The 266,767-nt window shown below is 46.4% G+C and overlaps 2 protein-coding genes across 2 annotated transcripts; both read right to left on the bottom strand.

The window, feature by feature from the left end:
* Positions 1–9,313: 9,313 nt before the first annotated feature.
* Positions 9,314–14,241, bottom strand: c8h22orf15 (chromosome 8 C22orf15 homolog). Its single transcript, XM_078552846.1, has 4 exons — positions 13,349–14,241; positions 12,477–12,599; positions 9,673–9,747; positions 9,314–9,526 (listed from the first exon to the last, which is right to left on the bottom strand). The coding sequence occupies exons 2-4, from the start codon at positions 12,562–12,564 to the stop codon at positions 9,363–9,365; spliced, it is 327 nt and encodes a 108-aa protein (XP_078408972.1). The 5' UTR covers positions 12,565–12,599; positions 13,349–14,241; the 3' UTR covers positions 9,314–9,362.
* An 18,219-nt stretch (positions 14,242–32,460) lies between these two features.
* Positions 32,461–205,903, bottom strand: LOC144687161 (tRNA (32-2'-O)-methyltransferase regulator THADA). The gene is made up of 24 exons (XM_078552901.1): positions 205,895–205,903; positions 205,656–205,778; positions 203,935–204,055; positions 192,300–192,448; positions 175,486–175,683; positions 174,210–174,927; positions 160,138–160,290; positions 157,750–157,859; positions 140,017–140,177; positions 135,981–136,147; positions 126,315–126,500; positions 113,441–113,589; positions 111,862–112,005; positions 64,228–64,332; positions 63,462–63,659; positions 57,562–57,712; positions 56,487–56,730; positions 49,204–49,440; positions 46,648–46,852; positions 46,153–46,359; positions 44,299–44,540; positions 39,724–39,903; positions 36,190–36,453; positions 32,461–32,743 (listed from the first exon to the last, which is right to left on the bottom strand). The coding sequence occupies exons 1-24, from the start codon at positions 205,901–205,903 to the stop codon at positions 32,461–32,463; spliced, it is 4,704 nt and encodes a 1,567-aa protein (XP_078409027.1).
* Between the last annotated feature and the right edge of the window lie 60,864 nt (positions 205,904–266,767).

Genomic DNA, 266,767 nt, shown 5'->3' with positions numbered 1-266,767 from the left:
GCCCTCAACATTGACTCCGGACCCCATGAAGTCTCATGGCATCAGGTCAAACATGGGCAAGGAAACATCCTGCTGATTACCACGTACCGCCCTCCCTCATCTGATGAATCAATGCTCCTCCATGTTGAACACCACTTGGAGGAAGCACTGAGGGTGGCAAGGGTGCAGAATATACTGTTCAATGTCCATCAGCAAGAATAGCTCGGTAGCATCACTACTGACCGAGCTGGCCGAGTCCTAAGTGACATAACTGCTAGACTGGGTCTGCGACAGGTGGTGAGGGAAACAACAAGAGGGAAAAACATACTTGACCTCATTCTTGCCAACCTGCCTGCTGCAGATGCATCTGTCCATGACAGTATCAGTAGGAGTGACCAGCGCAGTGTCATTGTGGACACGAAATCCCACCTTCACATTGAGGATACCCTCCATCGTGTTGTGTGGCACCACCACCTTGCTAAATGGGATAGATTTCGAACAGATCTAGCAACTCAAGACTGGGCATCCATGAGGCGCAGTGGGCCATCAGCAACAGCAGATTTGTACTTGAACACAATCTGTAACCTAATGGCCTGGCATATCCCCCACTCTACCATTACCATCAAACCAGGGGATCAACCCTGGTTCAATGAAGAGTGCAGGAGGGCATGCCAGGAGCAGACAAATGAGGTGTCAACCTGGTGCAGCTATAACACAGGACTTCTTGCGTACCAAACAGCATAAGCAGCAAGTGATAGACAGAGATAAACGATCCCACAACCAACGGATCAGATCTAAGCTCTGCAGTCCTGCCATATCCAGTCAGGAATTGTGGTGCGCAATTAATCATCTCACTGGAGGATGAGGCTCCACAAATATCCCCATCCTCAATGATGGAGGAGCCCGGCACAGGTGTGCAAAAGATAAGGCTGAAGCATTTGCAACAATCTTCAGCCAGAAGTGCAGAGGGGATGATACATCTCTGCCTCCTCCGGAGGTCCCCAGCCAATCTTCAGCCAATTCAATTGACTTCACGTGATATCAAGAAATGGCTGAATGCACTGGATAGTGCAAAGGTCATGGGTCCTGGAAAATTACCCAGTTATGTTTTGTACACAAAAAGCAAATCCAACCTGACCAATTACCACCCCATCAGTCCACTCTCGATCATCAGTAAAGTAATGGAAGGGGTTATCAACAGTGCTATCGAGCAGTACGTGCTTAACAATGACTGCTCACTGATGCTCAGTTTGGGTTCCGCCAAGGTCACTCAGCTCCTGACCACATTACAGCCTTGGTTCAAACATGGACAAAAGAGCTGAACTCCAGACATGAGGTGAGAGTGACTGCCCTTGACATCAAGGCAGTATTTGACCGAGTGTGGCATCAAGGAGCCCTAGCAAAACTGGAGTCAGTGGGAATCAGGGGGAAAACTCTGCTGTGTTGGAGTCATACCCAACACAAAGTAAGATGGCTGTGGTTGTTGGAGTTCAATCATCTCAGTTACAGGACATCACTGCAGGAGTTCCTCAGGGTAGCATCCTAGTCCCAATCATCCTCAGCTGCTTCATCAGTGACCTTCCATCATAAGGTTAGAAGTGGGGATATTCGCTGATGATTGCACAATGTTCAGCACCATTCACGACTCTTCAGATACTGAAGCAGTCCATGTCCAAATGCAGCAAGACCTGGACAATATCTAGGCTTGGCAAGTAACATTTGTGCCACACAAGGGTCGGGCAATGACCATCTCCAACGAGGGAGAATCTGAACATCGTCCCTTAATGTTTAATGGCATTACCATCACTGAATCCCCCACAATCAACATTCTAGGGGTTACCATTGACCAGAAACTGAACTGGACTAGCCATATAAATACTGTGGCTATAAGAGCAGGTCAGAGGCTAGGAATCGTGCGATGAGTAACTCACCACCTGTTCTCCAAAGCCTGTCCACCATCTACAAGGCACAAGTCAGGAGTGTAATGGAACGCCTGCCTGCCTGGATGAGTGCAGCTCCCACAACACTCCAGAAGCTGGACACCGTCCAGGACAAAGCAGCCCACTTGATTGGCACCACATCCACAAACGTTCACTTGCTCCACCACTGACGCGCAGCAGCATGTACTGGCTAATTCACGAAGGCTCCTTTGACAGCACCTTCCAAACCCATAACCACTACCACCTAGAAGGACAAGGGCAACAGATAGATAGGAACACCACCACTTGGAAGTTCCCCTCCAAGCTACTCACTATCCTGACTTGGAAATATATCGCCATTCCTTCACTGTCGCTGGGTCAAAATCCTGGAACTCCCTTCCTAACAGCACTGGGTATACCTACACCACATGGACTGCAGTGGTTCAAGAATTGGTTCAGCTTACCACCACCTTCTCAAGGGCAACTAAGGATGGGCAATAAATGCTGGCCTAACCAGCGAAGCCCACATCCCATGAATGAATTTTAAAAAACACCCCTCACCAAATTCTCACGTTCAGTACTCTGTTGAAGCTATACTACATGGAGGCAATCTCAATGGTGTGATTGCACAATGTCCATTAAGCTGGCCTCCATGTTACTTAGTCCTTGAATATGGATTTCTTGAGGGTCTCCCATTAGTCACTATCCAATACTCTGGCACTTCCCCCTCCGACCCTCTTTCTAGGGAAGATTATGGCAAACTCTTGTGCTTTCTCTGCTCCTGGTTCAACCTGGGATGCAAACTAGCTGGCCCAGGTAACTTATCCACTCAAGGCATAGCTAGTCTTTCCAGTACCTCCTGCCTCTCAATTTTTACCACATCTATTAGCTCTACCGTCTTCAATTCATGTATTTTGTCAGCATCCCCTTCCTTAGTACACGCCAATACAAAGTACTCCTCTTTGTCTCCAATTGGACTCACTCTACCTCTTGCTACCTCTTATATCTGCTTACTGTTTACATGTCAGGAGAAGATTTTTGGGTCAATATTATATTCGCTGCCATTCTATTCTCTTATTCTGTCTTTGCCTGTCTCATTTTCCTCTTCATTTCCCCTCAATGTCTTTGTTTTAGAATGTTCCTGTGAAGCACCTTGGTCTGTTTCATGACCTGGGAAGGTGCTATGTAAATACAAGTTGTTTTTGTTGTATTATGTTGGATAGTGTAATGAAGAGACATTAGCGTATGGTGTTATTGAAATTATTTTTAAATTGGAATTGTAGTAGGGGCAGTGTGTGGCTTAATTGGATTAAAACCAGCTAGTCTGGGTGCTTTGATGTATAGTGGTTTGAGATGTCAGTTAGATAAATGTAAGTTAGAAAGTAAAGAGTACATTTGCATTTGTTGAATAAACCATTCAAAAGAAGGGAATAAAATCTTACACCTAGCTAGGAGACACCAAGCAATGTGTTTATATTACAAATAAAATTGGTGGAATGAAAGGATTTTGTTAGGAGAGGTAAAAATTTTTTAAAACCTAGTAATATAATGGAAAATTTACATTCAAAGGGATAGTTAGGTATAAACCGAGAGGAGTTTGTATGTGTGAGTTTAGAGGCATGTAAGATCTAAGCAGCCTGTAAGCCCTGTACAACTGTCTGCAAAGGAACCAAATTGCAAGGGACCTCATTTTGAATTCATAAGGTCAAATGTGCTTTGCCTGGTGTCTTCAAAGTCTATGGGTTATTGTTGCCTTGGTGAAGATTTACCTGGGAGTGATACCTTGGGGATTTGTTTAAAAAGTTATGGTAGTAATTTGTAGACATGTGTGTATAATTTCTAGTTAAATTAATAAATGTTTAATTTAGTTTTAATAAAAAACCTCTTGGGGCTTGGTGGTTTTACTTCTGAATTCAGAGCTGCATCACAAACATACCAATTTAAAATATAAGTTGTGATCGTAGTTTAAGTTTCCCTCTGGGATTTAACCAACTCAGCCTTTACCAACTGCTGTGTCATAACAGCTATGTAAAGGAAAGGGGATTGTAGGGTTGAGGGAGAAGCACCGTCAGGGACTTGTGTCTGTTTGTGTAGAAATCTTGATGCAGTCTAATGCAGTGCAGTAGTTGCACATTGTGGGAACTGGCCTTTAATCAGTGAAATTTCTTGTTTTCTTTGCAGGAGCCTCCACTGGCAGCAGCTCCGGCCCGGCCACAGACCCAGCAGAACATGCCGTGCCAGTTTGAAATGAGGCAGTTCCTGGAGTGTGCCCAGAATCAGCACGACTTGACCCTCTGCGATGGTTTCAATGAAGTGCTGAAACAATGCAAACTGTCACATGGTAAATGGGACAGGTTAAAAACTACATTGGTTTTAATTAGTTTATATACAGCAGTAATCATCCACTCCACATCTAGCTCAGTATGTGATGCACTACCCGGTGTGGTATGAAACCCAAACCGACCCAGGCACCCAGCCCAGCTGTGTTGTGTGTCCGTCTGAGCCACCGCTGCAGTGTTGAGTCTTTGTGCCTTAGGCTAGCGAGTCAGTGCACCAGTGTGTGTGGGAGGGCGGGAGCGGGAGTGTGCGTGCGGGAGCGGGAGTGTGCGTGCGGGAGCGGGAGTGTGCGTGCGGGAGCGGGAGTGTGCGTGCGGGAGCGGGAGTGTGCGTGCGGGAGCGGGAGTGTGCGTGCGGGAGCGGGAGCGTGCGTGCGGGAGCGTGCGTGCGGGAGCGTGCGTGCGGGAGCGTGCGTGCGGGAGCGTGCGTGCGGGAGCGCGCGTGCGGGAGCGCGCGTGCGGGCGGGAGGGGGCGCGGGAGGGAGAGAGAGAGTGCGCCCGGGAGGAAGTATGGGAGCGCTGCATTTGTGTGTGCGCGTGCGTGTGGAGGGGGGGGAATCATGCATGGGGGGGGTGTGCAAGCGTGCATGTGGGTGGAGCAGCGTAGGTGGGAGAGAGGGGGAGCGTGCATTGAGGTGAGTTGCCATTGGTGGTGAGATGGTGGTGAGGGGTGAGAGTAGAGGGAAGGGGTCTAAGGAGGAGGGGGCATGGGGTGGAGGCTGTGGGCAAGTGCAAAGTATGGTGTGGGGTGGGGGAGTGAGAGGGGGATTGAATGTATGTGTATGAATGCTAGGGGGATGGTGGGGGGCGGGGAAACCTCTCCAAATGCACCACCTCACACTTATTTGGGTTGAATTCCATTTGCCACTTTTCTGCCCACCTGGCAGGTCTATTGATATCATCCTGCAGTCTACAGCAATCCTTCTGGCTAATTTCAATGCCCCTTCCTGACCCCTTGTTCCCACTCTCTGCTACTACTGCTATGTCAGTAATGGTGACACATTCTCAAACTAACAACCATCTCCTGAAGGTTATTTTGTAATTTGTGTTATATTTTTTATTAGGTCTATCCTGAGGCGAGAGCTGCTGGTTGGAAGTCTGGAGTATGTGAGAAGGAAAAGCAGGAATGTGCCGACTCTGAATGAAGCCCCTTGTGATGATTTAATGATACGATAGAAAATCTCAGTAGTGCACTGTCACAGGATGTGAATAAATTTTTTTTCTGATTGGATTCTCCCTTTCTTTGTAAGGTCGGCAGTGAACGGGTGTTGATATAATTCACAGCAGGGCCTCTGGTTGCCTTACAGTTGTTATGGTGACATTTTACCATTTACTAATATTCTGGTTTGGATTCCGTATCAGCTATCTGTGCCTGCTCTAGATAATTACACAGTATTTACTTCAGTTATATGGAGAGACTGGAAGCTCCGGTTCTTCTTAGCATAGAGAAGGAAATTTGATAGAGGTGTTGAAAATCATACGTGGTTTTGTTAGTGACTAATAATAACATTAACAGGAGGGTTGGTACAAGAACCAGAGGGGTGACTTGAGGAAACGTTTTTACACAGTTGTGACGTGGGAATCGCTGTCTGAAAGGGCACTGAAAATCGAAACTTTCAAAAAGGAACAAGGTAAATAGTTGGTGAGAAATCATATAGCTAAGAGGGAATGAACAGGGGAGTCTAATTAATTGGATAGCTTGACCAAAAAGACACAGGCATGTTGTGCTGAATGGCCTCCATCTTGAGGTCACAGTAACTGAGCACATGGCCTTAGGTCAATGCCAATGTTAATGCTTCACATGAGCCTCCCTCCACCTTTTCATCTCATCCTATCGTTATCTTTATTCCTTTCTGTTTTTATCGAATATCCTCATTATTCAGCTCAACTGCTCCCAGTGATCGGAAGCTCAATGTTCTGGGTAAATTGTCCTGAATTCTCAATTGGATTTATTAGTGACTATTTTGTGCATATTGATTTTAAGGGAAAGTTTTGGGGATACTCTGCAGACAACACAAGCTTGACTTTAATTCCAGGAACTCAGTTGGGTTGGCTGTATGAACACTTCAACTGTGCTCAGTACCTCTCCTGAGGTGTGCAAGTGTGTAACAGCGCAAATAGATGTAAGCGGGTACGATATGATTGCAATTACAGAGACGTAGCTGCAGGATGACCAAGGCTGGGAGTTGAATATCCAAGAGTTCTCGATATTTAGGACGGACAGGCAAAAAGGAAAAGGAGGTGGTATGGCATTGTTAGTTAAGAATAAAATCAATGCAATAGTGAGAGAGAATATTGGCTCAGAAAATTTAGATGTAAAATCAGTCTGGGTGGAGCTAAGAAGCAACATGGGGCAGAAACCATTACTGGGAGTTGTCTATAGGCCTCAACAGTAGTGGTAATATAGGAGACGGCATTAAATAGGAAATTAGAGATGCATGAAACTAGGGTGCTACCGTAATCATGGGTGACCAATCTACAGATTGATTAGGCAAACCAAATTAGCAATAATACTGTGGCGGATGAATTCCTGGAGTGTACGAGATTTTTAGACTAGTATGTTGAGATACTGACTAGAGAGCAGGCTATCCTAGATTTGGTATTGTGCAATGAGAAGGGGCTAATCAATAAACTTGTGCAGGGTCCTTTAGGGAACAGTGACCATAACATTATAGAATTCTTTCATTAGAATGGAAAGTGAAGCAGTCTGATCTGAAACTAGGGTACTAAATCTTAACAAAGGAAACTACGTAGGTATGAGGTGTCAGCTGGCTAAGATAGATTGGGGAACTTCATTAAAAGGCATGACGGTGGATAGACAATGGCTGATATTTAAGGAACAAATGTCGCTTTGCAACGGTTATACATTCCTTTCTGTCGCATCCTGTGCAAAAGCACAATAGGAAAAGCGGCCCAACCATAACTAACAAAAGAAATTAAGGGTAGTATTAGATCCAAAGAGGAGTCATATAAAGTTGCTAGAAAAAATAACAAGCCTGAGAATTGGGAGTAGTTTAGAATTCAGCAAGGGAGGGCCAAGAGATTGATTAAGAGGGGAAAAATAAGAGTATGAGAGTAAACTTGCAAGGAACATGAAAAATGGATTGTAAAAGTTTCTAAAGTATGTAAAAAGTAAAAAAGATTAGTGAAGACAAATGTAGGTCCCTTACAGTGTGGAATGGGAAAATTTATAACCGAGAACAAGGAAATGGCAGAGCGATTAAACAACTATGTAAAAAAGGAGGGAGAAAGAAAATGGCGAATTCCAGACCGGTCAGCCTAGCATCAGTAGTCGGGAAACTGCTAGATTATTATAAAGGATGTGATAACAGGACCATTCAAAGGAATTAGAAAAATCGACATGGATTGATGAAAGGGAAATAATGTTTAACAAACCTACTAGAGTTCTTTTGAGGACATAACTAGCAGAATAGATAAGGGAGAACCAGTGGATGATGTGTATTTGGTTTTTCAGAAAGCTTTTGATAAAGTCCCACATAAAAGGTTAGTGTGTAAAATTAAAGCACATGGGATGGGGGTAATATATTGGCGGAATCATCCCAGATTCGCACTAAGTGCGGTAGCGGGCATGTAAAAAGACGTTGCTGGCGGGTTTTCATGCCATATCATCCCATTCCCGAGAAACACTTTCCATGGCAGATGGGTGCTCATTCGCCTGCCATGCCATCACCTCACTGCTTCATCATGCCAGGCACCATATTTAAAGTACAGCCGTGCTCAGTGCTTCCAGCCCAGGAGCTCATGCCACCAAACATGCCCGACGCCAGCAGGCATGGAAAATCCCGGCCATTGGCATGGATTGGGTTTGGGGAGGGGGAGGGAGCGTGCGGACAGAAAACAGTAGGAATAAATGGGTCTTTTTCAGAGTGGCAGGAATCTGCTTGGGTCCCAGCTATTCACAATATATATCAATGATTTCAATGAGGGAGTCAAATGTAATATTTCCAAGTTTGTTGACAACACAAAACTTGGGAATCTGAGCAATGAGGGTGTTAAGAGGCTTCATGGGAATTTAGACAAGTTGAGTGAGTGGGGAAAATGCACGGCAGATGCATTATAATGTGGAAAAGTGTGAAGTTATCCACTTTGGTGGGAAAAACAGAATGGCAAAGTATTATTTAAATGGTGGTAGATTGGGAAATGTTGATGTACAAAGGGGCCTTGGTGTCCTTGTACACCAGTCACTGCAAGCATGCAGGTGCAGCAAGCACTTAAGAAGACAATTGTTATGTTGGCCTTCATTGCAAGAGGACTTGAGTACAGGAGCAAGGATGTCTTACTGCAGCTGTACAGGACCTTGGTGAGACCACAGCTGGAGTATTGTGCGCTGTTTTGGTCTCCTTACCTAAGAAAGGATATACTTGCCATCGAGGGAGTGCAGTGAACGTTCACCAGACTGATTCCTGGGATGGCAGGATTGTCACAATGAGGAGAGATTGGGCTGACGAGGTCTGTATTCACTGGAGTTTAGAAGAATGAGAGGGGATCTCATTGAAACATAAAATTCTGACAGATGGACAGACTGGATGCGGGGATGATATTTCCTCTGGCTGGGGGTCTAGAACAGTCTCAGGATATGGACTAGACCATTTAGTACTGAGATGAGGAGAAACTTCTTCACTCAGAGGGTGGTGAATCTGTGGAATTCTCTACCACAGAAGACTGGAGGCCAAGTCACTGAATATATTTAAGAAGGAAATAGATCTCAAGAGGATGGGGAGAGGCCAGAGTATGGTGTTGAGATAGAGGATCAGCCATGATCATATTCAATGGTGGAGCAGGCTCGAAGGGCCGAGTGACCTGTTCCTCCTCCTGTTTTCGATGTTTCTATGTTTCAATGTGGTGATCCACGGCAACTGCATTATTTAAAGGAGATTAAATATTAGGTGGATGGTGATTATGAAAGCAGGATCAGCCATGGTCATATTGAATGACGGAGCAGGCTCAAAGGGCTGAATGACCTACTCCTGATCCCATTTTCTATGTTTCTATCCCACCCCCCTCCCCCTCCCTCCTCCCCCAGTGTGGGTTGTGACTGTATGGTATTAATAGTTACTGTTCATATCCATGAATTGTGGCTTTTATTCTTGAATAGTTACCATTATTTTCAGGCAGTTTTGTGTATGAAGCTGGAGTTCTTTTTAATCCCAAAAGCTGATTTGTTTTTGGACGGTGTGGTGAGAATGCCCTCCTTGGATCGGGATTTCTTTAGTATCGGCTCCTTCCTGTCCTTGTCCTTGGCCTTGGGATTGGACAACTTCTGCAGCTGGCCTGATAACACAAATATGAGACAAACCAGTTTCAGCAGAACCATGAGGAACAGCACAAGCTACATGCCTCTTGTCGGTCTATGAATGCTCCCATTATACCCTCTCTGGTGCATGAACCCTCCCATCACACACTACTATGAATCTCACCTGCTAGTCCAGGATGAGAACGTTCGATATTCTTCAACATGGATTCATATTTCATTGTCTCTGAATCATCTTGTTCTAAAATATATGCAAGAAGCATATATGTGAAATATACACATATAATAAATACATCAAATAATGCTAAATGCACTGTCAAATATACATTCCTCAAATGGGTTAAACACTACAGCTCTCATTCTGACATCAGAAATACATGAAGCCTCTTGAGCCTCTCCACCATTCAATATGATCTGAACTTCTACATCAGCTCCACTTTCCTGTCCCATCCCCATATAAGAACTAGAAGCAGGAGTAGGTCATTCAGGCCCTTGAGCCTGCCCCGCCATTCAATACAATCATGGCTGATCTCATTTCGGCCTCAACTCCAATTTCCTGCCCTCTCCCCATAACCTTTCAACCCGTTACTAATTAAAAATCTGTCTATCTCCTCCTTAAATTTATTCAGCGTCCTGGCATCCACTGCACTCTGAGGTACTGAATTCCACAGATTCACGACCCTTTGAGAAAAGTAATTCCTCCTCATCTCTGATTTAAATCTACCACCCCTTAGCCTAAAACTATGGCCTCTCGTTCTAAAATGCCCCACAAGGGGAAACATCCACTCCGCGTCTACTTTGTCTATCCCCTTTAGCATCTTATATACCTCAATTAGATCTCCTCTCATCCTTCTAAACTCTAGCGAGTATAGGCCTAAACTGCTCAATCTCCTCATAAGACAAGCCCCGCATCTCTGGAATCAATCTAGTGTACCTCCTCTGAACCGCCTCCAGTGCAACTACATCCTTCCTCAAGTAAGGGGACCAAAACTGTGCACAGTACTCCAGGTGCGTTCTCACCAATGCCTTGTACAGTTGCAACAACACTTCCCTATTTTTATACTCTCTTCCTTTAGCAATAAATGCCAAAATTCCATTTGCCTTCCTTATTACCTGCTGTACCTGCATACTAGCTTTCAGCGATTCATGCACGAGGACACCCAGATCCCTCTGCACTGAAGCATTCTGAAGTTTCTCTCCATTTAAATAATAAGTTGCCTTTTTATTCTTCCGACCAAAATAGATAACCTCACACTTATCCACGTTAAGCTCCAACTGCCAAATTTTGGCCCATTCACCTAATCTGTCCATATCCATTTGTAAATTTCTTATTTCTTCATTGCAACTTACTTTCCCACCTATTTTGGTGTCATCTGCAAATTTAGCTATAGTACCTTCTATCCCTGAATCCAAGTCATTCATATAGATTATAAATAGTTGGGGCCCAAGGACTGAACCCTGTGGCAACCCACTAGTTACAGCTTGCCATCCAGAAAAAGACCCATTTATCCCGACTCTCTGCTTTCTGTTGGTTAGCCAATCCTCTATCCAAGCTAATATATTACCCCTAGTTCCGTGTGATCTTATCTTGTGTATTAATCTTTTGTGCGGCACCTTATCAAAGGCCTTCTGGATATACTACATCTACAGGATCCTCATTATCCACTTTGCTTGTCACATCTTCAAAAAAGCAAATTAGTCAAACACGATTTACTCTTCATAAAACCATGCTGACTCTGATGGATTGCATTTTGACTTTCCAAATGCCCCATTACTACTTCCTTAATAATGGATTCCAACAATTGACCAACGACAGATGTTAAACTAACTGGTCTATAGTTTCCTACCTTCTGCCTCACCCGCCTTTTTGAATTAGGGTGTTATGTTAGCATTTTTCCAATCCACTGGAACCTTTCCAGAATCCAGGGAATTTTGGAATATTATAGCCAATGCATCCATTATCTCCGCTGCCACTTCCTTTAAGACCCTGGGATGTAGGCCATCAGGTCCTGGGGACTTGTCACCCTTTAATCCCAATAGTTTGCTCAGTACTTTTTCTCTAGTGATGGTGATTGCTCTAAGTTCCTCCTTCTCTATCCTCTGCACTACCTGTTACTATTGGGGTGGTACTAGTGTCCTCCACTGTGAAAACTGAGGCAAAATATTGATTAAGCGTCTCTGCCATTTCTACGTTCCCCACTATTAACTCCCCAGTCTCGTCCTCCAAGGAACCAACATTCACTTTAGCTATTCTCTTTTCTTTTATATATTTGTAGAAGCTTTTGCTATCAGTTTTTACATTTTGCACTAGTTTTCTTTCATAATTTACCTTTGCTCTTTTTATTATTTTTTTAGTAACCCTTTGTTGATCTTTAAAAGTTTCCCAATCTTCCAGCCTGCCACTGACCTTTGCAATTTGGTATGCCTTAGTTTTTTCCTTTATGTTATCTTTAACTTCCTTGCTTAGCCATGGATGCTTTTTCCCTTAATTCCTTAGAGTTCAAAATCTATCAACTCAGTCTTGAATATAATCAGTGACTGAGCATCCATAACCCATGGGGTAGAGAATTAGATTCACAAGCCCCTTAGTGAAGCAATTTCTCATGATCTTACTCCTAAATAGCCAGCCCATTATCCTGAGATTATGGTCCCAATGTTAACTGTGAAAGTGAGTTAAAACTGAGCCCTCGGGCTTTGAGTTCTAGACTCAGCAGCCAGGGGAAATGGCGTCCAACAGTGTCCTTTCACACTGCAACTATGAGATATTGATCCCTGATAGTTCTCATGTCACTCCGTATAAGCACAACTTATTATTGATTATTGAGCCATGTCTTGTGGTTTGCCCATTGGTTGCAGTTCGTGTCACTACCTAGTAGCAATGGTTGAACTCTACACCAACCAGTCTTGCTGCAAAAGCCCAAGGCTATTGGCCATTATTTGGATCATTGAACAGGCACTGAATTTACTCACTTGTTACTTTGATGAGAACATATCTTCTGCGCTCCTTCAGGATGTTGCTGGCAAGTTGAAGGGAGTTTTGATGCACACTGAGATTCATCAAGTTCCCAGACTCATCAATCAGATCGATGCAAGCTGGAACCATAAAATAGGAAGAGGAATCTGAGTTCCCACCTGAATTCACATTGAATTTCCTCCACTTCACTGCAGGGAATAGCTACTATTCACAGGTGCTTGCATCTGCTTCCCTGGGGTTGGCCCTCTGTCCCTACCCTCTTCCCCATACCTCTCCAAAATGACCATTCTTTTTGCATGCAAATGTCAACTGTAGCTCAGTGGGTCGTACTCTGATCTCTAAGTCAGAAGGTTGTGGGTTCAAACTCCACTCCAAGAATTGAGCACATAATCTAGCTTGACACTCAGTGCAGTACTGAAGGAGTGCTGCATTGTGGAAGGTGCTGTCTTTTGGATGAGACTTTAAACTGAGTGCCTATCAGTTCTCTCAGATAGTCACAAAAGATCCCATGGCACCATTTCAAAGAGGAGCAGGGTGTCCTGCCCAATATCAATCCCTCAACCAAATTCAATAAAAATACCATTATCTTATTGTTTGAGGGATCTTGATGTGCAATAATTGATTGCTACGTTATGACAGTGCCAAAATGCCAAAAATACTTAGTTAATTGTAAAGGGCTTTGGGACATCCTGAGTTGTGAAAAACACTATCAAAATGAAAGTCTACCATCGTTCTGTAATATTTCTAGTCTTGCACTCCCTACTTCACCTTCTTCCCTTTACTGTGCCCATGTTTGGAAGGTCACAGGCTGGAATCACATGCTGGCTGTTAATTTCAGTACAGGTTTTCCACCACCACCATTACATACCTTCAGTCTCACACCCACATGTCTGTTTGACATAGTCTATGAAGTTCACAATTCGACACAAGTGATTGAAAATCGCAGTCTGATCTGCTGTGATTTAAGAGAGGTACAGCATTAAAATTCTTCAAAGCCAAAGCTTGATGGAGGTTACTTCAGTTCAATTAAACCCACTGTCTCCATGCTGATTCTGTGTATTTTCATCATTAATTAACAATAGAAGATGTGCTTACTCAGTCTCATGGATTAATGTCCATTGCACAAGCTCATGATAATGGGTGAGAAACTCAAGCAAATATTTGATGCAGATCTCAACCCCAGCACATGTTCCCAACCCCCAAAGCCCAACAGGGCAACACAGTGTCACTGACTAATGACAGTACTGTCTAGCTACAGGTTTGGGCACCATCTCTTTATGGCTGAGGTGATATTGAAATGCTACCAATGGTGTGACACCCTCTGTAGATGCGGTGACATTGACCAGCTACAGCTATGGTGACACTATCTAGATACACATGTTGTGACACTCTCTGCAGATGTGGTGATATTGAATGGTTACAGGTGTGACGCTGACTAGTTACCATTTTGATTACAATTACTGGCTACAGGTATGGTGAGACTGTCTGCAGTTGTGACACTGGTTACTGCACAGTGACATTAACTAGCTACAGATGTGGTAACACCTTCTGGCTACAGATATGGTGCCACTGACTTAATACAGATGTACTGGTACTTCTTATAGGTTTAATAGCACTAAATGGCTGAAGATATGATCAAATAAAAGCAAAATACTGCAGATGCTGGAGATGTGTATGCTGCCAGATTAGTTTTTCTAACACTTTCTGTTTTTATTACAGATGTGGTACTAGTGAATAGTTAGGTGTGGCGACACTGGTTAGATTTGTGGAGCCACAGTCTGTCTACAAGTGTGATGACATTGGCTGGATAAAGATGTGATGACACTGTCTGGCCAAAGGTTTTGTGATACTGATTGCAGCAGACACATGGGAACACTACTACCTGGAAGTACCCCTCCAAGCCACACACCATCCTGACTCTGTTTCCGTCACTCAGCCAACTTTGCATCCATGCTGCTCTGGCCCTTTTATTCCATGGGCTCTGTTGCTGACAAGCCTGTTACATGGCAAGTCATCAAATGCCTTTTGAAAGTTCATATCCACCACATCAACTATATTACCCTCATCAACCCTCTATGTCACCCCATGAACAAAACACTTGTCCAAGTGACTGTTACTTTTGCCCCTAATTATCATTTCCAAAAGCTTTATCTCCACCAATGTTAAACTGGCCTGTAGTTTCTGGGTTTATACTTGAACAGGGCTGTAACATTTGCAATTCTCCAGTCCTCTGGCACCGCCCATGTAACTAAGCATGATTGGAAGATTACAATTAGGAGCAGGAGTAGGCCTTTACCTCTGCAATTATATATTAATATATATAAATATAATTTGTATATATATATATATATATATATTAATATAGATTATAGTCAGTGCCAGTGCGGATGGCATGCCCCCACCAGAAACAACACCTGTGTGGAGCTAACATGCTCCATGCCGACCCACCAGGCAGCCATAAAGCGCTGCGGGTGGACTAGTGAGGGTCGAGTGGGACCTGCCTTTGGGGTTGTAGAACCTCCCTCTGGAACTGCTGGCCAATCCGATTGGCTGGCAGCTCCATCAAGTCCCGACAGCACTGGGACTGCAGAAGGAAAAGAAGATCAAGGCCCATGGATCCCCAGAACAGGTAAGTCTGGCATCTTGGGATGGAAGGTTTGGGAAGGTTAGGGAGAGGGGCGGGGGGAGGGGAAGTGGGTGTGTTTAAGGGAGGGACTGGGTAAGAAAGAAGGGTGAGGTTCAACTTAAGCCCTGAAATCAGCAAAGGGCAGCCCCCAAAGAGCGACGCCCCCCTACTTCCTTCTCTCCTTTTAAACAGTTGAGTTAATAAAATTCGGGCTTCCCACCCCTGCCCGGCTGCCCAAGCCAAATGTTTTATGATGTGGGCAGCGTATTATCCGGTTCATTGGGCTTGATAACAAGCCTGATTGACCCTTAATATTCACTTAAATATGGCAGGCAGACTGCTGATTTCAGCGTCTGCTCACCCTGCCCCATATTATGGAGGTGAGTTCGGGGCTGGGCGGGAAGGTGGTGGGATGGCCGCCTGCCCTATTTTACGTGCTCCCCACAGGAAACACACCCGCTGGGGGAGTAATAGTCAGCCCCACATCTTCCTTCAGTGCTTTTCAGACTTCTTGCAGCTTTCGTTTGGAGACTGGTAGGGAATTTGTTAAGATTGATGAGAATGCTTCCACCTCAGAAACAAGTTCTGGGTAATGATGTGATTCACTGTAGTTCTGGATAGGGTGTCAGCCGTGGTATGTGATTTCCCTGGCACATACACAGCTATGTTCTGGTAATGCATCAACCTAAACCTGAACTGTTGGATTTTGATGATCTCTGTGGGATTCAAGAGGGTGATTAATGGTCGCTTTCAATTTGGAAGGGTAATCCTATCAAGTAGTCGGAGAATCTCTCTGCTGCCCACGTCACTGCCAATGCTTCCTTCTCTATGGTTGCTTTGTTTCTGTCAGACCCCTGGAGGCAAAGTATACAGGCTTTCCATTGCCATAATTTGGACTTGAATGAGTACAGCTCCAACAGCCTGTTGAGATGTATCAGCAGCCACCACCATGGGCAGTATTGGATCATAATGAGCCAGCACATCTGAAGAGATCGGCCTTTCCTTTATTTGCTGAAATGTGTTGACTTGCTCAATGCTCCCAAACCACTGTTGGCCCTTTTGGAAAAGGTCACTTAAAGGTTTGGTGATTGTAGCTAAATTTGGAATAAATTTGCCAACCTGATTGACCATTCCGAGGAGCCTCTAGACATCCTTTGGCAGTGAGAAGTCGCTGATGGCTTTCGTTTTTTGAGAGTCTGCCATGATACCGTCCATGAATGATGTACCCCAAGAATTTGAGAGTAGTTTTGGTGAATTCATGTTTCTCATTTAAGGTAAGACCTGCCTCTCGTAGCGCTTTGAGAACTTCCCGAATTCTATGGTCATGCTCCTGTCTTGTACCTCTGTGGATAAGGAGGTCATCCATATGACAAATGACTCCTTGTTTACCTTCCAGAATGTTTGACATCGTTCGCTGGAATATCTCCAGAGCTGATAAAATCCCAAAGGGGAGGCAGTTAAAACAGAACCATTCAAATGGTGTAATAAATGTTGTTAACAGCCTGGACTCCTGGTCAGGGGATATTTGTCAAAATATGCTATTACCGTCAAGTTTAGTGAAGAGGATGCTGTTGGTGAGTTTTGCCAAACTGTCACCCGCTGATGTGTTATAATGGATTTCTCTCTGGACTGCTTTGTTTAATTGTGTGAGATCAATGCAAGTCTGAGCTGAACATTCAGTTTGGGGGCTGTTACGAGTTCCGAACACCATAGGGTTGGCTCCGTGATGATAAAGCCTGATGATAAAGCCAGTCTGATGCCAATGTTTAGATCCTGGGTGCATCCAAGTGATTTTGTATTTTGCCTTCTGTCTAAAGATGGAGTTGGTGTTTGACATTTGAACAAAGGCACAGGAGAAGCTTGTCACTGCTGCATTCCTGATTCTCTAGGATACCATCCCATGCCTGATAGTCACTCCTACCCTTGCATTGAAGTCCCACATCATAATGAGCTTGTCCTCCTTAGGAATATTTGCAATAACTCTGTCCAGGTCCTCATAAGACTTGTAGTATTAGGGTATTCAGGGCCATAAGGGATAATGTGGGACTGAGGAAACACCACCTTCCACATAATGATGGAGGGTACACATGAGAGTGGTGGAGTGTAGTGGTGAGTCTGGTAGAAGTTGGCAAGAAGATAGCACATGGTCAGGATTGTAATCGGCATATATGTATTTAGTTATGTGTTATTAATCAACACTTATTGTTCAACTATGCAAGCTTCTAGAACTTTCCATGAGACAACATACAACCTTACAACATGGTGGCAGCAGGTGAAGGAACCCAAAATTCCTAAGAATGAAGAAACTGCAATTTGACCTGAGAGAAGTGCGCCTGAGAGAAGACTTCAAATACACAGCTGTAGATCACCTAAGAAGTCCCATTCCAGGCGTGGAGGCTGAAGGGCAGAAGAAAGATTCACTGTACAGCATAACAGGACTCCAGCAGAGCATGTGGAGGTCTGTTGTGAGACCCAATCAAAAGCAGAGTCTAAGGACCTAGCCAGATCGCAAAAGGTGAGAGCAAACTCCAAAAAAAGGCTGAAATAAGCTTTTAAATTTGGTGCAATAATCAGGTAGCACTGGCAGACTGATTGTTTTAATGAGTGCGGCTTGACGAATGCTGCAGCCCAGATCGAGAGTAGGCGCCATAACACCGCATGTGAACAAGAAATAACATTTTTAAAGAGAAGTCAGACCAAAAAATCGCCTTCAATTTAATTCTCCAAGCTTAGGAAAGCATCTAGCCAAATTGATTCGTTCAAAAGGTTTCTGCAGAATCACCAAAGTTTAAAGCACCGATGGGAGCCCGCCAAATCTCAACGGGGGAAGAAAAACCCATTACTCCAGCGCTATTAAATAAAATAAAGCTGTATTCCCCCTGCGCTGAAAACAGCTATGGATGGAAATTCAACACTGCCAGACCAATTAAGGTAGATGGAAAAGCCAGACCAGGTGTAAAACTGGGGTTATGGAGAAGATTTTTAAGATATATGATAGCATTAGGCTTGAATAAGAAAACAGGGGCTCAACAAGTGAATACACTATTACATTCAGTCAGTCCAATAGCTAACAATATAATTGCTAGACAAGGGTAACTTTGACGAGATCATGAAGTCCTTTGAAACCGACTTTAACCTAAGAAGCAATAAAATTTTGGAGCTAGCAAAATTTAACAAGAGAGTCCAAAAGCCCGGTGAGCTCCTAGTCTCTTTCATAAATGAGCTATACAGATTGGCTGAAGGCTATGACTATTGTGATCTTACATCGGATCTCATAAGAGTAATAGTAATGGGAGTGGCCGATGATACCCTTTCAGATGTACACAATTCAAAAGAAGATCTGACTTTGGAAAAGGCCATCCAAATTGTCACACGATGTCGGAAGTCCACCAGCAAAACTGATCCATTTTGCGTGGCAAAGTTAAACTGTGACACAGAGCAACCCCAAGAATCCAGCTCATAAAGCAACAAAAGGGCAAGGAGACTCCAGAGCAAGGAAAGCAATACCCAAGCAAAACACAAGACGGTGGAAGACCATGTCAGAACTGTGGTGCCAAAAGACCTCAGAGGTGCGAGCAGTGTCCAGCAATCACTGTGCAGAGCTTTCACTGCAACCACCTGGGACACTTTGGAAAGATGTGCAAGTCCAAAACCTCGAGACATGTGGAGGAACCCAAACGAGTCCATGAGATAGATGAGACACATAAAGAAGAAGTCCAACAATGCTTCTTGGGAGAAACGAAGGATCCCAGATTCACATTTTGGAATGCTGACATGTCTATAAATGGTTACCTCATGAATTTCAAGTTCAACACAGGAGTCAGTGTGATGGTCCTGTCAGATCAGGACCCGTGGTTAAAAGGGTCTGGCTATGGGTGACAGACACACCTTTGTATGGTCCCAGAGGAATCCAACCACCGGTCATGGGCATGATTCAAGAGCTGCTCTGGTATGGCAACAAGCAAATAATCAAAATTCAGTACGTCATCCACAATCAACTCTTTTCCCTCCTGAGCAGAGATACTTGTGTTACCCGCAAACTCCTCAAAATGACAGATGTCAAACAACCACTGTAGTCGACTACACTGAATTGGAGATTCCCAAGAGATCCACCTGTGCTAAGGATATCGACTGGGACTTAAGTTCGGAATTGTTCTCACTCTTTACAGAGGCAGTTATTCCAGCTCTTTTGCAGACGGCGGAAAATACTCTTCCTCAGCCAGACCAGCCAAACCTCCAGATGAGCACCAAAATACTGAAAACAGCAGATACAGAGGAGAAGGAGCAGCAGCAGAAGGTTGAGCCAGAATTCAGAGTCAAACAGTTGCTGTCACAGAACCAGGAAAAACTACAGCAACGAAGCTGGAGCTTCAAACTCACATGCACAACATGAAGTTGACCCTGGAGCAGGAGAGAAGTGACCATCAACTCACCAAGACAAAACTCAGGGAGGCACGAGTGCAGATGAAGAAACAGAGGACAGCATTAGAATCAAAACTGCAGGTTGAGCTCAAGAATGAGGGACACACAAACACAAGGGAGGTAAACCCTCAATTTCCAGGAAAAACATGGCAGATCTCACGGAAAAAGAAAACCTGAATCCACTCTATGAATGAACGGAGGAATAAGCCCATAGTGTCCAACCAAGGAAGACAGATTGTTGACAAAGAAAATGCAATCCTAAGGAGCGCAAGAAGTGAACCCAAGCATTTGAAATATTAAGTACTACAACTTCAACTCCAGGCCAACAAAGTCAGCCCAAAGCAGTTGAGACTACCGATCCTCCAAACTTGAAAAGAACGAGACGAGATCTGGAAGAGTCGTGAAGCCTCCAGACTGTCTGAATCTCTAAAGTCAGAAACTTGGGGGGAGAAGGGATAGTATGTAAATATTATTGTAATGTTATGATGTGGCAGATGGTGTGTGCCAGGCGGAAAATCCACAAGGGAAACTTGGTCGCGCTATCATAGCGCTTTTGCAATTTGTATTTATTACGAGCTGTGTGTACTGAATTCAGAAGCAATAAGTCCACCAAGACTTTTAGAGATTTTAAAAATGATATTAAAATATTTATTAATGAAATAAAAGATTTCAAGCATATATGTAAGACTACATTTACTTACTACTATAATAACTCCTAGGCCAGGATTTTTACCTTGTCGGGTGGGCGGGCCCGGGAGCAGTCATGAAGTTGACCGCTGCCCATGATCGGGCCCCGACATCAATTTCACACTGGCTGGCCAATAAACGGTCAGCTAGCATGAAACATGCACTGCAGCGCTGCCAGGGTTGGGGCGGGAGGAGGGCGAGTGTGGAAGTTGGCCATAACATTAAAAATAAAAAAGTTAGCAATGTTAAAAAGATATCCCCTCATGTGGCTCTGGCACATGAGCAGGGACATGTTATGAATGATTTTTAAAATATTTATTTCATTTTTTCACCCGTGGATGAGGTTTCCTAAAAAATCCAAAGGCCACTTGGCCTTTTTGCCTGCCCGACAACCATAAGTAGATGGGCAGCAAAAAATTTCATTCAATTAGAACTTTAATGGCCTTAATAAGCCTTTTAATTGTCGGCGGGCACATTGCCGACTCCCGCACACGCTCACCGACTGAAATATCATGTGAGTCTGCAATGACATCAGGACACTCGCCCGACGTCATGTGTCATTTTACACTTGTGCAGGTCAGGCGCGCGCATACCCGCTCATTGCAAATTTCTGCCTCTAAAATTCCTTAATAACCTGACTCCCAGTTACATACCCCTTTTAAGGCAACGGTCAAAAATAGATTTTAGATTCAAAGCTGAACCAGCAAGTTAACACAATACCGGCTTGGCAGTGAAATTCCAAATAGCTTTTCCCCAACTTCAGTTTCATTATATAGCAGACTTGTGCACAACTGGCTAGAGGTTTCATTAAGGCTATTTCACACACTCCTGTTAGATGTTACATGGTCTTCTCTCCACGCATCCTTTTATTCTCAAAGAACAAAGAAAAGTACAGCACAGGAACAGGCCCTTCGGTCCTCCAAGCTTGTGCCGATCATATTGCCTGTCAAACTAAAACATTTTGCACTTCCAGGGTCCATATCCCTCTATTCCCATCCTTTCATGTATTTGTCAAGCTGCCTCTTAAACACCACTATCGTACCTGCTTCCATCACCTCCTCTGGCAGCGAATTCCAGACACTCACTACCCTCTGCATAAAAAACTTGCCCTGCACATCTCCTCTAAAGTTTTCTCCTCTCACCTTAAATCTATGTCCCCTAGTAATTGACTCTTCCACCCTGGGAAAAAGCTTCTGACTATCTACTCTATCCATGCCACTCATAATTTTGTAAACTTCTATCAAGTCACCCTTCAATCTCCGTCACTCTAGTGAGAACAATCCGAGTTTCTCCAACCTCTCCTCATAGCTAGTAATCTCCAGACCAGGCAGCATCCTGGTAAACCTCCTCTATGCCTTCTTCATATATGTTTCTCTCTTTTTAAAATATATATTCTATTGCTCCATATGTCTTTGAAACTGTATATTCCTCATAATGTAAAAACTTTCATGTTGCCAATATTGTCAGTAACCTTTGGAAAATATAAACACACTCCTTAGCCTTGCTTATATGGCTAGTTGTAAACAGACTAAGATCCCTTTGAAATCCAACAATCCCTTCACTATTTAACAATGCAAATTCCCTTCACACCTTATATTCTAAGGCAGCGTCCATGTTTACTCATTAGCATGTCAAGCACCTAGCTTCTTTTGATGATTTCAAGCTTGTACTCCAAATGTAATTAAATCCCACAGACAAACCAGAATCACAGAATCACAAAGTGCAGAAGAGGCCCTTCAGCCCATCAAGTCTGCACCGACATGTGAGAAACATAGAAACATAGAAACTGGGAGCAGGAGTAGGCCATTTGGCCCTTTGAGCCTGCTCCGCCATTCATTATGATCAAGGCTGATCATCCAACTGAATAGCCTGCTCCTGCTTTCTCCCCAAATCCTTTGATCCCTTTCGCCCCAAGAGCAATATCTAACACCTTCTTGAAAACATACAATGTTTTGGTCTCAACTACTTTCTGTGGTAACGAATTCCACAGGCTCACCACTCTCTGGGTGAAGAAATTTCTCCTCATCTCAGTCCTAAATGGTCTACCCCGTATCCTCAGACTCTGACCCCTGGTTCTGGACTCCCCCACCATCAGGAACCTCCTTCCTGCATCTATCCTGTCTAGTCCTGTTAGAATTTTATAGGTTTCTATGAGATCCCCCCCTCATTCTTCTGAACTCCAGTGAATATAATCTCTCCTCATATGTCAGTCCCGCCATCCCAGGAATCAGTCGGGTAAACCTTCGCTGCACTCCCTCTATAGCAAGTACATCCTTCCTCAGATAAGGAGACCAAAACTGCACACAATATTCCAGGTGTGGTCTCACCAAGGCCCTGTACAATTGCAGCAAGACATCCCTGTTCCTGTACTCGAATTCTCTGGCTATGAAGGCCAACATACCATTTCCCTTCTTTACCGCCTGCTGCACCTGCATGCTTACCTTCAGCGACTGGTGTACAAGGACACCCAGGTCTCGTTGCACATTCCCCTCTCTCAATTTATAGCCTTCCAGATAATAATCTGCCTTCCTGTTTTTGCTACCAAAATGGATAACCTCACATTTATCCACATTATACTGCATCTGCCACGCATTTGCCCACTCACTCAGCTTGTCCAAATCACATTGAAGCATCTCTGCATCCTCCTCACAGCTCACCCTCCCACCCAGCTTTGTGTCATCTGCAGAGACATTACATTTAATTCCCTCATCTAAATCATTAATATATATTGTGAATAACTGGGGTCCCAGCAGCGACCCCTGCGGTACCTCACTAGTCACTGCCTGCCATTCAGAAAAAGACCCATTTATTCCTACTCTTTGTTTCCTGTCTGCCAACCAGTTTTCTATCCATCTCAATACTCTACCCCCAATCCCAAGCACTTTAATTTTACATGCCAATCTCTTATGTGGGGCTTTGTCGAGAGCCTTCTGAAAGTCCAAATAAACCACATGTGGTTTGTGTCCTGTACACAAAAAGCAGGACAAATCTAATCCGGCCAATTACTGCCCCATCAGTCTACTCTCGATCATCAGTAAAGTAATGGAAGGGGTTTTTTAAAATTCATTCATGGGATGTGGGCTTCACTGGTTGCGCCAGCATTTATTCCCCTATCCCTAGATGCCCTTGAGAAGGTGGTGGTGAGCTGCCTTCCTGAATTGCTACAGTCCATGTGGTCTAGGTACACCCACAGTGTGGTTAGAGAGGGACTTCCAGGATTTTGACCCAGCGACAGCGAAGGAACGGTGATATATTTCCAAGACAGGATGGTGAGTGACTTGGAGGGGAACCTCCAGGTAGTAGTGTTCCCATCTATCTGCTGCCCTTGTCCTTCTAGGTGGTAGTGGTTGTGGGTTTGGAAGGTGCTGTCTAAGGAGACTTGGTGAATTCCTGCAGTGCATCTTGTAGATGGTACACACTGCTGCTATTGTGCATTGGCAGTGGAGGAGTGAATGTTTGTGGATGTGGTGCCTGCCAATCAAGCGGGCTGATTTGCCCTGGATGGTGTCAAACTTCTTGAGTGTTGTTGGAGCTGCACTCATCCAGGCAAGTGGAGAGTATTCCATCACACTCCTGACTTGTGCCTTGTAGGTGGTGGACAGGCTTTGGGGAGTCAGGAGGTAGGTTACTTGTTGCACGATTCCCAGCCTCTGACCATCAACAATGCTATCAAGCGGCACTTGCTTAGCAATAACCTGCTTACTGACACTCAGTTTGGGTACCGCCAGGGTCATTCAGCTCCTGACCTCATTACAACCTTGGTTCAAACATGGACAAAAGAGCTGAACTCAAGAGGTGAGGTGAGAGTGACTGCCTTTGACATCAAGGCAGCATTTGACTGGGTATGGCATCAAGGAGCCCTAGCAAAACTGGAGTCAATGGGAATCAGAGGGAGAAATCTCCGCTGGTTGGAGTCATATCTAGCACAAAGGGAGGTGATTGTTGGAGGTCTTAGTTCCAGGACATCACTGCAGGAGTTCCTCAGGGCATTGTCCTGGGCCAACCATCTTCAGCTGCTTCATCAATGACCTTCCTTCCATCACAAGGTCAGAAGTGGGGATGTTTGCTGATGATTGCACAATGTTCAGCACCACCCGTGACTCCTCAGATATTGAAACAGTCCATGTCCAAATGCAGCAAGCCCTGGACAACATCTAAGCTTGGACTGACAACTGGCAAGTATCATTCACACCACACAAGTGACAGGCAATGACCATTTTCAACAAGAGAGAATCCAACCATTGCTCCTTGACATTTAATGGCATTACATTGAATCTCCCACTATCAACATCCTGAGGGTTACCATTGACCAGAAACTGAACTGGGGTAGCCATATAAATACTGTGGCTACAAGACCGGGTCAGAGGCTGGGAATCCTGCAGTGAGTAACTCACCTCCTGACTCCCCAAAGCCTGTCCATCTATAAGGAGCAAGTCAGGAGTGTGAAGGAATACTTTCCACTTGCCTGGATGAGTGCAGCTCCAATAACACTGAAGAAGCTTGACACCGTCCAGGACAAAGCAACCCGCTTGATTTGCACCACATCCAGAAACATTCACTCCCTCCACCACCAAGTAGCACACAGTAGCAGCAGTGTGTACCATCTACAAGATGCACTGCAGGGACTCACCAAGCCTCCTTAGACAGCATCTTCCAAACCCACGACCACTACCATCTAGAAGGACAAGGGCAGCAGACACATGAGAATACCACCACCTGGAAGTTGCCCTCCATGCCACTCACCATCCTGACTTGGAAATAAATCATCGTTACTTCACTGTCGCTAGGTCAAAATCCTGGAACTCCCTCTCCAACAGCACTGTGGGTGTACCTACATCACAGGGACTGCAGTGGTTCAAGAAGGCAGCTCACCAACACCTTCTCAAGGGCAATTAAGGATGGGCAATAAATGTTGGCCTAGCCAACGACGCCCACATCCCATGAATAAACAATAAAGAACACTTGCTATCCCTACACTGTTGGCCTCAGCAGTTTATCTGGTTCGTAATTAAAACTAAGGACAACGAAGGTTTCAGTGGGAACAACACACCCACAGTCACTGAAGCACAAAGCACAGCAGCCGACATTCCACATGGGCATGGAGAAGCCAGGGATTGCCACCTACCTCCATGCTTAATGGTGACGAACATTCCTGATCGAGAACTGTGGCAATTTCTCTCGTTAAAGTCTCTGGGGGCAATGAGCTGGCAGCTCAACACAGTCTAACTACACCTGAGTTCTTGTGTAGGGAGGTGTAATCTGAACTCCCAATGGGAGACTGTAATCTGAGCCCACACTTAACTATGGGGATTACACTCTGCAGGAAAATCAACACGAAAGCACAGTTTCAGACACTGCCAGTCTTCCCCAGAACAATTAAACTCTGTCCCTAGCTAACGTCTCTAAGTCTCCCCAGTACAGTTGTCTCAAGGTGAACCAACCCCTTGGTGTCATGTTTGACCCTGAGATGAGCTTCCGACCACTATTCTGTGGAGACCATCTATTTCCACCCACATAACATTGCCACAATGCACTCCTACCCCAACTCCTCTGATGCTGGAACCCTCCTTCATGTCTTTGTTGCCTCTAGACTTGGCCAATCTGAGTCCCAGGCCATGACTGCAGGAGTTCCTCAGGGTAGTGTCCTCGGCCCAAACATCTTCAGCTGCTTCATCAACGACCTTCCTTCCATCATAAAGTGGAAGGTTGTTAAAGGAAGCCACGGGGGAAATAACGGGTGCTCTGAGGATCATTTTCCAATCCTCACTAGATACAGATGTTATGATGCGGCAGATGACGTGTGCCAGGTGGATCAATTCCACAAGGGAAACCTGATTTATCTAAAAACGTAAATTCTCCTCACCTCACATTCTAAAACTTCAGCCATCTTTATCTATTTAACATTTCAAACCTAGCTTCTTTTGATGAATCAAAGCCTCCATACCAGCTGTCTCCAATTCAATTAAATCCCACACACATACAGAAACTATCCAAACCCCACTACTAACCTACTTTTACAATAAATCACAATAATTTAATGAGAATTATTATACTTTCGTGACAACAGGTGAGGTCCCAGAGGATTGGAGGTCTGCAAACGTTGCACTATTATTTAAAAAGGTGCGAGGGATAGGTCAGAAAATTATAGGCTGGTCAGTCTGACTTCAATGCTGGGCAAATTATTGGAAACAATTCTGAGAGACAGGATAAACCGTCACTTAGAAAGGAACAGATTGATCTGGGATAGTCAGCATGGTTTTATTAAGGAAAGGTCGTGTCTCACTAACTTAATTGAATTTTTTGAAGAAGTAACAAAAAGGACTGATGAGGGTAGTGTTGTCGACATCGATTCCAATAAAGCATTTGACAAGATCCCACATGGCAGGCTGATTAGGAAAGTGAGATCACATGGGATAGATATAGGGGAAGGCGGCAGGTTGGATACAAAATTGGCTCAGTGACAGGGAACAAAGGGCAACGGTTGATGGATGATTTTGTGAATGGAAAACAGTTTCCAGTGGTGTGCCACAGGGGCCCTTGCTGTTTGTTGTATATATTAACGATTTGAACATAAATGTGGAAGGTATGATTGGGAAATTTGCAGATGACACAAAAATTGCCCTTGTGGTTGATAGTGAAGAGGATAGCTGTTGTCTCCAGAAAGATATCAATAGTTCGGTTGAGTGGGCGGTGAAGTGGCAAATGGAATTCAATGCTGAAAGGTGTGAGGTAATGCACTTGGGGAAGGCAAACAAAGCAAGCGGATACTCGATAAATGGGAAGTTATTGAAAGGGGTTGAGACCTTGGAGTGCATGTCCACAGGTCCTTGAAGGTGGCAGGACATGTGGACAAGGTTGTCAGCACATGGAATGGTTTCCTTTACTGGGCGAGGTATTGAATACAAAAGCAGGGATGTCATGATGGAACTGTATAAAACGCTGGTTAGGCCACAGCTGGAATTGTGTACAGTTCTGGTCACCACATTACAGAAAGTACATAATTGCTCTGGAGAGAGCACTTAGGAGATTTATAAGAATGTTGCCAGGGCTTGAAAATTGCAGCTATGAGGAGAGATTGGATAGGCTAGGCTAGGGTTGTTTTACTTAGAAGAGGAGGCTGAGGGGTGACCTAATTGAGGTGTACAAAATTATGAGGGGCCTAGATAGGATAGACAGTAAAGACCTGTTTCCCCTAGCTGAGGGGTCAATTACCAGCGGGCATAGATTTAAAGTCATTGGTAGGATTAGAGGGGACATGAGGAAAAACGTTTTCACCCAAAGGGTGGTGGGAATCTTGAATTCACTGCCTAAGTTGGTGGTTGAGACTGAAACACTCAACTCATTTAAAAGGCATCTGAAGCGCTGTAACCTGCAAGGCTACAGACCAGGGGCTTAAAGTGGGATTAAAATAAGCCACTAGTATCTTTTTCCTCTTTTTGGCTGGTGCAGGCACGATGGGCTGAATGGCCTCTGTCTGGTTCTAAGTGGGGATATTCACTGATGATTGCACAATGCTCATCACCATTCGCAACTCCCCAGATATTGAAGCCGTCCATGTCCATATTCAGCAAGATCCGGACAATATTCAGGCTTGGGCTGGTAAGTGCAAAGTAACATTTGTGCCACACAAGTACCATCTCCAACAAGAGAGAATCTAATAATTTCCCCTTAATATTCAGTGGCATTACCATCGCTGAATCCCCTCGCTATCAACATCCTGGGGGTTACCACTGACCAGAAATTAAACGGGACTAGCCATATAAATACTGTAGCTACTTGACCAGGTCAGAGGCTGGGAATTCTGCGGCAAGTAACTCACCTTCTGACTCCCCAAAGTCTGCCCACCATCTACAAGGCACAAATCAGGAGCGTGATGGAAAACTTGCCAGGATGAGCGCAGCTCCAACAACACTCAAGAAGCTTGACACCACCAATGCAGCCTGCTTGGTTGGTAGCCCATCCTCCACCATGGACACACAGCGGCATCTACAAGATGCACTGCAAGCAACTTGCCAAAGCTCCTGCGACAGCACCTTCCAAACCTGCGGTCTCTGCCACCCAGAAGGACAAGGGCAGCAGACACATGGGAACACCACCACCTGCAAATTCTCCTCCAAGCCACTAACCATCCTGACTTGGAAATATATCGCCGTTCCTTCACTGTCGTTGGGTCAAAATCCTGGAACTCCCTTCCTAACAGCGCTGTGGATGTACCTACACCACATGGACTGCAGCGGTTCAAGAGGCAGCTCACCAGCACCTTCTCAAGGGCAATTAGGGATGGGCAATAAAGACTGGTCTTGTCACGGACATTGCACTAGGCCTGGTCAGTAATCTTCTCCTTTGTGTTGTCGCATCACCTTCTTGAGAGCAATTAGGGATGGACAATAACTGTTGGCCTTGTCACTGACTCATCCCATCGCCAAATAAAAGTCAGACTGGAGACACCATCAGGGTAGGCCAGACCCTGCTTCGAAATTCCAGCTGCAGGGAAGATAAATTGAAGGACTCCACCTTCTCCGCCCAGATAAATGGCCCTCACTGAACAACTAGTTCAACACAAGGCCAGTCAAGAACGCAGGATACATTCTCCTCAATCACATTTTAATTGCCAGTATTCATACAGCAGAATCTTTTCACTCAAAAGCAGTTAAATGTATTTTAAGACTAGTTTCAAATAAAAATATTGATAGACAAAAATAACCACAAAGATTAGAATAATACTTTAAAAAATCAACCCCATCTCTATCTCATGGTGATTCAGCATGGGTATAGCTGTTCCCCATCACGACTCAATCTGTGGGACCACTGTGCCCCATCAGGGGTTTGACAGGGTAGAAGTGAAGAGGCTATTTCCACTGGCTGGGGAATCTAGAGCAAGGGGCCCAGTCTCAGAAGAAGGGCCTGATCATTTTGGACTGAGATGAGGAGAAATTTCTTCACTCAAAGGGTTGTGAACCTCTGGAATTCTCTATCCCAGAGAGTTGTGGATGCTCCATCATTGAATATATGTAAGGCTGGGACAGATAGACTTTTGGTCTCTCAAGGAATTAAGGGATATGGAGAGTGGGCGGGAAAATGGCAGTGAAGCCTAAGCTCAGCCATGATCATATTGAATGGTGGAGCAGGCTCAACGGGACACATGGTCTACTCCTGCTCCTTTTTCTTGCGTTCTTGAATACGGGTATGATTGCACCCCATGGTGATTCAGTGTGGGGATGATTGTACCACACGGTGACTCAGTGTGGGGATGACTGTATTCCATAGTGACTCAGTGCAGAGATGCTTGTACCCCATGGTGACTCAATGTGGGGATGACTACCATATGGCGATTCAGTGTGGGGATGACTCTGTCACATGGTGACTCAGTGTTGGGATAACTGTACCTCATGGTGACTCAGTATGGGGATGACACTATTGCACGATGATCCAGTGTGCGGACGGCTGTACCCCATGGTGACGCAGTGTGGAGGTGACTCTAGCACATGATGACCCAGTGTGCAGATGACTGTACCGCATGGTGACTCAGTGTGGGGATGGCTGTACCCCACAGTGACTGTGTGGGGATGACTGTAACCCATGGTGATTGTGCGGGGATGACTGTAACCCATGGTGGCTCAGTGTGTGGATGACTGTACCCCATGGTGACTCAGTGTGGGGTTGACTGTACCCCGTGATAACTCAGTGTGGGGATGACTCTTTCACACGGTGACTCAGTGTGTTACTCCACCATGATTATATCATTGTTTATTGTTGCATGAGTCAGTGTATGGTAGGAGGAGGGGTGATTTGAGAAACAGGTCACTGTTCAGAGGCTCTGTAGCTGCTGTTGAAGATGAATAATTAGATATCTTGTCACCTTTCGGTGACTGGGTTCAGCCAAACTGCTAATTCTGCTCCCAAACTGACTGGGATTAATCCAGTCTGGTTTGTTAGTCCATGCAGCTGATCCAAGTCAGCCTTCAAACTGTGTGATGGGCCGGAAAAATAGCAAGTGTCCACATTGTGTGATTCAAGGGTTTGGAGAAGATGAAAGAGAACATTCGATCTCACAAGAAGTCCGACAAGCGCACGGTAAAGACTGCCAGCAGCCAGAAGGTTAAAACAATTGACCAGCGAGAACCCTGCAACACAAAGGAGAAGATTACTTGCCAGGGCTGGTGCAAACACTGTAACAGCAAATTCTTAAACCCCATTGTACCAGAGTGTGAAAGGACAGTGTTTGACCCCGTGTTCCAGTATGGGAAAGGAAAGTGTGTCACCCACTGTCCCAGAGTGTGAAAGGACAGTTTGTGACCCAGTGTGGGAAAGGACACTGTGCCACCCAGGGTCCCAGAGTGTGAAAGGACAGTGTGTCACCCAGTGTCCCAGAGACTGAAAGGACAGTGGGTGACCCAGTGTCCCAGAGTGAGAAAGGACATGTGTGTGACTCAGTGTCCCATAGCGTGAAAGGACATTGTGTGACCCAGTGTCCCAGAGTGAGAAAGGACAGTTTATGACCCAGTGTCCCAGAGTGTGAAAGAACAGTGTATGACCGAGAGTCCCAGAGAGTGAAAGGACAGCGTGTTACCCAGTGTGCCAGAGTGTGAGAGGACAGTGTGTGACCCAGTGTGGGAAAGGAAAGTATGTCACCCAGTGTCCCAGGGTGTGAAAGGACAGTTTGTGACCCAGTGTGGGAAAGGAAAGTGTGTCATACAGTGTCCCAGAGTGTGAAATGACAGTGTGTGACCCAGTATCCCAGAGTGAGAAAGGACAGTGTGTGACCCAATGTGGGAAAGAAAAGTGTGTGACCGAGTGTCCCAGAGAGTAAAAGGTCAGTGTGTGACCCAGTGTGGGAAAGGAAAGTGTGTCACCCAGAGAGTGAAAGGACAGTGTGTGACCCAGTGTCCCAGAGTGAGAAAGGACAGTGTGTGACCCAGTATCCCAGAGTGTGAAAGGACAGTTTGTAACCCAGTGAGGGAAAGGAAAATGTGTCACCCAGTGTCCCAGAGTGAGAAAGGACAGTGTGTGACCCAGTGTGGGAAAGGAAACTGTGTCACACAGTGTTGCAGAGTGTGAAAGGACAGTTTGTGACCGAGTGTCCCAGAGAGTGAAAGGACAGCGTATGACCCAGTGTGTGGAACACTTTCCCAGAGTGTGAAAGGACAGTGCATCACGCAGTGTCCTAGAGTGTGAAAAGACAGTTTATGACCCAGTGTGGGAAAAGAAAGTCTGTCACCCAGTGTCCCAGGGTGTAAAAGGACAGTTTGTGTCCCAGAATGAGAAAGGACAGTGTGTGATTCAGTGTCCCAGAGTGAGAAAGGACAGTGTGTGACCCAGTGTCCCAGAGTGTGAAAGGACAGTGTGTGACCCTATATGGGATAGAAAAGTGTGTCACCCAGTGTCGCAGAGTGTGAAAGGACAGTTTGTGACCGAGTGTCCCAGGGAGTGAAAGGACAGTGTATAACCCAGTGTCCCAGTGTGTGGAACGCTTTCCCAGAGTGAGAAAGGACAGTGTGTGACCCAGTGTCCCAGGGTGTGAAAGGACAGTGTGTGACCCAGTGGCCCAAAGTGAGAAAGGAAAGTGTGTCACCCAGTGCCCCAGAGTGTGAAAGGACAGTTTGTGACCCAGTGTGGGAAAGGAAAGTGTATCACCCAGTGTCCCAGAGTGTGAAGGATAGTTTGTAACCCAGTGTGGGAATGGACAGTGTGTGACCCAGTGTCCCAGAGTGTGAAAGGATAGTTTGTGACCCAGTGTGGGAATGGACAGTGTGTTACCCAGTGTCCCAGAGTGTGAAACGACAGTGTGTGACCCAGTGTGGGAAAGGAAAGTGTGTCACCCAGTGTCCCAGAGTATGAAAGGACAGTTTGTGACCCAGTGTGGGAATGGACAGTGTGTTACCCAGTGTCCCAGAGTGTGACCCAGTATGGGAAAGGAAAGTGTGTCACCCACTGTCCCAGAGTGTGAAAGGACAGTGTGTGACCCAGTGTGGGAAAGGACAGTGTGTTACCCAGTGTCCCAGAGTGTGAAAGGACAGTGTGTGACCCAGTGGCCCAAAGTGAGAAAGGAAAATGTGTCACCCAGTGTCCCAGAGTGTGAAAGGACAGTTTGTGACCCAGTGTGGGAAAGGAAAGTGTATCACCCAGTGTCCCAGAGTGTGAAGGATAGTTTGTAACCAACCCAGTGTGGGAATGGACAGTGTGTGACCCAGTGTCCCAGAGTGTGAAAGGATAGTTTGTGACCCAGTGTGGGAATGGACAGTGTGTTACCCCGTGTCCCAGAGTATGAAAGGACAAGGTGTGACCCAGTGTCTCAGCGTGTGAAAGGACAGAATATTCTGACCTTGGATCCAGCTGTATTTAAGGTGCTCCACATTCCTCACAATGTCAGAGTGGTTGTCTGTGGCCCAGGCCTTAAGCCAGTTGTGACAAGCTACAGAGTTACCCCACTTTTCCACAATCCTGAGGAGGAACGGCAGCAGGAGTCTAGCAAAGGCAGTCGGTTCGGCAAAGATATTCGGTGCATCCTCCTGGTATAGATTTACTGTTCTGAAAACGCAATGTCATTCATTAGTATCAGTGATCGGAGTTCTGAATCATCACCAACTGAACACTAGTTCACTATTTGTGATCCGAGTCCTGGATCCTAACCAACTCTGAGTCCTGGTACAGTATCAGTGAATAAAGAATGGAAGCACACATTCAGCCCCTCTCTCCAAGTCTCTGCAGCTGAGATAAAGGCAATGCAGACTGGATGCGGTCAGCACCTTGATCCATTGACTTGACTTGAATGTGCTTGAACTGGTTGCTGAGTTAGGATAGGGTGCATCGCCCCTCACAAGGCTGAATATTTTCCCTACAGTCAGCGCCTAAACTCAGACGAGCAGAATCACCACAGGGGAAACAATGGACAATGGAGTGCTATGGAATCTGTAACCAAGCTGTCAGCACCTCCAGAAGTGGGAACTGGTGAATAAGGGGAACCTCCAGCTCCCAAGATCCACCTACCATTGCTTGAGGCTTCCTTTACCACACAGTCACTTATACCTGCTGCCACACAGACTGAGTGGGATTGTGGTTCAGTGGTCAGTCCTGAAATAGACGACACCAAAAGCGTAGCTGTGCGGATATGAGTGCAAGTCAGAACACAAGGCTTCATTGTGAAGCTCTACACTGGTGAGGAGAATGGGTTATAACACTATCAGGCCAGTTTTATACACATATTGGGAGTTGGGATAGGACTGGAACACTATAGAGCCTATTCTGTGACTAGGAGGAGGGACTTCTGTTTTGTGAGATAACAGGAGAACTTGGGGTTGTTCTCTTTAGAGCAGAGAAGATTAAGAGGAGATCTGATAAAAGTGTTCAAAATCGTGAACCATTTTAATAGAGTAATTAAAGAGTAACTATCTATCGACCCTTCTGTTACTGGAAATAAGAAGAAACTGTTTCCAGTGGTAAAACTGTTAGTAACTGGAATTCACAGATTTAAGGTGATTGGGAAAAAAATCTGAGGCGACATGAAGAAACTTTTTAATACAGTGAATTGTTGTGATCTGGAATGCACTGCCTGAAAGAATAGTGGGAGCAGTTGAATAGCACCTTTCAAAAGAGAATTGGAGAAACAGTTGTGGTGAGCTGCCTTCTTGGACCACTACAGTCCATGTGGTGCAGGTACACCCACAGTGCTGTTAGGGAGGGAGTTCCAGGATTTTGACCCGGCGACAGTGAAGGAATGGCGATATATTTCAAAGTCAGGATGGTAAGTGACTTGGAGGGGGACTTCCTGGTGGTGGTGTTCCCATCTATCTGCTGCCCTTGTCCTTCTAGATGGTAGTGGTCATGGGTTTGTACGGTGCTGTCTAAGGAGCCTTGGTGAATTACTGCAGTTCATTTCGTAGATGGTACACACCGCTGCAACTGTGTGTCAGTGGTGGAGGGAGTGAATGTTTGTGGATGGGGTGCTAATCAAGCAGGCTGCTTTGCCCTGGATGGTGTCAAGCTTCTTGAGTGTAGTTGGAGCTGCGCTCATCCAGGCAAGTGGGGAGTATTCCATCACAATCCTGACTTGTGCCTTGTAGATGGTGGATAGGCTTTGGGGAGTCAGGAAGTGAGTTACTCGCTGCAGAATTCCCAGCCTCTGACCTGCTCTTGTAGTCACAGTATTTATATGGCTAGTCCAGTTCAGTTTCTGGTCAATGGTAACTCCCAGGATGTTGATAGTGGGGATTCAGTGATGGTAATGCCATTGAATGTCAAGTGGTGATGATTAGATTCTCTCTTGCTGGATATGATTATTGTTACTTGCCACCTGTCAGCCCAAGCCTGGGTATTGTCCAGGTCTTGCTGCATTTGGACATGAACTGCTTCAGTATCTGAGGAGTCTCGAGTGGTGCTGAACATTGTTGAATCATTAGTGAATGTCCCCACTTCTGACCTAATGACGGAGGGAAAGTTATTGATAAAGCAGTTGAAGACGGTTGGGTCTAGGACACTACTCTGAGGAACTCCTGCAGTGATGTCTTGGGACTGAGATGATAGACCTCCAACAACCACAACCATCTTCCTTTGTGCTAGGTATGACTCCAACCAGCGGAGAGTTTTCCCCCCCGAGTCCCGTTGACACCAGTTTTGCTAGGGCTCCTTGATGCCAAGCTCGATCAAATGCTGCCTTGATGTCAAGAACAATGACATCACTCTATTCACCTCACCTCTGGAGTTCAGCTCTTTTGTCCATGTTTGGAGTAAGGCTGTATTGAGTTCAGGAGCTGAGTGGCCCTGGCGGAACCCAAACTGAGCATCGGTGAGCAGGTTATTGCTGAGTAAGTGCTGCTTGATAGCACTGTTGATGACACCTTCCAACACTCTGTTGACGATCGACAGTAGACTGATGGGGTGGTAATTGACTGGATTAGATTTGCCCTGCTTTTAGTGTACAGGACATACCTGGGCAACTTTCCACATTGCTGGGTAGATGCCGGTGTTGTAGCTGTACTGGAACAGCTTGGCTAGGGGCACGGCAAGTTCTGGAGCACAAGCCCTCAGTTCTATTGCCAGAATATTGTCAAGAGAAGCAGACTGACACTGAATTTGTCGGGTTAGGAGGTGTATGTTTGTAAGGTGTAATTCTATGAATAAATATAAAGATGTGTAAGTGTTGGCTTCAGTTCTAGCCTTCACTATCTGCCTCTTTGGAGTAGAACAGTTTTGGTCTCCTTATCTAAGGAAGATTGATTTCTGGGACACCAGGACTGTCCTGTGAGAAGCAATTGAGTAGAATGCGTCTAAACTCTGGAGTTTAGAACAATAAGAGATGATCTCATTGAAACATAGAAAACATTTAGAGGCTTGACAGGGTAGCAGTTGAGAGGCTGTTTTCCTTGGCTAGAGTGTCTAGAATTGGGGTGATAGTATTAGGATAAGGGATTGGCTATTAAGGACTAGGACGAGGAGAAATGTATTCATCCAGAGAGCTGCGAATCTTTGAAATCACCTACCACAGAGGCCTATGGATGATTGGTTATTGAGTACATTCAAGACTGAGATCGCTAGATGTTTGTAATTCAGGGGAATCAATGGATACGGGAATTAAGTAGGAAAGCGGAGATGATGTAGAAGATCAGCTGGGATCTTACTGAATGGTGGAGCAGGCTCAAGTGGTCAAAAAGCCTACAAAAAGCCTTTTTCTTATGTTCTTATTCTGTGTGCCACACTGAGTTGGAGAAAAGGGCGCATTCTGTGACTTATACTGGGAGTGGGGACAGGACTACACTATAGAGTCGATTCTTCTCTCTTGAGACTGTACATCTAAGAGGTTTGAGTCAGGCTGTCAGGATGGATAGCTTAGGTTCATTCCTCCTCTTCTAGAAGGGTACTGCCTTCCGTCCTGAGGTTTGAAGGGGCACAATTAATCTCTAGTTCAAGGGGTATGTCTGGCTGGGAAGCAACCCTTACACAGTTGGAACAGGCTAGGTGGTGATCAAACCCAAACTTACTCCTCACTCTCCAGTTCCACCAGGATTCCAGCCACATCTGGAGCTGGGACATGCAGCATCAGAACTTCAAACATTTCCCTAGAGTTCCAGCAATTCTGCAGTAGGAACTCGAGCAGAGAGAGCAGAGCTCTGTTACTCTGGAAGTGAGTTAACTCCCCACTGTTGTTGTTAGATAACAGGTATATGCGAGTGGCGAACTTGGCAGCTTGTGTCCTCACTCTTGGATCCTCGTCTTGCAGCAAACAGATTCCTCCATTTATTATCCTGAATAATCAGAAATATCACAGGCAAACAGTCAGGTGAATCCAGCATTGGACACAACCGCATTTCCTCAAATTCAAGCGAACAAGCAGGATGAGAGACAGAATAGCACCTGATCTTATATTAACCACGAACCCGCCTTCCCCCCCACCCATCATTCAAACTCTGATATCAAACCCACCCATCATTCAGACTCTGATATCAAACCCACCCATCATTCAGACTCCGATATCAAACCCACCCATCATTCAGACTCCGATATCAAACCCACCCATCATTCAGACTCCGATATCAAACCCACCCATCATTCAGACTCCGATATCAAATCCACCCATCATTCAGACTCCGATATAAAATCCACCCATCATTCAGACTCCGATATCAAACCCACCCATCATTCAGACTCCGATATAAAATCCACCCATCATTCAGACTCCGATATAAAATCCACCCATCATTCAGACTCCGATATAAAATCCACCCATCATTCAGACTCCGATATAAAATCCACCCATCATTCAGACTCCAATATAAAATCCACCCATCATTCAGACTCCGATATAAAATCCACCCATCATTCAGACTCCGATATTAAACCCACCCATCATTCAGACTCCGATATAAAATCCACCCATCATTCAGACTCCGATATTAAACCCACCCATCATTCAGACTCCGATATTAAACCCACCCATCATTCAGACTCCGATATTAAACTCCCCTGCCTTTGGCCCCGAGCTGTCTTCATTGTTAACTGTACCATTCGGTGTAGTTTTTTGATGTTAAGGGAAGGCTTCATTCTGACCTTGATGAAGTCCTCACTGCCACCCCAAAAGAGGAAAAAAAATACAAATGGTGTCCGCCTTATGACAAAGTGAGCTTAGCATGGCCTCATTATAACAATTCTACCAGGAGGACAAATACAAAACTGCATGGAGGCACCCAAGATTAAAGCATTGGCACTGCCTGGGTTATGTCATTGCTTGGGTCAAAGATCTAAATAATATCTGTATTACTCGAACATGCTGGGTACTGTGAGACAGACGATTGACTTGTTTGATTGGTGATGAACATCCATCCAGCACCAGACATTGCAAGGCCCAAATGTTCAAGAGAAAAAAGATGAATGTCTCAACCTTAAAGCAACCTGAGCAAAATGAGTAATTCCAAGTGCAGCTCAAGGTCAATCTGGAAAATCTTCACACACCCAAGAATTCCATAACAGTGGGATCAAATAAAGTCAGCAGTACTAAACTCCTGTACCCAGATCATTGGGTTTCAGCATTGTTGACACTAGGACTGGTTTGACGAAAATGAAGCATTTGACAAAGGAAAATTGGAAAGTTGAGGTTGTGAACTAGCAAGGACAGCAAACTAAAGAAACAATTAGAAACAGAGAGTGATTGTGGCAAAAAGTTGAAAACTCAATTGGATCAAAAAAAAGCATGACCTAAGCCACATCAGCACACAAAATGACCTCCTAACCCAAGCATCAGTTTCAATATGTATCTATTCATAGGGGCATAAGTGAATCTCCAGTTAATGCGCACCACATGCATACATATTGTGTACAGTTCTAGTGTGTACAGTGTACATATTGTGTACCACACTTTAGGAAGGATGTGAACACATTGGAGCGGGTGCAGAAGAGGTTTACAAGGATGGTTCCAGGGATGAGAAACTTCAGTTATGAAGATAGATGGGAGAGGTTGGAACTGTTCTCCTTGGAGAGAAGGCGGCCAAAGGTGATTTGATAGAGATGCTCAAAATCATGAGGGGGCTGGGCAGAGTAGATAGGGAGAAACTGTTTCAGCTCGTAAAAGGATCAAGAATGAGAGGGCACAGATTTAAAGTGATTTGCAAAAGAAGCAAATGCAATGTGAGAAAAAGCTTTTTCACACAGCGAGTGGTTTGGGTCTGGAATGCACTGCCTGGAAGTGTGTTGGAGGCAGGTTCACTTGAGGAATTCAAGAGGACATTGTATGATTATTTAAATAGAAACAATGTGCAGGGTTATAGGTAAAAGGCAGGAGAATGGCGCTGAGTCATAATGCTCATTCGGAGAGCCGGTGCAGACACGATGGGCTGAATGGCCTAATGCACCAGTCAGTACCTGTGATATAATTAAACATAGTTGATATGCAATTAACAATATATATTGTGTTGTTAGAAGCTCTCTAAACATTGTGTTACAAGTTGGGTATACATAGTACTGTGCTATTACAAGCTATATCCATGATACACTACGTTACAAGCTCCAGATCTACAGTATTACAAATAATATATACACTGTCACAAGCTCTACACATACTGTTGTCAGTATATGTACTGTGTTATAGTACTATATGTATTGAAGTGTGTGGATTATGGCAATGTGAAGAGGAAGTTTAAAATTATTTATTTCTCAGAACTATGAGCAGAATTTCACATCCATCTCTGTTCACATATGTCCTTGGCTGGTATTGCACAGTAACATCACACTACATCTTGGTGATCTCTTGTGTCCTGAACCTTCTTCCTCCTGACTTGAGTCTAGGCTCACTGTTCCTGAATGTCCCACACAGCAAAACAATCTTTGCTACTTCGAGACCTCCACATCAGGATTTTCAAATTCAGTGGCTAGTCACCAGGATTGTGTTCTGCACTGCCTGGTGGTCTAGTTTCTGTGGTTACTGTGACTGAATTTGTTTATTAGTAGAAACATGTCTGTGCCATTCTTAATCAACACCTCTTCAAACCTAACAAAACTATCAAAAGCAGAATAATAGAAAGACACAGAGAGAGGCCATTTTGCCCATTTTGTCTGTGCCAACTCTGTGAAAGAACAATCAATTTGCCCTATTCCCCTGCTTCTCCCCATGGCCCTGCATGTATTTATATAATTCCCTTTTGAAAGTTACCACCAGCCTTTCAGGCAGTGCTTTCCAGATCACAACTCCTCGCTGAATGAAAAAAATTCTCACCTTCCCCCTGGGTTTGTTTTCCAACCACATAAATCTGTGCCTCTAGTTACTGTCCCTCACAGCAATGGAAAGTTTCTCCCTATTAGTTCAATCAAAACCCAAGTAAACATTGCAAGCCCAAACAATGAAATATCTGCTGATGGCATCACCTTCCACTGGTCTGTCCCAGCCTCTCTCCTCGCACCTTGCAATCTATCAGAGTTGTTGAGCTGATTCTGGCATCCACCAACACCAATTAAAATCCATTCATATGAGCAAGACATTCCCTTCCTCAATCTAAGCCCCAGGCTCTCAGCCACAGGTCCATTACCTGACAATCAGTGACACATGTTCAACAGAGGTTGTCAATGCCCACGTTATCACTTTCACTCCGGCCTGGACAAGCGAGGCTGCAGCACCCAGACGTAGGATCTCACTGGATGTCGGTTGGCTACAGTGTTCTAGGAGTGTAACCCAACGCATCAGGAGGGCAAGAGAGAGAATCTGGCAACTGGAGCAAAATATTGGACAACTTAGGCAGGAGAAACTAAAACTTATCCATAGTTAATCCATTTAATTACAACATTAACATGAAGTTTCAGGCACAAACTCTGAGTCCATGAGCTAAATGGATTTTATACTTTCCTGTGAACAAATAACTCACTTACATTCATCCCACCTCCAGCACCAGTACTGTACCCAACAATACTGTATTCCATTATAGTGGCAGGCCTGTACACACCAGTACTGTAGCCCAGTGTCATAAAGTGCCAGACATGTACATACCAGTACTGTTCACCGGTGTTATACAGTGCCAGACCTGTACGTACCAGTACGGTACACCGGTGTTATACAGTGCCAGACCTGTACTTACCAGTACTGTACACCAGTGTTATACAGTGCCAGACCTGTACGTACCAGTACGGTACACCGGTGTTATACAGTGCCAGACCTGTACTTACCAGTACGGTACACCAGTGTTATACAGTGCCAGACCTGTACGTACCAGTACGGTACACCGGTGTTATACAGTGCCAGACCTGTACTTACCAGTACGGTACACCAGTGTTATACAGTGCCAGACCTGTACGTACCAGTACGGTACACCAGTGTTATACAGTGCCAGACCTGTACGTACCAGTACGGTACACCGGTGTTATACAGTGCCAGACCTGTACTTACCAGTACGGTACACCAGTGTTATACAGTGCCAGACCTGTACGTACCAGTACGGTACACCAGTGTTATACAGTGCCAGACCTGTACGTACCAGTACGGTACACCGGTGTTATACAGTGCCAGACCTGTACTTACCAGTACTGTACACCGGTGTTATACAATGCCAGACCTGTACGTACCAGTATTGTACACCAGTGTTATACAGTGACAGACATGTCCCCATCAGTACCGTAACCCAGTGTTACACAGCGACAGACTTGTCCCCACCAGTACTGTGCCCATGTGTTATACAGTGACAGACTTGTACCTACCAATACTGAACACGTGTGTTATACAGTAAAAGACCTGTCCCCACCAGTACTGTACCCCAGTGTTTTCCAATGACAGACCTGTCCCCAACAGTAACATACCACAGTGTCACACAGTGACAGACCTGTCGCCACCAGAAGTGTAAACCAGTGTTATACAGTGATAGACCTGGCCCCACCAGTACTGTACCCCAGTGGTATACAGTGACAGGCCTGTCCCCGTCAGCACTATACCTGTGTTATACAGTGACAGACCTGTCCCCACCAGTACTGTACCCCAGTGTTATACAGTGATAGACCTGACCCCACCAGTACTGTACCCCAGTGTTATACAGTGACAGACCCATCCTCACCTGTACTGTACCCCAGTGTTATACAGTAACAGACCTGTCCCCACCAGTATAGTACCCCAGTGTAATACAGTGACAGACCCATCTCCCCCAGTACTGTACCCCAGTGTAATACAGTGACAGATCTGTCCCCACCAGTACTGTACCCCAGTGTTATAGAGTGACAGACCTGACCCACCAGTGCTGTACCCCAGTGTTATACAGTGACAGACCCGTCCTCACCGGTACTGAACCCCAGTGTTATACAGTAACAGACCTGTCCCCACCAGTATTGTACCCCAGTGTAATACAGTGACAGACCTGTCCCCACCAGTACTGTACCCCAATGTAATACAGTGACAGGCCTGTCCCCACCTTTCCTACCCCAGTGTTATACAACGACAGACCTGTCCCCACCAGTACTGCACCCCAGTTTACACAGTGACAGGACTGTCTCCATCAAAAATGTACCGCAGTGATATACAGTGACAGACTTGGCCCCACCAGTACTGTACTCCAGTGTTATACAGTAACAGACCTGTCCCCACCAGTATTGTACCCCAGTGTAATACAGTGACAGATCTGTCCCCACCTTCACTACCCCAGTGTTATACAGTGACAGACTTGGCCCCACCAGAACTGTACTCCAGTGTTATACAGTAACAGACCTGTCCCCACCAGTATTGTACCCCAGTGTAATACAGTGACAGATCTGTCCCCACCTTCACTACCCCAGTGTTATACAGTGACAGACTTGGCCCCACCAGTACTGTACCCCAGTTTACACAGTGACAGACTTGTCTCCATCAAAAATGTACCGTAGTGATATACAGTGACAGACCTGTACATACAGTTCTGTGTCCAGTGTTATACAGTGACAGATCTGTCCCCCATCAGTACTATACCCCAGTGTTATACAGTGACAGACCTGTCCCCAGTACTGTGTCCCAGTGTTATACAATGACAGACCTGGCCCCGCCAGTACTGTATCCCTGTGTTATACAGTGACAGAGCTGTCCCCACCAGCACTGTACCCTAGTGTCATACAGTGACAGGCCTGACCCTACCAGTACTGTACCCCGGTGGTATACAGAGGTGGATCTGGCCCAACCAGTACTGTACCTCAGTGTTATACAGTAACAGGCCTGACTCCACCAGTCCTGTACCCCAGTGTGATATAGTGACAGACCTGTCCCCACCCTGACAGTACCGCAGTGTTTCAGTGACAGACCCTTCCTGCCAGCACTGTACCCCAGTATTATACAGTGACAGGCCTGTCCTCACCATTACTGTACCCCAGTGTAATACAGTGACAGACCTGTCCCCACCAGTACTGTACCCCAGTGTAATACAGTGACAGATCTGTCCCCACCTTCCCTACCCCAGTGTTATACAATGACAGATCTGTCCCCACCAGTACCGCACCCCAGTTTACACAGTGACAGGACTGTCTCCATCAAAAATGTACCGCAGTGATATACAGTGACAGACTTGGCCCCACCCGTACTGTACTCCAGTGTTATACAGTAACAGACCTATCTCCACCAGTATTGTACCCCAGTGTAATACAGTGACAGATCTGTCCCCACCTTCACTACCCCAGTGTTATACAGTGACAGACTTGGCCCCACCAGTACTGTACCCCAGTTTACACAGTGACAGACTTGTCTCCATCAAAAATGTACCGTAGTGATATACAGTGACAGACCTGTACATACAGTTCTGTGCCCAGTGTTATACAGCGACAGATCTGTTCCCCACCAGTACTATACCCCAGTGTTATACAGTGACAGACCTGTCCCCAGTACTGTGTCCCAGTGTTATGCAATGACAGACCTGGCCCCGCCAGTACCGTATCTCTCTGTTATACAGTGACAGAGCTGTCCCCACCAGCACTGTACCCCAGTGTCATACAGTGACAGGTCTGACCCTACCAGTACTGTGCCCCGGTGCTATACAGAGGCGGACCTGGCCCAACCAGTCCTGTACCCCAGTGTGATATAGTGACAGACCTGTCCCCGCCCTGACAGTACCGCAGTGTTTCACAGTGACAGACCCTTCCTGCCAGCATTGTACCCCAGTATTATACAGTGACAGGCCTGTCCTCACCATTACTGTGCCCCAGTGTAATACAGTGACAGATCTGTCCCCACCACTACTGCACCCCAGTGTTATACAGCTACAGAGCTATCCCCACCAGTACTGTACCCCAGTGTTATACAGTGACAGACCTGAGCTCACTAGTTCTGTGTCCCAGCGTCATACAGTGACAGACTTGTCCCCGCCAGCACTGTACCCCAGTGTTATACATTGACAGGTCTGTCACCATCAGTACTGTATCCAAGTGTGATATAGCGACAGACGTATCCCCACCAGTACTGTACCCCAGTGTTATACAGTGACAAACTTGTGCCCACCAGTACTGTATCGTAGTGTTATACAGTGACAGACCTGTCCCCACCACTACTGCACCTCAGTGTTATACAGCAATTGACCTATCCCCACCAGTACTGTACCCCAGTGTTATACAGTGACAGACCTGAGCTCACCAGTTCTGTGTGCCAGCGTCATACAGTGACAGACTTGTCCCCGCCAGCACTGTACCCCAGTGTTATACATTGACAGGTCTGTCACCATCAGTACTGTATCCAAGTGTGGTATAGCGACAGACGTATCCCCACCAGTATTGTACCCCAATGTTATACAGTGACAGACCTGTCCCCACCATAACTGTATCCCAGCGTTATACAGCGACTGACCTGTCCTTACCAGTCCTGTACCCCAATGTTATACAGTGAAAGACCTGTGCTCACTAGTACTGTGTCCCAATATCACACAGTGAAAGACCTGTTCCCACCAGTACTGTACTCAGTGTTACACAGTGACATTCCTGTCCCCACCAGTCCTGTACGTCAATGTTATACAGTGACAGTCCTGTCTCCACCACTACTGTACCCAAATGCTATACAGTGACAGTCCTGTCCCCACCAGTACTGTACCCAGTGTTCTACATGAACTGTGTCAATGCACACCGCCCTGCCTTGTAAATATGCTTGTGTTACTTCTCACCAGCAGTGTTAATTGGCTTACCTCTCAGCCAGTAGCACACTGACTGCACGCAGGGCCTGACAGCAGAGAATGGGTCCATGTTTTGCCATTTCCAATTTAGACAATAGTATCTCAATGCAGTGCACTCGCTGTTCCAGACTTCCAGGCATTGCCATCGACTCCAGCTCCCATTGGTTTTCCTGCAGGAACACAATGGCCTCCAACCAGTTTTTCAAAAGCTCCAAGCTTGTTTCCTCCTCCAATAACACCCTCTGAAGGTTGCTCTGCACATACCAATTAAAAAGCATTGACTCTGTCAGTGAATCCTGTTGACGATCATTAACTAAACACCAACTCACAGTCTTTACACTTCCAGAACATGAACATAGAGGGTCAGTCACTGCCTGAGAGACAAATAACAGAGGATCAACAACACCATGGAGAGTTCCTGTTCTCTTAACCTGCTGTGTACTGCCCACCTTCCTTTGGTTTTACACTCTCCTTTTCATTTGCACACCCTGTGTCCCATTCATAGCAAAGGCTTCAGTGAGAGTCAGTACCTTCAGGAACTGTGCCCCAGTGAAAGTCAGCACCTTCAGGAACCGCCCCCAGTGACAGTCAGCATCTTCTGGAAATCTAACGCCAGTGAGAGTCAGCACCTTCTGGAACTGTACCCCAGTGAGAATCAGCACTTTCAGGAACTGTACCCCAGTGAGAGTCAGCACCTTCAGGAACTGTACCCCAGTGAGAGTCAGCACCATCAGGAACTGTACCCCAGTGAGAGTCTGCACCTTCAGGAACTGTACCCCAGTGAGAGTCTGCACCTTCAGGAACTGTACCCCAGTGAGAATCAGCACCTTCAGGAACTGTACCCCAGTGAGAGTCAGCACCTTCTGGAACTGTACCCCAGTGAGTGTCAGCACCTTCAGGAACTGTCCCCCAATGAGAGTCAGCACCTTCAGGAACTGTACCCCAGTAAGAGTCAGCACCATCAGGAACTGTACCCCAGTGAGAGTCAGCACCATCAGGAACTGTACCCCAGTGAGAGTCTGCACCTTCAGGAACTGTACCCCAGTGAGAGTCTGCACCTTCAGGAACTGTACCCCAGTGAGAATCAGCACCTTCAGGAACTGTACCCCAGTGAGAGTCTGCACCTTCTGGAACTGTACCCCAGTGAATGTCAGCACCTTCAGGAACTGTCCCCCAATGAGAGTCAGCACCTTCAGGAACTGTACCCCAGTGAGAATCAGCACCTTCAGGAACTGTACCCCAGTGAGAGTCAGCACCTTCAGGAACTGTACCCCAGTGAGAGTCAGCACCATCAAGAACTGTACCCCAGTGAGAGTCAGCATCATCAGGAACTGTACCCCAGTGAGAGTCAGCACCATCAAGAATTGTACCCCAGTGAGAGTCAGCACTTTCAGGAACTGTCCCCCAGTGAGAGTCAGCATCTTCAGGAACTGACCCCAGTGAGAGTCTGCACCTTTAGGATCTGTACCCCAGAGAGGGTCAGCGCCTTCAGGAATTGTACCCCAGCGAGAGTCAGCACCTTCAGGAACTGTCCCCCAGTGAGAGTCAGCGCCTTCAGGAATTGTCCCCCAGTGAGAGTCAGCGCCTTCAGGAACTGTACCCCAGTGAGAGTCAGCACCTTCAGGAACTGTACCCCAGCGAGAGTCAGCACCTTCAGGAACTGTTCCCCAGTGAGAGTCAGCGCCTTCAGGAACTGTACCCCAGTGAGAGTCGCACCTTCAGGAACTGTATCCCAGTGAATTATATGACTCCTGTGTTAAAGATACTACATAAATCTAAGTTGTTTTACTTTAATATCATTTACTTCACGACAAATTGCCAGTTTGTTACCCCTACCCGCATTAGAAAATTGAATGGCAGCTGTACCAGTAGATGTTTCAGTATCCAGGAGCCAGCCAGTTCCTCTTTGCAGCCATGGTCCTGTGTGATCCAGGTGAGGACAGCAACACGGACCTCAATATCATCACACAACAGCAACTTGCCAATCTGTTCCAGCTGATGAATGCTTTCTGCTCTCACCGCCTCGGTACACAGGAAGTGAGCAACAGCTCTCCGAAAGATCCCGGAGCCAATCTAGACACAAAATCATCACAGGTCACATGCATTGGTATCAACAATATGTCAGAACCCATGTTACTATCTGAATAAACAGACATCACGGAATGACCAGAGCTTCAGGGGCATTAAACCAGTAATGTAATGGCAGGAGTGGTACTGGATTGGTTTCATTGGGACAGTGAGGGGATCAGAGGCATAAAATCTAATGTCATATTCACGTCAGTGGTGTATCCCATATTCTTAAACTCCTGTTAAGAGACATTCTCCTTTTGGATCCAGTTAATGAACAAATAATTTGTGTACCATCGTCCTGGGTGGAGGACACTCTAGTTCAGCGAGAAGCAGCAGCTGGAGATTGCACAAGAAATCTTCACTGCACAAATTCACCACAAATGAAAGTGTCTTCAGGTAGGCAGCTCGTATCAGTGGACAGCGCTGAGCAGGGCTCACCAGCCAGAGCTTCACTTCCAGACTCATCACCACGTCCTGGAGCTCCTCGGGAGAGAAGCTGAAAAATAAGAACACAACAGGTGTGCTTACAACTGTCAGGAGATTGTTAATGTCTATAAATACTCCCTGTGCACACAAAACAGTACAATACTGAGTATTAAATCCAGCAACAATAGAGAGATGCTTTAAATGTGAGAAAGGTCTATGGGCCTACGGACAATTTCCAAAATAATGTGCCTTTTGTTTGCAATGTGTGACCACTCAGAAGATGTCTAGTATCAAGAAGTGGTTCAGGTGTACTCCTGAGTCCCCCAGTGTTGATCTCAATTCATGTTACATTAAGTTCCTCCCAAATGGAGCCAGGGAATCCATTCACATGAATAAACTATTGTGCCAGGCCCAACAATTGGACTTGAGGGCACCTGTCCATTGCTATATGGGGAATCCTGCCTCTTAATACCAGAATCCCATGTTAGCCAGTACTGTCCCAGCAGACAGTCTGTGAGTGGAGGCTCTGCAGGAGCTGGAGCACTGGCTGTACTGAGAGATCTAGGTGTATGAGGTTTGAGTGAACAGGGTTCTGGCTGTATCACAGGAACAGGTGTAGGTCTTCCTCAATCTCAGATTTAAAGTTAAGAATTGATCTCCCATATAAATAGTACAAAAGTAGTAAGTGGGGTGGGTCAGATAAAGAACTAAAAAAGGGGGTTTATGCATGGAGACAAATGCATGGGGGCAAATGAGTACTTTGTACCTGCCTTTACCAAGGAAGAAGATGCTGCCAAAGTCATAGTGAAAGAGGAGGTGTTGAGTCACTGGATGGACTAAAAATTGATGGAAGAGAAGTTAGAAAGGTTGGCTATAATTAAAGTTGATAAGTCACCAAGTCAGGAGGGGATGCATCCAAGAATATTGAGGAAAGTAATGGTTGAAATTGCAGAGGGCCTGGCCATAATCTTCCATTCCTCCTTAGAGGACTGGAGAATGCAAATGTTACAGCGTTGTTCAAAAATGAGTGTAAGGATAAACCCAGCAACTTCAGTTTAACCTCAGTAATGGAAAAGCTTTTAGAATTGATAATCTGGGAGAAAATTACAGTCACAAATTTTGATTTATTAACAAAAGTCAGTAAAAATTTATTTTAAAAGGAAAATTGTGTTTAACTAATTTGATGAGTTTTTTGATGAGGTACAGAGTGTACTGATGAAGGTAATGCAGTTGATGTGATGTATATGAACTTCTAAAAGGATATGACAAATTGACACACAATAAGCTTGCCAGCAAAGTTAAAGCCCATGGAATAAATGGGACAGATTATGACAGGTAGGGTTGACAAAGAAAAGTTGTTCCTATTACCTAGAAGTACAAAGGCTAGAGTCAGATTTAAGGGTTTGGGCTGGAGATGCAGGGTGTTTGAGGAAGAACTTCTTCATGCAGCAGGTGGTAATGACCTGTAAGTTGTTGCCCACGAGGGTGGGGGAAGCAGAGAGAATATATGATTTTAAAGTAAGCTGGAAGGGCATTTGAGGGAAATAAACTTGCAGGGCTACAGGGAATGAGACTGACTGAATTGCTCTATTGTGACTGGCATGGATCCAATGGGACATATGGTGCTCCTTTGGTGCTATTGTGACTCTATGCTCCTAGCACTAGGCAGGAGATATACCTTGTGGGATGCATGATCCTGCTTACAATGTCACCTTAATTACTGAAACTCCTACAGCTACCACTTTACACTTCCCTCCTCCTCAACCTGCGCAGCCTGCTACTCCAAAGTGTTGTGCTTTGCGTTCTGGTTGCCCTTCTTATGGTCTTTATCTTTATCTGCACAGGTAGTAAGTGAATTGTAATTGTTACAGAGGACCAGTTTCTGTGAATCCTTGTTCTGTCTCACCTGTGTTTCCCTTACTCCGCACACTATCGGTCACACCAACCCCATTCTGAATGTGGCCTCTCTAAAGGTGTGACTGAGGTCCAGATACTGCTCCCCTCCCTGATGTGTCTGAGCATCTTCAACTCACATTCTAGCTGAATGTTTCTGAGCCAGAGGGAGAAGAAACAGAGACGGCGACTGGGGATATGTTCACTTTGAACAATCTCACCATCCACAAACTCCCAAATACTGCAGACCAGATACTCGACTTGCATATCTTAGTATAGATTATTTATATTTTTACATCTACTTTTTAGTTTGTTGTATTTTTTTTACTTTCCTTACACACTAACTTTCAAAAAACAGTAAAACTCTGGACAAAATTTTAAGTATTTATTGTCTCAAGCTTAGCATTGAGAAAGTATTGGGGTTCTGGGTTACAGATGAACTGGAATTGCTCCTTGAACTAGTTCCTGAGCTGTGTGATAATGGAATTGGCATTCAGCTGGGCTGTTTGCACAAGTTGATTGACTTACCAGCTTGTCTCCAGCCCAGCTCCCAGGAGAGCTTCTGCCTGTAGCAGTCGGCCATGCGACGTATTGTGGGATGTAGGGGTGCCACAAAGGGGTAAATCTTCAATTAATGCTGCCAGGACCTTGCCGTATTCCGAGAGCGGGACCAATGCAACCAGAGCCTTTGCAGACATCGCTCGCACACTGTGAATTGGATTGGCTGCCAGCTGGGACAAAGGTCGGAGAAATCTGGAGCAAGAACTGAAGAGAACATATAAAATGGTGAACTGACTTGATTCAATACTTTGGTGCGACATGAGTGTGACTCTATCAGGTTCTAACTGTCTCAGTGTCAAGGACCACAGTTCCTGAACAGGTGTACAATAAGTTTGAGTCAGATCTTAACTAACATTAATGTTAATATTCCTGAGATAAATCTCTCTCTGGAGTTTGAGTTCAGTAACATTGGTGCTTTTCCAGAAGCTGATTGCCATTTTAACCACCCACTTTCCCTACATACCACCCCCACTGTCCCCATAAACTCAACCCATTTAAAAATGTGATCTAATGTTTGTGTCCCGCTGGCCAGTAGCACAAAGGGAAAAATGGGGACAAAATGTAAAAGCGCAAGGGCCACTCTGAACTAAGAATGACAATATTGGAAGTACATCAGATCAGGAGATCCAGTCATATCTGCAAAGCAAAGGACAGATTCATATTCGGCCTAGATCCTTATCGACAGGTGGCAATGGGAATTTCAAAGCCAGCAGCTTGGATTGGATTTGACTCCAGGTCCAATGGATGAAACATCAAAATCTAATCCACTCTCCAAGCCTTGGGTGCCTGTGTCGGTTATCCAGAAGAGTCATTGGATGGACATTTTAGGGAGTTAAGGAATTTAGGGAGCTACGTAGGAAATTAGTAAGCAGGGCCTCAAAAGTAGTAATCTCCGATTATTTCTAATACCATGCACAAGTGAGTATAGGAGGATAGAGCAGATGACTGCGTGGCTGGAAAATTGGTGCAGGAGGGAGGGCTTTAGATTCCTGTCACATTGGAACCAGGTCTAGGCATTTGGGAGCTGTACAGGCTGGATGGGTTGCACCTAAACAGATTTCCTTACAGGGTGATTTGCTGGTGCTATTGAGGAAGGTTTAAACTAACTCAGCAGGGGTGTGGGAACCAGGAGGTAATATCAGAGATGAACACCAAAGTACACAAAATAAGTTATTAGGAGCGTTCAGCATAAGGGGAATAGTAACAAGGTTTAATTTAGGGTTACTGTGCATGTATGTGGTAAATAAGGTTGGTGAGTTACAGGCAGGGCCAGGGAGAGAAATCATGAGCACTGGTGCTTCTCCTGTTTCCAGGCCTCTTATCTCCCATTTTTAACCCACCCCCTCACACTCGTGGGTGCCCAGAACTGGGAATCATAGTCACAGTGGGGTCAAACTGTTTTATATAGGTTTAGAAAAACTTCTTGGCTATTGCACCCAATGCCTCTATTTATGAAGCCCATCAAAAGCTCAGGTTTCATTTTGATACACTTTATAGCCAATGGCTTTGTCAGACAATTACACACAACTTGGTCATTCATATTATGCAACCAGCTTCGCTTCTCTGAACCTGGCTCTATGAAATAGCCAGACAGCAACATCCAAAAGATTTGAACTTCACAAGCGCCTCAAACAGCAGCCCCATGTACATTCTACTGGCACATGGCTCCTGATTTCACTTCCAAGCTTAAAAATGGTAAAACCTTCCAGTAAGTTATGAAGAGAGGTTGGATAGACTTGGGTTGTTTTTGTTGGAGCAGAGAAGACTGAGGGGCGACCTGATCGAGGTGTACAAGATTATGAGGGGCATCGACAGGGTGGATAGGGAGCAGCTGTTCCCCTTAGTTGAAGGGTCAGTCACGAGGGGACATAAGTTCAAGATGAGGGGCAGGGGGTTTAGGGGGGATGTGAGGAAAAACTTTTTTACCCAAAGGGTGGTGATGGCCTGGAATGCACTGCCTGGGAGGGTGTTGGAGGCAGGTTGCCTCACATCCTTTAAAAAGTACCTGGATGAGCACTTGGCACATCATAACATTCAAGGCTATGGGCCAAGTGCTGGTAAATGGGATTAGGTAGGTAGGTCAGGTGTTTCTCACATGTCGGTGCAGACTCGATGGGCCGAAGGACCTCTTCTGCATTGTGCAATTCTGTGAAATTAGCACCAACCAATCCACCTGCAATAATGTGCTATTTCTATTCACACTAGTGGGTTTTATAAACAGAAAAATTGCATTTTACAATGAGTAATAAATAATTTCTAATTTTAAATTGAAACTATCCACACTTACAAATGCCCAGCATATAATAGGACAGAAAAGTACTGCAGATGCTGGAAATCTGAAATATAAACAGAAAGTGCTTGAAATATTCAGCAGGCCAGGCAGCATCTGTGGAGAAAGAAACAGAGTCAATGCTTCAAGTCTACGATCTGCACTAGCTCTGAAAAAGGGTCACTGACCTCTGTTTCTCTCTGCATAGATGCTGCCAGATGTGCACAATAAAAGCAGCAGAGCTAACTAAAAAAGCCTTTTTTGCCTTTTCACTTTGGAAGCAGAGTGAGAAAGACACAGACTAGGTTCCAAGTCCTGGTCACCAGGAAAAGCGGGGGAGGGGGTGGGGAACCAGGAAGGAGCTAAGGAGTTGGGTTTAACTAACATCAACCTTGCATTCACCTCTGGTAGTGAAAACTTGACGCAAACCAAAATGGGGATTTATGCAGGGGGCTTGGCTGAGGTATTGAAGAAATACTTTGCATCTGTCTTTACCAAGGAAGCTGCTGCACAGGTCATGGTGAAAGAGGGGATAATTCAAACACTTGAAAGGTTAAAATTGATAAGGAGGAGGCATTGGATAGGCTGTCTGAACTTAAAAGTAGATAAGGCATCAGGACCACATGGGGTACATTCAAGGATCCTGAGGGAAGTGAGGGTGGAAATTGCAGAGGCCCTGGCCATAAATTTCCAGTCTTCCTTTGACTCAGGGGTGGTGCCGAGGACTGGAGAAATGCAAATTTTGTAAATTGTAAAGATAAGCCCAGCAACTGCAGGCCAAACCATTTAACCTTGTTGGTGAGGAAGCTTCTAGAAACAATAATTTTCAGGACAAAATGAATACTGACTTCGGCAAATGTGGGTTAATTAAGGAAAGGGTTAGGGAAAACTGTGTTTAACTAACTTGCTGGAGTTGTTTGATGAGGTAACAGAGAGGATTGATGAGGGCAATGCTGTTGATGTGGTGTAAATGGACATTCAAAAGGCATTTAATAAAGTGCTGCACAACAGACTTGTGAGCAAAGATTTAGCTCATGGAATAAAAGGGACAGTGGTGACATGAATATATGAATTTAGCTGAGTGACAGGAAGCAGAGAGTAGCGATGAACGGTTGTTTTTTGGACTGGAGGAAGGTTTGTAGTGGAGTTCCCCAGGGTCAGTGTTAGGACCCCTGATCTTCCTGATATATATCAATGACCTAGACCTTGGTTTTCAGGGCACAAAATGAAAGTTTTCAGACTATACAAAACTTCAAAGTATTGTGACTGTGAGGAGGATGGTATAGAACTTCAAAAGGACATAGGCAGGTTTGTGGAAGAGGCAGACAAGTAGCAGATGAAATGTAATGCAGAGAAATATGAAGTGATTCATTTTGGTGGGAAGAATGCAGAGAGACAATATAAAATGGACAAGCTGAATGAGTGGGCAAATGCATGCCAGATGCAGTATAATGTGGATAAATGTGAGGTTATCCACTTTGGTAGCAAAAACAGGAAGGCAGATTATTATCTGAATGGTTATAAACTGAGAGAGGGGAATGTACAATGAGACCTGGGTGTCCTTGTACACCAGTCGCTGAAGGTAAGCATGCAGGTGCAGCAGGCGGTAAAGAAGGCAAATGGTATGTTGGCCTTCATAGCCAGAGGATTTGAGTACAGGAGCAGTCTTGCTGCAATTATACAGGGCCTTGGTGAGACCACACCTGGAATATTGTGTGCAGTTTTGGTCTCCTTATCTGAGGAAGGATGTTCTTGCTATAGACGGAGTGCAGCGAAGGCTTACTCAACTGATTCCTGGGATGGCGGGACTGACATATGAGGAGAGATTGAGTTGGTTAGGATTATATTTGCTGGAGTTAAGAAGAGTGAGCGGGGATCTCATAGAAACCTATAAAATTCTAACAGGACTAGACAGGGTAGATGCAGGAAGGACGTTCCCGATGGTGGGGGTGTCCAGAACCAGGGGTCACAGTCTGAGGATATGGGGTAGACCATTTAGGACTGAGATGAGGAGAAATCTCTTCACGCAGAGAGTGGTGAGCCTGTGGAATTCGTTACCACAGAAAGTTGTTGAGGCCAAAACATTGTATGTTTTCAAGAAGGAGTTAGATATAGCTCTTGGGGTGAAAGGGATGAAAGGATATGGGGAGAAAGTGGGAGCAGGCTATTGAGTTGGATGATCAGCCATGATCATAATGAATGGCGGAGCAGGCTCGAAGGGCCGAATGGCCTACTCCTGCTCCTGGTTTCTATGTTTCTATGTAAATAAAGGATACGATTCCAAAGGGGTTGCAGGGACAGAGGGGCCTGGGTATATATATGCATAAATCATTGAAGGTGGCAGGACAGATTGAGAGAATGGTTTCGAAAGCATGTGTTTATCAATAGAGACATAGGTCGGAATTTTCCGGCCTCATTTGCTTCGGGTGTCATGGTGGGCTGGTAGGGGGGAAAATATAGCAAGGAGGCCAAAAATCAGTTTTACCCGTCGTGAAACCAATTTGCAGTCATCCGCTCCACCCATCAATGGCGGGCCACGTTTCCCGCTGCTGCATGTCGGGGATGTTATTTGAATACATTTGCATCTAATTATATGCCCTGCTTGCCGGAATCATCCCCCATGTCAAATTTACCGTCCACGTCGGTGTAAGGCAAGAAGGAAAGACTCAAGCACATGCCGGGGTGGGGGAAGCAGCCACGCACTTGGAAAAGCTTGTCGAAAGTGAGTAATCTTCCGCAGCTTAGACCGTTCATCTCCATTGACATGCTTGGAGTCGGGCCTCTGAAGCTTTTCTGCCCACTCAAGCAACATAAAAACGCCACCAAATGCTCCAGAACTTTTCATCCCTTGGGCGCAGACTGCAAATTAATGTGCATTTTAGGGGGCAGCAGATCAATTGGGCACGTTGTACAATCCCCTTGTTAAAGGTGGCCATAGAGCAGTCACTGGTGGAGGTGCTCAAAGCCCCTTGCAATATCTTTACTAAGGTTTGGAGCAGTCTCCCCCATGGTTCAAGCTAATAGTGCAGCCTTGCAGTGCGGGTTAGGTGAATGCCTGTGCCTGAGCTGAGGGCACAGCATGCAGGCCAGTGGGCGAAGCTGCTGCTGATCGGTCAGGTGGAATGGGGTAGAGGTGGAGTGGGGTGGAGGTGGAGTGGAGTGGAGGTGGAGTGGGGTTTTGGGCAGCCATGCAGTGCACTAAGCTCTCACCATCCAAGTGGTGGCCAGCACTCTTCTGCATGCATGAAGGGGCCTTCAGACTTAACCGAGAGAGGTTTTTAGTATGCCCATGCTAACCCATGCATCTCTCTCTCTTTCATCCTGCAGGAGGAGAACATCAGGATCATGGAGCCTGGTGATTTAGTGGTATGCCTCATGGCTTACAAAGACCAGAGAAGCAGAAGAGAGAGGCAGAGGAACCTGGCTCAGCAAAGTGAGGAGCACCTCCTTCAAGATGAAGGGGTGGCAGGGCCTGCTGCATACGCAGCTGAAGCTTCACAGAGAGCCGTCGCTCGTAGGCACCTCGCTAGACCCAGGGTCATAGACGGCACCTGTCATTCTTGTAGATGATCGAGAACCAGTGTCACTGAAGACTGTGCATGTCTATGGAAATGGTCAGTCACATATGCCACCTGCTGCAGGATTTGGCGGCACGGGTACATGCAGGGCATCCATTGTCAGTGGCCATGAAAGTGACTGCGGTGCACAATTTTTATGCCAGTGGCTCCTTCCAGGGCTCCACTGTGACCTGTGTGGATCTCACAAGCCTCCACCCACAAGTGTATCCAGGAGATCACGGACACCATTTTCACAAAGGAACAGAACTTTGTTCATTTTGCCAGGATCAGGAAAGCCAGGAAGCAAGAACTCTGGGATTTGCACAGATCTCAGGTTTTCCACAGGTGCAGGGTGCTATTGATGGCACTCACGTGGTGTTTAGATCTCAGTGATAACAAGCAGTCAACTACGTCAACCGCAAGGGCTACCATTCGCTGAATGTTCAACTTGTGTGTGACCACCTCAAACACATCCTATAGGTCTGCGCACAATTCCCAGGGCACGTCCATGACTCCTACATCCTTAGCAAGTCTCAGATCCTTGAAGTCTTCCAGGGTCCAGAGAGGCTGCAGGATTAGCTCCTCTGGGACAAGGGCTACTCACAAAGGACATGGCTGATGACACCCATGTGGCAGCCTCAGACTGCAGCAGAGTGATGGTATAATGAGGCTCTTGCCACAACCCGGACTTTGGTGGAGCAAAGGATAGGCATTTTGAAAATGAGGTTCCAGTGCATCAATAGGTCCGGTGGAGCACTGCAATACAGTCTGCCGAGGTTGTCAGGCATCGCTGTCACTTGCTGCACGCTCCGCAACCTGGCACTGCATCAGGAGGAGGGCCCGGCTGAGGGGGAGATGGAGGAGTTGCATGTCTCCTCCAATGAGGAGGACGTCGAAGGGGATTATGGTGATGAGGTCCTTGAAGGCGAGGATGTGGCGATGAGGCCATCGCACTGGCCAGACTAGGCAGAAGGGCTTGGGAGGCCCTCATAGCATCAGGAGTTGTGGAGGATGATGGTGAGATGCAGTGAGTACAGTCTTGACATCCTCATCTTGCATCTGTTTGACTCCTGTGTGGCTGATGGTTGCACACATACTCTCAGTGTTCAGGCTCATGTCATGGAGACGCAGTGGAGGCCCTAATAGTCGCTTGATTCCAGGAGGATGATGATGACATGCAGTGAGGGCACTCCATAGATATTCACATAGCCTCTGTGAATGTCTGACTCCTGTCTGGCTGAGCCCATCGGGAAATATCTCATTGCCCATCGGGAAATATCTCACTGCCCATGGGAAATATCTCAATGCCCATCGGGAAATACCTCACTGTCCATCAGGAAATATCTCACTGAAGATTGGGAATTTTTTTTATAGCTGATCAGGAATTATCCCATTGCTGATTGGAAAATATCTCACTGCCGTACCCATATGTGTCATCTACACTTGGCTGGAGTTTTGCCAGCAGAGTGAGAATGGAGTGGAGCGAAGGGTAGAGGTGAAGTTGCCCTGCCTCAGGGGCAGAGTCTTGTCTTGTTGCACACAGCAGGTCTTCAAGGAGTAGACTCTTCAGTTCTGGATAGTGCATGAAGAATGCCCAAGATGTCACTCCACTCTGCACTGAGTCATCTTCTTTACTCTTCTGACCCAAAATACGAGAGGTCAAAGTACCTGTAAGAAATGAAGCACAAATCTAGCATGGGAGAAGAACAGAGTGAAAGAAGGACAGGGAGTGAGAGATGGACAAAGAGTGAGAGAAGGACAGAGAGTGGGAGAAGGACAGAGAGAGGGAGAAGAACAGAAAGAGGGGGAAGGACAGAGAGTGGGAGAAGGACAGAGACTGAGCGAAGGGCAGAGACTGGGAGAAGGACAGAGACTGGGAGAAGGACAGAGACTGGGAGAAGGACAGAGGCTGGGAGAAGGACAGAGACTGGGAGAAGGACAGAGACTGGGAGAAGGACAGAGACTGGGAGAAGGACAGAGGCTGGGAGAAGGACAGGGACTGGGAGAAGGACAGGGACTGGGAGAAGGACAGGGACTGGGAGTAGGACAGGGACTGGGAGTAGGACAGGGACTGGGAGAAGGACAGGGACTGGGAGAAGGACAGAGACTGGGAGAAGGACAGAGAGTGGGAGAAGGACAGAGAGTGGGAGAGGGACAGAGAGTGGGAGAGGGACAGAGAGTGGGAGAGGGACAGAGAGTGGGAGAGGGACAGAGAGTGGGAGAGGGGCAGAGAGTGGGAGAAGGGCAGAGAGTGGGAGAAGGACAGAGAGTGGGAAAAAGAGAGTGGGAGATGGACAGAGAGTGGGAGATGGACAGGGAGCAAGGGAAAGACAGCGAGTGGGGGAAAGACAGCGAGTGGGAGAAGGACAGAGAGTGGGAGAAGGACAGAGAGTGAGAGAAGAACAGAGAGTGAGAGAAAGACAGAGAGTGGTGGGAGGATGAAGGAAGTTCTATCCAAAGGAAAGGTTTCCAATCAGAAAGTAGCAGAATAGAACTTACTGAGAAGTTGAATGGCTGCATTGCGCATGGCCCAGGAGGCAGAGCTGAGTCCTTGCAGGCACAGGACAACCATATTGCTGGTGTATGTTAATACTGCAGATCCTAGAACTGAGCTCCGAGTCAGAGTTTGCAATGCATGGACTGAACAAACCTAGAAAACATGAACAGCAGATAAACAGTCAGAACCAGGCAATGCACAATACAATCAAGCAAAAGGATATCAGGAAGAGAATTACGGGGCTTTCATTGGTTTCCAGTCTGTATATCAATCCTGGATATTTGTTATTCTACAAGTAAGCCAATGGAACCCCTAGATTAGATTCAAGTCTGCAAGTCTATCCCTGGAATCTGTTATTCTCTCCAAAAACTACCAAACCCCTGTATTAGATTCCGGTATTTACCTTAATTGGAAGTATTTGATATTCTATACATAAACCACCTGAACCATTCCATTAGATTCAATCAAGTAACTTACTGTATGTAGAAATATATAGAAGTTATAACACACAAATTTGGCATTCAGTCCAACCACTCTCTTTCGATGTTCAATCTGCACATGACAAGTGGTTCTAATCACATTTATCAGGCTTAACGTATAAAGTTCAAGGGGGAAAGGAAAATAAATACATGAAGCAAAGAGATAGTATAGGAAGAGACAGGAAGTTAACATAAAAATCCAAGATTTGATAGAGGTATTCAAAATCATGAGCCTGGACAGAGTAGATGGGGAAAAACTGTTCCCACTGGTGCAAGGATCGAGAACAAGAGGGCACAGATTTAAGGTACAGTAATTGGCAAAAGAAGCAATGGAGACATGAGGAGAAACACTTTCACACAGAGAGTGGTTGGGACCTAGATTGCCTCAGAGTGTGGTGAAGGCAGGTTGAAATGAGCTATTCAAGAGGGAATTGGATTATCTGAAATGGACGAATGTGCAGGGCTACAGGAAAAGGCAGGGCAGTGGCACTAGATGAATTGCTCCTTCAGAGGCCCAGCACAGATATGAGTCAAATGGACTCTCTCCGTGCTGTAATCATTCTATGAATCTATGGTTGAATTAATTAAGGAGAGCCAGCACGGACTTGTAAAAGGCAGATTGTGCTTGATTAATCTCATTGCATTTTTTGATGAAGTATCGGAGAAGATTGTTGAAAGGAATGCAGTGGATGTTATCTAAATGGAATTTAAGAAGCCATTTGGCAAAACACCATATAAAGGGCTGGTTAACAAAATTGATGCTGATGGAATTGGAGGGTTAGTGTTAGCTTGGTTAAAAAAAATTGTTTTAAAGACAGAAAACAGTGAGTTGTAGTAAATGGTTATTTTTCAGACTGGAGGACTGTAGACAGTGGTGTTCCCTAAGGGTCAGTGCTAGAACTGCTGCTTTTGCTGATATATATGTGACTTGGATATTGGAATACAGAGTAAAATTTCAAAATTTGCTGATGATACCAAACACGGAGATGTGGCAGACAGAGAGGATGATACCAATCCATTGCAACAGGACAAAGATAGGCCAGTAGAATGGGCAGGCAAGATGGAATTTAATACAGAGAAGTGTGGGTTTTGCATTTTGGCAGAAGATGTAGGGAGAGGCAATGCAGACCTAATGCCATAGTTCGAAAGAGCGAGCAGGCTCAGAGGCGCCTAATGGTTCATGTGCATAGATCTTTGAAGATAGCAGGACAAATTGAGAGAGTAATTAGCCAAGAATCTGGGATCTTGGGATTCATGAGTAAAGGCATTGAGTATAAAGGCAGGGAAGTCAGGCTGGGCCTTTATAAAGATTTGATTAAGTCACAAATGGAGTATTACGTCAAGTTCTGGTCACCACACTTTAGGAAGGATGTGAAGCTCCTTGAGAGCGTGCAGAAGAGATTTACCAGAATAGTTCCAGGGATGAAGGGAATTTAGTTACAAGGTTTGGTTGGAGAAGCTGTGGCTGTTCTCCTTGGAGAAAAAGAGGTTGAGGAATGATCTGATAGATTTGTGCAAGATTATAACAGGTTTAGATAAGGTAGAACAAGAAAATCTGTTTCTATTAGCAAATGGTACAAGGAATAGTTAAACCACGTGTCCTGGCCAATATTTTTACCTCAATCAACAACACAGAACAAATTATCTGGTCATTACTGCAATGCTGTTTGTGGGAGCTTGTTGTGTGCAAATTGGCTGCCACATTTCCTACATTACAACAGTGACAACATTTCTAAAGTACTTTATTGCCGCAAAGCATTTTGGGATGTCCTGTGGTCATGAAAGGTGCTATATAAATGCTGTGGCCTTGTGTTTTAGACCCTCAACTACCGGAAACAGTCTACAATAAGGGGCTGTTAGGTAAAATTGGAGTTCATGGAATTGAAAGCAAATTATTGACCTGGTTACGAGATTGGTTAGGTTGCAGAAGGCAGAGAAAATGGATGATGTATATGCACTGAAATTAGAAGGAAGTGAATCATGGTGTCCACAAGGGTGTGTGTTGGCACCTCAATTATTCATTATTTAATAATGACTTAGATAACACAACAGAGAGCTAAAAAATCTCCAGGTTTGCCAATAATGCAAAGATTGGTAGTAAAATAAATCATGTAGAAAGAGGTATAAAATTCTCATCCGCGAACATCTTGATCGTGTCCCCTGCATTTAAGTCCAAATCATTTATGTACGTCACAAGCAGCAAGAGCCCTAGCACCGAGCCTGTGGAACCCCACTGGAATCGGACTTCCAGTCACAGAAAGATCCCTCTACCATCACCCTCTGCTTCCTGCCTCTCAGCCAATTTTGGATCCAATGTGCCACTTTGCCTTGGATCCCTTAGGCTCTTACTTTCTTGATCAGTCTGCCATGAGGGACCTTATCAAAAGCCTTGCTAAAGTCCATGTAGAGCACATCAAATGCATTACCATCATCAACACCCCTGGTTACCTCCTCAAAAAATTTGTCAAACACGACCTTCCCTTAACAAATCCATGCTGACTATCCCTGATTAATCTGTGTCTCTCCAAGTGCAGATATATTCTGTCCCTCAGAATTCTTTCTAGTAACTTCCCCACCACCGAGATTAGACTGACTGGCCTGTCCCTTCCTCCCTTTTTTAATAATGGGACAACGTTAACAGTCCTCCAGTCCTCTGGCACCTCAACTGTGGCCAAAGAGGATTTGAAAATTACTGCTAGGGCCTCTTATCTCTTCCCTTGCCTCCCTCAACAGCCTGGGATACATCACATTTGGGCCTGCGGATTTATCCACTTTTAAGGCCACTAAACCTGCTAGTACCTCCCCTCTCTCTATGTTAGTTTCCTCTAATATTTCACAGTCCTCCACCCTGATGCACATTTTCCATTGTGAAGACTGACGCAAAGTATTCATTGAGGACTGTACCCACATCTTCCAGGTTACCTCTATGGTCCCTAATTGGCCCTACTCTTTCCCTAGTTATTCTCTTGCTCTTTATATATTTAAAAAACCCCTTTGAGTTTTCCTTTATTCTACCCACCAATGCTTTCTCATGCACTCTCTTAGCTTTCCTAATTTCTTTTTTTAAGCTCCCTCTGCACTTTTTAATATTCCTCTAGGGACTCTGCCATGTTGAGCTCTTGGTATCTGCCATAAGCTTCTCTTTATTCTTAATCTTAACTTTTATGTCCCTTGACATCCAGGGTTCTCTGGACCTGGTCCCCTCCTTTGTCTTTACGGGAACATATTTGCCCTGTAATCTCACTATTTCCTCCTTGAATGCCTCCCACTGCTCTAACACAGTTTTATCTGCAAGTAGCTGCTCCCAGCCCACTTGGGCCAAATCGTATCTCGTCTTAGCAAAATTAGCCTTTTTCCAGTTTAGAACTTTCATTCCTGGCCTAACCTTATCCTCCCACATATCCTAAATCTAACTGAGTTATGGTCACTATCTCCAAAATGCTGCCCTACTGATATGCCTTCCATCTGCTCAGGCTCATTTCCGAATATTAGATCCAGAACTGCCACTTCCCTTGTTGGGCTTTCAACGTCTTGGCTAAAAATGTTCTCCTGGATGCAACTTAAGAATTTTGCTCCCTCCCTACATAGAAGCATAGAAACATAGAAAATAAGAGCAGGAGTAGGCCATTCGGTCCTTCGAGCCTGCTCCGCCATTCATCATGATCATGGCTGATCATCCAACTCAATAGCCTGCTCCCGCTTTCTCCCCAAATCTTTTGATCCCTTTCGCCCCAAGAGCTATACCTAATTCCTTCTTAAAAACATACAATGTTTTGGCCTCAACTACTTTTTATGGTAGCGAATTCCACAGGCTCACCACTCTCTGCGTGAAGAAATTCCTCCTCATCTCAGTCCTAAATGGTCTATCCCGTATCCTCAGACTGTGACCCCTGGTTCTGGACACCCCCACCATCGGGAACATCCTTCCTGCATCTACACTGTCTAGTACTTAGAATTTTATAGGTTTCTATGAGATCCCCCCTCATTCTTCTGAACTCCAGCGAATATAATTCTAACCGACTCAACCTCTCCTCATATGTTAGTCCTGCCATCCCAGGAATCAGTCTGGTAAACCTTCGCTGCACTCCCTCTATAGCAAGAACATCCTTCCTCAGATAAGGGGAGCAAAACTGCACACAATATTCCAGATGTGGTCTCACCTTGCACATTAAAACTATTCCAATTAATATTAGTGTAGTTAAAATCCCCCATTATTACTGTCTTATTATTCTTACACTTCTCTGAAATTTGATTACATATGTGATCCCTTATCTCTCCCTGACTGTTTGGGGGCCCATAGTACACACCCAATTGCGTGTTTGGCCCTATTGTGTTTTTTACTTCTACCCATATGGCCTCATTTCATGATCCTTCCAAGAAAGCATCCCTCCTCACTGCTATAATTGAATCCTTGATCAATATTGCGACCCCCCTCCTCTTCTATCCCCCTCTATATCTCGCTGGAATACCCTATAACCAAGAAGGTTGAGCTGCCAGTCCTGCCCTTCTTTTAACCAAATCTTGGTCATTGCTATGATATCATACTCCCACGTGTCTATCTGTGCTCTCAGCTCATCTGTCTTATTCCTCAGGCTCCTTGCATTAAAATACATTCCATTTAGCCTTGCTAAACTCACTTCTTTCTTATCTAGCCTATGTTTCCTCTGCCTTCCACTTACTAGTGTTTTAACTTATAATTCCATCTCAGCTTCTCTCCCCTCTGAATTACTTTTCAGGGTCCCATCATCCTGCCAATTTAGTTTAAATCTGCCCCAACAGCATTGGCAAACCTCCCCGCGAGGATGTTGGTCCCGTTCCTGTTCAGATGTAATCCATCCAATTTGTACAGGTCCCACCTCCCCCAGAAACAGTCTCAATGCCTCAGGAATTTAAAGCCCTCCCTCCTGTACCATCTCTCCAGCTACACATTCATCTGCTCTATCCTTCTGTTCCTATACTCACTACTGCATGGCACTGGGAGTAATCCAGAGATTACTACCTCTTAAATCCTGCTTTTCAATTTCCTACCCAACTGCCTAAAGTCTGCTCGCAGGACCTCTGCCTTTAATGCTCTGTAAACCTGCCCCCGCAGATCTCTCTGCACCCCCACAAAACCCTATTCCCTCAAACTTACTGACATTGAATTCCCTATGACAAGTTTTAGTCCATTCCCCAACTTATCAATGTCCCTTTAGAGCTTCCTTTGGTCTGAAAATTTATAAACTAACTATATCTCCTATTTTGATACCATCTGCAAATTTGGACACTATTTGTTCTCAGCTTGTATTCAAATCATTGATAGTGATCAGGAGTGTCCAAGAACAAACTCCTGTGGGACTCCACTACCCACTCAACTACTTTGACTTTAACTCCAAGTTCCTGTTTTATTCTTTGGACTGTACATAGTGACCGCTGGTACTGACCTGAGGGAGATCGACTGTCTGATCCCAGTCACTGGACAGAGGAGCATTGGCAAAATCCAGTAACGTCTTCATGCAATAATGGAGCAGAGGCCGTGACTCGCTCTCCTCGCCAGCCACTATACACAGTAGCAACATGGGCAGGCCAGCTGCCCTCCGGGTAATTGAACTGCTCCAAGGGCCCTGCAGACCTGACAAGCCCTGGTCAGAAAGAGAAAGATGCAGCAAACAATTGATTTATGGGACTGTGATCATTGCATCATAAGGTTTAGGTTAGCTATGGGAAAGGACAAAAAACAATCCGTAGTGAGAATAACTAACCAGGGGAAGCTAAGTTCAGTTGGGTAAGAACGGATCTGGGCCAAATAAATTGGAGTCAAAGGTTGACAGGAAAAATAGTAACTGAACAATGGGCTACCTTTAAAGAGGAAGTAGTTCAGGCACAGTCAAGGTATAGCAGAGTATAGCAGGCCAGAGTAGAGATCTCCAAACAATGGCTGGGGTTTAGGGACTTTACATGGGGCCCAGTGTCAGATACTCACACTCTTGAGTGATATGACTGAACCAAGAGGCAGGCCTGCTACCACTTCTGTTCGTTCATTGTTCCAACCTATCTGTGGAGGAGCTGCCAGACATGGGGAGCAGGCTTTTAACCGGCCCTACCTGTGGTGCGAGTTGGCATCAGGCCAGTTAAACTGTGATAGGGCAATAAATCGAAAGTATTGAACATGTGTACGCTAGTGTCACACCGCAAGCGAGTCTCAGGTACCTGGTCCAGGATCTGACGGGGAATTGCCTTCAGTTCTCCAGACTGTTGTTTCAGAAGAGCTGCACAGAACCTAGTTAATCCAGCACTGCACCCTTCCACTACACCCTGCAACATAGACAATGCAATTGGTTAGTTCAAAAGTTCACAACAGGCAGGTGACAGATACATTTGACTGTGTTTGGTGTCTAAGTAGGTCCTGTGTGACTGCGTTTGGTGTCTCAATGGGTCCCATGTGACTGTTTCTAGTGTCTCAGTGGGCCCTGGGTGACTATATTTGGTGTCTCCATGGGTCCTCTGTGACTGTGTTTGGTGTATCTGTGGGTCCTGTGTGACTGTATTTGGTGTCTCTGAGGGTCCTGTGTGACTGTTTGGTATCTCAGTAGGTCCTGTGTGACGGTGCTTGCTGTCTCAGTGGATCCTGTATGACTGTGCTTGGTGTCTCAGTGGGTCCTGTGTAACTGTGTTTGGTGTCACAGTGGGTCCTGTGTGACTGTGCTTGGTGTCTCAGTAGGTCGTGTGTGACTGTATTTGGAGTCACAGTAGGGCGTATGTGACTGTGTTCGGTATCTCAGTGGGCCCTGTGTGACTGTGTTTGGTGCATCAGAAGGTCCAGTGTGACTGCGTTTGATGTCTCAGTGGGTCTTGTGTGAGTGTGTTTGGTGTCTCAATGGGTCCTGTGTGACTGTGTCTGGTGTCTCAGTGAGTCCTGTGTGACTGTGTCTGGTGTTTCAGTGAGTCCTGTGGGAATGAGTTTCTTGTGTCAGTGGGCCCTGTGTGACTGTCTTTGGGGTCACAGCGGGTCCTGTCTGTCTGTGTTTGGTGTCTCTGTGAGTCCTGTGTGACTGTGTTTGGTGTCTCAGAGGATCCTGTGTGACTGTGTTTAGTGTCTCAGTGGGTCCTCTGTGGCTGTGTTTGGTGTCTCTGTAAGTCCTGTGCGACTGTGCTTGGTGTCTCAATGGGTCCTGAGTTACTGTGTTTGGTGTCTCAGTGGGTCCTGTGTGACAGTGTTTGGTGTCTCAGTGAGTCCTGTGTGACTGTGTTTGGTGTCTCAGTGGGTCCTGTGTGACTGTGTTTGGTGTCTGTGGATCCGGTGTGACTGTGCTTGGTGTCTCAATAGGTCCTGTGTGGCTGTGCTTGGTGTCTCTGTGAGTCCTGTGTGACTGTGCTTGGTGTCTCATTGGGTCCTGAGTTACTGTGTTTGGTGTTTCAGTGGGTGCTGTGTGACTGTGTTTGATGTCTCAGTGGCTCCTGTGTGACTGTATTTGGTGTCTCAGTAGGTCCTGTGTGACTGTGTTTGGTGTCTCAGTGGGTCCTGTTTGGCTGTGCTTGGTGTCTCAGTGGGTCCTGTGTGACTGTGCTTGGTATCTCAGTAGAACCTGTGTGACTGTGTTTGGTATCTCAGTAGAACCTGTGTGACTGTGTCTGGTGTCTCTGTGCGCTCTGTGTGACTGTGTTTGGTGTCTCAGTGCATCCTGTGTGACTGTTTTTGGTGTCTCAGTGGGCCCTGTGTGACTGTTTGGTGTCTCTGTGGGTCCAGTGTGACTGTGCTTGGTGTCTCAATAGGTCTTGTGTGACTGTGTTTGGTGTCTTAGTGGGTCCTGTGTGACTGTGTTTGGTGTCTCAATGGGTGCTGTATGAATGTGTTGAAGTTTCAGTGGGTCCTTTGTGACTGTGTTTGGTGTCTCTGTGAGTCCTGTGTGACTGTGTTTGGTGTCTCAGTAGGTCCTGTGTGACTGTGCTTGGTGGCTCAATGGGTCTAGTGTGACTGTGCTGTGTGTCTCAGTAGGTCCTATATGACTGTGTTTGGTGTCTCAGTGAGTCCAGTGTGACTGTGTTTGGTGTCTCAGTAGGCCTTGATTGACTGTGTTTGGTGTCTCAGTAGGGCCTGTGTGACTGTGTCTGGAGTGTCAGTGAGTCCTGCCTGACTGTGCTTGGTGTCTCAATGGGTGCTGTGTGAACGTGTTTGATGTCTCAGTGGGTCCTGTGTGACTGCGTTTGGTGTCACAGTGGGTCCTTGGAGACTGTGTTTGGTGTCTCAGTGGACCCTGTGTGACTGTGTTCAGTGTCTCAGTGGGTCCTGTGTGACTGTGCTTGGTGTCTCTGTGGATCCTGTGTGACCGTGCTTCGTGTCCCAATACGTCTTGTGTGCCTGTGTTTGGTGTCTCTGTGAGTGCTGTGCGACTGTGCTTCGTGTCTCAATGGGTGCTGTGTGAATGTGTTTGATGACTCAGTGGGAGCTGTGTGACTGTGTTTGATGTCTCAGTGGGCCTTGTGTGACTGCGGTTGTTGTCACAGTAGGTCCTTTGTAACTGTGTTTGGAGTCTCTGAGAGTCCTGCGTGACTGTGATTGCTGTCTCAGTGCATCCTGTGTGATTGTCTCTGGTGTCTCAGTGGGTCCTGTGTGACTGTGTTTGATGTATCAGTTGGTCCTATGTGACTGTGTTTGCTGTCTCAATGGTTCCTGTGTGACTCTGTCTAGTGTCTCAGTGAGTCCTGTGTGACTGTGTCTGGCGTCTCAGTAGGACCTGTGTGACTGTGTTTGGTGTCTCATTGGGCCCTGTCTGACTGTCTGGTGTCTCTGTGAGTCCTGTGTGACAGTGTTTGGTGTCTCAGTGGATCCTGTGTGACTGTGTTTGGTGTCTCTGTGGAATCTGTGTGACTGTGCTTGGTGTCTTAGTGGGTCCTGTGTGACTGTGTTTGGTGTCTCAATGGGTGCTGTATGAATGTGTTGATGTCTCAGTGGGTCCTGTGTGACTGCGTTTGGTGTCACAGTAGGTCCTTGGAGACTGTGTTTGGAGTCTCTGTGAGTCCTGTGTGACTTTGATTGGTGTCTCAGTGGGTCCTGTATGATTGTGTCTGGTGTCTCAGTGGGTCCTGTGTGCCTGTGTTAGGTGTCTCAGTGGGTCCTTTGTGACTGTGTTTGGTATCTCAGTGGATCCTGTGTGACCGTGTCTGGTGTCTCAGTCAGTCCTGTGTGACTGTGTTTGGAGTCTCTGTGAGTCCTGTGTGACTGTGATTGGTGTCTCCTTGGGTCCTGTATGACTCTGTTTGGCAGCTCTGTGGGCCCTGTGTGACTGTGTTTGGTGTCTTAGTGGGTCTTGTATGACTGTGCTGCGTGTCTCAGTAGGTCCGATATGACTGTGTTTGGTGTCTCAGTGAGTCCAGTGTGACTGTGTTTGGTGTCTCAGTAGGGCTTGATTGACTGTGTTTGGTGTCTCAGTAGGGCCTGTGTGTCTGTGCTTGGTGTCTCAGTGGGTCCTGTGTGACTGTGCTTGGTGTCTCAGTGAGTCCTGTATGACTGCGTTTGGTGTCTCAATGGTTCCTATGTGACTGTGTCTGGAGTCTCAGTGAGTGCTGCGTGACTGTGCTTGGTATCTCAATGGTTGCTGTGTGAATGTGTTTGATGTCTCAGTGGGTCCTGTGTGACTGCGTTTGGTGTCACAGTAGGTCCTTGGAGACTGTGTTTGGAGTCTCTGTGAGTCCTGTGTGACTTTGATTGGTGTCTCAGTGGGTCCTGTGTGATTGTGTCTGGTGTCTCAGTGGGTACTGTATGCCTGTGTTAGGTGTCTCAGGGGGTCCTATGTGACTGTTTGTTTGGTATCTCAGTGGATACTGTGTGACTGTGTCTGGTGTCTCAGTCAGTCCTGTGTGACTGTGTTTGGAGTCTCTGTGAGTCCTGTGTGACTGTGATTGGTGTCTCAGTGGGTCCTGTGTGATTGTGTCTGGTGTCTCAGTGGGTACTGTATGCCTGTGTTAGGTGTCTCAGGGGGTCCTATGTGACTGTTTGTTTGGTATCTCAGTGGATACTGTGTGACTGTGTCTGGTGTCTCAGTCAGTCCTGTGTGACTGTGTTTGGAGTCTCTGTGAGTCCTGTGTGACTGTGATTGGTGTCTCCTTGGGTCCTCTGTGACTGTGTTTGGTGTCTCAGTGAGTCCAGTGTGACTGTGTTTGGTGTCTCAGTGGGGCTTCTGTGACTGTGTTTGGTGTCTCAGTAGGGCTTGTGTGACTGTGTTTGGTGTCTCAGTAGGGCCTGTGTGACTGTGCTTGGTGTTTCAGTGGGTCTTGTGTGACGGTGCTGTATCTCTCAGTAGGTCCTATGTGACTGTGCTTGGTGTCACAATGGTTCCTGTGTGACTGTGTCTGGTGTCTCAGTGGGTCCTGTATGATTGTGTCTGGTGTCTCAGTGGTTCCTGTGTGACTGTGTTTGATGCTCCAGTTGTTCCTATGTGACTGTGTTTGGTGTCTCAATGGTTCCTGTGTGACTGTGTCTGGTGTCTCAGCGAGTCCAGTGTGACTGAGTTTGGTGTCTCAGTAGGGCTTGTGTGACTGTTTGGTGTCACAGTGGGCCCTGTCTAACTGTTTGGTGTCTCTGTGGGTCCTGTTTGACGGTGTTTGGTGTCTCAGTGGACCCTGTGTGACTGTGTTCAGTGTCTCAGTGTGTCTTGTGTGACTGAGTTTGGTGTCTGTGGATCCTGTGTGACTGTACTTGGTGTCTCAATACGTCTTGTGTGCCTGTGTTTGGTGTCTCTGTGAGTGCTGTGTGACTGTGCTTGGTGTCTGAATGGGTCCTGAGTTACTGTATTTGGTGGGACTTGTGTGACGGTGCTGTATCTCTCAGTAGGTCCTATGTGACTGTGTTTGGTGTCACAATGGTTCCTGTGTGACTGTGTCTGGTGTTTCAGTGTGTCTTGTGTGATTGTGTTTGGAGCCTCAATAGGTCCTGTGTGACTGAGTTTGGGGTCCCTGTGAGTCCTGTGTCACTGTGCTTGGTGTCTGAATGGGTCCTGAGTTACTGTATTTGGTGTCTCAGTGGGACCTGTGTAACTGTGTTTGTTGTCACAGTGGGCCCTGGGTGACATAGTTTGGTTTCACAGTGGGTCTTGTGTGACGGTGCTGTATCTCTCAGTAGGTCCTATGTGACTGTGTTTGGTGTCACAATGGTTCCTGTGTGACTGTGTCTGGTGTTTCAGTGTGTCTTGTGTGATTGTGTTTGGAGCCTCAGTAGGTCCTGTGTGATTGTACCTGCTGTCTCCGTTGGTCCTCTGTGACTGTGTTTGGTGTCCCTGTGGGCCTTGTGTGATTGTATTTGTTGTCTCTGTGAGTCCTGTGTTACTGTGCTTGGTGTTTCAGTGGGTCTTGTGTGACGGTGCTGTATCTCTCAGTAGGTCCTATGTGACTGTGCTTGGTGTCACAATGATTCCTGTGTGACTGTGTCTGGTGTCTCAGTGGGTCCTGTGTGATTGTGTCTGGTGTCTCAGTGGTTCCTGTGTGACTGTGTCTGGTGTTTCAGTGTGTCTTGTGTGATTGTGTTTGGAGCCTCAGTAGGTCCTGTGTGATTGTACCTGCTGTCTCCGTTGGTCCTGTGTGACTGTGTTTGGTGTCCCTGTGGGTCTTGTGTGATTGTATTTGTTGTCTCTGTGAGTCCTGTGTGACTGTGTTTGGTGTCTCAGTAGATCCCGTGTGACTGTGCTTGGTGTCCCAGTGGGTCCTGTGTGACTGTGTTTGATGTCTCAGTGGGTCCTGTGTGACTGTGTTTAGTGTCTCAGTGGGCCCTGGGTGACTGCGTTTGGTGTCTCTATGGATCCCATGTGACTGTGATTGGTGTCTCAAAAGGTCCTGTGTGACTGTGTTTGGTATCTCATTGGCTCCTGAGTTACTGTATTTGGTGTCTCAGTGGGTCCTGTGTAACTGTGTTTGTTGTCACAGTGGGCCCTGGGTGACATAGTTTGGTTTCACAGTGGGTCTTGTGCGACTGTGCTGTATCTCTCAGTAGGTCCTATGTGACTGTGTTTGGTGTCACAATGGTTCCTGTGTGACTGTGTCTGGTGTTTCAGTGTGTCTTGTGTGATTGTGTTTGGAGCCTCAGTAGGTCCTGTGTGATTGTACCTGCTGTCTCCGTTGGTCCTCTGTGACTGTGTTTGGTGTCCCTGTGGGCCTTGTGTGATTGTATTTGTTGTCTCTGTGAGTCCTGTGTTACTGTGCTTGGTGTTTCAGTGGGTCTTGTGTGACGGTGCTGTATCTCTCAGTAGGTCCTATGTGACTGTGCTTGGTGTCACAATGATTCCTGTGTGACTGTGTCTGGTGTCTCAGTGGGTCCTGTGTGATTGTGTCTGGTGTCTCAGTGGTTCCTGTGTGTCTGTGTTTGATGCTCCAGTTGTTCCTATGTGACTGTGTTTGGTGTCTCAATGGTTCCTGTGTGACTGTGTCTGGTGTCTCAGCGAGTCCAGTGTGACTATGTTTGGTGTCTCAGTAGGGCTTGTGTGACTGTGTTTGGTGTCACAGTGGGCCCTGTCTGACTGTTTGGTGTCTCTGTGGGACCTGTTTGACGGTGTTTGGTGTCTCAGTGGACCCTGTGTGACTGTGTTCAGTGTCTCAGTGAGTCTTGTGTGTCTGTGTTTGGTGTCTGTGGATCCTGTGTGACTGTACTTGGTGTCTCAATACGTCTTGTGTGCCTGTGTTTGATGTCTCTGTGAGTGCTGTGTGACTGTGCTTGGTGTCTCAATTGGTGCTGTGTGAATGTGTTTAATGTCGCAGTGGGTCCTGTGTCACTGCGTTTGATGTTTCAGTGATTCCTGTGTGACTGTGTTTGGTGTCACAGTAGGTCCTTTGTGACTGTGTTTGGCGTCTCAGTGGATCCTGTGTGACTGTGTTTAGTGTCCCAGTCGGTCCTGTGTGACTGCGTTTGTTGTCTCTGTGGATCCTGTATGACTGTGCTTGTTGTCTCAATAGGTCCTGTGTGAATGAGTTTGGGGTCCCTGTGAGTCCTGTGTCACTGTGCTTGGTGTCTGAATAGGTCCTGAGTTACTGTATTTGGTGTCTCAGTGGGTCCTGTGTAACTGTGTTTGTTGTCACAGTGGGCCCTGGGTGACATAGTTTGGTTTCACAGTGGGTCTTGTGTGATGGTGCTGTATCTCTCAGTAGGTCCTATGTGACTGTGTTTGGTGTCACAATGGTTCCTGTGTGACTGTGTCTGGTGTTTCAGTGTGTCTTGTGTGATTGTGTTTGGAGCCTCAGTAGGTCCTGTGTGATTGTACCTGCTGTCTCCGTTGGTCCTGTGTGACTGTGTTTGGTGTCCCTGTGGGTCTTGTGTGATTGTATTTGTTGTCTCTGTGAGTCCTGTGTGACTGTGTTTGGTGTCTCAGTAGATCCCGTGTGACTGTGCTTGGTGTCCCAGTGGGTCCTGTGTGACTGTGTTTGATGTCTCAGTGGGTCCTGTGTGACTGTGTTTAGTGTCTCAGTGGGCCCTGGGTGACTGCGTTTGGTGTCTCTATGGATCCCATGTGACTGTGATTGGTGTCTCAAAAGGTCCTGTGTGACTGTGTTTGGTATCTCATTGGCTCCTGAGTTACTGTATTTGGTGTCTCAGTGGGTCCTGTGTAACTGTGTTTGTTGTCACAGTGGGCCCTGGGTGACATAGTTTGGTTTCACGGTGGTTCTTGTGCGACTGTGCTGTATCTCTCAGTAGGTCCTATGTGACTGTGTTTGGTGTCACAATGGTTCCTGTGTGACTGTGTCTGGTGTCTCAGTGGGTCCTGTATGAATCTGTTTTGCACCTCTGTGGGCCCTGTGAGACTGTGTTTGGTGTCCTAGTGGGTCCTGTTTGACTGTGCTACACGTCACAATGGGTCTTGTGTGACGTTGTTCGGCATATCAGTGGATCCTGTGTGACTGTGTTTGGTGTCTCAGTCAGTCCTGAGTGACTGTACTTGGTGTCTCCGTGGGTCCTCTCTGACTGTGCCTGGTGTCTTAGTGGGTCCTGTATGACCGCCTTTGGTGTCTCAATGGGTGCTGTGTGAATGTGTTTGATGTCTCAGTCGGTGCTGTGTGACTGTGTTTGATGTCTCAGTGGGTCCTGTCTGACTGTGTTTAGTGTCTCAGAGGGCTCTGGGTGACTGCGTTTGGTGTCTCAGTGGATCCTGTGTGACTGTGATTGGTGTCTCAATAGGTCCTGTGTGACTGTGTTTGGTATCTCTGTGAGTCCTGTGTGACTGTGCTTGGTGTCTCATTGGCTCCTGAGTTATTGTGTTTGGTGTCTCAGTGGGTCCTGTGTAACTGTGTTTGTTGTCACAGTGGGCCCTGGGTGACATAGTTTGATTTCACGGTGGTTCTTGTGCGACTGTGCTGTATCTCTCAGTAGGTCCTATGTGACTGTGTTTGGTGTCACAATGGTTCCTGTGTGACTGTGTCTGGTGTCTCAGTGAGTCCTGTATGACTGTGTTTGGAGTCTCAGTAGCTCCTGTGTGACTGTACGTCTTGTCTCCGAGGTTCCTCTGTGACTGTGTTTGGTGTCTCAGTGGGCCCTGTGTGACTGTGCTTGGTGTCTTAGAAGGTCCTGTGTGACTCAGACAGGTGTCTCAATACGTCTTGTGTGACTGTGTTTGGTGTCTCTGTGAGTCCTGTGTGGTCTGTGCTTGGTGTCTCAGTGGGTCCTGTGTGACTGTGCTTGGTGTCTCAATGGGTGCTGTGTGAATGTGTTTGATGTCTCAGAGGGCCCTGGGTGACTGCGTTTGGTGTCTCAATGGATCCTGTGTGACTGTGCTTGTTATCTCAATGGTTGCTGTGTGAATGTGTTTGATGTCTCAGTGGGTCCTGTGTGACTGCATTTGGTGTCACAGTAGGTCCTTGGAGACTGTGTTTGGAGTCTCTGTGAGTCCTGTGTGACTTTGATTGGTGTCTCAGTGGGTCCTGTGTGATTGTGTCTGGTGTCTCAGTGTGTCCTGTGTGCCTGTGTTAGGTGTCTCAGTGGGTCCTATGTGACTGTGTTTGGTATCTCAGTGGATCCTGTGTGACTGTGTCTGGTGTCTCAGTCAGTCCTGTGTGACTGTGTTTGGAGTCTCAGTGCGTCCAGTGTGACTGTGTTTCGTGTCTCAGTTGGGCCTGTGTGACTGTGTTTGGTGTTTCAGTGGGTCTTGTGTGACGGTGCTGTATCTCTCAGTAGTTCCTATGTGACTGTGCTTGGTGTCACAATGGTTCCTGTGTGACTGTGTCTGGTGTCTCAGCGAGTCCAATGTGACTGTGTTTGGTGTCTCAGTAGGGCTTGTGTGACTGTGTTTGGTGTCACAGTGGGCCCTGTCCAACTGTTTGGTGTCTCTGTGGGTCCTGTTTGACGGTGTTTGGTGTCTCAGTGGACCCTGTGTGACTGTGTTCAGTGTCTCAGTGAGTCTTGTGTGACTGTGTTTGGTGTCTCTGTGAGTGCTGTGTGACTGTGCTTGGTGTCTCAATTGGTGCTGTGTGAATGTGTTTGATGTCTCAGTGGGTCCTGTGTCACTGTGTTTGATGTTTCAGTGATTCCTGTGTGACTGTGTTTGGTGTCACAGTAGGTCCTTTGTGACTGTGTTTGGTGTCTCAGTGGATCCTGTGTGACTGTGTTTAGTGTCCCAGTCGGTCTTGTGTGACTGCATTTGGTGTCTCCGTGGATCCTGTATGACTGTGCTTGTTGTCTCAATAGGTCCTGTGTGAATGAGTTTGGGGTCCCTGTGAGTCCTGTGTCACTGTGCTTGGTGTCTGAATAGGTCCTGAGTTACTGTATTTGGTGTCTCAGTGGGTCCTGTGTAACTGTGTTTGTTGTCACAGTGGGCCCTGGGTGACATAGTTTGGTTTCACAGTGGGTCTTGTGTGACGGTGCTGTATCTCTCAGTAGGTCCTATGTGACTGTGTTTGGTGTCACAATGGTTCCTGTGTGACTGTGTCTGGTGTTTCAGTGTGTCTTGTGTGATTGTGTTTGGAGCCTCAGTAGGTCCTGTGTGATTGTACCTGCTGTCTCCATTGGTCCTCTGTGACTGTGTTTGGTGTCACAATGGTTCCTGTGTGACTGAGTTTGGTGTCTCAGTAGATCCCGTGTGACTGTGCTTGGTGTCTCATTGGGTTCTGAGTTACTGTGTTTGATGTCTCAGTGGGTCCTGTGTAACTGTGTTTGTTGTCACAGTGGGCCCTGGGTGACATAGTTTGGTTTCACGGTGGTTCTTGTGCAACTGTGCTGTATCTCTCAGTAGGTCCAATGTAACTATGTGTTTCGTGTCACAATGGTTCCTGTGTGACTGTGTCCGGTGTCTCAGTGAGTCCTGTGTGATTGTGTCTGGTGTCTCAGGGGTCCTGTGTGACTGCATTAGGTGTCTCAGTGGGTCCTGTATGAATCTGTTTTGCGGCTCTGTGGGCCCTGTGAGACTGTGTTTGGTGTCTCAGTGGGCCCTGTGTGACTGTGCTTGGTGTCTTAGAAGGTCCTGTGTGACTCAGCCTGGTGTCTCAATACGTCTTGTGTGACTGTGTTTGGTGTCTCTGTGAGTCCTGTGTGGACTGTGCTTGGTGTCTCAGTGGGTCCTGTGTGACTGTCTTTGGTGTCTCAATGGGTGCTGTGTGAATGTGTTTGATGTCTCAGTCGGTGCTGTGTGACTGTGTTTATGTCTCAGTGGGTCCTGTGTGACTGTGTTTAGTGTCTCAGAGGGCTCTGGGTGACTGCGTTTGGTGTCTCAGTGGATCCTATGTGACTGTGATTGGTGTCTCAATAGGTCCTGTGTGACTGTGTTTGGTATCTCTGTGAGTCCTGTGTGACTGTGCTTGGTGTCTCATTGGCTCCTGAGTTATTGTGTTTGGTGTCTCAGTGGGTCCTGTGTGACTGTGTTTGTTGCACAGTGGGCCTGTGTGACTGTGTTTGGTGTTTCAGTGGGTCTTTTGTGACTGTGCTGCATCTCTCAGTAGGTCCTGTGTGACTGTGCTTGGTGTCTCATTGGCTCCTGAGTTATTGTGTTTGGTGTCTCAGTGGGTCCTGTGTGACTGTGTTTGTTGCACAGTGGGCCTGTGTGACTCTGTTTGGTGTTTCAGTGGGTCTTATGTGACTGTGCTCCATCTCTCAGTAGGTCCTATGTGACTGTGTTTGGTGTCACAATGGTTCCTGTGTGACTGAGTCTTGTGTTTCAGTGAGTCTTGTGTGATTGTGTTTGGAGCCTCAGTAGGTACTGTGTGACTGTACCTGCTGTCTCCGTTGGTCCTCTGTGACTGTGTTTGGTGTCCCTGTGGGGCTTGTGTGATTGTATTTGGTGTCTCGGTGAGTCCTGTGTGACTGTTTTTGGTGTCTCAGTAGATCCCGTGTGCCTGTGCTTGGTGTCCCAGTGGGTCCTGTGTGGCTGTGTTTGGTGTCTCAGTGGGACCTGTGTGACCATATTTGGTGCCTCTGTGGGCCAACTTGTGACTGAGAATGGTGTCTCAGTAGGTCCCTTGTGACTGTCTTTGGAGTCTCTGTGAGTCCTGTGTGACTGTGTTTGATGTCTCAGTTGGTCCGATGTGACTGTGTTTGGTGCCTCAATGGTATCTGTGTGAATGTGACTGGTGTCTCAGTGAGTCCTGTGTGACTGTGTTTCGTGTCTCAATGGGTGCTGTGTGAATGTGTTTGATGTCTCAGTCGGTGCTGTGTGACTGTGTTTGATGTCTCAGTGGGTCCTGTGTGACTGTGTTTGGTGTCTCAGTGGGCCCTGTCTGACTGTTTGGTGTCTCTGTGGGTCCTGTGTAACGGTGTTTGGTGTCTCAATACGTCTTATGTGCCTGTGTTTGGTGTCTCTGTGAGTGCTGTGTGACGGTGCTTGGTGTCTCAATGGGCCCTGTGTGACTGTGTTTGGTGTCTTAGTGGGTCTTGTGTGACTGAGCTCAGTGACACAATGGGTCATGTATGACTGTGCTGCGTGTCTCAGTAGGTCTGATATGACTGTGTTTGTTGTCTCAGTGAGTCCAGTGTGACTGTGTTTGGTGTCTCAGTAGGGCTTGATTGACTGTGTTTGGTGTCTCAGTAGGGCCTGTGTGACTGTGCTTGGTGACTCAGTGGGTCCTGTGTGACTGTGCTTGGTATCTCAGTGTGACTGCGTTTGGTGTCACAGTAGGTCCTTGGAGACTGTGTTTGGAGTCTCTGTGAGTCCTGTGTGACTTTGATTGGTGTCTCAGTGGATCCTGTGATTGTGTCTGGTGTCTCAGTGGGTCCTATGTGACTGTGTTTGGTGTCTGTGTATCCGGTGTGACTGTGCTTGGTGTCTCAATGGGTCCTGAGTTACTGTGTTTGGTGTCTCAGTGGGTCCTGTGTGACTGTGTTTGGTGTCTGTGGATCCGGTGTGACTGTGCTTGGTGTCTCAATAGGTCCTGTGTGCCTGTGTTTGGTGTCTCTGTGAGTGCTGTGTGACGGTGCTTGGTGTCTCAATGGGTCTTGTGTGACGTTGTTTGGCGTCTCAGTGGATCCTGTGTGACTGTGTTTGTTGTCTCAATAAGTCTTATGTGCCTGTGTTTGGTGTCTCTGTGAGTGCTGTGTGACGGTGTTTGGTGTCTCAATGGGCCTTGTGTGACTGTGTTTGGTGTCTTAGTGGGTCTTGTGTGACTGAACCCGGTGTCACAATGGGTCTTGAATGACTGTGCTGCGTGTCTCAGTAGGTCCTATATGACTGTGTTTGGTGTCTCAGTGAGTCCACTGTGTTTGGTGTCTCAGTAGGGCTTGATTAACTGTGTTTGGTGTCTCAGTAGTGCCTGTGTGACTGTGCCTGGTGACTCAGTGGGTCCTGTGTGACTGTGCTTGGTATCTCAGTGAGTCCTGTGTGACAGCGTTTGGTGTCTCAATGGTTCCTATGTGACTGTGTCTGGAGTCTCAGTGAGTCCTGTCCGGACTGCGCTTGGTGTCTCAATGGGTGCTGTGTGAATGTGTTTGATGTCTCAGTCGGTGCTGTGTGACTGTTTGATGTCTCAGTGGGTCCTGTCTGACTGTGTTTAGTGTCTCAGAGGGCCCTGAGTGACTGCGTTTGGTGTCTCAGTGGATCCTATGTGACTGTGATTGGTGTCTCAATAGGTCCTGTGTGACTGTGTTTGGTATCTCTGTGAGTCCTGTGTGACTGTGCTTGGTGTCTCATTGGCTCCTGAGTTATTGTGTTTGGTGTCTCAGTGGGTCCTGTGTGACTGTGTTTGTTGCACAGTGGGCCTGTGTGACTGCGTTTGGTGTTTCAGTGGGTCTTTTGTGACCGTGCTGCATCTCTCAGTAGGTCCTATGTGACTGTGTTTGGTGTCACAATGGTTCCTGTGTGACTGTGTCTGGTGTTTCAGTGAGCCTTGTGTGATTGTGTTCGGAGCCTCAGTAGGTACTGTGTGACTGTACCTGCTGTCTCCGTTGGTCCTCTGTGACTGTGTTTGGTATCCCTGTGGGGCTTGTGTGATTGTATTTGGTGTCTCTGTGAGTCCTGTGTGACTGTTTTTGGTGTCTCAGTAGATCCCGTGTGACTGTGCTTGGTGTCCCAGTGGGTCCTGTGTGGCCGTGTTTGGTACCTCAATGGTTCCTGTGTGACTGTGACTGGTGTCTCAGTGAGTCCCGTGTGACTGTGTTTGGTGTCTCAGTGGGCCCTGTCTGACTGTTTGGTGTCTCTGTGGGTCCTGTGTAACGGTGTTTGGTGTCTCAGTGGATCCTGTGTCACTGTGTTCAGTGTCTCAGTGGGTCCTGTGTGACTGTGCTTGGTGTCTCAATATGTCTTATGTGCCTGTGTTTGGTGTCTCTGTGAGTGCTGTGTGACGGTGCTTGGTCTCTCAATGGGCCTTGTGTGACTGTGTTTGGTGTCTTAGTGGGTCTTGTGTGACTGAGCTCGGTGTCACAATGGGTCTTGTATGACTGTGCTGCGTGTCTCAGTAGGTCCTATATGACTGTGTTTGGTGTCTCAGTGAGTCCAGTGTGACTGTGTTTGGTGTCTCAGTAGGGCTTGATTGACTGTGTTTGGTGTCTCAGTAGGGCCTGTGTGACTGTGCTTGGTGACTCAGTGGGTCCTGTGTGACTGTGTTCGGTGGCTCATTAGGTCCTGTGTGACTACGTTTCTTGTCTCAGTAGTTCCTGTGTGACTGTGTTTGGTTTCTCTGTGAGTCCTATGTGACTGTGTTTGCTGTCTCAGTAGGTCCTGTGTGACTGTGCCTGCTGTCTCAGTACGTCCTCTATCACTGTGTTTGGTATCTCTGTGGGTCCTATGTGACTGTTTGGTATTTCAGTTGGTCCCGTGTGACTGTGTTTGGTGTCTCAGTAGGTCCTGTGTGGCTGTGTTTCTTGTATCAGTGGGCCCTGTGTGACTGTCTTTTATGACTCATTGGGTCCTGTGTGACAGTGTTTGGTGTCTCAGTGGGTCCTGTGTGACTGTGCTTGGTGTCTCAGTGGGTCCTGTGTGACTGTGCTTGGTGTCTCGGTGGGCCCTGTGTGACTGTGTTTGGTGTCTTAGTGGGTGCTGTGTGACAGTGTTCGGAGTCTCTGTTGGTGCTGTGTGAGTGCTTGGTGTCTCAGCGGGTCCTATGTGACTGTGTATGATGTCTCTGTGGGCCCTGTGTGACTGTGTTTGGTGTCTCAGTAGATCCTGTGCGACTGATTGGTTCCTTGGTGAGTCCTGTGTGACTGTGTTTGGTGTCTCAGTAGGCCCTGTGTGACTGTGTTTGGCGTCTCAATGCGTCCTGTGAGACTTTGTTTGGTGTCTCAATGTGTCCTGTGTGATTGTCACTGGTGTCTCAGTGGATCCTGTGTGACTGTGGTTGGTGTCTCAATAGGTCCTGTGAGGCTGTATTTGGTGTCTCTGTGAGTCCACTGTGACTGTGCTTGGTGTCTCAGTGGGTCCTGTGTGACTGTGTTCGGTGTCTCATTAGGTCCTGTGTGAGTACGTTTGTTGTCTCAGTGGGTCGTGTGTGACTGCGTTTGGTGTCTGAATGCGTCCTGTCTGACTGTGCTGTGTGTCGCCGTAGGTCCTATGTGACGGTGTTTGCTGTCTCAGTAGGTCCTGTGTGACTGTGTTTGGTTTCTCTGTGAGTCCTATGTGACTGTGTTTCCTGTCTCAGTTGGTCCTATGTGACTGTGTTTGCTGTCTCAGTAGGTCCTCTACGACTGTATTTGGTATCTCTGTGGGTCCTATGTGACTGTGTTTGGTATTTCAGTTGGTCCCGTGCGACTGTGTTTGGTGTCTCAGTAGGTCCTGTGTGGCTGTGTTTCTTGTATCAGTGGGCCCTGTGTGACTGTCTTTGGTGACTCATTGGGACCTGTGTGACAGTGTTTGGTGTGTCAGTGGGTCCTCTGTGACTGTATTGGTGTCTCAGTGGGCCCTGTGTGACTGTGCTTGATGTCTCAGTGGGTGCTGTGTGACAGTGTTCGGAGACTTTGTAGGTGCTGTGTGAGTGCTTGTTGTCTCATTGGGTCCTGTGTGACAGTGTTTGGTGTGTCAGTGGGTCCTGTGTGACTGTATTGGTGTCTCAGTGGGTCCTGTGTGACAGTGTTTGGTGTGTCAGTGGGTCCTGTGTGACAGTGTTTGGTGTGTCAGTGGGTCCTGTGTGACTGTATTGGTGTCTCAGTGGGTGCTGTGTGACAGTGTTCGGAGTCTCTGTAGGTGCTGTGTGAGTCCTTGGTGTCTCAATGGGTCTTGTGTGACTGTGTTTGATGTCTCAGTGGGTCGTGTGTGACTGTTCTTGGTGTCTCAGTGGGTCCTGTGTGACAGTCTTTGATGTCTCAGTGGGCCCTGTTTGACTGTTTGCTGTTTCTGTGGGTCCTGTGTGACTGTGTTTGGCATCTCAGTGGATCCTGTGCATCTGTGTTTAGCGTCTCAGTGAATCCCTTGTGACTGTGTTTGATGTCTCAGTAAGTCATGCGTGACTGTGTCTGGTGTCTCAGTCGGTCTTGTGTGGCTGTGTTTCTTGTATCACTGGGCCCTGTTTGACTGTCTTTGGTGACTCATTGGGTTCTGCGTGACAGTGTTTGGTGTCTCAGTGGGTCCTGTGTGTCTGTACTTGGTGTCTCAGTGGGCCCTGTGTGACTGTGCTTGGTGTCTCAGTGGGTGCTGTGTGACTGTGTTTGATGTCTCAGTGGGTCCAGTGTGACTGTGTCTGGTGTCTCAGTGGGTCCTGTGTGACTGTGCAAGGTGTCTCAGTCGGTCCTGTGTGATTGTGTTTGTTGTCTCAGTGGGTCATGTGCGACTGTGTTTGGTGTCTCAGTCGGTCCTGTGTGACTGTATTTGGTTTCTCACTGGGTCCTGTGTGACTGTATTTGGTGTCTCTGTGGGTCCTGTGTTACCGTGTTTGGTGTCTCAGTAGGTTCTGTATGACTGTGTTTGGTGTCTCAATGCGTCCTGTGTGATTGTGTCTGATGTCTCAGTGAGTCCTATGTGACTGTGTTTGGTGTCTCAGTAGGTCCTGTGTGACACTGCTTGGTGTCTCAATGGGTATTCTGTGATTGTATTTGGTGTCTCAGTGGGCCCTGTGTGACTGTGTTTGGTGTCTCAGTGGATCCTGTGTGTCTGTGTTTAGCGTCTCAGTGAATCCGGTGTGACTGTGTTTGATGTTTCTGTGAGTCCTGTGTGTCTGTGTTTGGTGTCTCAGTAAGTCATGTGTGACTGTGTCTGGTGTCTCATTGAGTCCTGTATGACTCTGTTTGGTGTCTCTGTGTGCCCTCTGTGACTGTGTTTGGTGTCTCAGTGCGCCCTGCGTGACTGTTTGATGTCTCAGTGGGTCCTGTGTGACTGTGTTCGGTGTCTCAGTTGGTCCTGTGTGATTGTGTTTGTTGTCTCAGTGGGTCATGTGTGACTGTGTTTGATGTCTCGGTGTGTCCTGTGTGACTGTCTTTGGTGTCTCAGTGGTTCCTGCGTGACAGTGTTTGGTGACTCAGTCGGTCTTGTGTGGCTGTGTTTCTTGTATCAGTGGGCCCTGTGTGACTGTCTTTGGTGTCTCATTAGGGCCTGTGTGACAGTGTTTGGTGTTTCAGTGGGTCCTGTGTGACTGTGCTTGGTGTCTCAGTGGGTCCTGTGTGACAGTGTTTGGTGTGTCAGTGGGTCCTGTGTGACTGCATTGGTGTCTCAGTGGGCCCTGTGTGACTGTGCTTGGTGTTTCAGTGGGTGCTCTGTGACAGTGTTCGGAGTCTCAGTTGGTCCTGTGTGATTGTGTTTGTTGTCTCAGTGGATCGTGTGTGACTGTGCTTGGTGTCTCAGTGGGCCCTGTGTGACTGTTTGCTATTTCTGTGGGTCCTTTGTGACTGTGTTTGGTGTCTCAGTGGATCCTGTGTGTCTGTGTTTAGCGTCTCAGTGAATCCGGTGTGACTGTGTTTGATGTCTCAGTAAGTCATGTGTGACTGTGTCTGGTGTCTCAGTGAGTCCTGTACGACTCTGTTTGGTGTCTCTGTGTGTACTGTGTGACTGTGTTTGGTGTTTCAGTGGGCCCTGTGTGACTGTTTGGTGGCTCTGTAGGTCCTGTGTGACTGTGTTTGGTGTCTCAGTGGATCCTGAGTGTCTGTATTTAGCCTCTCAGTGGGTCCGGTGTGACTGTGTTTGGTGCCTCAGTCGGTCCTGTGTGATTTGTTTGTTGTGTCAGTGGGCCCTGTGTGACTGTCTTTGGTGTCTCAGTGGGTCCTGTGTGACTGTGTTTAGTGACTCATTGGGTCCCTTGTGACTGTGTTTGGTATCCCAGTGGGTCCTATGTGACTGTTTGGTATTTCAGTTGGTCCCGTGTGACTGTGTTTGGTGACTCATTGGGTCCTGCGTGACAGTGTTTGGTGTCTCAGTGGGTCCTGTGTGTCTGTGCTTGGTGTGTCAGTGGGTCCTGTGTGACTGTATTGGTGTCTCAGTGGGCCCTGTGTGACTGTGCTTGGTGTCTCAGTAGGTCCTGTGTGACTGTGTTTGATGTCTCAGTGGGTCCTTTGTGACTGTGTTTAGTATCTCTGTGGGTCCTATGTGACTGGGTTTGGTATTTCAGTTGGTCCCGTGTGACTCTGTTTGGTATCTCAGTTGGCCCTGTGTGGCTGTGTTTCTTGTATCAGTGGGCCCTGTGTGACTGTCTTTAGTGACTCATTGGGTCCTGTGTGACTGTATTGGTGTCTCAGTGGGCCCTGTGTGACTGTGCTTGGTGTCTCAGTGGGTGCTGTGTGACAGAGTTTGGAGGCTCTGTAGGTGCTGTGTGAGTGTTTGGTGTCTCAGTGGGTCCTGTGTGATGGTTCTTGGTGTGTCAGTGGGTCCTGTGTGACTGCGTTTTATGTCTCAGTGTGTCCTGTGTGACTGTGCAAGTTGCCTCAGTGGGTCCTGTGTGACTGTGCAAGGTGTCTCAGTGGGTCCTGTGTGACGGTGTCTGGTGTCTCAGTGGGTACAGTGTGACTGTGTTCGGTGTCTCAGTTGGTCCTGTGTGATTGTGTTTGCTATTTCTGTGGGTCCTGTGTGACTGTGTTTGGTGTCTCAGTGGATCCTGTGTGTCTGTGTTTAGCCTCTCAGTGAATCGGGTGTGACTGTGTTTGATGTCTCAGTAAGTCATGCGTGACTGTGTCTGGTGTCTCAGTGAGTCCTGTAAGACTCTGTTTGGTGTCTCTGTGTGTCCTGTGTGACTGTGTTTGGTGTCTCAGTAAGTCATGCATGACTGTGTCTGGTGTCTCAGTGAGTCCTGTATGACTCTGTTTGGTGTCTTTGTGTGTCCTCTCTGACTGTGTTTGGTCTCTCAGTGCGCCCTGTGTGACTGTTTGATGTCTCAGTTGGTAATGTGTGACTGTGTTTGGTGTCTCAGTTGGTCCTGTGTGATTGTGTTTGTTGTCTCAGTGGGTCATGTGTGACTGTGTTTGATGTCTCAATGGGCCCTGTGTGACTGTCCTTGGTGTCTCATTGGGTCCTGTGTGACTGTGTTTGGTGTCTCAGTGGGTCCTGTGTGACTGTGCTTGGTGTCTCAGTGGGTCCTGTGTGACTGTGCTTGGTGTCTCAGTGGGTCCTGTGTGACTGTGCTTGGTGTCTCAGTGGGCCCTGTGTGACTGTGCTTGGTGTCTTAGTGGGTGCTGTGTGACAGTGTTCGGAGTCTCTGTTGGTGCTGTGTGAGTGCTTGGTGTCTCAGCGGGTCCTATATGACTGAGTTTGGTGTCTCAGTAGATCCTGTGCGACTGTGATTGGTTTCTTGGTGAATCCTGTGTGACTGTGTTTGGTGTCTCAGTAGGTCCTGTGTGACTGTGTTTGGTCTCTCAATGCATCCGGTGAGACTTTGTTTGGTGTCTCAATGTGTCCTGTGTGATTGTGTCTTGGTGTCTCAGTGAATCCTGTGTGACTGTGTTTGGTGTCTCAGTTGGTCCTATGCGACTCTGTTTTGTTGCTCAGTAGGTCCTGTGTGACTGTGTTTGGTGTCTCAGTAAGTCATGTGTGACTGTGTCTGGTGTCTCATTGAGTCCTGTATGACTCTGTTTGGTGTCTCTGTGTGCCCTCTGTGACTGTGTTTGGTGTCTCAGTGCGCCCTGCGTGACTGTTTGATGTCTCAGTGGGTCCTGTGTGACTGTGTTCGGTGTCTCAGTTGGTCCTGTGTGATTGTGTTTGTTGTCTCAGTGGGTCATGTGTGACTGTGTTTGATGTCTCGGTGTGTCCTGTGTGACTGTCTTTGGTGTCTCAGTGGTTCCTGCGTGACAGTGTTTGGTGACTCAGTCGGTCTTGTGTGGCTGTGTTTCTTGTATCAGTGGGCCCTGTGTGACTGTCTTTGGTGTCTCATTAGGGCCTGTGTGACAGTGTTTGGTGTTTCAGTGGGTCCTGTGTGACTGTGCTTGGTGTCTCAGTGGGTCCTGTGTGACAGTGTTTGGTGTGTCAGTGGGTCCTGTGTGACTGCATTGGTGTCTCAGTGGGCCCTGTGTGACTGTGCTTGGTGTTTCAGTGGGTGCTCTGTGACAGTGTTCGGAGTCTCAGTTGGTCCTGTGTGATTGTGTTTGTTGTCTCAGTGGATCGTGTGTGACTGTGCTTGGTGTCTCAGTGGGCCCTGTGTGACTGTTTGCTATTTCTGTGGGTCCTTTGTGACTGTGTTTGGTGTCTCAGTGGATCCTGTGTGTCTGTGTTTAGCGTCTCAGTGAATCCGGTGTGACTGTGTTTGATGTCTCAGTAAGTCATGTGTGACTGTGTCTGGTGTCTCAGTGAGTCCTGTACGACTCTGTTTGGTGTCTCTGTGTGTACTGTGTGACTGTGTTTGGTGTTTCAGTGGGCCCTGTGTGACTGTTTGGTGGCTCTGTAGGTCCTGTGTGACTGTGTTTGGTGTCTCAGTGGATCCTGAGTGTCTGTATTTAGCCTCTCAGTGGGTCCGGTGTGACTGTGTTTGGTGCCTCAGTCGGTCCTGTGTGATTTGTTTGTTGTGTCAGTGGGCCCTGTGTGACTGTCTTTGGTGTCTCAGTGGGTCCTGTGTGACTGTGTTTAGTGACTCATTGGGTCCCTTGTGACTGTGTTTGGTATCCCAGTGGGTCCTATGTGACTGTTTGGTATTTCAGTTGGTCCCGTGTGACTGTGTTTGGTGACTCATTGGGTCCTGCGTGACAGTGTTTGGTGTCTCAGTGGGTCCTGTGTGTCTGTGCTTGGTGTGTCAGTGGGTCCTGTGTGACTGTATTGGTGTCTCAGTGGGCCCTGTGTGACTGTGCTTGGTGTCTCAGTAGGTCCTGTGTGACTGTGTTTGATGTCTCAGTGGGTCCTTTGTGACTGTGTTTAGTATCTCTGTGGGTCCTATGTGACTGGGTTTGGTATTTCAGTTGGTCCCGTGTGACTCTGTTTGGTATCTCAGTTGGCCCTGTGTGGCTGTGTTTCTTGTATCAGTGGGCCCTGTGTGACTGTCTTTAGTGACTCATTGGGTCCTGTGTGACTGTATTGGTGTCTCAGTGGGCCCTGTGTGACTGTGCTTGGTGTCTCAGTGGGTGCTGTGTGACAGAGTTTGGAGGCTCTGTAGGTGCTGTGTGAGTGTTTGGTGTCTCAGTGGGTCCTGTGTGATGGTTCTTGGTGTGTCAGTGGGTCCTGTGTGACTGCGTTTTATGTCTCAGTGTGTCCTGTGTGACTGTGCAAGTTGCCTCAGTGGGTCCTGTGTGACTGTGCAAGGTGTCTCAGTGGGTCCTGTGTGACGGTGTCTGGTGTCTCAGTGGGTACAGTGTGACTGTGTTCGGTGTCTCAGTTGGTCCTGTGTGATTGTGTTTGCTATTTCTGTGGGTCCTGTGTGACTGTGTCTGGTGTCTCAGTGAGTCCTGTAAGACTCTGTTTGGTGTCTCTGTGGGTCCTGTGTGACTGTGCTTGGTGTCTCAGTGGGCCCTGTGTGACTGTGCTTGGTGTCTTAGTGGGTGTTGTGTGACAGTGTTCGGAGTCTCTGTTGGTGCTGTGTGAGTGCTTGGTGTCTCAGCGGGTCCTATATGACTGAGTTTGGTGTCTCAGTAGATCCTGTGCGACTGTGATTGGTTTCTTGGTGAATCCTGTGTGACTGTGTTTGGTGTCTCAGTAGGTCCTGTGTGACTGTGTTTGGTCTCTCAATGCATCCGGTGAGACTTTGTTTGGTGTCTCAATGTGTCCTGTGTGATTGTGTCTTGGTGTCTCAGTGAGTCCTGTGTGACTGTGTTTGGTGTCTCAGTTGGTCCTATGCGACTCTGTTTTGTTGCTCAGTAGGTCCTGTGTGACTGTGCGTGTTGTCTCAGTGGATCGTGCGTGACTGTGTTTGGTGTCTGAATGCGTCCTGTCTGACTGTGCTGTGTCTCGCACTAGGTCCTATGTGACTGTGTTTGCTGTCTCAGTAGGTCCTGTGTGACTGTGTTTGGTTTCTCTGTGAGTCCTATGTGACTGTGTTTGCTGTCTCAGTAGGTCCTATGTGACTGTGTTTGCTGTCTCAGTAGGTCCTCTGCGACTGTGTTTGGTATCTCTGTGGGTCCTATGTGACTGTGTTTGGTATTTCAGATGGTCCCATGTGACTGTGTTTGGTGTCTCAGTAGGTCCTGTGTGACGGTGCTTGGTGTGTCAGTGGGTCCTGTGTGACTGTATTGGTGTCTCAGTGGGCCCTGTGTGACTGTCTTTAGCTACTCATTGGGTCTGTGTGACAGTGCTTGGTGTCTCAGTGGGTCCTGTGTGACGGTGCTTGTTGTGTCAGTGGGTCCTGTGTGACTGTATTGGTGTCTCAGTGGGCCCTGTGTGACTGTGCTTGGTGTCTCAGTGGGTGCTATGTGACAGAGTTCGGAGTCTTTGTAGGTGCTGTGTGAGTGTTTGGAGTCTCAGTGGGTCCTGTGTGACTGTGTTCGATGTCTCATTAGGTGCTGTGTAACTACGTTTGTTGTCTCAGTGGGTCATGTGTGACTGTGTTTGGTGTTTGAATGCGTCCTGTCTGACTGTGCTGTGTCTCGCAGTAGGTCCTATGTGACTGTGTTTGCTGTCTCAGTAGGTCCTGTGTGACTGTGTTTGGTTTCTCTGTGAGTCCTATGTGACTGTGTTTGCTGTCTCAGTAGGTCCTCTGCGACTGTGTTTGGTATCTCTGTGGGGCTTATGTGACTGTGCTTGGTGTGTCAGTGGGTCCTGTGTGACTGTATTGGTGTCTCAGTGGGCCCTGTGTGACTGTCTTTAGCTACTCATTGGGTCCTGCGTGACAGTGTTTGGTGTCTCAGTGGGTCCTGTGTGACGGTGCCTGGTGTGTCAGTGGGTCCTGTGTGACTGTATTGGTGTCTCAGTGAGCCCTGTGTGACTGTGCTTGGTGACTTAGTGGGTGCTGTGTGACAGTGTTCGGATTCTCTGTAGGTGCTGTGTGAGTGCTTGGTGTCTCAATGGGTCCTGTGTGACTGTGTTTGATGTCTCAGTGGGTCCTGTGTGACTTTGCTTGGTGTCTCAGTGGGTCGTGTGTGACTGTGCTTGGTGTCTCAATGGGTCCTGTGTGACTGTGTTTAGCCGTCTCAGTGAATCCGGTGTGACTGTGTTTAATGTCTCAGTAAGCCATGCGTGACTGTGTCTGGTGTCTCAGTGAGTCCTGTATGACTCTGTTTGGTGTCTCTGTGTGTCCTGTGTGACTGTGTTTGGTGTCTCAGTGCACCCTGTGTAACTGTTTGGTGTCTCTGTGGGTCCTGTGTGACTGTGTTTGGTGTCTCAGTGGATCCTGTGTGTCTGTATTTAGCCCCTCAGCGGGTCCGTTGTGACTGTGTTTGGTGCCTCTGTGTATCCTGTGTGACTGTGCTTGGTGTCTCAATAGGTCTTATGTGACTGTCTTTGGTTTCTCAGTGGGCCCTGTGTGACAGTGTTTGATGTCTCAGTGGGTCCTGTCTGACTGTGTTTAGTGTCTCAGTGGGTCCTATGTGACTGTGTTTGGTATTTCAGTTGGTCCTGTGTGACTGTGTTTGGTGTCTCAGTCGGTCTTGTGTGGCAGTGTTTCTTGTATCAGTGGGCACTGTGTGACTGTCTTTGGTGACTCATTGGGTCCTGTATGAAAGTGTTTGGTGTCTCAGTGGGTCCTGTGTGTCTGTTCTTGGTGTGTCAATGGGTCCTGTGTGACTGTATTGGTGTCTCAGTGGATCCTGTGTGTCTGTATTTAGCGTCTCATCGGGTCCGGTGTGACTGTGTTTGGTGCCTCTGTGGAGCCTGTGTGACTGTGCTTCGTGTCTCAATAGGTCTTGTGTGACTGTGTTTGGTGTCTCTGTGAGTCCTGTATGACTGTGCTTGGTGTCTCAGTGGATCCTGTGTGACTGTGCTTGGTGTCGCCGTGAGTCCTGTATGACTCTGTTTGGTGTCTGTGTGTGTCCTGTCTGACTGTTTATGGTGTCTCAGTGCCCCCTGTGTGACTGTTTGGTGTCCCTGGGTCCTGTGTGACTGTGTTTGGTGTCTCAGTGGGTCTTGTGTGACTGTGCTGTGTGTCTCAGTAGGTCCTATGTGACTTTGTTTGGTTGCTCTGTGAGTCCTGTATGACTGTGTTTGGTGTCTCTGTCGGTCCTGTGTGACAGTATTTGGTGTCTCAGTGGGCCCTGTCTGACTGTGTCTGGTGTCTCAGTGGGTCCTGTGTGACAGTATTTGGTGTCTCAGTGGGCCCTGTGTGACTGTGTCTGGTGTCTCAGTGAGTCCTGTATGACTGTGTTTGGTGTCTCTATGGGTCCTGAATGACTCTGTTTGGTGTCTCTATGGGTCCTGTGTGACTGTGTTTGGTGTCTCAGTGGGCACTGTTTTGTGTCTCTGTGGGTCTTGTATGACTGTGTTTGGTGTCTCAGTGGGTCCGGTGTGACTGTGTTTGGTGCCTCTGTGGAGCCCGTGTGACTGTGCTTGGTGTCTCAATAGGTCTTGTGTGACTGTTGTTGGTGTCTCAATGGGTGCTGTGTGAATGTGTTTGATCTTTCAGTGGGTCCTGTGTGACTGCGTTTGATGTCTCAGTAGAGCAATTTTTGACTGTGTTTGGTGTCTCTGTGAGTCCTGTGTGACTGTGTTTGGTGTCTCAGTAGGTCCTGTGTGACTGTGTTTGGTGTCTCAGTAGGTCCTGTGTGACTGTGGTTGGTGTCTCAATAGGTCCTGTGAGACTGTATTTGGTGTCTCTGTGAGTCCACTGTGGCTGTGCTTGGTGTCTCAGTAGGTCCTGTGTGACTGCGTTTGTTGTCTCAGTGGGTTGTGTGTGTCTGTGCTTTGTGTCTCAATCCGTCCTGTTTAACTGTGCCGTGTGCCTCTGTACATCCTTTGTGACTGTGTTTGGTGTCTCAGTGGGTCGTGTGTGACTGTGCTGTGTGTCTCAGTAGGCCCTATGTGACTTTGTTTGGTTGCTCTGTGAGTCATGTATGACTGTGTTTGGTGTCTCAGTCGGTCCTGTGTGACTTGTGTTTTTGTGTCAGTGGGCCCTGTGTGACTGTCCTTGGTGTCTCAGTGGGTCCTGTGTGACAGTATTTGGTGTCTCAGCGGGTCCTCTGTGACTGGCCATGGTGTTTCAATAGGTCCTGTGTGACTGTGTTTGGTGTCTCAGTGGGCCCTGTGTGACTGTGTTTGGTGTCTCAGTGAGTCCTGTATGACTCTGTTTGGTGTCTCTATGGGTCCTGTGTGACTGTGTTTGGTGTCTCAGTGGGCACTGTTTTGTGTCTCTCTGGGTCCTGTATGACTGTGTTTGGTGTCTCAGTGTGTCCTGCGTGACTGTGTATGGTTTCTCAGTGCGCGCTGTGTGACTGTTTGGTGTCTCTGTGGGTCCTGTGTGACTGTGCTTGGTATCTCAGTGTGACTGCGTTTGGTGTCACAGTAGGTCCTTGGAGACTGTGTTTGGAGTCTCTGTGAGTCCTGTGTGACTTTGATTGGTGTCTCAGTGGATCCTGTGATTGTGTCTGGTGTCTCAGTGGGTCCTATGTGACTGTGTTTGGTGTCTGTGTATCCGGTGTGACTGTGCTTGGTGTCTCAATGGGTCCTGAGTTACTGTGTTTGGTGTCTCAGTGGGTCCTGTGTGACTGTGTTTGGTGTCTGTGGATCCGGTGTGACTGTGCTTGGTGTCTCAATAGGTCCTGTGTGCCTGTGTTTGGTGTCTCTGTGAGTGCTGTGTGACGGTGCTTGGTGTCTCAATGGGTCTTGTGTGACGTTGTTTGGCGTCTCAGTGGATCCTGTGTGACTGTGTTTGTTGTCTCAATAAGTCTTATGTGCCTGTGTTTGGTGTCTCTGTGAGTGCTGTGTGACGGTGTTTGGTGTCTCAATGGGCCTTGTGTGACTGTGTTTGGTGTCTTAGTGGGTCTTGTGTGACTGAACCCGGTGTCACAATGGGTCTTGAATGACTGTGCTGCGTGTCTCAGTAGGTCCTATATGACTGTGTTTGGTGTCTCAGTGAGTCCACTGTGTTTGGTGTCTCAGTAGGGCTTGATTAACTGTGTTTGGTGTCTCAGTAGTGCCTGTGTGACTGTGCCTGGTGACTCAGTGGGTCCTGTGTGACTGTGCTTGGTATCTCAGTGAGTCCTGTGTGACAGCGTTTGGTGTCTCAATGGTTCCTATGTGACTGTGTCTGGAGTCTCAGTGAGTCCTGTCCGGACTGCGCTTGGTGTCTCAATGGGTGCTGTGTGAATGTGTTTGATGTCTCAGTCGGTGCTGTGTGACTGTTTGATGTCTCAGTGGGTCCTGTCTGACTGTGTTTAGTGTCTCAGAGGGCCCTGAGTGACTGCGTTTGGTGTCTCAGTGGATCCTATGTGACTGTGATTGGTGTCTCAATAGGTCCTGTGTGACTGTGTTTGGTATCTCTGTGAGTCCTGTGTGACTGTGCTTGGTGTCTCATTGGCTCCTGAGTTATTGTGTTTGGTGTCTCAGTGGGTCCTGTGTGACTGTGTTTGTTGCACAGTGGGCCTGTGTGACTGCGTTTGGTGTTTCAGTGGGTCTTTTGTGACCGTGCTGCATCTCTCAGTAGGTCCTATGTGACTGTGTTTGGTGTCACAATGGTTCCTGTGTGACTGTGTCTGGTGTTTCAGTGAGCCTTGTGTGATTGTGTTCGGAGCCTCAGTAGGTACTGTGTGACTGTACCTGCTGTCTCCGTTGGTCCTCTGTGACTGTGTTTGGTATCCCTGTGGGGCTTGTGTGATTGTATTTGGTGTCTCTGTGAGTCCTGTGTGACTGTTTTTGGTGTCTCAGTAGATCCCGTGTGACTGTGCTTGGTGTCCCAGTGGGTCCTGTGTGGCCGTGTTTGGTACCTCAATGGTTCCTGTGTGACTGTGACTGGTGTCTCAGTGAGTCCCGTGTGACTGTGTTTGGTGTCTCAGTGGGCCCTGTCTGACTGTTTGGTGTCTCTGTGGGTCCTGTGTAACGGTGTTTGGTGTCTCAGTGGATCCTGTGTCACTGTGTTCAGTGTCTCAGTGGGTCCTGTGTGACTGTGCTTGGTGTCTCAATATGTCTTATGTGCCTGTGTTTGGTGTCTCTGTGAGTGCTGTGTGACGGTGCTTGGTCTCTCAATGGGCCTTGTGTGACTGTGTTTGGTGTCTTAGTGGGTCTTGTGTGACTGAGCTCGGTGTCACAATGGGTCTTGTATGACTGTGCTGCGTGTCTCAGTAGGTCCTATATGACTGTGTTTGGTGTCTCAGTGAGTCCAGTGTGACTGTGTTTGGTGTCTCAGTAGGGCTTGATTGACTGTGTTTGGTGTCTCAGTAGGGCCTGTGTGACTGTGCTTGGTGACTCAGTGGGTCCTGTGTGACTGTGTTCGGTGGCTCATTAGGTCCTGTGTGACTACGTTTCTTGTCTCAGTAGTTCCTGTGTGACTGTGTTTGGTTTCTCTGTGAGTCCTATGTGACTGTGTTTGCTGTCTCAGTAGGTCCTGTGTGACTGTGCCTGCTGTCTCAGTACGTCCTCTATCACTGTGTTTGGTATCTCTGTGGGTCCTATGTGACTGTTTGGTATTTCAGTTGGTCCCGTGTGACTGTGTTTGGTGTCTCAGTAGGTCCTGTGTGGCTGTGTTTCTTGTATCAGTGGGCCCTGTGTGACTGTCTTTTATGACTCATTGGGTCCTGTGTGACAGTGTTTGGTGTCTCAGTGGGTCCTGTGTGACTGTGCTTGGTGTCTCAGTGGGTCCTGTGTGACTGTGCTTGGTGTCTCGGTGGGCCCTGTGTGACTGTGTTTGGTGTCTTAGTGGGTGCTGTGTGACAGTGTTCGGAGTCTCTGTTGGTGCTGTGTGAGTGCTTGGTGTCTCAGCGGGTCCTATGTGACTGTGTATGATGTCTCTGTGGGCCCTGTGTGACTGTGTTTGGTGTCTCAGTAGATCCTGTGCGACTGATTGGTTCCTTGGTGAGTCCTGTGTGACTGTGTTTGGTGTCTCAGTAGGCCCTGTGTGACTGTGTTTGGCGTCTCAATGCGTCCTGTGAGACTTTGTTTGGTGTCTCAATGTGTCCTGTGTGATTGTCACTGGTGTCTCAGTGGATCCTGTGTGACTGTGGTTGGTGTCTCAATAGGTCCTGTGAGGCTGTATTTGGTGTCTCTGTGAGTCCACTGTGACTGTGCTTGGTGTCTCAGTGGGTCCTGTGTGACTGTGTTCGGTGTCTCATTAGGTCCTGTGTGAGTACGTTTGTTGTCTCAGTGGGTCGTGTGTGACTGCGTTTGGTGTCTGAATGCGTCCTGTCTGACTGTGCTGTGTGTCGCCGTAGGTCCTATGTGACGGTGTTTGCTGTCTCAGTAGGTCCTGTGTGACTGTGTTTGGTTTCTCTGTGAGTCCTATGTGACTGTGTTTCCTGTCTCAGTTGGTCCTATGTGACTGTGTTTGCTGTCTCAGTAGGTCCTCTACGACTGTATTTGGTATCTCTGTGGGTCCTATGTGACTGTGTTTGGTATTTCAGTTGGTCCCGTGCGACTGTGTTTGGTGTCTCAGTAGGTCCTGTGTGGCTGTGTTTCTTGTATCAGTGGGCCCTGTGTGACTGTCTTTGGTGACTCATTGGGACCTGTGTGACAGTGTTTGGTGTGTCAGTGGGTCCTCTGTGACTGTATTGGTGTCTCAGTGGGCCCTGTGTGACTGTGCTTGATGTCTCAGTGGGTGCTGTGTGACAGTGTTCGGAGACTTTGTAGGTGCTGTGTGAGTGCTTGTTGTCTCATTGGGTCCTGTGTGACAGTGTTTGGTGTGTCAGTGGGTCCTGTGTGACTGTATTGGTGTCTCAGTGGGTCCTGTGTGACAGTGTTTGGTGTGTCAGTGGGTCCTGTGTGACAGTGTTTGGTGTGTCAGTGGGTCCTGTGTGACTGTATTGGTGTCTCAGTGGGTGCTGTGTGACAGTGTTCGGAGTCTCTGTAGGTGCTGTGTGAGTCCTTGGTGTCTCAATGGGTCTTGTGTGACTGTGTTTGATGTCTCAGTGGGTCGTGTGTGACTGTTCTTGGTGTCTCAGTGGGTCCTGTGTGACAGTCTTTGATGTCTCAGTGGGCCCTGTTTGACTGTTTGCTGTTTCTGTGGGTCCTGTGTGACTGTGTTTGGCATCTCAGTGGATCCTGTGCATCTGTGTTTAGCGTCTCAGTGAATCCCTTGTGACTGTGTTTGATGTCTCAGTAAGTCATGCGTGACTGTGTCTGGTGTCTCAGTCGGTCTTGTGTGGCTGTGTTTCTTGTATCACTGGGCCCTGTTTGACTGTCTTTGGTGACTCATTGGGTTCTGCGTGACAGTGTTTGGTGTCTCAGTGGGTCCTGTGTGTCTGTACTTGGTGTCTCAGTGGGCCCTGTGTGACTGTGCTTGGTGTCTCAGTGGGTGCTGTGTGACTGTGTTTGATGTCTCAGTGGGTCCAGTGTGACTGTGTCTGGTGTCTCAGTGGGTCCTGTGTGACTGTGCAAGGTGTCTCAGTCGGTCCTGTGTGATTGTGTTTGTTGTCTCAGTGGGTCATGTGCGACTGTGTTTGGTGTCTCAGTCGGTCCTGTGTGACTGTATTTGGTTTCTCACTGGGTCCTGTGTGACTGTATTTGGTGTCTCTGTGGGTCCTGTGTTACCGTGTTTGGTGTCTCAGTAGGTTCTGTATGACTGTGTTTGGTGTCTCAATGCGTCCTGTGTGATTGTGTCTGATGTCTCAGTGAGTCCTATGTGACTGTGTTTGGTGTCTCAGTAGGTCCTGTGTGACACTGCTTGGTGTCTCAATGGGTATTCTGTGATTGTATTTGGTGTCTCAGTGGGCCCTGTGTGACTGTGTTTGGTGTCTCAGTGGATCCTGTGTGTCTGTGTTTAGCGTCTCAGTGAATCCGGTGTGACTGTGTTTGATGTTTCTGTGAGTCCTGTGTGTCTGTGTTTGGTGTCTCAGTAAGTCATGTGTGACTGTGTCTGGTGTCTCATTGAGTCCTGTATGACTCTGTTTGGTGTCTCTGTGTGCCCTCTGTGACTGTGTTTGGTGTCTCAGTGCGCCCTGCGTGACTGTTTGATGTCTCAGTGGGTCCTGTGTGACTGTGTTCGGTGTCTCAGTTGGTCCTGTGTGATTGTGTTTGTTGTCTCAGTGGGTCATGTGTGACTGTGTTTGATGTCTCGGTGTGTCCTGTGTGACTGTCTTTGGTGTCTCAGTGGTTCCTGCGTGACAGTGTTTGGTGACTCAGTCGGTCTTGTGTGGCTGTGTTTCTTGTATCAGTGGGCCCTGTGTGACTGTCTTTGGTGTCTCATTAGGGCCTGTGTGACAGTGTTTGGTGTTTCAGTGGGTCCTGTGTGACTGTGCTTGGTGTCTCAGTGGGTCCTGTGTGACAGTGTTTGGTGTGTCAGTGGGTCCTGTGTGACTGCATTGGTGTCTCAGTGGGCCCTGTGTGACTGTGCTTGGTGTTTCAGTGGGTGCTCTGTGACAGTGTTCGGAGTCTCAGTTGGTCCTGTGTGATTGTGTTTGTTGTCTCAGTGGATCGTGTGTGACTGTGCTTGGTGTCTCAGTGGGCCCTGTGTGACTGTTTGCTATTTCTGTGGGTCCTTTGTGACTGTGTTTGGTGTCTCAGTGGATCCTGTGTGTCTGTGTTTAGCGTCTCAGTGAATCCGGTGTGACTGTGTTTGATGTCTCAGTAAGTCATGTGTGACTGTGTCTGGTGTCTCAGTGAGTCCTGTACGACTCTGTTTGGTGTCTCTGTGTGTACTGTGTGACTGTGTTTGGTGTTTCAGTGGGCCCTGTGTGACTGTTTGGTGGCTCTGTAGGTCCTGTGTGACTGTGTTTGGTGTCTCAGTGGATCCTGAGTGTCTGTATTTAGCCTCTCAGTGGGTCCGGTGTGACTGTGTTTGGTGCCTCAGTCGGTCCTGTGTGATTTGTTTGTTGTGTCAGTGGGCCCTGTGTGACTGTCTTTGGTGTCTCAGTGGGTCCTGTGTGACTGTGTTTAGTGACTCATTGGGTCCCTTGTGACTGTGTTTGGTATCCCAGTGGGTCCTATGTGACTGTTTGGTATTTCAGTTGGTCCCGTGTGACTGTGTTTGGTGACTCATTGGGTCCTGCGTGACAGTGTTTGGTGTCTCAGTGGGTCCTGTGTGTCTGTGCTTGGTGTGTCAGTGGGTCCTGTGTGACTGTATTGGTGTCTCAGTGGGCCCTGTGTGACTGTGCTTGGTGTCTCAGTAGGTCCTGTGTGACTGTGTTTGATGTCTCAGTGGGTCCTTTGTGACTGTGTTTAGTATCTCTGTGGGTCCTATGTGACTGGGTTTGGTATTTCAGTTGGTCCCGTGTGACTCTGTTTGGTATCTCAGTTGGCCCTGTGTGGCTGTGTTTCTTGTATCAGTGGGCCCTGTGTGACTGTCTTTAGTGACTCATTGGGTCCTGTGTGACTGTATTGGTGTCTCAGTGGGCCCTGTGTGACTGTGCTTGGTGTCTCAGTGGGTGCTGTGTGACAGAGTTTGGAGGCTCTGTAGGTGCTGTGTGAGTGTTTGGTGTCTCAGTGGGTCCTGTGTGATGGTTCTTGGTGTGTCAGTGGGTCCTGTGTGACTGCGTTTTATGTCTCAGTGTGTCCTGTGTGACTGTGCAAGTTGCCTCAGTGGGTCCTGTGTGACTGTGCAAGGTGTCTCAGTGGGTCCTGTGTGACGGTGTCTGGTGTCTCAGTGGGTACAGTGTGACTGTGTTCGGTGTCTCAGTTGGTCCTGTGTGATTGTGTTTGCTATTTCTGTGGGTCCTGTGTGACTGTGTTTGGTGTCTCAGTGGATCCTGTGTGTCTGTGTTTAGCCTCTCAGTGAATCGGGTGTGACTGTGTTTGATGTCTCAGTAAGTCATGCGTGACTGTGTCTGGTGTCTCAGTGAGTCCTGTAAGACTCTGTTTGGTGTCTCTGTGTGTCCTGTGTGACTGTGTTTGGTGTCTCAGTAAGTCATGCATGACTGTGTCTGGTGTCTCAGTGAGTCCTGTATGACTCTGTTTGGTGTCTTTGTGTGTCCTCTCTGACTGTGTTTGGTCTCTCAGTGCGCCCTGTGTGACTGTTTGATGTCTCAGTTGGTAATGTGTGACTGTGTTTGGTGTCTCAGTTGGTCCTGTGTGATTGTGTTTGTTGTCTCAGTGGGTCATGTGTGACTGTGTTTGATGTCTCAATGGGCCCTGTGTGACTGTCCTTGGTGTCTCATTGGGTCCTGTGTGACTGTGTTTGGTGTCTCAGTGGGTCCTGTGTGACTGTGCTTGGTGTCTCAGTGGGTCCTGTGTGACTGTGCTTGGTGTCTCAGTGGGTCCTGTGTGACTGTGCTTGGTGTCTCAGTGGGCCCTGTGTGACTGTGCTTGGTGTCTTAGTGGGTGCTGTGTGACAGTGTTCGGAGTCTCTGTTGGTGCTGTGTGAGTGCTTGGTGTCTCAGCGGGTCCTATATGACTGAGTTTGGTGTCTCAGTAGATCCTGTGCGACTGTGATTGGTTTCTTGGTGAATCCTGTGTGACTGTGTTTGGTGTCTCAGTAGGTCCTGTGTGACTGTGTTTGGTCTCTCAATGCATCCGGTGAGACTTTGTTTGGTGTCTCAATGTGTCCTGTGTGATTGTGTCTTGGTGTCTCAGTGAATCCTGTGTGACTGTGTTTGGTGTCTCAGTTGGTCCTATGCGACTCTGTTTTGTTGCTCAGTAGGTCCTGTGTGACTGTGTTTGGTGTCTCAGTAAGTCATGTGTGACTGTGTCTGGTGTCTCATTGAGTCCTGTATGACTCTGTTTGGTGTCTCTGTGTGCCCTCTGTGACTGTGTTTGGTGTCTCAGTGCGCCCTGCGTGACTGTTTGATGTCTCAGTGGGTCCTGTGTGACTGTGTTCGGTGTCTCAGTTGGTCCTGTGTGATTGTGTTTGTTGTCTCAGTGGGTCATGTGTGACTGTGTTTGATGTCTCGGTGTGTCCTGTGTGACTGTCTTTGGTGTCTCAGTGGTTCCTGCGTGACAGTGTTTGGTGACTCAGTCGGTCTTGTGTGGCTGTGTTTCTTGTATCAGTGGGCCCTGTGTGACTGTCTTTGGTGTCTCATTAGGGCCTGTGTGACAGTGTTTGGTGTTTCAGTGGGTCCTGTGTGACTGTGCTTGGTGTCTCAGTGGGTCCTGTGTGACAGTGTTTGGTGTGTCAGTGGGTCCTGTGTGACTGCATTGGTGTCTCAGTGGGCCCTGTGTGACTGTGCTTGGTGTTTCAGTGGGTGCTCTGTGACAGTGTTCGGAGTCTCAGTTGGTCCTGTGTGATTGTGTTTGTTGTCTCAGTGGATCGTGTGTGACTGTGCTTGGTGTCTCAGTGGGCCCTGTGTGACTGTTTGCTATTTCTGTGGGTCCTTTGTGACTGTGTTTGGTGTCTCAGTGGATCCTGTGTGTCTGTGTTTAGCGTCTCAGTGAATCCGGTGTGACTGTGTTTGATGTCTCAGTAAGTCATGTGTGACTGTGTCTGGTGTCTCAGTGAGTCCTGTACGACTCTGTTTGGTGTCTCTGTGTGTACTGTGTGACTGTGTTTGGTGTTTCAGTGGGCCCTGTGTGACTGTTTGGTGGCTCTGTAGGTCCTGTGTGACTGTGTTTGGTGTCTCAGTGGATCCTGAGTGTCTGTATTTAGCCTCTCAGTGGGTCCGGTGTGACTGTGTTTGGTGCCTCAGTCGGTCCTGTGTGATTTGTTTGTTGTGTCAGTGGGCCCTGTGTGACTGTCTTTGGTGTCTCAGTGGGTCCTGTGTGACTGTGTTTAGTGACTCATTGGGTCCCTTGTGACTGTGTTTGGTATCCCAGTGGGTCCTATGTGACTGTTTGGTATTTCAGTTGGTCCCGTGTGACTGTGTTTGGTGACTCATTGGGTCCTGCGTGACAGTGTTTGGTGTCTCAGTGGGTCCTGTGTGTCTGTGCTTGGTGTGTCAGTGGGTCCTGTGTGACTGTATTGGTGTCTCAGTGGGCCCTGTGTGACTGTGCTTGGTGTCTCAGTAGGTCCTGTGTGACTGTGTTTGATGTCTCAGTGGGTCCTTTGTGACTGTGTTTAGTATCTCTGTGGGTCCTATGTGACTGGGTTTGGTATTTCAGTTGGTCCCGTGTGACTCTGTTTGGTATCTCAGTTGGCCCTGTGTGGCTGTGTTTCTTGTATCAGTGGGCCCTGTGTGACTGTCTTTAGTGACTCATTGGGTCCTGTGTGACTGTATTGGTGTCTCAGTGGGCCCTGTGTGACTGTGCTTGGTGTCTCAGTGGGTGCTGTGTGACAGAGTTTGGAGGCTCTGTAGGTGCTGTGTGAGTGTTTGGTGTCTCAGTGGGTCCTGTGTGATGGTTCTTGGTGTGTCAGTGGGTCCTGTGTGACTGCGTTTTATGTCTCAGTGTGTCCTGTGTGACTGTGCAAGTTGCCTCAGTGGGTCCTGTGTGACTGTGCAAGGTGTCTCAGTGGGTCCTGTGTGACGGTGTCTGGTGTCTCAGTGGGTACAGTGTGACTGTGTTCGGTGTCTCAGTTGGTCCTGTGTGATTGTGTTTGCTATTTCTGTGGGTCCTGTGTGACTGTGTCTGGTGTCTCAGTGAGTCCTGTAAGACTCTGTTTGGTGTCTCTGTGGGTCCTGTGTGAGTGCTTGGTGTCTCAGCGGGTCCTATATGACTGAGTTTGGTGTCTCAGTAGATCCTGTGCGACTGTGATTGGTTTCTTGGTGAATCCTGTGTGACTGTGTTTGGTGTCTCAGTAGGTCCTGTGTGACTGTGTTTGGTCTCTCAATGCATCCGGTGAGACTTTGTTTGGTGTCTCAATGTGTCCTGTGTGATTGTGTCTTGGTGTCTCAGTGAGTCCTGTGTGACTGTGTTTGGTGTCTCAGTTGGTCCTATGCGACTCTGTTTTGTTGCTCAGTAGGTCCTGTGTGACTGTGCGTGTTGTCTCAGTGGATCGTGCGTGACTGTGTTTGGTGTCTGAATGCGTCCTGTCTGACTGTGCTGTGTCTCGCACTAGGTCCTATGTGACTGTGTTTGCTGTCTCAGTAGGTCCTGTGTGACTGTGTTTGGTTTCTCTGTGAGTCCTATGTGACTGTGTTTGCTGTCTCAGTAGGTCCTATGTGACTGTGTTTGCTGTCTCAGTAGGTCCTCTGCGACTGTGTTTGGTATCTCTGTGGGTCCTATGTGACTGTGTTTGGTATTTCAGATGGTCCCATGTGACTGTGTTTGGTGTCTCAGTAGGTCCTGTGTGACGGTGCTTGGTGTGTCAGTGGGTCCTGTGTGACTGTATTGGTGTCTCAGTGGGCCCTGTGTGACTGTCTTTAGCTACTCATTGGGTCTGTGTGACAGTGCTTGGTGTCTCAGTGGGTCCTGTGTGACGGTGCTTGTTGTGTCAGTGGGTCCTGTGTGACTGTATTGGTGTCTCAGTGGGCCCTGTGTGACTGTGCTTGGTGTCTCAGTGGGTGCTATGTGACAGAGTTCGGAGTCTTTGTAGGTGCTGTGTGAGTGTTTGGAGTCTCAGTGGGTCCTGTGTGACTGTGTTCGATGTCTCATTAGGTGCTGTGTAACTACGTTTGTTGTCTCAGTGGGTCATGTGTGACTGTGTTTGGTGTTTGAATGCGTCCTGTCTGACTGTGCTGTGTCTCGCAGTAGGTCCTATGTGACTGTGTTTGCTGTCTCAGTAGGTCCTGTGTGACTGTGTTTGGTTTCTCTGTGAGTCCTATGTGACTGTGTTTGCTGTCTCAGTAGGTCCTCTGCGACTGTGTTTGGTATCTCTGTGGGGCTTATGTGACTGTGCTTGGTGTGTCAGTGGGTCCTGTGTGACTGTATTGGTGTCTCAGTGGGCCCTGTGTGACTGTCTTTAGCTACTCATTGGGTCCTGCGTGACAGTGTTTGGTGTCTCAGTGGGTCCTGTGTGACGGTGCCTGGTGTGTCAGTGGGTCCTGTGTGACTGTATTGGTGTCTCAGTGAGCCCTGTGTGACTGTGCTTGGTGACTTAGTGGGTGCTGTGTGACAGTGTTCGGATTCTCTGTAGGTGCTGTGTGAGTGCTTGGTGTCTCAATGGGTCCTGTGTGACTGTGTTTGATGTCTCAGTGGGTCCTGTGTGACTTTGCTTGGTGTCTCAGTGGGTCGTGTGTGACTGTGCTTGGTGTCTCAATGGGTCCTGTGTGACTGTGTTTAGCCGTCTCAGTGAATCCGGTGTGACTGTGTTTAATGTCTCAGTAAGCCATGCGTGACTGTGTCTGGTGTCTCAGTGAGTCCTGTATGACTCTGTTTGGTGTCTCTGTGTGTCCTGTGTGACTGTGTTTGGTGTCTCAGTGCACCCTGTGTAACTGTTTGGTGTCTCTGTGGGTCCTGTGTGACTGTGTTTGGTGTCTCAGTGGATCCTGTGTGTCTGTATTTAGCCCCTCAGCGGGTCCGTTGTGACTGTGTTTGGTGCCTCTGTGTATCCTGTGTGACTGTGCTTGGTGTCTCAATAGGTCTTATGTGACTGTCTTTGGTTTCTCAGTGGGCCCTGTGTGACAGTGTTTGATGTCTCAGTGGGTCCTGTCTGACTGTGTTTAGTGTCTCAGTGGGTCCTATGTGACTGTGTTTGGTATTTCAGTTGGTCCTGTGTGACTGTGTTTGGTGTCTCAGTCGGTCTTGTGTGGCAGTGTTTCTTGTATCAGTGGGCACTGTGTGACTGTCTTTGGTGACTCATTGGGTCCTGTATGAAAGTGTTTGGTGTCTCAGTGGGTCCTGTGTGTCTGTTCTTGGTGTGTCAATGGGTCCTGTGTGACTGTATTGGTGTCTCAGTGGATCCTGTGTGTCTGTATTTAGCGTCTCATCGGGTCCGGTGTGACTGTGTTTGGTGCCTCTGTGGAGCCTGTGTGACTGTGCTTCGTGTCTCAATAGGTCTTGTGTGACTGTGTTTGGTGTCTCTGTGAGTCCTGTATGACTGTGCTTGGTGTCTCAGTGGATCCTGTGTGACTGTGCTTGGTGTCGCCGTGAGTCCTGTATGACTCTGTTTGGTGTCTGTGTGTGTCCTGTCTGACTGTTTATGGTGTCTCAGTGCCCCCTGTGTGACTGTTTGGTGTCCCTGGGTCCTGTGTGACTGTGTTTGGTGTCTCAGTGGGTCTTGTGTGACTGTGCTGTGTGTCTCAGTAGGTCCTATGTGACTTTGTTTGGTTGCTCTGTGAGTCCTGTATGACTGTGTTTGGTGTCTCTGTCGGTCCTGTGTGACAGTATTTGGTGTCTCAGTGGGCCCTGTCTGACTGTGTCTGGTGTCTCAGTGGGTCCTGTGTGACAGTATTTGGTGTCTCAGTGGGCCCTGTGTGACTGTGTCTGGTGTCTCAGTGAGTCCTGTATGACTGTGTTTGGTGTCTCTATGGGTCCTGAATGACTCTGTTTGGTGTCTCTATGGGTCCTGTGTGACTGTGTTTGGTGTCTCAGTGGGCACTGTTTTGTGTCTCTGTGGGTCTTGTATGACTGTGTTTGGTGTCTCAGTGGGTCCGGTGTGACTGTGTTTGGTGCCTCTGTGGAGCCCGTGTGACTGTGCTTGGTGTCTCAATAGGTCTTGTGTGACTGTTGTTGGTGTCTCAATGGGTGCTGTGTGAATGTGTTTGATCTTTCAGTGGGTCCTGTGTGACTGCGTTTGATGTCTCAGTAGAGCAATTTTTGACTGTGTTTGGTGTCTCTGTGAGTCCTGTGTGACTGTGTTTGGTGTCTCAGTAGGTCCTGTGTGACTGTGTTTGGTGTCTCAGTAGGTCCTGTGTGACTGTGGTTGGTGTCTCAATAGGTCCTGTGAGACTGTATTTGGTGTCTCTGTGAGTCCACTGTGGCTGTGCTTGGTGTCTCAGTAGGTCCTGTGTGACTGCGTTTGTTGTCTCAGTGGGTTGTGTGTGTCTGTGCTTTGTGTCTCAATCCGTCCTGTTTAACTGTGCCGTGTGCCTCTGTACATCCTTTGTGACTGTGTTTGGTGTCTCAGTGGGTCGTGTGTGACTGTGCTGTGTGTCTCAGTAGGCCCTATGTGACTTTGTTTGGTTGCTCTGTGAGTCATGTATGACTGTGTTTGGTGTCTCAGTCGGTCCTGTGTGACTTGTGTTTTTGTGTCAGTGGGCCCTGTGTGACTGTCCTTGGTGTCTCAGTGGGTCCTGTGTGACAGTATTTGGTGTCTCAGCGGGTCCTCTGTGACTGGCCATGGTGTTTCAATAGGTCCTGTGTGACTGTGTTTGGTGTCTCAGTGGGCCCTGTGTGACTGTGTTTGGTGTCTCAGTGAGTCCTGTATGACTCTGTTTGGTGTCTCTATGGGTCCTGTGTGACTGTGTTTGGTGTCTCAGTGGGCACTGTTTTGTGTCTCTCTGGGTCCTGTATGACTGTGTTTGGTGTCTCAGTGTGTCCTGCGTGACTGTGTATGGTTTCTCAGTGCGCGCTGTGTGACTGTTTGGTGTCTCTGTGGGTCCTGTGTGACTGTGTTTGGTGTCTCAGTGGATCCTGTGTGTCCGTATTTAGTGTCTCAGTAGGTCCTGTGTGACTGTGGTTGTTGTCTCAATAGGTCCTGCAAGGCTGTATTTGGTGTATCTGTGAGTCCACTGTGGCTGTGCTTGGTGTCTCAGTGGGTCCTGTGTGACTGTGTTCGGTGTCTCAGTAGGTCCTGTGTGACTGCGTTTGATGTCTCAGTACAGCAATTTTTGACTGTGTTTGGTGTCTCAGTGCGCGCTGTGTGACTGTGTTTGGTGTCTCTGTGGGTCCTGTGTGACTGTGTTTGGTGTCTCAGTGGATCCTGTGTGTCTGTATTTAGTATCTCAGTAGGTCCTGTGTGACTGTGGTTGGTGTCTCAATAGGTCCTGTGAGACTGTATTTGGTGTCTCTGTGAGTCCACTGTGGCTGTGCTTGGTGTCTCAGTGGGTCCTGTGTGACTGTGTTCGGTGTCTCAGTAGGTCCTGTGTGACTGCATTTGTTGTCTCAGTGGGTCGTGTGTATCTGTGCTTTATGTCTCAATCCGTCCTGTTTGACTGTGCCGTGTGCCTCTGTACGTCCTTTGTGACTGTGTTTGGTGTCTCAGTGGGCCCTGTGTGACTGTGTTTGGTGTCTCAGTGGGTCCTGTGTGACTGTCTTTGGTGTCTCATAAGGCCATTTTTGACTGTGTTTGGTGTCTCTGTGAGTCCTGTGTGACTGTGTTTGGTGTCTCAGTAGGTCCTGTGTGACTGTGTTTGGTGTCTCAATGCGTCCTGTGTGAATGTGTTTTGTTTCTCAGTAGGTCCTGTGTGACTGTGGTTGGTGTCTCAATAGGTACTGTGAGACTGTATTTGGTGTCTCTGTGAGTCCACTGTGGCTGTGCTTGGTGTCTCAGTGGGTCCTGTGTGACAGTATTTGGTGTCTCAGTGGGTCCTCTGTGACTGGGCATGGTGTTTCAATAGGTCCTGTGTGACTGTGTCTGGTGTCTCAGTGAGTCCTGTATGACTCTGTTTGGTGTCTCTGTGGGTCCTGTGTGACTGTGTTTGGTGTCTCAGTGAGTCCTGTATGACTCTGTTTGGTGTCTCTATGGGTCCTGTGTGACTGTGTTTGGTGTCTCAGTGGGCAATGTTTTGTGTCTCTGTGGGTCCTGTATGACTGTGTTTGGTGTCTCAGAGAGTCCTGTGTGACTGTGTTTGGTGTCTGTGTGTGTCCTGCGTGACTATGTATGGTATCTCAGTGCGTGCTGTGTGACTGTTTGGTGTCTCTGTGGGTCCTGTGTGACTTTGTTTGGTGTCTCAGTGGAACCTGTGTCTCTGTATTTAGTGTCTCAGTGGGTCCGGTGTGACTGTGTTTGGTGCCTCTGTGGAGCCTGTGTGACTAAGCTTGGTGTCTCAATAGGTCTTGTGTGACTGCGTTTGGTGTCTCTGTGAGTCCTGTATGACTGTGCTTGGTGTCTCAGTGGATCCTGTGTGACTGCGTTTGATGTCTCAGTAGGCCATTTTTGACTGTGTTTGGTGTCTCTGTGAGTCCTGTGTGACTGTGTTTGGTGTCTCAATAGGTCCTGTGTAACTGTGTTTGGTGTCTCAATGCGTCCTGTGTGACTGTGTTTGGTGTCTCAGTGGGTCCTATGTGACTGTGTTTTGTTTCTCAGTAGGTCCTGTGTGACTGTTGTTGCTGTCTCAATAGGTCCTGTGAGACTGTATTTGGTGTCTCTGTGAGTCCACTGTGGCTGTGCTTGGTGTCTCAGTGGGTTCTGTGTGACTGTGTTCGGTGTCTCAGTAGGTCCTGTGTGACTGCGTTTGTTGTCTCAGTGGGTCGTGTGTGTCTGTGCTTTGTGTCTCAATCCGTCCTGTTTAACTGTGCCGTGTGCCTTTGTATGTCCTTTGTGACTGTGTTTGGTGTCTCAGTGGGCCCTGTGTGACTGTGTTTGGTGTCTCAGTGGGTCTTGTGTGACTGTGCTGTGTGTCTCAGTAGGTCCTATGTGACTTTGTTTGGTTGCTCTGTGAGTCATGTATGACTGTGTTTATCGTCTCAGTCGGTCCTGTGTGACTTGTGTTTTTGTGTTAGTGGGCCCTGTGTGACTGTCCTTGGTGTCTCAGTGGGTCCTGTGTGACAGTATTTGGTGTCTCAGTGGGTCCTCTGTGACTGGGCATGGTGTTTCAATAGGTCCTGTATGACTCTGTTTGGTGTCTCTATGGGTCCTGTGTGACTGTGTTTGGTGTCTCAGTGGGCACTGTTTTGTGTCTCTCTGGGTCCTGTATGACTGTGTTTGGTGTCTCAGTGTGTCCTGTGTGACTGTGTTTGGTGTCTGTGTGTGTCCTGCGTGACTGTGTATGGTATCTCAGTGCGTGCTGTGTGACTGTTTGGTGTCTCTGTGGGTCCTGTGTGACTGTGTTTGGTGTCTCAGTGGATCCTGTGTGTCTGTATTTAGTGTCTCAGTAGGTCCTGTGTGACTGTGGTTGGTGTCTCAATAGGTCCTATGAGACTGTATTTGGTGTCTCTGTGAGTCCACTGTGGCTGTGCTTGGTGTCTCAGTGGGTCCTGTGTGACTGCGTTTGTTGTCTCAGTGGGTCGTGTGTGTCTGTGCTTTGTGTCTCAGTCCGTCCTGTTTGACTGTGCCGTGTGCCTCTGTACGTCCTTTGTGACTGTGTTTGGTGTCTCAGTGGGTCCTGTGTGACTGTGTTTGTTGTCTCAGTGGGTCTTGTGTGACTGTGCTGTGTGTCTCAGTAGGTCCTATGTTACTTTGTTTGGTTGCTCTGTGAGTCCTGTATGACTGTGTTTGGTGTCTCAGTCGGTCCTGTGTGACTGTCCTTGGTGTCCCAGTGGGTCCTGTGTGACAGTATTTGGTGTCTCAGTGGGTCCTCTGTGTGACTGTGTCTGGTGTCTCAGTGAGTCCTGTATGACTCTGTTTGGTGTTTCAATAGGTCCTGTGTGACTGTGTCTGGTGTCTCAGTGAATCCTGTATGACTCTGTTTGGTGTCTCTATGGGTCCTGTGTGACTGTGTTTGGTGTCTCAGTGAGTCCTGTATGACTCTGTTTGGTGTCTCTATGGGTTCTGTGTGACTGTGTTTGGTGTCTCTATGGGTCCTGTGTGACTGTGTTTGGTGTCTCAGTGGGCACTGTTTTGTGTCTCTGTGGGTCCTGTATGACTGTGTTTGGTGTCTCAGTGTGTCCTGTGTGACTGTGTTTGGTGTCTGTGTGTGTCCTGCGTGACTATGTATGGTATCTCAGTGCGCACTGTGTGACTGTTTGGTGTCTCTATGGGTTCTGTGTGACTGTGTTTGGTGTCTCTATGGGTCCTGTGTGACTGTGTTTGGTGTCTCAGTGGGCACTGTTTTGTGTCTCAGTGTGTCCTGTATGACTGTGTTTGGTGTCTCAGTGTGTCCTGTGTGACTGTGTTTGGTGTCTGTGTGTGTCCTGCGTGACTATGTATGGTATCTCAGTGCGCACTGTATGACTGTTTGGTGTCTCTGTGGGTCCTGTGTGACTGTGTTTGGTGTCTCAGTGAATCCTGTGTGTCTGTATTTAGTGTCTCAGTGGGTCCGGTGTGACTGTGTTTGGTGCCTCTGTGGAGCCTGTGTGACTGTGCTTGGTGTCTCAATAGGTCTTGTGTGACTGCGTTTGGTGTCTCTGAGAGTCCTGTATGACTGTGCTTGGTGTCTCAGTGGATCCTGTGTGACTGTGTTTGGTGTCCCAATGGGTGTTGTGTGAATGTGTTTGATGTCTCAGTGGATCCTGTGTGTCTGTATTTAGTGTCTCAGTAGGCCATTTTTGACTGTGTTTGGTGTCTCAATAGGTCCTGTGAGACTGTATTTGGTGTCTCTGTGAGTCCACTGTGGCTGTGCTTGGTGTCTCAGTGGGTCCTGTGTGACAGTATTTGGTGTCTCAGTGGGTCCTCTGTGACTGGGCATGGTGTTTCAATAGGTCCTGTGTGACTGTGTCTGGTGTCTCAGTGAGTCCTGTATGACTCTGTTTGGTGTCTCTATGGGTCCTGTGTGACTGTGTTTGGTGTCTCAGTGAGTCCTGTATGACTCTGTTTGGTGTCTCTATGGGTCCTGTGTGACTGTGTTTGGTGTCTCAGTGGGCAATGTTTTGTGTCTCTGTGGGTCCTGTATGACTGTGTTTGGTGTCTCAGAGTGTCCTGTGTGACTGTGTTTGGTGTCTGTGTGTGTCCTGCGTGACTATGTATGGTATCTCAGTGCGCACTGTGAGAATGTTTGGTGTCTCTGTGGGTCCTGTGTGACTTTGTTTGGTGTCTCAGTGGAACCTGTGTCTCTGTATTTAGTGTCTCAGTGGGTCCGGTGTGACTGTGTTTGGTGCCTCTGTGGAGCCTGTGTGACTAAGCTTGGTGTCTCAATAGGTCTTGTGTGACTGCGTTTGGTGTCTCTGTGAGTCCTGTATGACTGTGCTTGGTGTCTCAGTGGATCCTGTGTGACTGCGTTTGATGTCTCAGTAGGCCATTTTTGACTGTGTTTGGTGTCTCTGTGAGTCCTGTGTGACTGTGTTTGGTGTCTCAATAGGTCCTGTGTAACTGTGTTTGGTGTCTCAATGCGTCCTGTGTGACTGTGTTTGGTGTCTCAGTGGGTCCTATGTGATTGTGTTTTGTTTCTCAGTAGGTCCTGTGAGACTGTGGTTGCTGTCTCAATAGGTCCTGTGAGACTGTATTTGGTGTCTCTGTGAGTCCACTGTGGCTGTGCTTGGTGTCTCAGTGGGTCCTGTGTGACTGTGTTCGGTGTCTCAGTACGTCCTGTGTGACTGCGTTTGTTGTCTCAGTGGGTCGTGTGTGTCTGTGCTTTGTGTCTCAATCCGTCCTGTTTAACTGTGCCGTGTGCCTTTGTATGTCCTTTGTGACTGTGTCTGGTGTCTCTATGGGTCCTGTGTGACTGTGTTTGGTGTCTCTATGGGTCCTGTGTGACTGTGTTTGGTGTCTCAGTGGGCACTGTTTTGTGTCTCTGTGGGTCCTGTATGACTGTGTTTTGTGTCTCAGTGTGTCCTGTGTGACTGTGTTTGGTGTCTGTGTGTGTCCTGCGTGACTATGTTTGGTATCTCAGTGCGCACTGTGTGACAGTATTTGGTGTCTCAGTGGGTCCTCTGTGACTGTGTCTGGTGTCTCAGTGAATCCTGTGTGTCTGTATTTAGTGTCTCAGTGGGTCCGGTGTGACTGTGTTTGGTGCCTCTGTGGAGCCTGTGTGACTGTGCTTGGTGTCTCAATAGGTCTTGTGTGACTGCGTTTGGTGTCTCTGTGAGTCCTGTATGACTGTGCTTGGTGTCTCAGTGGATCCTGTGTGACTGTGTTTGGTGTCTCAATGGGTGTTGTGTGAATGTGTTTGATGTCTCAGTGGGTCCTGTGTGACTGCGTTTGATGTCTCAGTAGGCCATTTTTGACTGTGTTTGGTGTCTCTGTGAGTCCTGTGTGACTGTGTTTGTTGTCTCAGTAGGTCCTGTGTGACTGTGTTTGGTGTCTCAATGCGTCCTGTGTGAATGTGTTTTGTTTCTCAGTAGGTCCTGTGTGATTGTGGTTGGTGTCTCAATAGGTCCTGTGAGACTGTATTTGGTGTCTCTGTGAGTCCACTGTGGCTGTGCTTGGTGTCTCAGTGGGTCCTGTGTGACTGTGTTCGGTGTCTCAGTGGGTCTTGTGTGACTGCGTTTGTTGTCTCAATGGGTCTTGTGTGACTGTGCTGTGTGTCTCAGTAGGTCCTATATGACTTTGTTTGGTTGCTCTGTGAGTCCTGTATGACTGTGTTTGGTGTTTCAGTCGGTCCTGTATGACTTGTTTTTTTGTGTCAGTGGGCCCTGTGTGACTGTCTTTTGTGTCTCAGTGGGTCCTGTGTGACAGTATTTGGTGTCTCAGTGGGTTCTCTGTGACTGGGCATGGTGTTTCAAAAGGTCTTGTGTGACTGTGTTTGGTGTCTCAGTGGGCCCTGTGTGACTGTGTCTGGTGTCTCAGTGAGTCCTGTATGACTCTGTTTGGTGTCTCTATGGGTCCTGTGTGACTGTGTGTGGTGTCTCAGTGGGCACTGTTTGGTGTCTCTGTGGGTCCTGTGTGACTGTGTTTGGTGTCTCAGTGGGTCCTGCGTGACTGTGTTTGGTGTCTCAGTGGGTCCTGCGTGACTGTGTTTGGTGTCTCAGCGGGTCCTGTGTGACTGTGTTTGGTGTTTCGGCGTGTGTCATGCGCCTGTGTTTGGTTGTTCACTGTATCGCATGTGACACACAGGCACAGTGAGTGGAGACTAAGTGCAGTAACCAGGGAGTTAAAGCAGGGGAAGTGGGCCCCAGCAAAATCATCGAAAAAGCAACATCTGCAAAGTGGCTTCAATGATCTCACAACCATGGAAGGAGCCAATCGGTGAATTGCTGTACATGTACATGTTTCTAGCTAACAATCTAGAAAGTAGAGGCATGGAAGGGCACCTCAGCCCCCTGAAATGTGCATGCTGTGCCAGGTAGAACGACCACATGTGCAGGAATTACTGTCAGCTGGAACAGCTTGAGCTTTGGGGACTGCATTTTACAGGTGGGGGCGGCTGACACTCTACCTCCGTCATTGCAAGAGGCTACGAGCGGCCGATGCACTGAGTGGAAACCCACCCCAATGCCATAGCATGCTGCCAATGGGCTAAACAGGCCAAGAATGGCACTTCTGCCCCTCAGTGGGAAGAAGTCCCGTCGTTGAGAGCTGCCAGCCAATCTGATTGTCGCATCAACTGTGTTATGGGGGTTACTCAGGGAGACTTAATTGGCTGGAGGCAGGCCTTCCACCTCTCAATTGGGAGGAAAACCCACTTTAGAAAGCTGTGGCCACCATTGGGTCTACAAGCAGTCCCACCAGTCTAAGTGCCGGAGCCAAAGTAACCAGGTAAGAACAGAGTCCTGCAGTGGGTAAAGAAGGAAAGGCCCGATTTGGGGAGGGGGTAGGGGTGGTGAGTTAAGAGGGTCGTGATGGCAAGGCCAGATGGGAAGGGAGCACCTGAGGAGGCAGACATTGGAGGGGGATGGCGCCCAATCTAGAAAAGGGGCCAGTGATTGAGGTGTCCCCCCACTTCTCCCACTGGAGGCCTGAGCAGGGTGAGCTGCTGGGATTCCCCCTTACAATGGACTGCAGGGAATGTGAGGAGGAACTTAGTTACACAGCAAATGGTAATGATCTGCAGCTCACTGCTCATGAGGGTGGTGAAAGTGAGACAAAGAATAATTTCAAAAAGAAATTGGATGGCACTTAAGAGAAACAAACTTATAGGAAATCAGGGATAGAGGTGGGAATGGGGCTGACTAGGTTGCTCTACAGGGAGCTGGCATGGACTCGATGGGATGAATGGCCTCCTTCTATGCTGTAAAGACTTTGGGCAGAGGATTTATGGGGTTTTTTTTTTCAGATTTCCAGCATCCGCAGTATTTTGCTTTGTTTCAGCATAACTTCCCTGCTTTTGTACTTAATACCTTTATTTCTGAAGCCTAAAATCTAATATGTTTTGCTAACTGCTCTTTCAATATGTCCTTCCACCTTCAAAGATCAATGCACATGGAACCCCCGGTCCCTCTGTTCCTGCTCACTCTTTAGAACTGTGTCATTAAGTCTATATTGCCTCTGTCTATCCCTTCTCCAAAGTGCATCACCTCACCTTTCTCTGTATTAAATTCCATCTGTCACTTGTCCGCTCACTCTGCTAGCCTATCTCTATCCTGTTGCAGTCGATTGGTATCACCCTCACTGTTCGCCTCGGGTTTGGAATCATTGACAAATTTTGAAATTTTACTCTGTGTTCCAATATCCAATCCATTTATATATATATATATCAGAACAAGCAGTGGTCCTAGCAAAACACCACTGTCTACCATCCACCAGTCTGAAAAACAACAACTTACAATGACTGTCCTTTAGCCAATTTTTATCCAAGCTGACACTGACCCTCCTATTCCACAAGCCTCAATTTTGTTAACCAGCCTTTTATGTCGTACTTTGTCAAACGCTTTCTTAAAATCCATACAGACTACATCCACTGTATTCCCTTCATCAACCTCTCCCAAAAATCTTAATTAGATTAGTCATGCCCTGCAGTTTTGTCTATTATAAATCCATGCTGGCTCTCCTTAATTAACCCAAACTTCTCCAAGTGCCTGTTGATTTTTTTCCCTGATTATTGTTACTCACAGAATCAGGATCATGGAATTGTTACAGCACAGATATTAAAATGCATGTGGTTTTGCTGGAATGTCCTTATATCCTTTCTTGAATAAGGGTGTCCCTTTTTGCCACTCTCTAGCTCTCCCCCATTTCTGGGGAAAATTGGAAAACTATGACAAGCCCTTCCGCTATCTTGATTCCCACTTCCTTTAGAAACCAGGGGTGCAAGCCACCTGAACCAGGCGACTTATTCACCCTAAACATAGCCAGCCTTTCCAGTACATTCTCCTTATCAATTTTCACTCCATCAATTACCTCAACCTCTATCAGCATCCTCTCCCTTAGTAAACACCAATACAACGTACTCAAGTAGTATCCTAGGCTTGTCCTATGTCTCTAAGTATATATCACCCTCTTTGTCCCTAATAGTTCCTATTTTGATTAAATTAATATGAGAGAGGAGGTATTAAGGGGTTTAATGTCATTGAAAGTGGATCCAAAATTGGCTCAGAGACAGGAAGTAAAGGGTAATAGTGAATGGGTGTTTTTGTGACTGGAAGCCTGTTTCCAGTGAGGTTCAAAAGACTCAATTACCTTACTGTTTGTGGCATATATCAATGAATTGGACTTGAATGCAGGGAACATGATTAATTAGTTTGCAGACGATACAAAAATTGGCCGTGTGGTTTATGAAGAAGAAAAAAGCTGTAGACTGCAGGAAATATCAATGCACTAGTCAGATGGGTGGGACAGTGGCAAATGGAGTTCAATCCAGGGAAGTGTGAGGTAATGCATTAGGGAAGCCTAACAAGGGAGCACACAACAAACAATAGGATACTAAGTGGTGTAGAGGAACTGAGGGACCTTGGAGTGCATGCCATTGATCCCTGAAGGTGGCTGGAGAGGTGGATAAGGTGGTTAAGTGGCACACGGCATATTTACCCTTATTTGGCAAGGCATAGAACATAAGAGCAAGGAGGTTCTGCTGGAACTATATCAAACAGTTAGGCCAAGGCTGGAGTAGTACATGCAGTTTTAGTCATTGCACTATTGGAAAGATGTGATTGCACTACAGAGGGTACAGAGGAGATTTACAAGGATGTTGCCGGGACTGGGGAATTATAGTTATGAGGAAAGATTGGATAGGCCGGGGTTGTTTTCTTTGGAACAGAGGAGACCGAATGGGAGACCTAATTGTAGGGTTAAAAATTGTGAGGGGCCTATATAGAGTCGATAGGAAGGCCCAATCCCCTATCATTGAAGGGTCCATAACCAGGGGCATAGATTGAGGGTAAGAAGTGGGAGGTTTAGATGAGATTTGAGGGGAAGTTTTTTCACCCAGAGGGTGCTGGGGATCTGGAACTCACTGCCTGAAAGGGTGCTAAAGGCAGAAACCCTCATAACATTCAAAAAGCACTTTGATATGCACCTGAAGTGCCATAGCCTACAAGGCTATGGACCAAGAGCTAGAAAGTGGGATTAGGCTGAATAACTCTTTGACAGCTGGCAACGAGCTGAATGGCCTCTTTCTGTGCTATCAATTTCTATGATTCTATGACTGTGTTTGATGTCTTGGAGTGTTACAGTGTGACTGATGGTATTATCCTTCTCCAGGCCTCTCAGTCTGCTTGAATCATTAACACTCACCCAGTGCCGACATTTCAGAAGGATGTTCAGGAAAACTCCTGCGATGTTCTGTATCTGTTTCACGGAGAGCAGCTGAGCCAAATCTGCAGAGGAATGGGCTGAAAGTCCAAGCTCCACCAGGTGCCCCAAGAGCAGTCCCAGCTCCTGCCAATGAGCAAAGACAATCCGTCACACCTTCCCCCAACTTCTGTTTTGCTGATTTGCTACGAGTGCTGATCACCTTCCAGAACCTCAACAAATGCTGGACACTGAATGGAACTATGGGTGGCGGCCATTCACCAACACCTCACCCAATGCCCCCATGTGTGCTGGCCCCTCACCAAAATCTCACCAAATGCCCCACGTGTGCTGGCCACTCTCCAACACGTCACCCAATGCCCCATGTGTGAATTGAGACAATGGAATCAGGGCCAGAATTTTATAGAGCTTGAGCGGGTGCGTGACTGACCCAAATTCAGTGAAATCGCACAAGACGACGTCAGGCACACGTCCCGACATCATGGCACCCTCGCATGATATTACGGCTGGTGGGCATGCGTGGGGGTCGGAAGCGCTAGTTAACAATTAAAAGAGTAATTAAGCCTATTAAACATGCAATTGTTCCGAAATTTACGTGGCCTGTGTGCTTTTACGCTTGGTGCACAGGCCAATTGGTCAGGCAGCATTCGCGTTTTTTCACCATTCTCGATGCAGGGTGGGAAAAAATGTCCAAATATGCCTGAAGTTTGATGATTGATGAGTATTGCTGTCAGTTGGTTCTTGTGTCATTATAGACAGTTTGGGACATTCTTTGTGTGCTGACATCACTCCAACAATTCTGCAGCTCCCTGAGGCATCTTCACAGCAGTTGTCAGCCTTCAGGGAGCTTTTGTGATACCACCTGCCCATACCCTCAATTGTCTCGGTGCTTGCCCTTCCCCCAACCACTGAGCATGTTTCAGGCCATCTGGCTGTTAATTGGCCAGCCAACGTGAAATCACCGTTGGAAGCCAATGGAGGATGGGAGTGGATTTCACATCAGCTTCTGGTCCCGCCGATCACGCTCCCGTGCCAAGCATAAAATTCGGGCCCAGGAGTTTCCAATTGCCAAAGCTGACTGGAACCTGTCTACAGGTAGATGCATTTTAGGTAGCTGATAGAAGCAAAGGTAAAAGTAACAGAGAAATTGGTCATAATCTTAGCTCTGATATCCCTTTTGTTCTTTGTTCCTATTCCATTTTTGCATCTCTTATTACTTGCTTTCTAACCCTTTGTTATTTTTTATATCTTTCCCAGTCTGTTGTGGACTCCTGCTTTACATTGTATTTTTGCAAGCCCTTCCTGTTTACTTTACACTGTATTTTAACTTATTTGTTGACCAAACGTTGATGAACGAGAAGTACCAAATACTTTGGATGTTTACCACTGTCTATGTGTAGAATCAGTCCATTTCTTCTTGTGGGGGTAATTTGCAATACTTCCACTCTTAACTTCTCCTGAGCCAGTCACCTTGGCCCATGTTTCTAAGTTTCATACTGTTTTATGGAAGGGAACCATTGAATAAAGGTTTCCCAAGTACCAGGTTTACTGAAGAACTTACCCTGAGTGTAACCCAGCAGCAGGTGAGGATCAGTTTGTCATCCTCGGTTAACAGCACTGAGTCCTCTCCAGCATCCTGCTCCAGACCCTTTCCCACAGCAATCACAGCCTTGATAGCAATTCCCATATCAGCCAGGGATGGAGCAGTATCTGGGAAAAAAAAACATAATGATCAATTTTATCTTCTCCTCTCGTGAAGACACTGACTCTGGAGTACAGATCTGTGGGGCCTGGGAGTGAGTTAAACGCTGGAATCTAATCAACAGTTTGGGTGGTTTATATATAGAATAACAGGTATCCGGCAAGCAGTTACAGGTCAGAGTCCAATCAAAAGGTTCCGGCGGTGCATGAATAGAATAACAGATACTGGGGAGTAAGTTAGAGAGAGGAATCTAAACAAAGAGTTCAATTGATTTACTTAAAAAATATAGTAAGCAAGGTAGGATAGTGGTTATTCACTGGACTAGTAATCCAGAGGCCTGGACAAATGATCCAGAGACAAGAGTTCAATTCCCACCATCAGCTGGGCAACAGGGAATGTAAATTCAGTTAATAAAGCTAATTTAAATACATGAATCTGTAATGAAGAGCCAGTATCAATAAAGGTGATCATGAAACAGCAAGATTGTTGTAAAAACCTAACAACAATTTGCATTTAAGTTTTAAAATTTATTCTTTCATGGGATGTGGGCATCGCTGGCTGGGCCAGCATTTGTTGCCCATCCCCAATTGCCCTTGAGAAGTTGGTGGTGAGTCACCTTCTTGAACCACTGCAGTCCATGTGGTGTAGGTACACCCATAGTGCCGTTAGGAATTTGTTATTTTTAGGAATTCTTCCAAGATTTGACCCAGCGACAGTGAAGGAACGGTGATATATTTCCAAAGATGATGTGTGGCTTGGAAGGGAACTTGCAGGTGGTGGTGTTCCCATGTGTCTGCTGCCCTTGTCTTTCTAGATGGTAGTGGTCGTGGGTTTGGAAGGCACTGTCAAAGGAGCTTTGATGAGCTGCTGTAGTGCATCTTGTAGATGGTACACACTGCTGCTACTGTTCGTCAGTGGTGGAGGGAGCAAATGTTTAAGATGTTGGATGGAGTACCAATCAAGCAGACTGCTATGTTCTGGATGGTGTCAAGCTATTATGGTGTTATTGGAGCTGCACTCATCACTCCTGACTTGTGCTTTGTAGATGGTGAACAGGCTTTGGGGAGTCAGGAGGTGAGTTACTTGCCACAGGATTCTCAGCCTCTGACCTGCTCTTGTAGCCACCGTATTTATATGGCTGGTCCAGTTCAGTTTTTGGGCAATGGTGTAGTATTTAGTGTTCAGGACTGTAAGAGTTAATGGTGGGACTGGGTAAACAGTCCCTCCCACATTGATGTAGAGAGTCACATGGGAGTAGTAGAGTGTAGTGGTGAGTCTGGTAGAATTCAGCATGAAAATAGCACCCAGTCAGGACTGTATATATGTAGAGGTTTATTAATTATTAATTAACAGATATTGTTCAACCATACAAGCCTCTGGACTGCTTCATGAGACCACATACAACAATATAACAAATGGTAATGCACCAGGATGTTGAGAGTGCAGGTTTCAGTGATGGTAATGCCACTGAATGTCAAGGGGCGATGGTTAGATTCTCTCTTCTTGGAGATGGTAATTGTCTGGCACTTATGAGGTGTACACGTTACTTGCCACTTATCAGCTCAAGCTTGAATATTGTTTAGGTCTTGCTGCATATGGACATGGACTTCTTCAGTATTTGAGGAGCTGCGAGTGGTGCTGAACATTTGTACCTCGTCAACCAATGATGGAGCAATTAAAATCGGGAATGCACAAGGAGCTAGAATAGAGGAATGCAGGTATCCCGGAGGGTTGTGGGGCTGGAGCAGTTTTACAGAGATAGCAAGGGATTTCAAACAAGGTTGAGCATTTTAAAATCAAGGGGAGGAATTTTACGTGCCCGCTGGCGTCGAGTGTGTTTGGCGACATGAGCCGACAATATGGCAAGAAGGCCAGAAATCAGTTTCACGACGCTGTGAAACCAGTTTGCAATCGTCCACGCTATACAACAATGGCGAACCACATTTCCCACCGTCAGACATTGAGAACCTTATTGTAATACATCTGCATGTCATTATAAGCCCAGCCTGCTGGAATCATCCCCCCCACAGTGGATCATCCGAGCACATCAGTGTGTTTCACAACTGTACATAAGTCACATGCGCCTGGTGGGCTGCACTTTGCTTGAGACTTCGAGGTTTGTTTGCCTACTTTGCTTCAGGCAGCACTTGCAGTCATCAGCACCAGGCTTAGCAGGCAGCACCACATCACATTTAGGGGGGCTCTGGGGCCAGTCTCTACCTACCAGGCCAGCCATAAGGCAGGGGTGGCTTTTCAATGGCTGTAGGGCTAGGGCTTGCTTGGGGAAGGTGGGGGTGGTCTCAGGCAAGGTAAGAGGCTGCAGGGCAAGGGCTGTACTGGGGAATGGGGTATCTCAGGGCGTGTCTGGGGGCACAGGTTGATCTGTGCAAGTGGCCTCAAGATGGTGAGGACTGAGGAGGCAGTCTTCAGAGGAGATGAGGCCAGATGGAGATGTGAGGGTGTATGTGAGGGAGTGAGTGGTGATGTCCCTTGAGCTGGCAGTGAGTGAGATGCCAGTGAATGTGTGATGGGGTTGAGTGTGTGAGTTTAGTGATGAGATGGTTGCCTTACCTTGGCTGCACAGGTGACATCATTCATCCTCTTTCTGCACTGGATGGCCAACCTCTTCTAGGCAGAATTGGCTCTGATCACCACTGCCATTGCCTACCAGGCTGGAGTAGTAATGTTGCTGCCCCTCCTGCAGCCAAAGCAGGGGTCAAGGACATCATGGTGGGCCCTCACAGCATCCAAAAGGCGCTCAAGGGACGCATCACTAAACTGGGGGACTGCAGTCTTCTTGCCTTTTGGGGCCATGTTTTCTTTGTAGCAGTCCTGGGCTGGATGTACTGAGAGGTGTGCTGGGCGCAGCTGTACTTTAAAGGTGGCGCCCAGCGTGATGAAGCAGTGAGATGACGGCGTGGCGGGCAAATCGGAGACCCCTTGCCATTGAAACAGTGTGTTCCAGGGGGCAGGGTTGGGACGATATGGCGTTAAAAGCCACCATTGCGGCCGGCAGGTAAAATGTCCTTTTTCCCACCCGCTACTGCACTTAGGGAAAATCTGGGATGATTCTGCTCAAGATGTTGCTTGACTGGGAACCTACGTAGGTCAGTGAACACAAGCGGGTGATAGGGGAACGGGACTTGCTGCAAGTTAAGACACGGGCAGCAGAGTTTTGGATGACCTCAATTGACGTGCATTTGACGTAGTCTACTTGGGCTTCAGCAAGGCTTTTGATAAGGTCCCGCATGGGAGATTGATAATGAAGGTAAGAGCCCATGGGATCCAAGGCAATCTGGCAAATTGGGTCCAGAATTGGCTGAGTGGCAAGAAGCAGAGGGTGATGGTCGAGGGGTGTTTTTGTGACTGGATGCCTGTGTCCAGTGGGGTTCCACAGGGATCGGTGTTGGATCCCTTGCTGTTTGCGGTATATATAAACGATTTACACTTGAAATGTAGGAAGGTTGATCAGTAAGTTCACAGATGACATAAAAATTGGTGGGGTGGTAAATAGTGAAGAGGATAGCCTTAGATTACAGGAGGATATAGACAGGCTGCTCAGATGGGCTGATCAGTGGCAAACGGAATTTAATCCGGATAAGTGTGAGGTGATACACTTGGGCAGGACAAACAAGGCATGGGAATACACAATGAATGGTAGGACCCTGGGAAGTACCAAGGATCAGAGGGACCTGGGTGTGCATGTCCACCAGTCCCTTAAGGTAGCGGGACAGGTAGATAAGGTGGTTAAGAAGGCATATGGGATACGTGCCTTTATTAGCCAAGGCATAGAATATAAGAGCAGGGAAGTTATGCTGGAACTGTATAAAACGCTGGTTAGGCCAAAGCTAGAGTGTTGCGTGCAGTTCTGGAATCCACATTATAGGAAGGATGTGATTGCACAAGACAGAGTGCAGAGGAGATTTACCAGGATGTTGCCTGGGCTGGAGACTTTTAGTTATGAGGAGAGATTGGATAGACTGGGGTTATTTTCCTTGGAGCAGAGGAGATTGAGGGGAGACATGATTGAGGTGTATAAAATTATGAGGGGCATAGATAGGGTAGACAGGAAGGAACTTTTCCCCTTGGTGGAGGGATCAATAACAAGGGGGCATAGATTTAGGCTAAGGGGCAGGAGGTTTAGAGGGGATGTGAGGAGGAATTTTTTCACCCAGAGGGTGGTGGGAATCTGGAACTCACTGCCTGAAAGGGTGGTAGAGGCAGAAACCCTCATAATATTTAAGAAGTATTTGGATGTGCACTTGCGATGCCATAGCATACAATGCTATGGGCCTATTGCTGGAAAATGGGAATAGAATAGTACTTGTTTGACTGGCACAGACTCGATGGGCCGAAGAGCCTTTTTCTGTGCTGTAAACCTCTATGAGTATGACTCAAGTTTACGGAGGGTAGAATGTGAGAGAGCAGCTCGGAGTGTGTTAGAGTAATCAAGTCTAGAGGTAATGAAGATGTGAAGACATGGAACTTGGATGAACATTTGAAGGAAATAAACTTGCAGGGCCATGGGGATTGAGTGAGGAGTGGAATGACTGGATTGCTCTGCGGAGAGCCAGCATGGACTTGATGGGTCAAATGGCCTCCTTCAGTGCTGTAAATGACTCTATCACTCTTTATGAGTCAGGGTTTCAGCAATAGATGAGCTGAGACGTGGACAGAGGCTTTTTAAATTCTTTCATGGAACGTGGGAGTCACTGACAAGGCCAGCATTTGTGCCCATCCCTAACTGCCCTTGAACTAAGTGGCTTGCTAGGCCACTTCAGAGAGCAGTTAAGAGTTAACTGCATTGCTGTGGGTCTTGAGTCACATGTAAGCCAGACCAGCTTTCTTTCCCTGAATGACATTATTGAACCAGACGGGTTTTTATGACAAGCCATGGTCACCATTACTGAGACTAGCTTTCAATTCCAGATTTATTAATTGAATTTAAATTCCATCAGCTGTCGTGGTGGGATTTGATCCAATGATTCCCCCGCCCCCCAGAGCATTAGCCTGGGCCTCTGGATTACTGGTCTACTGACATTACCACTACGCCACTGTCTACCCCAATTTACAGAGGCGAAAACAGGTGGTCTTAGTGGTGGCGCGGAAGCTCAGCTTGGGATCAAATGTGACACCAAGGTTGCAACAGACTGGTTTAATCTCAAGCCATTGCCAGGGAGAGGGATGGAGTTGGTACCCAGGGAATGGAGTTTAGAGTGGGAACTGAAGACAATGGCTTCAGTCTTCCCAATATTTAATTGGAGGAAATTTCTGCTCATCCAGTACTGGGTGATGATAAGCAGTCTGATGGTTGAGCAATAATGGAGGAGCTGAGAGAGGAGGTGCTGAGGCAGAGCTGGGAATAGTCAATGTACATGTGAAAATGGCCACAGTGTCTTTGGATGATGTCGCTGAGGGGCAACATGTAGGTGAGAAATAGGAGGGGGCCAAGGATAGATCCTTGGGGAACACCAGAGGTAACAGTGCAGGGGCCACTGCAAGTGATACTCTGGCTACAATTATATAGATAAGAATGGAACCAAGTGAGAGCAGTCCCACCCAGCTGAACCACAGTGGAGGAGGATGATGTGATCAGCCATGTCAAAGGCTGCAGAGACTTTGAGAAGGACGAGGAGGAAAAGTTTACCTTTGTCATGGTCATATAGGATGTCATTTGTGACTTTGGTAAGAGCTGTTTTGGTGCTTTGGTGGGGGCAGAAACCTGACTGGGCATCTGGCATAGACTAAGGAACGGGAAACAACTAAAGCACACGCCCTGCCCAGTCGACACAGTGAAGTCCTGCTCCTGGCTTTACATCATGAAACATTTTGTCTTTTAATCTCTCCTGCCCTCCACCCTATCATAGGTGTTCTCTTTTGTTCTTCTTCCCACCCTCCACACTTTTACTTCTTCAAAACCTATGACATCAAGGCAGCTTTTGACCAAGTGTGGCATCAAGGAGCCCTAGTAAAACAGAAGTCACCCAGAATTGGGCAAAGGCTCTCCACTGGCTGGAGTCACAAAGGAAGATGGTTGTGGTTGTTGGAGGTCAATCATCTCTGTTACAGGACATCACTGCAGGAGTTCCTCAGGATAGTGTCCTAGGCCCAACCATCTTCAGCTGCTTCATCAATGACCTTCCTTCCAGCATAAGGTCAGAAGTGGGGATGTTCGCTGACGATTGCACAATTGGTTTCAAAAATCCTCAGACACTGAAGCAGTCCATGTCCATATGCAGCAAGACCTGGACAACATTCAGGTTTAGGTTGATAAGTGGCAAAGTAATATTCGTGTCACAGAAGAGCCAGGCATTGACTATTTCTAACAAGAGAGAATCTAACCATCACCCCTTAACTTTCAGCAGCATTGCCATCACTGAATCCCCCACGATCCAGATCCTGGGGTCACTATTGACCAGAAACTGAACTGGACTAGCCATATAAATACTGTAGATACAACAGCAGGTCAGAGGCTGGGAATTCTACAGCGAGTAACTCACCCCCTGACTCCCCAAAGCCTCTCCTTTATCTACAAGGCACAAAGTGGACTGTGATTGAATATTCTCCACTTGCCTGGATGACTGCAACAACACTTAAAAAACTGAACACTCCAGGACAAAGCAGCCCACTTGACTGGCACCCCATCCATTTCCATTAGTAGGAGAGTCTAGGACCCGAGGGCACAGCCTCAGAGTAAAGGGAAGACCTTTTAGAACAGAGATGAGGAGAAACTTCTTTAGCCAGAGAGTGGTGAATCTATGGAATTCATTGCCACAGGAGGCTGTGGAGGCAAGGTCATTGAGTGTATTTAAGGCCAAGATAGATAGATTCTTGGGAATCAAAGGTTACAGGGAGAAGGCGTGAGAATGGGGTTGAGAAACTTATCAGCCATGATTGAATGGCGGAGCAGACTTGATGGGCCGAATGGCCTAATTTCTGCTCCTATGTCTTATGGTCTATCCACACACAATGGCAGCAGTGTGTACCACCTACAACTACAGTAACTCAGCAAGGTTGCTTTGGCAGCACCCTCCAAACCTGCAACTTCTACCAACTAGAAGGACAAGGGCAGCAGATACATGAGAACACCATCAGCTGCAAGTTCTCCTCCAAGCCATGCACCATCCTGATTTGGAACTAGATCACCATTCCTTCACTGTCACTGGGTCAAAATCCTAGAACTCCCTCCCTAACAGCACTGTGGGTGTACCTACATCACATGGACTACAGTGGTTCAAGAAGGCTGCTCATGAACCACATTCTCAGGGACAATTAGGGATGGGCAATAAATGCTTCTCTTGCCAGTGATGCCCACATCCCATGAACCAATAATAAAAAAAAAATTAGATATCTGAGAGTGAGTTAGAATCTAATCGAGGGGTCCCGGTAGTTTATATATAGAACCAAAGATTTCCAGGAATGTGTTACAGTATGGAATCCAATTGTAAGATAGTGTTGGTTTATACATAGAATAATAGATACCTTGGAGAGAGTTATAAGCTGGTTTGTAATCTTGGGGTTTTTTTTACAACAACAGATACCCAAGAGTGAGTTAGCATCTGGAATCAAGGAATTCAGGAGTAATTTAGTGACATCCTTGGCCAGTAAGCATTAGTACAATGAGTTTGTCTAATGTCCACAAAGGAAGAAAATCTGTTGCTCTTACCCATCTGGCCTATATTCAACTCCAATCCCATTCCAAAATGGTTGACCCAAGTATCCTCTAAGGTGGCCTGTCAATCGGAGCATTTGAATGAAACCAGAAGGTTCACCACCACCTACTCAGGGAAACCAGAGGTGGGCAATAAATGCTGATCATGCCATCATTGCCCACACTTAGAGAATGAATTTATAATGAAGTTGCATTGCTTATATAAGGTATTTTTCTGGCACTAATTAGAATATTTTGTGCTGTTCTAAAGCATTAACGCAGGACATAGTACAAAACAGGCAATCCTACATAGTGCTGGGTACATAGGAATATTTGTACAGTACTGGATAATAAACAAAATCCCAGATGGTTTCTCATCTACAAATCAGCTGTGTTGAAGTTGAATGTCAAAGAGTAATAGAAGGTCAAACTGCAAGTTTCATTAACTTCCAATACTTAACAATACTTTACTTACAATAAAAGTAGCAGTAATTTGGCTCAGTCTGATACAGTTTATCTGTGTGGAGGAATCCTCAGGTGAATCGACACCTGTTCATTTCTCCACAGGCCACAGCACAGCAGGACTCAAAGAACTACTTAACAGGCTGAAAGCCAGGGAATTTTTCTCTGCATGAGCAAGGAGTCCTTTCCAGAAACAAAATACACCAAACGCATCACAGTTAATTCAGGCTTGTTTCTCTGCTGCAGCACAGGCTCCATGTAATTATCATGATCTCTACTCAGCCGTTTAATCTCTTTAAATACCCACAGTCATGTTACCTTATCATGGAATTTACTCACTTGTTTAATCTCCCCGCCCACGTACACATTCTCCTATCAAGAGCTCTGCTGGCCCATTCAATTTCCTTCCATAGACCAGTAGTACACCTCTGTGGCTCAGTTCATAGCACCCTCACCTTTGAGTCAGAAGGTTGTGGGTTCATGTCCCACTGCCGGAAAAAAAAAGCCAAGAACAGTGAATGTACTCGAAAGAGTTACATTGACTGAGCAACTTGAGGTGTCAACTGTGGCTCAGTTCATAGCACCCTCGCCTTTGAGTCAGAAGGTTGTGGGTTCATGTCCCACTACCGGAAACCAAGAACTGTGAATGTACTCAAAAGAGTTACATGCGATCTGTTGATAACTCGAAAGAGTTACCATGAACTGGAGGTGTCAGCTGTGGCTCAGTTCATAGCACCCTCGCCTTTGAATCAGAAGGATGTGGGTTCATGTCCCACTCCCGGAAACCAAGAACTGTGAATGTACTCGAAAGAGTTACATGCGATCTGTTGATAACTCGAAAGAGTTACCATGAACTGGAACGAGGTGTCAGCTGTGGCTCAGTTCATAGCACCCTCGCCTTTGAATCAGAAGGTTGTGGGTTCATGTCCCACTCCCGGAAAACCAAGAACTGTGAATGTACTCGAAAGAGTTATATGCGATCTGTTGATAACTCGAAAGAGTTACCATGAACTGGAGGTGTTAGCTGTGGCTCAGTTCATAGCACCCTCGCCTTTGAATCAGAAGGTTGTGGGTTCATGTCCCACTCCTGGAAACCAAGAACTGTGAATGTACTCGGAAGAGTTACAATCTGTGACTGTTGATAACTCGAAAGAGTTACCATGAACTGTCCTCGTCTTTGAATCAGAAGGTTGTGGGTTCATGTCCCACTCCCGGAAAACCAAGAGCTGTGAATGTACTCGAAAGAGTTACATGCAATCTGTTGATAACTCGAAAGAGTTACCATGAACTGTCCTCGCCTTTGAATCAGAAGGTTGTGGGTTCATGTCCCACTCCCGGAAACCAAGAACTGTGAATTTACTCGAAAGAGTTACATGCGATCTGTTGATAACTCGAAAGAGTTACCATGAACTGGAACGAGGTGTCAGCTGTGGCTCAGATCATAGCACCCTCGCCTTTGAATCAGAAAGATGTGGGTTCATGTCCTACTCCCGGAAACCAAGAACTGTGAATTTACTCGAAAGAGTTACATGCGATCTGTTGATAATTCGAAAGAGTTACCATGAACTGGAACGAGGTGTCAGCTGTGGCTCAGATCATAGCACCCTCGCCTTTGAATCAGAAGGTTGTGGGTTCATGTCCCACTCCTGGAAACCAAGAACTGTGAATGTACTCGGAAGAGTTACAATCTGTGACTGTTGATAACTCGAAAGAGTTACCATGAACTGTCCTCGTCTTTGAATCAGAAGGTTGTGGGTTCATGTCCCACTCCCGGAAACCAAGAACTGTGAATTTACTCGAAAGAGTTACATGCGATCTGTTGATAACTCGAAAGAGTTACCATGAACTGGAACGAGGTGTCAGCTGTGGCTCAGATCATAGCACCCTCGCCTTTGAATCAGAAGGTTGTGGGTTCATGTCCCACTCCCGGAAAACCAAGAACTGTGAATGTACTCGAAAGAGTTACATGCGATCTGTTGATAACTCGAAAGAGTTACCATGAACTGGAGGTGTTAGCTGTGGTTCAGTTCATAGCACCCTCGCCTTTGAATCAGAAGGTTGTGGGTTCATGTCCCACTCCCGGAAACCAAGAACTGTGATTGTACTCGAAAGAGTTACAATCTGTGACTGTTGATAACTCGAAAGAGTTACCATGAACTGTCCTCGCCTTTGAATTAGAAGGTTGTGGGTTCATGTCCCACTCCCGGAAACCAAGAACTGTGAATGTACTCGAAAGAGTTACATGCGATCTGTTGATAACTCGAAAGAGTTACCACGAACTGTCCTCGCCTTTGAATCAGAAGGTTGTGGGTTCATGTCCCACACCTGGAAACCAAGAACTGTGAATGTACTCGAAAGAGTTACAATCTGTGACTGTTGATAACTTGAAAGAGTTACCATGAACTGTCCTCGCCTTTGAATTAGAAGGTTGTGGGTTCATGTCCTACTCCCGGAAACCAAGAACTGTGAATGTACTCGAAAGAGTTACATGCGATCTGTTGATAACTCGAAAGAGTTACCATGAACTGGAGGTATCAGCTGTGGCTCAGTTCATAGCACCCTCGCCTTTGAATCAGAAGGTTGTGGGTTCATGTCCCACTCCTGGAAACCAAGAACTGTGAATGTACTCGGAAGAGTTACAATCTGTGACTGTTGATAACTCGAAAGAGTTACCATGAACTGTCCTCGCCTTTGAATCAGAAGGTTGTGGGTTCATGTCCCACTCCTGGAAACCAAGAACTGTGAATGTACTCGGAAGAGTTACATGCGATCTGTTGATAACTCAAAAGAGTTACCATGAACTGTCCTCGCCTTTGAATCAGAAGGTTGTGGGTTCATGTCCCACTCCCGGAAACCAAGAACTGTGAATGTACTCGAAAGAGTTACATGCGATCTGTTGATAACTCGAAAGAGTTACCATGAACTGTCCTCGCCTTTGAATCAGAATGTTGTGGTTTCATGTCCCACTCCCGGAAACCAAGAACTGTGAATGTACTCGAAAGAGTTACATGCGATCTGTTGATAACTCGAAAGAGTTACCATGAACTGTACCTACCAATATAATCTCCTCCCTTAGTTTCTGCACAATCACCTTATCATAGACTACTCTATGTATTTCAACTTCTCCCACAGTCCATGTGTGCACCAATTTATTATTAACGCTAACCATCCATTTAATCTGGTTCCGATACCTACATGCAATCTACTTTATTACAGACTCTACCCATTTAGTCTACTTACGCAGCTAATGATGCAGGAGTCCCTCAGGGTAGTGTCCTCAGCCCAAGCATCTTCATCTGCTTCATCAATGACCTTCCTTCCATCATGAGGTCAGAAGTGGGGATGTTCGCTGATGATTGCACAATGTTTAGCACTATTCGCAACTCCTCAAATACTGAAGCATTCCATGTCCAAAGCAGCAAGACCTGGACACTATTCAGGCTTGGGCTAACAAGTGGCATGTAATATTCGCACCACACAAGTGCCGGGCAATGACCATCTCCAACAAGAAAGAATCTAACCATGTCTCCTTGATATTCAATGGCATTACCGTTGCTGAATCCCCCACTATCAACATCCTGGAGGTCACCATTGACCAGAAACTGAACTGGCCAGCCATAGAAATATTGTGGCTACAAGAGCAGGTCAGAGGCTAGGAATCCTGTGGGGAGTAACACACCTCCTGACTCCCCAAATCCTGTCCACCATCTACAAGGCACAAGTCAGGAGTGTGATGGAATACTCCCTGCTTGCCTGGATGAGTGCAGCTCCAACAACACTCGAGAAGCTCGACGCCATCCAGGACAAAGCAGCCCACTTGGTTGGCACCCCATCCATCACCTTAAACATTCACTTGCTCCACCACTGACGCACAGTGGCAGCAGCATGTACCATCTACACAATTCACTGCAGCAACTCACTTCGACAGCACCCTCTAAACCCGTGGCCTCTACTGCCTAAAAGGACAAGGGCAATGAATGCATGAGAACACCACCACCAGGAAGTTCCCCTCCAAGCCACTCATCATCCTGACTTGGAAATATATTGCCGTTCCTTCACTGTCGCTGGGTCAAAATCCTGGAACTCTGTCCCTAACAGCACTGTAAGAGTACGTGCACCAGGTAGACTGCAGCGGTTCAAGAAGGCAGCTCACCATCACCTTCTCAAGGGCAATTAGGAATGGGCAGTAAATGCTGGTCTATCCAGTGACACCCACATCCTGTGAAAGAATTGAAAAAAACACTATTGCCTAACTAGGAATCTAACCACCCATTTAACCTTCTGCCACAGGCCATGCACACTTTAGCTCATCATGAACTGTGCCTAACTATTCAATCTCTCACAGTCTAAATACGCTGTGTTCTCATACACACTATCCACTCCTTTAATCTCCTCCCACTTACTTTACACCATCAAGGACTCTGTTCCCCATTTAATTTCCCCAGCTGATCTTCTGTAGAAACATTCCCTGAACCCTAAAGGAAATCGAGCAATATTTCTCTATCACGTCCTTACTGTTGTGCTTTGTATTTTTTCCCATGGCAATATCTGCTCAATCCTGCCAGCACAAGATAACCACGTCAGGAATAGTAAGAACTAAAATGGCAATGTAATCTTTACCTTGACCTTGAGAGCAGAATTGGTGGGTCCCCGACAGAATGTCAAGGAGGAAGTGACTAATGTTACTCAGAGTGTCCATCAGCTGACTGATAAATCGCCTCCACCTTGTTGTTAGGCGTTCCTGCCACAGTGAACCCAGGCTCTCTGGTATCTCTGCCAAACATTTCCTCAATGCCATGATCAAACCTGCAAGACACAGTAAACATTTTCAACTAAAGCACACTCCAAACTGAAGCCAGCTCTCTCTTCATACTTCACACACTGTACCTGAGCACCACTGTAAGACATAATTTGTATTTTTATTTTTTCAATCGTTTGTAACTGAGTAGAACCTGGAGTACAGCCTCCCGAGAACAACTTACATTTATATAGCATCTTTTATAGTAAAATGTTTCACAAGAGAATTATCAAATAAAACGACACCAAGTGACATATGGAGACATTAGGTCAGATGAAAGAGGTAGGTTTTAAGGAACGTCTTTAACAAGAAAAGCAAGGTGGGGAGGCAGAGAGATTTAGGAAGGGAATTGAGATTTCCAGAGCTTTGGGCCCAGGCAACTGAAGTCATGGCTGCCAATAGTGGAGCAATTAACTTGGGGATGCTCAAGGCCAGAATTAGATCAGTGCAGATATCTCGGAGGATTATATGGCTGGAGGGGGTTATAGGGAGGGACAAGGCCATGGAGGGTTTGAAAACAAGGACTGAATTTTGAAATCGAGGCGTTGCTTTACTGGGAGCCAGAGTAGGTCAGCGAGGACAGGGGTGACATGGGAACAGGATTTGGTGTGAGTAAAGCCACAGGCATCAAGCTCTTGTGGTGCAGTGGTAGAGTCCCTACCTCTGGGCCAGAAGCTCTGGGTTCAAGTCCCACTTCAGGACTTGATGGCCACAGAAGGTGTGTTCATAATGTGGCCGAACAGGTTGATCATCAGCCTGTAAATCCTTGCAATGTGCCAGGTGGTAAGAGAGGGAGAGTTTCTTGGTCAGCCATGCTGCAGAAGGCAACGGTAAACCACTGCAGTAATTTGCCAAGCATAATCATGGATCAATCTAACTTAGGGCATGGTACCTGAAGGAGGAGGAGGAAAGACATGGGCAGCAGTTTTGGATGACCTCAAGTTTATGAAGGGTGGAAGATGGGGAGTCAGTCAGGAGTGCATCAGAAAGGTCATGTCTCGACATAACAAAGGCATGGATGAGGGTTTCAGCAGCAGATGAGCTGAGGCAGGGGTGGAGCTGAGCGATGTTATGGAGGTGGAAATAGGCAGTCTTAGTGATGGTGTGGATATGTGGTCGGAAATTCATTTCGGTGTCACATATGACACCAAGGTTGCGAACAGTTTGATTCAGCCTCAAGACTGTATCCAGGGAGAAAGATAGAGGAGGTGGTGAGCGAGCAGGATATGTGATGGAGTCTGAAGACCATGGCTTTAGTCTTCCCAATATTTAATTGAAGTACTGAATGTTGGAGAACTGGTACTGTCCAGACAGAACACCAGGAAGAGTGAGGTGGAATCACAGAGTTTTCTCAGTGCTCAACCACGTTAAACCCCTTACAATCATGGTACTCTTGTTCATATGTTGCTAAGCTCAGCATCCCTAAACCCTGGTACTGGGGGACTGGAGTTGATGATGACAGCCTTCTTGCGCGCCTACCTTATCTTCGATCACCTAATATCACCTCGAAGGATGCTGAATTTGGGAACAAGAATCGACCATTTAGCCTCTCGAGCCTGTTCTGCAATGGCTGATCTTCGACCTAACTTCATAGCTTGAAGTAGCCTTTGCCCCCTGTCCCTTTGTACCTTTGGATAAAAAAAACTATCAATCTTGGACTTAAAATTAACAATTGATTTTGTGTCAATTGCTGTTGCGGACATGATCTCCAAATTACCATCAGCCTTTAGCCTGGAAATTTGTTAGTGTCCATGATTGGTCACCTCACTCAGAGTGCTAACAACCCACTCTCAAATGGGGAGGTCCAAGGAGCCCAAGAATATGGACCGTGGGCCTCAATATCAGGTCAATGGTCAATAATAGGAACCCGCACAGCTTTGTACACCAATGTTCAAATAAGTGATTGAGAGAGATCGCTGGTGTTTGGAAGAGGAACAGCTGGATGGGGTCAGGAATAAACAATATACTGTTGGCAGGGTTTCGGTGTATACTCGTAGGGGTTTGGGGACAAATCAGGTCAGAGTTTGTTGGTGGTGGTGGGGGGCCTGGGGGTTAGAATAAAGTTAAAGATCTCTGGATGGTGAACGGGGGTAAATAAGGTGTGTGCTAATCTCCTTGACAATCCACGTTGCTTAGCATTGGTTTTCTTAGAAGTAATTAGCACTGGTGCTGGCTGTTTCAGGCCAAAGTTACAAGAATGAGCAGAAGCAAGTGTTAGGCCTCATATGTTAATGGCCAAACACTTGCTTCTGACATGGAGAAAGATGCCTCTCGTTTGCTCCTTTCCAAAATGGCATTCGCGTGATCTGCGCCAGAATTATGTGCATGGCACAGATGCCATTTTGAACACAAAACTGCATCCACAGCACCCAGAAACCAGGATGCAACAGAGTTAATTTTCTAGTCTTTTGTGTGTACAATAGCTTCCCAATTTCACTGCAGAAAGATCTGACAGTAACACGCGAATCAATGGAAATAGTTTCTCTCCATCTACTCTATCTGTTCCCCTTAATATGGAATCACGGTATGGTTACAACACAGGAGGCAGCCATTCGGCCTGCCATATCCATGCCAGCTCTCTGCAAGGACAACTCAACTAGTCCCGCTCCCCTGCTGTTTCCCTGTATCCCTGCAAAGATTTTCTCTTTATTTGCTTATCCAATTCTTTTTTGAAAGCCACGAATCGACTTGCTTCCATTGTAACTCTCAGGCAGTGCATTCCAGATCCTAACCACTCACTGTGTAAAAAAAAATTTTCCTCATGTTGTTGTCGGTGCTTTTGCAAATCACCTTATATCGATGTTCTCTAGTTCTCAATCCTTCCACCAATGGGAACAGTTTCTCTCCATCCACTCTGTCTAGACTCTTAATGATTTTGAACTCATCTATCAAAACTCCTTTCAACCTTCCCTTCTCCAAGCAGAACATCCTCAGTTTCTCCAATCTATTCAAGTAGCTGAAGCCCCTCACCCTGGAACCATTCTCGTAAATATTTTTACACCCTCTCTAAAGCCTTGACATCCTTCATGGAGTGCGGTGTCCAAAATTGGACACAATGCTCCAGTTGTTGCTGAAGCAATATTTTATACAGGTCCATCATAACTTCCTTGTTTTGTACTCTATGGGTCGAATTTTCATCTGGGTGTGGGAGTGCATTTTGGTGTATGATTGGCACACATTTTTTTCAGAGGAAATCCAATTACCTCCACATTCCCGACCCCACGTCAATTTCACTGGCCTTTTTGTGGGTCAGGAATGCCTAATGTGCAAAATGCACACCCGCACCCACTGAGGTCGGGTTCCTCATTTTAAATAGGGAACGACATTTGGATTTCCTCCCGCACAGCATTTTCAACTGGTGGTGCAGGGTTTGGAAGCCCATTAAAAGCACACAAAGTTTGAGAGTTTGTGACAAAAATGGAAAGCCTGCTGAGGGGTCAGGAGCATTCTGAAACAAAGTGTAAAACGTTTTTGACAGGTTCAAAGGTCATTATTAGGTGATGTTTGGAATTAAGAAACGTTGTTAATGCAGTGATTCATCATAGGGATTTGGCCTGCCAAAGGTAAGTTGACCCTTACATTGACCAGCGCTGTGTAACTGTTCACTTGCATTACGGTACATTTCCAATGGGGAAAGTACCATAATGGATTAAAAATTGTCCTTGGCCGTTATGTTTTTGTGCTATGATTTAATTGGACTGGCAGATCTGGATGTTAAAAAAAACATACTTCTCAAGTCAGAAAAAATGGTCAGCATCTGTTCCCCCTTCATTGATTGACAGGCACTCTGCTTAGAATAGAAATCTGTTTTCATTTCAGTCAGTGGAGCTGGAAGCTTTTGTTCTAACAGCTGGTCCATTATGAATGCTTGGCTGGGTTTCAAAATCTCAGCAGGTGGCATAGAGGTGGCATGAGTGAATCTAAGGTGACATGGGGGTAGGTGTGAGGGTTGTGGTTTAGGGAGCCTTAAAACAATGTTGGGAGATAGACTGCTGTTTTGGAGAACTGAGATGGGCCTTCAAACCAGCCCATCTCCGCACCCACACTCCATCTTGGCACACGAAATGCACTGTGAACCCAACCCCTGTGAAAAGATGACAATCCCTCATCAAGTCTCACATAGGTCGAGTGTGCAACATGTGAGCTGTGAAGGTGCGCAGGTGAGGCTTACCCGAGCCTAGACAAAATTTCAGCCCTATGTCTCCATTTATAAAGCCCAAGATCCTGTATAATTTTTTAACTGTTTTCTAAACACGGCCCACCACCTTCAATAATGTGTGCACATATACCCCATGGTTTCTCTGTTCCTACACTCACTTTAGAATTGCACCTGATATTCCTTCCTCACTTCCTCCCATTCGCCATCCCTCTCCCGAGCCCTCACTCATAGCAAATGTTTGTCAGGGGGAAGAAGTAAGCGAGATGAAGGGTCAGGGAGGGAAGTAGCTAGTGGGAGGGTGAGGAAAAGGGGGCAAATGGGAGGGCTGACAAGCAAGAGGGTTGACGAGCAGGAGGGTTGGGGAGCAGGAGGGTTGATGAGCGGGAGGGTCGGGGAACTAGGGGGTTGGGAGAGGGAGGGCTGGGGAATGGGAGGGCTGAGGAGTGGGAGGTTGGGAGACTGGGAAGTTGGGAGAGCAGGAAGGATGGGGGGCAGGAGGAGTGGGGAGCAGGAGGGGTGGGGAGCAGGAGGGTCAGGGAGCGGGAGGGTCGGGGAGTGGGGGGTTGGGGAGAGGGAGGGTTGGGGAGATGGAGTGTTGGGGAGATGGAGGGGCAGGGAGCAGGAGGGTTGCAGAGTGGGAGGGTCAGGGAGACAGAGGGTCAGGGAGTGGGAAGGGAATGACGAGCTGGAGGGAGGCAGCAAGTGGAAGGGGCTCATGGCAGATAATAGGTTTTTAATCTAAAAATTACAGGTCAGGAACATAACCCATCCTTATTACATGGTTTATTTTTGAAAAGAGAACTTCGTTTAGCACACAGTTTCTTAGGAACACATTAGAAGTGCCAACCAAGGGAGCGGAATAAAATAATTAATTAAATAAAAAAGGGAGAATTTAATATATAAAGATTATCATTCATTGCCGTAAGTTAAAAAATCAACTGCCAAAACCAAATTGAGTCAGAAGACAAGGGTGCAGCATATGAGGAGAAACAGACAAGTTCTGCTCAATGTATAGCAAAGCTTGGTTAGGTCAGACTTGGTGTACTGTGTACAGTTATTAACATGTTTATCTTTTACGATTATTTTTTGTCTTTTCTGGTCTCACACTGGTGCTATCTGTCCCTCCCAATCTGTTGTACACCTTGTTTATCCAGGTACATCCTAGTTCCCATCCTTCTACCAAGTTAGCTTAAACTCTCCCCAACAGCACTAGCAAATTGTCTTGCAAGGACATTGATCCAGGCCCTGCCACAGAAACATCTGCTGGTTCCTACAACTATCAAATCCCATATAACTATTACTTTCCCAATCTTCCTCCTGCCTCCCAGTACAGCTGATCCTTGCACTCCCCAGAGGAACCAGCACTCTCGTGAGCATTCAGAACTGAATTCCAACTGGAAAATGAGATGTGCTCAGATGCCTGTACTACCTGCCTGGCCCTCTTGACTGTGATGGTCACCTATTCCCTTTATACCTGCACACACTTAAGCTGCAAGGTGTCCACGTAGCTCTTGTCTTGTGGATTTATCATAGTGATGCCTGTTGCAGTTCAAGCTCCGAAATCTGGAATTCAAATTCCTCTAGCTGACAACACTTCCAGCACGTGATTATCCAGGGCATGAGAAACAGCCTAAAGTTCCCACAAGGAACAGGATGTGCATTCCATGGGGCTGAGATTTCCTGCCAGGCTTCTATTTACTAGACTAACTAAAGTTAACAGAAATAAGCTAAAGTTTATGAAAGACTTAGATAAAAAAAACTCAACAGCTACTCACCAATCAGCATTGTCACTACTGATGTAACTTAGTATTTTTTTACCTTGCTCCCTGATGCTCATGTTCCATGGTGCTACATTTTGAAAACTTTGTTCAAATTACCCTTTATGCTTCTAAATTTCAGGGAATACAACCCTAGTCAGGTCAACCATGGACAAGGAAATCACTTGCTGATCATCACCGACTGCCCTCCCTCAGCTGATGAATCAGTACTCCTCCATAACAAAATAAAAACAGAATTACCTGGAAAAACTCAGCAAGTCTGGCAGCATCGGCGGAGAAGAAATCAGTCAACGTTTCGAGCCCTCCTCCATGTTGAATGCCACTTGGAAGAAGCATCAAGGTTGGCGATGAATGTACTCTGGGTAGGGGATTTCAAAGTCTATCACCAAGAGCGGCTTGGCAGAAGCACTACTGACCAAGCTAGCTGAGTCCTGAAGGACAACTCTGCTAGACTGGGCCTGTGGCAGGAGGTGAAGGAAGCAACAAGAGGGAAAAATCTAGTAGACCTTGTCCTCACCAATCAACCTACCGCAGGTGCATCTGTCCATGACAGTATTGGTGGGATTGACCACCGCACAAGTTCTTGTGGAGATGAAGTCCCATCTTCACTTTGAGGGTGCCTTCCATTGTGTTGTGTGGCACTACCACCATGCTAAATGAAACAGATTCAGAACAGATTTAGCAACTCAAAACTGGGCATCCATGAGGCACTGTGGGCCATCAGTAGCAGAGTTATATTCAATCACAATCTGCATCCTCATGACCCAGCATAATCCGCAGTCTATCATTAACACCAAGCCAGGGGATCAACCCTGGTTCAATGAAGACCCCAGGAAGGCATGCCAGGAGCAGCACCAGGCATACCAAAAAATGAGGTGTCAACCCAGGGAAGTTACAATACCGAACAAAAACAAAAATACCTGGAAAAACTCAGCAGGTCTGACAGCATCTGTGGAGAGGGATACAGTTGACATTTCGAGTCCCTATGACCCTTCATCAGAACTAAGACATATAGAAATGAGATGAAATATAAGTTGGTAGAAGGGGGTGGGATAGGAGAGCTCGTTACAATACAGGACTACTTGCATGCCAAACAGCAGAAGCAGCTTGTGATAGACAGAGCTAAGAGGTCCCACAACCAATGGATCAGATCAAAAATCTGCAGCCCTGCCATATCCAGTCGTGAATGGTGGTGGACAATTAATCAACTAACAGAAGGACGAGGAGGCTCAACAAATTTCCCCATCCTCAATGATGGGGGAGCCCAGCACATCAGTGCAAAAGACAAGGCTGAAGCATTTGCAATAATCTTCAGCGAGAAGTGGATGATCCATCTCAGCCTCCTCTGGAGGTCCCCACATCACAGATGCCAGTCTTCAGCCAATTCAATTCACTTCACATGATATCAAGAAACAGCTGAAGGCACTGGATACTTTTAAGGCAATGGACCTTGGCAACATCTCAGTAGTAGTACTGAAGACTTGTGCTCCAGAATTAACCAGTGCCCCTCGCCAAGCTGTTCCAGTACAGCTACAACACTGGCTTCTACCCGGCAATGTGGAAAATCACCCAGGTATGTCCTGGACACAAAAAGCAGGACAAATTCACCTCAACTGCTGTAACCTGCAGGACTATGGACCAAATGCTGGAAAGTAGGATTAGGCTGGGTTTTCCGGCAGGCATAGACATGATGGTCAAGTGGTCTTTTTCTGTGCCGTAAACTTTGTATGTATAATCCAATCCAGTAAATCACTGCCCCATCAGTCTACTATCAATCATCAGCAAAGTAATGTAAGGGGTCATTAACAGTGCTATCAAGTGGCACTTATACAGCAATAACCTGTTCGTTGTTGCTGAGTTTGGGTTCCGACAGGATCACACAGCTCCTGACCTCAATACAGCCTTGATCCAAACGTGGACAAATGAGGTAAACTCAAGGCATCAAGGCAGCATTTGACCAAGCGTGGAATCAGGGGGAAAACTCTCCACTGATTGGATTCATCCCTGGCACAAAAGAAGACAGTGTGGTTGTTGGAGGCCAATCATCTTAAGCCCAGGTCATCACTGCAGGGGTTCCTCAGGGTAGTATCCTTAGCCCATCCATCTTCAGCTGCTTCATCAATGGCCTCCCTTCCATCATAAGGTCAGACGTGGTGACGTTCACTGACGATTGCACAATGTTCAGCAACATTCGTGGCTCCTCAGATACTGAAGCAGTCGGTGTCCATTTGCAGCAAGACCTGGACAACATTCAGGCTTGGGCTGGTTAAGTGGCAAGTAACATTTGTGCCACACAAGTGCCGGGCAATGACCATCTTCAACCAGAGAGAATCTAACCATCACTGCTTGACATGTAATGGCATTACCATCGCTGAATCTCCCACTATCAACATCCTGGGGGTTAACATTGACCATGAACTGGACTAGCCATATAAATACTGTGGCTACAAGAGCAGGTCCGAGGCTAGGAATCCTATGGCGAGTAACTCACCTCCTGACTCCCCAAAGCCTGTCCACCATCTACAAGGCACAAGTCAGGAAGGAATGCTATCTACTTGCTTGGATGAGTGCAGCTCCATCAAAACTCAAGAAGCTTGACACCATCCAGGACAAGGCAATTCACTTGACTGGCACCCCTTCCACAAATATTCATTCCCTCCCCCACTGGGGTACAGTAGCAGCAGTGTGTACTATCTACAAGATGCACTGCAAGGGCTCCCCAAGGCTCCTTCAACAGCACCTTCCAAACCCACAACCTCTACCAATTAGAAGGACAAGGGCAACAGATTCAAGGGAACACCACAACCTGCAAGTTCCCCTCCAAGTCACTCACCATCCTGACTTGGAAATATAGCACCGTTCCTTCACTGTCGCTGAGTCAAAATCCTGGAACTCCCTCCCTAACAGCACTGTGGGTGTACCTACAGCACATGGGCTGCAGCGTTTCAAGAAGGCAGCTCACCACCACCTTCTCAAGGGCAACTAGGGATGGGCAATAAATGCTGGCCCAGTCAGTGACGCCCACACGTGACTTCTTGTAATTTAACCCTTGGAGTCTCGATATTATTTAACAGTACTGCCTGTGTCACCACGCACCCAGCTGGAGCCTTCTCTGGGTGTGAACTGTTGCACTGACTTGTCATTCCCTCAATGCTGACACATTTGGTGGCTGTCCCATCACCCTTTGCAACTGGCATTAGGCAGTGACTGCAGGCCTTTAATATTAACTCAAAGAGAAACACTGGACTTGAATTTCCAAATTTTGATTTGGAATTGAAATCAAGTCGTTTCCAAGCCAAGTGGATAAAGTCTCAAAACGTTACAAGTAGTTTATGAGTAATTGTGCATATTACCAGTGCAATTAAGGAGGACGAGGAAATGGGAAATTAGTCTTCCCCAATAATCATGCCACTAAGACTCACATCCAGAATTTGACCAATAGAGAAGCATACCACCAGCTCAGGGCTTCACAGATCCCTCCCTGTACCCTACCCCTAGTAATGGTCAGGCTTTGCCCCAGGGTAAATGCTCAGTGCCAGGCAGCTCCTTACCGTGCATTGGCTTGGTACCTGCGGCCTGCAGCAGATCCGCCCGAGCCACTCGGTACTGCTCCTCCAACAGCTGATGTAGGTAGGTTACAAAGTTCAAGGGTTGGGACCATGCCTCGACAGGGGCCTCCCCCTGAGCAACAATACCCTGTAGAACTGAAACATCACACCTAGAAGAAAGAATCAGAGAAAAATATAAAGTGAAGAGACTCTTTGGCTGACTGTCACCCTGTCTGCAAAAACCAATGGGCAAAGATCAGCCCACTCACAGGAAGCAATGGTTTAAATTTCACTGAAGAGTGCAGGGCAAGACGGTTGAACTCACTGTGGATGGCATTGGGTTGTGGATAAGGTGGGTGGGTGGTTGAGGGGTTGCGATGGTGTGGAGATAAGGTGGATAGGTGGGGATGGGGTTGGGTTGAGGTGGTTGGTTGGATACAGTGGGTGGGTAGGATGAGGGCCATTAGGTAGGGTTAAGTGTGGCTGGCGGGGGGTTGGGGTAGGTGTGGGGCTTGCTGGGGGGTGGGTTCGATACAGTGGGTGGTGGGACTGTGAGGGTTAGAATAGGACTGTGGGGATATGGTAGGTGGAAAGGGTTGGATGTGAGGTTACTGTGGGTGGGCTGGAAGCGGGGGATTGGGTGGGTGCAAGGGGCTAGAAGTAGGGAATTGGATGGGTGGGACTGGAAGTGGGGAGCTTGAGTGGGTGAGTGGGGCTGGAAGTGGGGGATTGGGTGGGGTGGCTGGAAGTGGGGGTTGGATGGGGTTGCAAGTGGGGGACTGGGTGGGGTTGCAAGTGGGGGACTGGGTGGATGGATGGGACAATTGGGAAGAGATGACGGGGTGGGGGTATGGTTACCTGTAGCATCAATTGCTTTGTTCCCTTTAAGTGGTCCCACTGCATCTCTCACTTTTCTTTTTTTCAATAAAAAAATGTTTTATATTATTCTTCATTTCTTTGATCATATTTTGCTATTTTGATGCTCATTTTACACTTCTGGCTTGACAGGTATTGAATCATCTTTTGTTGTTAACAATGAGGAGGATAATAGCAGGCTTCAGGTAGACACTAATAATAGTTCCGATAAAAAGTCTTTGACCTGAAAGGTTAATTCTGTTTCTGGCATCTGCAATATTTTGCCTTTGTTACAAGAGGACATTGATAGGCTGGTGAAATGGGGAACACATGGCAGATAAAGGTTACCTCTGCCGCCCGTGATCGGGCCCCAACAACGATTTCATGCTGGCTGGCCAATTCACAGCCAGCCAACATGAAACACGCACTGCAACGCTCACACTGCCAGGGTGGGGCGGGAAGAGGGCGAGCGCGGAAGCACAGAGCTGCTGCAGGAAGCTGAAAATTTAAAAACACAAAAATAAAAAAATTTACCACTGTTAAAAACATGTCCCCTCATGGGACTCTGTCACATGAGCAGGGAAATGTTATGAATGAAATTTAAAAATTTTAAACATTTTATTTAATTTTTATTTGCTGTTGGAAACCTCATCCCGCCCGTGGATGAGGTTTCCTAAAAAATCCAAAGGCTGCTAGGGCTTTCCGCCTGCCAGCCAGCTGTAAGGTTGGATGGGCAGCAAAAAATTTCATCAATTATTACTTTAATGACCTTAATAGGCCTGTTAATTGTTGATGGGCACACTGCCATCTTCCGCGTGTGCCCGCTGACCAAAATATCGCACAAGTGCACAATGACATCGGGACGCTTGATTAACATCATCGCGCATTACGTTATGCTTGAGTGGGTCGGGCACGCGCTCACCTGGTCAGCGCAAATTTCTGCCCATAGTGTCCAACATTAGACATGATTCCACAATTGGACAACATTTGCTAAACAATGCTAAGAATTACATTGACAACCAATTTAAGATCATCAGTCGGGTTCGCAGTATAGCTCACTTACACATGCTAGAAGCTACACGTACTCACACAGGGCCCTGTTCTTTGCAGACAGAAAGAACATTGCGTCTTTTTCAACTGAACAAAATAGGCGGCAGCCATTCTCTGGTTCATTCCCCAGGGCAATGTATTGACTAATCAGAGTCAACCTGCCTGGTTAGAATGTAAACAAAGCTTGGTGCTTAACTATTAGTCATCAGTTAACTGGTGCATTCTCCATAGTAACGCCTTTACCAATCAGAGTCCACTTGCCAAACAATCAGGACTAGCTTCTCATGCAACATAAATTGTTGGTCCCTTTACATTTGGTATTCTTATGAATTGTTCTGATAAGTGCAAAACTAAAAACTTTGACAACACATGTCTTTTTTCAGCAATACTGAAGGTAATGTGGTTCCTTTGATGTATATGGGCTTCCAAAAGGCATTTGATAAAGTGCCACAATACAGCTTGTCAGCACAGTTAAATACCCCTGGAATAAAAAGGAGGCAGCATAGATATGAAATTGGCTGAGTGACAGGAAACAGAGAGTAGTGGTGAACAGCTGTCTTTCGGACTGGACGATGGTATACAGGGGGTGGGGGGGTTGGGTCTCAGGAGTTGTTACTAGGATAATTGCTTTTCTTCATTTATATATATAAATAGCTTTGACATGGATGTACAGGACACCATTTCAAAATTTGCAGATGACACAAAACGTGTAAGTATTGTAAACTATGAGGAGAATACTGATAGACTTCAAAGAACATAGTCAGACTGGTTCAATGGAGAACGGGTGGACAGCTGTCAGATTAAATTTAACACAGAGAAGTGCAAAATGATTCATTTTGACAGGAAGAATGAAGAGAGAAAATACAAAATATAGGATACAGTTCCAAAGGGGATTCAAGGGCAGAAGGATCTGGGGGTATATGTGCACAAATCATTGAAGGTGGCAGGACAGGTTGAAAGAATGATTAAAAAGGCATCCAACTCAGTAATGCCTACCATTTCATACCCTGTAAATTTAATTTGCGTCTGCAATTCTTTCGATTTGTTCCTTGTACTCTGTGTTTGTAGAAAGAACATTTATTTAGGCCACACACCCTAACCTGTCATTCTGATCGAATATTTTTTTTCTCACACATTTCCTATTTCTCTCTCTTTAATCACTTTACATATTTCAGTTTTGCCTGTTACTCTACTCTTCCCTTTCTCACTTTTTTTTGAACCATTTATCTACACTACATATTTCACCTCACCCCGCCCACTTACTTCTTGTGACTGCCTTATTTATCCTTTCCGCAAGGACGCTGGTCCCAGTCCTGCTCAGGTGGATCCTGCTCCTTCGTGTCCCAGTACTGGAGTCAGTGTCCCATCAAATGGAACCCCTCTTTCCCACAGCAAACCCTGAGCCACATGTGCACTTCTCTAATCTGTTTACCCTACGCCAATTCTCATGTGGTTTGGGTAATAATCCAGAGATTATACACCCTGAGATACTGTTCTTCAATTTAGCTCCTATTTCTGGTACTCATCAAAAAGGACCTCTTGTCTACTCTTCCCTATGTTGTTGATTACAACATGGATCACAACAACTGGATCCTCGCCCTCCCTCTCACAATCCTTCCAAGACGGTTGAGATAGCCCTCACCCTGGTACTAGGAAGGCAACATATCTTGTGGGATCCTGCTTACAAAGGATGCTCTCCACTCCGAATTATGGAATCCCCTACAATTATCACAATTCTTTTCTTCCCCCATTCCCTTGGAAAGATTCCTGCGCTAAGCGACCATGGTCCGCATACTAGTTCTCCTTTAGACAGTTTTCTGCTTAACCTCACATGCAATTAGCAAATACATTGCACATTTTGGATAGAATCAACTTTTGCAGGTCTGCCCACTCTGACAAGACTTCTCTTATCTTGTTCTGAAGTGGCTCTGAAGTGGGCCTCGAACCCAGGATACCACCTCACTTCACACCAATAATATAAAACAATCATACCCAATTGTCACCAGGAGACAACAGCAACAACAGAAAATGTGGTCCCAGCTGCCCCTCCCCCACTCAGGAACTAATATCCCCACCCCTCATTAATAACAATGACAACACAGCCAGTACTCACTGCGTGATGTTAAATACTAACTTTTGAAGAGCTGTTTTCAACATCAGGGCCCCAGCCTCAGCCTGAGACACTCTGGGACTGCACAACATCCTGAGAGCACGCTTAAACAGGCCAGTAGACAGCAGCTGAGGTAGAGGCACGGGGAGGTATGACACTAGCAGCTTGGCAGCCAGTTCCCTGATCTGGAGCAGAAGAAACAGTGTCAGCTGAATGGCAGTGAACAAGAAACAGAGGATAGTAACATGTGGGGATAGGCAGACATCCTCCATCCCATCATAGAGACCACTGTGAGAGGGAAATTAAGCTGACTCCATCAACAGCACACTGAGTGACTGAGTCACACTGACCCAGAATAAACTCCCCAGTGACTGAACCACAATGACCAAGAATAAATTCCCCAGTGAGTGAGTGAGCCACACTGACCCAGAATAAGCTCCCCAATGGGTGAATGAGAAACACTGATCCAGAATAAACGCCCCAGTGACTGAACCACACTGACCAGGAATAAATTCCCCAGTGATTGAGCCAAACTGACCAGGAATACACTCCCCAGTGACATAGAAAATAGAAGCAGCAGTTTGTCATTCGGCCCTTTGAGACTGCTGTGCCATTCAATATGACCATGGCTGATCCTCTATCTCAATGCCATACTCCCGCTCTCTCGCCGTACCCTTTGATGCCTTTTGAGTCGAGAAATCTATCCATTTCCTTCTTAGATATATTCAGTGACTTGGCCTCCACTGCTTTCTGTGGTAGAGAACTCCACAGGTTCACCACCCTCTGCGTAAAGAAGTTTCCCCTCATCTCAGTCCTAATTAGCCTACCCCGTATACTGAGATTGTGACTCCTTGTTCTAGACCCCCAGCCAGAGGAAATATCATCCCTGCATCCAGTGTGTCCATCCCTGTCAGAATTTTATATGTTTCAATGAGATCCCCTCTCATTCTTCTAAACTCCAGTGAACACAGGCCTAGTTGGCCCAATCTCTCCTCATGTGACAATCCCAGGTCTGGTGAACCTTCGCTGCACTCCCTCTATGACAAGTATATCTTTTCTTAGGTAAGGAGACCAAATCTGCACACAATATTCCAAGTGTGGTCTCACCAAGGCCCTGCACAGCTGCAATAAGACATCCCTGCTCCTGTACTCGAGTCCTCTCACAATGAAGGTCAACATACCATTTGCCTTCTTAACTGCTTGCTGCACCTGCATGCTTGCTTTCAGTGACTGGTGTACAAGAATACCCAGGTCCCTTTGTACATCAACATTTCCCAATCTATCACCATTTAAACAATACTCTACCATTCTGTTTTTCCTACCAAAGTGGATAGCTTCACACTTATCCACATTATGCTGCATCTGCCATGTATTTTCCCACTCACTCAACTTGTCTAAATTGCCTTGAAGCCTCTTAACACCCTCCTCACCACTCACATTCCCACCTAGTTTTGTGTCATCAGCAAACTTGGAAATATTACATTTGGTTCCCTCATCCAAATCATTGATATATAAATTGTGAATAGCTGGGGCCCAAGCACTGATCCATTCGGTACCCCACTAGTCACCGCCTGCCATTCGAAAAAAGACCCATTTATTCCGACTCTCTGTTTCCTGTCTGCAAACCAATTCTCAATCAATGCCAATATATTACCCCCAAGCCCATGTGCTTTAATTTTGCACACTAACCTCTTATGTGGGACTTTATCAAAAGCTTTCTGAAAATCCAAATACACCACATTCACTGGTTCTCCCTTATCTATTATGCTAGTTACGTGCTTAAACAACTCCAGTAGGTTTGTCAAACATGATTTCCCTTTCATAAATCCATGTTGACTTTGTTTAATCCCATTGATATTTTCTAAGTGTCCTGTTATTACATCCTTTATAACAGACTCCAGCATTTTCCTCACCATTGACACCGCGACTCAGTAGGGGATCGAGGAGAAGGACTCTTGCACTCAACAGGAGGAAGAGCATCCAACAGAGGGCGATAGTAAGAAGTGACTGAAGCATTCTGGGCGAAGTCAACGCAGACACCGCGACTCAGAAGGGGATCGAGGAGGAGCCACTGTCAAAGAATGGAATAGACCCAAACATTACATTGCTGTAGTGTTTCCATCCCTCCCCCCTCCTCAAACCAAAAAAAAAGAGAGGGAGAGGCAATACCTTCAGGGGTGCATCAGACCTGCGAGGGACACTCATCTGAAAGTGCATTTTAAAAAAAAAGCAACTGATTGGTGAGTAAATCCTGGTGAGATTTTTTTTTAATCTATTAAAGTTATTCATTGCTTAATACTGAGGTAGGAGCTAAAAAAAAGTATATAGAGTAGTACTGTACAAGTATAATTAGTCAAGAAACAAGGTTCCTAGCTAACATAAATAAGGCCCCGAGCTAGCGTATTTTTTAAGGGAGTAACTAGCTTAATCAAGAGGGACATCATGGCAGGAGATCTCAGACCCATGATATGCTCCTCCTGCAGGATGTGGGAAATGAGGGACGCTTTCAGCGTCCCTGTTGACCATGTGTGCAGAAGGTGTGTCCAAATGCAGCTTCTAACTAACCGGATTTTGGAGCTAGAGCTGCTAGTGGACTCATTGTGGAGCATCCACGATGCTGAGCAAGTTGTGGATAGCACGTTTAGCGAGGCAGTCACACCACAGGTGAAGGTTACACAGGCAGAAAGGGAATGGGTGACCATCAGGAACAGTAAAAAACTCAGGAAGGTAGTGCAGGAGTCCCCTGTGGTCATCCCCCACTCTAACAGATATACCGCTTTGGATACTGTTGGGGGGGAATGGCCTCTCAGGGGAAGGCAGCAACAGCCAAGGTCACGGCACCATGGGTGCTCTGCTGCTCAGAGGGGCGGGAGGAAAACAAGTGACAGGGCTATAGTGATAGGGGATTCAACAGTTAGGGGCACAGACAGACGCTTCTGTGGCCGCAAACGTGAATCAAGGATGGTATGTTGCCTTTTTTTTTGTTTTTATATTTATGGTATGTTGCCTCCCTGGTGCCAGGGTCCGGAATGTCACGGAGCGGCTGCAGGACATTCTGGGGAGGGAAGGTAAGCAGCCAGTAGTCATGGTACACATTGGTACCAACGATTTTGGTAAACTAAGGGATGAGGACCTGCAAGCTCAGTACATGGAGTTAGGAGATAAATTAAAATACAGGATCTCAAATGTAGTAATCTCAGGATTACTCCCAGTTCCACGTGCTAGCGAGAGCAGGAATAAGAGGATAGACCAAATGAACACGTGGCTGGAGAGGTGGTGTAGCTGGGAGGGATTCAGATTCTTGAGGCACTGGGGTTCTGGGGAAGGTGGAACCTGTACAAACCGGACGGGCTGCACCCAGGCAGAGCTGGGACCAGTGTCCTTGCGGGGGCTTTTGCTAGTTCTATTGGGGAGTATTTAAACTAGTGTGGCAGGGGGATGGGATCCCAGGAGTAGGATCAGATAGGTCAGATTCAGATCAGAAAAATGGAGGTAGAACATTAGCTAGTGACGTTGTGATAGACATGGAGAATCAAAGTTTAAAAAGTGTCCAGCAAGGGAAATTGACGGGGTTAAACTGTTTATACTTCAATGCAAGGAGTATTACAAACAAGGTAGATGAGTTAAGGGCACAGGTAGACACATGGCAGCAGGATGTCATTGCTATAATGGAGACCTGGCAAAAGGAGGAACAAAACTGGCAACTTAATATCCCTGGTTATAGAGTCTACAGACATGATAGAGCAGGAGATAAAAAAGGAGGGGGGGGGGGGGCGTGGGTAGCACTAATGGTTAAAGAATCAATTCCAGATGTGAGAAGGGATGATATACTAAATGGGTTAATAAACCAGGCTGTATGGATTGAGCTTAGAAATAAAAAAGGGGCAGTCACACTACTGGGAGTATACGACAGACCCCCAAATAGTGAAAGGGACATAGAAGAACAAATATGTAGGCAAATTTCTGCTTGTAAGAACAAGAGGGCAATAATGGTAGGAGACTTCAACTATCCTAATATCAACTGGGATTCAAACAATATAAGGGGCACTGAGGGAGAAAAATTCATGCAGTGTGTCCAGGAAAATTTTTTCAACCAATTAGTGACAAACCCAACGAGGGGAGGTGCAATTCTAGACCTAGTCTTGGGGAACGAAGAAGGGCAAGTGGGTGAAGTGACAGTTGGCGACCATATCGGGGACAGTAATCACAATTCAGTTAGATTTAGCATTACCATGGAAAAGGACAGAGATAAGGCAGGACTAAAAGTCTTGAACTGGGGGAAGGCAAATTTTGTAGAAATGAGAAGGGACTTGGCTGAGGTGGACTGGACAGCACTGCTGGAGGATAAAACAGTGGAAAACCAGTGGGAAGCATTAAAAAGCAAGATCCTAATTGTACAAAGTAGACATGTCCCCTACAAAAATAAGAGTGGTACTGCCAAATCTAGACCCCCCGGTTGTCTAGAGGAATACAGGGGAAGATCAAACAGAAAAAGAAAGCGTACGATAGGCACAAAGAACTAAGCACTGCAGATAGCCTAGACGAATATAGGAAGTGCATGGACGAAGTAAAAAAGGAAATAAGGAAACCAAAGAGAGGGCATGAAAAAAGATTAGCAAGTAAAGTTAAAGATAACCCAAAGGTATTTGCCAATACATTAATGCTAAAAGGTTAGTTAAGGAAAAAGTGGGACCTATCAAAGATGAAGATGGAAACTTGTGTGTAGATGCAGAGGCTGTGGGAAGGGTTTTGAATTAATATTTTGTCTCCATGTTTACAAAGGAAAGGGAGGATGTAGATATAGCAGTCCAGGAGGAAAACTGCAAGATATTGGACAGGATAGTCATAAAGAGAGAGGAAGTACTCGAAGGGTTGAAATCCTTGAAAGTTGATAAGTCACCAGGGCCAGATGGATTGTTTCCGAGGCTGCTGAAGGAAGTCAGGGAGGAGATAGCAGATGCCCTGAGGATGATTTTCCAATCTTCACTAGATACAGGGGAGGTACCGGAGGACTGGAGAAATGCAAACGTAGTTCCATTGTTTAATAAGGGATCAAAGGAAATGCCAAACAATTATAGGCCAGTTAGTCTTACATCGGTGGTGAGCAAATTAGTAGAATCAATTCTGAGAGATAGGATTAACTGTCATCTAGAAAGGCATGGACTAGTCAGGGATGGTCAGCATGGATTTGTTAAAGGAAGGTCTTGCCTCACAAATTTGATTGAATTCTTTGGGGAAGTGGACAAGAAGGGTTGATGAAGGTAGTGCAGTCGATGGTGTGTACATGGATTTTAGCAAGGCATTTGACAAGGTCCCACATGGCAGATTGGTCAGGAAAGTAAAAGCCCATGGGATTCAGGGTAATGTGGCAAACTGGATAAGAGGTTGGCTTTGTAACAGGAAACAAAGGGTAATGGTCGATGGATGCCCTTGCGAATGGAAAGTTGTCTCAAGTGGTGCTCACAGGGCTCGGTGTTGGGACCCTTGCTGTTTGTGTTATATATTAACGATTTGGACGTGAACGTGGAGGGCACGATTGGGAAATTTGCAGATGACACAGAGATTGGCCGAGTAGTGGATAGTGCAGAGGATAGCCATAATCTCCAAAACGATATAAATGGGTTGATGGAGTGGGCGGTAAAGTGGTAGATGGATTTTAACATACAGAAGTGTGAGGTCATACATTAAGGGAGGTCAAACAGTTACAGGGATTACACAATAAATGGGAATATACTAAGAGGGGTAGATGAAGTGAGAGATCTTGGCGTACAAGTACACAGGTGCCTGAAGGCAGCATTTCAAGTAGACAAGGCATATGGAATGCTCTCCTTCATTGGCAGAGGTATAGAATATAAAAGTAAGGATATAATGCTGGAATTGTATAAAACACTGGCGAGGCCACAACTGGAGTATTGTGTGCAGTTCTGGTCACCACATTACAGGAAGGACGTAATAGCTCTGGAGAGAGTACAGAGGAGGTTTACAAGAATGTTACCAGGGTTAGAAAAGTATAGCTACAAGGAGAGATTGGATAGGTTGGGGTTATTTTCCTTAGAACAAAGAAGGCTGAGAGGTGACTTGATTGAGGTGTACAAAATTATGAGGGGAATAGATAGAGTGGACAGGATAAAATTGTTTCCCTTGATGGAGAATTCTAGAACCAGGGGACATAGATTCAAGATAAGTGGCAGAAGGTGTAGGGGGTACATGAGGAAGAACTTTTTTACGCAGAGGGTAGTGGGTGTCTAGAATTCACTGCCTAAGTTGGTGGTAGAGGCAGAAACTTTAAACTCTTTTATAAAGTACCTGGATCTGCACCTAAAGTGCTGTAGGCTACAGGGCTATGGGCCGGGTGCAGGAAGGTGGGATTAGAAAGGGCACCTGGGTTTCCTCGGGCTGAATGGCCTCCTTCTGTGCTGTAACTTTTCTATGGTTCTATGATGTTAGGCTAACCGGTCTGTAATTCCCTGTTTTCTTCCTCCCTTCTTTTTTAAATAGTGGGGTTACACTTGCCATCCTCTAATCTGCCGGGGTTATTTCAGAATCTACATAATTTTGGAATTTAAAAACAAAAAGCTAAAAGCTACTGCGGATGCTGGAAATCCAAAACAAAAACAGAATTACCTGGAAAAACTCAGCAGGTCTGGCAGCATCGGCAGAGAAGAAATCAGTTAACGTTTTGAGCCTTCATGGCCCTTCGGCAGAACTGAAGCATAGTTAGAAGAAGGGAGAAATATAAATTCGTTTAAGGTGGGTGGGGGGGGAGAGAGAGACATTGAGGGTGTGGTGATTGTGGAGATGAGCAGATAATCAAAAGATGTCACAGACAAAAGGGTCAAAGAGGTGTTTTGTCTGAGAAAAGTGCTAATTAAGAATGGAAGACAGGATATTCAAAGTACAGCTCTAGTGGGGGTGGGGTGGAAAGGCTAACAAGGTTTTAGTTTTAGATTTAAAAATAATGGAAATAGGTGGGGAAAGAAGAATCTATATAAATTATTGAAAAAAAAGGGGGTGGGGGAGAAACGGGGTGGGGATGGGGGGAGGGGGAGTTTAAGATCTAAAGTTGTTGAATTCAATATTCAGCCCGGAAGGCTGTAAAGTGCCTAGTCGGAAGATGAGGTGCTGTTCCTCCAGTTTGCGTTGGGCTTCACTGGAACAATGCAGCAAGCCAAGGACAGACATGTGGGCAAGAGAACAGGGTGGAGTGTTAAAATGGCAAGCGACAGGGAGGTTTGGGTCTTTCTTGCGGACAGACCGCAGGTGTTCCGCAAAACGGTCGCCCAGTTTGCGTTTGGTCTCTCCAATGTAGAGGAGACCGCATTGGGAGCAACGAATGCAGTAGACTAAGTTAGGGGAAATGCAAGTGAAATGCTGCTTCACTTGAAAGGAGTGTTTGGGCCCTTGGACGGTGAGGAGAGAGGAAGTGAAGGGGCAGGTGTTGCATCTTCTGCGTGGGCATGGGGAGGTGCCATAAGTGGGGGTTGAGGAGTAGGGGATGATGGAGGAGTGGACCAGGGTGTCCCGGAGGGAACGATCCCTACGGAATGCCACCAGGGGGGGTGAAGGGAAGATGGGTTTGGTGGTGGCATCATGCTGGAGTTGGCGGAAATGGCGGAGGATGATCCTTTGAATGCGGAGGCTGGTGGGGTGATAAGTGAGGACAAGGGGGACCCTATCATGTTTCTGGGAAGGAGGAGAAGGCGTGAGGGAGGATGCGCGGGATATGGGCCGGACACGGTTGAGGGCCCTGTCAACCACCGTGGATGGAAAACCTCGGTTAAGGAAGAAGGAGGACATGTCAGAGGAGCTGTTTTTGAAGGTAGCGTCATCAGAACAGATGCGACGGAGGCGAAGGAACTGAGAGAATGGGATGGAGTCTTTACAAGAAGCTGGGTGTGAGGAGCTGTAGTCGAGGTAGCTGTGGGAGTCGGTAGGCTTGTAATGGATATTGGTGGACAGTCTATCATCAGAAATTGAGACAGAGAGGTCAAGGAAGGGAAGAGAAGTGTCAGAGATGGACCATGTGAAGATGATGGAGGGGTGGAGATTGGAAGCAAAATTAATAAATTTTTCCAGGTCCTGACGAGAGCATGAAGCAGCACCGAAGTAATCATCGATGTACCGGAGAAAGAGTTGTGGGAGGGGGCCGGAGTAGGACTGGAACAAGGAATGTTCCACATACCCCATAAAGAGACAGGCATAGCTGGGGCCCATGCGGGTACCCATAGCCACACCTTTTATTTGGAGGAAGTGAGAGGAGTTAAAGGAGAAATTGTTCAGTGTGAGAACAAGTTCAGCCAGACGGAGGAGAGTAGTGGTGGATGGGGATTGTTCAGGCCTCTGTTCAAGGAAGAAGCTAAGGGCCCTCAGACCATCCTGGTGGGGGATGGAGGTGTAGAGGGATTGGACATCCATGGTGAAGAGGAAGCGGTTGGGGCCAGGGAACTGGAAATTGTTGATGTGACGTAAGGTGTCAGAGGAATCACGGATGTAGGTGGGAAGGGACTGGACAAGGGGAGAGAGAAGGGAGTCAAGATAACGAGAAATGAGTTCCGTGGGGCAGGAACAGGCTGACACGATCGGTCTGCCGGGACAGTTCTGTTTGTGGATTTTGGGTAGGAGGTAGAAGCGGGCCGTCCGAGGTTGGGCGACTATCAAGTTGGAAGCTGTGGGAGGAAGATCTCCAGAGGAGATGAGGTCAGTGACAGTCCTGGAAACAATGGCTTGATGTTCTGTGGTGGGGTCATGGTCCAGGGAGAGGTAGGAGGAAATGTTTGGAATTTGACAACCAATGCATCCACTATTTCCATGGCCTTTAGTACCTTGGGATATACATTATCAGGCCCTGTGAATTTATTGGCTTTCAGTTCCATTAATTTCCCCAGCACTGTTTTTTTAGTAGTATTCATTTCCTTCAATTCGTCCTTCTGACTGGACCTTTGGTTCCCTAGTATTTTTGGGAAGTTATTTGTGTCTTCCTCCGTGAAGACAGAACTGAAGTAGTTGTTTAATTGCTCTGCCACATCCTTGTTTTCTATTATAATTTCTCCTGTTTCGGACTGTAAGGGACCTACATTTGTCTTCCCTAATTTTTTTTCTTCTTACATACTTATAGAGGCTTTTACAATCCAATTTTACGTTCCTTGCAAGCTTACTCCCATACTCTATTTTTCCCCTCACTCAATTTTTTGGTCGTCCTTTGCTGAATTTTAAACTGCTCTCAATTCCCAGGCTTGCGACTTTTTCTAGAAATGTTACATGACTCCTCTTTGGATCTAATACTATCCTTAATTTCTTTTGTAGCCATGGTTGGGCCACTTTTCCTGTTGTGTCTTTGCACCAGAAAGGAATATATAACTGTTGCAATGCATACATTCGTTCCTTAAATATTAACCATTACCTATCCACCATCATGCCTTTTAAAAAAGTTCCCCAAGCTATCTTAGCCAACTCACGCCTCATACCTTCATAGTTTCCTTTGTTTAGATTTAGGACCCTAGTTTCGGATTGGGCTACTTCACTTTCCATCCTAATGAAGAATTCTATCATGTTATGGTCACTGTTCCCTTAAGGACCCTGCACAACAAGGTTATTAATTAACCCCTTCTCATTGCACAATACCAAATCTAGGATAGCCTGTTCCCTAGTCGGCTCCTCGACATACTGGTCTGAAAAACCATCTCGTACACACCAGGAGTTCAATGCCACAGTGTTATTGCTAATTTGGTTTGCCCGGTCAATAGGTAGATTAAACTCACCCATGATAACTGTAGCATCCTTGTTACATGCATCTCTAATTTCCTGTTTAATACTCTCCCCTACTGTTTGGAGGCCTATATACAACTCCCACTAATGTTTTCCGCCCCTTGTTGCTTCTTAGTTCCACCCAGACTGATTCTAGATTTTCTGAGCCAATATCCGCTCACACTATCGCTCTGATTTTATCCTTACCTAACAATGCCACGCCACCTCCTTTTCCTTTTTTCTTGCCTTCCTAAATAACGAATACCCTTGGATAATCAGTTCCCAGGCTGGTCACCCTGCAGCCATGTCTCTGTAATTGCAATCATATTGTCCCTGTTTACATCTATTTGCACTACTATTGTGAATGCTCCATGCATTCAGTTACAGTGCCTTTAGACTTGTTTTTTTACACATTTTTGGTGCTTTGGCCCTATTTGCTGCTAAACCCCGTTTCTTCTGCCTTCCACTTTAGCTTTTTACTCTTCTGTCTTTCATTTCTATCTTTGTTTCCCTCTCTTGTGTCTCCCCACTCAGGTTCCCATCCCCTGCCACTCTAGTTTAAACACTCCCCCACAGTACTAGCAAATAACTCTGTGAGGATATTTGTCCCGGTCCTGCTGGGGTCCAGTTTGCACAAGTCCCGTCTTACTATGCCTTAGGAATCTGAATCCCTCCCTCCTACACCATCTCTCCAGCTATGCAATCATCTGGCTCATTCTCCTATTCCTAATCTCACTAGCACGTGGCACTGGAAGTAATCCCGAGATTACTGCCGTTGAGGTCTTGCTTTTTAATTTATTTCCTAGCTCCCTATATTCTGTTTGCAAGACCTCATCCCTCTATTTACCTGTGTTGTTGGTACAGATATGGACCACGACCTCTGATTGTTCAGCCGCCCCCCTCAGAATGACCTGCAGCCGCTCAGTAATATCCTTGATCTTGGCACTAGGGAGGCAAAATGCCATCCTGGTGTGACTTCTGTGGCTGCAGAAACGTCTATCTGTTCCCCACACTGACCCAGAACAAACTCCCCTGTAAGTGAGTGAGCCAAGCTGACCCGAAAAAACTAGCTCCATGAGTGAGCCACAGTGACCCAGAACAAACCCCGCTGTGAGTGAGTGAGCCACACTGATCCAGAATAAACTCCCCTGTGAGTGACTGAGCCACACTGACCCAGAACAAACACCCCTGTGAGTGAGTGAGCCACACTGATCCAGAATAAACCCCACTGTGAGTGACTGAGCCACATAGGCCCGGAATAAACTCCCCTGTGAGTGAGTAAGCCACACTGACCCAGAATAAACTCCCCTTGAGTGAGTGAGCCACACTGACCCAGAATAAACTCCCCTGTGAGTGAATGAGCCACACTGACCCAGAATAAACTCCCCTTGAGTGAGTGAGCTACACTGACCCAGAACAAACTCCCCTGTGAGTGAATGAGCCACACTGGCCCGGAATAAACTCCCCTGTGAGTGAGTGAGCCACACTGACCCAGAATAAACTCCCCTGTGAGTGAGTGAGCTACACTGACCCAGAACAAACTCCCCTGTGAGTGAATGAGCCACACTGGCCCGGAATAAACTCCCCTGTGAGTGAGTGAGCCACACTGACCCAGAACAAACTCCCCTGTGAGTGAGTGAGCCACACTGACCCAGAATAAACTCCCCTGTGAGTGAGTGAGCTACACTGACCCAGAACAAACTCCCCTGTGAGTGAATGAGCCACACTGGCCCGGAATAAACTCCCCTGTGAGTGAGTGAGCTACACTGACCCAGAACAAACTCCCCTGTGAGTGAGTGAGCTACACTGATCCAGAACAAACTCCCCTGTGAGTGAATGAGCCACACTGGCCCGGAATAAACTCCCCTGTGAGTGAGTGAGCCACACTGACCCAGAACAAACTCCCCTGTGAGTGAGTGAGCCACACTGACCCAGAATAAACTCCCCTGTGAGTGAGTGAGCTACACTGACCCAGAACAAACTCCCCTGTGAGTGAGTGAGCCACACTGACCCAGAATAAACTCCCCTGTGAGTGAGTGAGCTACACTGACCCAGAATAAACTCCCCTGTGAGTGAGTGAGCCACACTGACCCAGAATAAACTCCCCTGTGAGTGAATGAGCCACACTGGCCCGGAATAAACTCCCCTGTGAGTGAGTGAGCCACACTGACCCAGAACAAACTCCCCTGTGAGTGAGTGAGCTACACTGACCCAGAACAAACTCCCCTGTGAGTGAGTGAGCTACACTGACCCAGAATAAACTCCCCTGTGAGTGAGTGAGCCACACTGACCCAGAATAAACTCCCCTGTGAGTGAATGAGCCACACTGGCCCAGAACAAACTCCCCTGTGAGTGAGTGAGCTACACTGACCCAGAACAAACTCCCCTGTGAGTGAGTGAGCTACACTGACCCAGAACAAACTCCCCTGTGAGTGAGTGAGCTACACTGGCCCGGAATAAACTCCCCTGTGAGTGAGTGAGCTACACTGACCCAGAACAAACTCCCCTGTGAGTGAGTGAGCCACACTGACCCAGAACAAACTCCCCTGTGAGTGAGTGAGCCACACTGACCCAGAATAAACTCCCCTGTGAGTGACTGAGCCACACTGACCCAGAATAAACTCCCCTGTGAGTGACTGAGCTACACTGACCCAGAATAAACTCCACTGTGAGTGACTGAGCCACACTGACCCAGAATAAACTCCTCTGTGAGTGAGTGAACCACACTGACCCAGAATAAACTCCCCTGTGAGCGAGTGAGCCACACCGACCCAGAATAAACTCCCCAGCAACTGAGCCACACTGACTCGCAATAGACTACTCAGCGATTGAGCCAAAATGACACGGAATATAATCCACAATGACTAGGAATGAGCTCGCCAGTGAGTGAGTGATTACAATGGCCTGGAATAAACTCCTCAGTGACTGAGCTACACTGACCGGGAATAAATTCCCCAATGACTGAGCCACAATGACACGGAATAAACTCCCCCAGTGACTGAGATACAGTGACCTTGAATAAACTCCCAGCATGTGAGTGATCACACTGACCCAGAATAAACTCCCCAATGACTGAGCCACAATGACCCAGAATAAACTCACCAGTGACTGAGCCACAATGGCCAGGAATAAACTCGCCAGTGATGTAACACATTGAACCGCAAGGAACTACCCAGTGACTGAGTCATACAACCTGGAAAAAAATTCCCAATGAGTGACTGATCACACTGACCAGGAATAATCTCCCCAGTGTCAGAGCCACAATGACAGGGTAAAAACTCCCCAATGACTGAGGCACAATGACCAGGAATAAGCTCCCCAGTGATGAAGCCACGCTGACTGGGAATAAACTCCCCAGTGTCTGAGCTACACTGACCAGGAACAATCTCCCTGGTGAGGGGTTGAGCCACGCTGACCCGGAATAAACTCTCCAGTGACTGAGCCATGATGACCAGGAATAAACTCCCTAATGACTGAGACACACTGACTCAGAATAAACCCCCCCAGTGACTGAGCCACGACGATCAGGAATAAACTCCCGAGTAAGTGAGTGAGACATACTGACGTAGGAAAAACTCCCCAGCGAGTGATTGAGCCACACTGAACCTTAATAAATTCCGCAGTGAATGAGCCACATTGACCTGGTATAAACTACCCAGTGAGTGAGCCACACTGTCCCAGAATAAACTCCCCAATGAGTGAGCCACACTGACCGGGAATAAACTCCCCAGTGAGTGAGTGATAAACTGACCTGGAATAAACTCCGCAGTGACTGAGCCACAATGACATGGAATAAACTTCCCAGTGAGTGACTGAGCTACACTGACCCGGAATAAACTCCCTAGTGAATGAGCCACACTGACCTGGAATAAACGCCCCAGTGACTGAGCCTCAATGACATGGATTAAACTCCCAGTGACGGAGCCAGGTTGACCCGAAATATACTCCATTGTGAGTTACTGAGCCACACTGACCAGGAATAAACTCCCCAGTATGTGAATGAAACACTGGCCCAGCACAAACTCCCAAGGGAGTGACTGAGGCACAATGACCCAGAATAAACTCCCCAGAGAGTGAGCCACAATTACCAGGATTAAACACTCCAGTGACTGAGTCACACTGACCCGCAATAAACTCCCCAGTGACTGAGCCACATAGACCTGGAATACAATCCCCGGTAAGTGAGTGATCACACTGACCCGGAATAAACTCCCCAGTGAGTGAATGAGCCGCACTGACATGGAATAAACTCCCCAATGATTGAGGCACACTGACCCGGAATTAACATCCAGTGACTGAGCCGCAGTGACCCGGAATAAACTCCCCGGCGATTGAGCCACCCTGAGTTGGAATAAACTCCTGTGACTGACCACACTGATCCAGAATAAACTCCCGAGTGATTGACTGAGACAGAAGGACCTGGAATAAAGTCCCCAGTGAGTGAGTGAGTGAGCCACAAAGAGCCGGAATAAATTCCCCAGTGACTGAGCCACACTGATCCGGAATGAATTCCGCAGTGACTAAGCCACCCTGAATCACAGAATCACACAGTGCAGGAGAGGCCCTTCGGCCCACCCGGCCAATCTTTGTGTCATCCGCAAACTTACTAATCCTACCCCCCACATAGTCATCTATGTCGTTTATATAAATGACAAATAATAGGGGACCCAGCACAGATCCCTGTGGTACGCCACTGGACACTGGCTTCCAGTTACTAAAGTATCTTTCTGTCATCACCCTCTGTCTCCTACAACTAAGCCAATTTTGAATACACCTTATCAAATTGCCCTGTATCCCATGTGCATTTGCCTTATTTATAAGTCTCCCATGTGGGACCTTGTCAAAGGCTTTGCTAAAATACGTATAAACTACATCAACTGCACTACCCTCATCTATACACCTGGTCACCTCCTCAAAAGATTCAATCAAATTTGTGAGGCATGAACTCCCTCTGACAAAGCCATGCTGACTATCAGGATCAAACCTTGCCTCTCCAAGTGGAGATAGATTCTCTCCTTCAGAATTTTCTCCAATAGTTTCCTCACCACTGACGTGAGACTCACTGGCCTGTAGTTCCCTGGCTTATCTCTACAACCCTTCTTAAATAGTGGAACCACATTAGCTGTTCTCCAGTCCTCTAGCACCTCCCCCGTGGCCAGAGAGGAATTAAAAATTTGGGTCAGAACCCCTGTGAACTCCTCCCTTGCCTCCCTCAGCAGTCTGGGACATAAATCATCCGGACCTGGAGATTTGTCCACTTTTAAGCCTGCCAACACCTCCAATACCTTGTCACTCCCTATATCAATTTGCTCAAGAACATCGCAGTCTCTCTCCCCGAAATCGATACCTTCATCCTCATTCTCTTGGCTGAAGACAGATGTGAAGTATTCATTCAACACTCTACCGATGTCCTCTGGCTCCACCCATAGACTGCCCCCTTGGTCCCTAATGGGCCCTACTCTTTCCCTGGTTATCCTCTTCCCATTGATATACTTATAGAATATCTTGGGATTTTCCCTACTTTTACCAGCCAGACCTTTCTCATATCCCCTCTTTGCTCTCCTAATTGCTTTCTTAAGCTCCACCCTGTACTTGCTGTACTCCACAAATCCTCCGCTGATTTGCTTCCCTTGTACTTGCTAAAAGCCTCTCTTTCCCTTCTCATCATAACCTGAATATCTCTGGTCATCCATGGTTCTCTGGGCTTGTTACTCCTTCCTATCACTCTATTGGGAACATGTTGAGCCTGTACCCTCCCCGTTTCCTTTTTGAACACCCCCCACTGTTCCTCTGTAGATTTCCCCACAAGTAGCTGTTCCCAGTCTACCTTGGCAAGATCCTGCTTTATTTTACTAAAATCCACTCTTCCCCAATCCAAAACATTTTTTTTTGCAACTTGTCAATTTCTTTGTCCATAACAAAGTTTGTCCTGACCCGGAATAAACTCCCCAATGAGTGAGTGATCACACTGACCCAGAATAAACTCCCCAATGACAGAGCCACACTGACCAGAATAAGCTCCCCAGTGAGTGAGTGAGCCACAATGACCTGGAAAAATCTACCCCATGAGTGAAACAGCCACATTGACCCGGAATAAACTGGTCAGTGACTTAGCCATAGTAACGCAGAATAAACTACACGGTGAGTGGGTGAGCCACACTGACCCAAAATAAATTCCCCAGTGAGTGGGATACAGTGACCTTGAATAAGCTCCCCAGTGTGTGAGTGATCACACTGACCCGGAATAAACGCCCCAGTGACTGAGCCACACTGACCCGGAATAAACTCCCCGGTGACTGAGCCACATTGACCAGGAATAAACTCCCAGTTAGTGAGCCACACTAACCCGGAATTAACTCCCACAGTCTGAGCCATACTGATCCGGAATAAACTCACCAGCGTCTGAGCCATACTGACTCAGAATAAATTCCCCAGTGCATGAGTGACACACACTGACCCGGAATAAACTCCCCAGTGATAGTGCCACAATGACCCAGAATATACTCCACAATGAGTAACGGAGCTATAATGACCAGGAACAAACTTCCCAGTGACTGAGCCACACTGACACAGAATAAACTCCCCTGTGACTGAGGCACACTGACCCAGAATAAACTCCCCAGTGATTGAGTGAGCCACACTGACCCGGAATAAACTCCCCAGTGAGTGACTGAGCCACACTAACCTGGAATAAACTCCCCAGTGAGTGACTGAGCCACATTGACCTGGAATAAACTCCCCAGTGAGTGACTGAGCCACATTGACCCAGAATAAACTCCCCAGTGAGTGACTGAGCCACATTGACCTGGAATAAACTCCCCAGTGAGTGACTGAGCCACATTGACCCAGAATAAACTCCCCAATGTGTGACTGAGCCACACTAACCTGGAATAAACTCTCCAGTGAGTGACTGAGCCACATTGACCTGGAATAAACTCCCCAATGTGTGACTGAGCCACACTAACCTGGAATAAACTCCCCAGTGAGTGACTGAGCCACATTGACCTGGAATAAACTCCCCAGTGAGCGACTGAGCCACATTGACCCAGAATAAACTCCCCAGTGAGTGACTGAGCCACATTGACCTGGAATAAACTCCCCAGTGAGTGACTGAGCCACATTGACCCAGAATAAACTCCCCAGTGAGTGACTGAGCCACATTGACCTGGAATAAACTCCCCAGTGAGTGACTGAGCCACACTGACCCAGAATAAACTCCCCAGTGAGTGACTGAGCCACATTGACCTGGAATAAACTCCCCAGTGAGTGACTGAGCCACATTTACCCAGAATAAAGTCCCCAGTGACTGAGCCACATTGACCCGGAATAAACTCCCCAGTGAGTGACTGAGCCACGTTTACCCAGAATAAAGTCCCCAGTGACTGAGCAACATTGACCTAGAATAAACTCCCCAGTGAGTGACTGAGCCACATTTACCCAGAATAAAATTCCCAGTGAGTGACTGAGCCACACTGACCCAGAATAAACTCCCCAGTGAGTGACTGAGCCACACTGACCTGGAATAAACTCCCCAGTGAGTGACTGAGCCACATTTACCCAGAATAAAATTCCCAGTGAGTGACTGAGCCACACTGACCCGGAATAAACTCCCCAGTGAGTGACAGACACACTGACCTGGAATAAACTCCCCAGTGAGTGACAGCCACACTGATCCAGAATAAACTCCCCGGTGACTGAGCCACATTGACCAGGAATAAACTCCCAGTTACTGTGCCACACTGACCCGGTATAAACCCGCCAGTGTCTGAGCCATACTGATCTGGAATAAATTCCCCAGTGAGTGAGTGACACACACTGACCTAGAATCAACTGCCGAGTGACTGAGACATATTGACCCAGAATAAACTCCCCAGTGAGTGACTGAGCCACACTGACCCGGAATAAACTCCCCAGTGAGTGACTGAGCCACATTTACCCAGAATAAACTCCTCAGTGAGTGACCGAGCGAAACTGACTTGAAATAAACAGTGACTAAGCAAAACTGTATCTCACCTCATTTGTTGTATCCATCAAACAGGCCAATAACATCATTAGGTTCGACTGTGAGAAGAATTCCCAGCAGCCTCTTTGCCTTGCCAGGTTCAATAGCTCTGTCATGTCTTCTATTACAGAGAGAAAGGAGAATAACAAGTCCATCAGTCAGTGTCCTTGATCTTGCTAAAAGATATTCCATCACATTAGGGACCTTCTGCACACTGGCACAAAGTAACATAAAATGTCATGCAACTCACTCTCACTATGCAACACTTTTCAAGTACTTTTCCTTTTGGGCTGAATAAGCCAAGTATTTGATGGAAGGACAATTAATCATTGGCTTGGTGTGTACATGAGCTGTGAGAGATAAGGGCATGGGCAGAGTCCATGATAGGGTGAAGCACACATTGCATGTGGGAGGAAATTAGTGTCCACAACAAAGTGTATGTTTTGTAGTAGCAATGCGCTGAATGGCTTCTTCGGCATTTCAAGTTTTCTCATGTTATTATAATTCCAACACTTACACTGATAAAGCGCTTTGATGTGGAAATGCCTCCCATGGCAATTCATAGAGGGACAAATGGACTCTGAACCAAAGGAGATATTAGGAGGGGTAAACAAAAGCTTGGTTAAAAAGGTGGATTTACAGTGGGTTTTAAAGTTGAGAGGAGGCAGAATTAATAGGCAGGATTGTAGGGACTTTTCTGAGGAAGTTGAAGCTATGACTTTAACTGCTTGGGCAAAGGAACCAGGGGGTGGGTGGCGGAAGGTGCACAAAGAAGCCAAAGAAGGTGGAACAAAGATTTTGGGAGATGATTTATAGCTCTGGAGAACTAGGGAGGAGTAAGGCAATGCAAGAATTTAAACACAAGTCTGAGAATTTTAACAAGATACTGAAGCACAAAGAGCCAGTGAAGGTTGGTGAGAGTAAAGGTGGTCGGTGAATGGGACTTGGTGTAAGATGGGGTTTGGATGAGTTGAACTTTCTAGAGGAAGAAGAGTTGGAGGCCACCTAGTCGAGTTTGGAGGTAACAAAGACACGGATAAAGGTTTCAGCAGCAGATGAGCTGAAGCAGGGGTGGAGGAGGCAACATTACGTAGTTGCAAATAGGCAGTCTTGTTGTTGGGCAGGAGCATACAAACATACCAATTAGGAGCAGCAGTAGGTCATTTGGCCCCTTGTTTCTACTCTGTCATTTAATAAGATCAAGGCTGATCTGATTGTGGCCTCAACTCTACTTTCCCGTCTACCCCAAACAACCTTTGAATACCTTGTTAATCAAGAATTTATCTAATGTAGTCTTAAAATTATTTAATGATCCAGCTTCCACTGCTCCTTGACAAAAAAGAGTTCCACAGACTCACGACCCTTTGAGAGAAAAACATTTCTTCTCATCTCTGTCTTAAATGGGAGACCCCTTATTTTTAAACTGTGTCCCCTGGTTCTAGTCTCTCCCACAGGGAGAAACATCCTCTCAGCATCCACCCTGTCAAGTCCCCTCAGGATCTTATATGTTTCAGTTAGAACACCTCTCAATATTCTAAACTCCAATGGGTATAAATCCAACTTGACCAACCTGTCCTCAAAAGGTAACTCCCTCATCCCAGGAATCAGTCAAGTGATCCTTCTCTGAGATGCTTCTAAAGCAATGATACCCTTTCTTAAGTAAGAAGACAAAACTGTAAATAGTATTCCAGATGTGGTCTCATCAACTGTCGCAAAACATCCCTACTTCTATATTCGATACACCTCACAAAAATTGCCAACATTCCATTTTCTGTCCTAATCACTTGCTGTAGCTGCATATTAACTCTATACCAGGACATCCAGGTCCCTCTGTACTGCAGAGTTCTGCAACCTCTCTCCATTTAAATGATGTACTGCTGGGAAAGAATCTCCACTCCAAATCAAACAGGACAGTGAGGTTGCAAAGAGTCTGGTTCAGCCTGAGATAGTGGCTAGGGACAGGGATTAAATAAACCTGCACTGTGGCATGGGAGAATCTGAGAACTACCAGGTGACCAAGTAGCCTCAATGGGAAAGGCAGAGCAAGAGACAGAGATGTAGATATCTAATCCCAGGGTACAGGCTAACAGAAAAGGAAATCGAGTTCAGCAAGTTCACAAGACCTGGCCAGAAAATGGAACCACATTGAGGTGAATCCTGAATTTGAGGTTTAAGCTATGCTGCAGACTGTATCTACACAGAAAGCACCAGCTGTGTGGCCCCTGGGTTTAAGATGCATTGAACTTGTACCTGACAGAAGCTGAGCTACTAGAGAACACCCAGCAAGCTGAGACCAAGAACAACTTGTGTACTCATTTCCTGAAGATGCTAAGGGTTGTTCAACAGGAACTGGGTAGCCTCCCTTCACGCATCAAACAAGAATTGTTCATGTTCCTTACGAGGTGGCTGTCCCTTTTTCTTAGTCGGGCTCCAACTGTCTGTACAAGTCTCAAGCAGTGCTTCCATCAGCAGTAAAGCTGTCTTCTTCCTCTGGTAGTTCAGGCTCGGCAACAGAGAGGTGACACTCAGCTCCAGCAGCCACTGTACAAAACCTGCAACAAGCCAAGCAGCAGGGGTCAGCACTGTTCCCAGCTTGTCCACAGCCAGTGAGGGACAGGGGGTGGGGGACTGGGGACAGTGAAACAATAACAGATGGGTGGGGATAAGTTGAGGAGCATGTACGGGGCATGTGAGACAATTATAGGAAACGTATGGGACATGTACAGTGGTTGGGGTGATAATTATGGGGATATGTATACAGAGTGGATAGTAATGGGGGCTAGGTAGAGGGCACTGGCTGAAAATGATGGGGACGAAGTATAGCAGGGAACAAAGATGTAGGATATAAATGGGGTGGGGCTGATAAAGATCGGCTATGCCAGGGGGCTGTGTAATAATAATGCAGCTATGTACAGGGTACTGTGTGATAATAATGGAGCTATGTACAGGGGGCTTATGATAATAATGGAGCTATGTACAGGGGGCAGTGTGCTAAAAATGGGGCTATGTACAGGGGGCTGTGTGATAATAGTGGAGCTAAGTACAGGGGGCAGTGTGATAAAAATGGGGCTATGTACAGGGGGCTGTGTGATAATAATGGGGCTATGCACAGGGGGCTGTGAGTTAATAATGGGGCTATGTACAGGGTACTGTGTGATAATAATGGAGCTATGTACAGGGGGCTTATGATAATAATGGAGCTATGTACAGGGGGCAGTGTGCTAAAAATGGGGCTATGTACAGGGGGCTGTGTGATAATAGTGGAGCTAAGTACAGGGGGCAGTGTGATAAAAATGGGGCTATGTACAGGGGGCTGTGTGATAATAATGGGGCTATGCACAGGGGGCTGTGAGTTAATAATGGGGCTATGCACAGGGGGCTGTGTGTTAATAATGGGGCTATGTGTTTATGGTGGTAAGGTTTGCTCAGTAAATATACCAGAAGGATGTTGGATTCTTAGAGAAAGTGCATCTCCTCTTTCTGCTGTTGATACAGAGATCTGTTAAGCATCACTCTTCAGAGAGGCTACAGGCAGCTCTGGAATCTACACAGAGTGTCAGTACCTACTGGATGCTGAAGGGTGTGACAATTAAAAAGAACCTGCTCTCTCCTGGCAATGTCAGCAGAGCTCGCTGAAACTAAAGCAGTTGCTGGAATTTGAAATAAGGACAGAGTTGGGAATGCTCAGCAGGTCAGACAGCAGTTGGTGGAGAGAGGTGAAGGGTTAGGTTAGCATAACAGGCTGATAACCCTTAGACCTCGATTTAGTGAAGAGTCACAAAGCTAAAATGTTAACCTAATCCTCCACTGGCTGACCTGCTCTGGCGTTCCCCGCATTGTCTGTTTTGAGCAGTAATGAGGAGCAGGAATCTGCAAAAGGTCACTTGTGTTGCCCTGACTGAGATCAGGAAACAGAACAAAAAGCAAACTTGGATTTCAGCAAAAAAAAAATCTAGGCAGACACTCCAGCACAGGTGAGAAATGAAACCAAGGCTCTGTCCACCCTCTCATGCAGGTGTACATAAGAGAACCTATGACTATTTGAAAGAAGAGCAGGAGAATTCTGTCCTGTGTCCTGGCCAGTCTTTATTCCTTAATCTACATCTCAATAAAGCAAAAATTGAAATTGTTGGAAAAACTCAGCAGGTCGAACAGCATCTGTGGAGAGAAAGACAGAGTTAACATTTTGAGTCCGTATGACTCTTCTTCAGAGCATAAGCTCAATAAAGCAGCATATCTAGTCATTATCACATTACCACAAATATTCCCAATCTCAATGATGGGGAAGCCCAGCACATCAGTGCAAAAGATAAGGCTGAAACATTCGCAACAATCTTCAGCCAGAAGTGCCAAGTGAATGATCCATCTCGGCCTCCTCCGGAGGTCCCCAGCATCACAGATACCAGTCTTCAACCAATTTGATTCACTCCACGTGATATCAAGAAATGGCTGAAGGCACTGGATACTGCAAAGGCTATGGGCCCTGACAACATTCCAGCAATAATACTGAAGACTTGTGCTCCAGAATTTGCCATGCCCCTAGCCAAGCTGTTCCAGCACAGCTACAACACTGGCATCTACCCGGCTATGTGGAAAATTGCCCAGGTATGTCCTGTACACAAAAAGCAGGACAAATCCAACGCGGCCAATTACCGCCCCATCAGTCTACTCTCCATCATCAGTAAAGTTATGCAAGGGGCCATCGACAGTGCTATCAAGCGGCACTTGCTTAGCAATAACCTGCTCACTGATATAAAAACAAAAAACTACTGCGGATGCTGGAAATCCAAAACAAAAACAGAATTACCTGGAAAGCTCAGCAGGTCTGGCAGCATCAGTGGAGAAGAAAAGAGTTGACGTTTCTGCTCACTGATGCCCAGTTTGGGTTCCACCAGGGCCACTCAGATCCTGACCTCATTACAGCCTTGGTTCAAACATGGATAAAAGAGCTGAACTCACGAGGTGAAGTGAGAGAGACTGCCCTCGACATCAAGGCAGCATTTGACCAAGTATGGCATCAAGGAGCCCTAGCAAAACTGGAGTCAATGGGAATCAGGGGGAAAACTGTCCGCTGGCTGGAGTCATACCTAGCACAAAGGAAGATGGTTGTGGTTGTTGGAGGCTGATCATCTCAGCTCCAGGACATCACAGCAGGAGTCCCTCAGGGTAGTGTGCGAAGTCCAACCATCTTCAGCTGCTTCATCAATGACCTTCCTTCCGTCATAAGGTCAGAAGTGGGAATGTTCGCTGATGATTGCACAATGTTAAGCGCCATTCGCAACTCCTCAGATACTGAAGCAGTCCATGTCCAAATGCTGCAAAACCTGGACAATATCCAGGTCTGGGCTGACAAGTGGCATGTAACATTCGCGCCACACAAGTGTCAGACAATGACCATCTCCAACAAGAGAGGATCCAACCATCACCCCTTGATGTTCAATGGCATTACTATCACTGAATCCCCCACTATCAACATCCTGGGGGTTACCACTGACCAGAAACTGAATTGGACTAGCCATATAAATACAGTGGCTACAAGAGCAGTTCAGAGGCTAGGAATCGTGCGATAAGTAACTCGCCTCCCAACTCCCCAAAGCCTGCCCACCATCTACAAGGCACACGTCATGAATGTGATGGAATACTCCCCACTTGCCTGGATGAGTACCAGGACAAAGCAGACCACTTGATTGGCACCACATTCACAAACATTCACTCCCTCCACCACCAATGCACAGTAGCAGCAGTGTGTGCTATCTACAAGATGCACTGCAGGAATTCACCAAGGCTCCTTAGACAGCACCTTCCAAACCCACGACCACTACCACCTAGAAGGACAAGGGAAGCAGATAGATGGGAGCACCACCACCTAGAAATTCCCCTCCAAGTCACACACCATCCTGACTTGGAAAGATATCACCGTTCCTTCACTGTCACTAGGTCAAAATCCTGGAACTTCCTTCCTAATAGCACTGTGGGTGTACCTACACCACATGGACTGCAGCGCTTCAAGATGGCAGCTCACCCACACCTTCTCAAGGGCAACTAGGGATGGGCAACAAATGCTGGCCCAGCCAGCGAAGCCAACATCCCGTGAATGAATTTTTAAAAATGAAAGGTGCTATACAAGTCTTTCTATTACAAACCTGGGCCACAGGACCCTCAGCCCTGCACTGAGCAGATTTACCATCTGAGGCAGCAGGGCACAAATAATGAAGGACCCTGTTCAGATTTTCCATCTAGGCCTGTATTCAAACTCAGGCATTGCCAAACAATGGGGCACAAGGGAGATCCCAACAACTGCATCACTCCTGTTTCCACTTTTTCCTCACTTTCTAGCCTCCTTTTCAATCCTCCTAAAGCACTCAACCCCTCAGCATACCTCCTTTCATTTCTCCCTCTCAGGTACTCTGCCCTCCCAAACCCCTGCCCCAGCATATCAGCAACCCTCAACCTACCTATTCTCCTGCCACCAGCCCAGGCTTGACTCGCTAATCCTTCAACTTAGAACCATAGAAAAGTTACAGCACAGAAGGAGGCCATTTGGCCCATCTTGTCCATGCCAGCCCAAGGACACCCAGGTGCCCTTTCTAATTCCACCTTCCTGTACCCGGCCCATAGCCCTGCAGCTTACAGGACTTAAGGTGCAGATCCAGGTACTTTTTAAAAGAGTTCAGAGTTTTTGCCTCTACCACCAACTTGAGCAGCGAATTCCAGGCACCCACTAACCCCTGCGTTAAAAAGTTCTTCCTCATGTACCCCCTACACCTTCTGCCACTTATCTTGAATCTATGTCCCCTGGTTCTAGAATTCTCCATCAAGGAGAATTTTTATCCTGTCCACTCTATCTATTCCCCTCATAATTTTGTACACCTCAATCAAGTCACCTCTCATCCTTCTTTGTTCTAAGGAAAATAACCCCAACCTATCCAATCTCTCCTTGTAGCTACACTTTTCTAACCCTGGCAACATTCCTGTAAACCTCCTTTGCACTTTCTCCAGAGCTATTACGTCCTTCCTGTAATGTGGTGACCAGAACTGCACACAATACTTCAATTGTCACCTCGCCAGTGTTTTATACAATTCCAACATTATATCCTTACTTTTATATTCTATACCTCTGCCAATGAAGGAGAGCATTCCATATGCCTTCTTTACAACCTTGTCTACTTAAACTGCTGCCTTCAAGGACCTGTGTACTTGTACGCCAAGATCTCTCACTTCATCTACCCCTCTTAGTATATTCCCATTTATTGTGTAATCCCTGTAACTGTTTGACCTCCCTAAACGTATGACCTCACACTTCTCTATGTTAAAATCCATCTGCCACTTTACCGCCCACTCAACCAACTCATTTATATCGTTTTGGAGATTATGGCTATCTTCTACACTATCCACTACTCGGCCAATCTTTGTGTCATCTGCAAATTTCCCAATCGTGCCCTCCACGTTCACGTCCAAATCGTTTATAACACAAACAGCGAGGGTCCCAACACCGAGCCCTGTAGAACACCACTTGAGACAACTTTCCATTCGCAAGGACATCCATCGACCATTACCCTTTGTTTCCTGTTACAAAGCCAACCTTTTATCCAGTTTGCCACATTACCCTGAATCCCATGGGCTTTTACTTTCCTGACCAATCTGCCATGTGGGACCTTGTCAAATGCCTTGCTAAAATCCATGTACACAATATCCACTGCACTACCTTCATCAACCCTTCTGTCACTTCCTCAAAGAATTCAGTCAAATTTGTGAGGCAAGACCTTCCTTTAACAAATCCATGCTGATCATCCCTGTCTAGTCCATGCCTTTCCACATGACAGTTAATCCTATCTCTCAGGATTGATTCTACTAATTTGCTCACCACCGATGTAAGACTAACTGGCCTATAATTGTTGGGCATTTCCTTTGATCCCTTTTTAAACAATGGAGCTACGTTTGCATTTCTCCAGTCCTCCAGTACCTCCCCTGAATCTAGTGAAGATTGGAAAATCATCCTCAGGGCATCTGCTATCTCCTCCCTGACTTCCTTCAGCAGCCTCGGAAACAATCCATCTGGCCCTGGTGACTTATCAACTTTCAAGGTTTTCAACCCTTCGAGTACTTCCTCTCTCTTTAGGACTATCCCATCCAATACCTTGCAGTGTTCCTCCTGAACTACTATATCTACATCCTCCCTTTCCTTTGTAAAGGATCTCTTGGTATCCTCCAAAAACCTCACTAAGGCACTTATCATTGCCTCTTTATGAGCAGCTACTCTAATGGCCCCATTCTATTCACTTGCTGAACTTCCCTCCTCGGTGTGCCCCCCCTCCTCCCCCACTCTGGGAGCTAATCTTTCTGACCAACTTCCTGTCCCACTCACCCTTGTGCAGTCCCTGCAGACTGTGCTAGCAAACTAGCTCTCACCACCCCTTTCCACATCTCCTTCCAAAATGTCCATTCACTTGTAAACAAGGCTCCTGCCATCCATGGGCTTATTGTCGATGATCACTATGACATCATGGTGTTGACAAAAACCAGGAGCCATTAATGGCACAGAAGGAGGCAAGATGTGACAAGTGAAGTGCCGCAGAGATCAGTGTTGGGGTCTCAAATATTTACAATCCATATCAAAAACTTGGATGATTGTATGGTTGCCAGATTTGTTGATGACACAAAGATAGGTAGGAAAGTAAATTGTGAAGAAGACATAAGGGATGGGATTTTCCAGTCCCACCCACCGCAGGACCAGAAATTCCCGCCTGAAGTCAATGGATATTTGGCTGGTCTGTTAAATTTTTTGTCTCGCCTGTGACGATTCCCACCACAGGTAGGACTGGAAAATCCCAGCCAAGGAGTCTGCAAAGGAACATGGATAGGTTAATGAGTGGGCAAAAATTTGGCAGATGGAATATAATGTAGGAAAATGTGAAATTGTCCACTTTAGGGAAAAAAAATAGAAAAGCAGCATATTATTTAAATGGAGAAAGGTTGCAGAATTCTGAGATAAAGAGGGATCTGGTTGTCCTGGTACGTGAATCTCAAGAAGTTAGCATGGAGGCACAGCAAGTGATTAGGAAGGCAAATGGGATGTTGGTATTTATTGCAAGAGGAATGGAATAGAAAAGTAGGGATGTTTTGCTACAGCTGTATTGGGCGTTGGTGAGGCCACACTATGTACAGTTTTGGTCTTCTTATTTAAGAAAGGATATAAATATATTAGAAACTGTTCACTTGACTGATATCTGGGATGGGGGGTTGGGTATCTTATGAGGAAAGGTTGGACAGGCTGTGGCTGTATCCATTGGAGTTTATAAGATTGAGAGGTGGTCTTATTGAAAAACATAGGATCTTGAGGGATCTTGACTGGGTAGATGCTGAAAGGATATTTTCTCTTGTAGGAGAGACTAGAACTAGGGGCAACAGTTTAAAAATAAAGAGTCTCTCATTTAGGACTGAAATGAGAAGAAACCTTTGCTCTCAGAGGGTCATGAATTTTGGAACTCTCTTTGTCAGAGACCACTGGAGGCAAGGTCATTGAATATTTTTAAGGCTGAGGGTGATAAATTCTTGACTAACAAGGGAGTCAAAGGTTATTGGGGGTAGGCAGAATGTGGAGTTGAGGCCCAAATCAGATCAGGCATGACCTTATTGAATAGCAGAGCAGGCTCAAGGGGCCGAAAGGCCTTCCCCCGCTCCTAATTCGCGTGTTCATATGAGGCTATTTGGCCCATCAAGCCTGTGCCAGCTCTCCAAGGAGCAATCCAGTCATTCCCTTGAAACCAGCCTCGTGCACAAGCTCCAGGTCATTACCACTCTGCGTCAAAAAGGTTCTTCCTGATATTCCCCCTGCATCTCTTGACCAAAACTTTATATCTGTGCATCCTAGTATTTGTATAAAAAGCAATTTTTTTTTCTGTTATTCATTTACAGCATGTGGGCATCCTGGCTAGGCCAGCATTTATTGCCCATCCCTAATTTGCCCTTGAGAAGGTGATGGTGAGTTGCCTTCTTGAACCGCTGCAGTACATGTGATGTAGATACACCCACATTGCTGTTATGAAGGGAGTTCCAGGATTTTGACCCAGCGACAGTGAAGGAACGGCGATATATTTCCAAGTCAGGATGGTGAGTGGCTTGGAGGGGAACTTCCAGGTGCTGGTGTTCCCATCTATCTGCTGCAACTTGACCTTCTAGATGGTAGTGGTCGTGGGTTTGGAAGGTGCTGCCTAAGGAGCCTTGGTGAATTCCTGCAGTGCGTCTTGTAGATGGTACACGCTGTTGCTAATGTGGGTTGGTGGTGGAGGGAGTGAATGCTTGTGGAAGGGGTGCCAATCAAGTGGGCTGCTTTGTCCTGGATGGTGTCAAGCTTCCTGAGTGTTGTTGGAGCTGCACTCATCCAGGCAAGTGGAGAGCATTCCATCACACTCCTGACTTGTGCCTTGCGATGTTAGACAGGCTTTGGGGAGTCAGGAGGTGAGTTAATCGCCGCAGGATTTCTAGCCTCGGACCTGCTCTTGTAGTCACAGTATTTATATGGCTAGTCCAGTTCAGTTTTTGGTCAATGGTAACCCCCAGGATTTTGAAAGTGGGGGATTCAGTGATGGTAATGCCACTGAATGTCAAGGGGCAATGGTTAGATTCTCTCTTGTTGGAGATGGTCATTGCCTGGCACTTGTGTGGCATAAACGTTACTTGCCACTTGTCAGCCCAGACCTGGATATTGACCAGGTCTTGCAGCATTTGGACATGGACTGCTTCAGTATCTGAGGAGTCATGAATGGTGCTGAACATTGTGCAATGATCAACGAACTTCCCCATTTCTGACCTTATGATGGAAGGAAGGTCATTGATGAAGCAGCTGAAGATGGTTGGGCCTAGTATACTACCCTGAACAACTGCTGCAGTGATGTCCTAGAACTGAGATGATTGACGTCCAACAAGATGGTCTTCTTTTGTGCCAGGTATCGCTCTATCCAGCAGAGAGTTTACCCCCTGATTCCCATTGACTCCAGCTTTGCTACAGCTCCTTGATGCCACACTTGGTCAAATGTTGCCTTGATGTTAAGGGCAGTCACTCTCACCTCACCTCTGGAGTTCAACTCTTTTTGTTTGATTCCAGATTTGTATTGAATTCAAATTCCACTACCTGCCATAGTGGTATTCGAACCCGGATCCCTAGAGCATTACCCTGGGTCTCTGGATTACCAGTCCAGTGGCAATACCACTGCGCCACAGCCTCCATTGTCCACCTCATCTAACGCTGTCATAATTCTGTACATTCTATTAAATCTTCCCTCAATCACCTTCGCTCCAAGTAGAACAAACCCAGCTTCTCCAACCTAGCCTTGTAGCTAAAATCCCCCTATCCCTGGAACCATTCTGGTAAATCTCCTCTGCACCCTCCCAAGAGCCTTCGCATCCTTCTTAAAGTGTGGCGACCAGGATTGGACATAATACTCTAGTTGTGGCCGAAGCAGAGCTTTATAACAGTTCAGCATAAATTTCCTGCTTTTGTACTCAATACCTCTATTTATCAAGCACAAGATCCCACATGCTTTGTTAGCTACTCTTTCAATATATCTTGCCACCTTCTCAGATTGATGCACATGCACTCCCAAGTCCTCCTGTCCCTGCAAACTCTTTAGAACTGTGCCATGAAGTCTATATTGCCTCTTCTTATCACTTCTGCCAAAAGGCATCACTTCACTCTTCTCTGAATTAAATTCCATCATTCACTTGTCTGCCCATTCTGTTCACCTATCTATGTCCTGTTGTAGACGTATGGTATCATCCTCTCTGTTTGCCATTCTCCAAGTCTGGTATCATCAGCAAATTTTGAAGTTTTACTCTGTTTTCCAATATTGAAGTCATTTATGTATCTCAAAAAAGCAGTGGCCCTTGCACTGACCCTTGGGAAACACTAATGTCTCCCATCCTCAAGTTTGAAAAATAGCCATTTACCACGACGCACTGTTTCCTGTCCTTAAGCCAATTTTTATCCAAACTGACACTGAATCACTGAATCACAGTGCAGAAGAGGCCCTTCGGCCCATCGAGTCTGCACTGACACATGAGAAACACCTGACCGACCTACCTAATCCCATTTACCAGCACTTGGCCCATAGCCTTGAATGTTATGACGTGCCAAGTGCTCAGCCAGGTACTTTTTAAAGGATGTGAGGCAACCCGCCTCCACCACCCTCCCAGGCAGTGCATTCCAAACCTTCACCACCCTCTGGGTAAAAAAGTTTTTCCTCACATCCCCCCTAAACCTCCTGCCCCTCATCTTGAACTTACGCCCCCTTGTGACTGACCCTTCAACTAAGGGGAACAGCTGCTCCCTATCCACCCTGTCCATGCCCCTCATAATCTTGTACACTGGCCCTCCTTTTCCATGGCGAACAATGTTGTTAACCGGCCTTTTATGTGGTACTTTGTCAAATGCTTTTTTAAAATCAATACACACAACATCTGTTCCATTTCCTTCATCAACCTTCTCTGTTGCTTCATCAAATAATTTAATTAATTAGTCAAACATGATCTGTCTGTTACAAACCCATGCTGGCTCTCCTTAATTGACTCAAGTCTCTCCAAGGTGCCTGTTGATTTTTTCTCCCTGATTGCTTCAAAAACTTTACTCACCCTTTCTTCAATAAGGGTGTCGTGTCTGTCACTCTCCAATTCTCTGGCACATCCCTGTATCTGTGGAAGGTTGGAAAATTATGGCAAACCCTTCCACTATATCCATCCCCACTTCCTTTAGTGATGGCATTATCTGGGCATTCATCCGAGTCCCTCTCAATAGTCACTGACTAAAGTTGTAGTTAGTTAGGATGTGCATGCATGTAACGTGTAACTGAGTGAATAAGTATAAAAGTACGTAAAGAAGATTTAGGTTCCAGTATCATCCTTCACCATCCAGCTTTCTGGAGTAAACCAGTCATTGCTGGATGGTGAGGACAGGCAATGTTAATGCTGATCCTGCTGCCTGAGGCTGAGGGTATGAGAGAGAGCATGGGAGAGAAAGAATAACACTTAAATCAAGGGGTGGGTGCTTGGTGCACTCTTTTCTTCATGACTGTTATTGTAAGTGGGGTGAGGAAAGAAGATGGAGGCAGGAAGATTGTGAGGGTTGGTGTGTGTGTGTTCCTGAAAATCGTCTAGGTCACACACCCTAATAAACCCTCCTCCCTCATTGTCCTGCCCTGGACAGCTGGAGCTGCCTGGGTGAAATTTTCTTTCTTGAATCCCATTAATGAAACCTGGAGGACTGTGCCTGGCCAATTCTGGCTGTCCTGAGTGAAAAGATGCTCTTTTGAGGTGAGGGACCTGGCCAGGTGCTGCAACTTAGTGGAAATCTGGCGAAATCTCCATCCTGACTCCAGCACTTTCCCTTTTGTGAAGCCTAGAGGAGGAAGGTCCAGAATTGACCACTTTTACATTTCTCAGGTTATGTGTCTTGCATTCCAACGGCTTCCATGTAGCCAATGCCATGCTCGAACCACTGTCTGGTGTGGGCAGTGTTGGTTCTATTCCGCACACGGATAGGGTCCGTGTACTGGCAACTTATCATCCAGAGGGGTGATCTCTGCTTAAGAATCAGCACTAAATCTCCCTCCTCAGCATGGTCAACAAGATCTTTGTCAGGGCCATGTCTGCTCGCCTTTGCATTTTGCTGGCTCACATGATCCACCCTGACCAGCCCTGCATGGTTCCGGGCCAGACAATCCACAACAACATCCATCTGGTCCAGGTTCTGCTTCAACATTCCCAGGGTCTGGTCTGTCAGTCTTCTTCCTTTTCCTGGATCAGTAGAAAGCATTCAATAAAGTGGGTCACGAATACCTGTTTGGGACCCAGTAGGTATTCTGGATGCATTTCGTCACCCAGATCTGACTTTTCTGTATGCCACTGCAGAGTGTTTGATTATGTTTAACAGGTCCTTGACTATGCCCCTTCGCTCCAGGAGGGGAATGCATCGCATTGTTATCTGCATTGGAGTCTTTCTTGCACTTCTTACAGAGGAGGTTGACGAGATCTGGCTCTCCGTTCTGTCCTGCTGTCAGGAGGTATCAGTCCCTGGTGGGGGGTTTCTCTATGCAGGAGTCCTCCCTTTGTCCATCAGGGATTTAGCGCGGAGGGTTTTACACACAGCAGGCCTGTGTCATAGATGGTTAAGCCAATTTACAGACTCCAGGGCCACCTCAAATTTATGTAACCTAGGAGTCCATCTTTCATGTTTATACAGAGTGTGTGAGGCTGCTGCTGCTCTCCCATTACCTGAAGGAGCAACTACTCAATTTCTGGTTGCACTTCAGTTCCATGCTCCTGATCTTTGGCCACCCAGTGCCAAGTGGGAAGATAGGAGGACCTCCTCATGGGATTAATCCTGGATTTTGAAAGGGCTTGACATGGTGCCTACTGAGATGTTGTTTCCGCTGGCTAGAGAATCTAGAACACAGGGGCATAGTCTCAGGATAAGTGGACAATTATATAGGACTGAGCTGAGGAAAAATGTCTTTATTCTGGGGGTTGTGAATCTTTGGAGTTCTCTACCCCCAGAGGGTTGTGGATGCTCAGTTGGTGAATATATCCAAGGCTGGAATAGGCAGGTTTTTGATCTCTTAGGGAATCAAGGGATATGGAGAGCAGGCGGGAAAGTTGCATTGAGGTAAAAGATCAGCCATGATGTTCTCGAACAATGGTGCAGGCATGTGTGGTCATTTGGTCTACCCCTCCTATTTCTCATTCTAATGTACTTATGTATGGCCCTCATTTCTGCTCCATTAAGGGACGCAGGCTTGGATGTATATGATGGACAGCTGGTTTAGCAATCCACCGTCAGATCTGGCTAGACCGTATAAAGCACTATCATGTCCTGCTCTCATCTTCTAAAGCTGCTCCCTCCAGGATCAGCTTGAAATGCAAAGAAAACCCCCGGCTTCTTTTCACTACTGCAAGCTGTTTTCCTAAACCTCTCTCCTCCATGATGCATGGTTGACCATACCATCCTCCTCTGCAGCACTCCGCTGCTGTCCAGCTGCGTGGGACTGCTCTCACCTGGTTCCATTCTTATCTATCTAATCATAGCCAGAGTATCACTTGCAATGGCTTCTCTTCTTGCTCCAGCACCAGTACCTCTAGTGTCCCCAAAGGATCTACCCTTGGCCCCCTCCTATTTCTCATCAATATGCTGTCCCTCAGCGATATCATCCGAAAGCACAGTGTTCGTTTTCACATGTACGCTAACAATACCCAGCTCTACCTCGCCACCACCTCCTTCGACTCCTCCCCTGTTGCTAAACCATCAGACTGCTTATCCAACATCCTTTACTGCATGAACAGAAATTTCCTCCAATTAAACATTGGGAAGATTGTTTTCAGTCCCAGGTCCAAACTCCATTTCCTAACCACCATCTCCATCCATCTCCCTGGTAACTGTATGAAGCTGAATCAGACCACTCGCAACCTTAGTTGACATATTTCAAACTGAGATGAGCTTCTGATCACATCTTTGACATCACCAAGACATGAAGACCAAGACACTATTTCCACCTCTGTAACGTCTTCCGAATCCACCTGTCTCAGCTCACCTGCTGCTGAAATCCTCATTTGCCTTTATTCCCTCTAGACTTGACTATTCCAACACACTCCTGGCTGATCTACCTTCCATTAACTTGAGGTCATTAGAAACTCTGTTGCCTCTGTCTTAACTAACACCAAGTCCTATTCCCTATCTCACCCCTATGCTCATTGACCTGCATTGGCTCCAGGTCAAGCAACAGCTTGATTTTTAGAACTCTCATCCTCGTTTTCAAATCCCTCTTTGGCTTTGCCCCTTCCTATCTCTGGAATCTCCTCCAATCCCACAACTCTCTGAGATAACTACGCCTTCCGGCCTCTTGAGCATTTCTGATTTTAATCAACTCCCAAGTCCCCAAAGCTCTGGAATCCCTTTCTAAACCTCTCCGCTCCATGTCTCTTCTCTCTTCCCTTAAACCCTAGCTCTTTGCCCAAGCTTTTGGCCAACTGCTCTAATATCTCCTTATATGGGTTAGTGTCAAACTTAGTTTGATAAAGCTCCTGTGAAGTGTCTTGGCCCGTTTTATTCCATTAAAGGCGCTATATAAATACACGTTGTTATTGTTGTAGTTCATGTTGTCCGGGTGGAAATCCCTGACACGGGAGGCGGTGGCATAGTGGTATTGTCGCTGGATTGGTATTCCAGAGACCAGAGGTAATGCTCTGGGTCCCAGGTTTGAATCCCACCATGGCAGACGGTGGAATTTGAATTTAATAAAAATCTGCTGTCCTTACCTGGTCTGGCCTACACGTGACTCTTAAAATGCCCTCTGAACAAGGGCAAACAGGGATGGGCAATAAATGCTGGCCTAGCCAGCGATGCCCACATCCCATGAATGAATAAAAAAAACACTGCTCTACTGAAAAGTTATGCTGACAATGAGTAACAACAAGTGTGACTTACCAATACCCTCGGTTACAATGGCCGCTGGTCCTCGGACACCTTCCCCTGTCTTCTTGTTGTTGTGTGATCTTCTCTGTTCACGAAGGTGCAGAAGACAGCTGTCTCTGATCCTCAGCAGGGCTTTTTTCACACTGGCCTGAAGCAAGTGTCTGAATGAAGAGGAATTGCAATTCAAGTTGAGAGGTAAGAACTCTTTCAGGAGACTCAGGGCCCTTGGGCTCAAAGCTTGGTTGGTTTTAGGGCTGATGCATAGCAGAGAGAGAGCACGGAGGCGGACATGGTCATCCAGGCAATGCAGGGAGGCCCTCAACTTTTTCAGTGTGTCAGTGTCCATGGGCAGGGACCCAGAAATGATCTGCTGAGCACTTAATAGGGTGATCCAGCCAAGCTGATGCCCAGGGCAGCCAGTATCAAATGCCCTGGACAGTATGTGGAAGGATGCTGGGAAGATCCTCAGTGTCTGTACTAGGAGGTAATTGGCTGTGTTCTGCTGAAATAATGGGAGGTTGGAGGATAACGCCTTAGCCAGTATCTCCAGCCACTGCTGGGCCCAGCTCTCTGCCAGCTCTTGTTCAGATAGGGCTCCCTGGGTCAAGGTGCATTCCAACCTGTACTGCTGCAGTATTGTCCTGTAGAGGTCCGAGGCTGGTGAGCACAGGTGCTTTGTCGAAAGGCAGTTGAACAAATGTTTGGCAAGCTCTTCATGATCATCCAACACCTGGGAGCAAAACTCTGTCAGAAAAAGGATCAGACTGGACAAACAACTCCCAAATCCCAGGTCCCTCTTCCCCCCCTAAAGACAGCCCTCTAGGGCCATTCTCTGTGGCTGAGAATAAGGCACAACACTGTCAGCAGATTAGACTGTGTGAGTGGAATTACTGAAACCAGCCCCAATCCTGCTGGGGGAAGCTGGGGGATGGGCCAATGATCAGGAACAGAAACTGCAGCTTTAACAGGTACAAGATGGGACAATGACTAGGGATGGGACCCCAGCTCTGGGGTGGGAGATGCATTGACTGGGGATGGAAATCCCAGCTTAGCGGTGGAGGGGGAACAATGATTGATGATTGAAACACCGTCTCTAATTAGGCAAAGGGTGGTGGGTGGTGTGGAAGTCGTGGATACAATGACTTTATGACTCTATGACAATCATTGGAAACAGGAAGAAATTACTGGACACATCAGAAGAAAAGGCTCATGGGGTTGGGGATGTAACACACGGGTTGGGGATGTTTCATGACTCTATAAAAGCCCGAGCAAGCAATTGGATACAAACCTTCTTTGCTCCAAAGCAGGAGACAAGAGAGGAGAGTAGCAAATATTTGGCTTTCACCTGCCACGTGAGGGTCTTGAGACGGTGGAATAAGGACAAATAGAGAGGCAGCTCTACATCCTCAAAGTGGCTGCACTCCAGTTTGTAAATGTCCAAGAGCAGGCGGAAGGAACAGTGAACAGACACCAGCACGCCCTCCACCTGCCGGAAACAAAAACATCACAGGCTGTCGGTCACAAAACAAAACACGCTCTAACGCCACGTTATTCAGCAGCTCTCTGCACAGCCCAGTGTGAATTCAAACATTCTGAGAAAGTCCAAAGCTCTTGAGTCTAAGGGAGGCTTACCTAATCCAGCGCAGCAGCCTGGGACCAATAACTAGCCCAAGTAACTCAAAACTGGGGGCTCTTAGAAGACAGGTACTGCATGGCTCCCTCTACACTGTCCCCATAAACACTCCCAGGACAGGTACAGCACGGGGTTAGATACAGAGTAATGCTCCTTTTACACAGTCCCCATCAAACATTCCCAGGACAGGCACAGCACAGGTTTCGATACAGAGTAAAGCTCCCTCTCCACTGTCCCCATCAAACTCTCCCAGGACAGGTACAGCATGGGGTTAGATATAGAGTAAAACTCCCTCTACAGTCCCCAAACACTCCCAGGACAGGTACAGCACTGGGTTCGATACAGAGCATCATAACGAAATGGGGAACAGGAACAGACCTTCCAGCTCCCCATGCCTGATCAATCTGTCATTTAATTAAATCATGGCTGATCTGTATCTTCACTAAGCTGCCTTAGTTTCCAATCCTTTGACAGCCTTACCCAATAAAAATGTATTGGTCACTGTCATGAAAGCTCCAGTTGTTTCCCAGTGTCCACAGTCTTTTGGGGGAAGAGAATTCTAGATTTCGCCACTCCTTTGAGTGATAAAATGCGCTCTGATTTCACTGCTGATTGGCCTAGCACTCATTTTAAGATTATGAGGTTATGAAAGGACTATGCAAATTCTTATTTTCTTTATGTGGTTCGAATCCCACTCAGTTGTATCAAAGCCAGCACAAAGAATAAACAGCAGCACTGTGGCAGTATCTTCTCCATGGTCTGCAGCAGTTCAAGAAGGCTTATCATCATCTTCTCAATCTCAACGGGCAACAAATGTTGGTCTTGCCAGCACCAACACCTACATCCCAAGAATCAACTTTAAAAAAAGGCTACAAAATCTTTCTTCACACAGGACAACGTTTTCTTTATTCATTCATGGGATATCAAGGTCAGGATTTATTGCCCATCCCTAGCTAGCCTTTAGTAGGCGACAGTGAGCTGCCTTCTTGAATCACTTCATTAGACACACCCACCCTGCTGTTTAGAAGGGAGTTTCAGGACTTTGATCTAGTGACAGTGAAGGAACAGTAAGATGGTTCCAAGTCAGGATTATTTGCGACTTGGATGGGAAAGGGGCATTCCCAACCATGTGTTGTGTTTGTCCTTTCAAATAAAGGCTTGCATTATATAGCCACCTTCATGACCTCAGTATGTCCCAAAGTGCTTTAAAGCCAATGAAGTACTGTGAAGAATTGTAATATAGGAAGCCCGGCAGCCAATTTGCGCACAGCAAGCTCCCACAAGCAGCAATGTGACAATAAGCAGATAATTTGCTTTTGTAATGTTGATTGAGGGGTAAATATTGGCTAGGATACCAGTGAGAACTTCCATGCACATCTTCAAAACAGTGGACTGGATTAAATTGAGGCAGCAGGGATCCTGCCCACCGGCTCACCAGCTCCGCGTCACTTCTTTTAGGGAAGACCTGCCATATTAAATGCCTGACACTTAACTGGACAGCAATAGGCTTACCTCAGGATCAAGGATCCTGTAGCCAGAAGCCTCACCCACCAAGAGCTGCTGGCCAATCAGAGGTTGGCAGCTCTATTGAACTGAAGCGTCACCAGGAAGGCGGTGGCCGCTGCCAGTATGACACCCACCCATGTGGGTAGTATTGTCGCTGGATCTCAGCCCACAGGTCAGTGATGGTGGTATGGGATTTAGGGAGGGGGTTCGGCAGCAAGGGCAGGGATGGTGGCACTCAGTGAGTTCCCCCTTCCTGATGTCGGTTCCCTCAATCAGGCATTGAGTGGCCTTGGACAAGGGACCACGCCCCCAGCACGGATTTGCTTGTTGTGTTCCCGGCATTGCAAGCCCCCAATTGCCACTGGGTTAATATCGTCGGCAACGGGATGAGGTCCTTAAGTGAGCATTAATTGGCCACTTAAAGGTCGCAATTGGCAGTAGAACAAGAAGGCCATGCAGTCAAGGACTTACTCGGAATGGAGACAGGAAGGTGGTGGGGTCCGTACCCACCACCCTCCCGTCTGATTAAATGCCCCCCACCACCAAACTCGCCACAAGGGAGGGCATTAAATTTTTCCCCAGTGCCCTGGAATCATTTATGCCCAGTATGACAGCACCTTGGTTCAACACGTCATCCAAGAAACAAACCAACAGTGCAGCATTCACTCAGTACTGCATTAGAGTGTCAGCCTTGATTTTTGTCTACAAATGGAGAGAGTATTCTATCACTCTCTTGAGCCTCGTAGATGGTGGCAGGTTTTGGGGGAGTCAGGAGGTGAGTTACTGTCCACAGTCTCTGACTGGTTCTTGTAGGCAAAGTATTCATACGGCTGCTCCAGTTATGTTCCTAGTCAATGATGACTGCCAGGATGTTGCTGGTGGGGAATTTGATGATGGTAATGCAACTGAATACTTTGGAAAGGTGATTAGAATGGTGATGAATGCTTAAAGTTACAAGCATCAGATGGAGAAGTCTTTATTCACTAGAATCGAAATCAGGTCCAAGAGCTGAGTACAAGAGAAGTCAGTCCAGACAAGTCCGGCACTTCAATTGCTAGTGATGGGAATCCTCCACCTTCTATTTGGACACCTCCAGCTTCATGAGAGTTCAGGTTCCCCCTCCCCCACCCCCACACCCATCTCCAACACATCCCTTACATCTCCTGCCCAAGTCCCCATCCCTATTCCATCCCTCGTAGCATCTGATTCCCAGACTAGTCCTGTTTTTCCTTCCCACACCTTCTGACCCATTCCAGAGCCATTCAATTTTTTTCAGTTCCTGCCACCCACTCCATCCCCCTGGCCACCCACTCCACCTCCCCAGGCCACCCACTCCACCTCCCCAGCCACCCACTCCACCTCCCCAGCCACCCACTCCACCTCCCCAGCCACCCACTCCACCTCCCCAGCCACCCACTCCACCTCCCCAGCCACCCACTCCACCTCCCCAGCCACCCACTCCACCTCCCCAGCCACCCACTCCACCTCCCCAGCCACCCACTCCACCTCCCCAGCCACCCACTCCACCTCCCCAGCCACCCACTCCACCTCCCCAGCCACCCACTCCACCTCCCCAGCCACCCACTCCACCTCCCCAGCCACCCACTCCACCTCCCCAGCCACCCACTCCACCTCCCCAGCCACCCACTCCACCTCTCCAGCCACCCACTCCACCTCTCCAGCCACCCACTCCACCTCTCCAGCCACCCACTCCACCTCTCCAGCCACCCACTCCACCTCTCCAGCCACCCACTCCACCTCTCCAGCCACCCACTCCACCTCTCCAGCCACCCACTCCACCTCTCCAGCCACCCACTCCACCTCTCCAGCCACCCACTCCACCTCTCCAGCCACCCACTCCACCTCCCCAGCCACCCACTCCACCTCCCCAGCCACCCACTCCACCTCTCCAGCCACCCACTCCACCTCTCCAGCCACCCACTCCACCTCTCCAGCCACCCACTCCACCTCTCCAGCCACCCACTCCACCTCTCCAGCCACCCACTCCACCTCTCCAGCCACCCACTCCACCTCTCCAGCCACCCACTCCACCTCTCCAGCCACCCACTCCACCTCTCCAGCCACCCACTCCACCTCTCCAGCCACCCACTCCACCTCTCCAGCCACCCACTCCACCTCCCCAGCCACCCACTCCACCTCCCCAGCCACCCACTCCACCTCCCCAGCCACCCACTCCACCTCCCCAGCCACCCACTCCACCTCCCCAGCCACCTACTCCACCTCCCCAGCCACCCACTCCATCCCTTTCCCTGTCAATTGTCTAAGGCCTAAGCACACCGTTCTTAACCGTGCCTACTTCCACCTATGTGATATCGCCTGACTTCACCCCTGCTCTAGCTCATCTGCTGCTGAAACCTCATCCTTGCCTTTGTTACCTCTAGGCTTGACTATTCTAAAACATTCTGGCTGATCTCCACATTCTACTCTTCAGAAACTTGAGGTCATCCAAAACTCTGCTGCCTATGTCCTAACTTGCACCAAGTCCGTTCACCTATCGTCTGTCCTACTTTAGCTCCCGGTCAAGCAACGCCTTGATTTAAAAATTTTCATCCTTGTTTTCAAATCTCTCCATGGCCTTGTCCCTTCTCTCTCACCCCCAGCCCCATGACCCTCTGAGATATCTGCACCATCTAATTCTGGCCTCTTGAGCATCCCCGACATTAATCGCTCCACCATTGGTGGCCAAGTCTTCAGTTGCCTGGGCTCTAAGCTCTGGAATTCCCTCCCAACACCTCTCTGCCGCTCTACCTCATGTTCCATCATTAAGTAGTCCCTCAAAATTACCTCTTTGGCCAAGCTTTTGGCATCTGGCCTCACATCTCCTTATATGGCTGAGTGTGGTATTTTGTTTTATAATGCTCCCGTGAAATGTCTTGGGACGTTTTATTACGTTAAAGATGCTCCATTAATATAATTTGTTGTTGTTGTCCCATCCCAACTTTCTTCTTCCTTGTTCAATCCCTGTCTTGTCCTGTCCCTCTCCCAGATCTGTTCCATCCCATCCTTCATCCCTCTCCCTTCCCAACCTCGCTCCCTGTCCTGTCTCTCTCTCTCCTCACGCATCTTTGTTCTCCTCTCCACCCCTCACTCCCTCCCTATCAATGTGCCCTCTAATTTTTTTCTATTGGATTGAGCGGGTGATTTGTTCAAGTGTGTGGGCCCTTTAAATTTTTTTGCATGGTAACTTAAAGGGGTCTACTTGTGCACAGGTTGCAAAGGAACTTTCGGGTTGCCACATGCCTACACAGCTGAGAGGAAACATTGGTCCCCATCCTCTCTTGATCCTACCCCATGGACAAAGTCAAGGGTTTGCTCACAGGGCTCTCAATCCTGTTCCACATCAGCTCCAATAGTTGGGTAGTAAAAGTCGATTGTTGGTCCAGCAGCCTCCCACCGCGCAGTCTCCAGATCTCAGCAATATTCACCTTTATGGATTTTAGCCACAGAGACAACACTGAAATCAAATAGGACAATGTAAGGTCCCAATCAACATCACATTCCATCATCATTATCATCATCATCATCGTCACACCCCAACCCCAGCACATCCCCAACCTCTCACCATCACAACCCTGTCCCATCACTGTCACATTCCTACCCCACCACCTGAATATATGTATGGAAATGCACAAAATATGGTCAGTAAGGTTGATGAGCTACAAACACAAATAGCCATGGGAACATGATATAATGGCAACATTGGAAACAGTGCTTAAAAATGGCAAGGACCAGACGCTTAGGGCAGAATTTTACATTCGGCAGCGGGGAATGTGATATGACGCGTGATGACGTCGGGACGCATGCCCGACGTCATCGCGCTGTCTCGTGATATTCGTTCGGCGGGAGTGCGCCGGAGTCGGCTGCACACCCATCGATAATTGAAAGGCCTATTAAGGACATTAACGAACTAATTAACTTCAAATTTATGCTGCTCGTCCAGTTGGTGGCCAGGCAAAAAGGCCAAGCAGCCTTTACATTTTTAGGAAATCTCATCCACCAGTGGGATGAGGTTTCCTAAAACTATTACAAATTAAATAAAAACTTTCTTTTGACATTAAAAACATGTCCCATATCATGTGGCACAGTCACATGAGGGGACATGTTTCATTAAACTTTTAATGTGTTGAATGATTTTTTTAAAAAGTGCTTCAATCTCCCTGAGGCAGCTGCACCCGAATCTCCCTCCTCACCCCGCCCACACAGGTAGCGCTCTACCACTCGCGGTCCACACTGGGTGGGCCTTAATTGGCCCACCCGCATGAAATCACGGTGCGGAGCTGATCACGGGTGGCGGTCAGCTCTGCGACTGCCCCCGCCCGCTCCCGCCGAGCCTGCCCCAACCAGTGTGAAATCCTGGCCTTAATATTCAAGGATACAAAGTGTTCAAAAAAAGATATGGAAGAATAAACGGTACCTGGGGTAGCAGGAATGATCAGGAAAGGGTAGTGTTGGTAAGGGAGAATGTCCTTGAGAGGGGCAAGGACAGAATCCATTTGGTCAGAGTTGAAAAGCAAGAAAGGTATGATCACATTACTGGTAATATTCTCATCACCATCATCATGATCATCATGTGTGCTCTGCCTGACCACAGGTCCTTGGCTCATAGTCTTTTCCATGTCTCTCTTTTCATTTGCCAATAACTTCCTTCAATTTTCAAGCCATCTAGCATTGATATTCTCTTCCTCCCTCTCCTTCCTTGAAATTTTCCCTCCATAATGTCTCTTACAAGCTTTTTCTCTTAAAATGTGCCCTACCCAGTCTCTCTGCCTTTTCCTAAACACCTTCAACAAATGTCTTTGTTCATTTACTCTGCACAGCACTTCATCGTTTGTTATTTTTTCTGTCCAGCAGATCCTTTCCATTCTTCTCCAAACCCACATTTCAAAGCTATTTAGCAAGTTGGTCTCCTCTTTCTGTCAGATCCAAGTCTCAGATCTGTACAAAACAGCACTCCAAATCAAGATCATCTGCACAAGTTGCTTTTTGAGTTATTTATTCAGGTTTCTGGTGAGCAACTGTCTCTCCTTACCAAATATGCTCTTTCCCCTTGCTGTCCTTGTTCTTATTTCTTTGTTGCATCTTCCACCTGAAGCTATTATAATTCCTAAATACGTGAATTCTTGCACCTGTTCTCATTCTCTTCCTTCTATGAATATATAAATATTTCTTGGTGATTTTGAAATGTACATCAATTTGGTTTTGTTGATGTCCACTTTCATTCCAGTTCAAGCCTGCTGTTGCCAGTCCGTGTACTAGTTCTTGTAATCCTTCTTCTGTTCTTGCTGCAAGTGCTTTGTCAACTGCAAATCTAACTGATGTTATCATTCATCCCCCAAACTTAACGCCACATAATGTGTCTTCAGATGTTTCTTTGATCATTGTTCTGTATAAACATTGAAGAGGACTGGTGATAAGTACCGTCCTTGTCGAACTTCTTTCGAATTACACATGGTTCTGACTCCCCATTGGCTACTCTCACTGTTACTGTTTGTCCCATGTACAGATCTCTTATGAGTCATCTAACTCTCCAGTCAACTCCAATGTCTTTCAGCACTGTCAAGAATTTAATCCAGTCAACCCAATCAATGCTTTTTCAAAATCTACAAAACAAACATATACTTCTCGTCCAAACTCTAAACTGCCTTTGCTCACTAATCTTATAATGCCAATTGCTTCTCAACCCTCTTCCTCCCTGGAATCCAAACTGGTCATCTCCAATGTAATTCTGCACCTTTCCACCCACTCTTTGTTACAATTCTCAACACAACCTTCAATGCATGGGCAATCAGACTAATTCTACAAAAGTCAGAAAATCAGCATGCCTTTGACTCCTTTCTTAGAGTGATCATTGTTGTTTGTATGAAGTCCTCTGGCCATTCTCCCAATAAGTAAACATCTTTGCACAGCTTAGCAAACACTGATGCCAAGTTCTTCCCCATCTCTTTAACAATTCCATGCATTCTATTCTATTCTAGCTGCTTTTCCAGTTTTTCATCTGATTTATTACTGCTCTTACCTCTCTCTAGAATTTCTGGCCCAATGAAATCAATATCAACATTACTCTTATCTTCTAGCTCAATTTTTTTTAGTTCATTTATGGGATGTGGGCTAGGCCAGCATTTTTTGCCCATCCCTAACTGCCCTTGAGAAGGTGGTGGTGACCTGCCTTCTTGTAGTTCTTCCAATATGCTCTATCCATCTTTTTCTTATTTCATCAGGGTTTGTTAATAAAATACTTCCTCTCTAAGCTGTTGTTTTCAGACCTTTACGCTAATTGTCACTAATCTCCTTTGCTTTTGCGTACATAAGGTCTACCCTTCCCAGTTGATCCACTTCTTCAAGTATATCACACTGCTGTTTTAACCATTACTCTCGTGCCTTTTTTGTTCCTCTTAACTTGTTATTCAAGTGTCTGTATTTCAGCTTGCCTTCTTCAATATTAATATTCTTCCATTTTCTCTGTTCTTCTATCTTTTGCAACATTGCAGTCTGAACCCATAGTTTCTTGATCCTTTTCCCTCTTAAAGACCCCATGGTATTTGCATCTTCTTCTTTGACAGATTCTTTAATCTGTTCCCATTGATCATTCGTGTTGATGGTATCTTTATCTTTTCGAGCAAGTACTTTGTTTTACAAATTCTTCATTTAGTTCTTTCAGTCTCTCTAGGTTCCACTGTTTTCTGCACACTCCACCTGGGATGATCTTCACTTGAAAACTGTTTCCATTTTCACAAGATTATGATCCGAGTCTGTGTTGCCTCCCAGCTCAGCCTTTGAGTTCTTAACACTATTCCTGTATCTTTGTCTCACTATTATATAGCCCAGTTGAAACCCTCCTGTATCGCCAAACATTTTCCATTTATATCCCCTTCTTTTATAATGCCTAAACTATGTATCTTCTTTTTCCAAATCCATATGGTCCTATTTCTTTGTCATTTTTTCCTTCTCCAAGAACACTGTCCCTATCTCCCATAACAATCACACTGTGTGTTGATGGTGGAGGGAGTGGATGTTTAAGGTGGTGGACGGGGTGGTGATCAAGCAGCTGCTTTGTTCTGGATGGTGTCAAGTGCTGTTACAGCTGCACTCATCCAGGCAAGTTCCACCACACAAAAACAGAATTACCTGGAAAAACTCAACAGGTCTGGCAGCATCGGTGGAGAAGAAATCAGTTAACGTTTCGAGCCTTCACGACCCTTCGGCAGAACTGTTCTGCCGAAGGGTCGTAAAGGCTCGAAACGTTAACTGATTTCTTCTCCACCGATGCTGCCAGACCTGCTGAGTTTTTCCAGGTAATTCTGTTTTTGTTTTGGATTTCCAGCATCCGCAGTAGCTTTCAGCTTTTTGTTTTTAAGTTCCACCACACTCCTGACTTGTGCCTTGTAGATGGTGGACAGGTTTTGGGGAGTCAGGAAGTGAGTTACTTGCCTCAGTATTCCTAGACTCGGACCTGCTCTTGTAGCCACAGTATTTATATGGCTAGTCCAGTTCAGTTTCTGGTCAATGGTAACCCCCAGGATGTGGATAGTGGGGGACTCAGTGATGGTAATACCATTGAAGATTGGTTGGATTCTTTCGTGTTGGAGATGGTCATTGCCACTTGTGTGGTGCAAATGCTACTTGCCAATTGTCAGCCTAAGACTCAATATTGTCCAGATCTTGCTGCATTTGGACATGGACTGCTTCAGTATCTGAGGATTCGTGAATGGTACTGAACATTGTGCAATCATCAGCGAACATCCCTATCTCTGACCTTATGATGGAGGGAAGGTCATTGATGAAGCAGCTGAAGATGGTTGGGCCTCAGACACTACCCTGAGGAACTCCTGCAGTGATGTCCTGGAGCTGAGATGATTGACCTCCAATAACTACAACCATCTTCCTTTGTGCTAGGTATGATTCCAACCAGCGGAGAGTTTTCCCCCCGATTCCCATTTTGCTAGGGCACCTTGATGCCACAATTGGTCAAATGCGGCCTTGATGTCAAGGGCAGTCACTCTCACCTCACCTCTGGAGTTCAGCTCTTTGTCCATGTTTGAGCCAAGGCTGTAATGAGATCAGGAGCTAAGTGGCCCTGGCAGAGCCCAAACTGAGTGTCAGTGAGCAGGTTATTGCTTAGCAAGAGCCGCGTGATAGCACTGTTGATGACCCCTTCCATCACTTTACTGATGATCGAGAGTAGACTGATGGGGCTGTAATTGATTAGGTTGGATTTGTCCTGCTTTCTGTGCACAGGACGTACCTGGGCAATTATCCACATAGCCAGATAGATGCCAATGTTGTCGCTGTACTGGAACAGCTTGGCCAGGGGCGCGGCACTTTCTGGAGCACAAGTCTTCAGTGCTATTGCCGGAATATTGTCAGGTACCATAGCCTTTGTAGTATCCAGTGCCTTCTGCCATTTCTTGATATCATGTGGAGTGAATCAAATCGGCTCAAGACTGGCAGCTGCGATGCTAGGGGCCTCTGAAGGAGGCCGAGATGTACCATCCACTCGGCACTTCTGGCTGAAGATTGTGGCAAGTGATTCAGCCTTATCTTTTGTACTGACATGCTGGGCTCCCCCATCGTTGAGGATGGGGATATTTGTGAAGCCTCCTCCTCCAGCGAGTTGTTTAATTGTCCACCATCATTCACAACTGGATGTGGCAGGACTGCAGAGCTCAGATCTGATCCGTTGGTTGTGGAATCTTTAAGCTCTATCACTTGCTGTTTATGCTGTTTGGCACATAAGTAGTCTTGTGTTATCTAGGCCCCCCATAATTCTGTACACCTCGATTAAGTTACCCCCTTAGCCTCCTCTGTTCTCAGAAAACCAACCCTAGCCTATCCAATCTCTCCTCATAGCCGCAATTTTCAAGCCGTGGCAACATGTGAAATTCTGAGGTAGTGGGATTCCCCCAGCTCACCTTTTTTTCATTCATTCACAAGATGTGGGTGTCATTGGCTGGCCCAGCATTTCTTGCCCATCCTAATCGCCCTCGAGAAGGTGATGGTGAGCTGCCTTCTTGAACCGCTGCAGTCCATGTGGTGTAGATACACCCACAGAGGTTGACACCTCATTGTTAGGTATGCCTGGTGCTGCTCCTGGCATGCCCTCCTGCACTCTTCATTGAACCAGGGTTGATCCCCCGGCTTGGTGGTAATAGTATAATTGGAGATATGCTGGGCCATAAGATTATAGATTGTGTTCAAGTACAATCCTGCTGCTGCTGATGGCCCACGGCGCCTCATGGATGCCCAGTCTTGAGTTGCTAGATCTGTTTGGAATCTATCCCATTTAGCATGGTTGTAGTGTCACACAACACAATAGAGGGTATCCTCAATGTGAAGATGGGACTTTGTCTCCACAAGGACTGTGCAGTGGTCACTCCTACCAATACTGTAATGGACTGACACATCTGCGGCAGGCAAGTTGATGAGGATGAGGTCAAGTATGTTTTTCCCTCTTGTTGGTTCCCTCACCACCTGCCGCAGACCCAGTTTAGCAGCTATGTCCTTTAGGACTCGCCCAACTTTGTCAGCAGTGATGCTACCGAGCCACTCTTGGTGATGGACATTGAAGTCCCCCACCCAGAGTAAATTCTGCACCCTTGCCACCCTCAGTGCTTCCTAAAATTGATGTTCAACATGGAGGAGCACTGATTCATCAGCTGAGGGAGGGTGGTACGTGGTAATCAGCAGGAGGTTTCCTTACCTGTGTTTGACCTGATGCCATGAGGTGTTGAGGATTCCCAGGGTAACTCCCTCCCGACTGTGTACCACTCTGCTGCCATCTCTGCTGGGTCTGTCCTGCTGGTGGGACAGGACACACCCAGGGATGGTGATGGTGGTGTCTGAGACATTGTCATAGAGTTTTACAGCACTTAAAGAGGCCCTTCGGCTCATCATGTCCGTGCCGGTCATCAATTCTACCTATCTATTCTAATCCCATTTTCCAGCACTTGGCCTTGTATGCTATGGCATTTCAAGTGCTCATCTAAATATTTTCTTAAATAAATATGTAAGGGTTCTCGCCTCTAACACCCTTTCAGGCACTGAGTTCCAGATACCCCCCACCCTCTGGGTGAAAAGATTTTTTCCTCAAATCCCCTATAAACCTCCTGTCCCTTATCTTAAATCTATGCCCCATGGTTATTGACCCCTACAGAAAGGATGAAAAGTTTCTTCCTATCTATGTCGCTCATAATTTTGTACACCTCGATCAGGTTCCCCCCTCAGCCTTCTCTGCTCTAAGGAAAACAACCCTAGCCTATCTGGTCTCTCTTCATAGCTGAAACGCTCCAGCCCACGCAACATCCTGGTGAATCTCCTCTGCACCCTCTCTAGTGCAATCACATCCTTCCTATAGTGTGGCGACCAGAACTGCACACAGTACTCCAGCTGTGGCCTAACTAATGTTTTATACAGCTCCATCATAACCTCCCTGCTCTTGTATTCAATGCCTCGACTAATAAAGGCAAGTATCCCATATGCTTTCTTAACCACCTTATCTACCTTTCCTACTGCCTTCAAGGATCTATGGACAGGCAAACCAAGGTCCCTCTGATCCTCTGTATTTCCTAGGGTCCTACCGTTCATCGTGTACTCCCTTGCCTTGTTAGTCCTCCCAAAATGCATCATCTCACACTTTTCAGGATTAAATTCCATTTGCCACTGTTCTGTCCATCTGACCAGCCTGTCTATATTGTCCTGTAGCCTAAGGTTTTCCTCCTCACTATTTACCACACCACTAATTTTCATGTCATCTGCAAACTTACTGATCATACCTCATATATTCACGCTTAGGTCATTCATGTACACTACAAACAGCAAGGAACCCTGCGCTACACCACTGGACACAAGCTTCTAGTCACAAAAATAACCTTCGACCATTACCCTCTGTCTCCTGCCACTAAGCCAATTTTGGATCCAAATTGCCCTGGATCTCATGGGCTCTTACCTTCTTGACCAGTCTCCCATGCAAGATCTTGTCAAAAGCCTTACTGAAGTCCATGTAGACTACATCAACTACACTACCCTCACAGACACACCTAGTCACCTCCTCGAAAAATTCAATCAAATTTGTTAGACATGATCTGCCGCTGACAAAACCATGCTGACTATCCTTGATTAATCCTTGCCTCACCAAATGGAGATTGATTCTGTCCCTCAGAATTTTTTCCAAAAGTTTCCCGACCACTGATGTTAGGCTCACTGGCCTGTAATTACCTGGTTTATCCCTACCACCCTTCTTGAATAATGGTGCCACATTCACCGTCCTCCATTCCTCTGCACCTCTTCTGAGGCCAGAGAGGATTTGAAAATTAGTGTCAAAGCCCTTGCTATCTCCTCCCTTTCCTCCCACAGCAGCTTGGGATACATCTCATCTGGGCCTGGGGATTTATCCACTTTTAAGCCTGCTAAAACTAACACCTCAACCCTTTCAATGCTAATTTGTTCAAGTATATCACAGTCCTGATTTTGATACCTACACTGTCCTTCTCTATAGTGAATAGGGAAGCAAAGTACTCATTTAAAACCTCACCTACATCTTCCGGCTCCTTACACAGATTGCCACTGTGGTCACTAATGGGCCCTACTCTTTCCCTGGTTATCCCCTTTCCCCTAATATACTTATAAAATGCCTTTGGATTTTCCTTTATTTTACCCGTCAGTGTTTTTTCATAACCCCTCTTTGCTCTCCTAATTTCTTTTTTAAGTCACCCCCTGCACTTTCTATATGCCTCTAGGGCTTCTGCTGTTTTGAGCCCTCAGTATCTACCTTAAGCTACCATTGGCATCTATTGGCCTCCCCTGCCTGAATGTGCCATCTGCTGCCCAGTATGATGCCAGAAACGTCATGGACCAAGGCGTGTGATGTTACGACAACACCCTGCACAACATCCTGGGCACGACTGAGACTGGACTGACATGCTGCCCCCCTCCCTGGGCTGGCACAAGGACAGTCTTTGCAAGCTCAATGTTGAAGCACTTCCTTACTCTGTGGTCCTGCCATTCTGGCCCAAAGTTTGTTTATGCCATTCTGTAACCGACTCTCTCCCCATCCTGGCACTGAGAACACTTCCCCACCGCACCCACCCACCCCAGTGATGTGTCTGAGTACAATCTTCCCCACTCTTACCACGCCCCCCCCACCCTGGGTGTACCCCTTGTCCTTCAGCACATTCCCATGTCTCAGGCCAGTTTTCTCCCTGCCCCAGTGGAGGCGTTGCCTCCCTGCTAACACACCTGTCTTACTGCTGACCTAGTAGGTAGAGACTTTCCTCTGACATCCCCCTGAAAGTGATGTGGTGTTGCCTGCAAAGCCTGGCACTGAGCATGAGTTGCCACAAGCAAGGCAGATGAACGAACCACGAAGTCATGAGCAAAATGCAGGTCGCCAGGTGCACGTCACTTATATATCATTGCGAAACACGTCGATCCATTTGGACACCGACATGCCCTCTTGATCGAGGGTGGGGTGATGATTCCGGCAAGCAGCCCTTATAATATGAGATGCAAATGTATTAAAATTATATTCCCAACGTGCCATGGCAGGAAATGTGGCCCGCAACTGACGGCTGGAGTGGACCATCCCAGACTGCTTTTACAATGTCGTAAACTGATTTTTCCAATCTCGCGATATTTTCTGCTCCCACCCGCCATGACGCCTGCAAGTGGGCAAGGCCGGAAAATCCCATCGTAAGAGTACAAATATTTAAAAAGGCAAAGTCTCTAAAGTCAGTGTTTATCCCTTGGAGAGAGAGCCTGGGGAATTAATAATGGGAAACAAAGAAATAGTGGAAGTGTAAACAGGTATCTTGCCTTCGTCTTCATTGTAGAAGACCCAAAAAACATCCCAAGAGTACTTGAATATCAAGGGGTAAAAGAGAGGGAGGAATTTAAATCAATCACAATCACTAGGGAAAAGGTACTGGGAAAACCATTAAAACTAAAGGTTGACAGGTCCCTGGATCTGATGGCCAGCATCCTAGGGTCTTAAAAGAAGTACCTGCAGAGATAGTGGATACCAAAATTCCCTAGGTTCTGCAAAGGTCCCAGCGGTTGGAAAATTGCAAACGTAATGGCTCTATTCAAGAAAGGAGGCAGACAGAAAGCAGAAAACTACAGGCTAGTTAGTCTGTCATTGGGAAAATGCTAGAATCCATTGTGAAGGAGGTAGTAGCAGGACATTTAGAAAATCATAATACAATCAAGTACAGTAAACATGGTTTTGTGAAAGGAAAAGGGTGTTTAATAATTTTATTAGAGTTCCTTCCAGATGTAACAAGCTAGGTGGATAAAGAGAAACCAGTAGATATGGTGTATTTGGATTTCTGTAAGATATGATTCTGTGACAATGACTATGTCAGGCTGTTGCTTGACTAGTCTGTGAGACAGCTCTCCCAATTTTGGCACTAGTCCCCAGATGTTCGTAAGGAGGACTTTGCAGGGTCAAAAGGGTTGAGTTTGCCATTGTCGTTTCATTAATGAGCCAGATGGGTTTTTTACAACAATTGACTTTGGTTTCATGGTCATCATTAGACTATTAATTCCAGATTTTGATTGAATTCAAATTTCACCATCTGCCCTGGTGGGATTCGAACCTGGGTATCCAGAGCATTACCTTGGGTCCAGCGACAATACCACTATGCCACCCTGTCCCCACCCTCGCTGCGGTACCCCCAGGTCCAACACCCCAGAGAGCGGAAGTTATTGGCCACTATGACTAACTGTGCTGCACAGGTTCTCAGAACAACCTACCTTGGAAGGCATGCGATTGAATATGGTTCCTTTCGTCTCCACAGTGAGTCGATATAACTGGAAATAGCAGATCCAGCAAGACACAGGCCTGGGAAAAAAAAAAGCCATCACCATGATTCACAGAGCAATACTGGGAGATAAAATACTGCCAGAGGGGGAGACAAAACAGCACAACATGGGGAGGCAAAACACTGTCACATGGGGAGACAAACACTGTCACACAGGCAAACAACCGAATAACACAAAGAGATATTTGATGGAACGGTGTAAAGAGAGCTTTACTCTGTACTTGGTTCTTGAGAATTTTTCAGTAAATTGATTTGGAAGCAATCACTTCACTTGCCCCTGCCCTCACTGGGCACATGGTACTGATCGCCCTGCAGCACCTCAACTGAAGTGGCACTGTGCGAATATCTAAAGCACACCAAACATTCAATGATGCATTTTACAGCAGGGCTCGCTGAAAAGCTCAGCAACAGGAACTTTGTCTGAATTTTTAGCTCCAGGGCCTTGAAGCAGGAAGGCTTGTTGGGGTGCTCCACTCAATGAATTCATCATAGGCCCTGATATCACACACAGACTTTCTGACTTGCTGGGTCCATTGCTACAGTGAGCACTGCCCTAATGTAACCCCAGAAAAGGATAAATCAGATTCTGCTGGGGTCTGCTAATCTTATATTGTTTTTGATTTTGCATTACATTGTAGTAACAGTAACCTTTAGCTCTTGCCTGTTAAGTAAGAAAGCCCTGTCAAATAAGATGCAGTGACCAATAAATTGAGTAAGGTTGACCTTAAGCAGTAAAATCAACCTTTTTCAAAACTGGAGACTGGTATGGAATGCAACATGTCCTCCAAGTTGCATGCATGCACATTTGTGCAGCAACCCAGCAGGTATGGTGCAGGCCAGGCAAAAAAAGAAATTAATGTGAGTATTGGAACAGAGACCTGGATTGGAAGGAATGCCCAAGCACAAGGATGCAAAGCTTTTGACACTCCTGACAAAGCTTGCAAGGCTTTGTTGCAATTGTCACTGTTTAATTCCTGTATATTTAATAAATCTGTGGCATCTGGCATTCAATGTTGTCAACCCTATGATTTGACATGTAAATTATTAGAAGACAACATTTACTCCTACTCTATCAGAGCCATGGCTGAAATAAGATAATATGAAACTATTGAGGTCTCTCTACTGTACCCCAGTCTGGAAGCCTGGCAGTTGACACACCAGCATCTTGTTCTTACTGCAAGTGACCAGGCCCCGACTCATCAGCAAGCTCCCCAGTCCATCGGTCTGCATCGCTGGCAACGTGACCTCCAACACCCCGAGGGTCAAGTCTTGGACCTCTGGGACAGCAAACAAACAATCCAGATTACAGCCAAGGACAGAGAGCTGGGCATCACCACAACCAAATCGATGACTCCCCACAACCATCAATAAACCCAGCAGATCATTGATAACATTCCACACCCAATCAAAACTCCCCCCACCCCATCGATAACACCCAACACCCAATCAATACTCCCACCACCCCATCGATAACCCGGCCCACCCCATCAATACTCCCCCTACCCCATCGATAACACCCCCCACCCCATCAATGCTTCCCTTACCTCATCAATAATACCCCTATCCCATCGATAACACCCCTACTCCACCAATACTCCCCCTACCCCATCGGTAACACCCGACAGCCCATCAATGCTCCCCTTACCCCATCAATAACACCCCTACCCCATCGATACTCCTCCTACCCCAACCCCATCAATGCTTCCCCTAACCCATCGGTAACACCCCCCACCCCATCGATAACATCCCCCACCCCATCGATAACACCCCACACCCCATCGATACTCCCGCTATCCCATCAATAAAATCCCAGACCCCATCAGTAACAACCCCCACCCCATCGATACTCCCTCCACCCCATCGATAGACCCTGACACCCCATCAATGACATGCCGCATCCCATTCATAACACCTCAAGGTAGGTCACACGCACTGTCCTTTCACAGTGGGGGTTCTAAAGAAGGGTCATATTGGACTTGAGACATTAACTCTGTTTCTCTCTCCACAGATGTTGCCAGACCTGCTCAGTTTTTCCAGCACGTTCTGTGTTTATTTCAAGTTTCCAGCATCCGCAGTTTTTTGCTTTCATTTTAGCTAAACTAAACGTTGCCCCTTAGAAGCAGAGACAGGATATCAAGGCAGCATTTGACCGAGTGTGGCATCAAGTAGCCCTAGCAAAACTGGAGTCAATGGGAATCAGGGAGAAAACTCTCCACTGGTTGGGAGTCATGCCTAGCACAAAGGAAGATGGTTGTGGTTGTTGGAGGTCAATCAGCTCAGATCCAGGACATCACTTCAGGAGTTCCTCAGGGTAGTGTCCTAGGCCCAACCATCTTCAGCTGCTTCATCAATGACCTTCCTTCTATCATAAGGTCAGAAGCGGGGATGTTCGCTGATGATTGCGCAATGTTAAGCACCATTCGCGACTCCTCAGATACTGAAGCAGTCCATGTCTAAGTGCAGCAAGACAATATCCAGGCTTGGGCTGATAAGTGGCAAGTGACATTCGCGCCACACAAGTGCCAGGCAATGACCATCTCCAACAAGAGAGAATCTAACAATCATCCCTTGATGTTCAATGGCATTACCATCACTGAGTCCCCCGCTATCAACATCCTGGGGGTTACCATTGACCAGAAACTGAACTGGACTAGCCATTTAAATACTGTGACTACAAGAGCAGGTCAGAGGCTAGGAGTCATGTGACGAATAACTCACCTCCTGGCTCCCCAAAGCCTGTCCACCATCTACAAGGCACAAGTCAGGAGTGTGATGGAATACTCCCCGCTTGCCTGGATGAGTGCAGCTCCCACAACACTGAAGCTGGACACTGTCCAGGAAAAAGCAGCCCGCTTGATTGGCACCACATCCACAAACATTCACTCCCTCCATCACCGACGCACAGTAGCAGCAGTGTGTACAAGATGCACTGCAGGAATTCACCAAGGCTCCTTCAATAGCAACTTCCAAACCCACGACCATTACCACCTAGAAGGACAAAGGCAGCAGATAGATGGGAACACCACCACCTGGAGGTTCCCCTCCAAGTCACTCACCATACTGACTTGGAAATATATCGCCGTTTCTTCACTGTCGCTCGATCAAAATCCTGGAGCTCCCTTCCTAACGGCACTGTGGGTGTACCTACACCACATGGACTGCAGCTGTTCAAGAAGGCACCTCATCAACAGCTTCTCTAGGGCAACTAGGGATGGGCAATAAATGCTGACCCAACCAGCAAAACCCACATCCCATGAATGAATTTTTTAAAAAAGGAGAAATTATCATTGGGAAATAAGGAAATGGCGGAGACATTGAACAAATATGTTGTGTCTGTCTTCACAGAAGGAGACACAAGTTACCCACCAGAAATAGACGCTAACCTAGGACTGGATAAAAATGAGGAACTTTAATTAATGAATATCAACAGAGAAAAAGTACTGGAGAAACTGAAGGGACTAAAATCCGGCAAATCCCCAGGACCTGGTAACCCATATCCTAGGGTTCTAAAGGAGATAGCTGCAGAGTTGGTGGACATGCTGACTATGATTTTAGAAAATTCCCTGGATTCTGAGACGGTCCCAACAGATCGTAAGTTAGCAAAACACCACTATTCAAGAAAGGAGGGAGAGAGAAAACAGGGAACTACAGGCCAGTTAGCCTGATATCAGTCATCAGGAAAGTGCTGGAATCTGTTATTAAGGAAGTCCTAACAATGTACTTAGAAAGGCACAGCATGGTTTTACAAAAGGGAGATCACGTTTGACAAATTTATGAAAAGTTTTTGAAGATGTAACTTTTAGGGTAGATAAAGAGGAACCAATGGACGTAGTATATTTGAATTTCCAAAAAGCATTCAGTAAGGTGCCAAACAAAAGGTTAATACACAAGATAAGGGTTCATGGAGTTGGAGTAATATATTAGCATGGGTCGAGGTTTGTTTAATGGATAGAAAGCAGAGTACAGATAAAGGAGGCATTTTGAAGTTGGCTGGCTGTGACTAGTGGAGTGCTGCAAGGATCAGTGCTGGATCCTCAGCTAATTACAATCTGTATTAATGACTTAGGCAAAGAAACAGAGAGTAACGTGTGCTAAGTTTGCTGACGATACAAAACTCGGTTGGAATGTAAGCTGTGAGAAAGGCACAAAGAACTGCAAAGAGATTCAGGCTCAGTGTGTAGGCAACTAGGTGGCACACAGAGCACAGTAAGTCCTCAGTATAAGTTATGGTTGCATTCCTGAAAACCACAACTTTAAGTGAAATAACCTGAATTGAATCATGGTTTCCCTTAGGAAGCTGGAGTTAGCTTCTAGGTTCCATTGGACATTTCTTGCCCGGAAAGACCAATGTACTAGTTGAAATAATGTACTGTACATGTGCAGCACTGTTCATTCCTAACTGGAATAACTTATAAAATAAAATAAATCACAACATAACAGAAATACAGTATAAATTCTAATTAGGTAACGCTAAACCACCCAAACAGGCCCCGGGTATCACAACATCTGTGTCTCACCCACAACACTCCTGAAACTCACAACATTTTGTTTGCTTTTCTTTCCCACTCTGTCTTTCTCTCTCTCCTTTCCCACTCTGTCGCTCTGTCTCTCCCTCTCTCTCATTTCCCACTGTCTCTCCCTCGCTCTCATTTCCCATTGTCTCTCCCTCTCTCCTTTCCCACTGTCCTCTCCCTCTCTCTCCTTTCCCACTGTCCTCTCCCTCTCTCTCTCCTTTCCCACTGTCCTCTCCCTCTCTCTCTCCTTTCCCACTGTCCTCTCCCTCTCTCTCTCCTTTCCCACTGTCCTCTCCCTCTCCTTTCCCACTCTGCCTGTCTCTCTCCTTTCCCACTCTGCCTGTCTCTCTCTCCTTTCCCACTGTCCTCTCCTCTCTCTCTCCTTTCCCATTCTGCCTGCCTCTCTCTCCTTTCCCACTCTGCCTGTCTCTCTCTCCTTTCCCACTCTGCCTGTCTCTCTCTCCTTTCCCACTCTGCCTGTCTCTCTTTCCTTTCCCACTCTGCCTGTCTCTCTTTCCTTTCCCACTCTGCCTGTCTCTCTCTCCTTTCCCACTCTGTCTGTCTCTGTCTCTCTCTCTTTTCCCACTCTGTCTGTCTCTGTCTCTCTCTCTTTTCCCACTCTGTCTCTCTCTCTCCTTTCCCACTCTGCCTGTCTCTCTTTCCTTTCCCACTCTGCCTGTCTCTCTCTCCTTTCCCACTCTGTCTGTCTCTGTCTCTCTCTCTTTTCCCACTCTGTCTCTCTCTCCTTTCCCACTCTGTCTCTCTCGCTCTCCTTTCCCACTCTGTCTCTCTCGCTCTCCTTTCCCACTCTGTCTCTCTCGCTCTCCTTTCCCACTCTGTCTCTCTCGCTCTCCTTTCCCACTCTGTCTCTCTCGCTCTCCTTTCCCACTCTGTCTCTCTCTCTCTCTCCTTTCCCACTCTGTCTCTCTCTCTCTCCTTTCCCACTCTGTCTCTCTCGCTCTCCTTCCCCACTCTGTCTCTCTCGCTCTCCTTTCCCACTCTGTCTCTCTCGCTCTCCTTTCCCACTCTGTCTCTCTCTCTCTCTCCTTTCCCACTCTGTCTCTCTCTCTCTCTCCTTTCCCACTCTGTCTCTCTCTCTCTCTCCTTTCCCACTCTGTCTCTCTCTCTCTCTCCTTTCCCACTCTGTCTCTCTCTCTCCTTTCCCACTCTGTCTCTCTCTCTCTCCTTTCCCACTCTGTCTCTCTCTCTCTCCTTTCCCACTCTGTCTCTCTCTCTCCTTTCCCACTCTGCCTGCCTCTCTCTCCTTTCCCACTCTGCCTGTCTCTCTCTCCTTTCCCACTCTGCCTGTCTCTCTCTCCTTTCCCACTCTGCCTGTCTCTGTCTCTCTCTCTTTTCCCACTCTGTCTCTCTCGCTCTCCTTTCCCACTCTGTCTCTCTCGCTCTCCTTTCCCACTCTGTCTCTCTCGCTCTCCTTTCCCACTCTGTCTCTCTCGCTCTCCTTTCCCACTCTGTCTCTCTCGCTCTCCTTTCCCACTCTGTCTCTCTCGCTCTCCTTTCCCACTCTGTCTCTCTCGCTCTCCTTTCCCACTCTGTCTCTCTCGCTCTCCTTTCCCACTCTGTCTCTCTCGCTCTCCTTTCCCACTCTGTCTCTCTCGCTCTCCTTTCCCACTCTGTCTCTCTCGCTCTCCTTTCCCACTCTGTCTCTCTCGCTCTCCTTTCCCACTCTGTCTCTCTCGCTCTCCTTTCCCACTCTGTCTCTCTCGCTCTCCATTCCCACTCTGTCTCTCTCGCTCTCCTTTCCCACTCTGTCTCTCTCGCTCTCCTTTCCCACTCTGTCTCTCTCGCTCTCCTTTCCCACTCTGTCTCTCTCGCTCTCCTTTCCCACTCTGTCTCTCTCGCTCTCCTTTCCCACTCTGTCTCTCTCGCTCTCCTTTCCCACTCTGTCTCTCTCGCTCTCCTTTCCCACTCTGTCTCTCTCGCTCTCCTTTCCCACTCTGTCTCTCTCTCTCTCTCCTTTCCCACTCTGTCTCTCTCTCCTTTCCCACTCTGTCTCTCTCTCTCTCCTTTCCCACTCTCTCTCTCTTCCCTCTCTTTCTCCAGAGCCTGGATCCCTTCCTGACAATTTGCAGGCGCTGAGCCCCTGTCCTGCGGGGTTCTGCGGAAGTGGAGGCGGGGGGGGGAAGCGCCAAAGGAGCTAGGTGAAAGGGTTGTCCGCAGCAGGAGCCTTGGGGAGGGGTTGGGGGGGGGGTGGTCTGCATGGAAAGGGCCAGGGTGGGGGGCACGGAAGGAGCCGGGGTGGGGGTGGGGTCATGGTAGTAGCAGGGGGAGGGGTGTAGGTGGAGCAGTGTTTGCTCTCACCATTCGGCGGCCGACAGTTTCTCACCCCTGCTCTGCGCTCCTGCTCCCAGATCTTGGGCCTCGCTCTCACCCTGCAGCTTGGGCCTCTGGTGACAGCGGCTCCGACGTCAGAGCATGGCAGCGGCTAGCCCAGAGCTCAGCGCAGAGGGCAGGGCCAGAGTGCAGATACGTAAAATCAAAAATCACGGTATAAATCAAAAAAGGTCTTAAAGAGCAAACAAGGTTATAGTGAAATGACTTTAAGTGGGATGACTTCTACTGAGGACTTACTGTATAATGTGGGGACACGTGAGGTTATTCATTTTGGTCATAGGAATAGAAAAACAGAATATTTTCCAAAAGGCGTGAAACTTGTAAATGTTGATGTTCAGAGGCATTAGGCTGTCCTCATACAAGGAACACAAAGCTAGCAAGCAATTAGCAAGTACAGCAAGCAATTAGGAAAGCAAATGATATGTTGGCCTTTATTGCAAGGACATCGGAGTACAGGAATCAAGATGTCTTGCTGTAATTGTACAGGGTTTTGATGAGACCACACCAGGAATACTGTATGCAGTTTTGGTCTCCACACTGAAGGAACGGTTTACTTGCATTGGAGGGGGTACAGTGAAGCCTCACTAGATTGGTCCCTGGAATGAGAGGGTTATCCTATGATGAGCAGCTGAATAAATTGAGTCTATATTCTCAGGAGTTCAGAAGAAAGAGAGGTGATTTAATTGAAACATTCGAGGTTATGAAGGGGCTTGAAGGGGAAGACACTGAGATGTTGCTTGCCCTGGTTGAGGAATCTAGATCAAGGGGGAATAGTTTCAGGAAAAGGGGCAAATTACAATGATCCTTTATTTCTGGGATGTTGAGACGAACAGCTCAAGTGGCTTCCTGTGCTAACACATATTGAACCTCCTGATGTCCACAGAGAAATATCCTCCTCAAAGAACACCATCGGCTGACAGCTAACGAAGCACTCCCATTGACAAAGAACATCAAAAAATCCCCACACACTCATCTAAAATCCCTTAATCCCTACTGGAACACACTCCACACCTTTAAAACTGACGACTGTCCCATCTCTCGATGACACACCTCCTGGTTGACTGCAAACATCACCAACTGCAAACTGACCCAAGTGGTAAAGTTCCAGGTTTCAATCTTCCATGAAAAATCTGGAGGACAGGTGGGAAGATGTGGCCATTTGCTCCACAAGTGGAATATGAGGAACAGCTCAAATTGAGACTGTGACCAATTCAAGTCAAACCATCACCCAAATACTGAATGTCTGCCCTGGGAGATCCTTTCCTGGCAGCAACACAACCATTCACACTGTGTCAGCTGAAGCCATTGAATGGATTGTTAACCTCAATATTGAACTATAACTGCTGCTCCAGCCATACAAATAAAAAGAATTTAGGACTGAGATAAGGAGAGTTTATTCATTCAAAGGGTTGTGAATCTTTGGAATTCTCTATCCCAGCGGGTGTGGATGCTCCATCATTGAATATACTTAAGGCCAAGATAGACAGATTTTTTTGGTCTCTCAGGGAATCAAGGGATATTGGGAATGGGCAGGGAAGCGGAGTTGAAATCCAAGATCTGCCATGATCATACTGAATGGCGGAGCAGACTCAACAGGCCTTATGGTCTTTTCCTGCTCCTGTTTCTTATGTTCTTAAGCTGAAGCCCCATCTGGCTGCTCAGATGGATGCTAAAGGTCTCATGACACTATTTCAAAGACGATGAGGGGAGTCATCACTGGTGTCCTGGTCAATATTTATCCCTCAATCAACACCACAAAAACAGGTTACCTGGTCAATGTCACATTCCTGGTTGTGGCAGTTTGCTGTGCACAAATTGGTTTCCATGTTTCCTAAATGCTAACAGTGACCACACTTCTAAAGTACTTCATTGGCTGTAAAGTACTTTGAAACATCTGGTGGTCATGACAAGCACTATATGAATTACAGAATCACAGAGTGCAGAAGAGGCTCTTCGGCCCATCAAGTCTGCACCGACACGTGAGAAAAACCTGACCTACCTACCTAATCGCACTTACCAGCACTTGGCCCATAGCCTTGAATGTTATGATGTGCCAAGTGCTCATCCAGGTATTTTTAAAGGATGTGAGGCAATCCGCCTCCACCACCCTCCCAGGCAGTGCATTACAGACCGTCACCATCCTCTGGGTAAAAAAGTTTTTCCTCACATCCCCCTTAAACCTACTGCTCCTCATCTTGAACTTATGTCCCCTTGTGAATGACCCTTCAACAAAGGGGAACAGCTGCTCCCTATCCACCCTCTCCATGCCCCTCATAATCTTGTACACCTCGATCAGGTCGCCTCTCAGTCTTCTCTGCTCCAATGAAAACAACCCAAGTTTATCCAATCTCTCTTCGTAACTTAAATGCTTTATCCCAGGCAACATCCTGGTGAATCTCCTCTGCACCCCCTCCAGTGCAGTCACATCCCTCCTATAATGTGGCGACCAGAGCTGCACACACTACTCCAGCTGTGGCCTCACCAAGGTTCTATACAACTCCAACATGACCTCCCTACTTTTGTAATCTATGCCTCGATTGATAAAGGCAAGTGCCCCATATACCTTTTTCACCACCCCACTAACATGCCCCTCTGCTTCAGAGATCTATGGACACACATACCAAGGTCCCTTTGTTCCTCAGAACTTCCTAGTGTCATGCCGTTCACTGAGTACTTCCTTGTCAAATTACTCCTTCCAAATTGTATCACCTCACACTTTTCAGGGTTAAATTCCATCTGCCACTTATCTGCCCATTTGACCATCCTGTCTATATCTTCCTGTAGCCCAAGACACTCAACCTCACTATTAACCACCCAGCCAATCTTTGTGTCATCCGCAAACTTACTAATCTGACCCCCGACATAGTCATCTATGTCATTTATATAAATGAAAAATAATAGGGGACCCAGCACAGATCCCTGTGGTACGCCACTGGACACTGGCTTCCAGTCACTAAAGCATCCTTCTGTCATCACCCTCTGTCTTCTACAACTAAGCCAATTTTGAATACACCTTATCAAATTACCCTGTATCCCATGTGCATTTGCCTTCTTTATAAGTCTCCCATGTGGGACCTTGTCAAAGGCTTTGCTGAAATACATATAAACTACATCAACTGCACTACCCTCATCTACACACCTGGTAACCTCCTCAAAAAATTCAATCAAATTTGTTAGGCATGACCTCCCTCTGACAAAGCCATGCTGGCTATCAGGATCAAACCTTGCCTCTCCAAGTGGAGATAGATTCTCTCCTTCAGAATTTTTCTCCAATAGTTTCCCTACCACTGACGTGACAGTCACTGGCCTGTAGTTCCCTGGCTTATCTCTACAACCCTTCTTAAATAGTGGAACCACATTAGCTGTTCTCCAGTCCTCTGGCACCTCCCCCGTGGCCAGAGAAATATTAAAAATTTGGGTCAGAGCCCCTGTGAACTCCTCCCTTGCCTCCCTCAGCAGTCTGGGACACAAATCATCCGGACCTGGAGATTTGTCCACTTTTAAGCCTGCCAACACTTCCAATACCTTGTCACTCCCTATATCAATTTGCTCAAGAACCTCGCAGTCTCTCTCCCCGAAATCGATACCTTCATCTTCATTCTCTTGGGTGAAAACGGATGTGAAGTATTGGTTCAACACTCTAGTGATGTCCTCTTGCTGCACCCATAGATTGCCCCCTTGGTCCCTAATGGGCCCTACTCTTTCCCTGGTTATCCTCTTCCCATTGATATACTTATAGAATATCTTGGGATTTTCCCTACTTTTACCAGCCAGAGCTTTCTCATATCCCCTCTTTGCTCTCCTAATTGCTTTCTTAAGCTCCACCCTGCACTTTCTGTATTCCACTAATGCCTCTGCTGATTTGCTTCCCTTGTACCTGCTAAAAGCTTCTCTTTTCCTTCTCATCGTAACCTGAATATCTCTGGTCATCCATGGCTCTCTGGGCTTTTTACTCCTTCCAATCATCCTAGAGGGAACATCTTGAACCCTCCCCATTTCCTTTTTGAATGCCCCCCACTGCTCCTCTGTAGATTTCCCCACAAGTAGCTGTTCCCAGTCTACCTTGGCCAGATCCTGCCTTATTTTACTAAAATCCACTCTCCCCCAATCCAAAACATTTTTTTGCAACTTGTCTATTTCTTTGTCCATAACAAACTTAAACTGTACCATGTTGTGGTCGCTATCACTAAAATGCTCGCCCACCGCCACCTCAGCCACCTGTCCGACTTCATTCCCCAGAATTAGGTCCAGCACTGCGCTGTCCCTTGTTGGACCCTCTACATATTGACCTGAAAAGTTCTCCTGTACACATTTCAAGAAATCCACTCTATCCAAGCCCTTAACACTATGTCTATCCCAATTAATGTTGGGAAAGTTGAAATCACCTAATATAATTACCCTATTGTTATTGTTTTTACACACCTCCACAAATTGCGCATATACTTCCTCCTCAATTTCCTGCTGACTATCTGGGGGTCTATAATAAACACCTAACAATGTGGTTGCCCCTTTTTTATTCCTAAGCTCTACCCACAAAGCTTCATTCGATGCCCCCTCCAAGATATCATCTCTCCTTATTGCAGTAACTGACTCCTTAACTAATAATGCAATGCCTCCTCCTCTTTTACCCCCTCCCCTGTCTTGCCTGAAGATTCTATATTCCGGGATGTTGTGCTGCCAATCCTGCCCCTTCCTCAACCAAGTCTCAGTGATGGCTACTATAACACAATTCCACGTGTCAATCCTCACCCTTAACTCATCCGTTTTACCTGTAATACTCCTGGCATTAAAGTAGAGGCCACCCAGCCTTGTCTTACTCCCTTGAAACTTATTGTATCTGTACTCCCTCTGACTTGATTGTTTTACTGTTTTAGAATGCAAGCATTAATTTCCTCCTTCCAGCTGGTCACTCAAGGCAAAAACATTGGAAAAGATCTACTGCTCTGATGGAGATTGAGATCATTTTCAAAGTAAAAGAAAAGAATGTGTGAGATGTCAACACAGGAGAAGTCCCCAGGCTCAGTCCCTGAGAATGAAACCTCCCAGTTCACAGTGAACTCACAAGCCATGTCCTGTAAGTCCCACCGCTGGAGTATGAACGTACCCCAGATGGAAAGGGAAAGGTTAATCCCAAGTCACTATCTTTGTTTTAATACTTTCATGGGATGAGCACGTCCCTGGCAAGATCAGCCCCTTTCGCCCCTTATCCTTGTTGCCCATCCCAAATTGTCCTTGAGAAGGTGGTGGTGAGCCACCTTCTTGAACCGCTGCAGTCCATGTGGTATAGGCACACCCACTGTGCTGTTAGGGAGAAATTTCCAGGATTATGACCCAGCGACAGTGAAGTACTAGTTCCAAGTCAGGATGGTTTGTGACTTGGAGGAGAACTTGTAGATGGTGGTGTTCCCATGCATCTGCTGCCCTTGGCCTTCTGGGTGGTAGAGATCATGGTTTGGAAGGTGCTATCAAAGACACTTTGGTGAGTTGCTGCAGTGTATTTTGTATATGGTACACGCTCAAGTTATAGTCATTACCATAAGACAAGGGCAGAAGGACCGATCTCAAAAAGCAGAACCATAGAATGATGCAGCACAGAAGGAGGCTATTCAGCTAATTGTGCCTGTTCACGATCTTTAAAAGAGCTATCCAATTAATCTCATTTCTCTGAGCTTTCCCCTTTACCCTCCATGTTTTTCCCCTCCAGTACTGATCCAATTCCTTTTTGAAAGTTAGTAAATTTCTTCAAACAAAGTGATCAATGCCTGGTATGAGCTCAGAATACTGGTGTCCAGACTACAAACTCGTGGTAGGAGAACTGCAGGAAAATGGAAGCTGGATAAGTCAAACAGCCTCCCTCATCTGAACTTATTGTCTGAGAATCTGGAAGTCTTTCTAACCTTCCTGTGTCAGTTGTATGGCATGGATGGCAGCCACTGCCCCAAGATGTGGCTGAGGAGTGTTGCTAATCAGCTTCACCAGTGCTGCACTGGCCAGCAGTCGGCTATCTGTGTGTGAATTCTGCAATAACAAACAACACAGTTAGGACTAGAGAAAACCAGCACAACTCCCCCACCACAACCCCTCACCTCTCCAGCTTCTCTCTCAATCCTGACACCTGGTCTCGCTCTTTCCTCTGATCTGACATAATTCCCACATTGCCAATATTTCAAAAGCTGCCTCCTGAAGTTCTGTTTCCTTCTTTGTCAAACCCATCTTTATGACCTCAACATCTCAACTCTCTCCAAAGGCTATGCCTGCCCAAGTCAGGCTCCTGTCCATGACAGGGTATAAGGGAATTCCTCTCTCTCTCTCTCATGTAATCTCCCTTCTCCTCCTGACTTTGTCGGTACTCAGTGATTCTCTGAATTTTCCACCTAGACTTCAAACACCCCCTTTATACACATCTCCACTTTCCTGTATCACCTGTATTGAAATGAAGATTTATTCCACTATCTCCAACTCACCTGTAATGTGGAAACAGGGAATTGTTACACTTTTCCTCCTCCTTAATTTGCCCATTTTTAAAACCCAAGCTGGGTAGCATCTCAGATTTTCCTCTATGTTAATGGCCCAGCTTGTGATTTTGCTCACCAAACCATTCAAACAGGAGATATCATCACCAGAGCACACCCCAGATCTTTTATTTTACCATTATGGGGGTGAGGAAGCAAATGTAATATTTCCAAGTTTGCTGATGACATGAAACTAGGTGGGAATGTGAGTGGTAAATATGATGTTAAGAGGTTTCAAGGCGATTGAGACAGGTTAAGTGAGTGGGCAAATACATGGCAGATGCAGTATAATGTGGATAAGTGCGAAGTTATCCACTTTGGTAGGAAAAACAGAATGACAGACTATTATTTAAATGGTGATAGATTGGGAAATGCTGATGTACAAAGGGACCTGGGTGTCCTTGAACACCAATCACTGAAGCAAACAATGAAGGCAGCAAATAGTATGTTGGCCTTCAGTGCGAGAGGATTTGAGTACAGGAGCAAGGATGTCTTACTGCAGCGGTACAGGGCCTTGGTGAGACTGGAGTACTGTGTACAGTTTTGGTCTCCTTACCTAAGAGAGGATATACTTGGGAGTGCAGCAAATGTTCATCAGACTGATTCCTGGGATGGCAGGGTTGTCGTATGAGGAGAGATTGGGTTGACTTGGCCTGTACTTGCTGGAGTTTAGGGGATCTCATTGAAAGGTATAAAATTCTGACAGGGCTGGACAGACTGGATGCAGGGATGATGTTTCCTCTGGCTGGGGGGGTCTAGAACAAGGGGTCACAGTCTCAGGATGTTGGGTAGACCATTTAGGACTGAGGTGAGGAGAAATTTCTTCACAGAGGGTGGTGAACCTGTGGAATTGTCTACCACAGAAGGCTGTGGAGGCTAAGTCACTGAATATATTTAAGAAGGAAATAGATAGATTTCTAGACACTAAAGGCATCAAGGGGTATGGTGATAGAGTGGGTATATGGCGATGAGATAGAGGACCAGCCATGATCATATTGAATGGCAGAGCAGGCTTGAAGGGCTGAATGACCTACTCCTGCTCCTATCTTCTCTGTTTCTATGAACTCAACTAGGCTAAACTCATTGTAACCATGGAAATGACTCACCTGTCCCATGATGACTTGGAACAGAAATCCCAGAATTCTTTGCAGAGCTTCCTTTCCGTGCTCCCCCCTCCATATGGCACGCCCAATATTCTTAGGCACAGCCTGGAAGATCCGAAGACATAACTAGGGGGCCAGAAGCAGAGATCAAACATATACACAGTGAGAGCCAAGTGTTTCTAACAATACTACAGCAAACCACGTTGATTCTTCTTGACTGTAGAAAAATGCCCAGAGAGTACCAGAGCCATACCGAGAAGGAAGATTCCAGGTTCAATAACCCTGGACTGTGTTGGATGAATTGATTTCAGCCAGGCCAAGTGTTGGATTGCTACAATTGACTTGCATAACTCACTATTTTTGTTGTTTTTGAACAACAGCGAATCAGTGTGACTTTTGACTGGAAACTGTATGATGTTCCTTCATACATTCCATAAAAAGTAAACTAGTCTCCAGCATCACATTTGGTATTGTATCAGTCTACCTTCCTGAAAGAAAGAACTTGCATTTCTACAGCAAAGTTCACCACCTCAGAACATCCCAAATTAAGGAAATTAAGTAGTTTTAAAGCGAAGTCACTGTTCCCTAACGTGAGGAAACACAAGCAGCCAAATTGCATAGAGCAAGGCCCATAAATAGAATTGAAAAATATATCAAGTAGTGCTAACTGCTGTTGGTTGAGGGATAGGTATCGGCCAGGGAAAACTCACGTGCTTCTTCAAAATATTGGAATTTTACATCCGCCTGAGAGGGCAAGTGAGCCCTCAGTTTAATGTCTCAACCAAAAGACAGCACCTCCACCAATGCAACACAGAGTGTCTCATTCTAGGTTTTGTGCTCAGTCTTTGGACTAGGGCAAGGACTAATTTCCTTGTGGGGCAATTTGCTGGTGCTTTTGGTAGGGGGGGGGGGGGTTTAAACTAACTTGATGTGGGAACCAGGAGGTAGTATCAGAGAGAAATATCAATATGCACAAAATATTGAAGTAGGAAATAGTAAGTTATTAGGTGGAGTCAGAGTAAGTGAAAAAGTAATAAAGTCTAAATCAGGGTTACTGTGCATGGATGTGAATGTGCGAATTGTGGTAAACAAGATTGGTGAGTTACAGGCACAGGTTGCCATGTGAAAATATGTTGTTGCGGTTATTACCGAGACCTGGCTCAAAGAGGGGCAGAACCGGGTGTTAATTATTCCTGGATACAAAGTGTTCAAGAAAGTTAGGAAAGGAAGGAAAAGGGGTGGCAGTATTGATTAAGGTGAGCATTGCAGTGCTGGAGAGAAAGGATGTCTCGGGGAGGGGAGGGGGGTCAAGGACAGAATCTATTTGGCTGGAGCTAAGGATCAATTGCATTGCTCGGTGTAATCTATTGACCACCAACCAGTGGGTAGGATGTAAGGAACAAATCTGCAAGGACCTTACAGAGTAGTTATAATGGGGGGACTTTAAATATCTGGAAATAGTCTGGGATAGTAGTAATGTAAAGGGTGGGGCAAGACTTCCCAGGGTGTGTTAAGGAAAATTTTTTACAGCAGTATGTTTCCAGTCCAAAGACAAAGGAGGCACTGTTAAATCTGGTTCTTGAGAATGAGGTGGGCCAAATGGATCAAGTGTCAGTTGGAAAACATTTAGGGTACAGTGATCATTCTATCATAAGGTTGAGATTGGCTATGGAAAAGGACAAGAAACAATCTGGAGATTTAATAATTAATTTGGGGAAAGCCAACTTCAATGGGGCAAGAATGGATCTGATCCAGATAAACTGGAATCAAAGGTGGCAGGCAAGACTGGAACTTAACAATGGACTGTCTTTAAAGAAGAGGTAGTTCAGGCACAGTCAAAGTATATTCCCACAAAGGGGAACGGTAGAGCAAACAAATCCAGAGCTCCCTGGATGAGAAAAGATACAGGGATGAATATGAACATAAGAACATAGAACTTAGGAGCAGGAGTAGGCCATTCAGCCCTTCAAGTCTGCTCCGCCATTCAATAAGATCATGGCTGATCTGGTTGTGGTCTCAACTCCACTTTCCCGTCTGATGCTACCCCCCTCCCCCTCCCACCATAACCCTTAACTCTCTTGTCTATCAAAAATCCATCTAACTCAGCTTTGAATAAATTCAAAGACCCAGCCTCCAGTACCTTCTGGGGAAGAGAATTCCACAGACTAACAACCCCCTGAGAGAAAAAAACTCTTCTCATCTCCAACTTAAAATGGGAGACCTCTTATTTTAAGCTATGTCCCTCAAAGAGGAAACATTCTCCCGGTATCCATCCTTTTAAGTCCCCTCTGGATCTCATGTTTCAATAAGATCACCTCTCATTCTTCTAAACTTCAATGGGTATAGGCCCAACTTTATTTTGCTTCTTTTTCATTGAAAATTCCCTGGGGAGATGGTGGTATAGTGGTAATATCACGGGACCATTAATCCAGAGGCCCAGGCTAATGCTCTGGGAACAGGGGTTTGAATCCCATCATGGCAGCTGAAAGAATTTAAATTCGATTAATAAAATCTGGAACTGAAAGCTAGTTTCAGTAAATGTGACCATGACATCTACCGTCGATTATTGTAAAAACCCATCTGATTCACTAATGTCCTTTAGGGAAGGAAATCTGCTGTCCTTACCTGGTCTGGCCTATGTGTGACTCCAGACCCACAGCCTCCGAAATGACCTAGTAAGCCACTCAGTCGAAAGGCAATTAGGAGTGAGAAACAAATGCTGACCTTGCCAGAGACACCCACATCCCATGAAAGAATAAAAAAAAATAATAGTTGGAGGGGTTGGAGGGGAACTTGTAGTGGGAGGGAGATGATCCAGTTATCGTAGATACCAACGACATAAACAGGACTAAGAAAGAGATTCTGTATAGGGATTATGAGCAACTAGGGGCCAAATTAAAAAGCAGAACCTCAAAAGTAATCATCTCTGAATTATTACCTGAGCCACGAGCAAATTGGCACAGGGTAAATAAGATTACAGAAATGAATGCGTGGCACAGAGATTGGTGTGGGAGAAATGGTTTCATTTATGGGGCACTGGCAGTAGTGCTGGGGAAAACGAGAGCTGTACCGTTGGGACGGTGTTCAGCTGAACTTCACAGGGACCAGTGTTCTGGCGGGTCATATAACTAGGGTGTTAGAGAGGGCTTTAAATTAAATAGTGGGGAGAAGGTATCATGTAAGAGGAGATGTAGTAAATCAAAGGGTAACAACAAGGTATTAGAGCAGAGTAGGTAATGATAACCAGAGAGTGGCAGGAAGGGACAGAGAGTATGAAAAGAGACTGGCAGCTAATATAAAAGGGAATCCAACAAAGCTTCTATAGGTATATAAACATAGAAAATAGGAGCAGTGGGTCATTCGACCTTTTGAGCCTGCTCCGCCATTCAATATGACCATGGCTGATCCTCTAACTCATACTCCTGCTCTCTCCCCATACCCCTCGACTCCTTTAGTGCCTAGAAATCTATCTATTTCCTTCTTAAATATATTCAGTGACTTGGCCTGTGGTAGAGAATTCCACAAGTTCACCACTCTTTGAATGAAAAAGTTTCTCCTCATCTCAGTCATAATTGGCCTACCCTGTATCCTGAGACCCTTGTTCTAGAACCTAACCCCACTCCCTGCCCCCACCAGGGGAAACATCATCCCTGCATCCAGTCTGTCCACCCCTGTCAGGATTTTACGCATTTCACAATATAAATAGCAAAAAGGTGGCAAAAGAAGGAGTGGAGCAATTAATAACCAAAAAGGGGATTTACGCAGGGAGGAAGGGCTGAGGTATAAAATAATTACTTTGCAGCTGCCTTTACTATGGAAGAAGATGCTACACAGGTCATGGTAAAATAATGGAGATAACTCAGACACTTGAAGGATTTAAAATTGATAAGGAGGAGATATTGGACAGGGTGTCTGTACTTAAGTTGATTAGGCACAAGACCAGATGAGATATAACCAAGGATACTGAGGGAAGTGAGAGCGTAAATGGCGGAGGAACTAGCTTTAACTTTCCAGTCTTTCTTAGGGGTGGTGCCTGAGGGCTGTAGAATTGCAAATGTTACACCCTTGTTCAAAAAAGGGTGTAAAGGTAAGCACAGCAACTATAGGCCAATCAGTTTAACCTTGGTGGGGGGGGCAAACTTCTAGAAATGATAATTCGAGACAAAATTAAAAGTTACTTGGGAGGCGGTAGCATAGTGGCATTGTCACTGGACTGGTATTCCAGAGACCCAGATTCAAATCCCACCATAGCAGATGGTGAAATTTGAATTCAATAAAAATCTAGAATTAAAAGTCTGATAATGACCATAAAACCATTGCCAATTAGTGTAAAAACCCATCTGGTTCACTAATGCCCTTTAGGGAAGGGGATCTGCCGTCCTTACCTGGTATGGCCTACATGTGACTCCAGACCCATAGCAATGTAATTGACTCTTAAATGCCCTCTAAGCAAGGGTAATTAGGGATGGGCAATAAATACTGGCCTAGCCCGCAATGCCCACATCCCATGAACGAATAAAAAAAATTGCAGGGTTAATTAAGGAAAGCCATGGATTTGTTGAGGGCAAATCTTGTTCAACTAACTTGCTGGAGTTTTTTTGATGACGTAACAGAAATGGTTGATGAGGGCAATGCTACTGATGTGGTGTACATGGACTTCTAAAAGGTGTTTGATACAGTGCTGCACAACAGACTTGTGAGCAAAGTTAGAGCTCATGGAATAAAAGGGACAGTAGCAACATGGATAGGGAATTGGCTGAGCAACAGGAAACAGAGTAGCAGTTACCGGTTTTTCAGATTAGAGGAAGATTAGAGTTCCCCAGATGTTAGGACTCCTTCCCGGAAGTATTGTGAACTGTGAGGAGCATAGTGTAGGACTTCAAAGTGACATAGACAGGTCCATGGAATGGGCAGACAAATGGCAGATGAAATTTAACGAAGAGAAGAACATGGAGGGACAATATAAAATAAAGGGTACAACTCTAGAGGGGGTGCAGGAGTAGAGGATCCTGGGTGTGTGTACATAAATCATTGAAGGTGGAAGGACAGGTTGAGAGAGCGGTTAATAAAGCTTATCTTAGGCTTTATTAATAGGGGCATAGAGTACAAAAGCAAGGAAGTTATGTTAAACTTGTATAGCAACACCGTTTCGACCTCAAATGGACTACCGCGTCAAGTTCTGGGCACCACACTTTGGAAAAGATGTGAAGACAGAGTGCAGAAAAAATTCACAAGAGTGGTTCCAGGGATGAGGAACTTCAGTTATGTAGACAGATTGAGGAAGTTGGGGCTGTTTATCTTGAAGAGAAGGTTGAGAGGGGATTTGATAGAGGTATTCGAAATCATGAGGGGTCTGGACAGAGTAGACAGGGAGAAACTGTTCCCATTGGTGGAAGGATCGAGAACAAGAAGCACTGGTTTAAGGTAATTAGCAAAAGAAGCAAAGGCAAAGTGAGGAGAAACTTTTTTTTTCTAACACAGCGAGTGGTTAAAATCTGGAATGCACTGCCTGAGAGTGTGGAGGTGGCAGATTCAGTTGAGGCATTCAAGAGAGAATTGGATTATCTGAAAAGGAAAAAATATGCAGGGTTATGGAGAGAAGGTTGGGCAGTGGCACGAAAGGAACTGCTCCTCAATTGCTCCATTCCTCCGGAAAGCCAGCACAGACACAGCAGACCGATTAGCTTCCTTCTGTGCTGTAACCATTCTGTGATTCTGAGCTCAAACACACACAACCTTCTGATTAGGTTCCTCGAGTGCTACAACACAGCTTTACAAATACTAATGAAGATTTGATTAATCTTTTCATAGCATCTGAGGGCAGAGGGAGAGGCAGGATGTGTCTCTAACAAAAGCCATTTGCGGCACTGATGCTGGACTGACCACCGTCTTATTATTTCAAAGCTAAACATCAAGATCTGACCGCCAGACACCCCCAGGGGATGAAGGTCCAAAAACGCCTCAATGTCTCAAGGTTCAAATAGGCAGTCATGAAGGAATTGCTCTCACAGAAACTCAAGAGTCTCCTGCGTACAGTGAAAATGGACACACTGCACTGAGAATGACTGGGTGACCTTCAGGGATATAGTGTAATCCACTGCTCTAGAGGCCTTCGGCCTTAACTCTTATAAGTGTCAAGATTGGTTTGATGAAAACAATGAGGTATCCAAAAACTACTGGAGGAAAATCATCACCTTTACAGGGTTTTCCCTCAATGACAAATAGTCTCCATCCAAGCATGATGCCTACCGAAACATCCACAGGACTGTCCAAAGCAAGCTGTCCAATGCAAGGCACTTGGCTGAATCACAAAGAAGGCAACCTTCAGCCATATGCAGAGCCCAAAGGCCTTAAGGGATTCTACTGATGTTCTGAAATCAGTTTGCGGTCCCCAGTCTACTGGTTCATCACCAATCCTCAGTGCTGACAGGTCAACACTGCTCACAGGAAAAACCCAAATTCTAGAAACATGGGCAGAGTACTTTAATCACATTCCCAATTGGCCTTCAACCATCATGAAGAAGCAATCAACAGGCTGCCACAGGTTGCCATCAAGTGCTCTCTGGATGACCCTCCCATGCTGTTGGAAACAATGAGGGCAATCAAACTCCTGTCCAGTGGCAGAGCTGACGCTATCTCAGCTGAGGTCTATAAGGCTGGAGATCAAATCCTGATCAAGAAGCTCACTGAGCTTTTTAACTCTATGTGGGAGCAAGAAACCATCCCACAAGAATACAAAGATGCCTCCATTGTCAACCTGTACAAGTGGACAGGAACTCACCAAGCTTGCGACAATCATATAGGAATCGCGCCTCTCTCCATCACCAGCAAAATCTTCACCAGAATCTTTCTGAACGGCTTAGTGCAACATCTCGACCAGGATCTGAGGTGAGAAGTCAGTGCAGTCGAGGTGTGATGTTTGCAGTTAAACAGCTCCAGGAGAAATGCCAAAAACAGAAACATGGACCTCCACACCACATTTGTTGACCTGACCAAGGCCTTTGACACTGTCAGCCGTGAGGGTCTTTGGAGTAATGGAGAAATTCGGCTTCCCTGACAGTTCAACGATGGCATGCTTGCGTGTGTACTGGATAATGGTGAATCTTCTGACTCATTCCCAATCACTAGGGTTAGGTGCTAGTGCCAACCCTCTTTGGTTTGTTTTTCTCCACCATCAACTCCAATGCCTTCCATAATGATGATCCTGGCATCAAAATCAGATATCACATGGTCAGGAAGCTGCTCAATCTGAGACAACTCCAGGCGAAGACCAAGGTCTTCAAGGACATAGTTCTCGATTTCCTGTTTGCCAATGACTGTGCACTAGCTGCCAGCTCAGAGCTGGATATGCAACATAGCATGGACTTGTTCTCCAACGCATGTGATAACTTCAGCCTTACAATCAGCACGAAGAAAACTGAAGTAGTGTACCAGCCTGCTCTGGGAAAGCCCTATCTTGACTCCAAGATTTCAGTCCATGACCAGAATCTGTCAGCAATGAATAAGTTTGCTTATCTCGGCAACACATTTTCTCACTCTATATTAACAATGAGACACATGCAAGAACTGCCAAAGCAAGGGTCGCCTTCAGCAGACTTTGAATGTCAGTCTGGGAATGTTGAGGTGCAAGTCTGCCTACCAAACTGAAAGTTTGTAGAGTAATTACCTTGCCTATTCTGCTCTATGCGTGCAAAACTTGGGACGGTGAACCAGCACCATGCCAAGAAACTCAATGACTTTCACTTAAGCTGCCTTCAGAAGCATCTGAAGATCAGATGGCAGGACAAAATACCACAGACTGAGGTGCTCACCTGAGGTGGAATGCCAAACATCCACACCATATTGAGACAGTCACAACTGAGTTGGGCTGGTCATGGAGCCAGAATGCCTGACACATTTCAGGTGATGAACATGATCAGCTTTACCTCGAAGGATAAACAAGATCCGGTCAGTGTGGAGCAGTTACTAATGGGCTACATCGAGTGTACAAGCCAGAAACAGGCCATTTGGAGCAATAGGTCTATACCAGCATTTATGGCCACCTCCCACATTGATTCATCTAACCATATCTGCATATATTTCTATTTCATTCTCCCTCATGTACTTAGCTAGCTTCGCCTTAAATACATAAATGCTATTTGATTCAAACACTCCTTGTGGTAATTAGTACATTTTAACCATTTTTTGGTAAATAAGTTTCTCTTGAATTCCCTTTTGGATTTATTGGTAACGACCTCATCTTTTTGACCCCTAGTTATGGTCTCCTCCCCACATGGAAACTGTGGGAATGAGAGATCACACTGCCCAAGTACTTTGATGTCCTATGCTGTCTATGAGACCAGCCCAATAGTAGCTAAAACTGCTTTCAGCTGAACATAGGGTGCCTTGTGCAAACGGGCCTAAGGCAAAGATTTCTTCTCAGATGTGCAGTTGATACAATGTGTGGCATTCACTCATCCAAGTCTCTGATGGTCTGGTGTATTAATCTGGTTACTTGTGTTTAAAGTAAAAACACAAAAGAGATTATGAGGGAAACATTATCATGGAGTTTAAGACAATATAATCATGGTAGAAGGTTGTTTAAAACAGATTGAGTGGGACTAAATGCATTTTTCTGGCTCCATGTTGTTATTCTGATGTCACTTTTAAGTATTTTTGTTGTACTATGATTTAGTCGCAGTCTGCATGGAACGTAGAGATCAAAAGGTAGAAAATTCCACGTCAGCCGTGGCTCAGTTAATAGCGCTCGTCTCTGAATCAGAACGTGGGGATTTGAGTCCCACTCCAGAACTTGAGCACAACAATCTAGGCTGACACTCCAGTGCAGTGCTGAGGGAATGCTGCACTGTCAGAGGTGCCATTCTTCAGATGAGATGTTAACCCAGACCCCATCTGCCATCTCAGTTGGGTGTAAAAGATCCCATGGCATGCTTTTGAAGAAGAGCAGGGGAGTTATCCCCAGTGCCCTAGTCAAATTTCATTCCTCAATCAACATTGCAAAAAAAATGTAGTCATTATCACATTGCTGTTCGTGGGTCTTCTCTACGGACACGCTGCTATGTTTCCTACATTACAACAGTACTTACAGTTCAAAAGTGCTTAATTGACAGCAAAGCACTTTGGGACATCCAGTAGTCATGACAGATACTATATAAATGCAAGTCTTTTTTAGTTTAAGAGTTGTGAGTGAACCGTTGGATATGCTAATCAAACTGAACTGTGAAGTGTAATGTATCTGAGCACACATACTGGATCGTGTAGTGTGATATCTTATTAAAGATCTAATTCTGCATTGTTACAACTGCATGTGCGTGTACTCTAATGTTTAAAGCAACGAGGCAAATTAGAACAAGAAAGCAGTCCAACAGAAACATCTGCTGCTTTTGTCTGCACTGGAGTGCTGCTTTGGGCTGCATTAGAGTGCTTCAATTGGAGTTTGGTGAGAGAGGGACTTAAGGGTTAATTTCTATATAAAGTCTGATCTTTCCTTAATTTAGCAACTAACTAAAAGTTGCTCTTTGGGTTGGGAGAAGGTGAGTTTTAGTTCAGCTTTAAAACAGGAGTTATACAGGCTCTGCTTGCAGCTGCAGCTAATTAATTAGTTAATTGCTTAAACAGGTTTTCAGAGTCTATATTCAGACACCATAACAGCTAGCCATCTACAGTGCTGCTCTTGTCTGCACTGGAGTGCTGCTTTGGGCATTAGAGTGTTTCAGCTGAAGTTTGGTAAGAGAGGGAGTTCGATGAAGAGGGAAGGAGAGATCCTTTCATTTTCTATCTTTCCTCAGAAAGAAGAGCAGCGGCCTTGGTAAGTAGGACCTTGTGATATTTCTTCTGTCCTTATTATCTAAACGAAAGGAAGTCAAAGTAAAGTATCATGGCAGGCCGATGGCAAATGCCAAGCTGCCCAAATCCCAGGGGGAAACTTGAAGTAGCCGCCACAACTATTTGCAATTTGTATTTATTTTGACATGCAGGTTTTGATATCAGTAAAAAGGCAGCCACCAAGTCTTATAGGTTTCTTACAAAACTAAATTAAACCTTTATTAATAGAAATGTTGTTAAGCATACGCATAGATCTACAAATTACTACTATGATAACTATGATAAATCCCCTAATTAATCTAACTTCCAGTTACACCTCCATTAAGGTAACAGTAAAAACACATATATTTTAAAAGACCCAGGCAAAGTAACATGATACCCTGAACAGTCGATTTCAAAGTGAGTTTTCTTAACTTCAGTTTCTTTAGGCAGCAGTTTGAGGCTTAGATGCTGAATGCTTTTCACACTTATTAGATCTTAGAATGTCTTTTTTCCTACCTCATCTCCTTTATACAGATTTCCCCTTTGAATGCAAATTCCTATTGTTCCACTATGTCTTTGGGCTTTACCACTCTAATAATAAAAAATGATCATAATACCAATTTTACCAGTAATCTTTGGGAAAAATAAGCACACTGTTTATGAACTTCTCCTCGCTAGGTGAAACATTTTACTCCCTCTTTTGATTACAAGCTAGTCTGGTTTATTTAAAAATGCAAACGTTCCCTTTACACCTGACATTCTAAAACTTCACCCATGTTTACCTACTTAACGTTTCAAACCTAGCTTATCTTCTGATGCATCAAAGGCTTCAATTAAGTCACACACACACACCACTATCATTCTACTTTACAATAAATTCCAATAACTTCATGAAAATTATTATATCTCCCTGATAAAAGGGAGTAGTTTAAGGGTAAGCCATGACAGTGCAGCTAGGCCAAGTGGAATGCTACTCCTGTGCAATGTGGGAAGTCAAGGACACTTGTAGTGTCCAGGGCGACCACGTGTACAGGAAGTGTCTCCAGCAGCAGCTACTCCAAATACATAGGGCCATAGTACCAAAAAAAAGTGTAAAAATGTTAAAAAAGACAAGTCTAAATGCACTACATCTGAATGCACGGAGAATTCACAATAAGGTAGATGAATTAATAGCGCAAGTGGATGTAAATGGGTATGATACGATTACGATTACGGAGACATGGCTACAAGGTGACCAAGGCTGGGAACTGCATATCCAAGGGTACTCAATATTTAGGACGGACAGGCAGAAAGGAAAATGAGGCGGTGTGGCATTGTTAGTTAAGGCTGAAATCATTGTGATAGTGAGAGAGGATATTGGCTCTGAAAATCTAGATGTAGAATTAGTCTGGGTGGAGGTGATAAGCATCAAGGGGCGTAAAATATTAGTGGGAGTTGTCTTTAGGCCTCCAAATAGTAGTGATAAGGTTGGGGACAGCATTAAACAGGAACTTAGAGATGCATGTAACAAGGGTGCTACAGTAATCATGGGTGACTTTAGTCTACATATAGACTGGGCAAATCAAATTAACAATAATACTATAGCGGATGAATTCCTGGAGGTGTACGAGACGGTATTTGGACCAGAATGTCGAGGAGCCGACTAGGGAACAGGCCATCCTAGATCTGGTATTGTGCAATGAGAAAATAATAATCTTGTTGTGCGGGGTCCTTTAGGGAACAGTGACCATAACATGATAGAATTCTTCATTAGGATGGAAAGTCAAGTAGTCCAATATGAAACTAGGGCCCCCAAATCTAAACAAAGGAAACTATGAAGGTATGAGGCATGAGTTGGCTAAGATAGATTGGGGAAATTCATTAAAAGGTATGACGGTGCAAAGCAATGGCTGACATTTAAGGAACGAATGTATGCATTGCAATGGTTATACATTCCTTACTGGTAAAAAAACACAACAGTAAAAGTGGCCCAACCATGGCTAACAGAAGAAATTAAGGATAACATTAGATCCAAAGAGGAGTCATATGAAGTTGCTAGAAAAAGTAGCAAGCCTAAGGAATGGAAGCAGTTTAGAATTCAGCAAAGGAGGACAAAGAGATTGATTAAGAGGGGAAAAATAGAATATGAGAGTAAACTTGCAAGGTACATAAAAGCGGACTATAAAAGCTTCAATAAGTATGTAAAAAGAAAAAAGTAGTTGTTTAATTGCTCTGCCATTTCCTTGTTCTCTAGTATAAATTCTCCTGTTTCAAACTGTAAGGGACCTACTTTGTCTTCACTAAACAACTACTTTAGTTCTGCCTTCATGGAGGAAGACACAAACTTCCCAGAAATGCTAGGGAACCAAGGGTCCAGTGAGTAGGAGGAATTGAAGGAAATCAGTATTATTAAAACAATAGTGCTGGAGAAATTAATGGGACTGAAAGCCGATAAATCCCCAGGTCCCGATAATCTACATCCCAGGATACTAAAGGAGGTGGACATGGAAATAGTGGATGCTTTGGTTGTCATCTTCCAAAATACTATAGATTCTGGAACAGTCCCGGCAGATTGGAGGGTGGCAAATGTAACCCCACTATTTAAAAAAGGTGAGGAAAAAACAGCAAATTACAGACCGGTTAGCCTAACATCAGTAGTAGGGAAAATGCTAGAGTCTATTATAGAGGATGTGATAACAGGACATAGGAATAAATGGAAGGTGGTGACTAGTGGGGTACCACAGAGATCTGTGCTTGGGCCCCAGCTATTCACAATATATATCTATGATTTGGATGAGGGAACCAAATGTAATATTTCCAAGCTGACGACATGAAACTTGGTGGGAATGTAAGTGATGAGGAGGGTGTTGAGGCTTCAAGGCAATTTGGACAGGTTGAGTGAGTGGGTAAATACATGGCAGATACAGCATAACGTGGATAAGTGCGAAGTTATCCACTTCAATAGGCAAAACAGAGTATTATTTAAATGGTGATAGACTGGGAAATGTTGATGTACAAAGGGACCTGGGTGTCCTTGTACACCAATCACTGAGAGCAAGCATGCAAGTGCAGCAAGCAGTTAAGGCGGCAAATAATGTGTTGACCTTCATTGCGAGAGGACTTGAATACAGGAGCAAGGATATCTTAATGCAGCTGTACAGGCCCTTTGTGCAGTTTTGGTCTCCTTACTTAAGAATAGATATATTTGCCATAAAGGGGGTGCAGCGAAGGTTCACCAGACTTATTCTTTGGATGCCAGGATTGTTGTATGAGGAGAGATTGGGTCAACTAAGCCTGTATTCACTAGAGTTTAGAACAATGAGAGAGAATCTCATTGAAACATACAAAACTCTGACAGGGATGGACAGACTGGATGCAGAGATGTTTCTTCCTCTGGCTGGGGGGTCAAGAACAAGTGGTCACAGTCTCAGGATATGGGGTAGGCCATTTAGGACTGAGATGTGGAGAAACTTCTTCACTCGGAGGGTGGTGAACCTGTGGAATTCTCTACCACAGAAGGCCAAGTCACTGAATATATTTATAAAGGAAATATATAGATTTCTGGATTCTATAAGGGCATCAAGGGGTATGGGAAGAGAGCAGGAATATGGCGTTGAGATAGAGGATCAGCCACGATCATATTGAATGGCGGAGCAGGCTCAAAGGGCCGAATGACCTACTCCTGCTCTTATTTTCTTGGTTTCTATCGATGTTTCTCTATCCTATATTATCAAACTCTTTCATTATCTATCAAGATATTCTATAAGTATATCAATGGGAAGAGGATGACCAGGGAAAGAGTAGGGCCCATAAGGGACCAAGGGGGCAATCTATGGGTGGAGCCAGAGGACATCGCTAGAGTGTTGAATGAATACTTCACATCCGCCTTCACCCAAGAGAATGAGGATGAAGGTATTGATTTCGGGGAGAGAGACTGCGAGGTTCTTGAGCAAATTGATATAGGGAGTGACAAGGTATTAGAAGCGTTGGCAGGCTTAAAAGTGGACAAATCTCCAGGTCCGGATGATTTGTGTCCCAGACTGCTGAGGGAGGCAAGGGAGGAGATCACAAGGGCTCTGACCCAAATTTTTAATTCCTCTCTGGCCACGGGGGAGGTGCCTGAGGACTGGAGAACAGCTAATGTGGTTCCACTATTTAAGAAGGGTTGTAGAGATAAGCCAGGGAGCTACAGGCCAGTGAGTCTCATGTCATTGGTAGGGAAACTATTGAAGAAAATTCTGAAGGAGAGTATCTATCTCCACTTGGAGAGGCAAGGTTTGATCAGGGATAGTCAGCATGGCTTTGTCAGAGGGAGGTCATGCCTAACAAATTTGACTGAATTTTTTGAGGAGGGGACCAGGTGTGTAGATGAAGGTAGTGCAGTTGATGTAGTTTATATGGATTTCAGCAAAGCCTTTGACAAGGTCCCACGTGGGAGACTTATAAAGAAGACAAATGCACATGGGATACAGGGTAATTTGATAAGGTGGATTCAAAATTGGCTTAGTTGTAGGAGACAGAGGGTGATGACAGAAGGATGCTTTAGTGACTGGAAGCCAGTGTCCAGTGGCGTACCACAGGGATCTGTGCTGGGTCCCCTATTATTTGTCATTTATATAAACGACATAGATGACTATGTGGGGGGTAGGATTAGTAAGTTTGCGGATGACACAAAGATTGGCCGGGTGGTTAACAGTGAGGTTGAGTATCTTGGGCTACAGAAAGATATAGACTGGATGGTCAAATGGGCAGATAAGTGGCAGATGGAATTTAACCCTGAAAAGTGTGAGGTGATACACATTGGAATGAGTAATTTGACAAGGAAGTATTCAATGAACGGCATGACACTAGGAAGTTCTGAGGAACAAAGGGACCTTGGTGTGTGTGTCCATAGATCTCTGAAGGCAGAGGGGCATGTTAGTGGGGTGGTGAAAAAGGTATATGGGACACTTGCCTTTATCAATCGAGGTATAGATTACAAAAGTAGGGAGGCCATGTTGGGAGTTGTATAGAACCTTGGTGAGGCCACAGCTGGAGTACTATGTGCAATGATACAAAGATAGGTGGAGGGACAGGTAGTATTGAGGAGGCGGGGAGGCTGCAGAAGGATTTGGACAAGTTAGGAGAATGGGCAAAGAAGTGGCAGATGGAATACAACGTGGGGAAGCGTGAGGTCATGCACTTTGGTAGGAAGAATAGAGGCATGGACTATTTTCTAAATGGGGAGATAATTCATAAATCTGAAATGCAAAGGGACTTGGAAGTCCTAGTCCAGGAATCTCTTAAGGTTAACTTGCAGGTTGAGTCAGTAGTTAGGAAGGCAAATGCAATATTGGCATTTATTTCGAGAGGACTAGAATATAAAAGCAGGGATGTGCTGCTGAGGCTTTATAAGGCTCTGGTCAGACCACATTTAGTATACTGTGAGCAATTTTGGGCCCCGTATCTCAGGAAGGATGTGCTGGCCCTGGAGAGGGTCCAAAGGAGGTTCACGAGAACGATCCCAGGAATGAAAGGCTTAACAAATGAGGAACGTTTGAGGACTCTGGGTCTATACTCGATGGAGTTTAGAAGGATGAGGGGGGATCTGATTGAAACTTACAGAATACTGAAAGGCCTGGATAGGGTGGATGTGGGGAAGATGTTTCCATTAGTAGGAGAGACTAGGACCCAAGGGCACAGCCTCAGAATAAAGGGAAGACCTTTTAGAACAGAGATGAGGAGAAACTTCTTTAGCCAGAGAGTGGTGAATCTATGGAATTCGTTGCCACAGAAGGCTGTGGAGGCAAGGTCATTGAGTGTATTTCCGATCTAGATAGATAGGTTCTTGATTGGTAAGGGAATCAAAGGTTCCGGGGAGAAGGCGGGAGAATGGGGTTGAGAAACTTATCAGCCATGATTGAATGGCGGAGCAGACTCGATGGGCCGATTGGCCTAACTTCTGCTCCTATGTCTTATGGTCTTATGGTCAGTTCTGGTCACCACATTGTAGGAGGGATGTGATTGCACTGGAGGGGGTGCAGAGGAGATTCACCAGGATGTTGCCTGGGATGAAACATTTAAGTTATGAAGAGAGGTTGGATAGACTTGGGTTGTTTTCGTTGGAGCAGAGAAGACTGAGGGGTGACCTGATCGAGGTGTACAAGATTATGAGGGGCATGGGCAGGATGGATAGGGAGCAGCTGTTCCCCATAGTTGAAGGGTCAGTCACGAGGGGACATAAGTTCAAGGTGAGGGGCAGGAGGTTTAGGGGGGATGTGCGGAAAAACTTTTTTACCCAGAGGATGGTGAAGGTCTGGAGTGCACTGCCTGGGAGGGCGGTGAAGGTGGGTTGCCTCACATCCTTTAAAAAATACCTGGATGAGCACTTGGCACGTCATAACATTCAAGGCTATAGGCCAAGTGCTGGTAAATGGGATTAGGTGTTTCGCATGTGTTGGTGCAGACTCAATGGGCCAAAGGACCTCTTCTGCACTGTATGATTCTGTGATTATGTTGACAGTGAGGGATTCGGCGATGGTAATGCCACTGAATGTCAAGAGACAATGGTTAGATTCTCTCTTGTTGGGAGATGGTCATTGCCTGGCACGAATGTTACTTGCCACTTGACAGCCCAAGCCTGGATATTGTCCAGGTCTTGTTGCATTTGGGCATGAACTGCTTCAGTATCTGAGGAGTCGCGAATAGTGCTGAACATTGTGCGAACATCAGCTAACATCTCCACTTCTGACCTTGTGACGGAAGGAAGGTCATTGATGAAGCAGCTGAAGATGGTTGGGCTTCAGACACTACCCTGAGCAACTTCTGGAGTGATGTCCTGGAACTGAGATGACTGACCTCCAACAGCCACAACCATCTTCCTTTGTGCTAGGTTTGGCTCCAACTAGCGGAGAGTTTTCCCCCTGATTCCTATTGCCTCCAGTTTTGCTAGGGCTCCTTGATGCCATACTTGGTCAAATGCTGCCTTGATGTCAAGTCACTCTCACCTCACCTCTTGAGTTCAGCTCTTTTGTCCATGTTTGAACAAGGTTTGTAACAAGTCAGGAGCTGAGTGATCCTGGCAGAACCCAAACTGAGCTTCAGGGAGTAGGTTTTAGCTAAGCAAGCACTGCTTGATGGCACTGTTGATGACCCCTTCCATTATTTTATTGATGATTGAGAGTAGATTAATGGATTGGTAATTGGTTGGGTTGGACTTGTTCCGCTTTTTTGTGTGTAGAGGACATGCCTGGGCAATATTCCACATTGCCGGGTAGATGTCAGTGCTGTAGCTGTACTGGAACTGCTTGGCTAGGGTAGTGGCAAGTTCTGGAGCACACACCTTCAGTACTATTGCCGGAATATTGTCAGGGCCCATAGCCTTTGCAGTATTCAGTGATTTCAGCCGTTTCTTGATATCACGTGAAGTGAATCGAATTGGCTGAAGACTGGCATCTGAGGATGGGGATATTTGTGGAACCTCCTTCTCCAGTGAGTTGTTTAATTGTCCACCACCATTTACGACTGGATGTGGCAGGACTGCAGAGCTTAGATCTGATCCGTTGGTTGTGGAATCACTTAGCTCTGTTTATCACTTGCTGCTTATGCTGTTTGGCACACAAGTCCTGTGTTGTAGCTTCACCAGGTTGGCACCTCATTTTTAAATGTGCCTGATGCTGCTCCTGGCATGCCCTGCTGCACTCTTCATTGAAGCAGAGTTGAACCCCTGGCTTGGTGGTAATGGTAGAGTGGGGGATATGCCAAGCAATGAGGTCACAGGTTGTGTTCGAGTACAATTTTGCTACTGCTGATGACTCACAGCGCCTCATGGATGCCCCAGGCGCTGAGTCTGTACCACTTGAACCCATCAAGCACAGGAAGCTGGCAGTCCTGCTTCCTTTGTACAAACTTCTCTGTCTTTGCTGGAGGAAGGGGTCAGTGCCCCAAGATGTGTCAGATACAAAGATTGTGACCCTGTACAAAAACAAGGGTGGTGACCGCAGTGATTGCAACACCTATCAAGGCATTTCCTTGCTGAGCATCATGGGAAAAGTATTTGCCCATGATGCCCTTATCAGACTCCAGGTCCTAGCTGAACACATCTACCCAGAATCCCAGTGTGGCTTCAGAACTGGAAGGTCTACAATTGACATTATCTTCTCTCAGACAGGAGCTGCAAGAGGAGAGCACTATATTACCTTCATCAATCTCACCAAGGTATTCGACCATGTGAACAGAGGGTCTATTTCAGTTGAAGATAATTGGCTGCCTGAACTGCTCAGTGTGATCTCTTATTTCCATGACAACGTGATGGGTTGAGCCGTGGTGGTCAACTCTGTTAAGCATTACCTGGTGTGACTCATCGCAGTTTCTGCCGCATTTGTTGCAGAGGAAGACATTAGGTTGAGAAGGTGCATGGTTCGCTGGTCCCTGTTTTTTCTGAGCCCTCTTCTCAGCCAGCTGAGCTTTTTGTTTCTGCTTGCCTCTTCCAAGGCCCTTCCAAACAATCAGCCTCCAGAGGTCACGGCCATCAGTGACTGTCTCCCAGTTGTCAGGGTCAATGTCCGCCATCTTCAAGTCTCGCTTGCAGGTGTCCTTGTAGTGGAGATATGGACACCCAAGAGGTCATGACCTAGTGGCCAGTTCACTGTACATAAGGTCTTTGGGTATATGGTCATCATCCATCCAATTAACATGGCTGAGCCAACGCACACGTGGTTGGCTCAGCAATGAGTGTATGCTGATGGAATTAGCATACTTCAGGGTGTCCGAGTTGGTGACCTTGTCCTGCCAAGAGATGCCAAAGATATGTCTGAGACAGAAAAGGTGGAAACTGTTCAGCCTTTTCTCCTGGCTACCATATGTTGTGCAGGTCTCACCACTATTGTGGAGTGCTCTGAAGATGCAGGCTTGTACACTCGCGATTTGGTGCTCTCAGGTTGCTGTTGTTCCACACTCTCTCTCTTACTCAGCTTGGACATAACAGCTGCATCTTTTGCGATGTGTTGATTTCAGCATCAAGTGTCAGATTGCTGGTGATCTTGGAGCCTAGATATGTGAAGTTATCAACAACCTCCAGTGTCACATTGTCAAGGCTGACAGATGGTGGAATGGCACTATCCTGGACCATGACATTTATCTTCCTGATGCTGATGTCAAGCCAAACTCTTTACAGACGTGAGAGTGTGTCCATTTGCCACTGCAGCGGTTGTTCAGTATGGAATGCTATGCTAGTGTGGCATCGTCAGTGTAGAGCAGCTCTCTGATGAGGACTTGGTGCACTTTTGTCTTAGATCTCAAGCTAACAAGGCTGAACAGCTTTCTGTCAATTCTGGTATGTAAGTAGCCACCCTCTGTAGATGACCTGAAGACTTTTGACAGCATCAAAAAGATGAATATGCCAAAGAGTGTCAGTGCCAGAACGCAACCCTGTTTGACCCCAATGTGAATTTCAGAGTTTCGATGTTGGCCTGTCATAGCTGACCTTACCCAGCATGTTGTCATGGAAAAAGGAGATAACATTTGGCTGCCGCCGAAGCTGCTCATTTTCTCCAGCAGCTTAAATACATGTCCTCTGCTCATATGGTCAAATACCTCGGTGAGATCCATACAGTGGTCTCCTTTGTTCCCAGCATTTCTTTTGTAGCTGCTGGACTGAGAAGATCATGTCAATTGTAGACATTGCGGTTCTAAAGCCACACTGGGATTCGGGGTAGATGTGTTCAGCCAGGATTGGCAGTCTGACAAGGGGAACACAGGCAAATTACTGTTCACTTATGCTCAGCAGGAGATGGCTCGATAATTGCTGCAGTCACCCTTTTCTTGTACAGGGTCACGATCTTTGCAAAGTGCATATCCTGGGGCACTGCTCCCTCCCTCCAGCATAGACAAAGTAGTTCATGCAGATGATGCAGCATCACAGAATTATACAGTGCAGAAGGAGGCCATGTGGCCCATCGTGTCTGCACCAGCTCTCCAAATGAGCATTATGGCTTAGTGCCTTTCTCCTACCTTTTCCCCGTAACTCTGCACATTGTTTTTATTCAAATAATCATCCAATGCCCTCTTGAATGCCTCAATACATTACAGGTTCCAAACCACTCACTGTGTGAAAAGGTTTTTTTCTCACAGTGCATTTGCTTCTTTTGCAAATCACTTTAAATCTGTGTCCTCTCGTTCTCGATCCTTTCACAAACAGAAACAGTTTCTCCCTATCTACTCTGTCCAGCCCCATCATGATTTTAAATACCTATATCAAATCTCCTCTTCACCTTCTCCTCTCAAAGGAGAACAGTCCCAACCTCTCCAAACTATCTTCATAACTGAAGTTTCTCATCCCTGGAACCATTTTTGTAAACGTCTTCTGCACTTTCTCCAATGTGTTCACATCCTTCCTAAAGTGTGACGCCCAGAACTGTACACAATATTCCAGCTGAGGTCTAACTAGTATCTTATACAAGTTCAGCATAACCTCCTTGCTCTTGTACTCTATGCCCCTATTAATAAAGCCCAGGACACAGTATGCTTTATTAACTGCTCTCTCCACCTGCCCTGTCACATTTAATGACTTAAGCGCACATACACCCAGGTCCCTCTGCTCCTGCACACCCTTTAAAGCACACCCCTTATTTCATATTGTCTCGCCATGTTCTTCCTACCAAAATGGATCACCTCATACTTCTCCACATTGAACTTCATCTGCCACCTGTCTGCCCACTCCACCAACTTGTCTATGTCCTTTTGAATCATCTGCAAACTTTTAAATTGTCCCCCACACACCAAGATCTAGGTCATTAATATATATCAGGAAAATCAAAGGGGTCCCAATACCAACCCCTGGGCAACTCCATTACAAATCTTCCTCCAGCCTGAAAATTATCCAATAGCCATTACTCAGTTTCCTATTACTCAGCCAAACTTGTATCCACGTTGCTACTGTCCCTTTTATTCCATGAGCTATAACTTTTTCACAAGTCTGTTGTGTGGCATTGTATTGAATGTCTCTTGGAAGTCCATGTACACCACATCAACAGCATTAGCCTCATCAACTCTCTCTGCTACCTCTTCCAAAAACTCCAGCAACTTAGTTAAACACGATTTTCTCTTAAGAAATCCATGCTTGCTCTTCCTAATTAATCCACATTTTTCCATGTGGCTACTGATTCTACCCTGAATAATTTTCTCTAGAAACTTCCCCACCACTGAAGTTAAACTGACTGGTCTATAATTGCTGGGCTTATCCTTACAACCTTTTTTGAACAAGGGCGTAACATTTGCAATTCTCAAGTCCTCTGGCATCTCCCCTGAGTCTAGGGAAGACTAAAAGATTATGGTCAGTGCCCCTGCAAATTACACGCTCACTTCCTTCAATAACCTTGGATGTAACTTGTCTGGTCCCAGTGCCTTGTCAATTTTCAGTACCGACAATTTATCCAATACCTCCTCCTTATTAATTCTGAACCCTTCTAGTGACTGTCACAATGCCCTGGGTAGCAACTGCTTCCTTGGTAAAGACAGAGTGAAAGGATTAATTTAACACCTCAGCCATGCCCCCTGCCTCCATGTGTAAATCTCCTTTTTGGTCCCTAATCGGCCCTATTCCACCTTTTACCACCTTTTTACTATTTGTGTGCCTATAGAAGACTTTGGGATTTCCCTTTATGTTGGCTGCCTGTCTTTGCTCACAATCCTTCTTTGCTTCTCTTATTTGTTTCTTCAGCTCTCCTCTGAGCCTTCTGTATTCGGCTTGTTTCTCAACCGTATTTTCTACCTGACACCTGTCATAAGCACACTTTTTCTCTGGATTTGTTTCCCCAGCTTTCCCTTTTGAGGGAATATACCTTGGCTGTGCCGAACCCATTTCTTTTTTGAAGGTAGCCCACTGTTCAGCTACAGTTTTTCCCGTCAACCTTTGGTTCCAGTCTATCCAGCCCAGCTCCGTTCTTGCCCCATTGAAGTCGGCCCTCCCCCAGTTAATTATGACCCAATTCTGGGTTGCATTGTTCTTTTTTACCATCATCCTAAACCTTACGATACAATGATCACTGTATCCTAAATGGTCCCCCACTGACACATGATCTATTTGTCCCATTTCATTTCCAAGAACCAGGTCTAGCTGTTGGATTGTTGGAATGGACACATACTGCTGTAGAAAATTCTCCTGAACACACTCTAGGAACACTTGCCCCTCTCTGCCCTTTACAGAACCACTATCTCTATATTCGGATAATTCAAGTCCCTCTTTTTAATTACTCTATAATGTTTGCATCTGTTTGTAATTTCCCTGCAGTTTTGTTCCTCTACATCCTTCCCACTAGTTGGTGGTCTATAAACTACAATGAGCAATGTAATTGCACCCTTTTTGTTCCTTAGTTCTAGCTAAATTGATTATGTCCATCCCTCTGGGATGTCCTCTTTCTCCAACACTGCAATGCTCTCCATAACCAATATAGCCACCCCTCCTCCTTTTCTTCTTGCCCTATCTTTCCTGATCACCTTGTACCCAGGAATATTTAACACCCAGTCCTCCCCTTCCTTGAGCAAAGTCTCTGTTAACGCCACAACATCGTCATTCCACATGGCAATCTGTGCCTGTAACTCCCCAATCTTGTTTACTATACTCCGTGCATTCACATACATGCATAGTGACCCTGATTTAGACTTCATTACTTAAAGACCCTTGCAACAGCACCAACAAAACACCCCACAAGGAACTCAGTCCTGGCTCTGTTCAGGTGCAACCCATCTGGGTTGTACAGGTGCCATCTCCCCCAGAGCCAGTCCCACTGTCCCAGGAATCTAAAGCCCTCCCTCCTGCACCACCTTTCCAGCCACGCATTCATCTGCCTTATTCTCCTATTTCTGTACTCACTTGCATGTGGCACTGTGAGTAATCTGGAGATTACTACTTTCGAGGTCCTGCTTGCTAATTTTCTACCTAGCTCCCTAAATTCTAACAGCAGGACCACATCCCCCTTCCTAGCCAAGTTATTGGTACCAATGTGGACCATGACCTCTGGCTGTTCACCCACCCCCAGAAAAATATCCTGCAACTGTTCTGTGACATCCTTGACCCTGGCATCAGGGAGGTAACATAGCATCCTGGAGTCACGATTATGGCCGCAGAAACACCTGTCTGTTCCCCTAACTAACATATCCCTATCATTATTGCTCTTCCCCTCTTCTTCCTTCCTCCTGTACAGCCAAGCCGCTCATGGTGCCACAAACTTGTCTCTAATTGCACTCCTCTGAGGAACCAATCAATATCCAAAACAGAAAACCAATTAGTGAGCAGGGCCCCAGGGGACCCCTGCATTACCTGCCTAGTTCTCTTGGACTGCCTAGCGGTCACCCCATTCCCTTTCTGCCTGCATGTGGTGTGACCGCCTCACTGAACATGCTATCCACGTAGTGCTCAGCCTCATGGATGCGCCAGAGTGACTCCAGCTGCCGCTCGAGCTCCAAAACCCGGAGCTCAAGGTTCTGCAGCTGGCAGCACTTCCTGCATGTGTGGTCGTCTAGGTCACCAGTAGTGTCCATGACTTCCCACATATTACAGGACAAACATTCCGCATGACCAAGCTATCTTCCACATCTTAACTTTACTTCCTTACGTTAACTTTATTTTACTTTGGTTTAGCTACATTGCTTTATTTTATTGGCCCTGACTTCCCGTTATTCCTAGTGTTTCTTACTTAAATCCAAGTAGCTACTACTTTAAAAATAATACGCTTTTTTAAAAATTATAGCTATTTAAAGACACTCCCTAACAGCAGTTTCTTACCAACCAATGAACTTACGGTTTCCCTGTGATGTCACTCTTCAATCAGCAAAAGTGCTGGTTTCCCGTGCTTGAGGAGTTCAGGCGTTACAGCCTCAGCACCTGGAGCTTTGCCCATGGTAAGAGAGTCAAGAGCTTTGCTAAGCTCCTCCACTGTGGGTCCAATATCCAGCTCTATCATGGTAGGCAAGTTCTCCATGGTGTCTAGGGTTTCTCGGTGACAGTGTTCTCCCTCGAGTACCACACAAGTTCCACCCATCTCTCCAACTGTTCATTGCAGTCGGTGGTAACTTCCCTTGCCTTTGTTTTCAGTGAAGCAGTTTTAGTTGCTGATGGGCCTGTTGGGTTTTTGATCCCTTTTATGCATGCCCCCAGCATTCCCTGTGTCGAAGGACATTTGGGTATTCTAGCAAAGTTATGACCAGTAGTCATTGGCACGCCGCCTAGTCGTCTGCTGGACTTCACTTCGAGCAGCTCTTAATGCATTCAAAGTCTTCTCACCCAGATCTCTCTGGAAATGAATGAGAGCAGACCACTTGGCTTCAATGACGGGTTCCATCAGTGATGTTAGCTTTGAACCAGTCAGCATTTTTCCGCTCTTGCTTCCCATATGTTGACAGTGTGATATTGTAGATAATGTCTTGAAGCATGTTTCATTTTGCTTCTGCACTCTGTGTGGGAATGCTGGAGAGCACTTGTTCAATCAATTCGAGGTTTTTATCTGGTATGGCTGTATGACTGACATTAACACGAAGACAGTACTTCTGCTTTCAATGAAAAAATCTTCAAGGATTGCAACCTCACCCTAGGGCACACCAGGGAGTAATCTGTATCACAGTCAGCATTGTGATAGCTATGTGTGTTGAGAATGGTGATCAGAGAGTCATGTCTGGTGGTGATCAGATCCAACTTGGATGTTTCCTGCCAGATCAACGTGTAATGTTTTTCTTTCATGATCCACTCTCAGCGAATCTGGTCTCTTGTAAGGAAGCTATATCAATGTTCAGCCTATCAAGTTCCATGTTGATCATGACTGTCTTGCATGCATTTTCCACCAGCTGCAAGTCATCTGTCAATCCGGTGCACATGGTCCTGAAGTTCCAGCTTGCCAATCGGAGAGTTTCTTTTCATTTATTTTTGCTTGGTGCAACGGATTCCATTAACTTATTGAGTAGAGACTCTAAGCTCCAAGGAGCCATTGAAGCAGATGGACTGTGGCAGGTCAGCAGCTTACCAGTCGGGGGCTGCCTGACTTGAGGTGGGCGATAGCTGACCAGTGAGGCATGATGGTCCCCCCAACCGTCAGAGACAGCTCGTAGCAACCATTCTCTGCACCAAATTGGGCTTATCACTCATCACTGCTTTCTCCCGTGTTGTGTTAACGTTCTGCTGCAAAACTGGAGTGCCCTCTCTATGGCACAAGGCTGGGCAAAAATTTATGGAGAGCATGGACTGCCCAAATGTCAAGGTCCTCTCGACCTCACTAAGTGAGTCTAAAGGAGTGCAAAGTACTACGTTAGCAGTGTCTTGGGTGGATGACTTGCCAGAAAGATTTATTTAGACATCAGTCCATCTATTTTGTTGATTTTTTTGTCAGGGTTTCCTCCCTTGTCCTTCAACTCTCACAAAGTATCCGCAATGGAGCTATTCACTCATCGCTGGGAGTTTGGTTCATGAGTGCCAGGGCCCATCCACATGCTTGTGGGCCTGCACACTGCATGTCTGGGGGCCAAACTCCGCTGAGTGCCTCTGAAGCTTTAGCCTGGGACCCTGAAGGACCCACTTTCTGTGGGGCACCACAAGGAGGAACAGCTGAGGACTTGCTGATAGAGGGGTTGTGTACCGACAGGGAGAGACTTGCACATTTGTCTTTTTCGATTGCTGTTAGCCTTAGCCAGCGGCGTAGGCCAAAAATGAGAAGCAAGCTAGCATACGGAAGTGGAAAGCATACCAACTCTCTTCACCCACACACTGGACGCATCACATCGAGATGTTGGACACACTTGTGTGGTCATTTACCTGAGTTGGCTAGATGGCTAGAGTGTGTTGCAGAAAATGCCACAGTGCAGATTCAATCCCTAGAGTGTGGTGGTTGATGCAGATCTGTCTCCTCACTATGCTCCATGTTTGTGGAGTAGTGCTCCTCAAGCTATATATAACCAGCTGTTTCTCTAATGGAGAGAAATGCCTAAGGCCTTTGTGGACTATTGCTGATTACCTTACCCATTAGTATCCCTTTAGAATTGTGCCCTTTATTTAATATTGTCTCTCCTCGTTCTTCCTACAAAGATGAATCACTTCACACTTCTCTGCATTAAATTTCATCTGTCACTTGTCCGCCCATTCCACCAGCCTATGTCCTCTTGAAGTCTATCACTATTTCCCTCACAGTTCACAATACTTCCACATTTTGTGCCATCTACAAATTTTGAAATTGTGCCTTGTACACTAGGTTATTAATGTGGATCAAGAAAAGCAGGGATCCTAACACCAATGCCTGAGGAACTCTAATATATATCTTCCTCCAGTCTGAAAAACAATCATTCAGCACTTTACAACTTTCAAACCATGCTGCTAATGTCCCTTTTATTCCATTAGCTCCAGCTTTTCTGGCAAACCTGCAATGTGGCACATTATCAGATGGCTTCATGTACACATCAGCCACTTAACCTCATCAACCCACTCTGTTACCTCTTGAAAAAACTCCAGCAAGTTAGTTAAATACAATTTTCCCTAACAAGTCCATGCTGGCTTTGTTTATCTAATCCTCTTTTGCCCAAGTGACTGTTAATTTTATCCCAAATTATTATTTCTAAAAACTTCCCTGCCGCCAAGGTTAAACTGATTGGCCTGTAGTTGCCAGGATTATCCTTACAGCCTTTATCGAACAAGGGTGTAACATTTGGATTGAATAAAGTAAATCTTTGAAACACTGAAAACATGAGCTCTGGACTCAGGAGTGTCCCTATGAATTGGTGAGAGTCTGTGCTCCACCTCAGGCACACAGGAAACCTTACCTGGGGGCTTTCTCCAGCGGTTGCTTTGGAGACTGTTCAACATGAGGACAGGTCTCCACACAGACAGGACAGCGAATCAAAACTTAGTAAACACTACATCAAAGCAGATAACCATTGAGAATGCCTCACCTTGACAGTCAGCTGACCCCAGTCTCCATCACCTACACTCTCTGACTCCAACACGTGACTAAAGGTGTCAGACACTCGGTTTAACAGCAACTCCAGGTGATCAGTGCAGGTACACCAGCCCAGACGCTTCTCCACACAGGCACTCACTGAAAGAATGCCAGAACTTCAGAGTTACTGCCAGTTACAGCTAATCAACCCTCCCTATCCAGAGGGTGAAAAGTTCAGTTTATTAAAATTAGACAATTTCTGAGAACCTGAAAAAATTGGGATTATTGGAGTCAAAAGTGGCAAAACCCATGAAAGTTCCAAACCACACCTAATGGAATCCAGATATATTGTAAACTGGCCAAAGACTCAGGATAGGAACAGAGGGACCAGCCCAGCAGGTAAGGAACAAGCAACTGAGAAACAAATGAAGGAGCATCAAATTCACGAGGTGGGGGCACAAGAGAGGAATGCAAAGTTCAGGAAGGGCACTGGATCAAACATTACACTTCCACCTCACACACTGGGTTCAAATTCTGCCCAGGCCAATGTAATAAAGTCTCCTCTGGCTGCAATATGGAGGATCCGACATTGAGGTAAGTGTCAGGCACTTTCAATCCAGTTTCTGCACAAACTGGCAAAGATTGGCAAAGTTGAAAGGGAAAAGTTTACACCGGGGCAGTAGAGGAAGGTTGAATTAGGGATCATTTTCTGCACTCAAGGAGCTTTACTCTGTATCTAATTCCATACTATTCCTGCCCTGGGAGTGTTTGTTGGAACAGTGTAGAAGGAGGCCATCTGTGACAGGCTGACCCAAGAGATCTGACTGACAACAGCTGGACTCCTCGAGCAAGTTTTTTTTCTTTAATCCTAAATGGGATGTGGACATCACTGACAAGGTCAGCATTTGTTGTCCAGCCCTAATTACCCTTGAACTAAGTGGCTTGCTAGGCCTTTTCAGAGGGCAATTAAGAGTCAACCACATTGCTGTGGGTTTGGAGTCACATGTAGGCCAGGCCAGGTAAGGCCAGCAGATTTCCTTCCCTAAAGAGCATTAGTGAATCAGATGGGTTTTACAACAATCACCATTACTGAGACTAGCTTTCAATTCCAGATTTTTTAATTGAATTTAAATTCCACCAGCTGCCGTGGTGGGGCTGGAACCCATGTCACCCGAGCATTAGCCTGGGCCTCTGGATTACTAGTCCAGTGACATTACCACAATGCCACCGTCTCTGCCTGCGGCAGATGCCAAACACAAGCTTCGGTCAGTGGGTCAGGCCATGCCAGGAACTTGCTGAATTGCCAAGTTCGGCAGCAGCGCAAAGGCCCTCTTCACCAATCTTAAGAGCTGCTGCCAGATTCACTGGTTCCAATTCTTCCCACACCTGGTGGGATCTGTTAATCGACAAGGGCCTGGAGTGAGTGGTGGGCATGTTACAAAGGAAGTCAGGAAGCAAGGGGAAGATTGCCCTGATTGAGGAGACTATGGAGTAAAGGACCTGTAGAGGGGAGTGGGGCTGAAGAGGGCACTGTTTATGGCAACCAGAGAGCAAGGAGGGCTATACATGAAACTAGGTGTGTGATGACCATTGACCTGGAAGCAGGACAGTAAGAAAAATTTGCAATTCCTTTAAAATATCTGTAGAATCTGTAATTGTTTTTTAAGAATGTTTGAAAAGGACTTTTAAGAGTTTGCATCAATTGTAAAGAGATGAATTGTAATTTTCATGGATAAGAAATAATACCGGTCTATGTGAATGGGCAGCCCTTGACCTGGACGCAGTACCAACAGGAAGGAAGTTAAGATACAGAAGCTGTGTGACTGGCAGACACAAAGGAGATTTCCAAGACAAAGAAGATTTGTAGGCAGAAGGCAATCAACACACAGATACAGACACTAAGAAAAAGCAGATGCAGAAAGAAGTACACAGAGGCCATATGAGGAGAAGCCAGCAAAGCTCTCAATGAAAAGGCTGGTTTCTGTTTGGCAGTAAAAAGAAAAACAGAATTCCAGAAACTCTTGGCAAGCTATGTACAAGTGAGCTAAAAGGGACTGAATTCTAAAAAGTGATTTGGTTAGCTCGGATGTGCAAAAGAGCTGAGAGTTTGTATCAGAGGACCAGGTCGTGAACCAGGTATTGTTGGTTGGTCAGTTGTAAAGGAACTCTAGAAAGCCACACCATCGAGACACATGTGACCCACATGAGAAAGGACGTAAATGTGCACCTTCTCGTTGTTAACCATATCCGAGGACCTTGAATGGAATACAGCTGCCAGGCAATGTGACTCGAGGGCCAAATTGATTGAGTCAGAAAGACTATGAGATTGCACATGGTGTCACATTTTTGCGGGAAGTGATGCAAGTGTTTGTGGTTATCTAAGACGTATCCTAGCTGTATCGCCTAGCTAAAGTGAAATTTACTTTTTTTATTTTAAGTATTATTTGCCTGTTAATTGATGTTTAATTTGGATTGGTTCTGATATTCACGTTAAAGTACAAGTTTTAAAAAAGTGAAATCTTGTTGGCAATTTCTTCATTTAGGGTCATTTGGTCAATTTGGTTATTTAGTTTGCAGTTTCCCCATGGGACTCATAACAGGGGAGATATGTGAAGTGGGAGGAAGCCACAGATTAGAGAGAGACAAGTACAAGGCCTGACTGTGATCTATCACTGAATATAAAGACACCAGGCACATACCTGCCTGTAGTTCTGTCAATGACAGCACCTGAAAAACAAGGAAGTGGAGAGTGAGGAGACGGCTGCATGAAGTACGGATTAAACACAGCAATATATTGTACTGAGTAAACAATAGGCTGAATGGGTAAAAGAGCCGGACTGCAGCCTATGACAGGAGAAATTCCACACACACATACAAACACATGCACGCAGATACAGGCAGACACACACACACACAAAATTACACATACAAATACATGCACACAGACACATACAGGAACAGGAGGCCACTTAGCCTCTCAAAATTCCATTCAATGAGATCATGGTTCATCTGAAACTGAATTCCATATACAATACCTTCCTTTATCCCATAGAAACATAGAAACTAGGAGCAGGAGTAGGCCATTCGGCCCTTCAAGCCTGCTCCACCATTCATTATGATCATGGCTGATCATCCAACTCAATAGCCTGCTCCCGCTTTCTCCCCATATCCCTTAACAATTTTGGATAACAAAAATCTATCTCAGATTAAAAATTAACAACTGATTTAGTATCAATTCTTATTTGAAGAAGAGAGTTCTGAACTTCTACTAAAGTTTTGCAATTTGACTCCTGAAAAGTCTGGTTCTAATTTTTAGACAATTTTCACCTCCAGGAACCAGGGTTTTGTATGTCTTTAGCAGAAATTCTAGCCCCTTATATTCTCTCACACAGACACACAACCTTTTTTCTCTTCCTTTCGCACAGCAGCTACCAATTTGCTGTCCCATGAGCCTCTAATTCCTGGTGCAGTTGCTATCCATCAGCATGGACCAACTTTAACACATAGGCTGGAGCATAATGTCCTTGTCTAACTGCACAGCCATTACATGTTGGCTGTTCTGTCTGAGCCTGGGACCTGCTTCATCTGTGGCATAGTACCACTGCCAGCAGTGGGCTTACCATCAGAGCCAGAGGGAGCCTACCAGGTGTATGAGTGAAATAGGACATAGATCCACATACATAACCTACTCACTGCCCAGTTAGTCTCTACCATAATACTGCATGTACCCCCTGTGTCTCCAACAGGTTATTCTGCATCTTCTCTGTCAGTGCATTGCTCCTCTTCTATTGACCTGTTAATTAACATCAAAACAAGACAGTCAGCCGACCAGTCGGAGAAAAAAAGAGACTTGCATTTATGTAGTCCTTTTCAAGACAACAAGATATCTCAAAGTGTTTTACAGCCAATGAAGTGCAGTCACTTCTGTAATGTAGGGTAGTCAGAAAACATCAATCTTCTGTCAGCAAAGAGTGACCTGTGGGAATGTAAATGGTGGCAAGATGAGAGTGATGAGCGGTGGAGAGGCGAGGGGAGTGAGCGGTGGAGAGGCGAGGGGAGTGAGCGGTGGAGAGGCGAGGGGAGTGAGCGGTGGAGAGGCGAGGGGAGTGAGCGGTGGAGAGGCGAGGGGAGTGAGCGGTGGAGAGGCGAGGGGAGTGAGCGGTGGAGAGGCGAGGGGAGTGAGCGGTGGAGAGGCGAGGGGAGTGAGCGGTGGAGAGGCGAGGGGAGTGAGCGGTGGAGAGGCGAGGGGAGTGAGCGGTGGAGAGGCGAGGGGAGTGAACGGTGGAGAGGCGAGGGGAGTGAACGGTGGAGAGGCGAGGGGAGTGAGCGGTGGAGAGGCGAGGGGAGTGAGCGGTGGAGAGGCGAGGGGAGTGAGCTGGGGCGAGTATTAAAGATAAATTCAATCTCAAGTCTGGTTCTTGTATTGGGGGTGATGTTAAACTATCTGATTCCCAGCTGTCACATCGACTGCACAGTGGAAACATCTCCAATTTCTTGATAACAAAAACACAAAGTGCTAAAAAAGCTCAGCAGGTTTGGCAGCAGCTATGGAGCGAGAAATAGAGTTAACGTTTCAGGGCTGTGACCTTTCATTCAAATTCCAATGTCTTGATGTCTCTGTCAGCATCAATGTTTCAGATTCACAATCCTGTATCAGAAGGACTCCATTCTGCTACATCCACAATATGATTTTCACCTTCCCTTTTAATTCAGATCCTGTGCATGTCCTTCATTGCTGAAACCACTCAGCTGAGCTTCCTCAGTCTGTCCGTCCTCAGAGGTCGCACCCTGACTAAGGAGAGTTGCATCACTTGCATGGTTAAAGTTGGATAAAGGTATCTGACCAATGGTAATGGTGATACTTGCACAGATGGAGTGCGGGATCTAGTCCATTGCAGAGTAGGGCTTGGGCCAGAACACATCGCTGCCGTAATCCAGATGTGGTGTAGAAACTCCCAGACTTATGGTTTTCCCATGCAGACACATGCTCCTGGATCATTACGTGAATCCTGACTGTGCCTCAGGAGGATGTCAGGGATGCCAACGTTGTGCAGCCTTCCATAGGGTTTCTGTCCACATAATCAAAGGCTAAATTGCTGTTAACGGATGTGACTGGCAGAGGAAGGCTGAACGCACAATGTCTCCAAGACAATAAGCTACTGTAGATCAGTGAAGGCTAATTACTCAGGGTAACAGCGTTTGGTTAGGACTGGATGATGCGGAGAACACTGAATGACATTTTCCAGGAACAAAGTAGAATTACTGGTCCATAACCCCCATAATCAAGAATCCTAGAGCAAGATGATGATCACTTCCATGGGGAGACAGTGGTGATTGTGATACAATGTCACTGGGCTTGAAACCCAAAGCCCCAGGCCAATGTTCTAGGGATAAGGGTTCAAATCCCACCACAGCAGCTGATAAAATTTAAAAATTCAATTAATAATCTAAAACTGAAAAGCTAATCTTATTAGTGGTGGCCTTGAAACCACCGACAATTGTTGTAATGCCCTTGAAGGGCATTGATGCCCTCCACTCCATCTATGCAATTATCACTATTACCAATACCCTTTAGAGAAGGAAATCTGCCATCCTTACCTGGTCTGGCCTACATGTGATTCTGTCCTCTGAAATGGCCTAGCAAGCCACTCAGTTCAAGGGCAATTAGGGATGGGCAAGAAATGCTGGCCTTGCCAGCGATGCCCACATCCCATGAAAAAATAAATGATTTCCTTTGCCTCAATGGCGCTGTTCCAGAAGTCCAAATGTGAACAGAGTTGATGTGATGCTCAGCTTAGGGGCTTAACAACATCCTTAAAAAAAATGCATGATTTATACAGCTGGGTCTAGAAGCATGAACATTTCATTATTTATTGTTAGTCATTTGATAGTACAGAACTTGAGTATTGATGAAAAACATGAGCTTCTCGTCTTGCACTCATCAGGACACTCGCAAGAATACCAACATAAGGGGAAAACAACAATTTATACTGTATGTGAAGAGAGTGCTGATTGGTTGGCAACTGGCATTGCCATGGAGAATACGTCAGTGATGGTGACTGACAGCTAACTGCCAAGCATTGTTTGAAATTTAAACCTGATTGGTCATTCCTTGAGGAATGAGTCAGCGAATGGTCGGCGTTGGGATTCTTACAGTTCCACATGCTGTAAGATTGGTCTTAGACCATAATAAGACTACAAGACAAAAGAGGTTCACTAGATTGATTCCAGAGATGCGGGGCTTGTCATATGAGAAGAGATTGAGCAGTTCAGGCCTACACTCACTAGAGTTTAGAAGGATGAGAGGAGATCTAATTGAGGTATATAAGATGCTAAAGGGGATAGACAAAGTAGACGTGGAGCAGATGTTTCCCCTTGTGGGACATTCTAGGACGAGAGGCCATAGTTTTAGGGTAAGGGGTGGTAGATTTAAATCAGAGATTAGGGGGAATTACTTTTCTCAAAGGGTCGTGAATCTGTGGAATTTGCTACCTCAGAGTGCAGTGGATGCCAGGACGCTGAATAAATTTAAGGAGGAGATAGACAGATTTTTAATTAGTAACGGGTTGAAAGGTTATGGGGAGAGGGCGGGAAATTGGAGTTGAGGCCAATATGAGATCAGCCATGATCGTATTGAATGGCGGGGCAGGCTCAAGGGGCTGAATTGCCTACTCCTGCTCCTAGTTCTTATGCTCTTATGAGCAGAAGTAGGCCATTTGGCCCATCAAGTCTGCTCTGCCATTCAATGATGGCTGATCTGATAATCCTCAACTCCGCTTGCTTGCCTTTTCCCCACAACCCTTGATTCTCTTACTGATTAAAAATCTATCTCAGCCTTGAATATACTTAACGACCCAGCCTCCACAGCCCTCTGCAGTTAAAGAATTCCACAGATTGACTACCCTCTGAGAGAAGAAATTCCTCTTCATCTGTTTTAAATGGGTGCCCCCTTTCTATGAGATTATGCCCTCTGGCCTTAGGGTCTCCCACAAGGGGAAACAACCTCTCAGCATCTACCCTGTCAAGCCGTCTATGAATCTTAGATGTTTCAATAAAGTCGCCTCTCATTCTTCTAAATTCCAATAAGTGCAGGCCCAAACTACTCAACCTCTTCTCATATGAAAATCCCTCCATACCCGGGATCAACCGAGTGAACCTTCTCTGGACTACCTCCAATGCTAGTATATCTTTCCTTGGACAAGGGGACCAAAAATTGTTTACAGTATTCTAGGTGTGGTCTAACTAGTGCCTTGTATGGCTTTAGCAAGACTTCCCTATTTTTATACTCCAATCCCTTTGAAATAAAGGCCAAAATTCCATTTGCCTTCCCTATTACCTGTTGAACTATATGTTAACTTTTTGGGAATAATACACAAGGACTCCCAAATCCCGCCTTCTGCAGTCTTTCTCCATTTAAATAATATTCAGCTCATCTATTCTTCTTGCCAAAGTGCATAACCTCACATTTTCCCACATTATATTCCATCTGCCAAGTTTTTGCCCATTACTTAACCTGTCTATATCCCTCTGTAGACTCCTTGTGTCATCTTCACCACTTGCCTTCCCAGCTATTTTTGTGTCATCTGCTAACTTGGCGATAGTACATTCATTTCGATAGTACATTCATTTCCCTCATCTAAGTCATTAATATATATTGTAAATAATTGAGGCCCCAGCACTGATCCCTGTGGCACTCCACTAGTTACAGGTTGCCATCCTGAAAATGCCCCCCTTATCCCAACTCTGTCTTCTATTAGTTAGCCAATCCTCTATCCATGCTAATATACTACACCCAACACCATGGGCTCTTATCTTATTAATTAGCCTTATGTGCGGTACCTTATTGAACACCTTTTGGAAATCCAAATATATTACGTCTACTGGTTCCCCTTTATCTATCCTGCTTGTTACCTCCTCAAAGAATTCTAATAAATTTGTCAGGCATGATTTCCCCTTTATGAAGCCATGCTGACTCTGCTTGATTAGATTATGTATTGCTAAATGCTCTGCTATTACATCCTTTAGAATAGACTGCAACATTTTCCCAATGACAGATGTTAAGCTAACTGGCGTATAGTTACCTGTATTTGTCTCCCTTCCTTTTCGTCTTATCAACAACCATGCAATTAAGGCCCAAGCCATTTGCTCACCATGCAAGCTTGATGCTGAAATAAGGCACATGCAAACTTGACGCTGAAATCAAGCACATCAAAGGCATCCTGGAGGATAATGGCTACCTGATCAGATCATTTCGCACTGTATATCACGCAAGCTCATGAACGGCCTGAGGCTGTCACTTTCAGCCCTTAAAAGTGTCCAGTCTATCTCACATTACCCTGGAAGGGCAAAGTATCTCAAAAATTTGAGCAACAGGTGAAGCTAGCTGTTTCACGCTGCTAATGTGTAGGAGCAACAGGAGTGGTATTCCCCACTAACAGGATGCTGCCATCAAGCCAGAAAGACGTCCTGTCTATCACACAAATCAATAATGCGGTATATGAATTTCAGTGCCAATGTAATGCTAGGTATGTAGGCCGTACCTCCTGAAGGCTGGAGATCGTATCAAACAGCTGCTGTTCGCAACAGGCAGGGCACAGACCGTACCCAACCAGCCCGTGCTTGCAAAACTCAAAACACAGCATCGAACATTATATGTGATTCCGTGATTGGGCAACATTTGCTAAATAACCTTCAGTGTACTAAGAATTACGCAGACAACCAATTTAAGATTATCAGTCGGGCTTGGAATATGGTGCATTTACATGTACTGGAAGCTACATATATTAATAGACAAGGCCCTGTTCTTTGCAGACAGAAAGAACATTTACGCACTTGCACCTGTTTCAGCTAAACAAAGTAAGTGACAGCCATTCGCTGACTCATTCCTCAAGGTAATGCCTTGACCAATCAGGGTCAAGCTGCTTGGTTTAAATTTCAGACAATGCTTCGCAGTAAATTGTCAGTCACTATTAGTGGTGCATTCTCCATGGCAATCAGCACTCTCTTCACATTCAGTATAAATTGTTGTTTTCCCTCTTATGCTGGTATTCTTGCGAGTGTCCTGGTGAGTGCAAGATGAAAAGCTTAAACATGTCTCTTTTTACTGAAACACTCAGTTGTTGTTGTTCCTGATCCAAACAGGCCAAGGAGAGGTTTGAAAGCACTGCTGAGGCCACCTTATGTGTCACTCATGTCTCAAAGTATAAAAATTGCATCATGGAGACAGCATCTTCCATTAACAGCTGATAGAGTTTGCCTTTCTTGGGGGCTGGTTAAAATCATAGAATTCTTACAGCACAGAGGGAAGCCATTTGGCCCATTGAGTCCATACTAGCTCTCCAAAGAAGCAATTCATGTACTGCCACTCCCCTGTCCTCCCCCACATCCCTGCACACTCCTCCTCTCAGATATTTAGAAAATTTAGAAAAATTTACAGCATAGACAGAGGCCATGCTGCCCATCATGTCTGTGCCAGCTGAAAAATGAGCCCCCCCGTCCAGTCCCATTTTCCAGCACTTGGTCTGTAGCCCTGCAAGTTACGGACTTGAGGTGCATATCCAGACACCTTTTAAATAAAAGCAAAATACTGCGGATGCTGGAAATCTAGAACAAAAACAAAAATACCTGGAAAAACTCAGCAGGTCTGACAGCATCTGCGGAGAGGAATACAGCTAACGTTTCGAGTCTGTTCTGATGAAGAGTCATTCGGACTCGAAACGTTAACTGTATTCCTCTCCGCAGATGCTGTCAGACTTGCTGAATTTTTCCAGGTATTTTTGTTTTTGTTCACCTTTTAAATAAGATGTGGTTTTCTGCCTCCACCACCCTTTCAGACACTGAGTTCCAGATACCACCACCTTCTGGATTAAAAGATCTTTCCTTATCTCCCTTCTAATCCTTCTACCAATCATTTTAAATCTATGCCCCTAGTCACTGACCTCTCTGCTAAAGTAAACAGGCCCTTCCCATCCACTCTATCCAGGCTCCTCACAATTATGTACACCTCATTCAAATCTCCCCTCAGCCTCCTCTGTTCCAAGGAGAACAACCCCAGCCTATCCAATCTTTCCACATAGCTGCAATTTTCCAGCCCTGGCAACATCCTCTATCCCCTCTCTAATGCAATCACATCCTTTCTGCAATGAGGTGACCAGAAATGCACACAGTGCTCATGTTGCAGTCTAACTAATGTTTTATATAGTTCCAGCATAACCTCCCTGCTCTTATAGTCTACGCCTTGGCTAATAAATGAAAGGATTCCATTTGCCTTCTTAACCCCCTTATCGACCTGTCCTACTACCTTCAGGGATCTGTGGACATTCACTCCAAGGTTCCTCACTTCCTCTACACCTCTCAATATCCTCCTATTTTTTGTGTAGTCCTTTGCCTTGTTTGACCTCCCCAAATGCATCATCTTGTTTCTGCCCACCTGACCAGTCCATTGATATCTTCCTGCAGTCCACAGCAATCCTTCTCTTTATTTACCGTGTGGCCAATATTTTTGTTGCCTGCAAACTTCTTGATTATTCCCCCTACATTTAAGTCCAAACCATTAATATATACCACAAAAAGCGGGAGACCTAGTACTGAGCCCTATGGGACCTCACTGGAAACAGCCTTTGAATTGCAAAAAGCCATCAACCGTTACCTCAGTGGGTGTGTAAGCCACAAAGATAGTGGGTAATATGGCACCTGTCACACTATTGAATGCAGTGCTTGCCTCTGCCCCCCAATCAGAGTCTGTCCTCAGGGTTACTCGTGGTGGCCCCTAGCAGAGGGAAGAATCTGTTCCCCATTGGCTACAAAGACGGGAAAACCACGATCTCAGAACATCAACTGCAATGGGTGGAAGGACCTCTGGGAAAGGAGATGGGATCCCCTGAAAAACAATGCCCTTCCCTAAAATGGGATTGCAGAGATGAGGAATTTCAATCACATGGAGTTGCTGGAGAAGCTGGAGTTGTCCTGAGAGCAGAGAAGGCTAAGAGGTGGTTTGATAGAGGTCTTAATGGTTTGATAACGAGAAATAAAGAATAACTGTTTCCAGGAGCATAACCAGAAGGCACAGGGCGAAGGACTTTCCTTTTGAAAGCTAATATTGGATTTGCTTTCGCCACCCTTTCAGGCTGTACACCGCAGATCAGAACGGAGATCAGAACTTTTTGGTACAGTGTGTTGTGATCTGGGATGTACAGCCTGAAAGGGTGGCGAAAGCAAATCCAATAATAGCTTTCAAAAGGAAATGTGATAAACATTTAGAGGTGACATTTGCAGGCCTATGGGGGAAAGAGTAGGGGAGTGAGGTTCATTGGAAAGTTCGAGAAGTGATGGTCTCCTCCTGGGCTGCACCCTCAAAGAGACAGAGAGACATTGACCAGCCCAGACATTGCAACACTGAGGGCTCAGAGGGATGGGCCAATGCCCAGGATCGGGGTGGAAACTGGACAAGGGAGACTGGGCGGGGTCTGGGGGGAGACTTGGGGACCTGGCTGGGGCAACGTGGGGGGGGGGGGGCAATGAGCTGGAAGGTGAACAACTTGGGGGAGGTTGGCAACGCAGCAGTTGGAGAGAAGAGGGCAGGGGGTGAGGGGGCGGAGGGGTCATGGACGGGGAGGGGGCATGGGAGGGGAATGGGGGGGGGGGCAAGGACGGGGAGGGGGTCTGTCTCTGATCACATCCCCGCACCAACCCCACCAGCCGCAACCCCGCCAGATGCGGCTCCCCGGGCCCGACCCCGGACACTCGGCCACTCTACCTGCTGCTGCTGATCCTCCTCAGTCGGCCTGTCCATACCGGCTCGGGTGAAAGGTCAGCCGGAGACAGCGACACCTGTGGCCGGAGGAGCGAGTCCTGGAGAAGTTTCAATCAGAGAGAGCGCCTGCTGGTTGGAAAGAATCCACAGCGGAGAGGGATCAACAAACAATCAAACCCATACAGAGGGATCAACCAACAACCAAATCCATACAGAGTGATCAACAAACAATCAAACCCATACAGAGGGATCAACAAACAATCAAACCCATACAGAGGGATCAACAAACAACCAAACCCATACAGAGTGATCAACAAACAACCAAATCCATACAGAGTGATCAACAAACAACCAAATCCATACAGAGTGATCAACAAACAACCAAATCCATACAGAGGGATCAACAAACAACCAAATCCATACAGAGGGATCAATAAACAACCAAATCCATACAGAGTGATCAACAAACAACCAAATCCATACAGAGTGATCAACAAACAACCAAATCCATACAGAGGGATCAACAAACAACCAAACCCATACAGAGGGATCAACAAACAATCAAACCCATACAGAGTGATCAACAAACAACCAAACCCATACAGAGGGATCAACAAACAATCAAACCCATACAGAGGGATCAACAAACAACCAAACCCATACAGAGGGATCAACAAACAACCAAATCCATACAGAGGGATCAACAAACAACCAAATCCATACAGAGTGATCAACAAACAACCAAATCCATACAGAGTGATCAACAAACAATCAAACCCATACAGAGGGATCAACAAACAACCAAATCCATACAGAGTGATCAACAAACAACCAAATCCATACAGAGTGATCAACAAACAATCAAACCCATACAGAGGGATCAACAAACAACCAAATCCATACAGAGGGATCAACAAACAACCAAATCCATACAGAGTGATCAACAAACAATCAAACCCATACAGAGGGATCAACAAACAACCAAATCCATACAGAGTGATCAACAAACAATCAAATCCATACAGAGTGATCAACAAACAATCAAACCCATACAGAGGGATCAACAAACAACCAAATCCATACAGAGTGATCAACAAACAACCAAATCCATACAGAGTGATCAACAAACAATCAAACCCATACAGAGGGATCAACAAACAATCAAACCCATACAGAGGGATCAACAAACAACCAAATCCATACAGAGTGATCAACAAACAATCAAACCCATACAGAGGGATCAACAAACAATCAAACCCATACAGAGGGATCAACAAACAACCAAATCCATACAGAGTGATCAACAAACAACCAAATCCATACAGAGTGATCAACAAACAACCAAATCCATACAGAGTGATCAACAAACAATCAAACCCATACAGAGGGATCAACAAACAATCAAACCCATACAGAGGGATCAACAAACAACCAAATCCATACAGAGTGATCAATAAACAACCAAATCCATACAGAGTGATCAATAAACAACCAAATCCATACAGAGTGATCAATAAACAACCAAATCCATACAGAGGGATCAATAAACAATCAAACCCATACAGAGGGATCAATAAACAACCAAATCCATACAGAGTGATCAATAAACAACCAAATCCATACAGAGTGATCAATAAACAACCAAATCCATACAGAGGGATCAACAAACAACCAAATCCATACAGAGGGATCAACAAACAACCAAATCCATACAGAGGGATCAACAAACAACCAAATCCATACAGAGTGATCAATAAACAACCAAATCCATACAGAGGGATCAACAAACAACCAAATCCATACAGAGGGATCAACAAACAACCAAATCCATACAGAGGGATCAACAAACAATCAAACCCATACAGAGTGATCAATAAACAACCAAATCCATACAGAGTGATCAATAAACAACCAAATCCATACAGAGTGATCAATAAACAACCAAATCCATACAGAGGGATCAACAAACAATCAAACCCATACAGAGGGATCAATAAACAACCAAATCCATACAGAGTGATCAATAAACAACCAAATCCATACAGAGTGATCAACAAACAACCAAATCCATACAGAGGGATCAACAAACAATCAAACCCATGCAGAGTGATCAATAAACAACCAAATCCATACAGAGTGATCAATAAACAACCAAATCCATACAGAGTGATCAACAAACAACCAAATCCATACAGAGGGATCAACAAACAATCAAACCCATACAGAGTGATCAATAAACAACCAAATCCATATAGAGTGATCAATAAACAATCAAATCCATACAGAGTGATCAATAAACAACCAAATCCATACAGAGTGATCAATAAACAACCAAATCCATACAGAGTGATCAATAAACAACCAAATCCATACAGAGTGATCAATAAACAACCAAATCCATACAGAGTGATCAATAAACAACCAAATCCATACAGAGTGATCAATAAACAACCAAATCCATATAGGGTGATCAATAAACAACTAAGTCCATACAGAGTGAGCAATAAACAACCAAATCCATACAGAGTGATCAATAAACAACCAAATCCATACAGAGTGATCAATAAACAACCAAATCCATATAGGGTGATCAATAAACAACCAAATCCATACAGAGTGATCAATAAACAACCAAATCCATATAGGGTGATCAATAAACAACAAAATCAAAGAACAAGAACAAAGAAAAGTACAGCACAGGAACAGGCCCTTCAGCCCTCCAAGCCTGCGCCGATCATATTGCCCGTCAACTAAAACATTTTGCACTTCCGGGGTCCATATCTCTCTATTCCCATCCTATTCATGTATTTGTCAAGCTGCCTCTTAAACACCACTATCGTACCTGCTTCCACCACCTCCTCTGGAAGCAAATTCCAGACACTCACTACCCTCTGCATAAAAAACTTGCCCCGCACATCTCCTCTATAGTTTTCTCCTCTCACCTTAAATCTATGTCCCCTAGTAACTGAATTTTCCACCCTGGGAAAAAGCTTCTGACTATCTACTCTGTCCATGCCACTCAAAATTTTGTAAACTTCTATCAAGTTGCCCCTCAATCTCCGTCGCTCTAATGAGAACAATCCGAGTTTCTCCAACCTCTCCTCATAGCTAATCACCTGGCAGCATCCTGGTAAACCTCCTCTGCACCCTCTCCAACGCCTCCATATCCTTCTGGTAATGTGGCGACCAGAATTGCACACAATATTCCAAGTGTGGCCTAACCAAGGTTCTATACAGCTGCAGCATGACTTCCCAGCTTTTATACCCAATACCCCTGCCAATGAAGGCAAGCATGCCATATGCCTTCCTGACTACCTTATCCACCTGCGTTGCCACTTTCAGTGACCTGTGGACCTGTACACCCAGATCCCTCTGCCCATCAATGCACTTAAGGGTTCTGCCATTTACTGTATAATGCCTGCCTGTATTAGACTTTCCAAAGTGCATTACCTCGCATTTGTCCAGATTAAACTCCATCTGCAATTTCTCCGCCCAAGTCTCCAACCGACCTATATCCCGTTGTAAAATCCATACAGAGTGATCAATAAACAACCAAATCCATACAGAGTAATCAATAAACAACCAAATCCATATAGAGTGATCAATAAACACTCAAACCCCTATAGATTGATCAATAATAAATCAAACCCATATAGAGTGATCAATAAACACCAACCCAGTGATCAATAAACAATCAAACCCGTACAGAGTGATGAATAAACAATCAAACTCCTATAGATTGATCAATAATAAATCAAACCCATATAGAGTAATCAATAAAAAATCAAACTCCTATAGAGTAATCAATAAACAATCAAACCCAAATAGAGTGATCAATAAACACCAAACCAGTATAGAGTGATCAATAAACAATCAATCCCCTATAGAGTGATCAATAAACAATCAAACCCATATAAAGGAATCAATAAACAATGAAACCCATACAGAGGGCGGAACTTTCCGTGCCCGCTGGCAGTGGGCGTGATTGGTGGCAAGACTGGTCAATATGGCACGATCGGTTAAACGACGGCAGGAAGGAAGGTTGCGATTGTCCGCTCAGCCCGTCAACAGTGGGCCGCGTTTCTCTCCATCGGTCATCGGGAACCTCATTGTAATACATCAGCATATCCCACCATTATCAGGCCATCCCGCCAGGCTCTTGCACCCCTGCTGGATTGTCTGTCCACGTTGGCAGGAAAGCACACTAACGTGTTTCACAACAGCACAGAGGCGACATGCACTTGGCGGCCTTCACTTTGGCTGAACTGCAGGTGAGTGCACAGCAACGTTCTGAGGCGACTTTTGAGGGTGCGAGACAGCAGGGGGCATGTGCCGCCCTGCCTCAGAGGCGAAATTTGATGGTGAGGGGGAGTAGGGGGGCAGGTGCAGCCCTACCTCTGAAGTCACTTTTGAGGGTGAGGGGGAGTGGGGAGTGAGTGCAGCTTTGCCGTTGAGGCGATTGGTGGCGGGGGTGGGGGGGCAAAAGCAGCCCTGTCGTTGAATATAGCGCACAAGCACTTGGGGTCAGAGGGGTAGGGTGGGTGAGGGAAGTGGCCACGCATTTGGGAAACCTGTGGAAAGTGACCATTCCTCTGCAACTGAGACAGTTCAGGTGCAGCCACATTGATATGATTGGGGTCGAGCTCCGAACTTATCTGCCCACTCAAGCAACGGAGAAGCATCAAAGTGCCACAAAATTCTCCAGAGCTCCCCACCGCCAGCACAGACTGCAAATTCATGAGCATTTTAGTGGACTGCGGAGCTGTTAGACTGTACATGTTGTACAATCTCCTTGCTAAAGCTGGCCATGGAGCAGTCACTGGTGGAGGTGCTCACAGCCTCTTGCAATGTCAGCATCCCAGTTTGGATCAGTCTTCCCCATAGTTCAAGCTAACAGGGCAGCCATGCAGCGCACTAATCTCTGGCCATCCAAGTGGTGGCCAGCACCCTCCGGGAAGTGTTAAGGGGCCTTCACACTTAACCAGGACAGGTTCTTAGTACATCCATGCTAACCACGTGTCTCTCTCTTTCATCCTCCAGGAGAAGTACATCAGGATCATGGAGCCTGGTGAACTAGCTGTATGCGTCGTGGCCTACAGAGTGCAAAGATGACGGAGGAGAAAGTGATTGAGGCTCCTGGAACAGCAACCTCAGGAAGAAGGGGCAGCAGGGGCTCCTGCACAAGCTGCCCAAGAGCCACAGTGAGCCGCCACAGGCCAGCACCTAGCGACACCCAGACTCTATAGACGCCGCCTTTCAATCCTGCAGACAACTGAGAACCAGTGTTGCCGAAGACTGCGAATGTCTAGAGACCTGGTCGCTCACGTCTGCCACTTACCGCAGGACTTGGCGCCAATGGACATGGATGGCAACCACTGACAGTGGCTGTGGAAGTGACTGCAGCACTCAATTTCGACGCCAGTGGCTCCTTTCAGAGCGCCACAGGTGACCTGTGTGGGATCACACAAGCCGCTACCCACAAATGCATCCATGACGTCATGGATGCCGTCTTCTTGAGGACACACAACTTTGTGCATTTCTCCCGGGACCGGGACAGCCAGGATACAAGGGCCATTGGATTCACCCTGATCTCAGGATTCCCACAGGTGCAGGGTGCCATCGACTGCACTTGTGTGGCGCTCAGATCTCCGTCACTACACACGGTGAACTAAATCAACCACAGGGGCTCCATTCACTGAATGTGCAGCTGGTCTACGACCACCAGAAATGCATCCTGCAGGTGTGCGCACGGTTTCCAGGGACTGTGCATGATGCTACATCCTGAGTCGCTCACAGATCCCTGCAGTCTTCCAGGGTCCACAGAAGCTGCAGGGATAGCTCCTCGAGGCCATGGCCTGCTCCTGTGATGTAAAGAACGCCTGCTGAAAATCAGGAAAAAGAGGCAAGGAGATCATTGAATATAAAAATTAGACACTCTCTTCAAAGAGAATTTTCCTCACCACACACAAACAGGAAAAAAACAGTCTGTGTGGCAACCCTGATCTTTCTGATCTTTAGCAGCATAGGGGGTGTGAGCTTTACTGATGGTGAGTTGGAATTGTATTCAACAACTGACATAAGCAAGGTTCCATCTGTTAAAAACAAAAAGCTAAAAGCTACTGCAGATGCTGGAAATCCAAAACAAAAACAGAATTACCTGGAAAAACTCAGCAGGTCTGGCAGCATCGGTGGAGAAGAAATCAGTTTACGTTTCGAGTCTTCACGACCCTTCGGCAGAACTGAGTATAGTTAGGAGAAAGGTGAAATATAAGCTGGTCTAAGGTAGGGGGGAGGGGGGAGAGAGAAGTTGAGGGTGTGGTGATTGTGGAGATAAGCAAGCAGTGATAGGAGCAGATAATCAAAAGATGTCACAGACAAAAGGATCAAAGAGGTGTTGAAGGTGGTGATATTATCTAAGAAAATGTGCTAATTAAGAATGGAAAGCAGGATACTCAAGGTACAGCTCTAGTGGGGGTGGGGTGGAAAGACTAACAAACTTTTAGTTTTAGATTTAAAAATAATGGAAATAGGTGGGAAAAGAAGAATCTATATAAATTATTGGAAAAAAAAGGGAGGGGGGAGAAACGGGGTGGGGATTGGGGGAGGGGGAGTTTAAGATCTAAAGTTGTTGAATTCAATATTCAGCCCAGAAGGCTGTAAAGTGCCTAGTCGGAAGATGAGGTGCTGTTCCTCCAGTTTGCGTTGGGCTTCACTGGAACAATGCAGCAAGCCAAGGACAGACATGTGGGCAAGAGAACAGGGTGGAGTGTTAAAATGGCAAGCGACAGGGAGGTTTGGATCTTTCCTGCGGACAGACCGCAGGTGTTCAGCAAAGCGGTCGCCCAGTTTGCGTTTGGTCTCTCCAATGTAGAGGAGACCGCATTGGGAGCAACGAATGCAGTAGGCTAAGTTAGGGGAAATGCAAGTGAAATGATGCTTCACTTGAAAGGAGTGTTTGGGCCCTTGGACGGTGAGGAGAGAGGAAGTGAAGGGGCAGGTGTTGCATCTTCTGCGTGGGCATGGGGAGGTGCCATAGGTGGGGGTTGAGGAGTACGGGGTGATGGAGGAGTGGACCAGGGTGTCCCGGAGGGAACGATCCCTACGGAATGCCGTCAGGGGGGGTGAAGGGAAGATGTGTTTGGTGGTGGCATCATGCTGGAGTTGGCGGAAATGGCGGAGGATGATCCTTTGAATGCGGAGGCTGGTGGGATGATAAGTGAGGACAAGGGGGACCCTATCATGTTTCTGGGAAGGAGGAGAAGGCGTGAGGGAAGATGCACGGGATATGGGCCGGACACGGTTGAGGGCCCTAACTTAGTCTACTGCATTCGTTGCTCCCAATGCGGTCTGCTCTACATTGGAGGGACCAAACGCAAACTGGGCGACCGCTTTGCAGAACACCTGCGGTCTGTCCGCAAGAAAGACCCAAACCTCCCTGTCGCTTGCCATTTTAACACTCCACCCTGTTCTCTTGCCCACATGTCTGTCCTTGGCTTGCTGCATTGTTCCAGTGAAGCCCAACGCAAACTGGAGGAACAGCACCTCATCTTCCGACTAGGCACTTTACAGCCTTCTGGGCTGAATATTGAATTCAACAACTTTAGATCTTAAACTCCCCCTCCCCCAATCCCCACCCCGTTTCTCCCCCCTCCCTTTTTTTTCCAATAATTTATATAGATTCTTCTTTTCCCACCTATTTCCATTATTTTTAAATCTAAAACTAAAAGTTTGTTAGTCTTTCCACCCCACCCCCACTAGAGCTGTACCTTGAGTATCCTGTCTTCCATTCTTAATTAGCACTTTTCTTAGACAATATCACCACCTTCAACACCTCTTTGATCCTTTTGTCTGTGACATCTTTTGATTATCTGCTCCTATCACTGCTTGCTTATCTCCACAATTAGCACACCCTCAACTTCACTCTCCCCCCTCCCTCCCACCTTAGACCAGCTTATATTTCACCTTTCTCCTAACTATACTCAGTTCTGCCGAAGGGTCATGAAGACTCGAAACGTTAACTGATTTCTTCTCCACCAATGCTGCCAGACCTGCTGAGTTTTTCCAGGTAATTCTGTTTTTGTTGAGGTTCCATCTGTTGTTCAACAGAAAGAAAGACACACCTTTCATAACCTCAGGATGTCCCAAAGAACTTTATAGCAATTGGTGAAAGTAAGGCTGGCCTCTGGGCATCCCACTTTCCCCGAAAGGTCCTAACTCAGACATTAGGCCTCTCCTTAGCCTATGCAAGGGACCAAATGCCTGTCTTAGACAGCCCACTGGACATCTAAAGAAGAGCCTGATTCAATCTTGGGACAGGCGTTCTTTAGGCATCCTTGAGACATAGAACATTAGTCACTGAAATTAGGCCTTATTTTGCCCAAACGTGACACTAACATAGGGTGGAATATTCTGTTCTGGAATAGAAGCTCGATAGCAGGAGCAGAAGTGAGCGACACTCCCGCTTGGGGGTGGGACGGCTTCTCTCGCGGGATTATGCGGTAGGCAGCCCATTAGATGTGCATGCATGAGGAGCATGGCCAGTCTTGCGGCAGGACTGGCAGGATGCCGATGCCACTGCCACTTCCTCCTCAGCCAGTTGAAGTGCAGGGTTGCCTGGAGCCAGCATCATGTCTGCCTGAGGTGATCTATGAACAAATTGCAGTGATCCATCTAGTCAGCATTTTCTTTGATACAAGTTTTCCTCTTGTTCATATATACATGTACATGGAGATTGCAGCATTGACCGGGTAATGAAAGCCATTTCCGTGCACCCTTCCCAAAATACCCTGGGCTTCCCTCCATCACCCTCAAGGCACATTCGAGAGACCCTTGCCTTGCCATCATAGACATACCACCCTACCTATTATCAGTCATATCTACTCAGGATCCTCGAGGTTCTAAACTGGTACATTGTTGTTGCTGTGAAAAAATGGTGCATGTAACTTTCCAGATTCACTCCACCACCTTCTAACCTCCCCTTGTCACCCACCAATCTCCCCTCTTGACACACTCAATATAACCTTTCCTTTCCCCCCGTCACCCTTGAACCTCCCTGCCGATACCCTTGAGCCTATAACCATCACCCTCCACATGCCATCTCTCCCCTCTGAACCTACACTGTCCCCATGACCACCCTGACCCTGATCCCTCCCATTATCTGTGCCATCTATTTTGTCTGTTTCCATGACCTCCTCCCTGCCCCATAAGACCATTTTCTACCTGACCATGACCCTGTACCTGCCACCCTACAGCATCCCAGACACCCTCTCACTGTATCTGTTCCCTCCACTGCCCAGTACCCTCAGTTCAACTCCTAGGACCCTACCGTAGACTGCACCAACCTGCCGTTTAGGAACATCTCTCCACCACCATCCCTGCCCGGAAACCCCTAACACCACCCATTCACAGGATGTCCAGACCCAACATGCCACTTTCCCTCACCCCGGGGGCTCTGCACCCTCACCTTCTCTCCCTGTCTCCATTCCTGCCCTGGATTTTCTCCCTCCGCCCCCTTGGCCAGCCTCCCTTACCTGTGCCCCTTAGACTGCCACCACCTGACCATCGCCTCCTTGAACAATTTTCCCCAAAGAGGGAAGACACAGTGGCTGCTTACTCCAATTCCAGCAAGTTGACTATCTCATCTGCTGCACACCACTTAACCCTGAAGGCACATATTGCTTGCTCATCGTTAACTTAACTGGGAAGGGAACTTAATTCTGACGGGCTGGCCTTTTAATGAGCATGCATGTGATGCATGTGTATGTAAATGCGCTTCTCGAGCCTGCCATTGGGAATCTCAACATTGCCTTCAAACTTCCCAGAGCCTCATTACAAAAATTCACCCCGCCACCGGCCAGCTGATTTTTAGCCTCCCGCTCAATTGAGTTCCCCCACCCACCTTACTTCCTGCTCCTGGGAGCAGTACAAGATTCTGTCATAGTTTTTGTTAAGAGCTCTGACCTGTTGGAGATTAAATAAGCTACTTACGAGGTTTATTAGATAACTGTTGGTTTATGCTTGAAAAAAGAAACAATTTATGATTTTTATACCAAATTTCATCATGGCCAGAATTTTCCCGTCGGCGATTTGGGACGGGGCCCATTAGCCGACGGGAAAATGACACGGAATGACGTCATCCCGGTCCCTTTAAATTTTTAGGAAGGCGGGCGGACAGCGAAATCAGCTGTCCGCCCGCCGACCAGTCAATGGCCAATTACAAGTTAACTGTCAGTTTAAACTTACCTGGGCCCATTGCCAATCTCCTGACCAGGCTTACTCTTTGTTTTCCTCAATTAGCATTAGATCTTTGAATTTAGAAGCCAAATTTGAGCAAAGATCCAATGCTAATTCGGTCTAATTCGGAAGCTTAGTCTGAATAGTCTGAATTTAGAAGCCAAATTTGAGCCGACTGTTCAGACAAAGCTTCCGAATTAGACCATACTCAACTACATGGTGAGACTTAGCTGCTGTGTCTCTGATCAGCTATTCAGTTCCTTAAATCATGAAGTAACTTTGACTAGCTTACAGCTCATTCTCCACCTGTTGAGGTTATTCACCATCTCTGGGTCTTGTGATGACATTCATTTTGCTATCACTTTTCTGCCCTTGATTCTGCAGATCGCCAGACTGCATTCCACGGAAATATCTCCAGCAGCGCATTCTTCAATATTTGAATCTTCAAATAGCTTCTGGATTCGGTTACATTTCATACCTGTCTCTAAATCTGGACATCAGTTTATTGATCCTCCAAGGTGACTCCATCCTACCTACATCAGCTCCATTCCACTACAGGACCTCCGATGGGGAAGCAGTGGTGTAGTGGAGCTGCCACTGGACTGGTAATCCAGAGAACCAGGGTAATGCTCTGGGGACCTGGGTTCAAATGGTGGTGGAATTTGAATTCAATAAAAATCTGGAATTAAAAGTCTAATGATGATGGTGAAACCATTGTCAATTGTCATAACGCCCCATATGGTTCACTAATGTCCTTTAGGGAAGGAAATCTGTCGTCCTTACCTGGTCTGGCCTACATGTGACTCCAGATTCACAGCGATGTGGTTGACTCTTAAATGCCATCTGAAATGGCCTAGCGAGCCACTCAGTTGTAATAAACTACTACAAAGTCACAAAAAAGGAATGAAATTGGATGGACCAACCAGCATTGACCTAGGCACCGGAAAGAACAAACTCAGCTCTGTTGAGCCTGCAAAGTTCTCCTTACCAATATCGGGGGGCTTGAACCAAAATTGGGAGAGCTGTCTCACAGACTAGTCAAGCAACAGCCTGACATAGTCATATACACAGAATCATACCATACAGATCATGTCCCAGATTCCACCATCACCATCCCTGGGTATATCCCGTCCCACCAGCAGGACAGATCCAGCAGATGTGGTGGCATAGTGCTATGCAGTCGGGAGGGAGTTGCCCAGAGAATCTTCAACATTGACTTTTGCCCCCATGAAGTCTCATGGCATCAGGTCAAACATGGGCACGGAACCTCCTGCTGATTACCACGAACCATCCCTCTCTGTTGATGAATCAGTGCTGCTCCATGTTGAAGACCACTTGGAGGAAGCACTGAAGATGGCAATGGCACAGAATGTACTCTGGGTGGTGACTTCAATGTCCATCAACAAGAGTGGCTCAGTAGCACCACAGACTGGGTCTGAGGCAAGTGGTGAGGGAGCCAACATGAGAAAAAAAAATACTTGACCTCATCCTTACCAACCTGTCTGCCACAGATACATCCTCTATGACTGTATCGGTAGGAGTGGCCACTGCACAGTCCTTGTGGATACGAAGTCCTGCCTTCACATTGAGGATACCCTCCATCATGTTGTGTGGCACTACCACTGTGCTAAATGGGATAGATTTCGAACAGATCTAACAACTCAAATCTGGGCAGCCATGAGGTGCTGTGGGCCATCAGCAGCAGCAGAATTTTTCAACCACAATCTGTAACCTCATGGCCCGGCATATCCCCCACTCTACCATTATTATCAATCCAGTGGATCAACTATGGTTCAATGAAGAGTGCAAGAGGGCATGCCAGGAGCAGTACCAGGCATACCTAAAAATGAAGTGTCAACCTGGTGAAGTTACAAAACAGGTCTAATTGCGTGCCAAACAGCATAAGCAGCAAGTGATAGAAAGAGCTAAGCAATCCCACAACCAATGGATCAAATCTAAGCTCTGCAGTCCTGCCACATCCAGCCGTGAATGATGGTGGACAATTAAACAACTCACTGGAGGAGGAGGAGGCTCCACAAATATCCCCAAACTCAATGATGGAGGAGCCCAGCACATCAGTACAAAAGATAAGACTGAAGCATTCACAACAAACTTCAGCCAGAAGTGCCAAATGGATGGTCCAACTTGGCCTCCTCCAGAGGTCCCCAGATTCACAGATGCCAGTCTTCAGTCAATTTGATTCACTCCACATGATACCAAGAAACGGCTGAAGGCACTGGGTACTGCAAAGGAAATGGGCCCTGACAATATTCTGGCAATAGTACTCATGCTCAATAGACCTGTGCTCCAGAACTTGCCACTGCCCTTGACATCAAGGCAGCATTTGACCGAGTGTAGCAAAACTGAGACAGTGGGAATCGGGGAAAACTCCCTGCTGGTTGGAGTCATACCTGGCACAAAGAAAGATGGTTGTGGTTGTTGGAGGTCAATCATCTCAGTCCCAGAACATCACTGCAGGAGTTCCTCAGGGTAGTGTCCTCGGGCCAACCACATTCAGCTGGTTCATCAATGACCTTCCATCCATCAAAAGCTCAGAAATGGAAATGTTCGCTGATGACTGCACAATGTTCAGCACAACTCGCGGCTCCTCAGGTGCTGAAACAGTCCATTATAGAGAGTGCTGATTGTGTGGACTTTATTTAAAACAGAGAGTGGGTGAGTGTGTGGATTTAATTTAAAACAGAGAGTGGGTGAGTGTGTGGATTTTATTTAAACAGAGAGTGGGTGAGCGTGTGGACTTCATTTAAACAGAGAGTGGGTGAGCGTGTGGATTTAATTTAAAACAGAGATTGGGTGAGCGTGTGGATTTAATTTAAAACAGACAGTGGGTGAGTGTGTGGATTTTATTTAAACAGAGAGTGGGTGAGGGTGTGGATTTAATTTAAAACAGAGAGTGGGTGAGCGTGTGGATTTAATTTAAACAGACAGTGGGTGAGTGTGTGGATTTTATTTAAACAGAGAGTGGGTGAGTGTGTGGACTTTATTTAAACAGAGAGTGGGTGAGTGTGTGGACTTTATTTAATCAGAGAGTGGGTGACTGTGGAGTTCATTTTAAACAGAGAGTGGGTGAGTGTGTGGACTTTATTTAAACAGAGAGTGGGTGAGTGTGTGGACTTTATTTAAACAGAGAGTGGATGAGTGTGTGGACTTTATTTAAAAAGAGAGCGGGTGAGTGTGTGGACTTTATTTAAAATGAGAGTGGGTGAGCGTGTGGACTTTATTTAAACAGAGAGTGGGTGAGTGTGTGGATTTTATTTAAACAGAGAGTGGGTGAGTGTGTGGACTTTATTTAAACAGAGAGTGGGTGAGTGTGTGGACTTTATTTAAACAAAGAGTGGGAGAGTGCGTGGACTTTATTTAAACAGAGAGTGGGTGAGTGCGTGGACTTTATTTAAACAGAGAGTGGGTGAGTGCGTGGACTTTATTTAAAAAGAGAGTGGGTGAGTGTGTGGACTTTATTTAAACAGAGAGTGGGTGAGTGTGTGGACTTTATTTAAACAGAGAGTGGGTGAGTGTGTGGACTTTATTTAAACAGAGAGTGGGTGAGTGTGTGGACTTTATTTAAACAGAGAGTGGGTGAATGTGTGGACTTTATTTAAACAGAGAGCGGGTGAGTGTGTGGACTTTATTTAAACAGAGAGCGGGTGAGTGTGTGGACTTTATTTAAACAGAGCGGGTGAGTGTGTGGACTTTATTTAAACAGAGAGTGGGTGAGCGTGTGGACTTTATTTAAACAGAGAGTGGGTGAGTGTGTGGACTTTATTTAAACAGAGAGTGGGTGAGTGTGTCGACTTTATTTAAACAGAGAGTGGGTGAGTGCATGGACTTTATTTAAACAGAGAGTGGGTGAGTGCGTGGACTTTATTTAAACAGAGAGTGGGTGAGTGCGTGGAGTTTATTTAAAAAGAGAGTGGGTGAGTGCGTGGACTATATTTAATAAGAGAGTGGGTGAGTGTGTGGACTTTATTTAAACAGAGAGTGGGTGAGTGTGTGGACTTTACTTAAAACAGAGAGTGGGTGAGTGTGTGGACTTTATTTAAACAGAGAGTGGGTGAGGGTGTGGACTTTATTTAAAACAGAGAGTGGGTGAGTGTGTGCACATTATTTATAGAGAGAGTGGGTGAGTGTGTGGACTTTATTTAAACAGAGAGTGGGTGAGTGTGGACTTTATTTAAACAGAGAGTGGGTGAGTGTGTGGACTTTATTTAAACAGAGAGTGGGTGAGTGTGTGGACTTTATTTAAACAGAGAGTGGGTGAGTGTGTGGACATTATTTAAACAGAGAGTGGGTGAGTGTGTGGACTTTATTTAAACAGAGAGTGGGTGAGTGTGTGGACTGTATTTAAAACAGAGAGCGGGTGAGTGTGTGGACTTTATTTAAAACAGAGAGTGGGTGAGTGTGTGGACATTATTTAAACAGAGAGTGGGTGAGTGTGTGGACTTTATTTAAACAGAGAGTGGGTGAGTGTGTGGACTTTATTTAAAACAGAGAGTGGGTGAGTGTGTGGACTTTATTTAAACAGAGAGTGGGTGAGTGTGTGGACTTTATTTAAAACAAAGATTGGCTGAGTGTGCGGACTTTATTTAAAACAGAGAGCGGGTGAGCGTGTGGACTTTATTTAAACAGAGAGTGGGTGAGTGTGTGGACTTTATATAAAACAGAGAGTGAGTGAGTGTGTGGACTGTAGTTAAAGAGAGAGTGGGTGAGTGTGTGGACTTTATTTAAAACAAAGATTGGGTGAGTGTGTGGACTTTATTTTGAACAGAGAGTGGGTCCGTGTGTGGACATTATTTAAAACAGAGAGTGGGTGAGTGTGGACTTTATATAAAACAGAGAGTGGGTGAGTGTGTGGATTTTATTTAAACAGAGAGTGGGTGAGTGTGTGGACTTTATTTAAACAAGGAGTGACTGAGCGTGTGGACTTTATTTAAACAGAGAGTGGGTGAGTGTGTGGACTTTATTTAAAACAGAGAGTTGGTGAGTGTGGACTTTAGTTAAACAGAGAGTGGGTGAGTGTGTGGACTTTATTTAAACAGAGAGTGAGTGACTGTGTGGACTTTATTTAAACAGAGAGCGGGTGAGTGTGTGGACCTTATTTAAAAAGTGAGCGGGTGAATGTGTGGCCTTTATTTTAACAGAGAGTGGGTGAGTGTGTGGACTTTATTTAAACAGAGAGTGGGTGAGTGTGTGGACTTTATTTAAACAGAGATCGGGTGAGTGTGTGGACGTTATTCAAAGAGAGAGTGAGTGAGCGTCTGCACTTTATTTAAACAGAGAGTGGTTGAGTGTGTGGACTTTATTTAAACAGAGAGTGAGTGAGCGTCTGCACTTTATTTAAACAGAGAGTGGGTGAGTGTGTGGACTTTATTTAAACAGAGAGTGAATGAGCGTCTGCACTTTATTTAAACAGAGAGCGGGTGAGTGTGTGGACTTTATTTAAACAGAGAGTGAGTGCGCGTCTGTACTTTATTTAAACAGAGAGTGGGTGAGTGTGTGGACTTAATTTAAACAGAGGGTGGGTGAGTGTGTGGACTTTATTTCAGCAGAGAGTGGTTGAGTGTCTGGATTTTATTTAAAACAGGGAGTGGGTGAGTGTGTGGACTTTATTTAAGCGGAGAGTTGGTGAGTGTGTGGACTGCATTAAAACCACAGAGCAGGTGAGTGTGTGGACTTTATTTAAACAGAGAGTGGGTGAGTGTGTGGACTTTATTTAATAAGAGAGTGGGTGAGTGTGTGGACTCTATTTAATCAGAGAGTGGGTGAGTGTGTGGACTCTATTTAAACAGAGAGTGGGTGAGTGTGTGGGCATTATTTTAAGAGAGAGTGGGTGAGTGTGGACTTTATTTAAACAGAGAGTGGTTGAGTGTCTGGATTTTATTTAAAACTTGGAGTGGGTGAGTGTGCGGACTTTATTTAAACAGAGAGTGGGTGAGTGTGTGGACTTTATTTAAACAGAGAGTGGGTGAGTGTGTGGACTTTATTTAAACAGAGAGTGGGTGAGTGTGTGGACTTTATTTAAACAGAGAGTGGGTGAGTGTGTGGACTTTATTTAAACAGAGAGTGGGTGAGTGTGTGTACGTTATTTAAACAGAGAGTGGGAGAGTGTGTGGACTTTATTTAAACAGAGAGTGGGTGAATGTGTGGAATTTATTTAAACGGAGAGTGGGTGAGTGTGTGGACTTTATTGAAACAGAGAGTGGGTGAGTGAGTGGACTTTATTGAAACAGAGAGTGGGTGAGTGTGTGGACTTTATTTAAACATAGAGTGGGTGAGTGTGTGGATTTTATTTAAAACAGGGATTGGGTGAGTGTGTGGACTTTATTTAAAACAGAGAGTGGGTGAGTGTGTGGACTTTATTTAAAACAGAGAGTGGGTGAGTGTGTGGACTTAATTTAAAACAGAGAGTGGGTGAGTGTGGACTTTAGTTAAACAGAGAGTGGGTGAGTGTGTGGACTTTATTTAAACAGAGAGTGAGTGAGTGTGTGGACTTTATTTAAACAGAGAGCGGGTGAGTGTGTGGACCTTATTTAAAATGTGAGCGGGTGAATGTGTGGCCTTTATTTTAACAGAGAGTGGGTGAGTGTGTGGACTTTATTTAAACAGAGAGTGGGTGAGTGTGTGGACTTTATTTAAACAGAGATCGGGTGAGTGTGTGGACTTTATTTAAACAGAGAGCGGGTGAGTGTGTGGACTTTATTTAAACAGAGAGCGGGTGAGTGTGTGGACTTAATTTAAACAGAGAGCGGGTGAGTCTGCGGACTTTATTTAAACAGAGAGTGGGTGATTGTGTGGACTTTATTTAAACAGAGAGTGGGTGAGTGTGTGGACGTTATTCAAAGAGAGAGTGAGTGAGCGTCTGCACTTTATTTAAACAGAGAGTGGTTGAGTGTGTGGACTTTATTTAAACAGAGTGAGTGAGCGTCTGCACTTTATTTAATCAAGTAGTGGGTGAGTGTGTGGACTTTATTTAAACAGAGAGTGAATGAGCGTCTGCACTTTATTTAAAACAGAGAGCGGGTGAGTGTGTGGACTTTATTTAAACAGAAAGTGAGTGCGCGTCTGTACTTTATTTAAACAGAGTGGATGAGTGTATGGACTTTATTTAAACAGAGAGTGTGTGTGTGTGTGGACTTAATTTAAACAGAGAGTGGGTGAGTGTGTGGACTTTATTTGAACAGAGAGCGGGTGAGTGTGTGGACTTTATTTAAACAGAGAGCGGGTGAGTGTGTGGACTTTATTTGAACAGAGAGCGTGTGAGTGTGTGGACCTTATTTAAATAGAGAGCGGGTGAGTGTGTGGACTTTATTTAAACAGAGAGTGGGTGAGTGTGTGGACTTTATTTAAACAGAGAGTGGGTGAGTGTGTGGACTTTATTTAAAACAAAGATTGGGTGAGTGTGTGGACTTTATTTTGAACAGAGTGTGGGTGCGTGTCTGGACATTCTTTAAAACAGAGTGGGTGAGTGTGGACTTTATATAATACAGAGAGTGGTTGAGTGTGTGGACTTTATTTAAACAGAGAGTGGGTGAGTGTGGCCTTTATTTAAAACAGAGAGCGGGTGAGTGTGTAGACTTAATTTAAACAGAGAGTGGGTGAGTGTGTGGACTTCATTTTGATCAGAGAGTGGGTGCGTGTCTGGACATTATTTAAACAGAGATCGGGTGAGTGTGTGGACTTTATTTAAACAGAGAGCGGGTGAATGTGTGGACTTTATTTAAACAGAGAGCGGGTGACTGTGTGGACTTTATTTAAACAGAGAGCGGGTGAGTGTGTGGACTTTATTTAAACAGAGAGCGGGTGAGTGTGTGGACTTTATTTAAACAAAGAGCGGGTGAGTGTGTGGACTTTATTTAAACAGAGAGCGGGTGAGTGTGTGGACTTTATTTAAACAGAGAGCGGGTGAGTGTGTGGACTTTATTTAAGCAGTGAGCAGGTGAGTGTGTGGACTTTATTTAAACAGAGAGCGGGTGAGTGTGTGGACTTTATTGAAACAGAGAGTGGGTGAGTGTGTGGACTTTATTTAAACAGAGAGCGGGTGAGTGTGTGGACTTTATTTAAGCAGTGAGCAGGTGAGTGTGTGGACTTTGTTTAAACAGTGAGCGGGTGAGTGTGTGGACTTTATTTAAACAGAGAGTGGGTGAGTGTGTGGAATTTATTTAATCAGAGAGTGGGTGAGTGTGTGGACTTTATTTTAACAGAGAGCGGGTGAGTGTCTGGACTTTATTTAAACAGAGAGGGGTGAGTGTGTGGACTTCATTTAAACAAAGAGAAGATGACTGTGGAATTCATTTTAAACAGAGAGTTGGTGAGTGTGTGGACTTTATTTAAACAGAGAGTGGGTGATTGTCTGGACTTTATTTTGCACAGAGAGTGGGTGCGTGTGTGGACATTATTTAAAACTGAGAGTGGGTGAGTGTGGACTTTATATAAAACAGAGAGTGGGTGAGTCTGTGGACTTTATTTAAACAGAGAGTGGGTGAGTGTGGACTTTATATAAAACAGAGAGTGTGTGAGCGCGTGGATTTTATATAAACAGAGAGTGGGTGAGTGTGGACTTTATTTAAAACAGAGAGCGGGTGAGTGTGTGGACTTTATTTAAACAGAGAGTGGGTGAGTGTGTGGACTTTATTTAAACAGAGTGGGTGAGTGTGTGGACTTTATTTAAACAGAGTGGGTGAGTGTGTGGACTTTTTTTAAACAGAGAGTGGGTGAGTGTGTGGACTGTATTTAAAACATAGTGGGTGATTGTGTGGACTTTATTTTGCACAGAGAGTGGGTGCGTGTGTGGACATTATTTAAAACTGAGAGTGGGTGAGTGTGGACTTTATATAAAACAGAGAGTCTGTGAGCGCGTGGATTTTATATAAACAGAGAGTAGGTGAGTGTGGACTTTATTTAAAACTGAGAGTGGGTGAGTGTGGACTTTATTTAAAACTGAGAGCGGGTGAGTGTGTGGACTTTATTTAAACAGAGAGTGGGTTAGTGTGTGGACTTTATTTAACACAAAGATTGGGTGAGTGTGTGGACTTCATTTTGAACAGAAAGTGGGTGTGTGTCTGGACATTATTTGAAACAGAGAGTGGGTGAGTGTGGACTTTATATAAAACAGAGAGTGGGTGAGTGTGTGGACTTTATTTAAACAGAGAGTGGGTGAGTGTGTGGACTTTATTTAAACAGAGAGTGGGTGAGTGTGTGGACTTTATATAAAACAGAGAGTGGGTGAGTGTGTGAACTTTATTTAAACAGAGAGTGGGTGATTGTGTGGACTTTATTTAAACAGAGTGGGAGACTGTGTGGACTTTATTTAAAAAGAGAGTGGGTGACTGTGTGGACTTTATTAAAACAGAAAGAGTGTGAGTGTGTGGACTTTATTTAAACAGAAAGCGGGTGAGTGTGTGGACCTTATTTAAACAGAGATCGGGTGAGTGTGTGGACTTTATTTAAACAGATAGCGGGAGAGTGTGTGGACTTTATTTAAACAGAGAGCGGGTGACTGTGTGGACTTTATTTAAACAGAGAGCGTGTGAGTGTGTGGACTTTATTTAAACAGAGAGCGGGTGAGTGTGTGGACTTTGTTTTAAGCGGAGAGCGGGTGAGTGTGTTGACTTTACTTAAACAGAGAGTGGGTGAGTGTGTGGACTTTATTTAAAACAGAGAGCTGGAGAGTGTGTGGACTATATTTAAACAGAGAGTGGGTGAGTGTGTGGACTTTATTTAAACAGAGAGTGGGTGAGTGTGTGGACTTTATTTAAACAGAGAGTGGGTGAGTGTGTGGACTTTATTTAAACAGAGAGTGGGTGAGTGTGTGGACTTTATTTAAAACAGAGAGCTGGAGAGTGTGTGGACTATATTTAAACAGAGAGTGGGTGAGTGTGTGGACTTTATTTAAAACAGAATGTGGGTGAGTGTGTGGACTTTATTTAAAACAGAGTGGGTGAGTGTGTGGACTTTATTTAAACAGAGAGTGGGTGAGTGTGTGGACTGTATTTATACAGAGTGGCTGAGTGTGTGGACGTTATTTAAACAGAGAGTGCGTTAGTTTGTGGAGTTTATTTAAACAGAGAGCGGGTGAGTGTGTGGACTTTATTTTAACAGAGTGGGTGAGTGTGTGGACTTTATTTAAAACAGAGAGCGGGTGAGTGTGTGGACTTTATTTAAATCAGAGAGTGGGTGAGTGTGTGGACTTTATTTAAACAGAGAATGGGTGAGTGTGTGGACTTTATTTAAACAGAGAGTGGGTGAGTGTGTGGACTTTATTTAAAACAGAGTGGGTGAGTGTGTTGACTTTATTTAAAGCAGAGAGTGGGTGAGTGTGTGGACTTTATTTAAACAGAGAGTGGGTGAGTGTGTGGGCTTTATTTAAACAGAGAGTGAGTGAGTGTGTGGACTTTATTTAAAGCAGAGAGTGGGTGAGTGTGTGGACTTTATTTAAAGCAGAGAGTGGGTGAGTGTGTGGACTTTATTTAAACAGAGAGTGGGTGAGTGTGTGGACTTTATTTAAAGCAGAGAGTGGGTGAGTGTGTGGACTTTATTTAAACAGAGAGTGGGTGAGTGTGTGGACTTTATTTAAACAGAGAGTGGGTGAGTGTGTGGACTTTATTTAAAGCAGAGAGTGGGTGAGTGTGTGGACTTTATTTAAACAGAGAGTCGTTGAGTGCGTGGATTTTATTTAAAACAGGGAGTGGGTGAGTGTGTTGGCTGTATTTAAACATGGAGTGAGGGAGCATGTGGACTTTACTTAAGCGGAGAGTTGGTGAGTGTGTGGACTTCATTAAAACCACAGAGCAGGAGAGTGTGTGGACTTTATTTAAACAGAGAGCGGGTGAGTGTGTGGACTTTATTTAAACAGAGAGTGGGTGAGTGTGTGGACTTTATTTAAAACAGAGAGCGGGTGAGTGTGTGGACTTTATTTAAACAGAAAGTGGGTGAGTGTGTGGGCTTTATTTAAACAGAAAATGGGTGAGTGTGTGGGCTTTATTTAAACAGAAAGTGGGTGAGTGTGTGGACTTTATTTAAACAGAGAGTGGGTGAGTGTGTGGACTTTATTTAAACAGAGAGCGGGTGACTGTGTGGACTTTATTTAAAACAGAGAGCGGGCGAGTGTGTGGACTTTATTCAAACAGAGAGTGGGTGAGTGTGTGGACTTTCTTTAAAGAGAGAGTGGGTGAGTGTGTGGACTTTATTTAAAGCACAGAGCGGGTGAGTGTGTGGACTATATTTAAACAGAGAGTAGGTGAGTGTGTGGACTTTATTTAAACTGAGAGTGGGTGAGTGTGTGGACTTTATTTAAACAGAGTGGGTGAGTGTGTGGACTTTATTTAAATAGAGACTGGGTGAGTGTGTGGACTTTATTTAAACAGAGAGTGGGTGAGTGTGTGGACTTTATTTAAAACAGAGTGGGTGAGTGTGTGGACTTTATTTAAACAGAGTGGGTGAGTGTGTGGACTTTATTTAAATAGAGACTGGGTGAGTGTGTGGACTTTATTTAAAACAGAGAGTGGGTGAGTGTGTGGACTTTATTTAAACAGATAGTGGGTGAGTGTGTGGACTTTATTTTAAACAGAGAGCGGGTGAGTTTGTGGACTTTATTTAAAACAGTGAGTGGGTGAGTGTGTGGGCTTTATTTAAACAGAGAGCGGGTGAGTGTGTGGACTTTATTTAAACAGAAAGTGGGTGAGTGCGTGGGCTTTATTTAAACAGAGAGTGAGTGAGTTTGTGGACTTTATTTAAACAGTGGGTGAGTTTGTGGATTTTATTTAAAGCAGAGAGTGGGTGAGTGTGTGGACGTTATTTAAACAGAGAGTGGGTGAGTGTGTGGACTTTATTTAAACAGAGTGGGTGAGTGTGTGGACTTTATTTAAACAGAGAGTGGGTGAGTGTGTGGACTTTATTTTAACAGAGAGTGGGTGAGTGTGGACTTTATTTAAACAGAGAGTCGTTGAGTGCGTCGATTTTATTTAAAACTGGGAGTGGGTGGTTGTGTTGGCTGTATTTAAACATGGAGTGAGTGAGCGTGTCGACTTTACTTAAGCGGAGAGTTGGTGAGTGTGTGGACTCCATTAAAACCACAGAGCAGGTGAGTGTGTGGACTTTCTTTAAAGAGAGAGTGGTTGAGTGTGTGGATTTTATTTAAAACAGGGAGTGGGTGAGTGTGTTGGCTGTATTTAAACAAGGAGTGAGTGAGCGTGTGGACTTTATTTAAGCGGAGAGTTGGTGAGTGTGTGGACTCCATTAAAACCACAGAGCAGGTGAGTGTGTGGACTTTATTTAAACAGAGAGTGGGTGAGTGTGTGGACTTTATTTAAACAGAGAGCGGGTGAGTGTGTGGACTTTATTTAAACAGAGAGTGGGTGAGTGTGTTTACTTTATTTAAACAGAGAGCGGGTGAGTGTGTGGACTTTATTTAAAATAGAGAGTGGGCGAGTTTGTGG

The sequence above is a fragment of the Cetorhinus maximus genome, chromosome 12 (genome assembly GCF_964194155.1).
Source record: "Cetorhinus maximus chromosome 12, sCetMax3.hap1.1, whole genome shotgun sequence".
NCBI lineage: Eukaryota > Metazoa > Chordata > Chondrichthyes > Lamniformes > Cetorhinidae > Cetorhinus > Cetorhinus maximus.
The sequence above is the reverse complement of the archived record's forward strand: the minus strand, read 5'-3'. Positions and strand labels throughout refer to the sequence as shown.

Coding starts and splice junctions, on each gene's coding strand:
- c8h22orf15 (XM_078552846.1), bottom strand. CDS start 12,564: ATGAATCTCAGTGTGCATCAAAACTCCCTTCAACTTGCCAGCAACATC. Junction 9,748..12,476: donor TGTTCTCATCAAAGTAACAA/GTGAGTAAATTC, acceptor CATATATTTTAG/AACAAGATGATTCAGAGACA. Junction 9,527..9,672: donor TTCTCATCCTGGACTAGCAG/GTGAGATTCATA, acceptor TTGTGTTATCAG/GCCAGCTGCAGAAGTTGTCC.
- LOC144687161 (XM_078552901.1), bottom strand. Junction 46,853..49,203: donor GCTGGGCTGGAGACAAGCTG/GTAAGTCAATCA, acceptor CTTATTTTTCAG/CTTCTCTCCCGAGGAGCTCC. Junction 32,744..36,189: donor GTGGAACTGGAGAGTGAGGA/GTAAGTTTGGGT, acceptor TTGCGTTTTCAG/AACAGTAAATCTATACCAGG.